We start from the raw sequence: 284,889 nt of genomic DNA, 5'->3' as shown, positions 1-284,889 counted from the left end.
GATGCCATTAGGACTTCAGAAGCTTCTCGGGTTTGGGGGTCCAGTCCCCACTCCATGACCAATTACTGCAATATCTCCATAAATGTTCTCCACTACAATGTGAAGCAGAGAGCTAAGTGCCCATTGAGCATTCCTGTCGACCGAGAGAGCAACAGAGGAAGTGCTCCAGCCCCCCGCCAGCTGGAAGGGTGTAGGGCAGCGCTCCCATGAGGGAATTTCCTCCACCTGGTGCAGAGAGAGACCATGGCATGTGGAAACGGTGGGTCTTTCATCATTTCGTCTCTCCGTGGCCACTCAAGGGCAGAGAGTGGCCCAGGGCCCAGCCAGACCCCGGGCAGAGGGATGGCAGTGAGGGAGATGTGGGTGTGGTCAGGGTTCTTGCAGGGCAATGCTGGGCAGGGGACCCAGTGGGCCCCCAGCGTCCCAGCCAGGCAGGCTGCCTCCTCTGCAGAGCTTTCCAGAAGCAGTCCAGGGAGCCCAGGCTGAGGACACCACGTGGCAAGCCAGCCAGGCTGCTGGGAATCAAGCCAGGTGAGGGACACACATTCAGGACCCAGAGATGGGGCAGTTTGTGGCCCAGGGGTGCAGGGGTGAGACAGAAGTGTTGAAAGAGTGCCCGGGGTCTTGTGGGGGGCTGTCACCCACCGGTCCATTCTCCAGAAGAGGAAGCAAGAGAGCCTGACTCCAAGTCCTGACGCCAAGCACTGGCCTATTCCCAGGCTGTTGTCTCTGCTGCAGACACGGATGAGGAGAGGAGCAGGAAGGGAGGTGCATGCCAGGGGGTGTCTCTTGGGGCCAGGGGGGGTGGCGTGTCCTCCCCTACCTTGGTCCCTCTGCTCAGGCCACTTTTGCTGGTTGGGGCCCCTCATTTTTCCAGGCAACACTGAGAAGCACCCCCTCTGGGCTCACCCCTCAGGCCAGCCTCAGGAAAGCCACGATTTCCCTCCTCGGGGCACCAACCCTGGGCCACCGTTGGGCACTGTGCTGGCCGTGGGGAGCTGTGCCCCAGTGAACGGGGTCAGTGGCAAGAGCAGGACGACGGGGGTACAGAGCAGGCTGGCAGCGCCCGAATGCTGCTCGGCCCTGCGCCATATTCCCCCGGTGCCTCCAGGGCCAGCACCATTGTATCCAGCCCGGCCAGAAATAAGGTTCATTCTCCCCCCACCCCCCGAGCTCTAGGGTCTGCGCCCAGATCTGAACTCGGGGGCGCTGGCCCGGCCTTCAGGCGTCAGGACCAACTCACTCCCCTTCTTCTTGGCCTTCTGATCCTCACCGCTTGGCCTCCTGGCTGCTCACCCTGGGCCACTTGGCCGTCGTGGTAGAGCTGGCAGCTCATGGGGTGCCAGTGGCGAACCCCAGATTTGGCTGTGCGGCCCTAAGAACATCAGCCGCCTGGCAGGCCCCCAGCCTTTCCCACACCCTCCCCAGCTGGCCCCGCTCGAGGCCAAGCTCTTACCGCCCTCCGGACACCAGTTCCAACAGCCCCCAGCCAGCAGGCTGGCCGGCAGCCAGGCCAGGGCCCAGAAAACCCCCACCTTTGGCTCCGGCCTGGCCTCGCCGCCAAAGCCTCCCGGGCCCGGCCTTCGCCCAGCGCCCGCCTCCCACCTTTTCTGTTGGATTTGACATTCGCCCTGTAGCCCAGACTCCCAGGACCCCCCGCAGCCCTGCCTGGGGACCCTGCCCGGGTTCCAGCTGGCTGGCGAACCCAGCCAAGCATCACCGCTCCCGCGACATCCCTGAGTGACAGGAAACAAGTCGCTCCTTCCAAGAGGCGAGGCTCTGACAAACACTCACTAGGAAATAATAAAGTGGCAAAATAATTCTGCATCGGACACACTTACCAGAGCAGAAAGCGTCTGTGGAGGAGACAACATCTTGTACCATCTATCTTCCTTAAATCCCCACGCTGTGACAAAGTGGAGGGCACAATCATGATGAATGAGCGGACACATTTAGCCAGTACCTGCGCTCTCCAGCGCGCGCGGCCCGGGAAAGGGGCGCTAATGAAGACCCGCGCCCCCACCCGGCCCGGGCCGGGTCGGAAACAAGTCTTTATTACCAAATTGGCTCCCGGTCTGCCCCTCCCCAAGGGATGGAGGGGTGAGGCGTGACCTGAGCGGACGCTGGCTCTGCGCCGCCCCCCACCCCCACCCCGGGCAGGGTGGCGCGGCCCTGGATGGCGGCGCGGAGATAAACGGGTTCGGCTCCCGCCACCGCCCCGCGTCTGGTTGACAAGGGGCCAGTCGCCTTCCGATTGTGCGGGAACACGGCTGGGTTTTGTTCCTCCCCAGCCCGCCATCATTTATTCTGCTGCCTCATTTGAATATGATGAATACTGTAGTCCTTTATTTGTTCACAACAACCAAATAATTGTAGATCCGTGGGCTTCGGGGCAATTAATCACATTTTTCCCTCCACCAATCCACTATAAACATGACATTGAACAATAAAGTACATTAACCTCTGCTTTGCACAAAACTTTGCTTATTTAAACACTGCAAGGTTATTTGTTTTCTTTCTCGCCAGGCCCCTGCCACAGGGGAAGATGGGGGGAGGGGGGAGGGGGAGGTCCACCTTGGACCAGCAAGGCCAGCCTGGCCCAGCCTGGCCCCCTGCTCAGCCGGAGGTAGGTGGCAAGGAACAAGCAGGGGTAGCTGCAGGTTATCAGAGTGCACCCCAGGTCTGTGGGTGCGTGAGTGTACCCATGTCAGTGTACAGAGGTGCGCATATGAGTATGTTTATAGGCACATATGTGTTTGCGTGCATCAGCTCCCAGAGTAGAAATGGTGAATCCAAGGCCTGTGTGCATGTGTTTATGTGTTGGTGTGCACTTGCATCTGGGTGTATCTGCGTGCATTCCCACATGCGTACATGTGTGGTCATGGGATGATAGTACAGCAGGAAGGAAGCCCGCATGGCACACGGCTGACCCAGGTTCAATCCCCAGCTCTCTATTTGGTCCCCCAAAACCCTGCCCGAGTGGTCCCTGAGGGCAGAGGCAGAAGTAAGCCCTGAGCACTGCCGGGTATGGCCCTAAAACAAAACAAAACATAGGGTCATGAAAAAAAGAGAAGATGAATGGGTTGAGACTCTGGGGCCTCTGTTCACAGTGGAATACTATGCAGCTCGTGGGGGAAAGGAGACCACAGTGCTTCCTGAAGCGGGGACGGAACCGGGGCCGTAGTCTTCAGGGAAGCGAGTCCGAGGGAGCACAGACAGTGATGATCTCGCTCGTCGGGGCCGTCTAGAGAAACACAGGGAACAGACACAGCGAATAAAGACAAGCGCTTGGCCTTGGATTGCAAAACTGAAGTGGCCTCACAGTGCGGGGAGGAGATGGCGGGAGGACGGGGGGTGGGGGAGCGGAGCTAGAGATTGGCCCCGGGTCCGTGGTGGAGGGTGGAGGCCTCTGGGTGGGGGATGCAGTTACTGTGTACCTCAAAACCAGCAATGTCAGTGTCATTGTCACCACGTTGGCTGAACTACAATAAAGAGGAATGAACGGGAAGGGGAAGGGGGTCTCCTAGCCGCCATGAGTCCGGCGGGGCATGGCTCAGTCACCCAGGACATGCAGCAGCCACCTCTTCCTGGGAGTCTCACACCCTGAGCTGCCTGTTTCCTGCGCTGGAGGGTCCCCACAGAGAGGTCCCGGGAGGAGCAGCCCAACGCATGTCCAGCCATTCTGGTGCTCCCAGTTCAGGCGGCGACTCGTGTAGACACCTGAGTACAGACCCCCTCCCACCGGGTCATGCCCACGTGAGCCCTGACCAAGACAGAGCGGACTCTCCACCCCCTAGCAACCGCGGCGTTAAGCAAGAGAATCACTATACGCTGCTTCACACAGAATTTTGCTCCTTTTTAAAAAAATTTTTATTTTGGGGCCACACCCAACAATGCTCAGAAGTTCCCCCAGGATCTGCACTCAGGAGTGACTCCTGGCAGTGCTCGGGGATGGACCCCAAGTCAGCTGTGTGCAAGGCAAACGCCCTCCCCGCCCCAGCCCAGAACTTCCTTCACTACTTCCCAGAGCAGAACGTGGGGCTGTGGCCAGGGCCTGGGGCTTTGAGCTAAACGCTTCCCCATCTGCAGCTGGTGACAGAAGCCTCATGACATGGCACCCCCTTTTTTAAATTTATTTATTTTTTAATTAGTGAGTCACCGTGAGGGTACAGTTACAGATTTATACATTTTTGTGCTCATGTTTCCCTCACACAAAGTTCGAGAACCCATCCCTTCACCAATGCCCATTCTACACCACCAATAAACCCAGCATCCCTCCAACCCTCCCCAATCCCATCTCCCCCACCCCACCCTGCCACTGTGGCAGGGTCTTCCCTTTTGTTCTCTCTCTCTAATTAGGTGTTGTGGTTTGCAATAAAGGTGTTGAGTGGCCACTGTGTTCAGTCTCTAGTCTACATTCAGCCTGCATCACCCTTCCCCGACATGGCCTCCAACCACATTTCACTTGGTGTTCCCTTCTCTATATGAGCTGCCCTCTCCCCAGCATGTGAGGCCAGCTTCCAAGCCATGGAGTCAACCTCCTGGTACTTATTTCTACTATTCTTGGGTGTTAGTCTCTTACTCTGTTATTCTATTGCACTCACAGGTGAGTGCAATCTTTCTATGCCTGTCTCTCTCTTTCTGACTCATTTCACTTAGCATGATACTTTCCATGCTGATCCACTTATATGCAAAGTTCATGACCTCATTTTTTCTAACAGCTGCATAGTATTCCATTGTATAGATGTACCAAAGTTTCTTCAACCAGTCATCTGTTCTAGGGCACTCGGCTTTTTCCAGATTCTGGCTATTGTAAATAGTGCTGCGATGAACATATAAGTGCAGATGTCATTTCGACTATATTTTTTTGCTTCTCTGGGATATATTCTCAGCAGTGGTACTTCTGGGTCAAATGGGAGCTCAATTTCTAATTTTTTAAGAATCGTCCATATTGTTTTCCAAAAGGGCCGAACCAGTCAGCATTCCCACCATCAGTGTAGAAGGGTCCCTTTCTCCCCAAATCCTCTCCAACAGTGGTTGCTTTTGTTCTTTTGGATGTGTGCCAGTCTCTGTGGTGTGAGGTGGTATCTCATGGTTGTTTTGATCTGCATTTCCCTGATGATTAGTGATGAAGAGCACTTTTTCATGTGCCTTTTGGCCATTTGTATGTCTTCCTTTGGAAAGTTTCTGTTCATTTCTTCACCCCATTTTCTGATGGGGTTGGATGTTTTCTTCTTGTAGAGTGCAACCAGTGCTTTATATACCCTTGATATCAACCCCTTATCGGATGGGTATTGGGCAAATATCCTTTCCCATTCTGTAGATTGCCTTTGTATTCTGGTCACTGTATCTTTTGCGGTGCAGAAGCTTTTTAGTTTAATGTAGTCCCATTTGTTGATCTCTGTTTCCACTTGGTTGGCCAGTGACATGGCACCCCTTTTTGCCTCCAAGTTTGGGGCCTTGGGTCCAGGGGATAGAATCTCACGTATGTGTTTGTGTGTGTCTATGGTAGGGGGTGTGGACGTGCACAGGTGTGAGTCTGACTCACGCGTCTCAGGAGCAGGGCCCAGTGCAGACGAGTGTGGAGTGAGTGTGTCCATGGGTGTGCAGGCACATGTCCCTTTGCTTGGTCCTGCAAATCACGGCCGTGGAGGTCACAACTAGGGAGCTAGGTAAAACTGGGTGAGGGGGCGCTGGGACAGGGGTTGTATGTGGGTTGGTTCGTGAAAACCTCTTAGCAGAGGCGTTTGAAAGAGGAATGAGATGGTGGGGCTGGAGCAACAGCCACTCGCCTTGCACACACCAGGCCCGGGCTTGATCCCCACCACTCCATAGAGTCCCCCGAGCCTTGCCAGGACTGACCCCCTAGAGCAGACCCAGGAGCAGGCCCTGGAGTGAGCACCACCAGATATGGACTAAAAACTGGGAGAGAGAGACAGAGAGACAGAGAGAGAAGCAGAGACAGACAGACATAGACAGAGAGACAGAGAGAGACAGAGACAGAAACAGAGAGAGAAACAGAGACAGAGAGACAGAGAGAGAAATAGAGACAGAGAGACAGAGACAGAGAGAGACAGAGAGACAGAGAGGGAAACAGAGACAGAGACAGAGGCAGAGAGAGAAACAGAGATAAGAGACAGAGAGAGAAATAGAGACAGAGACACAGAGACAGAGAGACAGAGAGGGAAACAGAGACAGAGACAGAGGCAGAGAGAGAAACAGAGATAGAGAGACAGAGAGAGAAATAGAGACAGAGACACAGAGACACAGAGACAGAGAGGGAAACAGAGACAGAGACAGAGGCAGAGAGATAGACAGAGAGAGAAACAGAGACAGAGAGACAAAGAGAGAAACAGAGACAGAGAGACAGAGACAGAAAGACAGAAAAACAGAGAGAGAAGCAGAGACAGAGACAGAAAAACAGAGACAAAGAGAGAAACAGAGACAGAGACAGAGAGAGACAGAGAGAGAAGCAGAGACAGAGAGAGACAGAGATACAAAGAGAAGCAGAGACAGAGACAGACAGAGAGAGAAGCAGAGACAGAGACAGACAGAAACAGAGACAGAGAGACAGAGAGAGAAACAGAGACAGAGAGAGAAACAGAGACAGAGACATAAGGACAGAGAGAGACAAAGAAGCAAAGACAGAGACAGAAAGAGACAGAGAGAGGGAAACAGAGAGAGAGAGAACATATTATGGGTTGAATTATATGCCCCTCAGGCTCTGTTGGTGTCCTAACCCCTCCACTCTGAATATGACCCCCTTAGGGAAGAGGGCAGAGTTCAGCTGAGCCCCACTGGGGGGCTGGGGAGGCCCCTGATCCCTGGGGGCGGTGTCTCTGTGCAGGAGAGACACACAGAGGGGACCACACAGAGAGAAGGGCAGAGACGCCCCTGGTTCCAGCCCGGCTGGTCCCACGGGGACCCAGGGCAGGCCAGGGCTGGGCCTCCCTCCAGACACGTCCCGTCCCACCTCAGTCCCCTGCAGCAGGAGTTAGCGCTCTGCCCTCCAGAACAAGGACAAGGCGCTGGTGCTGTCCGCTGCTCAGTCTGCGGTGCTTTGTTGCAGCTCTGCTGCAAAGGATACAGGGAGCCACCTGGAGATGCGGGGGCCGGGCGGGGGGGGGGGGCGATCTGGGGGGGAGGGGGGCGTCCACCGTCCACCAGTGTCAGGTTGGAGCACAGTGACACATTCCAGGGTGACCAGGAGACAGTCGTCGGGGGCAGGAGGGGGCCGAGCCCACTCTCACCAGCGCTCTGACTGTCCCCAGATCAAGTGTGGGGTTCGAGCTCCATCCTCTAACTGGTCACGTTCCTGGGGCTTTGAGGATTGCCCCCGGGGTGAGCAGGGACACTGTCAGCAGCTGATCCTAATAATCCAGTGGCCCGAGGCAGTGGCCTGGATCAGGGTAATTTTTGGAAATCTGGGTGACAAGATTTCCTGATGCGTCTGAATGTGGGGGATGGGAGGAACCAACGCGACGCTGAGAACAGTGGCTCCAGGAACAGGCGGCAGGGTCGCCAGTGCTCAGAGGGAGAAGGCTGGGCGGGGCTGGGCCGGGCCGGGCCGGGCCGCGTGGTTCCTGAACCCACTCTCTGTGCGCGCGCGCGCGCGCGTGTAGACGCTCAAATACGGCTGTGCGTCAACGTGTGTGTGTGCTTGTCTATTTGGACCCTCCGAGGGGCCCTCTGGGTCCGTGTGCTGCTCGCATCTCTGGACAAGCGCGTCTGCCTGTAAGAAGACTGGGTGGCTGCGCGTGTTGCGCGGCGTCTTTCATTCGTGTGGATGTTTCCGTGTGGATAGACGGGCTTTGTTCAAAGGGGAGTCGTGCTCCAGCGGGGTGGTGCAGGGAGATCAGCCCCTCCAGGGCCCCGCCCAAAGGTTTGTCTCGGAGGGGCTGGTGCAGGTGAGGTCCATGGCAACTGGCGGTGTTTCTGGGGCTCCTGGGAGCAGGACTCAAAGGCCGGTGAAGGGCTTTCTCCCACCATCTCTTGGTGAAGATGATAAACGTGGCCGCTTGTCATGGAAGGGTCTGAACACTGCCTGCGTGCGGGGTTTGGGAGGGAGGCGAGGGTGGGGGAGGCCGGAGGTGGGACACGGCGTCTCCAGGGTTTGCCTGCAAAAATAAAAAGACCTCTTTAAGAAAGCATGCACTGGGGCTGGAGCGATAGCACAGCGGGTAGGGCGTTTGCCTTGCACGCAGCTGACCCGGGTTCGATTCCCAGCATCCCATATGGTCCCCTGAGCACCACCAGGAGTAATTCCTGAGTGCAGAGCCAGGAGTAACCCCTGTGCATCGCCAGGTGTGACCCAAAAAGAAAAAAAAAAAAAGAAAGCATGCATTATTCCCCCACAGTGTTTTTGTCTCCCTCAGAGTCCCAGGATGCATGCTTAATTTGCATAAGCATTTTGGGACAGCTCCCCCCAAAAAAGGCTTCACCAATTTACACTCACATTGGCCATGTGTGAGGGACCCCATCACCCTCATTTCTGCCCTTAATTGGTATTACCCGGCTTTCTCGGGTTTTTGCCAGTCTAAAGGTGTAAAGTGCTATCTCGTTCTAATTTGCATTTCTTTGACTACTAATGAGTCTGAGCATCACTTCATGTGCTTATTAGCTTTGGGGGCTTCCTTTGCCGTAAATTGCCTGTCATATCATCTGCCCGTTTCTCTATTGGAGTTGAAGTCCTCTTCTTGTTGCCTCGCAGAGTCCCTTGTATATTCTCGATGTAAATCCCTTGTCAGTGTTAGACTTTGAAAGAAAAAAAGAAAAGAGCCTCAATCCTATTATCAGACTCTTAATTGCCACGTGTTATTTATTTTATTTTAAAATCAGACACAACTGCTTCACATGGAGGTAATCACATTCAGCAAATGTGTGCAGGATGGTTTGCGCTTTTAAAGTTTGGTTATATGCGTCTCCTTGCCATTCCAAGTCCAGAGAAATCCTCCGACGTCTCTCTCTCTCTCTCTTGCACTGTGATTTATAGCTGTTGTGGTTAATTCACCACTGGTGTGGTCTCTTCACGTGAGGCTAAACAGGATCCAGTTATCATTTTCTTTATAGATTGGGTCAGTGGTCCCCACCCTGTGCAAAACGATCCATCCTTTTCCCACTGAATTTTAGTGGTACCTCCTTGGTCCCTACAAAGTCCCCCAGTTTATACCCAGGTAGGTCATTGAGTTCTCTGATTCTATTCTATGGAGTTGTCTGTTGTGTCTCCTCTTGTACAACAGTAGATTTGTGTTACCATGGCTTCAGCATAGATCTTACAGCAAGGAAAGCCACCCTGTTTTTTTTATTATTATTATATTGAATTAGCTCTTCCTGGATAATCATTCCATCACGCTATTTGTGGAGATTTTCTAAGTTTCTTTTTCATACTCACATATAAGTATACAAATAAACACACACAGATAACTATGTTCACATAATTTTGATTGAGATTGTAGTGAATTTATGGATAAGGCTAAGGACAATGATTTGATTATAATATTAAGTTATCCTATGCAAAAGAGTCAAGTATTCAGTTTTGCATTTCAATACATGGAGTGTGTAATCACACACATAAAAGAAGGGGGCACCACACTGGGCACAGGGCAGCGGTGCTCTATCTCTCCCGCCACCCGCGTTCGGTAGTCTCCAGCCGCTTCCCCCACCCACCCCGGGGAGGTTGATGGCGATGATGAGGCAGGCAAAGGAAGGAACGAAGCCAGGCTGGTTGGTCTCAGTTGCAGTTTATTCCATTCCCATCTCCATTCTCCTCTGATTCTCCTCCTGCTTCTTCCTCCCCCATGCTACTTCATTCTCCTTGTCCTCTGGATCTGGATCTGGATCTGGCTTCTCTGGATCTGGCACTGGGATTGGCCCCCCAGCCCCCTTTTACAGCCTAGTTAAATCCCCCATCATGAGGGGTTGGGGCTTACACATAGGTGTGGTCACAATCAAGAGGGGTAAAATTCTTTCCCTCAGGGTTCTAGGACAGATTCTCTTTCAGCAGGATGACCCGCCCAAGAGCAGAGTCCCATGGGTGTGTTTCTCCTCTCTTTGTCCAACTAACATATAAGCATTCATAACATCAATCATTTTGTATGGACATAGCAAGGGATTCATTAAGCTTATAGAATTGCTCTCCTGGGGTCATCTCAATCTCAGACTACAGTGCTCAGGCCAGATTAGTCTTTCCTATCCCTAACAGGGTCCTAGTCTCGTCGTTGCTTTTGGATCATGACATGACACGTCCATGACCAAGCTCTTAACTTATGGTTAAGCATTAGGCACTTTGGCCAGGCCCATCTCATTGCCAGGGTAGCACATAACTCACCGCTTGCCCTGGGTCCATCCCGTCCCTCGTCGGAACCCTAATTTTGGGGGTGCTAGGAAGTAAGGGCAGCTGAGGTTTAAGTCGAGAAAGAAGATGCCCGGGAGTGAATAATATTCAAAGCCAATTAAATCCCATGTTACAAAAGCATATTAATGACTGTCTTTCTTTGTCCATACAAAAAGGACATTGCTTTAAAGTACTATTCAAAAGACACAAGAAGAGGAGAAAAGCAATATTAACTTACAAGTTCAGTGTCTTAGAAAGGTCTGACCTTACAAATTAACAGAGTCTGATTAGGGGGAAAAGCTGGTTAACTGGTTGGGGAAGAGAGCATAGAAGTGGTTACAGGTAGACAAAGGAATGGGAGTGACTCGGGAGCACTTTGATGGGTGTGACCTGATATGCCTAAGCTCCTTGTAGCAAGGAGAACAGGACATACCAATGTTGTCTTAAAATGTTTAGAGATTATTACCAGATAAGCCTAAACTCTTTGTGGTAAGGGAGAAAGGACAAACCAATGATATCCTACAATGGAGGTCTTATATGTACTTAGTTTAATCACAGATATTATCATTGTAACACTATTAAGTGCATTTATTTTTATTACATTTTCTTATGTACATGAGTGATAGTGTAGCGGGTAGGGTGTTTGCCTTGCACGTGGCCGACCCAGGTTTTGATTCTCTGTCCCTATCAAAGAATCCGGCAAGCTACCGAGAGTATCCTGCCCGCACGGCAGAGCCTGGCAAGCTCCCCGTGGCATATTAGACATGCCAAAAACAGTAACAACAAGTCTCACAATGGAGACGTTATGGTGCCTGCTCAAGTAAATCGATGAACAATGGGATGACAGTACTACAGTGCTATGTATGCATACATACATGCATATATATATGTATATATATAGAGAGAGAGTTTCTCTGGGGGATGTATAAAATCTTTATCACATTTAATACTTCTCTATTCCAACTTTGGGGGTGGGGTTTGGGTCACACCCAGAAATGCTCAGGGGTTGCTCCTGGGTCTATTCTCAGGAATACTCCTGGCAAGTGCTCTGAGGACCATATGGGATGCCAGGGACTCACCTGGGTCAGCTGCATGCGAGGCAAATGTTCTACCTGCTGTACTATCACTCCAGTCCCCTCTATTTAAATTTTTATAAGCTATTTAATCATAAAAAGGTACTGAATCTTTTTAAATGCCTTATCTATATTAATTTAGATTATTGTATAATATGTTGCCTTTATTAGTATGTTGAATTAAATAAAAATTTTTATGATGGTAAACTATTCTTGTGTTCTCTATATATTATGACATTTGGTTAGCAAAGATTTTGTTTAGGATATTTCCATCTGCTTACAATTTCCCCTTTTATTTGCATAGTTACTATCTGGTTTTGGAGCAGGTTTTTATTAGACCCACAAAATTAGCTGGGCATAATTCTCAATTTTTTCTATTTATTGGAGAAAATAGGAAGTAATTATTCCTTAGAAGTTTAGTAGAATTCAGGTACAGTGCTCTCAGAAACTCTCTGGGCCTAAGTTTTGGGGAGTGGATAAAGTAGACAGGTTATCTTACCACCAATTCTGTCTTTTTAATAGTTATTTGTACATTCACGTTACTTTCCTTTTCATTTTATATTTCCATTACATATATTCATTTTATATTTTCTTATATATTTAGGTACTTGCTACAGGCTTTTCAATGCATTAGTGCCTAGCTCCTCCCATTACCCTCTTCTGGAAGTAGGGGGCTCCCAAGTAGTGCTCAGGAAACCCAAGACCCCACTGGCAACTCTAGGCCAAGTAGTTGATCATTCAGTGCAAAGACCTGAAGATTTGGTGCCCCTCAGGAAGTGCCATGTAGCTACTTTACTCACCTATGTCAACTGGGGGTATGACTAGTTTTTGCCTTTCTTTAAAAAAGGCAATTAATTTTTTCTTATTATGAAAGTTACATATCCATATTCAAGGAATCTTAAAAAAGAGAGAAGCAAAAGGAATAAGAACAATGATAAGCTTCCCGCCTGGAGAGAATCGTTTTAGCATTTTGATCTATATGCACTGAAGCATTTTTACGTTGGCTGACCTTAGACAAACTACTTAACATCCTTGCAATTCAAGACCATCATCTCTGCAACAGGAGAAATGACATATTTTATTGAATCTAATATGTCATCAGTTGAATGAATTACCTTTTTTTTTTTGCCACCAAGAAAGAGGAAGAAAACTCCATTACCACTTAAACTTTGACACACTAGCTATCAATTTTAGGAATGTTGATATGTAAAAATTTATTAATCTTAGAATCAATTGAAAATGGGTGTAATGACCTTATAGGACTGTTAAAGGAACAAAAATGATAGAATAAATGTAAAGTATAATAAATTATAATAATTGTGACTCCATTATATTAAATACTGAAATTTATTCATCTAACTATTATTGAACATCTGAGTATCTCCAGTTATTAACTATTATGAACATTAATAATTCATAAATAAATAAATGCAAATAATCAGCAAATATTAGATCTTAATGCCAACTGAGAAATGCAAATGAAAAAGGCAATGAAGTACTATTTGCACTTTTCAAATTAATAGTATTCTTTTACAGTAAAGAAAAATTAGTAAAAGCTCAATGCTTAACAATGCAGTGTAATTAAATATACCATGATTCAGTGATATTCTCAGCCAGGAAAAGGAAAGATGATATACAAAGGTGAGTAATTTGTTATGTCAAGGGCAACTACTCATAAGGAAATCAATGAGCAAATCTGCACTTGGTAGCAGAAGATACAGGAAGGAACAAATAGGGACAAATTAGTAATCAGGGGTGTTAATTCACCTCTCTAATTCATGATGCCTACCCTAAAAATGTAACAATATGAAAGGCCTAAAATATAGTGATGAGGTAAATCTATTATATCATACTGACTAACCATTTAAAGCAATGATTGAACAGTCTTTTGAAATACTCCTTTTGGTCCCAAAATTGACTCTGATAATTCAAAAAGAGAACAGGTAGAACAGTGAGACGATATTCTCTGATAACAATGCAATGAAAAAAAATTAATAATAATAGCTAATGCAAACTCTTTATAAAAGTGTCAAATACCCAAGCAAATCTATGACTAAGAAATCAAACTGCAGGGCCAGGTAGGTGACTCAGCAGCAAAATAGTTTTTTTCCAATTTTATTTTCCCCCTACACTTTATTTAAACACTGTGGTTTACAGAGTTGTTCTTGATGATTTGTTACAGCTATTCAATATACCAATGCCAATCCCACCACCATTACCCCTTCCTACCACCCACCCTTACCTCCAAATTTTCCCAACCACCCTTTATGCCTTACCCCCATAGCAGACTCTCAACAATTTATTTTATATTGCTTGTTATAACTTTCTAGAAGAATGATCAAAAACTATTTCCTCAGAAGAAAGTCAGTGAAGATTGTTGTATCTCACCCTGGAGCCATTATAAGTCTTTTACAAGAGATTGCTAAAATGTTGTTACAGGCTAAGCTTTCTGAGTTTGTATTTTGTTAATTGATATTGGATGTCTTCTACATCCCATCCCATCCAATCTAGTGTGCTACTCCTGGCTTATCTGTGCTGTAGAGCTTGAGATGTTGTGTGGCTGCAAATGAGGCTGTGTACTCCAGGAAATCCCAAATTTTTAATTTGGGGTGGTACATCTGGAGTTAAAATTTTAACTGGGTGGCAGATTTGAGGCTTGTGTGTGACCACCAGAGCCTCCAGAAGTACAGGAAGATGCGGGGAGGTAGCCTGGAGATTTCTGTCACAAAACCTGCATGCCTGAGTTTTTCAACAGATTAATTTCTAGATGGGGCTCATCTCGAGCAGCTGGGGAGCATGACGAAGACTGTGGAGTGTGGAAGTTTTTAGCTGATGGGGTTTTCTTTGGGCGGGTGCTAGGCTCACCCACGCCCACCCCCCAGGGGGCAGTAAATATTTGCCTTGCAGGCATGAGACCCAGGATCCATCCTTAATACCGCTAACACACACACAACTCTCTCTCTCTCCTTCTCTCTCTTTCTCTCCCTCTCCCTCTCCTCTCCCTTACTTTCTTTCCCCTTCTCTCTCTCTCAACATCAAACTTTAAAAAGATAGGAAAATACATCTAATCTTCTAGTCCATGTTCTCCTTTAAACACAAATCTTGCTTGATTGTCTCTATGTTTCTTTGCTTAGTTATTCACACTCTAGAAAAGTTCAGGTTCTCTCTTAAGCATATTTCCCCTCTTTCTCTCCTCTCACATCTTTCTAAGCAAGTTTCATTCAATAAAACTACCTTGTTTCATACCAAAAAAAATAGGAAAACAATGATCGTGGATATCCTAAGTATTAAACCTATGATACAGAGATAGAACAGTGCTCAGAGAAAAATTTGTAGCCTTTGACATTATGATTAATAACTAAAAATGAACAAGCCAAAAGGTATATGTTAGTTAAGAAATTAAGGGGAGAAACCTAAAAACATCAAGAGGAAGGAATTATAAAAAGAAAAGCAGATGCCACTAATTAAAAAGAGAAAGAAATAGGACAACTAAATCTATTGCTAGTTCTTTAGAAGAGAAGCAAGAACATATCAGCATACATAACAAAATCCAAACTTGGGAAAGAAAATATTCAAAATAATTGTGACAAATGCAAAATCAATTCAGATCATTATAGCATTGTAAAAGAAACTACTCTTAACTTTATGCAAACAACTTTGAAAACTAGAAGAAATTGACATATTCTAAGAAGAAAGTGTAACTTATCAAAACTGACTCCAGAAAAGAAAGAAATGATAAACAGATAAATTCCTATGGATGAAATAAAAAAGACATTTGTTGAATCACCATGAGATAGATACACAGGTACAAAATTGTTCAAGCTTGGGCTTTAGTCATGCAATGTTCCAACATCCATCCCTTCACCAGGGATGGATGTTGCACATTTCCTGCTACCAGGGATGGATGGTAGCACATTTCCTGCTACCAATGTCTCCAGTTTCCCTCTGATCACCCCCACCCTCTATGGCAGATACTTTTCTTCTTTCTCTCTCTCACTTTCTTTCTCTTTCTCTCCCTTTCTTTCTCTCTCTCTCTGGCCGATACTTTTCTTCTCTCTTCCTCACTCTTTCTCTCTCTCTTGTTCTCTCTTTTTCTCTCTCTTTTTCATTTTGGGCAAGAAAGGACCTTTAAAAATTTACTAATCTTCTTGAAATATAGCCCATCCCAGAAAATTTTACAAAAGTATTTATCAGTTTTTTAAGGGACAAATAATTCTAGTTTTACTTAAACTGTTTCAGTGCCTAAACCTTTTCTTCAATGTTCAAATTGTTTTTATAAAGCAAAGATAGACATATGTACATGTCCATATTAGCACATGAAAATGCATTATGACAAGTGATACAAAAGTTTAAATGACAAAAGTAGCAACTAACTATCACGATGATAAAATAAACAAATCATTACGATCAGGTGTTTTCCTAAGTCAATAAAAAATTGTTCAATGTTAAATACTAATCAAATTGTTAAAAAGATTAAAATCAATATTTTGAACTCTATTATGTAAAAAAGCAAATTTTAGCATGTAAGTGAGAGACATAAGCTTTTTCAGTGAAACATCCTTTCAACTTTGGTATATGTTTGAAAAATTTTATAATAAAGAGTTGGGAAAATATTTATTAATATAATTTATCATATTAATAGGCCTAAGGAGAAATATCATAAGAGCATCTCTAAACACTGAAAAGGCATTTGACAAAATTCAATATCTATTTTGAATTTTTAAAACATCTCATAAAATAGGAAGAGATGGTTATTTCTTTAACATATAAAATAGATTCGTCTCAGCCCATAAGCTAGTATTGCACTTAATGGGAAAAACACTAAAAGCATTCCCATTAATGTCAAGATAAAACAAAAATGTCCAATATTATTATATTGGACTACTATTTAGCATTGTTCTGGAAGAAATAACCAATGTAATTAAAGGAAGTTATTAGAGGTATGAAAATAAGAATGTGGTACATTAAATTATCTTTATTCGCATATGATATGATATGACTGTGAGTGTGTAGTTGTAGAACCCAAGAGACTCGAATGAAAAACAATTATAAATAATAATACCCTTCAATACTTTGGTTGGGCACAAAATTAAATGAAGAATCAGGGGAGATAGAGACTGTGTGTATGTGTGTGTGTGTGTTTACTTAAAATGCTTGCTATTCAACAAAATAAGAAATGTGCAATATATGTGTGAATAAAACATTGAAATACAACTGAGGATACATATGCACATATTTTAAAATAAAAACTTGTACACACATTTTTATACTCAAAATTCTATTTTGTATATACATACATTCTTTCACATACACACTTTAACATATAAACACGCTCTTAAAATATCTTAATTATATGCATACACTCTTGATACTTAAAATAGTCCACTTTTGATTATAACAAGGAAATGCATGATTAGAACTTTAAAGTACTACCCAGGATCACGAGTTAGAACCTTAAAATAGAAAGCTGTTTTATGATCTTGGATAGGAAGATTCAAATTAAAGTTGTCAATTCTCTTTAAATTCATGCACACTATGATAGGATCCCACCAAAAGCCAACACCATTATTTCATGCAACCAGCTGATTCTAGAGTTCAGATAAAATAGAACAAGCCGGAATAGGGAACCAATTTTTCAAACGTCAAGAGGTGAAGGCATAAGATCATAAAACACATCATAAGGTGACAATGAGCAGAACTGTGCAGTGCTGGTTCTTGCATGTACACACGGATCAATGAGCAGGCACAGAGTCCAGAATTAGACCCAAACGTGCACAGTCATCTGGAACATGACAGAAGTGGCATTTTCCCCCAGGGGGGGAACACTGATCATTTCCTAAGGCCTCAGGGATAGTGGGAGAGTCCACTGGGGAGATGCTGGGAGCTTGGTTTGTCCGTATACCTAGAGGAGCTGCTGGTCCATCCAAGGTCTAAACATGGAAAATGGAACCTCGGAAGAATGCGTTTATGGCCTTGGAATGGTAAATTCAGAAGCTATAAGAGACAGATAAATTCAACTACATTTAAAATATCCTCCAGAAGCAGAAACCTCCAGAAGCTAAATCCCAAGAAACTATAAACTGTGGGAATTATTTGCATATCCCACTCCAAAGAGCCAGTATTCTAGCATAGCAGCCCCCCCAAAATTAAAAGAATGAGAAACCCACAGAGGGAAATGGGAAAGGTTTTGAGTCATGCATTTCCGAGTATGTGATATGGTCCCCAAGAGAGCAGAAATTGTTTCTTGGGAGGGGGCAAAATCTCCTAGATATTATGATGGTTTTGGCCTCCCAAAGTTAATAAGGTAAATAAATCTATTTCTTTGTATTTAATTTCTCTTGTTAGGAAGAAATTAAATGTAATTATTTCATTGGTTAATTAAACAAATGGATTAATTACAACAATATAAATTATAAGATAGTGAAAATAATTTTTTAAATACTTAAAGCAAATTTATGGGAGTTTATAGTGAAAAAAAGGATTGGGAAATAAAAATAATAAAAACAGTTGACCAAAAAAGGAACTAAATATGGTTGTTGAGAACAGAAAAATAATTAGTGTAAGGTTTTGTGTGAACTCAAATAATTAGTGTAAGGTTTTGTGTGAGTTCACGCAAAACCTTTCACCAATATTCAAGGTAGCATTAGTTCAAATACCCCAATTGTGGAAGCACCTCCAGTTGTGCACAGAAGAAAGATGAGAGAGAGAGACAGACAGACAGAGACAGAGACAGAGACAGAGACAGAGGAGTGTGTGTGTGTGTGTGTGTGTGTGTGTGTGTGTGTGTGTGTGTGTGTTGGAATATTACTCAGACATAAAAGGGAGGCAAGATCTACCCCATGCCACAGTGTGGAAGGGGCCACTAGCATCCTGTGCTGAGTGACCACAGCCTGGCACAAAACATCACACACTGTAGGATTCTATGCACAGGAAATGCCCAGGAAAAGGCAAATTTGCAGAGACCAAAAGGGACATGAACAGTTCCTTAGGGCTGGGAGCAATGGACTGTTTGTAAGAAGCTGGCTGAAAGCACGGGATTTTTACACATAAGGTGTTCTAGAATTGTGAAGCTGTTTGAACAGCCCTTGGGATATAACTAGAGGCCCTTCATTGTGCATTTCATTTTGTTTGCTTGTTGATTGATTATTTTTTTTTTTGGCAAGGCCATGGATCGAACCTAGGGCTTCATTCATATAAGGAAACTATTCTACTGTTGAGCCATAATCCCAGCCCTTCACTGCACCCTTGAATTGGGTGAGTTGGAAGGTATGTGGATTATATCCTATAAAACTGTTAACACGCAAATAAAAGATTGGCAATAGTAATCTTGCTTTGGAAAGGACCATGTTAGTATGTCTTGGAAGTGATAGAATCTCTCTGCAGATAATTTTACATTGTCGGGTAACTTTGCATTTAATTTCAGGGAATTTAAGAAACCACCTCTTGGAGTCTGCTGAGGAACCTCTGGAAAATAAATAGTGGAATAAAAATATATTCATTGATTGTTTTTAAGAAGAAAGCACTATTTTAAAGACAGAACATGTAGAGATAGTTACAAGCTTTCATGTTTGGGTTATAATCACACAATGATCAAACACCCTCGCCAGTGCACATTCCCCCCCCACCAATATCCTGGGTATACCCCCCTTTTCCCACCCTCCCCCTGCCTCCATGGCAGACAGTATTCCCCATACTCTCAACCTACTTTTGGGCATTATGGCTTGCAACACAGACACTGAGAGGTCATCATGTTTGGCCCATTATCTACTTTCGGCACGCATCTCCCATCCCGACTGATTCCTCCAGCCATTATTTTCTTGGTGATCCCTTCTCTATTCCATCTGCCTTTTTGAAGGGTTATTTAATAATTTGTGCAGCATTTAAAATTCTATGCTTTTCCAATATTACTTGATAAATTTTATTGCCATCACATTTATTTATTTAAGCTGCTACCATACTGAACTTTATTAGTTTTTCTGACTTTTTACCTTTCCGTTTTATTTAATTTTCAAAATGGAAACATTATTGTTGGTTTCTGAATACACAAGTGCTGAGTGTTCGTCATTTTAAAATTCAAACCACGGCAGCGTTTAGAACGTGAAAAGTACCTTGCAAATTCTACCCGGAACCACTGTTCCTTATTAGTTCGAAGTCTTTTTCCAGTTAATTATCTGCAGTTTCCCAGATAGAAAAATCATATCATCTTTAATTAATGTGTAGTGAGGATAACGTTTTGAAAATATTAAGCCAATTCATTTGCTTACAAAGGAAAAGAATCGTAATTGTAGAATATTTCAAATATACCAAAAAGTATGCTACATAACAGTTAACCCTTGGTCATCATCAGAGTTGTGGGGTTCACCCCATCCTCCTCCCTCTTTGTCCCAAGGACACCCCTCTTCTGAAGGCAGAAGGTATCCCTCCCCCCTTGCTTTGCAACCAGACTCAGGCAGAAATACACAGGATAGTTCTGTCTTGGGATGGAGCTGGGTGGTCTCCCAAGCAGTGCTCAGACGGTCCAGGGCCCATGCACGTGATCCCTCACCAATTGGGATGGCAGGTCAGTTCGAGGACCAGGGGACGCGGTGCTGCTTGGGCCCCACACAGCCTGATGCTCAGGGCCTCCAGGCATCCAAGATCACAACTTCCGGGTGCTCAGGGACCACGTGGCGCCAGGGAGACAGCTAGGGTTGACTGCGAGCCAGGCCTGCAGCTTACTCCTGTGCTCTCTCTGCCTACCCATTCCTTTCCTCTGACTTTTTACCTAAATAGTAGCGTTCTACCCATAGCTAGCAAAACCTGAGTTTAAGATTTACTCTTGGGGCCGCTCTCTGCCCAGACGTGACCCTGAGCGGCCACACACGAGCGGCCCCTCCATTCCTGAACGCCCATGATCCCTGAGGCCATATGCTCTTGCAATGGAAAACAAATTATCAAATGATGCCTTTTCGGCAGGTCTGATTATTGGGGGGAAATTCCAAATAATAAAAGTGAATCTTCTGTTGAAATATTGAATGTAATCAAAGTAAAGAGAAAGTAAAGTGAAAATCATCAGCCACACGGGGTGAGATGGGGGGTATAATGGGGTTCTTGGTGGTGGAACATGTGCACTGGTGAAGGGATGGGTGTTTGATCATTGTATGACTGAGACTTAAGCCAGAAAACTTTGTAACTTTTCACACAGTGATTCAACAAAAAATAAATTAAAAAGATTTACTCTTGGGGCCGGAGGGATAGAATGCAGGTAAGGTCTTGCACCAAGCCAAACTGGGTCTAATCCCGGCACCCCATACGATCCCCCAAACCACACCAGAAGTGATCCTTGAGCACAGAGCCAGGAGTAAGCCCCGAGCACAGCCAGGTGTGGCCCCCAAACAAAAACAACAAAAGGTTTACTCTTGCTACCTTGATCTATTCACTTGTGGGTTACTCTGTTGCTGTTTATCCATCTGCTGGCATTTAATTGTATTTTTTCTTTTTCTTTTTTTTTTTAAGATTCTTTTTTTTTTTTTGCTTTTTGGGTCACACCTGGCGATGCACAGGGGTTACTCCTGGCTCTGTTACTCAGGAATTACCCCTGGCCGTGCTCAGGGGACCATATGGGATGCTGGGATTTGAACCCGGGTCGGCCGCGTGCAAGGCAAACGCCCTACCCGCTGTGCTATCGCTCCAGCCCCTAATTGTATTTTTCCATTTCCTTCACAGGTACAGTGTTTCTGAGTGTTTCAACAGTTACGTAGAGTTCACGATAAACATCCTTCTCTATGACTGCCTCGCAGGGTCCATGCGGGGCAGGACTCGCCACAAGCCGTGTGTGAAGCTTCAGCTTTACCCGGTCCAGCACCGTCCAACCGGCGCCCGTGCGGCCGACCTGGGTGGCAGAATTCTATGAATGCGCTCTTGTCTCTCTGCCTCCTCCCGTGCTATGTATCTCCCGATTTTGCAGTTTTGTTGATGGATGGATGTGAAATGTTTCTCATTGCGACTTTAATTGCTTTTCCCTGATTACCTGTGAGGTTGCTGGGCTTTTTATGCATTTATTTACTATTTGAGTTTCCTCTTGGGATTCCCCGTGGGCAGCCTCTGCCTGTTTTCCCATTTGCCCCTCCTTGGTTTGTGGAGGTCCATTATTTGTCGTGGATGCCGAGAGTTTGGTTGCAAGTGGTTTCTCCTGCACTTCCTCTTAGCTTACTGTGTCTTGTACTGTACACACATATTGTATCTTCAGATGCTCAAAGTTACCGCTTTTGCCTTTATGTTTAGCACTTTTTCAGCCTTATTGGGAAATGCTTCCGACCCCAGCATCACAAACACGTGTTCTGGCTTTCGTGCCTAGAAGTTTTCTAGGTTTTGAAATTTACAATGAAAAAAAATCTTTAATCCCCGTGGAGTTCCCTTGTTCCTAGGAGGTGAGGGAGGAATCTAAGCTTATTTTTTTCCTCCTATGGTAAAAGTAAAAATAAATCATGCCATCGTTGCTTTCCCACCTTTTAACCTTTGATTTCAGAAAAACTTCAAACAGACACAAGAGTACAGAGCCGTGGATAATAAATCTCAGTTACTCAATTGTCCACTTTCCACAATGATTAAACGGAGGCCGAGCATGTTTCAAAGTTTCCAATCCTTTCTTCTCCAGAATTGTTTTGAGGTAGAGATGGACATCATATAATTTCATCTGAAACCTCGGGAACCCGAATCTTTAAAAGACCAGCTCTGCTTCGGACACAATAACATTATTACAACCAAAGCATCATTCCTGGGTGGGGGATGTGGCTCCGAGATCAAGCGCCTTCCTCGCCTGTGGATGGCCCTGGCTTAGCTCCCCAGAACCAGAAGGAAAAAGTAACAGGGCTGGAGAGATGCTACAGGGACAAGGCACTTGCCCTGCGTGTGGCTGACCATGTTTTGAATCCCTGGCACTGTATGGAGTGATCCCTGAGCACAGACCCAAGAGTATTCCTTGAGTGGAACTCTGTGTGGCCCCAGGTCCCCCAAAATAATAATAAAATGAATAGCACTTCACTGCACTGTAGCACTGTCATCCTGTTGTTCATTGATTTGCTCAAGCGGGCACCAGTAACGTCTTCACTGTGAGACTTGTTGTTACTGTCTTTGGCATATCAAATACGCCATGAGGAGCTTGCTAGGCTCTGCCGTGCAGGCGGGAATAAAGTAAATAATCACTCCCTAATATCAACACACAAATGTTTACAGATTATACCATTATATTCTCCTTACAGTTGGTTTGAATTAGGATAAAACTAAATTGCAGGTATCTGGATGTTTTCAAAGTCTATTTTCTTGTGCCTCTCTGGTCTCCTCTTACACTGGATGTTGATTATTTATTGAAGAATAGACCATAGACGCCCCCCATATTCTAGGGAACCTGAAGTGCTTCATTGTGGTTTCATTGAAGGTGTTCCTTTGCCCTCGTGTTTCCTGTAACAATGTCATTCGGCTCGAGATTATTCCAGAGACCGGATTGGATTCAGACTTGATGTCTGGTGAGAATATTTCACACCAGATTTTGTGTATTTCCATCCACAAAACAGTATCTAACAGCAACACCATTGGGATGTTTCTAATCATTGATGCGTCTAGACCCATAACACCACGAGGGCATTCTCGTTCTGGCATTTACTGGAGCGTGGTTTATTAAGCAGTCCACCCTGTTTCCTCAATTGTGCCAGCCTTTTAAATGTGTAGTTCAATTTCACTGCTAACTTTTCTGCTTTTTCCATGTGTTCGCCTTCCTGACTTCCTAAGTCACTTCATTTAAACGACTCTAACTTTATAACACGTTTCATGTCTAACAGGAGATTATGTCACTTGATAAATCAGTTTAACCACACACCAAAAAATTTAGTTATGCTTGATCTTTTGTAAATCCGTACATATTTTGGACTAGGTTTATTGAGTTCCATGAAAATCCCCCTTCTAGTTTTAGAACTGAGTTCTCGAGTATATTTGACTGACCATATGATTTTCAGTTACTGAGCATCTCCCAGTGGCACCAAGGTTACAACCAGTCCTCTGGTTGATTACAGCACCCCAATGGGTGGCATCCTCCTCTTTGGGAAAGTGGGTTTTTTAAATAGAGAATAATCGTCATCATCATCATCATCATCATCATCATCATCATCATCCCATTGATCATTGATTTTCTTGAGCAGTCTCAGTAACGCCTCCATTCGTCCTAGCCCTGATATTTTAGAAGCCTCTCTCTACTCGTCCTTCCCAACAATGCCGCATTGGAGAATAGCTTTTTTTTTTAAATTTAACTTATGGAGCTGTTTTTAGAAGAACACAGCACCAAAACTGGGGTAATAGTACAACAGGTAGAGCACTTTCCTTCTGCACGGCCAACTAGCCAGCACCCCTTATGGTCTCCTGAGACCCCAGGAGTGATCCCTGAGCTCAGAGTAGAAGTGGGTCCCAAATCATGTATATACATATATTATATATATATATAATATGCTTTGTATAATACATATTATCATTGTTTAACTGTAGCACTGTCTTATGCATCAGATTTCAAGAATTGATTCATCTCATTGCTGGGCGTTAGTACCTCAAACCAATAAACACTCAGAGAAGTTGCTCCTCTCTGTGTTGCTGTGTTCTTCTTTTTTTCATATTTTTTTAATTGAAATGCCATGGTTTACAACGTTGTTCATAATACAGTTGTTTTGGGAATTCAATGTCCCAACATCAATCCTATCTCCAGGGTGACCTTCCCCCCACCATTGGTCAGTTTCCCACCGCACCCGCTAGCTTGCCCCCTTAGAAGTCACAAGATAATTTATTTTATATTGTTTGTTACAATAAAATGGTCAACAGAATTATCAAAAAAATAATTCAGAAAAAGAAACTTTATACAAACTGTTATAGCTTACAAATATCTCACAGTCGTTGTCTGAGGATTTGCTGAGACATTTGTTGCGAGTTGAGCCTCCATATCATTATTTTTGCTTATTGAGCTAAGTGGGTTTCTATGCTACTGTCCTGTCTAACTGTCTGCACTCCTACTGGGCTGTCAGTGCTATGGAAGTTGGAGGTGTTGCATGACTGTGTATGCTCCAGGACCTGTAGAACTAGGATGATTCAGTTCAAAGTTTTCAGCTCAAAGACCAGTGTACCTGAGAGTTTAATTGCTTGGTGTCTCTTCTGAGATTAGTTTTTGCCCTTCTCTTCTCTTTAGGTAACTGTTCCTACATGAACCTTTGATTTTATCACATGATTTCCCTTTGTTTCAATGATAATATGGTTCTTCTCTTTTAATATGTAGATTTCCTGGTGGCTGGAGAGACAGTCCAGCAGAGAGTGTGTTTGCCTTTCATGCGGGCTGATCCAGATTTGATCCCTGGCATCCCATATGGTCACTGTGACCACCAGAAATAATTCCTGAGGGCAGAGCTAGGGGTAACCCCTGAGCTTCACCAGGTGTGGCCCCAAAAGCAAATAGCAAGTAAACAAACAAAACCAGACTTCCCTTGACTTCCTATGGGCTATATCCCAATAAACTCAGTGTAAAATCATAAATTGAAAACACCTTGAGTACTCCTAACCTACAGAACAGCAACACTCAGCCCAGCCTGCTGGAACTGTGCTCAGAGCACTCACATAAGCCTGCAGCTGCTCAGAATCATCCTACACAGTGAAGGGGTGGCTATGTTAAACACAGACAGGCGCTTAGAAGACACAACAAGAGGCGAAAACACAAAACAACTCCCCAACTTCACCAGCCGGGGTCACTGGAGAATATCAGAGCTCCGCTCCTGGTCACGTGGCCGAACCTTGCCCATGTCTTGTTGAGGTGGAAAAAAGAGCAAAACTCAAAATCTGGAGTGCAATCTATTCAATAAATATGTATTTTTTTCACAGTCTCATCAAGTTAAAAATTTTAAATTAAGTTAGCAAAAGTTAGGAATCACCCATACTTCTAGGCTAATTTCTTTAACATTTAACTGGGCATGCCTCAGTCTCTACCTGTTCTCTCTCTCTCTCTCTCTCTCTCTCTCTCTCTCTCTCTCTCTCTCTCTTTGTTTTTGACTTTTTGGGTCACACCCAATAATGCTCAAGGGTTACTCCTAGCTCTGCACTGAGGAATCACTTCTGGCGGTTCTTGGGGGACCGTATGGGGTGCCAGGGATTGAACCTGGGTTGACCGCATGCAAGGCAAACATCTTACCAGCTGTACTATCACTCCAGCCCCTATCTCTACCTGTTCTGTTTGCCACACATCATTCAATGTCTCTAATAATTTATTTAGAGCTTAGGCATCGATGCTTAGAAGTAATACTGTCTTTTTTTCCCCACCAATTTAATCTTTATTGAGTCTCGAAAAAGATGTCTTCACCCTGGTGAACTATTGCTCAAGAACCCTATCCATTATACTATCTCACCCTTAGGCCCCATATTTATCTCTTTTTTTTAAAAAAAAAAAAGAGCCTTTATTATATCACTGCAATTTACCAAGTTGCTCATAGTATAGTTGTTTCAGGCATTAAATGTTCCACCATCAGTTCCACCATCAGTGTGACCTTCTCTCCATCAATGTTCCCCTCCCATCACCCCAGCCGTCCTCCTTAACAGGCACAAACAGATTTATTTGATATTGTTTGTTCCAACACAAAGGCAAATGGAATGTTCAAAACCCAATAAAAGTCCATTGTGATCATTGTTATGCTCGCACTGGTGTTACTGAAGTCACTGAGGATTTACTGGGCTGGTTGGTGTTAGTTGAACCTCCTGTGTGATTGTTTTTGCTCATTGAGCTTGCTGGTCCGTGCAATTTCAAAAAATCAGATTTGCTGTGATCCGACTGGGCTGACAGTACAGTGCAGTTGGGAGGTGTCCCATTTGCAGCTGAACACTCCGGGAGCCGTGGAACTGAAATGACATGGTGGCTTGGCTGTTGGACGTGGTTAAGTGTCGGATTCTCTCTCGGAGGGTGTTGGGCATGGCTGCAGGCGGCTGAGCCTTCGACCAGAAGGGGGGATCTGCCCGCCCCCAGTCCGAGAAAGCCCAGAGTTGTCAGTTTGGGCTGGTTTACCTGGGAAGATTTGGCATCATGCTCTTTTCAAGATTAGTTGTGGAGCTGCGTCATTTCTCTGCCAACAAGACTGCAGGTGTGCAGGGGCTGGAGCAATAGCACAGCGGGTAGGGTGTTTGCCTTGCACGCGGCCGACCCGGGTTCAAATCCCAGCATCCCATATGGTCCCCTGAGCACAGCCAGGGGTAATTCCTGAGTGTAGAGCCAGGAGTAATCCCTGTGCATCGCCAGGTGTGACCCAAAAAGCAAAAAAAAAAAAAAAAAAGACTGCAGGTGTGGGTGGGGGCTGCTGCTTCCCAGTGGCGGGGTGGGGTGGGGTGGTACGTGGAGTAAAACTGTCTTGTAAACTGCACTTCTTATAGTTTCCTTGGATACCTGGGTGTTCAGGCAGCAACAGCTTAAAAAAAATGTGTTAGGGAGCACTTTCTCTTTTCTGTTCATTAGAACAGGTGGGAAAGAGTGAAGGAGGATGCATTTATCTGCTTCTTTTGCAATTCCAATAGCTTTATAGAGTTTAATAGCTTTATAGAGCTTTAAGAGTAAAGATTTGGGGGGCCAGAGAGGTAGTACTGGGGTTAAGGTGCTTGGCTTGCATGTGGCTAGATCCCTGGTAGCACGCATGGGCCCTTATAGCCCCTTATGCACCGCCAGGAGTGATCCCTGAGCACAAAGCCAGGAGTAAGACCTGAGCACTGCCAGGCACGGCGCACCCCCAATCCCAGGCGAATAAAATCAAGATCTTCTGTTCCTTGAAGTCAGAATAACTCTCACTGATGAAAACCTTCTGTGCCTAGTAATTTTGTTTTGTTTTCGTGGGTAGAGTCTAAAATGTGAGTATACTTTTATTATTAATGATAAGGAACTATCTAGACTCCACATCTTGTATCTATAATTTACATTCACCTACGAAATTGTTAGACATTAAACTTATTGTTGCTCTTCGTAATATTCTACCTTGTGATTTATTACAGCTGCAGTAATTTTGCCCTCTTTTTATTCTTAATATTATTCATTAATGCCTTCTCTCTTTTTCTTGTGAAATCATGTTAGAGGTTTGTATGTTTTATTTGGTTTTTGTGAAAAACAAATTTAGGGCCTCTTAAAAATATTTTTCTATTAATTTGTTTTATATCTAATTGATTTCTATTATTTTCTTGTTTCAAATTATTTTTTAGTTTAGTTTCTATATTTCTAGAATTGGATGCTGAATTCATTGACTTTCCATCTTTTAATAATACTTTCTTTTTTCAGTGCTTAATGTGGTATTTTTGCTATTGATTTTTTTCTTTTTTTGACTGGAGCAGTAGCAGAGCGGGTAGTGCGTTTACCTTGCACGTCACCGACCTGGGTTCGATTCCTCCATCCCTCTTGCGGAGCCTGGCAAGCTACGAAGAGAATCCCGCCCGCACCCCTGGCAAACTTGAAATACCAAAAACAGTAACAAGTCTCACAATGGAGACGTTACTGGTGCTCGCTCAAGCAAATCAATGAACAAAGGGAGGACAGTGACAGTGTTTTTTTTTTTTTTTTTTTTTAATTGCAGGACGCTGGTGGGGAGTTTTTGGGCTATAGCTCCGACTAGTCTTGGCTCTCTGCTCTGGAGTGACCCCTGGTGGCTCTTGGGGGAACCACATGTGGAGCGGGGATTCAAATTGGTGCCTGCTGCCTTAAATCTCGTATTTTCTCTCCAGCTCCTTGATTCATTTGAAATAATAGAATACTTTAGCAATCTACTGGTAGCTGGTTTCAATTTTATTGTTGTCAGAGTTCATGATATTGGAGTTGGCAAGACTAGTTTGGTCTAGTAATTGGTAACTATTATGTGTTCTAGAGGCTCAAAAAATTGATGATTCTCTAAACAACCTCTCAATCCAAACTTGCTAACTATGTCGTTCAAATATTTCTTCTTATTAACTTCGTTTTCATATGCTAAACATATAAATAAGGATACAGCATTACAATCTTCTACGATGATGCATTTGTCTGCTTTTTCTTGTAATTCCAATAGCTTGATAGAGTTTCAGATGGTTGTTAGGAAGTAGTTTGAGGTAGTTGTGTGATGTTCTTACATCTTCCTGGAGGCTTCCATTAACATTGCTCTTCTCTCTCAGGCTTAATCTCAAAATGTATATTGTTAGACATTAATAAAGCTATCCCAGTTTTTAGAAAAATTTTTAGGGGGCTGGAGTGATAGTAAAGCGGGTAGGGCACTTGCCTTTCATGAGGCCAACCCGAATTAGATTCCCAGAATCTCATATGGTCCCCTGAGCACCGCCAGAAGTAATTCCTGAGTGCAGAACCAGGAGTAACTCCTGTGCATCACCATGTGTGAGCACAGCGGGTAGGGCGTTTGCCTTGCACGCGGCCGACCCGGGTTCGATCCCCGGCATCCCATATGGTCCCCCAAGCACCGCCAGGAGTAATTCCTGAGTGCAAAGCCAGGAGTAACCCCTGAGCATCGCTGGGTGTGACCCAAAAAGCAAAAAAAAAAAAAAGAATTATTTATAGTCTATTTCTCTGATCAAGAATTTTCTCCTTTATTTTGCTAAGACATAATCTGCTGTGTGGGACTGTTTCCTTTCTCCTCCCCACCCATTCTTCATTGGCTTTTTTGCCTTTCAAGTGGCCCAGGGTCCACTTGGATTTATTTTAAACATGAACATAGATTTGCATTTTCTGCTTTTTGCTTGCCATGCTATTGAATACTTTCTTCTCTTAGGTGCTGAAGTGTTATGCATGAAATCCTACAAGTATCAGTAACAGGACTGTCAACCACAGTGCCTGAAAGAGAGTGGAGGGGGGGGTCATGGAGGTTGGGAAAGGGAGGGAAAGAGGGAAGGTGTGTGGAGTGCAGTGGACACTGTGAAGGTTGGTATGGGAATACTGGATGCCTGAAACTCCCTCATGAATAATCTTGCAAATCATGATGCCTCAAGAAAAATATTTAGAAGAATTTCTTCTTTTTATCCCTATTTTCTGCCTTTAATGATTGATGAAATTTATTCCTTTCCCATCTTTTTTCTTTCCCATAGTTTGGGACTTTTTTTTATAAAAGGGGCCTTCCCCAGCAGTGTGTAGGGGGCCCAGGGACACTCCTGGCCTACTGTGCCGGGGATCAAACTTGGGACCTCTCATAGATGATGTTTGTGTCCCACTGGTCCCCGCCCTGGTGTGGATTTTCATATCTGCAGGCTACTTTCAGAAGAGAAGCTTACATTTCTATAGCGTATGCTGGAGTCACCAAACCTGAAGTTAATTAATACTCAGAGCCTTGTCCCAGACTGTTCGGGGGATTTATACCCAGACTCATCCTGGTTTATTATTCTTTTTTTTTTCTTTTGGGGTCACACCCAGCGATGCTCAGGGGTTACTCCTGGCTTTGCACTCAGGAATTACTCCTGGCGGTGCTTGGGGGACCATATGGGATGCCGGGGATTGAACCCGGGTCGGCCGCGTGCAAGGCAAACGCCCTACCCGCTGTGCTATCGCTCTGGCCCCTGGTTTATTATTCTTGTCTATAGGTCTAGTCGCACATTGTGTTAAACCTTGTCCAAGTGAACTCTACTTTGTATGTGGCTTTCTCTCTTCAGATTGTACCCCTTCAATTCTGACTTTTGAAAACATCTCTATTCCTCATATCTGGACGTTTTCATTTGCATGTAAAGGAAGAGACAGAACAGAGAGAGATAGTGAGACAGCAAAAGGAAAAAAGACCAGTGACGGGCAGGAATAAATAGGTCTGTGTTTTGAAAACATTGTAGAATATTTTATAGAGGATTTCTAAGACCATTGGGGGTGACAGCGAAAAGTGGTACAAAAACATCTCCATTGCCATATTAACTGAGATGCCAAAAGTCTTTAAGCATATAAACTTAGAGAAGCTACAGTTTTGCTGTAGAATTTTAAAAACTATATAGAGTACCAGTCATCTTGTGTATACTATTATGCATCTTTCTTTTCCCCATAAGTAATAAGTGTCTTTTCCTTGGGCCAGAGGCATGGTATAGCAGATAGGGCACTTACCTAGCAAGCAGCAGACCTCGGTTCGATCCCAAGCACCCCATATGGTCCCCTGAGCCCACTAGGAATGATCCCTGAGCACAGAGAATAAGTCCTGAGCACCGCAGGGTGTGGCTAACAAACAAAAAATAAACATCTTTTCTTGTCTATATCTGCATACCTAATGGTGTGTAGTAACATCACAGTAGGAGTCAGATAGTGTGAATTCAATACAGTTTCACAACCACATTCTGTTGGTTGGGCACATAGATTACTTCCAAGTTTTGTTCTTAGGGGACTGCTACAGGGCACCCACCGGCAGGGCAGCCCGAGGAAGGTGTGTCTGTTTTCTTCACATTCTCCCTCTGCGCTTTCAAAGGGGAATGTTTCCGGACCTGCATTTTATTTCACACTCATTCGCACTCACTTACCCCGTTCTCACCGACACTTGTTGTAGTCCACTTGCAAAATTTTGTTAAGCTTCTGAATCTCCACTTACTTCTTCGTGACGCCTCTAAGCACTAACAAAGATGGTATCGTGCTACTGAAGGTGAGTGATATTGTGAATCCAAACATGCTCTTCCAGGGGCTGAGCATTTTGTAGATCCTTCTGGGAGTTGCCTGCCTATGTCCTTGGTCCGTTGTCCATTAGCTTTTTGTCTTTTCTTATTGACTTATGAGAGTACTTATTTTCCATTCTAATTCTTTGTGATTGAAAAAGGTTGTTGGTGCTGTATTAGTAGTAGAGTGAGTAGGACCTTGCCGTAGGGTTCCCTGAGCCTACCAGGGGTGGCCCCAAGACATACATATATACATCACTGTATCACTGTCATCCCGTTGATCATCCATTTCCTTGAGTGGGCCCAGTACCGTTTCCATTGGTCCTAGCCCTGAGATGTTAGCAGCCTCTCTTTATTCGTTCTTCCCAGCAGTGCCGCATTGGATGCTCTTTCAGGGCCAGGGGAATGAGACCCATCATTGTTACGGTATTTGGCATATCGAATATGCCACGGAGAGCTTGCCAGGCTCTGCCATATGGGCAGGATGCTGTCAGTACCTTGCCAGGTTCTCCTAGAGGGAGAACTAGGCTATAAGAGAACTATGGGTATGTGGACAAATAAAAAAGTTGTCAATAGTTTCAGCATGTTGGTTATCTTTCAGAAACTTGTGGACTCAATCACACAGAATTTTTGCCTATTACAGGACCGTCAAATGGATTAAAATTTGCATTTCATGATGTTTGGTTTTATCACCCACCACCACCCCGTTTCCAGTTGATAAAACAGCTTCTTCTTGTTTCTCTAGAAGTTGTTTTATGCTTTACTTGTGGGACTTTAATTCATCAGAAAATTATCCTTATGGGTATATGTGAGGTAAGGATCTGAGTTTGTGTTTTCCAGATGGGAGGATGTTCCATCTGGACATAATGTCCCAAGACCATTTCTCGAAGCTTTCCATCATCTCATGCTTTGGCCATTGTTTCATTTAGGGCTGAGTCAGGAGCCCGGAGATGTCTGCTACTCCGTTCTACAATCTGTCATCTTTCCCTCCACCCGAAGCACACGTTCCAATTTCTACAGCTTTACAATTTATGAATCTTATAGGACAAAAGGAGATTGTTTAAAATATTTCTCTGGTCAGGGGTCGGAGCAATAGTACAGCGGTAGGATGTTTGCCTTGCATTCAGCCAACCCGGGTTTGATTCTTGGCATCCCATATAGACCCCCGAGCACAGTAAGGAGTAATTCCTGAGTGCATGAGCCAGGAGTAACCCCTGAGCATCACTGGGAGTGACCTAAAAAGAAAAAATAAATTAAAAAATAAAGGACTTTTCCCTTAAAAAAAGAGAAAAGGACATCAAATTATATATATTATATATATATATATATTTCTCTGCGCATATATTTATGTGCACATCTACTCTTGCAAATTTATTTTAGAATCAACCTGTAAGATTCCAGGAAAAGCCTCTGGCGTTGCTCTTGATATTGTGCTGACCTTAGAGTGGGTGGTGGCGGGGATGTGGGTAGGGGGTGGATTTCTTTTATTTCCTGACTGCTTTGAACTTTTTATTTGATCTGGTTTTCATTATTAATTTTCCCTTTATTGAATGAAGAAAAGGACAGTCTTTTCCAACAACAAATATTGATTAAGCTCTTTGAAATAGGATCTTTAAAAAAACTATTATTATAGTAAGCCCAACAGTGCTCCAAAGCCCACAGTCGATTGGGGCCCGGGGGTCACAGGGGCCACACTCAGGGTCACGCTCAGGGTCTCCCACACGCAAGGCCTGCGCTGTATGAGGCCTGAGCCACATCAGCTCTGGGGTAGGGTCTATGGGTGGATCAGGGCGAGGGTCTTGGGCCACACCCTAGGGTGGGCTACTCCTGGCTCTGTGCTCAGGAGTGAGCCCTGGCAGGGCTCAGACGACTGTATGTAGTGCTGGGGACTGAACAGAAGTCAGCAGGATGCAAGGCAGGTGCCCTCCCCCCTCCCCCCTGTCCAACCTCTTCAGACGCCATCACACAAGGGTTCGAGGACCAGTGACGATGAGACAGACACACTCTCAGCCCTCGTGAAGCTTAAGTTTCCTACTTTTTTTTTGTTTTTTTTTTGGGGGGGTCACACCCGGCGATGCACAGGGGTTACTCCTGGCTCTGCACTCAGAAATTACTCCTGGCGGTGCTCAGGGACCATATGGGATGCTGGGATTTGAACCCGGGTCGGCCGCGTGCAAGGCAAACGCCCTACCCTCTATGCTATCACTCCAGCCCCAGTTTCCTACTTTTTGAAAAGTCATGACAGTTCTTTTGTGGATTAAAACTTTATTTTTGGGGTTTTTTTTTTTTCAGGGGGTGAGGCACACCCAGAAGTGTTCAGGTGATTGTGTTCAAGGTTCAGTTTTGTTTTGTTTTGGGGGACACACCCAGCAGTGCTCTTGGCTCTGTGCTCAGGATCACTCCTGGCAGGACTCGGGAGACCATATAAGATGCTGAAAATTGAAGCCAGGTCGCCACGTGCGGGCGCCTTAACCAAGGTACTAATATTGTCCCAGCTCCCAAAAAAAAAAACTGATTTTAAGGCAAGTAGAATGTATTAAGATGATGCATTCTATAGATGTTGATTACAGATTTTAAAATCTGTCTAGTAAATAACCTTATTAATAAAATTACTCCTATCTTCCCTATCCATCCTTTCCTTTTGCCTACTTGATTTGACAAAGACAAAATGATGCAATAATAGTAAAGTACCCTATTACAGTTGTGATTTTGCCAAATTCATCTTGGTATTTCTAATAGCTTTTGCTTTTCATATTGCTATTTTAAAAATACCATTTATTAGGATTCCTTTTTAATAAAGAAAATGTTAAAGAATATCCCTCACCCCGCCATCAACATAATCCTTACTCATTACCCAGTGCACAAATACACAAGCTTAGGGAGTACACGTTGTACAGAAAACAAGAACTCAAGGATCCGCTGGAGAGAGAGGACGGTGGGGAAGGCGCTTGCCTTGCTCACAGCTGACCCACACCACAGGGTTCCCTGAGGGACTCCAGGGGTGATCTTTGTGCAGAGAGCCAGGGAGAAGCCCTAAGCATGGCCGGGTGTGGACCAGCAACCTTCTCTTCTAAAAAAAATAATAAGGGGGTGGGGGGCTGGAGCGATAGCATGGCGGATAGGGTGTTTGCCTTGCATGCGGCCGACCCAGGTTCGATTCCCAGCATCCCATGTGGTCCCCTGAGCACTGCCAGGGGTGATTCCTAAGTGCAGAGCCAGGAGTAACCCCTGTGCATCACCAGGTGTGACCCAAAAAGAAAAAAAATAATAATAATAAGGGGGGGTGGGGGGCTGGAGCGATAGCATGGTGGGTAGGGTGTTTGCCTTGCATGCGGCCGACCCAAGTTCCATTCCCAGCATCCCATGTGGTCCCCTGGGCACCACCAGGGGTGATTCCTAAGTGCAGAGCCAGGAGTAACCCCTGTGCATCACCAGGTGTGACCCAAAAAGAAAAAAAATAATAATGATAATAATAAGGGGGGGGGGGCTGGAGCGATAGCATGGCGGGTAGGGTGTTTGCCTTGCATGCGGCCAACCCAAGTTCGATTCCCAGCATCCCATAGGGTCCCCTGAGCACCACCAGGGGTGATTCCTAAGTGCAGAGCCATGAGTAACCCCTGAGTATCACTGGGTGGGACCCAAAAAAGCAAAAAAAAAAAGTCCCTCAAGAATCCTGCTTAGCTACCCCTCCCCAGAGGCTGCATGTTGTGTCTGATCATTTGCCTTTCGCCGCCTGGCTTCCTGGAGCCCCTTGTCCTGGAAGACCAGTGAGGAAGTACCTGTGGCCCCCCATCCAGGGACACTGGCCCCCTGGGCTCTGCATCGAGGGACACTGCCCACCCCCCACCTCCCCCCCACGTCCCCCCCCACTCTGCATCCAGGGCTGCGTCCTCCTTCTCCCTTCCGGTCGCAGGGCAGCATCTAACAACCCGCCCCGCCCCCACCCTGCATCGTTGCTTCTCGGAACACCCGCAGACACTAGGGCAAAGCCAGCCTGAATCTCTAGGGTACTTTTATCAAGGGTGGGTCCCAGACCCGCAGGGGCCTCTGCTGCGGTCTGTGCTGCATGTGCCAGCTCGCCACCGGGGCCTGCAGGCTCAGCGGTCTGTCTCTGAGCTTCTTCCTCCCCACCCTCGGCCGGGGCTGCCGGAAACGCTCTGGGTAGATACTTGAGCCCACTCCGCAGATAAGGGACTGTTCCTCTGCCCCAGGGGTCCTATGTCACTTTGGACCGGCCGGGGCCGGGAGAGGACGACTGTTCTGCAGTTGGGAGGGCTGTGCCTGTGTCTTCAAGTCCCCACGCCAAAGGCAATGGGGTGGCCAAGGCAACCTCGAGCGCGGTGGGTGGAAAACAGTCTGGGGGTCTTTCCTGAAAGCAAGCACTCCTGTGTTCAGTTCCCAGCTAAGGGCAGTAGCCAGGCAGGGACGGACCCAGAAGGCCAGCGGCAGGGCAGCGTTGGGAAGCCGTGGGAGAGCTGAGCATGAACCACTCCTTGGCTGTGAGAACAGATGAACTCTCACAATTTGCTACAACCTGGGTAGATCTTGAGGGGATTCTGTTAGGCAGAGTACGTGGAGGGGAGAAGGACAAGTACTGAATGACCACACTAAGCTGTGAGAGGCAAAACAAGACGGTGCAGGGCAGTGATCGAGGCAAACCTTTGACCCGGATTGCAGGGCTGAGGACAGGGGAGGAGGCTGCCTACGGTCGAGTGTCTTGAATACCCCGGTGGCGAAAAGGTGAGGTGACCGTATGCTTCAGAACCATCAGGGTCAACGCTATTCATAAGCATGTGCCCTAAACTATGATTATTTTTAATGTTCGCCAAGAGGTGAGGACTGGAGCGATAGCACAGCGGGTAGGGCATTTGCCTTGCATGCGGCCGACCCAGGTTCGATTCTTCCGTCCCTCTCGGATAGCCTGGCAAGCTACCGAGAGTATCCTGCCTGCATGGCAGAGCCTGGCAAGCTACCCGTGGTGTATTCGATATGCCAAAAACAGTAACAAGTCTCACCATGGAGACGTTACTGGTGCCCGCTCAAGCAAATCGATGAGCAATGGGAGGACAGTGATACAGTGTCAAGAGGTGAGGGGATTGGAGAGGACCTTAAGTCACTGGTGGAGGGCAAAGCAAAGCAAAGCAAAGCAAAGAAAAGAAAAGAAAAGAAAAGAAAAGAAAGAAGGAAGGAAGGAAGGAAGGAAGGAAGGAAGGAAGGAAGGAAGGAAGGAAGGAAGGAAGGAAGGAAGGAAGGAAGGAAGGAAGGGAAAGGAAAGGAAAGGAAGGGAAGGGAAGGGAAGGGAAAGGAAAGGAAAGGAAAGGAAAGGAAAGGAAAGGAAAGGAAAGGAAAGGAAAGGAAAGGAAAGGAAAGGAAAGGAAAGGAAAGGAAAGGAAAGGAAAGGAAAGGAAAGGAAAGGAAAGGAAAGGAAAGGAAAGGAAAGGAAAGGAAAGGAAAGGAAAGGAAAGGAAAGGAAAGGAAAGGAAAGGAAAGGAAAGGAAAGGAAAGGAAAGGAAAGGAAAGGAAAGGAAAGGAAAGGGCCCTTGTGTTTGCTTGGAGCTGTGCTGTCGAGCAGGAAGGAATGAGGCCAGGAAGTTTTAGGGAGGCAAAAATCTTCCCCTGAGCAAGCAAACCTTGTCCTGGGCTTCTGTTCCCTCCCGCATGGGCCCATCCTGCCAGGGACTGTTTCCTGTCACTAACATCTCTCCAGGCCCGGCCTCCAGCACCCAGGGTCCTGCCCCAGCCCCTCCGTCTGTCTGACCCCACAGCGTCCTCCTTGAGGGACAGCGGGTCTCCAAGTGGGGTCCCCGGGGAAGCAGCAGTTGAGACGTGGCCAGATGTTCCAAGTTCAAACTTCTCTAGCGCCCCCCAAGGACCACTGATCAGAAATCTGGGACCTGGACATCAGAGCTGGGCAGGGAGTGAAGGGGCCACACCCAGCAGTGTCAGGGGCCACTCCTGAGGGTGCTCAGGGCTCAGTCCTAGAGGCTCTCAGGGAGACCAGACACGGTGGCAGGGATAGAACCACGGAAATTGGTGTTTAATCCGCTCTCCTGGGGGTCCTAACACTCCTGAACCTCCAGAGTGTTCCTCCCAGCGTGCCAGGCCCTTCTCGGGGGTGCCCATGAGAACCCAGTCTCCAACCATTTCACCCGCATCAGCAAACACAGTCACGAGTTCCAGAGACCAAGACAGGAGGCGACCTCCACCCCCCCGCCCCCAGCCACCGAAGGGGCCTTTGAAGCAGTCAAGGGAAGGGCCAATGGGGGGTTGTTCTCAGCACAGCTTCTGTGACACTGGCAGCAACTTGTTCCTGGGGGCTTTGGAAACACAAGGCGCAGTTGAGATAGTCCAGGGACTCAGGGGGTTGCTTCTCATGCGGCCCACCCTGGTCTGACCCCCAACACCGACTAAGATCCCCCCCAAGTACTGCCAGGAACTATGCTGAGGATGACCCCAACATTCCCTCCCTACAAGTGAGTGGTGCCCCACATGTCACTCGTCCTTACTAGGTGGGGGGGCCAGAGTCCCGACAGGGGCCTCCCCTGAGCGAGCAGGGTGAGTCCCCCCAGTGGAGCTTCCTGAGATCCGGCCCGTCCCGGTGGGGGGTGAGGCCAGACTGAGTCTCTGGAGGAGACGGAGCAAAGGGGCCTGCCCTGTGCAGGCCCAGATTCCCACTCCCCCCACCCAACTCAACTGCCAGCCTGTCACCCCTCTGCTGAGAGAGCTGAGGGGGCCAGCAGAGAGGCCAGCGTCACTTGGAGGGGCCCCCAGAACGTGTGTGAGCAGATGACTGCCCCGTGCTTTGTCCTCGAACACTCGGCACCCGGGCACACACCCAGCTCCTTCCCGCCACCTGCAGCCTGGTGGGGACACCGCCCGGGAAAGTGGGGCTCAGAGCTGCGGGCCAGCGTCCCCACTGCTAGGACTCGGGTGTTCTAACTCACCTCAGGCCGCACAGATTCTTTCACGAAACACAAAGGCATAGAATTCGGGGCTGGAGCGATAGTACAGCGGGGAGGGCATTTGCCTTGCATGTGGCCGACCCCGGTTCGATTCCCAGTGTCCCATATGGTCCCCTGAGCACCGCCAGGAGTAATTCCTGAGTGCAGAGCCAGGAGCAACCCCTGTGCATCGCCAAGTGTGACCCAAACAGCAAAAAAAAAAAAAAAAAAAAAAAAGCACAGAATTCTCGAGAGAAGGCAAGAGACACCTGGCTGAGAACACATTCAGCAAAATTCCATAAACAGGAGCATTTTCCCGGCCCCTCTCCCCAGCAGCTGATCCTATAAACATTTTTGTGATCCCATGAGAGAAAGAAACGAAGGTGCTTCATCTATCCCCACCGTGAATGTTCTCACAACCACCTTCTTCTATTTTGACGGTCATTTGACACCTGGGGAAACCGAGGCTCATAGAGGACCTCTCCTCCTTGTCCAAGGTCACAGAGCTCAAGAGTGGCAGGACAGGAGCTGGAGAGATAAAACAGCAGGTAGGGTGACTGCCTGGTACAAGACTGACCTAGGCCCAATCCCTGGCGTCCCAGAGGGTCCCCTGAACACTGACAAGAGTGAGTTCTGAGTGCGGAGCCCGGAGTCACCCATGAGCATCGTGGGGTGTGGCCCCCAAACAAAACAAAACAGAAAGTGTCAGGATTGAGCTTCACATGTTCCATGGCCCAAGACAGTGGCGGAAAGGACAGCAGATGGGACAGACACTTTTCAGGATACATGACCTCAGGCAGTACAGAGACGGCCGATGGACAGAGAGAGCACTTAGCCCGAGCACAAACCTCAGCATGTGTGAACTCCTCTGTGCTGGAAATGAGCACTGGTGCTAGGAAAAGATCCCTCTGTGCTAATTTGCAACCGTGCATTGATGTACAGGCACTGTTTTGTCTCTTCTGGTTTAGGGGCCACTCCCCGTGGTCCTCAGGCTAACTCCTGACTATAAGCAGGGAGAGATCCTGGCGGGGTCCCGGGTACCCTCTGTGATGTCAGAGATCAAACCCGACATGCAAGGCAAATGCCTTGACCTCAGGGCTAGCTCCCTGGCCCCGTTTATTATAAGAAAACTATTTCGTAGACACCACCAACTTCAAACATGCCAGTGAACTAAAGACTAACTAAATAAATAAAATCCAAACTGAACTCCTCCATCGGATCACCGATCAGATCATCCTTCATGGGTCTTTGTTGTGTTTCTGATTTATTTTTTCTGATGACCCAGATTTCTGCGGTCGCCTGGATGGTCCCCGCAGGTCGGCCTGGCGGCCAATGGTCACTCCTTCCCTGTCCTAGCTCTACCCTGTTTTCGCCTGGACCTGCTTTCCACTAGCCCAGGTACTTCTTTGTCTCGGTTCTATCCCCTTGTGGGATGTCTTGTCGGAGCAGCGTTCTGAGGAGTGCCAAGGAGCCCACGCTTGGAATCTTGCCGATGATTCTTAGTTGGAAATTATTCTTGGCTGAAATTATTTCCCTGTATTGTCTGTAAATCTTTGCTACGTGGCTTGTAGCTTTGAGAGCTGCTCTTGGGAGATTGAATGCGAGATTTTTCTGGTTCTCTCTAGTCAACGCTCTTCCTTCCTGGAAAAAGTCTAGCGTCTCTCTTAGTCTTGGTATTCTAAGCTACCACAACAACATGCCTGCCTGTGTGTCTTTAGACACTGGGCTGGAGTGTTTTCTCTCCATCTGTAAAGTCACGTCCTTCAATTGCTGGACAGTCTTATCCTATTATTTGAGGGTGACAGTTTCTGTCATTACCCCCACCCCCTTAACATTACTCTAGACTTCCTGGATTGATATTATTTACCCATGTCTCCTCGGGTGACTGTTGGCTGGTGTGCCTCTGGGATGGATCCTCTAACTATGTTCATATTTCATTTCCTACTTTTAGATGCTCTCCTTTATATTCTTAGTCTTCTGGAAGATTGTAATCTTATCTCCCAACTTTTTCCATTTTCCCCACACAGTTCCTTTAAATTTTCCCAGAGAGCATTTTGGCGTTATGATGTGGGTTCAGGACCTTCCTTAACCAAGTGGCTGTTACTCAGAGGTGTAAACACATCCTCGCTGGGGGAAACGTGGGGTCCACGGGTCTGGAATGACCACGTAGACGCTGGCCTTGCTGGACGGGGTCTGCAGGAAAGGATTCTCCCACCTGCGACCCAGAGGGAGGAGGCACGGGGCCTGCCCTGTGTCCAGCAGCTGAGAGAGGCAAGAGGACAGGGGTGCCCGCTTTCATCTGTGTCTCTGTTGGCTCAGCCAATGCCCTCAACTTCCCTGGGAGTCAGCTCCCAGGAATAAAGTCCTCATCTCTGCTGGGAGGGGTGCGGGACCCCTGGTGGAACATCACTGGCACATACTCACCTCCCAGCCCTTAGGGCAGACACCAGGAGGGCCCAGCTCCCCTCGCCCCTACTTCTGCCTCCCCAGGGCGCGGGCTCCTCCAGCTCTGCTTCCCTGCCTCTGCTCACAGGTTGGCATCACGCTTCCGAATGACGGCTGGGAGCCCGTGCCAGCTTCCTCCTCGTGCCCTTGATTCTGCGCACTCATAGACAGGTTCAGTTCCATGAAAATTCCACTCGGGAAGATGGAAGGAGTGAGGGGGAAGAAACACATCTCCAGTTTTCCTGAAATTCTCTCCCTTTCTCCACTGGTTTTCTTACATCTGCACGATCTCTCCTTTTCTCCCCTCCCCCCCACCTCTCTCTCTCTTTCTCTCTCTTTCTTTCTCTGTTCCTTCCTGCCCCTGGGCCTTTGCACACATACTCAATCCTCGCTTTTGGAATTCTACCCCTTTTCCCCCCATAGTTTCACCTGACTCACTGCCATTTGTCCCGGTGGTGTCTCAGCTTATTAACCACGCCCTCCCCACTGAGCCTCTTGTCTACTTAAAGCATCTCCAGAGCCCCTTGGGCACAGCCCCGAGCTGTTCCCTGTGGTGGTGTGGGACCTACTCCCTCCACTCAAATCTCAGCAGCTTTCCAGGAAGGAGACAAGAAAGAGGCTTCCTGAGTTCCCTGCTGGAGCCCCGTCCTGCCTGGCCACAGCCCTGTCCACCTCTGACCCTGCGTCTGCCGCCTGGAGGCTGAGCTGGTCCCTGGGATTCCCTCAGTGCCAGCCAAGTGCCACAGGGCTGCTAAACCAGGCCCCCTCAGCCAGGACCTTCCATTCCCCCTCTATTTGCTGGCCTTGGGTCTCTGCCTTGCTGTCTGGTTCTGTCTCCATCTCAGCGTCTCTCCTCACCTCTCCCTGCATCCCCGGCCCCTCCTTTCCCTTCTCCTCCCAGCTCCCTGTCTGTCTGTCTGTCTGTCTGTCTGTCTGTCTGTCTCTGTCTCTCTCTCCCTCTCCCTCTCTCTCCCTCTCTCTGTCTCTCCCTCTCTCTCTCTCCCTCTCCCTCTCCCTCTCTCTTTCTCTCCCTCTCCATCTCTCTCCCTCTCTCTTTCTCTCCCTCTCTTTCCCTCTCCCTCTCTCTCTCTCCCTCTCCCTCTCCCTCTCTCTCCCTCTCCCTCTCTCTTTCTCTCCCTCTCTCTCTCCCTCCCTCCCTCCCTCTCTCTCTCTCCCTCTCTCTCTCTCTCTTCCTCCCTGTCCACCCACCTCGTTTTCACTTTGTCTCTCTCCGCATCCCTCCAGCACCCTCGTTGGCTCTGAGAGCCTCCCTCGCTCACTAGCCGACACCCACACTCCCACGCCCTTCCCTGACCTCCCTCTGGACATGCGGTGGCTTGCGTGTGTGTGGGCGAGGGGGGCGGGGGGCCGCCCAGGTGCCAAGTAGCCCGGTGGCCGGCCGGCCCGCCTGCTGTCGAACACTCTTGTAAGGTTACTATTTATCTAGTGCAACCAAAGTTGGCACACACATCTGGCGCCTGGTACTTAGTGCAATTATTTATGATTTCCACCAAGATTTAAAAGCTCATCGCCGGCCTTGTAATGCAGTAACTGATTGCGCTGCTAATGTAATTAAGAAAAGATTATGATGTCCACGTGGCGTACCAGATGGTGGCATTCATAGCAATCGGCGTGCGCAACTGGCAGACAACTGCGCAAGGGCGGCCGAGCGCAGGCAGCTGCAGACCCGCATCTTCTCCAGCCACTCAGGAAGGAGGACGCACCGCGGGGGTCGCTGGACAGTGCCGGCCGGGCGGGGGAGGGCTGCGAAGGTCAAGGGAGGGGTGAGGAGGGCTGGTGCGGAGAGAAGCAGAGAGGAGCCCCCGCCTGACCCCAGCTCCTGTTCCAACAAAGACCTCTCTGGTCATGGCGCCCAGGGACACGCATGTTGTAAGGGTTTGCTCCTACACACTCATGCAGAGGTGTACACGCATGCACACACACACACACACACACACACACACACTCAGACTGCCGTAAACAAGGGTGTCTCCCCTCTGGCTTCCCGACTCATTGTTCTAGCACCCCAGAACACTGAGGGAGCACACACAGTCCCCCGCTCTGCAGAACTGTCAGAGGAAGCACTAGGAAACGCAGGAGCACTGGCCAAAAGAGAAGTCAGAATTTCCCAAGAAGATGTGCAAATGTGAACTGTGACCCCTGTGGCACGTGAGAGGTGAGGGGTGTTACCATCACTGGGCCCCAAGAGGAGCTGCGACACTGCTGCGCTGAGATTGAGCTGAAGAGGAAGAGGGATGCACAGTGGATACGCAGCAGGGTGACGGTTTCAGCAGAGGCGACATGTGCAAAGGCCCTGAGGTGGGCAGGGAGTCAGTGCCCAAGAACTGCCAAGGCAATCTGGAAGAAGAAAAGCCAAACCAAAGCCCACAGTGTTTGGTAAAGCTAGAGAAATAGAGCCGGAGAGATTAGAAGCAGGTCAGGGGCTTGCCTTGCTTGCTTCCTCCCATGTTCAATCCCTGGAACCACATATGGTCTCCTGAGGACCGCCAGGAGTGATCCATGAATACAGAGCCAGAAGTAAACCCTGAGCATAGCTGGGTGTGACCCAGAAACAAAACCAGCAAAACCCATTTATGGGCTGGAGTGATAGCACAGTGGGTAGGGCATTTGCCTTGCACACAGCCAACCCGGGTTCGATTCCCAGCATCCCATATGGTCCCCTGAGCACAGCCAGGGGTAATTCCTGAGTGCAGAGCCAGGAATGACCCCTGTGCATCATCGGGTGTGACCCAAAAAAAAAGCAAAAAAAAGAAAACCCCATTTATATAGTATGGATGTTGCTCAAAAAATTAGAAATTGAGCTCCCATTTGACCCAGCAATACCACTTCTGGGAATATATCCTAGAGAGGCAAAAAAATGTAGTAGAAATGACATCTGCACCTGTATGTTTATTGCAGCACTATGTACAATAGCCAGAATCTGGAAAAAAACCTGAGTGCTCGAGAACAGATGACTGGTTAAAGAAACTTTGGTACATCTACACAATGGAATACTATGCAGCTGTTAGAAAAGAAGAAGTCATTGAAGTCATGAAATTTGCTTATAAGTGGATGGTCATGGAGAGTTTCATGCTAAGTGAAATGAATCAGAAAGAGAGGGATAGGCATAGAAAGATTGTATTCATCTCTGGAATATGAAGTAACAGAATGGGAGACTAACACCCAAGGATAGTAGAGATAAGTACCAGGAGGAGTACTCCACAGCTTAGAAGCTGGCCTCACATGCTGGAGGGAAAGGCAGCTCAGGTAGAGAAGGGACCACCAAGTAAAGGGTGTTTGGAAGGCCCTCTCGGGATGGGAGATGCAAGCTTCAAGTACACTATAGACTGAACATGATGGCCACTTAAACCACAACACCCAGAGAGAGAGAGAGAGAGAGAGAGTAAAAGGGAATGTGCCTGCCACAGAGGCGAGGGGGGATGGGGGATGCTGGGAACATTGGTGGTGGAGAATGGGCACTGGTGGAGGGATGGGTACTCAATCATTGTATGACTGAAATGTAAGCACAAAAGTTTGTAAGTCTATAACTGTACCTCACAATGATACATAAAAATGATAATATAAAAACCCATTTATAGGAATGAACAGCTAGACAAGACAGAAGGGTAAGCGAACAGCTGGGGGGGTGGAGGGCCCTGGTGCAGACCCTCACACACATTATCTTACTGTGCTGCTTGCCAGGACGCCCCGTGGTCTAGGGGAGGGTGGTCCCTCCAATCAATGGAGTTGGGTCAATTAGCTGACCAGAGAAAACCCGTCTCTTCGGTCTTGAATGCCCACCATACACAAAAAAATCACGTCGAGATGATGGGCAACTCTCTCTGGGAAAGGCAAAGCTATAAAGCTCTTAGTAAACAGCCATGTGACCTGATGTAAATAAGACTCCAAAAGGCTGACTCTCATCAAAATGGGTTAAAGACCTCAACATTAGACCAGAATCCCTAAGGTACATTGAAGACAAGGTTGGCAAAACCCTCCACGACATTGAAGCTACAGGTATCTTCAGAGAGGACTTGCCACTGACCAGGCAAGTGGAAACAGAGATAAACAAATGGGACTATCTTAAACTGAGAAGCTTCTGTACCTCAAAAGATAGTGACCAGAATACAAAGACAGTCTACAGAATGGGAAAGGATATTCACCCAATACCCATCTGATAAGGGGTTGATATCAAAGATTTACTAGGCACTGGTTGAACTCTACAAGAAGAAAACATTGAACCCCATCAGAAAATGGGGCAATGAAATGAACAGAAACTTTCTCAAGGAAGAAATCAAAATGGCTAAAAGACACATGAAAAAAGGCTCCTCATCACTAATCATCAGGGAGAAGCAGATCAAAACAACAATGAGATATCATCTCACACCACAGAGACTGGTTCACATCCAAAAGAACAAAAGCGACCAGTGTTGGCGTGGATGTAGGGAGAAAGGGACTCTTCTTCACTGCTGGTGGGAATGCTGACTGGTTTAGCCCTTTTGGAAAACAGTATGGACGCTTCTCAAAAACTTAGAAATTGAGCTCCCATTTGACCCAGCAATACCACTTCTGGAAATATAACCTGGAGATGCAAAAAAGTATAGTAAAAGTGACATCTGCACCTATATGTTCATTGCAGCACTGTTCACAATAGCCAGAATCTGGAAAAAACCCGAGTGCTCGAGAACAGATGACTGGTTAAAGAAATTTTGGTACATCTACACAATGGAATACTATGCAGCTGTTAGAAAAGATGAAGTCATGAAATTTGCATACAGGTGGATCAACATGGAAAGCATCATGTTAAGTGAAATGAGCCAGAAAGAGAGGAACAGACACAGAAAGATTGCGCTCATCTGTGGAATATAAAGTAACAGAATGGGAGACTAGCACCCAAGCATAGTAGAGATAAGTACCAAGAGGAGCACTCCACACTTGGAAGCTGGCCTCACATGCTAGGTGAAGAAGCAGCTCTGATAGAGAAGGGATCACCAAGCAAAGGGTGCTAGGAGGGTCCACTAGGGATGGGAGATACAGGCTGAAAATAGACTATAGACTGAACATGACACCTACTTAATACCTCTGTAGCAAACCACAATACCCAAAAGGAGAGAGAGAGAGCGAGCAAAAGGGAATGCCCTACCACAGAAGCGGGGTGGGGTGAAGGGGACAGGGTGGGGAATTTGTAAGTCTGTAACTTTATCTCATGATGATTCACTAATAAAAAAAATTTTATCAAAAGGCTGACTCTCAAAAAGAAAAGAAATTATCCATTGAACATAATAAAAGTAAGAAATTCTGTCCCTGAAAGAAAGCTGTCAGCAACCAAATGAAAACCTAAGTAGGAGAGGGAAAAGTCTCAGGTCACACATGTGTCCAAGGCTCGCGTTCAGAATATACTTGTAAGGCCCAGAAAGCAAGAGGCAAGAGATCAGCAAGCCATTGGTTTTGTTGTACTCATTGTTACAGGGTTTTGTTGGTTTGTCTTGAGGGGGGAAAAAGACTTTCACACACCCCTTTCCAAAGCTTTTCAGAGGGATGTGTAACATGCATCAACAGGGTTTGCGATTTCAGCAGTCAGAGGGAGCATGAAGGAATTCTGTGCTCCCAGCGGCACCACTACCACAGCCAGAAACACACAGACACACCAGGCACGTGGAGGGCAAGAACCCATGGGCCCGAGGGTGGGAACATACACGGGAACTTCCCAAAACTGTCACATACTCAAGCAGAGAATGTTCAGACCCGGGGACCAAACCACCCCATCCCTGGATCCAGGCCCCATGGAAACTTTTACCTAAAACTTTCACACAGTCGACCCGGATTTAATCCCCAGCACCTCATGTGGTCCCCTGAGCACCACCAGGAGTGATTTCTGAGCACAGAGTCAGGAGTAAGCCCTGAGCATTGCTGGGTGGTGCACCTCACCCCTCCCCACCAAAAAAAAAGAGGACTTTATAAAAATGTTTCATGTATAAAATGGATAGACATGGAGAGTATCATGTTAAGTGAAATGAGTCAGAAAGAGAGGGACAGATATAGAGGGACTGCACTCATTTGCGGAATATAGGATAACATCACATGAGGCTGACACCCAAGGACAGTAGATACAAGGGCCAGGAGGATTGCCCCATAGCTGGAAGACTGCTTCATGAGCAGAGGGGAGAAGGCAGATGGAATAGAGAAGGGATCACTAAGAAAATGATGGCTGGAGGAATCAGTCGGAATGGGAGATGTGTGCCGAAAGTAAATAATGGACCAAACATGATGACCTCTCAGTGTCTGTGTTGCAAACCATAATGCCCCAAAGTAGAGAGAGAGTATGGGGAATATTGTCTTCCTTAGAGGCAGGGGGAGGGTGGGAAAGGGGGGGTATACCCGGGATATTGGCTGTGGGGAATGTGCACTGGTGGAGGGATGGGTGTTTGATCATTGTGGGATTGTAACCCAAACATGAAAGCTTGCAACTATCTCATAGTGATTCAATAAAATTTTTTAAAAATAATTAATTAATTAATTAAATGTTTCATGAATGGACCAAACATGACAGCCACTGAGTACCTATGCTGCAAACCATAACACCCAAAAGGAGAGAGAGTAAAAGAGAATGTACCTCACAGAGGCAGGGGTGGGGGGTGACGGGAGCGATATTGGGAACATTGGTGGTGGAGAATGGGCATTGGTGTAGGGATGGGTACTTGATCATTGTATCACTGAAATGTAACCACCAAAGTATGTAAGTCTGTAATTGCATCTCACGGTGATTCATTAAAAAATAAATTAATTTTTTAAAATAAAAATAAATTTAAAAAATAATAAAATGTTTCATGTTGCACCATCTAAAACTGCTGAAAGGCACCTCCAGGCCTGGAAATAGCAGCATGGAAGCAGTTCTCCAGTGGCCAGACCCACGGTCATGTCTTCCTGCCTCAGCCAGGGAAACATTAGCCAAAGGTCAACTGCCACGTGCCACTCAGGGAAACCTCACAGACCTGTGTATGATGGACCACGGGCAGAGCTGGAGAGTAGATCCTGGATCCAGTCTGGGAAGTTCACACACCAGCAGTTGAATCTCCCGTTGGGGTGAGAAGTCAGGAGGAGGAGGGATGCCTCCCGTGCCCGGGTGGCACCCTGGGTGGCACTGGGCACTACAGTCCTGCTCTGGGGGTTGGCCCATGGCTGTTTCCCTTGGCTAGAATTCTCAGAGCCGTGCGTGTCATGCTTTCTCCTCTCTGTCGGCCACACGTCAATGAGAAGTTAAGGAGCAAGAGGCCCTTGTGTCTGGGGCGGAGCAGCAAGAAACAGGAGGGAAACTGATGTCACCACGTGGGGGAGTGGCGGTGGGGAGTGTGGGCTGCAGGTGGCAGAGGGCATGGGCTGGAGGACCTCGGGCACGTTGGTGGCAGTGAGGGGAGGTGCTTGTGTACATCAAAAGCAGCAATGCTAGCGCTGCTGTGGACAGGTGCCCTAAGCTTCAAGGATTAAATAAAAAATGAAAAGGTGATGGCGGCCCAAGAGATGGGCAGCAGGTGAGGTGCTTGTCTCGCAGCACCTCGTCCAGGTTCAAGCTCAGGCCCTCCAAAGGGTCCCCTGAGTGCCACCAGGAGTGATCCCTGAGCACCGCTGTGTGTGACCCAAAACCAAACTAAAAAAGAAAAAGAAAAGGAGCAATTGGGAGAAAATATGAAGTACAAGGCAGGAGACGGGGCTCTTCCCTACCATAGACTTGACCTGGGTCGGATTCCTGGTACCACATGGTCCCCAGCATCATGGGGGGTGGGGAGGGGGTTGGCACTGCAGGGCTTGAGCAGCACCGCCAGCCCAATTGGCCAAGGATTGCCATAGGGCCCCCTCCCCAATGAGAAGAAATGAAAATGGACATTTATTCATGAAAAAAAAATAAGCAAGATGAGGGGCTGCAGAAAGAACTGAGTGCTGAAAGGAAGTAAAGGGAGAAGCATGATAACCTTTCAGTGCAAACCATAACACCCAAAAGGAGAGAGAGAGACAGAGAGAGAGACAGAGAGAGAGAGAGAGAGAGAGAGAGAGAGGCAGAGAGAGAAAGGAGAGAGGAGAAAAGAGCCTGCCACAGAGGCAGGCTGGTGGGGTCTCTGGGGTGGGAATTGTACACGGGTGGAGGGACGGGTGTTGGAGCACTGTATGACCGAAACCCTATCATGAACAACTTTGTAACTGTGTATTTCATGGTGATTCAATTAAAAACCAGATGAGGCTGCAGAAGAAAGGGGGGGCGGGGGGATGTGCCAAGGCAGCAGCTGGGAAGCCGGGTGCGGAGGTGGGGGTGCCTCCGGGTTACCTGCAGGCGCTGGGGTGGGCGCAGAGAGTTGAAAGGGACTGATATCATCTATTTTGCACTTTATGCCAATCCCCTGTTAAGGCTCCTGGTTCAAATACAAGACGCTGGAGTTCACGGATTGTGTCAAAGAGAGAGTTGTACAGACTGATTGGTCAGGGCCGCACCCCATAGAAAGACAGTCGGGGTACGACCCCCTCCAGCCACGGGGAAGGGTTTAAGTAGCCCGAAACCACATCCTTGGCTGACTACATTGTTCTTTCTCCCTAACTGGCCTGTAAGCTCCTTGGTTAGTGCCACCTATGGGTGCCCCTGTGTTCTATCCTTTCCAGGCCTGGCCGACCACTAGTTCCTTCTTTTTGCTGACTGGCTGCAATCTCTGCAGGTATTATGATTTTTGTTCGTCCTGTTCCCTTTCCCAAGATGTGGTCTCGGGTTCACGCCCAGTTCATCTGTCAGTTACCTAATCACACAGAAAAGAAAAACGGCTCCTGACAACTAAAATGGCTGCACTTGGGTTCTAACACTCCCTCGACTTTTGTTTAAAGAATATTTGGGGTTTTTGTCTTGTTTTGGTTTGGTTTTTGCCACACCCAATGGTGCTCAGGGCTGACTCCTGACTCTGCACTCAGGGATCACTCCTGGCAGGCTCTGGGGACCATATGTGGTGAGGGGGATTGAATCCGGTCAGCCACATGCAAGGCAAATGCCCTACCTGCTGTACTCTTGCTCCGGTCCCTACAGATGGGTTTTTGTGTACATACCACCTTTTCCTCCTAAGACGCCACCCAAAAGAATGAGAAGAAATAGACCCACAGTTACAGTGATGAAGAGAAACAGGAGGAGAGATGGTGGTCCAAAGCCCGGGGGTGGATTTCCAGGGGGCAGAACCGGAAGGGGGCTGCCGCTTCAGTTACAAGAACGGGTCTGCTCCCACACAGCTGGGTGAGGCTTGCTCTCAGCCAAGCCACGAGAAGGCAGGTGGGAGGACACGCGGGGCTTCAAACAAGGAGATTAATTGAAAGTCGACAGATAAAGCCATTGACTCCTCCACCTCCCAGCCCCCCGTCTGCTCTCCGGACGCACAGAGCAATCATGTACTAAGGACTCTAAGAAATTAAACCTTGAATTGCTGAAATGAAAAATTCAATAGAATGGGAGGAGAGATTCCAGGAAATCTCCCAAGACAAAAAGACTGAGGTAAAGGAGGCAGAAAATATGAGAAGAAAATAAGAAAAGTAAAGGATTTGTTTAAGCGGTTTTGAGAGCTAACTAATAGTAGTTGCTGCGGGGGTGGGGGGGGAATAAGTTGAAGAGGGGGAGTGAAAGGAAGAATTAGCAAAGAAAGAAAGAAATTTTCTCTAGGGCTGGGAAGACAACTCAAAGATGTAGAATAGATGGCATGCATAGGCTGAGCAAACCAGTTTGAACCTTGGTACTTCAGTGTCCCCTGGAAAACTCTGTGGAGAAGCCTTTGAGCATCGAATTAGGAGTAACCCTCAAGCACTGCTGGTGGGGCCTCCACTTCTCCAAAAAGAAAGACTTTTTCCCCAGTGTCCAGAACCAAAATATGGATGCACAAGGGCCCAGGTCCAGACGCATGTCAGGGAATGTCCGTGCTCCACAGAGATGATTACAAGCTTCAAGAGAGAGGAAATAGATTTTTACCTGGAAATAATCAAGAACGAAAAGCACTAAATGTCTCCAGAGCAACCCTTGGCGTAATGCTTCCAATAGCAAAACTATGAAGCACGTGATCTCCATTGGGATTTACCTTTCTCCTGCTTCCAAGTCCCTCACTTTACCACTAAGCCACACTGGGCCCTCTGTTAGACCGTTTTGTTCTGCCTCAAACAACATCTTTTATTACCTATAGTTTCGAGCTCCTGGGGGCTCCATGGAAACTTCTGGTTAGGGTCTCCCAAGATTGACCAAGTTGATGGTGGACTGGGTTCTCGTCTGGAGACCCTGAGGAAGCGTCATCTTCTAAGCTTACGCAGGAGGATAGCAGAAATCCGGAGAGATTTCTCACTTCCACCTGAGCACCTCAGAAGAAGCTCCCCAGGCTTCTTACCTGGGGACCAACCCGAATCTTCACATCCAGCTACGCTCACGGTAGGTTGCATCCGTCTCACACCCTTGACTTTCTCCTCTTCCCTCCCCACCGAGATGAACTGTTCTCTTCAGAGGCTTATGTGCTTAGATTAGCCCCACGCAGCCCACGTTCTGATCGTCGCATCATCTGAGCGGCATTCCTCATTTCATTGGCAAAAGTTCTTGGCTGAGAAGCTTCACACAGTGATGGGGGCAATGATGAGGGCAGGATCAGGAGGGGCACCCACCAATTTTCCCTCTGCCATATTTTCAAGGCAGGAGGAATCTGTGAGTCTTTAGATGACCCACAGACTATAGTTTTGGGTCAGGCTAGAAGAAACGTTACATCATCAAAATTTACCTCCAGGCTATCTATTTTGAGGCAGAGAATGGGAAGTTTGGGGTCACACCTGGTGATGCACAAGGGCTATTCCTGACCCCTACCGATGTTTGGGGGACCACACAGCAATGCTTGGGGATTGAACTGAGCTGGCTACATGCAAGCAAGAACTTTACCCCCCTGTACTGTCTCTCCGGGGCACTGAGAATGCACTCTAGCAGAATGGCAGAATACACCAAGGGAAAGGAGCACTTAATACCTGAGAAAGGAGTACTTCGCACCCAGGAAATGACAGAGCCAGCTCTGAAAGCAGCTAAGAGACAGCAGGGTGGGGGGCCTGCCAAGGGAGAAGGGAATCCAACAGAACTGGGTGCAAAGGCCGGGAACAGATGAAAACGTGCTCAAGGCAAAGAGCCCAGGGGACAGGGAAAGGTGGTCACTGGGGGAGGTGGGAGGGGTGGGGGAGGGGCACACTATTCAGAAAATAAGCATCATTAGCTCACCATGTGTTCCATGAAGAGATTCATTGGCTCCGCAATGAACAGCATTTGGCGTTTTCTATGAGTGAAACTCTCCCAGCCCAGCAGGAAATTGGTGATTTCTGTCTCCTGTACAGGAAGAGAAACGGAAGTGGCTCGGTGGAAGGGGCCAAAGAGGCTGGAACCCGCGCTGGGAGCACCTGGGGCTGCTCCAAGACCAGGAATGGAGTGGGTGGTTGCTGGTAAAGAGATGCTGTGTTTAACCACCACACACGGTGCTTGGAATCACAGTTTTTCATTATTCTTTCGCTTGGGCCGCGGACTGGGAATCTGGGAAGCGGATTAGGGGAACACGGCAGCGGCGGGCAGGAAAAAGAAGCGACTGGCCCCGTGGCAGCAGACGGGGAGGAGAGGGTATATGCAGCAGGAGGGCTTGGGGGGCACACATGGGCGCGGTACAGGAGGTGAGAGAGCTGGGGTCCGGCAATGACCACGTAGCTCTCAGCAAGTGGACAGTGGAGCCGTGTCCTGAGGTGACTGGCCCAGAACTGACCAAGACCAAGATTAGCTTGAAGAGCTTCAGGGAGAGTATCATGCCAAGTGAAGTGAGTCAGAGAGAGACGGACAGACAGAATGACCGCACCCATTGTGGAATATAAAGTAACAGAATGGGAGACCAACACCCAAGGATAACAGAGATAAGGGCCAGGAGGATCTCTCCATGGCTTGAATGCCGGCCTCACATGCTGGGGGGAAAGGCAGCTGGGATAGAGAAGGGCCCACTAAGTGAATGATGCTTGGAGGGCCCGCTCGGGATGGGAGATGCGTGCTGAAAGCAGACTACAGACCAAGCAGGATGGTCACTTACTACCTGTAATGCAAATCATAACACCCATAAGGAGAGAGAGAGAGTAAAGAGGGAATGTGCCTGCCACAGAGGTGGGGGGTGGGGGGGGTAGCAGGAGGGATACTGGGAACATTGGTGGTGGAGAATGGGCACTAGTGGAGGGATGGGTACTCAATCATTGTATGACTGAAACGTAATCATGAAAGTTTGTTAGTTTGTTACTTTATCTCACATATCTGGCTGGATTGATAGCACAGTGGGTAGGACATTTGCCTTGCACGTGGCCAACCTGGTTTTCTCTATCCTTCTCGGAGAGCCCGGCAAACTACCAAGAGTATCCCGCCCTCATGGCAGAGCCTAGCAAGCTCCCCGTGGCGTATTCGATATGCCAAAAACAGTAACAAGTCTCATAATAGAGATGTTACTGGTGCCCGCTCAAGCAAATTGATGAATAACAGGATGACAGACAGTGCTACAGACAATGCTATATAATATATATATATATATAGAGAGAGAGAGAGAGAGAGAGAGCTTCAGGGAGCAAAGACATGCAGAGGCGGTTACGAATACAGCTCTGAGCTCAGGTTAAGCATGGGGGAAGGGTGAGACTTAGAGGCAGGTCTGAGGAGGAACGCCAAGGAAGACCTGGTGCTTACCTGAGGAACTGGTAAGTTCCCCGCAGAGGGAGGGAGGAACCCGAGGTCACGAGGTTAACACTGAGTTATCTGGACCTGGAGGCGCATCTAGACACAGGCTCAGAACTTCGGAGCCCTGGTGGGCCCCTGAGGCTCCTGATGCCCAAAGGTGATGCCTGACTTGTTCTGAAAAAAAAAAAATCGATGTTTTAAGCTCCCAAGACAGCTGTTAATGGAGATTTCTGCCTCACCCCCAGTTGTCCATGCTTTTGCAGGCAAACTCCCCTCGACTGGGTGACACCGTGGCTACTCTCAGCACCTCTGTCTGATGCTTTCTCCCCAGGCAGTACCCACAAAGGTTGGCATGAGCAGACTCAACCAGAGAGTTGGGGTGACGGCCACACAGGAAGTAAATTTAAAACTCAGCTGCAGGGGCTGGAGGGATAGTATAGCGGGGAGGGCGTTTGCCTTGCACGTGGCCAACCCAGGTTCAATTCCCAGCATCCCATATGGTCCTCCGAGCACCGCCAGAAGTAATTCCTGAGTCTAGAGCCAGGAGTAAGCCCTGTGCATCGTCGGGTGTGACCTAAAAAGAAAAAATAAAACTCAGCAGCAGACGGCACTGTTCTAGAAATATATGGGCGACACCCATCTGGGGTCCCGGTGGCCCCAATCTTCCTGACATCCTTGTCTTCTTTCCTAGTGGACCCTTCTGCCTGCCTGACCCCTCCTTTTGTCTCACCTCCCGTTAGTCACCCCCAGTGTCCCAAGGCCACCTCAGAAATAAAGATAAATTATATCTTTTGACATACTTAAACATGCATCTTAATTGATATGTCCAAATTATATGTGCACATATATGATCATATATGCATCTGTGTGTATACATATGTGTACATATTTGTATGTGTATGTATAAGTATACATGTTCACAGAGTCTGGAATTAAATAAAGCAAACAAAGTTAATAATTCAAGTGGTTATCATTGGTTTGTGGACTCTCGGAAACAATTTTTTCCTTAGAATTTTATGCACTAACAAAAAAGTTTTCAGTATATATATGCAAGTCTTTTTTCACTATTATTTTTATTGAAAGGATTATTTGGTATTTGAAAAGTGTGTTCCTTATTCTTTTTTTACACAGTATAGAATTATCTTGTCAGTCTCTTTATCATTGAATTATGAGTATTTATGGAAAAACAAAACAAAATATGAAGAAATAGAAACTATGCCATAATTTTATTGAAAACCTTAATAGTATAAAAATGAGAATTCTCCCAAGACCAATCTATAAATTTAATATAAGCCCAAGTGTAGAACCATCAGCTTTGGGAGGATTAAATTTTGGGGGTCACATCTAATTGGTGCTCAGGGGTCACTACTGATGGTGCCGGGGGGATTATGAGGAGCCAGGTATTAAACCTGGGGCCCCCTCACACAAGTCTCTCTAGCCCTTTATGCTATGTTCCCTGGCCCCTGTAGTACCATTTTTAAAAGGGATAAAATAATCTTAAAGCTTATTTAGAAGAACACATGTCTGAGACTAGTCAAAAAATAAAGGCAGGATGTTGCCTTAACATATAGATATTAGAATATGTTATAAAACCACTAGAATCCAATAATGTGGTATTGGCATGAAGATTATTGAATTGACAGAAAACTCTTGAACAAAATAAAGACAGAAATATATTTCGGTATATATAAGAATTTAATACATAATAAATATTTTATGTCAGTAAGTTTTAAAAGTGAATAAAAGCTGTAAAAATTGTCTGTAAGAAAATGAAGTTGAATCCTCGCCTCACATTTTATTAAAAATTAAATGCCAATGCATTAGTATGGCTTAAATCTAAAAATTATGTGTAAGAACTTCAAGGGGAAATTTTAAGGTGGATATAATACAAGAATTGGAGGAGACATTTTTACCTGTGATGGGAAATCAAGAGTGTATATGTGTGTGAATATATATATATATATAATATTCTTTATTATCATCCTGGTAACATGGTTATTATAGTGTTTATGGTATTGATTTACAAAGTTACTGCACCTCACCATCAACAAAGCACCCAACCCTCAACCTCTCTCCTTTTGTCATTTCAAGGTCCCTCTCCCTCCCCTTCTCCACTCTCCCACACTGCTCAGTGATCTGTTTTGTAATCCACAGCCCAGAGTTTGCCATGTTTGACACTACCTATTTCTTTTTCTTGTTATTGGTTTATATACCAAAGATGAATGAGATCACCCAGTATTTGTCCTTCTTCTGACTTTTGTGACTTAACATGATGCCCTCCAATTCCACCCATGATGCTCTCCTTCCACCTAGGTTGCAGTGAATTGTGAGTGTTCATCTTTTTTACATCTGCATAATATTCCATTGTGATTATGGATCACACCTTCTTTGAAACTACATAAAATCTTAACTCCTCCAGTTAACTTTTGATTTGATCATGTATATCTTGGTTCTGGAATTCTCTTTTTTTTCTAGTCTATTTGTCTCCTGAAGTTTTCTACAGAAGCACTCCTCATGAGCATTTGTCTTTCTGTTCTTGCTATAAGAACTGCTTCCAAATGTTTGTCTCTTTCTTCCAACACCTAGGTATTGCTCTCTATTATTCCCTTTCTCTTAAATATGGGTCACATCTTCCAACTTTTTCATCTGCCTGAGTAATTTTTTGTATTATATTCTGGTTGGACTGGAGCTATAGGTTGGACTGGAATGATAGCACAGCGGGTAGGGCATTTGCCTTACACACGGCTGACCTGGCTTCGATTCCTCCATCTCTCTTGGAGAGTCCAGCAAGCTACTGAGAGTATCCCGCTGGCACGGCTTTGCCTGGCAAGCTCCCTGTGGCATATTTGATATGCCAAAAACAGTAACAACAAATCTCACAATGGAGACGTTGCTGGTGCCGGCTTGAGCAAATCAATGAACAACGGGATGGACAGTGTGACAGTGCTATATTCTGGTTACTACCAGTGATAAGCTTCAGAGGCTCCAGGGTTCTATTTTGTTTTCCAAAAGGCTCTGAAGTTTTTAATTGGACCGGCCAGTTAATGGCCAAACTCAAACCTTCCACCTAGGTTGCAGTGAACTGTGAGTGTTCATCTTTTTTACATCTGCGTAATATTCCATTGTGATTATGGACCACACCTTCTTTGAAACTGCATAAAATCTTAACTCCTCCAGTTAACTTTTGATTTGATCATGTATATCTTGGTTCTGGAATTCTCTTTTTTTTTTCTAGTCTATTTGTATCCTGAAGTTTTCTATATATATTTTGTATATATATATATATATATATATATATATATATATATATATATATTGAATCACTGTGAGACACACAGTTACAAAGCTGTTCATGGTCGGGACTTGCTCTCACCCCTACAGCAGGAGCAGCTGGTCCCCCTCGGGCTTCCCAGCATTTCTGGGTAATTCATAGTTCAGAAACCACCCTGGGGCTGGGGGTGAAGTTCATCAGCAGAACTTGGGCCACTTGTCCCATGCATTTGTCCTTCTCCCCATCTCCTCCTCCACTTCCCATCAAGTACAGAAGCCTCTTCGGTGACCCTCTGATCCCAGGCTCCAGACTGCTGTGGGGTTTCAGCCTGGGGCTTGCCTCTAAGCACCGGGATGCACGCTATAGAGACTCAGTGAATATCACCCCCTTCTTCTGAAGAGTTCCTCTCCAATTTCTACCTGGTTTCTATCATTCCTGTCCCTTTATATAACTTTTTTTTTTCATTTTTGGGCCATCCCCAGGAGTATTCAGGGCTCACTCCTGGCAGTGTTTGGGAACACATAGGCAATGCTGGGGATCAAATCCAGGTTGCAAGGCAAGTGTGTTCCCTGCTCTATCACCTTTGGCCCCAGTATATAATTGTCCCGAGTTTCTCTTGTTATGTGTTGGAAAGATGACCTTTTCCACGCTGTCTCTCCCTATTAGAAATGGAACTCTCTGGCGATCTAAAATGGAAATTTTGCAGGTGGTTAAGGAGTCCCATAAACAAAGATAAAGGACAACAATAAATTGGGGGAAATATCCTCCGTGATGATGACAGATAAAGAGTTAATTTCTGCCTCTTACAAATTGCTAAGGAAAATACAAAGCTTCTAAGAGAAAAATGTTCCCAGGATATGAACCAGCTCGGAGAAGAGTAAACCCCAATGGCCAATAAACAGATGGCACAACCTCCTCGCGTTCAGGGAGATGCAAATTAAAGTCGCTCCTCACCCGCACGTTGGCAAAGAGTCAAAAGATTGTCAGTGCCTACTATAGATAGAGGAGGAAGGAAAAGAAGACTCTCACCTGTGACTGGTGAAAAAGAGAATTGAAGCAGCCTTTGGGGAAGCACTAAGGAAAAGATCTATTTAAAAAGTTCAATTACAGGCCAGGGAAACACCTCTCAGGCTGGAGCATGAGCTTGGCAGGCAGACACCCCGGACCCTCACGGACCTTCAAGTATCACCAGGAAGAACCAGGGAGAACCATCAGGTGTGGCCCCAAGATCAAAATTAAAAGTGGAATTATACATATATAAGCACACACATACATATATAATGTATGGATTAAATTAAATCCTACTCCAAATAACACCGTAGCACTGTCGTCCCATTGTTCATCGATTTGCTAGAGCGGGCACCAGTAACGTCTCCATTCTAAGACTTGTTGTTACTGTTTTTAGTATATCGAATATGCCATGGGTAGCTTGCCAGGCTCTGCCTTGCGGGTGGGATACTCTGGGTAGCTTGCTGGGCTCTCCAAAAGGGACGGAGGAATAGAACCCGGGTCGGCCGCATGCAAGGCAAACACCCTACCCGCTGTGCTATCGCTCTACTCCAAATAATTTCTCCTATTGCTGGCGGGAATTGTGCACTGTGGAGGGATGGGTGTTGGAACATTGTATGACTGAAACCCGACCATGAACAGCTTTGTAACTGTGTGTCTCACAGTGATTCAATTAAAAAATAAATGTATATATATATAAAATCACTGTCATCACTGTTATCACTGTCATCCCTTTGCTCATCGATTTGCTCAAGCGGGCACCAGTAACGTCTCTCATTGAGAGACTTATTATTACTGTTTTTGGCATATCCAATACGCACGGGTAGCTTGCTAGGCTCTGCCGTGCGGGATATATATAAAATAATTTGTTTTATAGAAGCAAACAGGAGCACTCACATGCAGGAATATCCAAAGGTGTTGAGTGCAACAATATTTGGATGAGGCCATCACCAGAAGAGTAGTTCAATCATGACACATCTGTTTCATGAAACAAGATGTGGTCACGAAAAAGAAACACAGTCAGGGCTGGAGAGATAGTACAGCAGGGAGAGCGCTTGGTCTGCATGCAGTCGACCAGGGCTCAATCTCCGGCATCCCATGTGGTTCCCCCGAGCTCTACCAGGAGTGATGCCTGAGTGCAGAGCCAGGAGTGAGACTGAGGACTGCTGGGTGTGACACCCTCCACACACACAGACACACACACACACGCACACACTCACACTCACAAGAGATTCTAGGCCAGAGAGACAGAACAGGGGTTAAGGCAGTGACCTTGCATGTAGCCAATCCCAGCTCAACCCCCAATACCACATGATCCCTTGAGCACTTCAGGGTTCAACCTTAGCGGTCCTGAGCATTCCTGGGGGGTGGGGCCATGGGTAACGCCTGAGACCCCAGAGCCCCAGCAACTGTACATCCTCAGACCCTCACTTGGTCTGCTGCTGGGTTGGCCAAGAGTCACAGAAAGGGGCCCCTGGGCCTCCTGAGCACTTGTTGGAAACATCCCCAAGGCTCCCCTCAAAAGAAACGAATAGATTCACCTACCAATGTTCACCTTCTGCGATTAGCCAAGACATCCAAGGGCTATATTTCTGGAGCGAGAGCACAGCGGTTGGGTGTTTGCCTTTCACTCGGCTGACCGAGTTCAATTTTTTTGCCCTCTCGGAGAGCCTGGCAAGCTACCGAGAGTATCGAGCCCAGGTGGCAGATCCTGGCAAGCCACCTGTGTGTATTGGATATGCCAAAACACAGTAACAATAAGTCTCTCAATGAGAGACGTTACTGGTGCCCGCTCGAACAAATCGATGAGCAACGGGATATCTCTGATCCACTTTGTCACATCAACAACGGCAGAGCAAATCGTGTCTATGTTGTATTGCAAAGCCGTGTAAAAGGGAGGACTCTCTTTGTTGAAATATCAGGGCAGGAGCAAGGAGATGCAAAAGCGATAAGTTTGTTGTTGTTGTTCCCTTTTTTGGTTGTTGAGCCACAAGCAGTGATGCTCAAGGCTTCCTCCGGCTCTGTGCTCAGGGATCACTCCTCCTGACAGGGCCTGGGGAACCCTATGCGGGGCTGGGGATCTAACCCAGGTTGGCTGCATGCAAGGTAAACAACCTGCCCGTTATACTAGATCTCCAGCCTCGAGATTTTTGCTTGTTTATTTGGTTTCGGGGGGCACACCCAGCAGTGCTCAGGGCTCACTCCTGGCTCTGCACTCAGGACTCCTGGCAATGCTTGGGGTCCCTATGGGGTGCCGGGGATCAAACCTGGGTTGGCCACATGCAAAGCAAATGTCCTACCCTCTGTACTATTTATCACTTCAGCCCTCCTCAAGATTTGTTTTTAATCTCATTTTCAAAGTGTCCACAAAAGAACCATGTCTGCTTGATACGCTTCTGTCTGTGCATGAAAGTAAAGTAACGAAAGGTGCCCAGAGACAGGAGACTCCCGGTGGGAGCAGAGGTACCAGCACTCATCCACTTGTTTTTGATCACTTGTAATCACTTGTAACCCCGTTGATCTTCGATTTGCTCGAGCGGGCGCCAGTAACGTCTCCATTTGTCCCTGTCGCAAGCTAGTGCAGCCCAATGATATCTGCTCGCTCCAGGAACAGGAAGAGCCTCAAATCATTCATTCAGAGATTTGACGAAGAAATCTGACCATCTAGTTGGTGGGCGGCCATGAGGTCTTCTGACGTGCCGTGGAATCCAATCGGTAACAGCTCTTGTCCAGCGGTCGTCTCTGAATCGAGTTACATGACCGGCCCATCCGATTTTTGGTGCCTTGGCAAACGAGACAGCATCCCTGATTTTTGACCGTCGACGGAGGTCAGAACTCCGGATTCCTTCTCTCACTTGAGTGAGACATGATATTCCCCTTGTTTTTGATATACATAGAAATCACATCCTAGAAAATACACCAGTGCTATTCTTGGGGTAAACAAAGACTCGAGAACTCTGGAAGTAGACTTCCTCTCCAGACGGTGTTGCCTAGCCACCAGTGACCCATATCCTGACACTTATCCATTTCCGTCCCTCTCCGAAGCATGGTCAAGTGACAGGCCCATGGCCAAGATGCCTATTTAGCATCACGCCTGACAGGGACAGAGCCCCCAAGCCTGCCTTGATTGTCTCCTTGGTGGCCTCTGGTCATCTGCCCCAGCTCAGCAAATGGCACCTCTTAGCCAGCAGGTCAAGTCCCAGTGGGAATTGGTCCTGATTCTTTTTTTCTGGGGGGGTGGGAGGGGCAGTGAGGGGTGGCACACCTGGAAATGCTCAGGGGTTGCTCCTGACGGTGTTTGGGGACCATATGGGATGCCAGGGATTGAACTTGGGTCTGTCACATGCAAAGTAAGTACCCTACCTGCTGTGCTATCTCTCTGACCCCAGTCCTGATTCTTCTGGGTCTCTTCCACCAGCCACCTTGCCACCACACACACCCCCCGTTCGATCTCAGGTCTCACCATCTACACTCAGAAGATGCTCTCCATGAGAAAGGCTGCAGGGCTCTGCCTTGCTCGAGGAAATCTTTCCTGCTTGTCATTGTCAAGTCATCTGTTGGGCGAAACTTTGGGATTGTGGCAATGTTCTACGCCCCCAATATTTCGTTCAATGATCTGACGGTGCTGGAATCGATCAAATCATCTGCAGTTGCAGTGGTGGAAGCCATCAGGAAGGAGTCGAAAATGTGTCTTTTCTTGTTTAACACTTCTTCTGGTTGTTTGTTTGTTTGTTTGTTTGACAGGGACTTGCCTTCCCGTCCCCTTTTCAAGGTCAGGCACGGAGTGTTGGGTGCATTGTGACTCACAGGCTCTAAGGCATTATCATCAGTTTTCTTCTTTACACTCGGACAATCCCAAATTTGGTCAACTCCGTCGGTCTGCCTCCTGTGTCCCTGATGACCCAACACAACTGGGGTAGTTGGGAATATTTAAATAGAGGACATGTAGCATCGCTATTAGACACTTGGGTGAGATCGTGGGGTGATGGCTCACTGGGCTACTCTCACCCTTAGAAAGTCCGACGCTCACTCGCTCTCCTTTCCCTGTCGCTCTCCCCTCCCCTCTCCCCCTCTCTCTGTCCCTTTCCCTGTCTTTCCCTTTCTCTCTCTCCTTCTTTCTTCCCCTCTCTCCCTCTCTCTTTTCCTTTCCCTCATTCTGTCTCTCCTTCTTTGCTCCCTTTCTTTCCCTCTCCCCCACTCTTCTTTCTTTTCTCTCTCTCCCCTTTCTTTCTTCCTCTCTCTCCCTCTTTCCCTTTCTCTCTCATTCTGCCTCTCCCTCTTTCTTCCTCCCTCTCTCTTTCCCTCTTTCTCTCCCTCTCTTTCCTTCTTTCTCTCTTCCCTATCCTGCTCTCCTTTGCCCGCCCCCTCTCTCTCTCTCCCTCTCTGTGTATCTCATGAGATGCTGCAACTGATTCTCAAATGGGGTGAGGGGAAGAAGAAACTTTTTAACAAGGGTGCACATCTCTGAAAGCGCCCCTTCTTTCAGCATGAAAGGGCTGAGCTTCCTCAGTTAGGGGGAGGGGTCCTGTAGGCACCCAGACTCCCCTCCCCTCCACTGCCCCCCCACTCCCTCGCTTGTGGCTCCCACCTCCTCCCTGTGTCAGTGCCGGAAGGTGCCTTAGAACCGCACTGCCTTGCCGGAGTGCTCCTTGACTCAGGACGAAAGTCTCCAGGCCTCCCCATCCTCCCCCACTGCCGCTCATTCCCTCGCCCTATTCTCAGGGTCTCTGCCCCTCATGTACCCCAGGCTTTCTGACTTCTGCTCCAGGCCGCCTCCTCCGAGCAGTCCTCCCCCCTCCCACCAGGCCTGCTCTATGGCTCCTCAGGGTCCCCCGCTGGCCCACCCCCTATCTCCATCTGCGAGGCAGAGAATTGTCTCAGCAACGCTGCGTCCCTATGAGGAACAGCCTGAGGCAGGTGTGTGAGCTGTGCTGAGTAGGAGGGCAGAGGGGTCATGGGTGCACTCTGGACATGGAAGGGCTCACACGTGCCCCTGCGCCATCACAGAGGGAGAGACGCGGTGAGTGCTGAGGCTGGGGAGGGAACAGAGCCAGGTAGGAGGGCTGCGAATGAGACGATGACACAATTTCTGCGCATACGCACACACACACATGTACATGCATACACACACACGCACATACGCACACATGCGCACATGCACACACGTGCACGAATGCACATGCATGCACACACATGCACACACATGCACATACATGCACACACATGCACATACATGCACACACGCATGTGCACACACGCACACAACAGAGACGATGGAGCAAAATTACACTCATCTTTCCGTGCCTGTCTGTGAAGTCAGATACACTCAGACACTGGCATTCACAGAGAACAACAAGCTCGGGCCATTACACACACACACACACACACACACACACACACATGCACACACATGCACACACACACACACACACACACGTGTGTGCACCAGTCACCTCTGTCTGACCTAGGTTTTGCGTTCTCCTCAGCCGGGCCTTGGGCAGCGGCTGGGGGGCTGCTGCCAGACAGGCGGTCTGGGGGGGTCGGGCGCTGCAGGACAGGCGCCCCCTGATTTATGACGGCTCCAAGGCCGCCGTTTGGAGCGGCAATGTCACCGAGGCCATTAGCTGTCTGGGCAAAGCCGTAAAACATGCCGGGCTCGGCACCCTCTGCTCCGGCCACACCGCCCAGCGGTCACCCTGCCGCCTGGCCAGAGCCTGAGCTGCGAGGTGGGGGGTGGGGGGGCTCTCAAAGCCACAGGCCGGGAGGCCGGGGCGAGGGCAGCTCTGGGGGTGAGAGAGGCAGCAGTTCGAGGCAAGCTGCACGCACAGCTAGAGGAAGAGGGCTCTGGCGGGCAGGGGCGCGGCTGAGAGGGCACCTCCCCTCCGCCCCCACTGTGGACTCTGCAAATCCCAGCACTCCAGGGCACACTCGGTGCCAGTACGGGGACAGCAAACCACCCCGTGCCCAGCGGCTGGGGCTGTCCAGGCTGCAGGGAGCACAGGAGAGGCGGGGGCCAGACGAGTCTGCTGCAGACAGAGGCCAGGCTCTGCAGGCCCTTCTGGAACCTTCTGGGCACCAAAGCCCCCTTCACTGGGCTCAGAAGGTGGAGAGGCAGCTTCCTGGTCCGACAGTCCTGCAGAGCCTGGAAGCCGGACAGTATACACCCTGTTGGGGTGCAGGGAGGCGGGGCGGGAGGGAGGACTCCATCGGCACCGAGATTGGGGACCTTGGGGACTGGTGCTACGGGGGCCGGGGGTGGGAGGGGCTTCAGTGTCAGACAGTGAGGAAGCAGATGGGGTGGGGGTGTGGCCTGGGGCGCAGGCCCTAAACCCTGCAGCCCAAGACGAGGGTTTGGGGCTCCAGCCTATCGCCCCACGGCGGCGGCTGAGCAGCAGGATATGGGGGACCTGACCCCACTCGGTGCCCCCCACTGTGTCCCGAGACTCACCGTCATCAGGTGCCACAGCAGGGCCGGCGGGGAGCTGGGCGGGAGGAGGGAGAGAAGCCGTGGGGCAGACACCAGAGGCTCGGCAGCCCTACTGCTACCAGCCCCCGCGGCAGTGACCAGGTGAGAGTGCGGCTCCCCCCACCTTTCCTCCACCCCTCCAGCCCCGCACACACAGGTCTCAGGGGAGATGCTGCAAACCACCCGCGCCAGGCAAGGGTGCCCGTGCCACAGAGCAGGAGGAGAGGGAAAGGGGCTGAGATGTGACTGGGGCATGGCTGGGGACCTAGATTCCTGTGATCTGCAGATCTGCAGACCGGCCTCGCCTCCTTCCATCTCCCCCATCACCTGGAGGCAGGTCAACCCCTTCCCATTGTACAGACAAGAAAACTGAGGCTGGGCCACGCGGCCCAACCCAAGCAAGGGCTTCAGGGGGCTCCGGTCCCAGTTCGAAAGGCTTCCTGGGAGAGGGGGAGGGAGCCGCCGGTGGAGGTACTTCAAGGGTAATTTCCATCCTTGTCTCCGGGCCCAGAGAGGTTCTGAAGTTCCCAGAAAGGATGAGGCCCTGGGGACGGGCCGCGGGGCCGGCGCTGCTGGCTCCTCAGCTCCGTGATTAATGCCTGACAGTCCCTCCACTCGCGCACGGGAACTCATCAGACTAATATTTCCCGATGTGACGTCTGCGTCGCCCCGGAATGAGAAAGCCAGCACCCCCGCCCTGCCCGGGCCCCAGATGGATGGGTTCCCGAGCCGGGCCCGTGAGTGATGCGGCCGGGCCGGCGGCAGGAGGTCGATAAAGGCCCTTCATCAGCACCGCCGCAGCCTGCCCTCACCCTGCACGCCGGGCTTCTCCCCGGGGACCCCTCTCCAACCAGGAGATGAGACCACTGAAGACGCGGAGGGAGGATCCATCAAGGATCCTTCTCCAGCCAGGCCACGGGGGTCAGGGCTCTGGGGGGCGGGGGCACATCTCCCCTTGATGGCAGAGGCCATGGAGACCACACAGGGTGGTCCTGGACCCCAAGGCTATGAGCAAACGCCTTTTTTTTTTAAAAAAAAAAAAAGAAGTTTCACTGGATCACCGTGAGATACAGTTACAAACTTGCATGATTGTGTTTCAGTCAAACAGTGCTCAAACACCCATCCCTCCACCCATGCACGTTTTCCACCACCATTGTTCCCGGCGTCCCACCCGCCACCCCCACCCCATCCCACTCCCTGCCTCTGTGGCAGGTACCAGCCTTACTTTCTCTCTCTCTCTCTCTCTCTCTCTCTCTCTCTCTCTCTCTCTCTCTCTCTCTCTCTCTCTCTCTCTCTCTCTAATTTTGGGCATTTTGATTTGCAAAGAGTCTCTTGCCCGCACGCCTGGCTGTCTTCCCCAGGGCCCCTCAGGGGGGATGGGCTCCAGCTTCCCTCCCCACCCCGAGCAGAGCTCCCGGCCACCGAAGACCACCGGAACCTAGCTACAGCCATGCTGGAGGCCTCTCTCCACACGTTCAGACAGGCCTCACGCATGAAGGTACCAGCAGAGGAACCCAGGTGTGTGTAATCCCATCAACGGCCAACATCCAGAGAGAGACTTAAAAGAAGCTCTCAGAAGCTCTCGGCCGCTTTGCAGCCGTGCGATATCTTGTAGCCTACTTCTCCCTCTGGGAGAAACTGGCAAATTTCTGAGAGTTTCCTGCCCCCATGGGACAGCCTTGTAAGCTCCCCGTGGTGTATTCATATGCTAAAGCCATATCCATAACAAGCTGGATCCCATTCCCCTGACCCTGAAAGAGCCTCCAGGGAGGGCTGAGTTGAGAGAGACTTCTAAGATCTCAGGGAAAGGACAAAATGAGAAGTTACTGAGCCCGCTCAAGAAATCGATGATTAACGGATTTCGTGATTCGTGATTCATGATTGATTTGCGATATAGATATTATTGGATCATCGTGTTCGGTCCTTGGTCTACTTTCAGCACCCATCTCCCTTTCCGGGCGATCCCTCCAAACAGCATTTACTTAGTGGTCCCTTCTCCATCCCAACGGCCTTTTGCCCCCACAGAAGGGCCGGCTTCCAAAGACCTTCTCTAGATGGTGTCCGGCTGGGCGGCAGGGGCTGTGGGGAATGCTGGGGCACCCCCTAGGGAGAGAAGCACCTGTAATGGCTGCAGAAGCAAGAAGTAAGGAGAGGGACAGAGAATGATCACACTCACTTGTGGGATATGAAAAAGCAGAGCGTGAGACTAATATTCAAGGACAGTAGAAAAAAAAAGGCCAGGAGGACTTGGAAACTCGCCACAAGTGGAGAGGAGAGGGCAGGTTGGACGGGGAAGGGACCACGGTGACAGTGAGAGTTGGAAACTCGCAACATGAATCACGTGCTGAACAGAGATGAAAGGATATATATATGATAACCTTTCAGTATCTGTATTGCAAACAAAGCACAATGCCCAAAAGGAAAGGGGGGGAGAGGGAGAGAGAGAGAGAGAGAGAGAGAGAAGGAGGGAGGAGTGTCTGCCATAGAGGCTGAGGCCAACTGGGGGTGGGGGTTAGAGGGAGGGAAACAGAACATTGGCAGTGGGAAATGTACACTGGTGAAGGGATGGGTGTTAGAACATTGTATGATTGAAACCCGTCATGAACAACTTTGTAACTGTATATCTCATGATGACTTAATAAAAATAAATAAATAAATAAAAAGCGACAAGAGGGCTGGAGTGATAGCACAGCGGGTAGGGCATTTGCCTTGCACGCGGCCGACCCAGGTTCGATTCCCAGCACCCCATATGGTCCCCCGAGCACCGCCAGGAGTAATTCCTGAGTGTAGAGCCAGGAGTAACCCCTGTGCATCGCCGGTATGACCCAAAAAAAAGCAAAAAAAAAAAAGCAACAAGAAATCATAATAGAGGAGCGAGGGCAGAGAGAGAGTGCCATGGGGTAAGGCCTTGCACATTGTTGATCTGAGTTTTGATCCCCGGCACCTCAGAGCCCGGCCAGGAGTAGTCTCTGAGCATAGAGCCAGGAGTTACCCCCTGGGCACTGTTGACTGTGGTCTCCAAAGCAGAAAAACTTTAAAAAAGAATCGCCGGACCATTCACTAAGCGCCAACCGCGTGCCCGGCTGCCGGGAAAGCTGGGCGGTGCGCTCTGAGTCTGGGAATACCAGCTCCTTCCCACGGAGGAAGGACGAGGCCCTGGTGCAGTTAAAATGATGGTCCCCATAGACGTGTCAGGATGTGGAGCTTCCTTCAACCCTGTGCAGACACAAAGTGGGGTTAAGACCCTCGCCTTGCCCGCCAAGGACCCCTGTTCAATCCCACGAAGCACCTGGTTCCTGGGGCATGGCTGCACCCTTGGGCCCTTGCACTGAGCCGGCAGTCTGCTCGGCAGGGAACTGTCAGGATCCCACCCCTGCCCCTCCCAAGGGTGCCCTCCCCTCCAACAACACACCTGTGCTTTTGGCCTCTCACCATGCAGCTGTTGCTCTGATATTTGGGAGGATTGAGCCGAGCACTGAGAAAGGACAAGCCTCTGCCCTCCTGACCTTGCCGGCCAGGGTGAGGGGGTGGGGAGGTGGGGGGTGCAGGTGCCGGAGGGCAGCTCTGTGCACCTCTGTGCAGCTCTCTCCTCCCGGGGTGCCCACCTGCAGCTGCACATACCTGGAAGAAGATTCGCCACAGAGCCAGAGAGCAGCCACGAGATGTTCGGGGACTGGGAGCTGGCCTGGGTTTTGCAGGGGGAGGCGTGGGGGGATGTTCAAGCCACAGCCAACCTGCAGCCCAGACGGAATTCCCACCCAGGGGCACGATGTGGGCGGTGAGAAGCTACATCAGGCCAGTCCTCAGGGTTTGGGCCGGTAGCGGTAATACTAGAGGCCACCTGCAGGTGGCGCTCTAGGCCCCAGCCCCAGCCGGGCGCGGGTGGGGTGCGGGGCGGGGTAGGCCAAGGCACTCTGTGCGCGTTAGGGCTTCCCCGCCAGGGTTTCCAGGGACTGCGAGGATGGGGAGAGAGGAGGGAGCCTCCGCCCCGCTAAGAGATGTCTTTCCTCTGTGTTTACACTCAGTTTGGTGCCAGGATTTCGCTTCAGCACAGGTTTTCCCTCCCCCAGCGTTTCTCACGGCGGCCGCCCTCTGGGTCCCCCCACCCCACAGCCCAGCCTGCCCCGAGACTCACCCTGCATCCTCTGACCCCCGCTCCTGAGCCTCGCCCCATTCCAAATTCTTTCCATCTCTGAGCCTCTCGGCTCCCCCGCATCCCACCCCGGTTGAGAGCCTCGCCCTGACTCTGGGGACCCCCCCCATCTAAGAGGAATGCCTCACCCCACCACCTCAAGCCCCTCCCACATTGTCCCCCCCACCCGGCCCCCACTCTGGCTCCGATCCCATGTGAGAAGATTCCAGAAGGAGACGCAAGGTTATTTGTTGCTCATGTTCCTTTCAAATTATTTTTAAGACTGTAAGATTTCTGTTTTCTTGGGGTTAAAAAAAAAAAAAAAAAAGGTGGGAATTCCCAAACGCCCTCTTCAACTGCCACATGAAAGTCAATTCCCACTTGAGACCCGGAATCCACATTTGAGAAGACTGTCCCCTTGAGGGAAGGAGGCAGGGCGTGGAGGGGGGGCTCCGGTTCTCAAGGGGGGCTTAGCCTATTTTTCTCTTGTGTTGTTTGGGCCCACGCCTCCTGGTGCTCGGGGGATGGTGTTGAGAGTCCAAACTGGGGCCTTCCCGCATGCAAAGCCAGCGCTAAGCTCTCTAAGCCATGTCCTGGTCCCCGTCCTGTTTCCTGAGCTGGGTGTGACACCCTCGTGATTTGTGTCCCTGTCTGTATCTATATGACACCTCAACAGGAAGTATATCCCCAATGCCCTGGAGTCTGGGCGGGCCTCGGGGACACGGGGACACAGGGACACATCTCCTTTGGAATGTGACACTCGGAGGGATTCTTAGACTGGTTCTGCCTTAAGTGGCCCTTGTGAGAGGCGGCAATTGTGCTCCCGGGACAAACTTACACCCCACGCTTGTCCTCGGATGACAAGCCCCCCCCCACAGACGCACAGACGACCACTCACCCCACTGCCCACTGGGACCCCGCCTCGGTGCCAGCTGCCTTTCCTACCCTAACAGCTGTATTTTTCAGGTCCAATATGACAGGCTCAATCTATCCCTGTTATATATTTCCCAGTAAATGGACAAGGTGAAAACAGTGTCAGTTCAAATCACTATGATGACACTTAATTCTGATTTACTGTACCTTTCGCTGCAATCTTGAAAGTGCCTGCATCCGTGCCGAGCTGGATGGCCCAGCCAGGCCCCACGGGGGTGGACGTTAAGATCAGCTTCAATAAAAGAATTTAGGGTAAGGCAGCCCCCGACGGGCAGGGGGCATGCGGGGGGCCGGAGGACACACCAGCAGAGACGGAGAGGAGGCAGCGGCTCCCCCGAGCACCCCTCCCCCTCCCTCCGACTCTTTGTCCCAGCCCTGGGTTTGCAGCAGCTGGGAAATTTATGGCGGCTCCATAAACGGGTTTTACAGACAGCTGTTAGAGCGTGTGGAGCAAGGCTTGGCTGTCGGGGGACCTAGTCGCAGGCTTACAGCCAAGACACTTAAATGTTATAGCCCCACATATATAAAAAGCCAGCTCGTCCTCCCGCCTCCCTCCTCCTGACCCGGGAGCCTGGGCTCCGGCCAGAGCCTTGCAGCCGTTCCCAGCTGCCGGCTGGGCCGAGGTAAAACGCCAGGAACCCCCCACTCCGGCCCCCGCCACAGAGGCCGTGAGCTCTGGCCTGGCGGCAAGGATGCAGGGAGACCCCTCCAAACTGCAGTGCCAGCCCCCCGCGGCCAGCTGCTCTCCTTCCTCCCTGCACTCCTGCCCCCCCAGCTCCAGCCACACAGCTCCAAGTTCTTGTTAGCCTGGGGCCTATTTCTCAGCAAGGGAAACTCTCCCTCCAGTGCTCACCCCCATCCCGCCCTCGCCCATTCCTCGTCAAGACTTCCTGAACTCAGACCCCCCGCAGACTGGCTTCCTCAGAGTCCTCACCCCCACCTTCCCGACTCGGGCCCCCTGTTGGGAAGGCTCATAGCCCCCCTGGACTTCTTCATAACATTTATAACAATTGTAATTAAATAATTATTGCGTCGTTATCTGTTTAATGCCTGTCTCTTCCCCACCCGACCATAAACTCTGGGAGAGCGGGGACTTAGCTTAATGCATCCCCAGTGCCTTGGACGGGGTCTGGCACTCGATAAATACTCAGGGAAGGAAGGAAGGAAGGAAGGAAGGAAGGAAGGAAGGAAGGAAGGAAGGAAGGAAGGAAGGAAGGAAGGAAGGAAGGAAGGAAGGAAGGAAGGCAGGCAGAGGTGAATCCTGCACAACCTCAGACATCACATGAGACGAACGTGCTCATGTTCTAACAAGAGAGGCCATGAACAGGGCCACTTTGACAAGGGGTCATCAAGAAAGGCTTCTAGGAAGAGGCGGCTTAAGCCTCTTAGTTAGTGCTTTTATTTGGTGGGCCAGCTGTGACATGTAAGTTGTTAAGTCAAAGCCTGAGTCACTTGGTCTAATTGGGCCTCAGTCTCCCCATCTTTAAAACATGGCTAATGATGACTGGAGACGCTGAGCATGTGTGTTGAGCACAGCACATGGGGGATGGGCCCCAGGTGAGGTGGGGCATTCCAGACCCGGGGAGACGCATCACGAAGGTATTTGGGGAGGAAAAAGATCATCCTCTGGGGTGTCCTGCTGCCACCGAAGCCCCATTTTGTACCCCACAAGTCAGCCTGAGCTCTCTGACTAGGAGAGTTTCTGACCCAGTAAGAAACCAATCAGAAGGGCTGGAGTGATAGCACAGCGGGGAGGGCGTTTGCCTTGCACGCGGCCAACCCAGGTTCGATTCCCAGTATCCCATATGGTCCCCTGAGTACCGCCAGGAGTAACTCCTGAGTGCAAAACCAGGAGGTAACCCCTGTGCATTGCCGGGTGTGACCCAAAAAGCAAGAAAAAAAAAAAAGAAACCAATCAGAGGCTGGTCTGTGACCCGTGATCTACGGCTGGACCAATCATATTTCCTCTCTTGAGTGGTCCAAGAGCCACGGAAAAAATAGATCAATGTCAACGCTGAACCTTTCCTGATGGAGACATTGCTGCTCAGAGAACTACGGCTAAAGTCAGAGGGACTCCTCGGCTCCCCGCACCCACAGCCTTTTTGAAAACCATTCAGAACTAAGGTGGGGTGTTTACCACCGTGTTGACATTGCTTTTCTCACAGAGAAGGATCGCCGTGCAATTAAATTCGACTTCACACCCAAGGACCAGCTGTGTGACCTTGGACAGAGCACTCAACCTCTCTGAGCTTCCGAATCCTGTTCGAGAACACAGATCATAAAAGCACTCAGCGCAGAAAGTTGTTGCGTAGACTCTTGTGTGGAGACGAGGGAGTTGGTGGAATTCCCGGTCATGTCTCCTCATTAAGAACAATTAAACAAGATCGTGACTGGGGCTGGAGCGATAGCACAGTGGGTAGGGCGTTTGCCTTGCACGCAGCCAACCCGGGTTCGATTCCCAGCATCCCATATGGTCCCATGAGCACCGCCAAGAGTCATTCCTGAGTGCAGAGCCAGAGTAACCCCTGTGCATTGCCAGGTGTGACCCAAAAAGCAAAAAAAAAACCAAAGCAAACAAACAAACAAAAAAAGACCGTGACTGCTTAAGATTTAAGTCTACCTTGAGCTGCAAATCTTGTGTAAACATGGGGTGGGGGGGTGGTCAGGGGGATGCCAAGGAAATGGCTCAGCCCCCATTCTGGGCATCCTCCAGTGGGGACCGAGATAGGCTGAGCCGTATGAAATTGCCCTCATTTGACTTAGTGTTTTATGAACATTTTGATCCAGTGAAGCGAATTTCCACAGGGCACAGCGTTAGGGAAGTGTCACGGAGAACACTGTGCCAAAACGTTTCTTCCAGATGAGCCCAGCCCCAGGAAGGCGCGTTCCTCAGGCCCAGAGGTAGTGCCCTTGGAACAGGGGTCCTAATGGTTTCAGGAGCCAGGTCCCGCTGACCAGGAGGCTCCTGTTTGCTCTGAGCTGTGCTCAGTCAGCTCATCTCACAATAGTGTACGAGGCCCGTGCAGGAAAGATAGCTGGGGCTCGTGACCCAGGGGTCTCTGGACAGAACGAGCCACTTCTTTCCTTTCTGAGACGAAGAAAATTCCAGCAGCCCGGACACCTTGCACTTTAAGGATGATGTGGAGCCTAGGTGAACTCGAGGGTAGAGGAGGATAAATCCTGCATGCGGAACCAGAAAGGCCAATCATGGCAGCTTGGTTTAGACGCCAATAACACCTCAGTTCCTGGAAGCCGGCCTTGGCCATGAAACTTACTTTGGCCCATGAACTGTGAGTGGAAATGACATGTCGCTCTAGATGGAAATGCGTAAGAGCTAGTTGGTGCTTTGCCACACTTTTTCCTGCTGGAAAAAAGAAAAAAATCGCAGCCATCAGTGTCACAGACGGAAGAAGCCTGGGTCTTAGATGAATGACAATATGGTGCCAGGCCACAGCCTGCTTGCCCTGGACAAGTCGCATGTGTAGAGAAATAGACTCCGGCAGTGGTAAGTTCCTGGGATGCTTGGTTTCTCTGCTACTGCAATACACTGTACCTAGTTTGTGCTGGAATAAGATGGTCCACAAATGGTCTGTACAGAGCCTGGCTCTGAATAAGTCTTTTTATTTTATTTTATTTTGTGTTGTTGTTTTCTATCTCTAAAAGCCAAAGGGAGGCATATTAAAAGGTCTGAAGTCAGAAAATAGGATTTTTGGTTTGATTAAAAAAAATAACGTAGGGGCTGGAGCGATAGCACAGCAGATAAGGCGTTTGCCTTGCACGCAGCCAACCCGAGTTCGATTCCCAGCATCCCATGTGGTCCCCTGCGCACCGCCAGGAGTAATCCCTGAGTGCAGAGCCAGGAGTATCCCCTGTGCATCACCGGGTGTGACCCAAAAAGCAAAATATAGTAATAATTAAATAAATAATGTGACGTTAGCAAAGGGCACAGAAGGGAAGTAGTTGTGGATGTAGGTGAAAGGGAAGCCAGAGCACGAACTAGCAGTCCTGCGCTGGCCTAACCAGCACAAGGGACAAAAATAAAGTCACCTGCTCATATGCAGTGACTCTCAAAACCCCCTCCCCTAGACGAGTTCTACTTTTCTCTACTATGTGCCTCTCCCCTAAAATCGTTCCCCTTCACTACACCGGAAGCTTGAACTGTTCAGCTGCAGCTGAGGGCTGAGGGCACTGTTGTCTCATAGAACGTGGGAGATTGAATCTGTCCACCAGAGGGAGGGCCTGGCTGCTGGTTCCCCTGCCTCCTTCTCCGTGTCACCGCCGCAGAGAACAGTCTGGCCCAGACCAGCAGTATAACAGAAGGAATTGATCGATCTCACCCCACTAAAATGTAAAACTTCCAAATGACAACAGACACCATAAACAAGCGGAAAAACAAGCTATTGCCTGGGAGAAAATATTTGCAATTTATGTAACAGATAAGGGATTAGCATCTCGAATATATAAAGAATTCTAGCAAATCAATAAGAAAAAGACAGATGGCCCAATAGAACACTCAGCCAATGATAAAAAAAAAAAGAGTCAATTTATGGAAAAGGAAATTCAAATGGCCAATAAACTTGAAGAATGTCCAATTTCACTAGTAATCAAGGAAATAAAACATTAAGCCACAGTGAACTATATTTCACTCATCAGATTGGCAGGGGAAAAAGGAAAGTTCTGATACTAAATGCTAAGAAGGGCCTCAGAGCTGCTCGTGACGGTGCTGATTGGAACGGGCACCGAGCAAGGCTGGGCCACGGGGCGGGGGGGGGGGGGGGGGGGTTTCTTCCCTGGGGAGAGGGTCGCCTTCATGGACCGGGTCTGCAGAGGGGTGTTTGTTCGGGACACAGGAAAGTTCAGCAATAGCAGATCCACTAAATAAAAAATCATCCCTGGTCCAGCCAGAGGGAGAACCCCTGGCAAATGCTGCAGAAAGTGAAGGGAACTATGACAGGACCCAGAGACATGTCTGGGGGCAGAACGCAAGTGGCGAACAGTGTACCAGGCGGGATTCCTTCTGTGGAGAGACAGGAGGAAGGACACCACAACGGCCACGTTCTCCTTTTTTTTTACCTAGAGAGGTGTAGGCATTTTTGAAAGGAGGACTCAGAGAGGCACCCAAAGCTGTGTGGGCATCTGGGAAGACACCTGGTGTGGGAGAAGTGGGGGGGGGAGAGGGAGGGGGGGAGGCCAACTCACACTTGAGGCTTGTTATTACGTTTCTTGTATTTGTCTGCAGAAGAGACAAAGGAGAAGGTATTTAGGGACCGCTTGTGTGATCAAAATAAAACTGGTAATGATTAAAGGTAGTTTAAGAATTAAATCACATTTAATCACTGTCACTGGATCACTGTCATCCCATTGTTCATCGGTTTACTCGAGCGGGTGCCAGTAACGTCTCCATTTGTCCCAGCCCTGAGATTTTAGCAGCCTCTCCTGACTCGTCTTTCCCAACGATTGGAGGCTCTTTTCAGGGTCAGGGGAATGAAACCTGTTATCATTACTGTATTTGGCATATTGAATATTCCATGGGGAGCTTGCCAGGCTCTGCTGTGCGGGCAGGATACTCTCTGAGCTTGCCGGGCTCTCCGAGAGGTGTATATATATATATATATGTATATATATATATATGTATATATATATATAACCTTTATCACATATATATTTCCCTTTATCATGATGTGTCACAGCCGCACGGTCCAGGAATATGTTTACTCATGCAAGAGGCTCAGCCCAAGTGTGGAAAGTGGCCTGGAGTGTGGCGGTGGTTGGGTAGTGGAGGTCGGCTGCTGGGGCTGGGTTCTTTGGGGAGGGGAGGGCTCTCACCCAACCCCTCTGGGGCACCCCTGGTGCGGAGTCCAGTGGCATGGCTATGGGGGCCTCATCTAATGCTCCCTTCCGGGAGAAGCCGCCCTGAGTTCTGGAGTTCAGCAGAGATTCTCTGCCTGCTTCCCCCAATAAATAGCATAAATGTTTTTAAAAAGGGGGGTTCCTCCTGGCAATGCTGGGCGGGGGGGTGGAGGATACCAGGGATCAAACTAGGCCTCTTGCATGCAAGACTCATGCCTTTGTGCGCACTTGCACTCTCTCTCTCTATTTCTGTCTCTCTCCCTCTCTCTCTGTTTCTCTGTGTCTGTCTGTCTGTCTGTCTGTCTGTCTGTCTCTCTCTCTCTCTCTCTCTCTCTCTCTCTCTCCCCCGCTCGCGCCCCAAGTGAGAAAGGAGTAGAGTGCGCTCATTCCACGTGGGGAATCACCTCTGGGGTGCCGAAGGTACAGCCCCACGCTGTCACATTGCCTGGCAAATTCAAATTCCTCGAAAACACAGGCCGCAGAGACTGAGGCATGACATCCAGGAGAGAAGGGCACGTGGGGGTGACCCATGGAGAGCAGCAGGAGCTCAGTAAAGGGAACTGGGAGCCAGGGTCAGATGAAAACCCCGTGGGGTTAGGGCCGGAGCGATAGGACAGCGGGGAGGGCATTTGTCTTGCATGTGGTTGACCCAGGTTCAATTCCCAGCATCCCATATGGTTCCCTGAGCACTGACAGGAGTAATTTCTGAGTGCAGAGCTAGGAGTAACCCCTGAGCACTATTGGGGGAAGAAAGAAAGAAAGAAAGAAAGAAAGAAAGAAAGAAAGAAAGAAAGAAAGAAAGAAAGAAAGAAAGAAAGAAAGAAAGAAAGAAAGAAAGAAAGAAAGAAAGAAGGAGAGAGAGAAAGAAAGGAAGGAAGAAAAGAAGGAAGAAGGAAAGAAAAAAAGACTTCAAGAACACCCCACTGACTAGAGGCTAGAGCGATAGCACAGCGGGTAGGGTGTTTGCCTTGCACACAGCTGACCCGGGTTCGAACCTCAGCATCCCATATGCTCCCCCGAGCACTGACAAGAGTGATTCCTGAGTGCAAAGGCAGGAGTAACCCCTGTGCATCGCCGGGTGTGACACAAAAAGCAAAAATAAAATAAAATAAAAAGAACACCTCGCTCACTCACCTGTCCATTCCCAGTGCCTGCAGAAGGCACTATGTCTTTGAGGCTGGAGCGACAGTACAGTGGCGAGGGTAACATCACATTTAAACTGTCATTAAATAGAATTTTAGAGTTTAAATATTTAGGGCTGGCATTCACAGGCTGGCATGCAGGACACCTGGCTTTGAGCTCCAGCACCACCTGGTCCCCTGGGCACATACCTCACCCCCCACCACTGATGGGCATCGTTAGGTTGTGGGTGGAGCAGAAACTGAGTCCACGGGGACCGCTGCAGAGCCATCACCAGCATCTCAGCGCCCACCTACCACCAAAGGTGATTTCTCACCACTATTCGGGGGGTTCAAGGGGGAGCTCTGCTCCGCAGCAGCAGCCCAGGGTCCTTCCAGGTTGCGATTCTGTCCTCCCGTGGCATCTTCCTGGGTATTTGTCTGGTGAGTGGGGAAACTCTAAAGACCTCAGGAGAATTTTAGGAGCTAGGCCATCCCTCACATTCTATTGGCCAGAACATAGTCACATGGGGCTCTCTAAAAGCATGGGATTCTGGGAAATGTAGTTTGGCTGTGTGCTCCAGAGGAGGATGCTGATTTAGTAAATTCAGAGCCTCCTCTTCCTTCAGCCCTGTGGCTCCCATTTCTACTTTCACAATTGTTTTAGGACACACCGCGGCCCATCTTCTCACAGCCTCTCACCAATGCTTCTCTGCACCCTGCCACTTCCCCCCAGGCTCCCTACACTGTCGAGTTAAGAGGGGTTTCTGTGGTCGGAGCACGCTAAGCCTTCACTCACCCCTTGTGAAAGTAGATTCTCTCCCCACAGCCCAAGTCCCAATGCCTGTCCTTTCCTGAGTCTCTGGGATATTATTTTCCCCTAGGGTTCTCCTTGATAGACACGATGAAGGGTGCAAAGCTATTTATTCGTTTGTTTGTTTATTTATTTATTTATTTTTTGCTTTTTGGGTCACACCCAGCAATGCACAGGGGTCACTCCTGGCTCACACACTCAGGAATCACCCCTGGCGGTGCTCAGGGGACCATATGGAATGCTGGGATTTGAACCCAGGTCGGCCGCGTGCAAGGCAAACGCCCTACCCGCTGTGCTATCGCTCCAGCCCCTATTTATTTATTTTTAATGTTATTGTGGTTTAGGTAACATGGTTACAATATTGCTGACATATGTGGTTTTGCTATACAAAGTTACTGCACCTTCACCCCTGAGGACCATTCTGGTGGGGCAGGTGGGAGTTGGGAGTGTGCAGAAGCCTGGCCCTGTGAGAGGTCTGCCGGTGGCACCCCCACGGCAAATCGGCACATCTGGGAGGAATGGACGGTGGGTGAGAGGAAAGAGGGGGCAGGAGTGGGGAGTCTTCTGCCAAGGCCCCGGTGGTTGATCAGGAGGTGGCGGAAGGGATGGGGTGCAGGAGGGACGCCCCGGACAGCTACAGCAGGTCTTGCAGACGGGAGATCTCAGGGCACAGGGGCTGACTCTCCGGTCTCAGGACAGCGGCCCCAACCCCTGAGATGGGGGAGAGGCGTGGGGAGGGAGATGGGTGGACAGCTCTGGGCCTGGGTTGTCCTGAGGTACGGCCAGACTCTTCTGGAACTCCAAAGCCAGGTTTCCGCTCCAGGCAGGATCTGGGGGTGACAGGGGGAACCGGACGGGATTTGATTCCAGCTTAGTCGGTGGCTGTGGAGACAAGGATCAGCTGGTGTCCTCGAAGCAGACAGAGACCTTCGTGATTCCGGGGCCCGGGACACAGGTCATGGAGAAGGTAGATTTCCAGGGTCCGAGTGATCACTAACTGGGCAGAGGGGCTGGGCCAGGTAGGAGAATGAAGTGGGGTGTGGGTATTTAATTTGAGAGAGAGTCGCTGGGCCCAAGTGATGAGAGTTGGGGTGAGCGGGTGTGGGGGCTGGAGCCTGGCCGGGGTGGCAAGTCTGTACTATGTGACCCGTGCAGCTGTCACCTAACACTCAGAAGAGCCACACGTGAAATGAGCTCAGCGAACTTTCATTGTCAATTTAGAAGTCTTGCGGTTTTGAGTGTTTGTTTTAGGATCACAGCTGGCTATGCTCAGGGATCACCCCTGGTGGGCTTGGAGGATCATACGTGATACCAGGGATTGAACCCTGTCAGCTGCGTGCAAGACAAGTGCCCCGCCCTCTGGGCTATCAGTCTGGCCCCGACATTCTTACACTCCCCTCTCTCTTCAGTAGTGGGGTTGAACCCTCCCTAGGAGAATCCCACCCAAGGTGCTCTCCTGCCTGGCTACGTATGTACCTGGCCACAATCTCATCTTTGAATCTGTGTTTAGTCAACACCGTCGGGTCGGCGGGGAGGGGGGGGGGGCAAGGGGGGGTGTACACTGTCCGGAGCCCGCTATGTTTTGGATCCCTTTTCATGTAGTAGTTGCTCTTCTCCAAAGTGGGCCTGCTTTGCATGGGAGCCTGTGTGATTCAAAGCAGTTAGCAGTGCGGTAAGGGTGCAATTAGTGATGGAACAAGCACCAGGAGGTGTTTGAGGTGGTAGCATACATTTGGTTTTGGTTTCATTTTTATTTGGTGGTCACAGCCAGTGTGCCCATGGCTTACTCCTGGCTCTGTGCTCAGGGATCACTACTGGCTAGGCTCAGGGAACCAAACTTAGTGCCAGGGAATGAAGCCTGGATCGACCGCATGTAAGGCATGTGCCTTACCCATGTACTATCCTTCTGACCTGGTAACACACTTTTTGAAGGGGTATAAAAGTTACCTTTGAAGCCAACAATCTTGTGGCAATGATAAATAAACTAATAAAATAAAATGCCAAAGCAGTTAGAAGTGCAGTGTATTATTTCTATTACTTAGAAGGATGCCAACTGGCCTGAAGGCTGCAGTTTTTTTGCAAAAACAGATTTTCATGGTGTCATAAGGAGCTATCAGCTACTATAGAGGTGGTTCTTCATTTTGGGGGTGCTGGGGGGAGGGTATGGACTCCTATGCGGTATTCAGGATCCTCCAAGAATCAGGCCCACAGATCAATACAGAGACCAAGGATGTGGTGCTACTTGGCCCAGGATCATCCAGGCCATGCCAGGGGGAACATGTGGTCCTGGGAATGGAACCCAGATCGGGTACACAGTAGGCATGTGCCCTAACTGCTGTCCCATCTCCCAGCCCCGAGCACGAGAATCTTTATTCATGTCACTTCCCTATCCCAGTAAACCATTTAACTCGATACCATGACACGGATGGATGGATGGATGGATGGATGGAAGGATGGATGGATGGATGGATGGATGGGGGAGAGAAAAAATAAAAAGGCGTCATTTCCTGCTCCAGACTCCCTGACTCCCGTGAGCTCCAGGACTGCGTTAGGAAAGTCTGTCTGTGTCCCAAAGGCCAGAGCACGGAGTAGACTCTGCCTCCTTCCTGCCGTTCTGGGAACAGCAGACACACGGACTGATGCGGGCTCCAAACGGTGCGTGTAAACCTGAGCTTCTGCACGCTCAGCCGTGCCCTCATGCTTGGACCAACACTGGCCTTGAGATGCCCTCTTTCTTCATGTCGAGAGGCATGAGCTAGCAAATGGAAGGGTCATTATCACGCAAGGGAGTGCCCATGGAAGACAGGACCCAAACACTTTCTCATCATCATCATCATCATCATCATCATCATCATCATCATCATCATCATCAGCCCATTGATGGTCAAATTTCTCGAGTGGTCTCAGTAACATCTCCATTCATCCTAGCCCTGAGATTTTAGAAGCCTCTCTTTACTCATCCTTCCCAATGATGCCACATTGGAGGCTCTTTCAGGGTTAGGGGAATGAGACCCAGCATTATTACTGGTTTTGGCATATGAATACATCATGGGGAGTTTGTGAGGCTCTCCCCTGTGGGCAGGAAACTCTCGGTAGCTTGCCAGGTTCTCCCAGAGGGAAAAGGAGGCTATAAGCTTCTGGGAGCTTGGTTTTAAGTCTCTGGATGTTGGCCATTGGTGGGATTACACAATGCCGGGGGAAGTCCCTGGGTATGACCGCCTAGCTACTGGAAAATGGGAAATGTGGGTGGAAGAGGCCCAGTCCCTATCCAAGCAGACTTGGAGGTCTCAGCCCTGGGTCCCACATACCTGGGTTCCTCTGCAGGTATCTTCATGAGTGAGGCTCATCCGAACATGTGGATAGGGGCCTTGAGCATGGCTGTGGCTAGGCTCCAGAGGTCTTCGGCCGAGGGAGCTCTGCTCGGGGCAGGGAGGGAAGTTGGAGCCCATCCCCTTCGAGGGGCCCTGGGAAAGACAGCCAGGCACTCGGGCAAGAGACTCTCTTATAGAGTAGAAACACTTTCTACTTTATTTTATTTTGCTTTGTTGAGGCCCTTTCTGAACCAAGGGCCTTTGTTTTCCTCCCTGTGATTAATTCTGGCAGCTCTGAGTGGAGAATTCAACATCCGGGAAGCATGTGCCCTACTTGCTTCCCCATGAGGCATTCATTGGGTACATCTGTAGTTCGGCCCTGACTCCAACCTCGGAGGGCAGGCTAGCTCTGCTTTAGCTGACTGTGATCTTAGGCAAGTATTCGAACCTCTCTGTGCCTTGGTTTCGCCCTCTCTAAAATAGGGATTTTTTTTTGGTGGGGGCAGGGGGTCATGGTACCTGCTTCCAAGAATTGTTGAGAAGGTCCCGTGAGCATGTTAATGCCTGTGATGTGTTTGGCACAGCCATTGGGACTTGATGCATGAGGGGGCTGTTACTCTAGTGATCTCCACAATGCCACTCTCTAGTTTTTTCAAAATTTTATTGAATCACTGTGAGATACAGTTACAAAGCTTTCATGTTTGAGTTTCAGTCATACAATGATCGAACACCCACCCCTCTACCACCACCATCCCTCTACAATCCCTCTACGCATTTTCCACCACCGATGTCCTCAGTATCCCTCCCCCCATCCCGACCCTCCCCCTGCCTCTATGGCAGACAATTTCCCCCAACTCTCTCTGCTTTTGAGCATTACGGTTTGCAATATAGATACTGAGAGGCCATCATGTTTGGTTTTTATCTACTTTCAGCACATATCTCCCATCCTGAACGATCCCTCCAACCATCATTGACTTAGTGATCCCTTCTCTATCCCAGCTGCCTTCTCCCCCAGCTCACGAGGCAGGCTTTCAACTATGGAGCAATATTCCTGGCCCTTGTGTCTACTGTCCTTGGGTGTCAGTCTCATATTATATTCCACAAATGAGTGCAGTCCTTCTGTGTCTGTCCCTCTCTTTCTGACTCATTTCGCTTAGCATGAAACTCTCCATGACCATCCACTTATAAGCAAATTTCATGACTTCATCTTTCCTAACAGCTGCATAGTATTCCATTGTGTAGATGTACCAGAGTTTCTTTAACCAGTCTTCTGTTCTCGGGTACTCGGGTTGTTTCCAGATTCTGAATGCTACTCTCTATTGAGGGCATACCTGTACCTTCACCCCTTGCATTCAGGGCCACTGAAAGAGGGACCAATCTCATCCCCTGTCTGGAGTCTATGAGGGTCAGGGGTTCCCCTGCTGGCCTGGGCAACTGTTCTACAAGGGAGTGCTGTGACTCTCGAGTCAGTGGAAGCTGGGAAGGCGTGCATCTTGTTGGGGTGGGGGTAGTGTTGGGAGCTGCTTCTTCCTCTCCATGTCTGTGTACATTTTCTGGGTGATATCGACAGCAGAAAGTTGATGCTCACATCAGAGACTGAGCATCTAAGCCCAGGGGTCTGCAGCTGGGTGTCTCAGGCGGCCTCTCTCCTGGGCCTAGATGGCAACTTCCGCCTGTGTTCACCTATGCAGCTGTGTTCCAGACATTTCTTCTGGAAAGCAGGTTTTAGACCAGCACCCTCGACCTCATTTTCCCTTCATGCCTCCATCTTCAAATGGAGGCCCGGGGAGTCGGGACTTTAATACAGGAACCGGGGGAGGCATGATTCAGTGCACCCCAATGTCTGAATGCAGGAGGTCTGTTCCAGGGGCTCCCCTATTTGCATGCCTGGGATTTTGTGTCAGAGTCTGTGCGTCTGTCCCGATGAGTGTCAGACCTTTTGGGCCTGCTTGTGAAGCCCAATCGTGCCTACACCCCTGGACTGGGGTGTAACCCAGGTGACTGGGATTCCGGGGTGTTGGGGACCGAGGCCAGAGACCTGTCTCTCCAGGCCCCCACTCAGCCCTGGCGAGGTCTGTGTGGGTCGGTCCCATCGTGTGGGTAAGACTCGGCCATCCAGCCTGGCACTTGTCTGGAAGGCCGGCTTCGGGAGGAGAGGGCGAGGATGAGATTCGTCTGGAATGTGAAGGGGACCGTGTGTTTACAGGAGCGAAGGAACAGCGGGTTCAACATATGTTGGCGATGACGGGAGGGGACAGCAGCTGAGGCTGGGCCGGCTCCAGGGTGAATTCTCTGGAATGTGGGGGGCTTTAAAACTGTCACAAGAAACCCAGATTCCACAGCAGAACAATAGATCTGGGCAGACTCCGGGGTAGAGGGGGGGAGAGGAGAAAGCAACGAGTCTGGGACATAGCCCCAGCCTGAAGGCGCCTTTGTCTCCGGCACATGGCCCAGCGCCTACACAGATTCCTTCTTCGTCCACCCCCCACCCCACTCCCCACTTCCTTTCCAGCTGAAACTGAGAAACACCCTAAGCCCTGGCACCGAGAGGCCAGTGGGCAGTGGCACTCTGGCTCGGCCTGTGTCTTCTCTGCTCTTCCCTACAAGCTGGTCAAGGCCAGTGACTGAGGACATTGAGCCAGGAAGCACCCAGAGGCAGACACACAAAAGCGAGGTGTGTGCAGGACAGGGGTTAGGGGTAATTCCTTTGGATACGTCTAACCCCGGCTCCATCCCAGCCCCACATGGGCCCGAGCATTGCCAGAGGTGGCCCTGGTGGTCCCAGCTCCACAGAGCCTGTGTCCTTGGGTCAGCCCGGTTGACCCAGTGTCTCCTGGGGTAGCCCCTGTACCCTGTGCATTGCTTAGTAGCCCCCCCACACACAAAAAAAATAAGTGGGGACTGGAGAGATTGTTCTAAGACTGAGGCACATGCTTTGCTTGGCATGTGGGGAGCCTGGATTTGGTCCCCAAGCTGTAAGCAATAAAGTAGCACGAATGAGTGAGAGAATGAAATGCCGAGATGTTCTTGGCGCTTTGAAAAAGAGCCTCTGTCCAGGGCCCGCTAAGGCCGTGGCGGGCAGTGGGCAGCCCTTCCTTTCCCCTGCACTCAGAGCTGTCGGGTGACCTCCTCTTTCCAGAAGGTCCACGACAGAGGAGAGACAGCAGGCGCCGTGACCTCTGACCAGGCAGGAAGGGAAGGTCAGTACAGATGTCCTCCCTGCCTCCCCATCTGTCCCCAGCACACACCCGCTAAGATTCTACATGGATTGGACTCACTCGGGGGCCTGGGCCACACACAGCCTGTGAATCCCCGTCCTCCCCACTCCGGCTCTGCTGTCCTCCTCCCTCAACTTTCATGAGTGGGCTCAAGTGCATGGTACTTTCCATGGTTCTTTTATCTAGAAGTCCCAGAGTCCAGAGGACCCCCTGGGATGGCCCCACTGGTCTCTCCTGGAGGCTGTTTCCTGGAATGCTTTGGAAAACGTTTTTATAAACAATGCAATATTGCCTACAGAGAAGCTTAAAGTTGCCCCCGCCCGCCCCCTAGTTTCTGTCTGGTCTAGAGGAGGTCGCCTGTTCATTTCTCTGTGAGTCCCTGAGGCTCTGGCTTCTGGACAGGGGCCTGGTGCAGTCCTGGATTCCTGGATCCTTTCCTCCGCTGGCCCAGGTGACGAGCAGGTGTCTACCAGGTGGGTGCAAATATTTTTGTCTCTTTCAAATCCTGGTGAGCACACAAGCCCCTCCCCCCCGCCCCCTCCAATCCCTATCATGCATGTTGATAGGTAGAATGTTCTTCTTTGACAACGGTAAAGCTGACATCTCATTTCCATGGTCATGTCTGCACAGGCTTGTCACAATCTGAAAAGATCTTTGTGACTGTCTCTTCCTGTCCTTTTTCGTTCCCAAGGAACCTTTTCTGCAGCCTGATTCTTTTTTATTTTCCTTTTTCAAAGGTTTCATTTTTGGAGGTTGGATAAATAGCACAGAGGGTGGGGCGTTTGCCTTGCACGAGGCCAATCCGGGTTGATTCCCAGCATCCCCCGAGCATTGCCAGGAGTAATTCCTGAATGCAGAATCAGGAGTAATCCCTGTGCATCGCCGGGTATGAACCAAAAAAAAAAAAGTTTCGTTTTTTAAAAACTAGTACAATACCTTTTGGCCCAGCTGCGGATCGAGCATGATGGAAGAGCCCAAAAGAACGCCCTTGGACTCCAAGCAGCCCACTGAACTAATTCCGGCACGGGATTGGAGACCCCACAGCGGGCTGAGACAGTGGAAACCGGGCATCCCCCAATTCTTTTAACCTCTCTCTCTCTCAACCCCTTCCTCCCGAGCACAGCGCAGGGTCCACGGCTTTCTGATCGCAAAATGGAGACGCCGAGCCTCTCTCTAGGTTTCTCCATCTTATGAGCACCATAAAAGGGTAAAAGTTTGTAGTGATGTTATTTCTGGTTGTACTTTCCCTGGACTTTATACAGAAACCCAAAACCTAATGTCATCTTAGCATCAGCAATATGTAATGGTTCCTTTTTAATGGGTCGGACTTTTGTGGGAGATCCTAACAAGAATAGTAAGTCTTTTTATGAAATATTGAAGGCAATCAAAGTGGTAGCCATCTCTCTAGACTGAACTAAGCTATATCCCCACGCCGGCTGAGAAGAAATATCCTTCTTTCTCGGGAAGAAACGCGGCGTGGCGTCAACCATAGTGTGATGTCCATTAAGCAAACAGACCTGGTGGCGTGGGAATGGGATATAAGGGGAAAAATTATCTACATGGAACAGCGGGACGCTGGTGGAATCTCGAGCCGGAGCCGATACCAACGCAAGACCTTTGGTTTCAGAAACTGCTTGCAGACACTCTACTAGACTATGAACTAAGCCAGAGCCCCACGCCGGCTGATGACGGGAAATAACCATCCTTTTTGGTTTTTTTCCCTTTGTCAGACAGCGTGGCGATTACTAAACAGGCGTGAACTCGGTGGCGCGGGGCAAGGGGGAAAAAGAAAAGTTATGTAACAAACAGCGGGACTTAATATATTCTTAGCAATGGAGAACTATCAAATGCTTCCTTGGCAATAGGACTGTCTTTTTCTTTTTGGGGGGAAACCCCAGCAACAGTAGTGAGTTGTGTGTTGAAACATGGAATGTAATCGAGATAAAGCGTAAACGAAGTGAAACTTATCACTTACAAGGGTGGGGACTGGGGAGGTGGGAGGGGGCGGCAGGTATACTGGGGGGGTTGGTGATGGAAGATGGGCACTGGTGAAGGGAAGTGTGTTTGAGTATTGTATAACTGACATAATCCTGAGAACTATGTAACCCTCCACATGGTGATTCAATAAAATTTAAAAAAAATAACTAGTACAATAGCATTATTTTAGATATGCAGCAAGGCTCCACCCATGTTTTGCTTTGATTGATTGATTTTTGTTTCTAAAGAAGAGTTAATGTTGATTGTTTTCCCTCCTCAAGTTACTTCCTGTTGAGCTCATCATGCCCTCCTTCCCCTCCTTCCTACCTTACTTGATGTTCTAAGTTCTGCAACCTAGCACCAAGGGTTTATCATTTGATTCTGACCATTCCCTCATCCTGTCTCCATAGGTCACAGATGAGGGAGATCACCTGGCGTTTGTCCTCCCTTTGACTCGTTTCATTTATCACAATGCTTCTGTGAACACACACAACACGATTTCTTGTCCTGAGGGTGTCCTGCACCCTGGGTCATAGCTACAGAGTACCTCTGACCAGTACCTCCATCCAGGTTGCCACAAAATTCAAATGTTCCTTTTTTCTTTTTTGGAAGCCCAACTCTTCCATCACAGACTTCTTGGAGGGTGAAAATTCTCTTGGAGCCACAACTGAGATTCTAGTCTGTGAATCTGGATAAGGACCGTTTCCCAGTCCAAGAGTCCTAAGCACTGCGGTGACACTGATCAGAATATTTCATGGGCTTCAAAGGATTTTATTTCCTCCCTAGAGTTTTCTTTCTCTTCATCCTTGGTCAGTTCCAATTGACTATTATTATTATTATTATTATTATTATTATTATTATTATTATTCTGGAATTTCAACCTCTGTCGATGATCAAGAATCAGGGACACTGTCTCGTTTGCCAAGGCGTAGAAAATCAGATGGGCTGGACACGTAATGCGATTTAGAGATAACCGCTGGACTAGAGTTGTTACGGACTGGATTCCACGGGACATCAAAAGACCATGTGGCCGCCCACCAACAGGATGGTCAGACTTCTTCATCAAGACCCTGAATGAATGGTGTGAGGCTCTTTGTGTTCCTGGAGAGAGCAGATGCCATTGGGCTACACTAGCACGCGACAGGGATGAATGGAGACGTTACTGGCACCTGCTCGAACAAATCGATGAACAATGGGATGACAAGTGATACAAGTAATTTTTATTATTGGGACTGGAGTGATTGCACAGCGGGTAGGACATTTGCCTTGCACACAATCGACCCGGATTCGATTCCTCCGCCCCTCTCAGAGAGCCCAGCAAGCTACCAAGAGTATCCCACCCGCACAGCAGAGCCTGGCAAGCTACCTGTGGCGTATTTGATATGCCAAAAACAGTAACAACAAGTCTTGCAATGGAGACGTTACTGGTGCCCACTCCAGCAAATCAATGGACGATGGGATGACAGTGCTATTATTATTATTGCTTTTGGGGTCACACTGTCAATACTCAGGGGTTACTCCTGGCTCTGCACTCAGGAATTAGTCCTGGCGGTACTCGGGGGACCATAAGGGATGACGGGGATCGAACCCAGGTTGGCTAAATGCAAAACAAACACCATATGCCTATACTATTGCTCTGGCCTCCGGTTGACTTTTAAAGAAGATGGGAAGTAGAAAGGACAACCAGAGAGGTGTGTAGAGATGGTGTCTTTAATCTGAATGCTGATGGCCAGCACCCAGGCTGGTAGTCAGGTGGGAAGGCCGAATCCACACTCCATGCCCTTAGCCATGTCACCAGGATGCTCCAGTACTATTCGAGACCTGGGGCCTCTGGCTGCTCACCCCAAAACTGGGGGCAAGTGAGACCTGGGCAGAGACTTGCTCTGAATAAGTTCTTCCCAGTGTCTCCTGGCTTTGTGCATAATATTCAGTTCCAGGTAAGAAAGGATCGAATCACGCAATTTGTCTCTACCCAGATGGATCTAGAGAGGATCATGCTAAGTGATGTCAGTCAGAAGGAGAAAATGATTCAACCCACCTGAGATGTGTAGAAGCAGAGAGGAGGAGGAACAAATGGCCAAAGGCAACAGAACCTGAGACCCGTTCTCCAGAATTGAGCTTACCAAGGTGGAAATACAGGCCGGTGGTCTTGATCAAGGTGGGGACACTGGTGGGGGGCGTGTTGTTGGAAACTTATATGCCTGAAACCCTATCATGAACTGTATGATCAATTATGCTGCCTAAAATGATTTTTTTAATCAGCAACTCATAATAATTTTTAAAACGGTCTAAATTCTAGGGTGGAGATAGTAAAGGAATACAAGGGTTAAGGCGCTTGCCTTTCAGATTCAATTTTTAGCACCACCTGGTTTTCTGAGCCCAGAGCCAGGAGTAACCCCTAAGCATCACCAGGTATGACCCAGCTTCCCCCCACAAAAGCCTACGTAAGACTCTGGGGCTCAGGTGATAACACATTGGGGAAGGTGTTTGCCTTGCTGGTTTGATCCCTAGCACCCTCCTGGGCCTCCAAGAGTGATCCCTGAGTGGAAAACCAGGAATACATCCTGAGCACAGCTAGGTGTGGTCCAAAAAAAGAAAAAAAAGGCTATATGGAGTTCGCTTCTGACCCATTTTTTCTTAACCCCCTTTAGGAGCCCCTTCACCAGATCCCGCTCACCCTCCTGACTTCCTGTCCACTCTCTAGCTTCTGTGACTTTAAACTTGGCTGGACAATTCCACTTTTTGGTTGTATTTTAGTAAGTATTTCAATGTGTGTAGTACAAAAAGAGGATATTCCCCATACTCAGTCACTACATGAATGAGAAGTTTCCAACATCACGAGTGGTAGGCTTTGGAGCAGATACTTGAGGTTTTTTGTTTGTTTATTTGTTTGTTTTGCTTTTCGGGCCACACCCATCAATGCTCAGGGGTTACTCCTGGCTCTGAACTCAGGAATTACTCCTGGCAGTGCTCAGGGGACCATATGGGATGCCGGGGGTTGAACTCTGGTCGTTCGAGTGCAAGGCAAACGCCCTCCCCACTAGACTATCACTCCGGCATGATAGTTGAGTTTTTTAGAACCTGTTTCTTGGTCTGTAAATCAAGTGTTTCCACCATAGGAGCCTCCTCAAAATGGGTTGCTGGAAGGACTGTGTGAAGCAGATGCTCGCCTGCTCCATGGAATAAAGCCCAGAGGTTTGAATCGTCCTGCTGGGGGGCCGACACCCAAGTGAAGGGGTGTTTCGAACGCCTGTGCTCCCCTCCCCCCCACCCCTTCACCCCCATTACTGATTGAATGTCTGTCCTCAACGGGGACATTCCTAGTCCAGTCTCAGATTCCAGAGCAAAGTGAACAATAAATGACCTTTCCGGTAGGTCACTACTTAGGGGAGCTGGGTCCCAGCAGCCAAGGGCAGGGACTTGGGCCTCTGCTGCCCGGGACAGTTGGCTCCACACACAGACAGAAGGAGACAGTGTGACCTTGTCTGCTCACTTCAGCCATTGACTCTGCCAGCACAGACCCCCCAACCTTGATGTGACCCTGACACTCTTCAGGGCATGGGGGACTCAGTCGCCAAGTCACCGAAAGACTAGCAAGGTAGGAAACAAACTAGCTTGAAGGAGCCAGGAAGGCATAAATGCCAGGATGAAAGCACAAAACAGTGGTGAAGAAGCACAGTGAGGGAATAACGGACAGCGAAGGTAACAGAATCTGAGGACTGGTCCACAGAACTGAGCTTTCTGGGGTGGGGACGCAGGAGTCTGGGGGTGCCTGGGGAGTGACCCTGGTGGAGGATATGATGCTGGAATATTGCACGTGTGAAGCCTTATCATGAAGTCTTGTCAATCACAGTGCCTAAAAGTGAAAATGTTTTGGAATCACTAACTCTTAAAAATAGACTTAATCCGGAGTTGCTGAATGGCCATGATCCCAGAGACTCAGAAACAAATCTCGGAACCCAGTGGCTTTTGGCAGAAATGCGTCCAGACTCCGAATTAGGTTTTTGGTCCTGGGCCACCCCAGGTGGGAAAAGGTGCCGATCCACCACCTTTTCCCCCTGGCAGCATGGGGGTCACCATCTTCCAGAGGCCAATGGACATTGGATCATATGCTATTCATAATCAACAGATCATATACTATTCATAATCAGCAATAGGAAACAAAGCGTCTAATGTGGCCTTTTCAGCAGATCTAAGTGTTGGGAAAAAATCTCAAATAACAATGGTGGAGCCTGTGTCAAAATATTGAATGTAATCAAAGTAGAGAGAGAGTCATGTGGACATCATCTGCCACACAGGTAGGGGGACGGTGTGGGATGGGGGATATACTGGGGTTTTTGGTGGTGAGAAAAGTGCACTGGTGAAGGGATGGGTGTCTCGTCATTGTATGACTGAGTCTTAAACCCTAAAGCTTTCTAACTGCTCTCACAGTGATTCAATAAATAAATTTTTTTAAAAATAGACAATCCCAAAGTGAAGGGATAGTGAAAGGTTAAGGGAATGAATCACTTTGCACATGGCCAATCCTGGTTTGATCATGACCATGGCACCACCTGGTCCCCTGAGCACTGCCAGAAATGACCCCTGAGCACAGACTCAGGAGTCGCTCCCAAGCACTGCTGGGGTGAGCATCTTGACTGTCCCGTGCAAATTTCACAACACAAAATCTATAGCATCAAGACCATCAAAAGACAGGCTAAGGAACAGGAAAACCTGTGTGCAAATGACAGTGGCTGACAGACATGTAGGAGGGGAAACTGAGGTATTGGGGTGCAGGGGAGACCTGGCCAGGTCTGAGTCTGTCCAAGTCTCACCTCTGCCTCTGGTATTGGGACTTCAGTTGTCAGTGTTTCTAGAACACTGGAACTGCTGCCATATAGACAGAGTCCGAGGGACCACGAGCTGTGTGTGCGGCAGACAGGGGCCTTGCCGGAAGGCGGACAAGGAGAGGGGGAGAAAAACACGCTGTTGGAGCAAAGAGCAGCGGTGATGCGCAGACGCTCAGAGAAGGAGTCAGAGGAGGCATGACCTGGGAGAGTCAAAGAATTTTCCAGTCTTGGGAAGCCTTTTTTTTCCTTTTTGGGTCATACGTGGCGATGCACAGGGGTTACTCCTGGCTGTGCACTCAGGAATTACCTCCGGCAGTGCTCAGGGGACCATATGGGATGTTGGGAATCGAACCTGTGTTGGCTGCGTGCAAGGCAAACGCCCTACCCACTGTGCTCCAGCCCTGGTCTGAGGAAGCTTTGACTTATTGGTTTTCCAAATTATTCTCTTTCTGTCTCTGCCTGTCTGTCTCTGTCTCTCTCTGTCTCTGTCTCTCTCCCTGTCTCTCTGTCTCGCTCTCTCACCTGGTGGTTCTCAGGGGTTACTCCTGACTCTGCACTCAGGAATCACTCCTGGCGGTTCTCAGAGGACCATATGGGATGCTGAGGATTGAACCTGGGTTGGCCCCGTGCAAGGCAAGCGCCCTCCCTGCCATGCTATTGCTCTGGCCCCAGTCTGAGTGTATTTCTGTTACTGACCTTAACGTATTATTGTCCAACAATATTGGAAGCTCCCCCAAGGCCATGAGCATCTTGAGGGTCAAACTGAACTCTAAACCCCTATGTTTGGCCGAGACTGTGGAGAGATGTGAACCGGAGCTGTCAACCCCTGGGAAGCAGTGCCTCCGTCCCGCAGAACTTTCTCCAGGGCCCTGGGCCCCGGCTCTGGACCCGCTACCTAAGAGTTTCTAAGTGTGAGGTGATGAGCCTTCCATGTGTGGTTTACAAAAGCCCCCGTTTTCCTAATTGTCGTGGAGGTACTCTCAATCCCTGTTTTCCAGGCTCAGTGTTGGGACTGAGTGAAAACACTGGGCAGAAGGGCCCAGCTCAGTGCTTGGCATGAAGGAACTGCCAGGTACATGGGCATGATCCCCGCCTCGGCCATGGAAAATGGACCTTCTCACTGGGAACGGGTGTGTTGCGGGCTTGCTGTGCGTGTGACCAAGGAAACCACATCACCTCAGGTGGCCACCCTCAGGACGCTTACAGTCTACGGTCAAGAGTGTTTTCTTCTGTGTTTTTACTTTGTTGGTTTGTTTGTTTTGTGTGTGTGTGTGTGTGTGTTATTTATCCTTGGAGCCACACCCACAGGTACTTGGGGCTTCCTTCTGGCTTTGCACTCAGGGCTCACTCCTGGCTGGATGTGGGGACCGTATAGGGCGCCAGGATCAAACCCAGGTCAGCTGTGTGCAAGACAAGCGCCCTCCCCGCTATGCTACAACTCCCTCCCGAGAAGTGTTTGCTTCTGGAACGCCACTTCTGGGTCACGCTCCTCCCTGTAGGGAGTGGAAGGAAAGACTCCCCTGGGGACTGCCCTTATGTGGAACCCCGGGAGAGTGAGGCAGCCTGCAGGTGACCATGATCTCTTGGTAGGAGCCGAGTCACGGCTGGGGGCTCTTCTCTGTGCGTGTTTAGCTCTTGCAAGAGGTTGGGGGAACAGCCTCGGCTGAGCTGGGGGGCATTCAGAGGCCACTTCCTGTGAAGCTTGACCAACCAGGACGGATGGTTCCGTGCTCAGACCCAGCAACGCAGTGCTGCCTGACCCCAGACATGCCTGGGGGTCCCCAGGGCTGTACCTGGCAGAGCTCAAGGCCACACGGTCCTGGGCTCTCACTACACCCCCTGCACGTGCGTCCTGACCCTCGAGTGGTCTCCGGGTCCTTCTGCATGTCACTGTCCCATTCAACACCTGTGAAGGAAGGGCAGCCACATGGACACACACATCTGGTCCATGGACGTACGTGCTCACAGCCCCGCACCCCCCCATCCCCGCCTGCTGGCTGCTCCCCCACGAATCTGTGTTCGATCTTAGAGCCCAGATCAGAAGCTGTTTGGCTAGCAAGACTGATAGCTGCTGAGATTTTGCCCCCCTCCCTCTCTCAAGGCAGGATCAATCCATTCTCGTCCCCACGGATCGATAGCAGAACACAGCCCTGGGAGCTCTGATGGATGTATTAATTGAGAGAGTCCTGAGGGAGGGCCGGAGCGGGCAGGCGCGACTCAGACTCAGGAAGTAGCCCTGGCTATGGCCACGAATTGGAGATCTAACCGCCGGTGTCCACACCGGCCTCTCATTCTTATCTTTTGAACAGCCCTGCTTATGGTTCACACGCCCTCTGGCATCTTGTCAGGTCTGAAACCCACTGACCTTTTCCAAATTATAAAGCACAGCGGGTAGGGAGTTTGCCTTGCATGCAGCCAGCCTGGGTTTGATTCCTCCGCCCCTCTCGGAGAGCCTGGCAAGCTACCAAGAGTATCCCGCCTGCACAGCAGAGCCTGGCAAGCTCCCCGTGGCATATTCGACATGCCAAAAATGGTAACAACAGGTCTCATAATGGAGATGTTACTGGCCGCGCTTGAGCAAATTGAAGATCAACGGGATGACAAGTAATACAAGTGATGTATATATATCTATATCTATATATATATGTGTATATATATATAGTACTGTAGCACTGTCATGAACAATGAGATGACAGTGCTACAGTACTACATATATATAAATACATACACACACACATACATATATATATATATATACATACACACACATCACTTGTATCACTTTTCATCCCGTTGATCTTTGATTTGCTCGAGTGGGCACCAGTAACATCTCCATTTGTCCCTGTCCAATGATATCTGCTCGCTCCAGGAACAGGAAGAGCCTCAAATCGTTCACTCAGGGTTTTGACAAAGAAGTCTGACCATCTCTTGGTAACAGTAATACATATACATATATGTGTATATATGTGTGTATGTATATATATCAGTGTATCACACTGTATCACTGTCATCCCATTGCTCATGATTTGCATGTAATGTTTCCATTGTGAGACTTGTTGTTACTGTTTTTGGCATATTGAATACGCCACGGGTAGCTTGCCAGGCTCTGCCGTGCTTGCTGGGCTCTCCGAGAGGGGCGGAGGAATCAAACTTGGTTCTGCCATGTGCAAAGCAAACGCCCTACCCGCTGCGCTATTGCTCAGGCCCATGTGTGTGTGTGTGTGTGTGTGTGTGTGTGTGTGTGTGTTCATTATTTAAACTAGCTTCAATCTTAATTGCCGTATATCCTGATAAGGAAATGATGACTTTTAAAAATTTGTTTGGGGGTCACCCAGCAGTGTTCCAGGCTTACTCCTGGCTCTGTGCTTGGTCTGTCTCCTGACGGTGCTTGGGAGACCACGTGTGATATCAGGGATCCAACAGGTGTTGGCTGAGTGCCAAGCCAGTGCCTTCACCCCTGTACTATCTCTTCAGCTGTAGAAATGGCAGTTTTAAAATTGTTTCCCCTCTTCCCAGTTTTCGTTGACTTATAACGCTGTGTAAGTTTAAGGCGGCCAGCGTGATGCTTCATCTATGCTGTGAAAGGACTAACACAATCCGGTTGCCATCACCTCCTGTAGTCGCCTTCCCCCCTGCAGTGAGAAGATGTAAGATGAATTCTCAGAGCCACCTGCAGTGAGCTCCCTGCTCTCAGCTCTGGCCCCGCTGCTGGGCACGAGCCCTGACACTCACTCATCTTATACCCTGGGAACTTGCAGCAGGAACCACTTCCCCAGCCCTGCCCACACTTCCTGCCCACACTCAGCTCCACTTTTTCCCTAGAAGTTTAGTTTTCTTAGATTCCGAATAGAGGTGGGCTAGTGTGGTAACTGCCCTTCTCTCTTAACTGATTCCATTTTGCAGAATATTCCCAAGAGTCCTCTGTGTTCTCACGAAAGGCAAAATTTCCTTCACAAAAAAGTGGAGGTCCCTTTATTATTTTTTTAAATGTTTGGGTTTTTTTTTTGCTTTGGGGGTCACAACCAGAGATGCATAGGGGTTACTCCCTGCTCATGCACTGAGGAATTACTCCTAGCAGTGCTTGGGGAAACATATGGGATGCTAGAAATTGAACTCAGGTCAGCCGCCTGCAAGGCAAGTGACCTATCCGCTGTGCTATTGCTCCAGCCCCGGTTCCTTTATTTTTATGGCTGATTCGTGTCCATGGCATCTGTGAATCTCTACATGCACAACATCCCTCTCTCCTCATCTCTCCTCATTCATTCATTTCCTGACTCTTGTAAAAGAATGCTACAGTGGCCACTCTTTTTAAAAATTTTTTTTAGCTTTTTGGGTCACACCCTGTGATGCTCAGGGGTTCCTCCTGGCTCTGTATTCAGGAATTAGTCCTGGAGTTGCTCAGGGGACTCTCTGGGATGCTGGGGATTGCGCCCAAGTCTACCGAGTACAAGGCAAACGCCCTCCCTGCTGTGCTATTGCTCCAGCCCCCTGCAGTGACCACTTTTTGTAATCCTGTTTTCATTTCCTTTGGATAACCCAGAAATGGAATGATGGGATCACAGGATTCTTTTCCTGTTTTGAAGTCCCTCCCCACTGTAAAGAGTTGGAGCTCCTCTGACTGACCAGACCCTGAGGCTAGACTCAAGATGTGACGGCGGTGCACAAAGCCAGTTTCCTCGCCTTCTTGTCCACGAAGACGGTTGGGAATAACTCCGAAGGCCTGCCGGGGAGCTCCCAGGGAAGTGTGCATCCTGTCTGGGAAGAGGCCAGAGCCTCTGAAGCTGCTGGAGCCCCACTTGACTCCTGGGGTCACAGGCCTAAGCGGGAAAGACAGCCCCCTGCATTGTCAGCCAAGGACATCAGACAAGTGTCCCCAGTGTTCCAAAGCAACAAGCTGACAGCAGAGACACGACTGCAGGCTGTGAAATCAATGGCTATTGCCGGCTGGGTCTTCTGTTAATCACATCCACAGCACAGAGAAGCTAAAGTTGAAAACTGATCAAATCTCTCCCCTAGCCACAATGTTAAGTGGTTACCATTTGGTTTATATCTTTGGGATAAGTATTTTTTGGTGCATATTGATACATTAGAATAATCACAGACTTACAGCAAATTAAGGGGCCCATAGAATTAATACATTCCAATCTATACCCTGCTTTTCTTTCACATCACAAAATACCAGGGTAGGGGCCGGAGCGATAGCACAGCGGGTAGGGCGTTTGCCTTGCACGCGGCCGACCCAGGTTCGATCCCCGGCATCCCATATGGTCCCCCAAGCACTGCCAGGAGCAATTCCTGAGTGCAAAGCCAGGAGTAACCCCTGTGCATTGCCAGGTGGGACCCAAAAAGCAAAAAAAAAAAAAAAAAAAAAAACAGGGTATTTTCATGTGTTAGTACATTGTTGTTATTGTTTTCTCCAAATGGCTCAACCTCCTAGCCCTAAACATTTAGGATCTCTCCAATGCTTTCTCTTTATAAGCCATGCTGAAATAATTATCCCAGCGCATGCATCTGTATGCACTTGCCTGGCTGTTTACTTTGGTTAATTATTAGACATGGACAAAGGGTATGTACATATTAAATGTTGACACATTTATCTATTAAGCAAATGTTTACGGAGGGACTGGTATGAGTGGTGCATTTACGTTTTGATGGACAGATATCTTGGTGGAGTTTTTCAGCGGGTGGCAAGACTGATCGCTAAACAAGCAAACAAGTACAAATAGCAGAAGTTACAAGGGGTGATGCATGAGAAGGAGGAAGCCAGGACCATGTAAGGACTGTGAGGACCCCCAAAGAGAGAAAACCAGATGTCACCTCCAGAGTGATGACCTTCATCCTGGGGTCGAAGGATGAGGAGGACCCAGGCTCTCTGAGCACTTTGGGGGAAGGGTGTTCTAGGGGAAATTCCACATGGATGCTGATGGCTAAGGGTGGATGGGGAGCTCAGTGGTCTGAGCAGCTGGAAGGGTTGAGGGGCAGGTGAAGGCCAGACAACCTGACACCTCAGAGGTCATGCTGGGACGTTTAAACATTATTTTATTTTAAGGAAAGGCAGTGGAGGACTTGAGGCCAGGGTGTGGCCTGCTGTGTTTTATTATTATTATTATTATTTAAGGATTACAAACTCTTGATTGCTAGTTTCCATTGTTTGGATGAAGACAAAGTCAGGAAACTAGTAAGGAAGTGAGCCAATGGTCAAGGCAAGGTATGATTTTTAAGAGCAGGGTATTAGGAACATACAAATAGATCAATGGAAAATAACAAGATGTGTAGAAACATGAATTTAATATATGATGGAAGTATGTATTCCAGGGCCGGAGCAATAGTATAGCAGGTCGCGTGCTTGCTCTGCGTGTGGCCGACTGGGGTTCAATCCCCAGCATCCCAGATGGTCCCCCAAACACCACCAGAAATCATTCCTGAGTAGAGTGCAGAACCAGGAGTAACCCCTGAGTATCCTGGGTGTGATCCAAAAAGAAAAAAAAAGTATGTATTTTTATGCTCATGGCCCATGATTTAAATTTTTTAATTTAAACACCATGATTTACAAAGCTGTTCATAAAACAGCACTGCATCCGATTTTCCAAAACCAATCTCACTGCCAGTAGACCCTCCCTCTACCAGTGTGCCCCAGTTTTCCACCCCTCCTCTAAGCCTGTCCCTTCACAGACACAAATTGCCATATTGCTTATTCAAAATGGCAAATGGGGGGCTGGATCAATAGCACAGCAGGTAGGGCGTTTGCCTTGCATACGGGCAACCCAAGTTCGATTCCCAGCATCCCATAAGGACCCCCGAGCTCCACCGGGAGTAATTTCTGAGTGCAAACCCAGGAGTAACCCCTGTGCATTGCCGGGTGATGAACCCCCCCCCCAGAAAAAAAGCAAAAAATAAAAATGGCAAATGGAATTATCAAAAAAATAGTTCAATGAAAGTCAATTTTTATATCTCACAATGGTGTTGCTAAAGTAGTTGTTTATGTTGTGCTGAGGTGGTTGGTGCTGTCTGAGCCTTCTGTGTTACTGTTTTCATTTATTTAGCTTGATGGACTTGCATGCGACTTTCCCATCTAGTTTGCTGTGCTCCTACTGGCCTGCCGGTACGGTGAGATTTGGAGGTGTCGTGTGGCCGCAGATATAGATGCACACGAGCCATGTGCTCCAGGAGCTGTGGAGTTGGGCCATTTGTACGTCGGAGGATGTTGGGTGAAAGAGGCTGCGGGGCCTATCCGGTAGAGTTAGAATCTGCCTGCCCCCATTCGAGAAGACCACAGAGTTTCCAGCCTGGAGGTTGATCTACCTGGGACAGTTTCGAGCTTGGTGGCTTGATGAGCTTCATTTGTTTGTTTGGGTTTTTTTTTTTTGGGGGGTCACACCCGACGATGCACAGGGGTTACTCCTGGCTCAAGCACTCAGGAATTACTCCTGGCGGTGCTCAGGGGACCATATGGGATGCTGAGAATCGAACCTGGGTCGGCCGTGTGCAAGGCAAACACCCTCCCCGCTGTGCTATTGCTCCAGCCCAGATGAGTTTCATTTGTGGAGCTGGGCAGCTGGTAGGACCCTGCAGAAGGGAGGACAGTCTGCCTGCCCTGGACTTCATTTACTCAAGTTGTGTATTTTATTTTATTTTATTTTATTTGCCTTTTGGGTCACACCCAGTGATGCTCAGGTGTTTCACCTGGCTTTGTACTCAGGGATCAATCCTGGGGACCACATGGGATGCTGGGAATCAAACCCAGGTCAGCCGCATGCAAGGCTTTGTACTCAGGGATCAATCCTGGGGACCACATGGGATGCTGGGAATCAAACCCAGGTCAGCCGCATGCAAGGCAAATGCCCTACCCGCTGTGCTATCGCTCTGGCCCCTGTATTATATTTTAATATGCTAGATCAATGTGATTACCACTCTAGCAGACATCACAACATGAGTCCCACTGTATATTCATCATCATTAACATAATAGTCTTTAAATAACATTAAGTCAATTTCAAAATATGTCCCATATTTATTGATTATGAAAATTAAAAATAATTTTGTTTCTTTTGTTAAGTTCTGTCACAACGCACCCCCAACTCATATTGATTCTTTGATTTGGATGGGGGGGGGGTTTGAGCCATACCCTGGAGGTGCTCAGGAATCACTCCTGGAAATGTTTGGGAACCATATGCAGTGATGGGAATTAAATCAGGGCCAGCTGCGTGCAAGGCAAGTCGCTGTCTCTTGGCCTTTGACTTGATTTTACTAAATTCATAAAACTGAATTGGGGAAATAGGCTTCTTGGAAATATCGAGATTTTCTGCCCAAAGATTTGTTACATTTTCATATTTATTAAGGTTTCTTTGATGCCTTTTATTAAGTTTTTCTGGGCTTTGCCATTTCTTGTCAAGGCTATACAGAGGTACCTTATAATATATGTAGACATATATTCTTTCTCTCTTTCTTCCTCTCTCTTTCTTTCTTCCCCCTTTTCTTTCTTGTTTTTGAGCTACACCCAGCAGTGCTCAGGGGGTCCTCTTGGCTTGGTGCTCAGGACTCACTCCTGATGGTGACTGGTGAGACAAACATGTGACAAACCTCTGTGCAAAGCACACACCCCAGTCCAGTGAACTCTCTCTTTCTTTTAAAATGTTAATGATCCTCCCTCACCCCCTCCTTCCCTTCCCTCTGTGGATGCTGCTGAGGTGAGTGAGGGGAGCACAGACACAGCAGGAGCTCGAGGGGGTCGGGGCTGTTGTGCGCAGACCTTGGGTTGTGGTGATTGCGGAGGGGGTGCTCCTTCTAGAAGGTGCTTGCACACTCGCCCACTGGAAATCTCATGTTTTGTGGTGTCACATGCACGCTCAAGGGTGGTGGGGGTGTCGCACTCCTGGCCTTGCCACTCACACATCTCTCAAGGGGCACTGCCTGCCGGAAGGGTGCCCTTCAGCTCTGGTGCTTGTGCACCCCTGTCTGTGGTGTGACGTTGTGACATCGAACTCACTTACGACATTGGATTACAGACAGCAGTTACCAGGCACCAACAGAGGTGTTAGCACGGTGGCTGGCACTTGTGGACAGCACCAGAGATTGAACTCTCAGCCTCACATGTACAGATGTGAGGGCAGATGCTTAGCCACTGACCCATCTCCAGGCTCATGAATATAATCTTTCTTTCCTTTTCTAAAAATCATACTTTGGGGTAAAAAAAAAATGGACCTCAGTGGTAGTATGCATGGTTTATATGTGTGTGGTCCTGGGATGAGTCCCTGGCACATGTGTACATGCACTCACACACACACACACACACACACACACACACACACACACACAAAACCCCCTAAGTCGAAATCATGGGAACTATGGTATGTATTACTTCCCTACATCTGAGTTTGGAAGAAACCGGTGTATAGATACAAAAAGGGAAAGATATGAGGTCAAAGGCAACCTCTTTTGCTGATAAAGTTGACTGGAAAATCTGACCTCTTACCTGGAACCAGGAGGCTTTTTCTATCTTCCCAGCAGTTGGATATATTTACCTCTCTAGCAGCAGTCAGTGCTAGGAAAGAATAACTCTGTCTGCAAAGAGATCTACTTCCTACAGTATGGGGAACACATAAAACTATTTATTCTCTGCAATCAACTCAAGCCCCAAAGAGAATTCAAACCATCTCTTTGTATGCAGGGCCTTTCCCCAATACTCTCTAATCAGCTTGAGTCACATCCTCTGCGAGGAGGGAGAGAGGGCAAGAGTCTTATTCTATTGTGGGGGTGGGGGGTGGGATGGGGTTTGGGGCCACACCTGGCTGTGCCCAGGGCCAGAGTTCTATGCCAACAGAAATTCCTCTGTATGTGAACAAAAGTTTGGGCCATATATTTGGGGGCTTATCTTAGGACTGTCCACTTTAATCAAGTTTTTAGTATTTTCTATTGATTCTCTTTTTTTATTTTTCCTTAAATTCTTAAAACAAGACTGTTTTCAATGTCTTCTGTTTCTAATTTATGTTTTCTTCTCTCATTGCATTGGTTTTATTCTGAAGCAATTTTATATCAGGAATCTTGTTTTGTTTCTGACTTAAGTGGCAAAGCTTTATTATTTTGCCATTAAGAATGTTGTTGAGGGCGTCTTTAACCTACTACAAGTAAATTTTCTTTTTATTATTTTTAAGAAATTATGAATGGTTGTTAACGTTTATCAAAATCATGTGGGGGTGCCGGGGGCCTAACCTAGCAGTTACTCAGGACTTATTCCTGGCTCTCTCTGCGCAGGAATCACTCCTGGAGGTATTTGAGGGAATATATGTGATGCCAAGGATCAAACCAGGGTTGGCAAGCAGCTTAACCCTTGTACTTTCCAGCCTCTATCAAAATATTTATTCTGTTGACAATATCCTTTGATTTATTTTCCTTTAACAGTGCAATGAGTTTGCAGATTTTTCTAAATGTTGATTTATCCTCGGAAAAACCATGATGTGTTCTGACTTGTTTTTCAGAAAGCTGGATATAAATAGAGAAAACTATGATGTGTTTGAGTTGTTCTACAGTAGTGATTCCCTAGCAGAGATTAATTAATGACCTTTGAAAAGTGGCCTTGGCTGCAGTGAGTTGGGGAGATCTCAGGTTAAATAGTTCTTTTTACTCCTTAATATCACTGTCACTGTATCACTGTCATCCTGTTGCTCATCGATTTGCTCGAGCGGGCACCAGTAATGTCTCCATTGTGAGACTTGTTACTGTTTTAGGCATATTGAATACGTCACAGGTAGCTTGCCAGTCTCTGCCGTGTGGGCAGGATACTCTCAGTTGGTAGCTTGCCGGGCCCTCCGAGAGGGACGGAGGAATCGAACCCTGGTCGACCACGTGCAAGGCAAACGCCCTACCTGCTGTGCCATTGCTCCAGTACAATTTATTAATTAGAGACCGTAATTTATTAATTTACTGTGATGCTTCAAAAAGTAGAATATAAATAGCATATAGCACTTGATTGCAAAACCTTCCCCCCAACCATATTGTTTTTTTGTTTTTGTTTTTTTTTTTTGCTTTTTGGGTCACACCCAGCAATGCTCAGGGGTTACTCCTGGCTTTGCACTCAGGAATTACTCCTGGCAGTGCTTGGGGGACCATATGGGATGCCGGGGATCGAACCCGGGTCGGCCGCGTGCAAGGCAAACGTCCTACCCGCTGTGCTATCGCTCCGCCCCCCCCCCCAACCATATTAAATCTCAGTGAATGTTCTAGGCTGATATACAGTCTTATGGAGGCTACCTATCAGATTTAGGGGCTCTGCTACACTTGGGAAATGAAATGGAAAATTCTTTGTCTTTTTACTTCTGCTGAACAGGTTTTTGTTTTTTCTTTTTTTTTTTGCTTTTTGGGTCACACCTGGCCATGCACAGGGATTACTCCTGGCTCTGCACTCAGATTCACCCCTGGCGGTGCTCAGGGGACCATATGGGATGCTGGGAATCAAACCCGGGTTGGCCGCATGTAAGGCAAACACCCTACCCGCTGTGCTATCGCTCCAGCCCCTGTTGAACAGTTTCGATAATGTAGGGACTCTCTGTCCCTACACAACTCTATGGATACAGTCACTCACCACGGCTTCCTCAGAGGATTTCAAAATGCCCAGCAAGGGCCCTGAGCAATAGTACGATGGGTAGGGAGGGCTCTTGCCTTATAGGCGGCCAACCTGGGTACCGTCCCTGGCATCCCATGCTTTCCCCAAGCACCACCAGGAATAATTCCTGAGTGCAGAGCCAGGAGTAACCCCTGAGCATGGCAGGTGTGGCCCCCAAACAAAGCAAACAAATAGCAAATAACTCCGCAGCTGGTTTTTTGTTGTTGTTGTTTTTTGTTTGTTTGTTTTTTTAGGATCAACCGCAATTGTAGAAAAGCCAAGAATGTGTGAAAACAAAAGTTAATGCACTGGCAAATTGATGATTCTCAGATCAGAATGCTCCAGCCTCCTGCCCAGACACCTTTCCAGCAGCACATGGTCCCTGGCTGAGGTGCCTGTGGGCCGCTGCAAGGCCTCTCCTGTAAGGGAGGGGGTCGGGAGCTGCTTCCCCCTTCTAGTCTAGTGAGCCTGCAGCTGAGGACGCCACTTCTCATGCAAGTCGGTTTTACCCTCTGGCCTGTACCTTTCCTTAACAGATGGCTGCTCTTCCCTACCCCCTCTCACTAGAGACAGATCTCTGGGGCTGGGGGCGTCGCTGAGGGATTGGGGTCAGTGTGAGAAATCTGCAGTCAGCAGCTGACCGGGTCCTGCTTAGTGTGTATGGGGTCCCTTGGGAATGGAGGGTTTTCCTGACCAAGAGTGAGTTGAGTCGAGATGAAGAATAGGTTGGGGGTGCAGTGGAGGGGCCGGGGGGCTGGTTGAGGGCAATCTTGGATGCGTGTGTGCGCACACACGTGTATTGTGCATTGTGTGCATGTGTGCACACGTGTGCGCATGTATGTGCACGCGTGCATATGTGTGCATTGTGCATATGTATGTTTGCATGTGTGTGTGCCTGCGGGTGTGTCGGGCTGGGGGAGCTGCGTGCGTGTGAGTTGCAGAGAAGGGGGGGGCGCGCAGAGGCTGAGATGATCGTCCTGGAGGTCTGGGGTCTTCCCGGCATCCAGGCGGCGCGGAGGGGCCGGCGCCGGAGCCAGTGAGGCCTAGAGAGCCGGGAGCGCCGCGGGTCACTGGAAGAGACCATCTCGGCGGAGGGGACCGTGCGGCGGGCGGTGGGCGAGCCGGCGGCGGCTCCCGCTCTGCCCTCCCGGGCGCCCAGCCCGCGCCCGGCCGCGCCCCGCCCCCGCCGCCGCCGCCGCCGCCGCCGCCGCCGCGCCCGGGCCAGGCTCGCGCTCGAGCTGCGGCGCCGGCCCCGCCGCCTGGGCCCCGGGCCCGGCCCCTCCCGCGCCGCCCGGGCGATGAGAAGCTGCTTCTGCGTGAGACGGAGCCGGGACCCGCCGCCGCCGCCCCAGCGGGGAACAGTTAAGTGAGGCCGGGCGGGCCGGGCGGGCCGGGCGGGCGCGGGCCGCGGGCCCAGGGGCGGGCGGGCGGGCGGAGCCGGGCCCCGCCGAGGCCTGCGGGCGCCGTGCCCGGCCCTGCCGCGGGGACAGGCCCGGCGGCCGCGGCCCGGCCCGGGCTCGGCCCGGTGGGCGCCCGAGGCGCGGGGACCCGAGCGGCGGCGGCGGCCCCGGGGGCGTCTGCGGGTCCCCGGGGAGGCGAGGCCGCGGCGGCCACCTGCCCGGCCCGGACACCGCCGTTAGACTGGCCGGGCCCGGGGTCGGCGGCTCTCGGTGGTCACGTGGGTGCAGACCGGCGTGCACCTGAGCCGCGGGCGTCACCTGGGCGTGACCGGGACTCCGCAGGGGGACCACCCAGGCCCGCGGGCACCTGTCTGCCAGGTGAGGGGTCCGGCCAGGCTCCCCAAGACCCAGAGTCCCCTCCCGCCTGGAAGGATGTGGGCCTCTTGATGAGCACCCTCCAGGCAGGCCCAAGGGACAGGGACCGGGTGGGGTCGGGGCTAGAATTAGGCCTAGTGCAGGGCACATCAGAGCCCCCCGAGACAGGCCCCAGAGGAAGGCCAAGCCATGAGCATCTTTGTCCTTTGTGTTCCTGACATTCGGCTCTTCCCGTCATTAACGATGTCACCGTCTGCTCCCTGCCCCTTGGCCTGCCGAGACCTGCCGAGACGGAAGGAAGACACTGGGGCCTTCAGGGGTGGGCCCCGGGGGTGTCCGTCCCCTCCCCCCCACCGGGGCAGACTGCAGGCCAGCGCCTCCTTAGGGCCCCTTTTCTCTGGTGGTTCCTTCTCAACATAATCTCATTGTCCATTTCTCGACAGCTGGCTGGATCTCATCTCATTTTAACTGGCTAGAAAATCTTATCAGCTGTACCAGAAAAGCATTAGAAAAGTTAGCAGATAAGCTCTTTGGAGGCATAGACCAACCGAAAACCTTGCTCGGCAGGTTAGTTACAGGCGTCACCTTTCGGGCGCCCTGGAGCGGGGTGGGGTGGGGGGGTGGGGGGCTGTGAGAGCCTGTGTCCTGCCCCTGAGTTTTTAAACAAACGGGGGGGGGGGGGCTCTGTGAAGACCCGGCATCCAGGCCAGAGCCAAGCCAGAGCCAAGCCGTTGACATGGCGATCACCGGTTCACTGGAGCCCAGAATCATCTTGAATCCACATTGTTCATTCCTTCCCACCAGCCCTTGGCCGCATTCCTGATTCATGCCCAAGGCCGGCTGTGTCTCCAGCCCAGCCCCCGTCCCGCTCGCTGGCGTAGCCCCAGGTGTGGCTGGACCCCTCGATCGTATGCACCCCCGCTGCCCTGCCAGGCCTTGACGGTTAGACCTCAGATCCAGCCTCCCGCTTTCTGTGTGTTCTCGGCCAGAGTCACCAGCGACAGTCTGGTCTCCTTGTCTGCCTGGGGAGGCTCGTCCTTGGCCCCTGACTCTTCTGCTCAGTGCTCGGAGGGGCGCCGGCCTGCCTTGCTCTCTCTGCCTGTTGCCGGGCAAGGCGGCAGGAACAGTTCGTGGCCTGTGTTGAAAGTAGCTTTGTTGGTTCTTTTCCTTCCCAGAATGCTCTCTGTTTGTGCTCTTCGCCGGCCCCCTCTCGGAGCCCCTGGGAAGGGCGGGTATCAGAGAAAGAGCTCTGGGTTCGGGTGGGGGGCTGGGAATTGAATTTCAGGCTACCTCCGGGGACCTAGGAAGATCCTTAGGAAGTCGTGGGACCTCACGGACCTTTTCCTTATTTGTGAAAAGAACTTAAGGGTAAAACCCACCCGCAAGGCCTAACATATGCGGCTGTGCGTGACCTTGCGGTATGGTGGCTCTTTACCACATTGAACTTGTGGGCTTGGCATTTGCACAGTTTTGAGGGGAGGCTTCAAGGAAGAGGGCACAGTAATATGGTGCCAGCTGGGCACTGCGGTGGGAGGTCAGAATCTCGTGACCTTCAGGCTCAGCTGTGCCCTGGGCTCGCAGCTCCTGGAGCACCACCCCTGATGCTCTGGGAAGTAATGATGGTGCTGGAGGCCAGTGCGGGGGGGCTGGGGGGCTGTGATGAGGAGAGGATGGAGCAAATGACTCCCTAGTGGCAGGAGGCCACTGTGTGTACTCAGAGTCTCCCGGGCTGGCCGGATGTGGCCAGGCTGCTGTGTCCCTCCCGGGCAGTCTGAGCGCCCCGACTCTCCCAGTCCTCTGCTGGTGGGCTGTCCCGGGACTGTGGTGCCCCGGTGCAATCTGCACGCTGGCGGCTCAGGGCTGCACGCGTCCCTGCGCCTCTTCCTCTGGCTGGGGAAGGCAGGCAGGGCAGGCGTGCTCCCTGTCCCGGCCCGTGGCAACGTCCTGGGGGCATGCGTGTGGTTGAGCTGCCACATTTCTGGCGAGATGCAGAGCTTGTCCCAGCTGAAACGTGAGAGGCCTGTGGGCCAGGCGCCCGGGGGTCCCACACAAGTCTGAAGGGACTCCTTCCCCGAGGACTGGAGCCCATCTTGTTCGATCTGTGGCAAGACACCAACCAGGTCAATTCTGTACATGCAAGCACACACACACATGCACATACATGCACACGCACATGCACTCATATGCCTACACATATGCACATACATACGTGAACACACACATGTGCACACGTGCACACATGTGCACACACGAACACACACCAGTCAGCAAAGCAAAATATTTACAAGACTAACTGAGCCGTTAAAAAAAGAGAAGTCGGGGCTGGAGCTGTAGCACAGCGGGTAAGGCGTTTGCCTTACATTCGGCTGACCTGAGTTCACTCCCAGCATCCCATATGGTTCTCCAAGCACCGCCAGGAGTTATTTCTGAGCGCAGAGCGAGGAGTGACCCCTGTGCATCACCGGGTGTGGCCCAAAAAGCAAAAAACAAAACAGAACAAAAACAACCGAAAATAACAGCAACAACAACAATGGAGAAGAGAAGTCAAGGAATTCTTGAGCTAAATAGGTTTGAAATATTCATGAAAGTGCAGATTGCGGGTTTCAAACCTGTACCTGGAATTGGTCTCTCTGGTGACGGGGACCCTGGAACCAGCATTTTAAACAGCCGCCGTGCTGAAATTTGCCGCTGCACCTGTGTTGCTGTCATTATTTCCATTGTAAAATGCACAAAACATGAAGTTGGCGATGTTGCTTTTTGGTGTCCAGATCAGTGGCCGTCAGCGCACGGTGACGGGAGAAGTCTCAGGAACCTTTCCACCTGCAAAGCAAGCTCTGTAGCCGGGCGCCGGCTTGGCCACGGTCACGGAGCTTACTCCTGGGTCTGTGCTCAGGGACCACATTTGGTGGGTTTGGATGGCCATCTAGGGTACTGGGCATTGAAGCCAGGTCAGCCACATGCAAGGCAAGTGCCCCATCCCCTGCACTGTCTCTACAGTCTTTCAGTAAATTATTTTGGGCAGGAGAGGGGGAGCCGGATCACGGACATTTCTTTTGAAAGTTCTGGAGGGGCTACTGTGCTGTGTTACAGGCACAGCTGTGGCACCCAAGGGCCAGCCTTCACCAGCTCTGCCGCCCCCCCCCCCACTTCCCTTTATTGGAACTGATGTTGGTTTGCTCCCCGAATCCCACCCAGGTCACTCTTCTCTTCTATCTCTGGGGTCCTGGCAGGGGTCCCCTCTTGCAGCACCCCCCCAGCCCCTCACCCTGGACAACTTCCTCTAGCCTGCAGATTCTCTGGTGTATCTTATTCCTCCCTGGTCCCAGTGTCCTGGGCAGCGGGGTCAGAACTTAGGTTGGAGTGACAGCGGGGGCATCTCTGTCTGGCCATGCGGGCCCTCTCCGGGGACCAGCCTGTGTGTCTCCCCGACCCGAGTCGACGCGGGGTCTGTGCCCTCCTGATGGTTGGCACGTCATTCCCCTTCCTTAGACACACATACGAGCACCCTGGCACCTGGGACGGAGCCCCCGCCAGGACCCAGGCACCATGGTGGACGTGGCACCTTGGAACAACACGAGTTTGCTGGAGAAGGTCGTGTGAAGCCTGAGAATGGGCCGCAGGACGTTCTCAAGGTGGCTGTGACCCCACAGGGGAAGGGTATGGTTCTGATCTGTCCCCACACCCCCCGGCCTTGCTGCTCCTGGGACCTCCCAGCAGGACTCCTTTTGCTGGGCAGTCTGCCCGCTTTCCTGGTCCCCTTCCTGCTCTTCGGGGCACAGCAGGCTGACCCCGAGACGGCCTGCCACTAGGTGACCAACCATCATCTGCGGGGACTTGGGGCTCACGGTATCCCAGAGAATGCTTCCTCTCCCTGCGCTGCACGCACACTGGGCCCCTGGTTCGCCTGCTTTGCATGGTCTGCCCGGTTGCTGGAACACTGGCCCTGGATGTCGCCTTGGAGAGTGACTTCCAGGGCTGAGCTCTGCCCTGCTCAGGGGGCAGCACAGGGCACACCCCGTCTGCCTCAGAAAATTTGTAGAAATTCTGTTTGGTTGGCAAATGGTTCGTAGAAACCTAGTCATTGGGGCCGGAGAGATGGCACAGAGATTAAGGCGCTTGCTTTGCCTGCGGCCGACCCCAGCTCAATCCCCAGCCCCCATGTGGTCTCTTGAGCACCACCAGGAGTGATCCCTGAGCACAGAGCCAGGATGAGCCCCAGCCTCCCACCCCCAAAATAATTTGGGGTCCAGAGAGATGGTGCAGTAGTTAAGGTGCCTGTCTTACATGTGGCTGAACCCAGTTTGATCCCTGGCATTGTATATGGTCCCCTGAGCACAGCCAGGACTGAGCAATACCCCCCACACCGCCCCCTGCCAGAGTGTTACTGGGTGTGGCCCAAGCCCCTCCCCACCCCCAAGAAGAAATCTAGGCGTGGGTCAGATTGAATGGATGCATTTGTGTTCCAGAAAGTGAGACCGCTAGCCGGAGAAAGGGAAACGCCATCCTTAGTTTCAAAGCCGGGAAATCCCCCCCCCCCCCATAGAGAAGAGCGCCCTGAAGGGTTCCCTCTAGTTTCCCGACATCTCTGCAGCCTTCCTGACAGCCTGCGGCCTGCTGTGACCTCAGCACAGTCAGCAGTGAGCGTTGGTGAGGGGACTGGACTTCTGACCCGTCCCCAGGAGAGCGGGCGGTGCTGGGAGCAGCGTGGACCCTGCCCTCCGCGCGGGCTCCAGGATACTCCGGACCCTGCCCCCTAGTGTGAATGTGACTGTGTCCATTCTTAAAGCCTGGCCACAGCCTCTTGCAGGGCCACACAGTGTCCTTCTGCCAGTGACTCCAGGACGCCAGAGGGGCCCTGGGTTTCCGCAGCTATCCCAGCCACCACTGGAAAGTAAGCCAGGGGCTCCCCAGCCGGCCTGGGGACAGGGGGTGGGCAGGATGGCCAGCTCGGAACCTGACGGTGGAGATAGTTCCCCAGGAGGGCCCAAGCAGGCACTGAGGTCTGTCTTTTTCCGCCCCTGACTTCGGGCTTCAGCTGACTTGGAGGTTCTCCTTCCTAAGTGATTCTCATTTCAGTTACAGTAACTCAACTTCACTGCCCCCTTGATACTTTGATACTTTGTCTCACTTTCCTCCAAAGTGGCGGTTATGCAAGTCACCGCTCAGCTCCCCGGCCAGCACTGGTGGCCGGCCGTGGTGGGCCGTGATGGGCCGTGCTGGTGCCTCTGAAGGTGGCGCCCTGCCCCTCGGCAGGGCTTGCCCTCTGGCCCCTCGCCCCAGGCACTGTCAGCGCCTGGCCCCGCACCCCACCCTGCCGCTCCAGTGGCCTCCGAGGGACCTGAGCTGAGCTCTCTGAGTCGGGTTTTGATTTCAGTACAGGAGTTGATAAAACGAGATAAACCCCAGGCTCGTGGGGCCGGGGAAATTAAACAGAGATGATATCAACATTCCCCTGAGTTTTCAGCAGTGATACAGTAGCTTGGTTTTCTTTCTCCCAGGCTGCAGGCAGGCCTTTGCTTCTGAAATCATGTTCAGCCCCCGTTAAACCCTGCTCTGCCAGCTTTCTGGGATTGAGGACGGGGTGTTGTCGTGAGTCTTGGATCCGCTGCGAGGGAGCAGTGCGCTGTCTCGACGAAGGGCTGTAGAGTTCAAGTTCATTTCTCTGCAAACGGGATGGTAGGACTGGCGAGGTGCTGCGATGCCCGGGGCAACCGCCCCTGGCTGCCCCCGACCCCAGCACTGATGGCGCTGTCTGCAGATGGGCCACACAGGCCCTCTTGCAACGATGCATGTGTACATAGTGTACGACAGAGAGCGGAGTCTGGGGAAAATCCTCTGAGTGGAAACTCTGCTTCCTCCCGCCTGCTTCACCTTGTCCCAGGCTGTGTGCACATGCAAACACACCTGGTCACATCTGCACACACACACACACACACACACACACACACACACACACACACAGGCACACCTCTGCACGTGCCTTTCATGCATGACCCCGCCACACGCTCACATTCACGTGAGCTCATACCCTCTGCCCCCAGGCACATGTACTGACATATGCACAAAGAGGAAAAACAAAAAAGAATTTTGAAAAAATGGACACGCCCAGCCTCACGTGCGGGTGGGTGTGGGGTTGCCTGCGGGTGCACACTCGTGCACACATGCTTCTCAACGGGCCGCGCGTGAGGCCCACACGGCCACCTGCACACCCGCCTCTTGCCTGGCCTCGACCACAGCCCCATCTTCCCGGCCGGCCCAGTCCACACCGGTGATGCCAGGGCGGGAGGGAGCGAGGTCAGCCCTGGGGCCTGTGGGAGGGTGGACATTTCCCTGCCTCCCACCCCACCCCCTTCCCCGTTGCCTCGAGCCTTCTCGCTGCTGTCAATGGGCCTGCGCTGCCATACATCAGCCTATTCCCCCAGTGCGGTGCTCGGCACTCCCTCATTAGGCCGAAATTTACCTCCGTCCTGCACAAACACGGCCTTAGCTCATTTTTATTGTGGTAAATTATTTACGAGGGAATTCGTGGCGTCTTGAAATGGAGGTGTGGGGGAAATTAGTCCCTGGCTACTTTTATCTTTCCCATCTCTCGCCACCCCCTCCTCTCGCCCCCCCCTCCACCCCATTGTCTCACCTACTGGGCCGAGGCTGGAGGAGGAGGCCAGAGGCTGCCTTCTCCTCTGCGGTGTCTTGGGAAGCAGAGGAAGCAGAGCTGCCAGGGGACCACAGGGCCTGGGGGTGGGCAGTCATCAGCCTGACTGACCACCAGCCACTCGCAGCCCGACAGCTCGGTTTTCGCTCCTGCAAAATGGGGGACGTCCAACCCTCACTGGCTGAGCCCGGTGGAGAAGGAGCCCGGGAAGCGCTGGAGAGGGCACGGCTCTGTGCCATGCCGCGGACAGGGGGGGCTCTGTTCTGTGTAGTGGACGCCGAGCGCGCAGGGGGCTGCTGCCTGGCGCCGGCCCATCTGGCCAGTAGTGGGTCTGAAGCACCCCGCAACCCCCCCCCCCACCCCCACGCCCAGTGTGGGCTGCATTCGCGGCCTCCCCTCGCCAGGGCCCGGCCGTGTCCCTGAGCGGCCAGGTCCTCCTCGGAGGGGCCATCGCTCCTGGCTGGCGCTCGGCTCGGCCGGCCGGGAACCGGGGAGTGCCAGTTAATAAATGGCCTTTTGTTAGGAAGGTCAATTGAAGTGACGGTGGAGGCGCTGTTCGAAGTAATTTGCAGTCAGAAAATATGTAATTCGGGGCGAGCGGCTTTGAGTGATTGCTCCCGCCGTGGATATCTTGGGCGTTTCTCATTAAAAGCTTCCTCTGCGGCCGCCCGGGGTCCCCCTGCCCGAGCCGGCTGCCCCGCAACGCACACGCAGCCATTTGTCTGTACCTCACAAAGGCTGCCGGGGGTCCCCCCGCACCCCCCCTCGCACCGGGGTACGGCTGCCACTGCCACTCTGGGGAAGAGAGAGAAGAGGTGGCTGGAGCGGAGGGGGGGAGGGGGGCGGTTGCAGGGGATGCTTCCGCCCGTGTTCTGTCCACCTAGCACGGTTCAGGCCCTCGGGCTGCAGCAGGACCCGGGCACAGCCCAGTCACAGCCACCCCATGCTCCTTTGTCTGCCTCTGTGGGGGTCGCGGCCATCTTGCCTGGTGCATGCTGGGAATGGCCCCTCATTCAGGGCCAACCGGCTGAGCAAGAGTCTGTCAGCAGCCGCCCGCCCGGGCTGGGTGCTATGACCGGAATCTACCAGCAAAGACTCCCAGCCCCCACCCCTCCCCCCCTTCTCCCTCTCTGCTAGTAGTGCCGGTACTATCTTTTTTTTTTTTTAATAAAAAAGAAAAAAAAACCAGCAAAAACTTACCTCGCATGTTCTTTATTAAATTCACAGCGTGATATTTTAGCACTGGCAGAATTTGTACATTCTGTTAATGAGTTGTTAATTGCCAAGCATTTTGGTAACCAACAGCAGGTACTGATATTTTGCAAACTGCAAGCCTGTTATTTTTTGTGGTACCCAATAATGTGGGCTTGTTCAAGGGAAGGTGCTTTTTATTTATTTATTTTTAATTATCTGTGTTCTCTTTGGCTGCTGGGGAGAGTCACTTCCCATCCTTCCTCCCCGGGGGCCGTTTGAGCGTTTTCTCCATTCAACAGATACTTGCTTCCGGCCACAGGCCCTGAGCCTTGAGCAGATACCGCCAGGCCCGGCCGTGGCGCGAGAAGCGCTGTGGGCTTGTTTCAGGCAGGTTGGTGGAAGGCGCAGCCTCACGTGGCTGAAGTCTTAAGTACCCAGACGCTGAGTGTGGCAGTGCCAGTCATCTGTGCACCTTCCTTGGACACCCGGCCCCCCTGCGTGGGCACACCTGTTTCCAGAACCTTTGTGGGTTACAGAGGCTCTGGCTATGCCCCACCTGCCACCCCGCCAAGACCCCTGGGCCCCCGAATAGGGCGTGTTGATGCCGCCTTTTGGGGAGACCACCGACATTTTCATTCGCCTCTGCCTTTGGGGAGTTGGGGCTGGGGGCTTGACTGTTCCTCCTTCCTGCTGCTTCTTTTTTTTTTTTTTTTTTTTTGCTTTTTGGGTCACACCCGGGGATGCACAGGGGTTCTTCCTGGCTCTGCACTCAGGAATTACTCCTGGCGGTGTTCAGAGGACCCTATGGGAATCGAACCCGGGTCAGCCGCATGCAAGGCAAACGCCCTACCCGCTGTGCTATCGCTCCAGCCCCTCCTTCCTGCTTCTCGACACGGCTCGGAGTGGGGGGCTCGAGTGCCTTGAGAGGTCTGGCACGCCCTCCGATGTAGAACTTAGTTGCTCCAGAAGAAGCTGGGATTTAACCTGCTCCCTTTCGCAGCTTGTCCCTTGGAAAGTACAAGAAGTCATTTCCATGGGGCGTTACCTGTTTTCTTTGCTTCCTGGTCCATGCACACGGGCTGCCCAGCCCCAGCACTTGCTCTGTTCTGCCTGTCTCCCCTGCTCACATCAGGAGCCAGACCGCAGTCGAGAAATCATTCTGTTTTCCTCCTCCGTCTCCCGAGCACCCGGCGGGAATGACGGTCATGGTTAGTGTTTAGCCGTGAGCAAGGGCTCCCGTGACCGGCGGGTGTCAGTGCAGGGAAAGGGGTCTTCGGTGCCGCCTTGTGCCCTGGGCTTCTGAGACCCGTTACGTTTCCGACCCTTTTATCGCCTGAGAAAGGCAGCACAGATGGGCAGGGCGGTGAGCATGGCCAGAAACGTGTCGGATTCGTGGCCCGGTTGGTTTGGGACACCTTAGCCCATGGCTGTAGGAAGCTGGACGGGCACGGGGCCTGGGTGCCACCCACGTTACTCCGCGCCCGCCAAGCCTGCCATGTTCCTTTGCGTCCTGTTGAACACTGGCCGTGTCCATGTCATGACCGTGGCTCGCCCAAGGATACTAGCTGTCTGCTGGCCCTGGCTCTTCCTCAGCCACCCACCCCGTTTTCCAGAAGGATCTGTCCTGAGGGAGAGAGAGGCAGGCGGTGTCTGATTCCCCTGGGGATGGGGGCCGGGCCGAGATGGGGGGGGCGGAGCTGGACAGGAGCATTGAGCGCGGTTTGCTTTGGGCTTGGGACCGGAGGGCCGTGCTGAGGTCAGGGCCGGGCCCTCGCCCCGGTGTGTGTGAGCTCCGTGCCCGAAGGGCCCCGGAGAGAGCTTGAGTTCTGGACCCCAGGAAAGGACCAGGCCAGGCTGAGCTGGAGCACCTTCCCCGTGACCCCTGACCCCGCTCGGGACCCCTGCGTTGCCCGCCGTCCACGCGCAGCCTGAATGTCGTGCTCTCTCTTTGCTTTCTGGAACCAGGACCAGTCCGCCATGCCCGAGGTCAAGGACCTCTCAGAAGCCCTGCCGGACACCACCATGGACCACCCCATCACCGGCGTCGGGGTGGTGGCGTCGCGGAACCGGGCCCCCACCGGCTACGACGTCGTAAGTCCGGGTGCCGCTTGTGTCTCGGGGGTCGCGGGTTGAGTGGATGAGTAGGGGGGGTGGGGGGTGCTGAGACCCCGGGGCTGTGTGCCGCTGTCCTGTGGGAGTCTCAGCAGAGAGGGAGGGAGGGAGGAAGGGAGGGAGGGCCGGGGCGGGGCGGGGCGGGTTTCTGCTCTGAGGACAGAGCCCGGGCCGGGACTGTGTCCTGGACGCGGGCTCTGAGAGTCGTGGGAAAGCTGGGGGTAGGCCCTCGGTGCGGACCACCGCGCTTCTGTGAAGTGACAAGGGTCCCTGTCCTGAGGACGGGCCCCTCCACCAGGCCCCCGCCCCCTTCACTCCAGGCCTCCTGCCGTTCAGCAGGGAGCCGCTGGCTCCTCGGCTGACCGTGGGGACAGGGTGCCGCGGGCAGGAGGCGGCCCCTTTGGTGCCTGCTTGGTGGAGCCGGACAGGCACAGCTCGGCCCCGGGGAGGGACCTGTCCCCCAGCAACTGTCCCGCGTCCTCCGAACCCGCATGCTCCGGTTTCCGCTCTCACTCAGTCCCCTAAAGACATGTAGAGAAGAGGAGAACCAAGGGGCCCAGTGAGTCACCCAGGCCGGCCTTCTCCGCCACGTCTGCGGGGTCCGCTGCGGGCAGGCGTGGGTGCTCCCCGCCCCGCCCCGCCGGGAGGAAGTTTCTCAGCACCCCTGACCTCTCCCTGCCTGTCCCCCTCCTCACCCCCCAAGCATCCCAGCTGTGGCCGTGTCGGGGTCAGAGGCAGAGCCGCGGGGACGGCTGCCGTGCAGAGGGGTGGGGGCGCCGCCACGTCCCCGCTCTGCCCCCTGTTTGGGCACGGAGAGACGCGGTGGGCGCACGAAAGGAGGACGAGGTCCCTCTCACCCCAGGCTCGGGTGTTGCCTGTTGCCGGGCATCAAAGCACGATCTGCATGCAGGGACGTGCCACCACCCGGACCTGTCGGGAATGGCTTTGCGCCCCCAGACCAGGGCGAGGCAACACCGAATCTTCCCCATGCGCGAAGCCAGACGCGTCTGCTGAGGAATGTGAAGCGAAGGAGCCAGCTGTGCCGCGGGCCCGGGCTGGTGCTTTCCTGGGCTGTGCCCTCCCTCCCAGGACAGCTCCCTGGGGGGGCCTCCCCCCCCACCCCACCCCGGCGCAGGTCTCCCCGGCTACTTGCTGCTCCCCAGGGGGGCTGACGGGTCCCTCCAACCCTTGGCCTGTACCTTAGGGGTCATCCTGAGTGCTCTGCTCACGGGCGGGCGGCCGCTGGCCCTTGGTCCTCTGCCTTTTTGAAAGGTCTCTGCGCGCCTGACGGGAGTGGAATCTATCCCTATCATTTTCTCCGAGCATCCTGCTCGCTCGGGCCACGCGAGGGCAACGGCAAATGAGTGAAATTAATAAGCACATTTCACCGGGCAGCTGCGGCGGGGGTCCCGGTGAAAGGTGAGCAGGGCGAGAGGCTGCGGGTTGCGAGACTCTGCCTGGGGGGGTCCCCACCCGTGCCCCCACCCCCTGCCATGTCCCCCAGAGGCCGTCCCAGGCTGAACCAGGCAGTGCGGTCTGTGTCCTGATGACAGGCACTTCCCACACGAGCATCGGCCCCCGGAGGCCTGACTGGGTGCGAGGGGCAGGGCCTGCAGGGGGGCCCTTCCGCTTCCTGTGATCCAGTTTCCTCTGAAATCGTGATCCGAGCACACCATGACCATGGTGGCCACCGGTGCCTGCTGCCCGGGGATCAGGGCCTCACGTGGGCCCGTGTCAGCTGGGGCCCTGCCGCCCTATGGCCGTGGGAAAGAAATGGTTCTCAGTGGTCACTTATAAAACCCCGCAGCTGGGCTCTCTCGGCTCTGTCTTGCTCCCCGAGGACTCTGGCTGAAGCCGCCCTGGGACTCTCGTCCCCTCGGCTCCCTCTGCCCTGGCCCTGGGTTCCCAGGGAGCAACCGAGCCCAGAGCTGCTTTCCCGGAGTCCCTCGGAGTCAGGGACACACGTGAGCATGAGCTCCTGGGACCCGGCCAACTCCCTGCGTGTCCTCTGCTCCGAGCAGGGGCCTCTCCAGAGGGGCCGAGTGGAGAGATACCCCACCCAGAATGGAAATGTGCCCCCGTTGCCTTTGAAGAGTTGGTCTTTAAACTGTCAAGGAGCCTCACGGGGGCTTTCCAGGTCGAGGCGTCGCTGCTCGCGTGTCCCGGACACCCCCTCCTTCCTGCCGGAGCTCCCCCTCCCCACCGGGGTCCTGCCTTGCCTGGGCTCCTGCTTTAAGTATTATCAGGGCACAGTTTCTGTGTGCACACCGTGGAGCCAGCCTTGGTGCTTTCTCGCTCCCTTAGGGCTAGTGACAGAGGCTGTGGGCACACAGGGTGCCCGGGACCCCCCAGCTGTGTGGGAGCAGGACCCGACTGCGACGCCTTCCGGCCACCCTGGTCCGGTTGAGTCTCCCGCACACGTGGTTCTTTTTCCAGAAGCAGCTTTTCTGGAAGCCAGGTGTCCCTCCCTTTTTTTTTTTTTTTTTGGCTAGAAAACAGATTAAAGGAGAGACAGGACACAGGACAGAGGTTTTCTGGCCGCCCTGGGGCCTCTGTTTCCTGTGGATTTGCCAGCTTTGCTTCTCTCCCCCATCTTCCCTGGCCCGCCCCTGGCCCCCTGCAGGGCCCCCGGCTGGCCTCGCGGAGAGGGGGTGCAGAGAGGAAGCACGTGGACTTCCGCAGAGGGGAGCGAGAGGAAGAGCCAGCGGCCGGCTCGTTCTGCCCGTTGCCTTCCTGGGCTGCCCGGACGCCCCCACCCCGCACTGTGCGTTCTGGTCCTGCTCTTAGGGCCTCTCCCGTTGAGGTTTCCTGGAAGGTGGAGGGCGGCGCTCCCGCCCTCAGTGCCCTGCTCACGGCCGCAGGGTTTTCCGTCTCTCCCGCCAGGTCAGCCTTTGTCCTTGAGCCCACGGTCAGTCCCCAGCACTTGCAAGAAAGACCCTGCAAAGGCCTTGCCGCCTCCGCCACACTCTCTCCACTCCCGTCCGTGTCATCACTCGGATTCCCCCTGCAGGAGATGAGCTAGCTCCCAGAGGAGGGGTACACCAAGTGTGGGGGTCGGGGGACCTGCGGGGAAGCGCCACAGCCTGTCGGGAGCAGGGCCAGGGGGCAGGCCCGTCAGTGTGGTGTCTGCAGGAAGGGCCAGGGGGCCAGGCCGCGCTGACTTGGGGCAGTTGAAATCATTTCAGGGCTTTTCAGTAGTCAGACTCCCGGTCCTGCTGGGTTCAGGTGGGGGTTGGGGGGCTGGAGCATTCCCCGGAACTCAGTTTACATTTCAGAGTCTGCTCTGAGGCCGGTGGTTCCCATCTCTAGGAACCACGTCACCGTCCTCCCTGACCCCGGGACAGCCACTGGTTGTCCCCCAGTTATCCGTGTCGTGCCTTTGGAAGGTTTCCTGAATGGGACCCCACTGCAGGGAGTCCTCCCCGGTGGCCTTGGGTCGGGGGGTTCGGTTTGGTTTGGTTTTCAGGGGAAGACAAGCACAGCAGAAATCTCTGGCCGTTCATCTGGAGAATCAATTGCACATATCATCATTGCGTCTTTTTTTTTTATTGCTTGACAGCATTCATTCCATTGACGTGGCCGTCCCGTGATTTGCGTAACCTCCCCGGTGGAAGGGCCGTCCAATTGTTTCCAGCTTGATGCGCTTATGGATAAAGCGGCTATAAATATTTGAGTGCAGGCTTTGGGGGCGAACATAAGTTTTGATTCCCCTGGGATCAGAGCCCAGGCCGACCTGCTGCGGGGCGCTCCCTCTGTGAGCATCTCTCCTGAGCGGCCGGGACCCTCTCTCCCTTTCCCCCAGGAACAGCTCAGCAATCCCGTTTCTCCCTCACTTGTCAGCATTCGTTACCGTCAATATTTTTGTGTTTTCGCCCGTCTGATTGCTCGTTTGGTTTCAGTGTGTTTTTACTCTAGTGAGTAATGACCTGGGCCATATTTTTTCATGGGCTTGTTTCCCACGTCATTCTAGGGTCAGTGGGATGTCTCTCCACATCTCGCTGGTTTACTTTTTTCTGTTTTGTGTTTCTGGGGAGCACCGGGGGTGCTCTTGGGGTCTTCTCTGGGTGGTGTTGGGGACGTAGGCTGCAGAGCCTGGACTCCAGCCCTTCGAGTTCTTTCTGGCTCTTGAACAGGGTCTGTGAACAGGGGGCGCCGTGGGGGTAGGGAAAGGTTTTAAATGTTTATGAAATTCTGTTTTTCTACAATTTTTTTTTTTCTTTTTGGGTCATACTCAGCGATGCTCAGTGATGGCTCTACACTCAGGAATTACTCCTGGTGGTGCTTGCAGGACCATATGGGATGCTGGGATGGAACCCATATTGGCTGCATGCAAAGCAAAGACCCCAACCGCTGTACTATTGCCCCACCCCCCCGTACTTCCCCCCCCAACACACACATTCAGTGATGCTCAGGGCTTACTCCCAGCTCTGTGCTCCTGGCTAGACTCAGGGGACCAAATGGGGTGCCAGAGATCTAACTTGGCTGAACTGAGCGCAAGGCAAGTGCCCTCCTTGCTGTACTGTCTCTCTGGCCCCATCGTAGATTTATCGTTTCCCGTTTAACATTGACCGTGCTGCAGTATTTTGACTTGAGTGTCATATGAGGTGTGACTGAGCTCTCAGTTCTTTGCGTCTCTCTCTCTCTGCACAGCCCCTGACAAAGCGTGGCACCTTCCTCTTGACCTGCTCTTGGCCTCTTGGAAAGGCAGCAGGCGCATTTGTTTGGTTTAGTTCTAGGTGTCCGGCCCACTGGCCTGGCGTCCATTACCGCAGCCGTCTTAATCCGTCTTAAATGGGGGGGAAGTGATTCCTCCCTCTCTGCTCTCTCTCTGAGTTGTTTTAGCTCTGCTGGATTCTGTGTGTTAGCTCTCAGGGCGTTCTAAATCCCGGTGGAATTGAGATGGGAAGCTGCGATAAACAGGTCTGTTGCTTCCTGTCCCGGTCTCTGTAGTTTGCCTGAGCGGCTCCGTTGGCTCAGTACACGGCCCACCTCCAGTGGCATCCTCCAGTGACGAAGAGACGGGCTCGGTGCATGCGGATTCTTTACTTTTTGCTTGGAGAGATTCTGCTTTTCTTTTAATTTTGGTGCCCGTTGCTATTAGGAAGAAACACAGGCAGCTTTCGTATTTCCATTTTTGGGGGGACTCTGCTGAGCTCCTTGCAGATTCCGTGGGGTTTTCTCCACGACTCGTCCTCTCATCCTCTCTTCCTTTCTTGCCTAACACTTTGATTTTCTTTTTTTTTTCCTTTGTGGTCATACTTGGCGATGCTCAGGGGTTACTCCTGGCTTTGCACTCAGGAATCACTCCTGGAGGTGCTCAAGGGACCATATGGGATGCTGGGAATCAAACCCGGGTAGAATTGAACCCAGGTCGGCCGAGTGCAAGGCAAATGCCCTACCTGCTGTGCTATTGCTCCAGCCCCTAACACTTTCATTTTCTTTCCGTGCCTTCTTGTGCCTTTTAGCAATGCTAGCACTTCCGGTTTTCTGTTTGCTGAAGAGTGTCGAAAGGAACATCCTCGTCTTATTCCTGGATTTCCTCTCTCATGTTAGCTGTGGTTGTCTCTGTGAATGCTCTTTGTCCAGTTGAGGAAGTTCCTTTCTGTTCCCATTTTTCTAAGAATTTTCTTTTTAAAAATTTCAAAAAATATCACAAATGGTGGGGCCGGAGCGATAGCACAGCGGGTAGGGCATTTGCCTTGCATGCGGCCGACCCGGGTTCGATCCCTGGCATCCCATATGGTCCCCCAAGCACCGCCAGGAGTAATTCCTGAGTGCAGAGCCAGGAGTAACCCCTGAGCATCGCTGGGTGTGACCCAAAAAGCAAAAAAAAAAAAAAAAAAAAAAAAAAATCACAAATGGCTTGTGTGCCTTGCCTTTTTGGTGTTAACCATGTGATTTGCTGGCTTTAACTCAATGACATGATCGATTTTAGTGGTTTATGTTTGAATACTCAACCAGCCTTGCATCCCTTAGGGTCCCGATCGGTCCATGGCATAGAGAGAATTCTTTTACTTAATTGCTGCATTCAGTTTGCTAATACTTTGTTTGCAATTTTTGTTTGTACGTTCTATACTGATTTTGTCATATTTGTATGACAAATACCATTTGTACCATTTTTATCTGGGTTGTGGTATTACAGAACTCACAAAGAGAATTGGATACTGTTCCTTCTCACTTCTGGAAGTTTGTGTGGAACCGGCATTGAATGTATGTCAGACAGGCATTACACGTCAGGTAGAATGTTCTAGAGAGATTGTGTGGGCCTGGAGATTTATTCTTTGGGAGTTTTAAAATAACAAATTCAATTTCCTTGTTAGGGCTATCCGAGTCATCTATTTCAAGTTGTGATAGTTTGTTTTGAGAGCTGAGTTTTTGTGGGTTTTTTTGTTTGTTTGTTTTTGGTGGGAGAACAGATTCATTTCATCTTTGTTGTGGGATTTATGAGTCGGGTTGTTCTGAGCATTTCCTTCTTCTCCGTTTGATGTCCGCAGAGTTCGCAACGTTGATGCTGTGATCATTTGTTTCTTCTCTCCTGCAGGCCAGTCTCCCTAGAAGTTGGTGGGCTTTATTAGCTTTTCTAGAAAAGCGGCTCTTTTGTTTCAATAATTCTGCTTTTTGGTGTTCTCAATTCCATTGATTTTCTGCTTTGATCTTTCTTACAACCTTCCTCCTGCTTGCTTTGGGTTTATTTTGCTTTTTTCCTCTGTTCTTGAGGTGGGAGCTCAGATTGATGGTTTGAGACTTTTTGTCATTTCTAACGTATGCATTTTAATGCCATTAATTTCCCTTCGGCGCTGCTTTAGCTATGTCCCACAAATTTTTATGTCATGTTTCCATTCTCATTCTCTTCAGTGTGTCTTAGAATTTCCTCTTAGATACCTTCCTTGACCCATGGATAATTGAGAATTGTGTTTCCACGGTAATTTAGAATTGCTTAGCTTCCAAGCATTTTGAGGTTTTTCCTGTAATCTCTCTGTTAATGGTTTCTGGTTTGATTTCATTGTGATCAGAGAACACCCTCCTGAGTGATTCCAGCGCCTGTCAGTGTTGAGGTTTGTTTTATAACCCGTGAAACAGCCAATTAGGCGCCTGTGTCCCATGGTCGCTTGAAGAGTCTGTATATTCTGCTGTTGCTGAGTGGAATTTCCTTTCAGTATTCAGTAGACCTTCTTTATTGATAGTGTTGTATTTTCTATCCTTGCCGATCTTCTATTCAGTTGTTCTATCAATTTTTGAGAAAGGGGTGTAGAACAGGTGCCAACTACTATATACACTTTTAGGAATACCGTGTCTTTGAGTCACTGGCTGACTTGTAGTTTTCTGAGCTCTGAAATCTGTTTGATCTGATAGCAATGCAGCCACTTCTGATTTTTTTCAGTTAATGTTTTTATGATACTTTGGTTTTTGTTTTGTTTTGGTTTGGTTTTTGCTTTTTGGGTCACACCTGGCGATGCACAGGGGTTACTCCTGGCTCATGCATTTAGGAATAACTTCTGGTGGTGCTTGGAGGACCATATGGGATGCTGGGAATTGAACCCGGGTTGGCCGCATGCAAGGCTAATGCCCTATCCACTGTGCTATCACTCCAGCCCAATACTTATTTTTTGATACTTTTACTTTCAACCTACCTCTAGCATTGTATTTGAAATGTTTAATTCTTTTATTTAGTTGAAGTATCAGGACTTATAGTAATGTAATATTTTAGTCATGCAGTGTTACTACATTACACCCAATGAAATGTTTCTTGTAGGCAGACTGGAGGTAGGTTGTCTTTTAAAACTACTTTGTCAGGGCTGGAGTGATAGCACAGTGGGTAGGGTATTTGCCTTGCATGCGGCCGACCCAGATTCTACTCCCAACATCCCATATGGTGCCCCAAGCACCACCAGGAGTAATTCCTGAGTGCATGTGCCAGGAGTAACCCCTGTGCATCGCTGGGTGTGACCAAAAAACCTACCTTTTCAATATGTCTTTAGTTGCCAATCTGTCTTTAACCATTTGTAGTTAAGTCATTATTGATGAATGTAATGTTAATAAGTTGTGATTAATATTATATTAGCTATGATTAATATTGATTAGTATGACTTAAACCTATAATTTTATATTTATTTTCTCTTAGTTATTGTTTCTGTATTTTTTCTAGCTTTCCTATCTGTTACTTGCATATTTGTTAGAAATCCATCTTAACATAGCCACGTATTCGGGGTCTATTTTTAATAGATTCCTAGGTTGTATTAGTTATTTCACTCTCTGTGTGTCTCACAACAATCTACTGGAAATATTATTTTACTAGAAGCATAGGTCTTTTATTATCTCTTTATCCTTCCTCTTTCAAATCATATCACAGTGTTATAAGTTTGCTTCTGCCGTTAGGTGTAATTTACAACATTCAAGAGTAGAAGGAATTCAAGAGTAGAATTCAAGAGTAGAAGGAATATTCACCCATATATTTACCCACTGTGTTTTTTTTCCCCTCGTGTTTCAAAGTTCCTTCTCTAACCATTTTTTTCTATTCTAGAGATCTTTTATGCCATTATTTCAGACTATGTCTGCTGATGACAAGACCCTGATTCTGCGTTTGTTTTTGTTTTGTTAAGTATGAGAATGACACCACCCAGCCCATCCTCCTGCATTTACTCCTGAAGGATATTTTCCTGGATATAAAATTCTGGGTTGGCAGTTGTTTCAGCTCCTGAAAGCACCCGTGCCCTAACCTCTGGCCACTGGTTTGTCATGACACCTCAGTGCCACCCGACTGAGTCTGCCCTGCAGGCCAAGCCCGGTTTCTCCCCCGCGGCTGCAAAACTTCTTGTCGGGGCTCCCAGAAGCTCAGTTGTGAGGTTGCTGTGGGTCTCCCTGTCTGGCCCTGCTTACCTTGCTGACTCTTCAGACGGGCATTTTGTCAAATTCCAGCAGCTTTTAGCCCAGCTTCTCCGGGCACCTGGTCCAGCCCCTCTCATCTCCTGCTGCGACCCATGAGCCCTGGGATCGTAATTGTGCAGAGGAGAGTTTCGGCTCTTGCTCCCTCTTCCCGGGTTGCTTCTTCTCTCTCTTCTCTGATGCAGTGCTCATCCGCCAGATTGATGTCAGTTACTTCATTCTTCCATTCTAAACTTTCAGCGGGATTCTGCTTTCTATTTTTCTATTTCTTTTCTGAGACATTATTATTATTATTATTATTATTATTATTATTATTATTATTACTTTGCTTTAAGCATGTTTGTAAATGCTTAGTGAAACATTTTCACAGTGGCTCCTGAACTTTGTTTTTTCCAAACCTGATTTGGTGCGAAATGAACATTGAGGATCTTGTAGGAGAATATTCTTTTAGAAACAAGGGAGGCTCGAGGAATACAACCAGAAACGTGATGTATGACCAGTTATTGTTATAGTATATGCGCACACACAGACACATACACACATGCACAGACACATGCATGCACGCACACGCATGCACACATACACAATTCTGATATTTCTGTTGTCCCCATTTGGACATCTATCGATTTGTTTTAAACCATTTGTGGCCTTTGTGTTTCTTGTGATTTTCTTCAGGGGATGAGTTTTGAGGGAAACCTGCGTTTTTTGGGGTTCTGCCTTAAAAGACTCTGGATCTGATGAGCCCCTCCTGCCTGGAACCCCCCCCCGCCAGCATGAAAAGAAGGGCGCGCCATCCCTTGCCTCTCAAAAGTCCGGTTTCCCGACCCACACCCAAGGAGACGTGGCTCCCCGATCCTGTGGGGACGAGGTGTGGGTGCTGACTCCCCCCTGCTCCCCCACCCCTCCCCGAGAGGAGAGCCTCATGCCAGCTCCTATGGCCTTCCCTGCCGTACCAGCATGGAGGTGGCCCAGTTAGGTGGCAGTCTGTCCGTCTCTTCTACGTGCCCCCAGGAGGGGTCGGGGCCTCCTCAGTGCCCGGTAGGGAGGAATGTCCTCACTTGGAAGCGGTGTCGGGGTGCCTGGCGGGGCTGGGCACACACTCCCTGCACTGGTTTTGCTGGCACAGGTGGGCTGGGCCCCCTTTATCTGTGGTGCTGTTTGGAACCGACCTGTGCTTGTGAAACGGACCAGAAGTTCCTGTTTCCACACGCTGCCATGCTGCCTCTTCAGACAGGAGGAAACAGTATTTTTGGGGGCGCGGGGGGTTTGGGTCACACCTGGTGCTGAGGGCTTGCTCTTGGCTCTACACTCCAGAGCTGTTACTCCTGGGAGAGCTCGGGGGCCATGTGGGGTGCTAGGGATTGAACCTGGGTTCTCCTGCCTGCAAGGCAAGTGCCTGATCCACCGTATTATCGCTTCGGTCCATGTTGGGACTTTTAATTTATTTTTTGCTTTTTGGGCCATAGCCAGCAATGCTCAGGGGTTCCTCCTTGCTCTGCATTCAGGAATTATTATGCTTAGGGGACCATATGGGATTCTGGGGATTGAACCTGGGTCGGCCATGTGCAAGGCAAATGCCCTGTCCGCTGCGCTATCTCTCCGGCCCCTGGACTTGTTTGTTTTTTAAGCCTTTGACTGGTCTGGGGTGCTGCCATCTTTAGCTGCAAGCCTGCGCAAGGCATCGAGAAAATCTGCAGAACCCACCCCAAGCTGTGCCCTGGGTCCCCAGGCTCCTGCCGTCTGTCTGCCTTCCTTCCTCACCTCCAGGCTCCCTTATGCTGCCTCTTGGGAGGCCAGGACTTAGCAGGATGAAGAACACTGACCATTCCCCATACTACCAGCTGCTGCCTTGAAGCTAGCTCGGCGGTCACAGAGAAGCTGTTGACATCTAAGCCTATCGGAAACCTTCCCCTGGGTGTCTCGGCCTCCCAAGACAGACCAGCAAGGACTGCCCTTGCGAAACCCCCGCCTCGTGACTCCCTCCTGGGCGCCGGGCTCGTGGTGGGACAGCTGGCTGCCTCTCTGTGGTGGTCCGCGGTCTTCAGAGGGCGGGGCCCAGCGGGCCGAGGAGATGTGGCCAGGGCCGGTGAGCGGTGGGCTCGATCTCTGGAAGGCTGACATCAGCAGAGGAGAGTCTCGCAGGCAGGGGAGTGACACAGGAAGGACGCGTCCCCCGGGGTCATCCGGGTCAGCACACGTCCGGGGAGCCGGCGACCAGCTGCCCCATCGGGTTCTTTATTTGGCAAGTTCATTTCAGCAGCAGGCAGCTCGTGTGAATCACTAGGTCTAAAGTTGTCCCGTCCCTGCTCATGGGCCGCCAGGTGGCGAAGGGCGGTCCGTGTCGGGGTCAGGAGTCAGATGTCAGAGCTCCCGTCTGGGGACCTCTCCGTTTCTCTGGCTGGGGTGCGTCACCGCTTCTGTGACTTCAGCTCCTGCCTCGGTGTCTTTGGCTCTGCACCGGGACAGTGACAGAGCATTTCTCAGGGGACAGTGTCGGGGATTAAATGATCCGACAGTCATAAAGCACTTAGAAGATGGATTTGCATTAGCTTGGGCGATGCCGCTGTTATTGTTATTGTTATAAATATGCTGTCGATCCTCTTCTCTTACTTTTCCTCCTTTCTCTAACAGTATGTGTAGGAACTGTTTCATGGCATTACATATATCCCTATCGATATTGTGTGTGTGTGTGTGTGTGTGTGTGTGTTGTGTTTTGCAATGCTGAACATCAAACCAGGGCTTCACACTTGCCACTGAGCTACATCCCAACCTCAATCTCAGTCTTTTGTTTCGTTTGGGATGGGGGCGGGGGCGGACTCGGTGGTGCTCATTGCTGACTCCTGCCCCTGTGCTCACTCATGCTGGGACTTGGGGAGGCATATGTCATGCCGGCGATTGAACCCGAATTGGCCGAGTGCAAGGCAATCTTACCTGCTGTACTTTTGCTCTGGCCCCTCAATCTTTGTCCTTTTCAAGGCTGTTTATTCGCCATTAGATGTTTTCCCCCTCGAAGAGCAATGCCGTGGCTCAGCAGCCCTGAACACCCATCTCTGGGCCCGTGCTGACACGTCACAGGATCGTTGAGTCTGACTGTAGCACGTGGGGTGCAAGGTCCTGCCTCCCCCCGACTCTGGCCATCGCCCCCCAGTCCACTCTGGCCATCAAACCCCCCCACTGTCCACTCTGGCCATTACTTCCTGTTCACTCTGGCCATTGCCCCTGCCCACTCTTCTTCATGTTCTCACGGCGGGAGCCCTGAGTAGCCGTGTAGCCCCTTCACTGAGAATCTCTTCATGTTGGTTGGGTATTTGTGCTTTTCACTAATTACTTCTTGTTTCTACAGTTGCGCCTCCTGTTTGGCTCTTTCCTACCAATCCACGGCCTTCCTGCCTGTATCTGTTAGGATTCGCCTATCCCGGATGTCACGAGCAGGCCTTCCTCTGCTCGCCAGCATCTTCCCGCTGGGTTCCTAGTGTCCCTCTTTGCTCTGTAGTTCATTCATCTTCTCCAGGATCTTAGTTCTGCCTTTTTTTTTTTTTTCAATGTGTCTGGCACCTGCCAACCTCTTTTCTTGCGTGTTTGCTTTTATCTTGATGTTTTAAAAGACCGGTCAAGATGTCAAAGCTTGTCGGGTGTAGTTTCCACGAGACCAAGGCTATTTTCATATTCTGGCAGCGTTTCCTCAGACACCGGTTCACTCAAGAGGGAATCAAAGTGGTTCTTGTCGGCCTCAGTGAGTCGGGGGTCTACGGGGTGGGCCGCAGCACCAGCAGGCGCGGGGTGCAGAGCCTCATTCCCGATTCTGCCACTCTATGCCCGAGATTGGCACCTGCCATGGGCTGCAGACCGGTGGTTTCTAGCACCTGTCTCATGTGTCGGGATGGGCGGGGTGGGATACGGAGAGCGGGTGCGGGGAAATGCTGACATCTTTGGGACTCTCGGTGAAGGGCACCTAGAAATCTTGGCGTGGTTTTGATAGGTTTTCTCTCCATCTGAAATTAACTTCCAGGGGCTGGAGCGATAGCACAGCGGGTAGGGCGTTTGCCTTGCACGAGGCCAACCCAGGTTCAATACCCAGCATCCCATAAGGTCCCCTGAGCACCGCCAGGAGTAATTCCTGAGTGCAGAGACAGGAGTAACCCCTGTGCATCGTCAGGTGTGACCCAAAGAGCAAAAAATATAATAAAATAAAAATAAAATAAACTTCAAAATAAGCTTTTTTTTTTTTCAATTAAGAGAGGCTGAGGGATGTGACTCAGTGGGAAAGTACATGCCTGGCATGCCCAAGACCTGGATTCCATCCTGGCACCACAAAACCAAAATCAAAACAAAGAAAAGCCTGCCTGCCCCGGGATTATAGTGATGTGATTACCCTGTGGCTGCAGCTCACCGTAACTCCGTCTGGTCTCATTGGTTTGGCTCCTTAGACGTCAGGCTTCATTTCGGGATTGACCGAGTCGAACTCCCTCCGTCCAAATGTGTGTTGTTTGCTGGATGCCACCTTTGGCCTCTGATTTCTCGAGCTGCAGTGGCTGCACACCAGATTTCCTGCCCACGGACAGGCTGGCGCCTTCGATTACCTCGAGGCTCACTCTCGGCCCCCAAGCCAGAGCTCAGAGCAGCGTCGTCTCCCAGGAAGGCTCGGGCCCCGGTGTGGGACGTCTAGCATGGGAGACGGGTAAGGAAGACCGCCCCCTCTTTCCGACTCCAGTCAGACCGCGGGCCAGAAGGAACGCGGGCTAGGCCTGGCCTGCAGAGCTCAGTGTGCGGCCCAGCCCCACAGCAGGATGCCCAGGCCAGGGGGGTTCACATGACCCCCGCTGGGGCTGGAGAGATGGTACAGCAGGTAGGACACTGCGGTGGTTGATCCGGGTTTGAGCCCTGGCATCCCACTTGGTCCCCCAAACCCAACTAGGAGTGATACCCAGGTACGGAGCCACGAGTAAGTCCTGAGCACTGTGGACCCGGGTCAAGTTGTGTCCCTAGCAGCCAGCTGTGCCTTTCCTGTTCCCACCCCCCCACCCCACTGGGCCCCCCCCCGCCCTCGGCTTCCATCTGCTGCAGATGTGGGGAGAGCCCACCTCGGATCTGGCAACCCCAGGCCGGCAAGCATCGCCGGGGGCCAGGGGAGAAGTCTGGGTGCAGGTGGGCATTTGTCTGAGCCCCAAGAGGGGTCTTTCAGGCCATTTCTAGGCTCCATCCCACTTACCACTTAAGTCTGTTCTACGATTACCCAGTTTCCACTGTTGAAACTTAATAGAATGTCTTGTTCCGGCTTTTGAAGAGAAGGTAGAAATTCGTGATTTTCTAAACCTCGCGGTAAGACTGAGGGCAGAGAGTGAGCCACTGGCTCTGTCTCCGGGTGCAGGCCTCCGTCTGTCTTTTCCAGAACATTCCCAGTCCAGGCAGCTCTTCCCCACTCCTTTCCTGACCCCGCCCAGTCCCTTGCCACCTCCATATCTGGGTTCTGCCTCTGCGTTTGCCCACTCCGGATATTCCCGACAAGGGGCCACCGACTAAGCCAGTTCTGGGGGGCTGCTCTGCCGTCGTGTTTTTGCTCGGTTTCTGTAGCGTGTTTGCTGTCTGACTAAGCTACTCTTCTTCCTTTCTATTCTCTTGGGAAAAAAAAAAATTTTTTTTTGTTGTTTTGGTTATCAGAGCATGTCATCTCCTCGGGAAAGAACTTTAGGATCAGGTTGTCAAGTTCGCCAAAATCTCACGTCTGGGCTCTCAGCCCAGCGGCGCCGAGCGAGCACTCCCTCTGGCCCTGTCTCCCCTGGGGAGCACGGGCTGCCTTTCTGAGCATCCGGCCCCCTTGTTGCACTGACCCTGCAGTGAGCGCAGGTTTCCGTGGCAGGGGCTGGGGTTCTTCCACCGACTGAGGGGTGACCAACTCCAGACATGCGCCCTGCCCCCCGCGCTGAGCCCTGGTGTCCAGCCGCCGCGGCAGCCTCGGGAGCCCGTCCCTGCCTCTCAAGACCTGAGCACGTGTCTCAGGACTGGGTGAGAATTGGGTGGGGGTGCAGGGCGGGAATTGCCAGCTTTTTCTTCTCTTTTTGTTTGTCTGTTGACTTGGCGGCCACACCTGGCAGTTACCGCTGGCTGTACTCGCAGAGATCACTCCTGGTGAAGCTCAGGGATCGCTCCTGGAGAGTGGGGGGGACCTGTGTGCTGCCTGGGATCAGATCTGGGTCGACCATTTGCAAGGCAAGCACCTGCCCTCTGTGCTGTTACTCCAGTCCCTCCTCTCCCGGTTCTCTCCGTGATTTTTTTTTCTCAGAACAATTATTTTGAGGTTTATTTACTGGTTGAGTATATTAAGTATCTCACCTTGTGCCACTACTACTGCCTTCTCTTAAACACACACACACACACCACACTAACATTTGTAGGTCTACTTTGGTGAAGTATCTGTTCTAGTTTTGTGCCAGTTGTTTGCTCTGTTAGTTGGATTGAAGAATCCATGTGTGTGTGTGTGTGTGTGTGTGCGCGTGTGTGTGGTGTGTGGTGTGTGTGTGTGTGTGTGTTAAGTAAAAGTCCTTTGCTTAATATATGTTTTGCAAATATTTTCTCTGGTTTATAGTATGACTTTTTCATTTTCTAAAAAAGCAGTATTCTTGAAAAACACAAAGCTCTTCCTTGGATGAAATCCAAGTGTATTAACTTTTTTGTTTTCATATTAGTGTTTTTGTGCAATACATTTGAAAAAAAAATACTTCTCAAACTCAGGTCAAGATTTTTCTTGGTAATTCTGCCTGACCCTGAAAGAGCCTCCAGTCATTGGGAAAAATGAGTAAGGAGAGGCTGCTAAAATCTCAGGGCCGGGGCTGGAGCGATAGCACAGCGGGTAGGGCATTTGCCTTGCATGCGGCCAACCCGGGTTTGATTCCCAGCATCCCATAGGGTCCCCTGAGCACCGCCAGGGGTGATTCCTGAGTGCAGAGCCAGGAGTAACCCCTGTGCATTGCCAGGTGTGACCCAAAAAGCAAAGAAAAAAAAATTAAAATCTCAGGGCTGGGACGAATGGAGACGTTACTGGTGCCCGCTCAAGCAAATCGATAAACAACGGGATGACAGTGATACAATGAACTCTGCCTAGAATTTTTCTGTTTTTGCACTTAAAATGAAGTTCGGTGACTTATTTTAAGTTAATTTTTATGTAGGGCCTGGGATAGGGATACTTTTACACACAGGTTTTCTAACGACACTGCCTTAGAGCATTCTCCCTTTGACACTGCCATCAACGACTTTTACCGTCTCAGTATTGGCAGACTGCTGGTTTTGCATTGCCATTTTCTTGATTTCTCTGTCTGTCTGCACTGCATTCTTTGATCATTGTAATTTTATAATGATATTTGGGGGTGGGGGCAGGGAGACACCGACATTGCTCAGGGGTTACTCCTGGTTCTGCACTCAGGACTTAACTCCTGGCGGTGCTTGGGGAACCATATGGGATGTCAGAGATCGAACCCGAGTCGGCCCCATGCAAGGCAAGCACCTCAGCTGCTGTATTATCTCTCCAGCCCTTATAACGATTCTTAAAATCAGACAGAACCCTTCCTGGTAGGCAGGGTTTGATTGGTTTAGAAAGTTTTCTTCCAGGGAGCTGTCAACATACAGGGACTTGAATTTCAGCAAACACTTTATCTGCATCTAGTGAGGTGATTTTTTTTTATTGTTATTTTAGGTTCTTTGACTTTTCAGATAGTTTTGGAATCAGCACGTCACCTGTAGTAAAGGTCTTCTGAGACTGATCAGGGTCGTGTGAACTGTATGGCGCAGCGTGCCAAGAATTGACAGTTTAAACAGCCTTGAACCTTCAGGTTCATTAAGTTAGTGTAGCTTTTCATTGAGGTCCACTTCAATTTCAAATCAATTTTTTTTAGCCTACAGTGCACATGTCATGTAGCTCTTTTGCCATATTCAACCTTAAGCATTTCATATTTTTGATGCATTTGTAAATGTTAATTTTGTTCTGGGCTGGAGCGATAGCACAGCGGCTGGGCGTTCGCCTTTCACTCGGCCGACCCGAGTTCGATTCCTCCGCCCCTCTCGGAGAGCCCGGCAAGCTACTGAGAGTATCGAGCCCGCTCAGCAGAGCCTGGCAAGCTACCTGTGCATATTGGATATGCCAAAAACAGTAACAATAAGTCTCTCAATGAGAGACGTTACTGGTGCCCGCTCGAACAAATCGATGAGCAACGGGATGACAGTGACAGTGACAGTGAATTTTATTCTAATTTAAAGATAAGCAGTTGGTTTTGTTTGGTCATGTTTGGGTTTCGGGTTTTTTGGCCACACCCAGCAAGGCTCAGGGCTTACTCCGGACTCTGCTTGAAGGGCCATATGGGGTGCTGCGACTCAAACCCCAGCTGGCAAGGCAGGTGTCCTGCCTGCTGGATTATCTCTCGGACCCTAACCATTTTTTGTTTTTGATTTCTTCTTTTGCAGCTGACTTGTGTATGTCGACCTTTTTTATATTGACTCTGAGGTTCTGATTGGTTCTTGTTCATCTTCGTTTGCCCTCTGCAATATTCTGCCTGCTCTAAGAGGCCCTGTTACATGAGCAGAGCGCCTGTGACTGCCCGTTCGGCCTGTGAGCCTTTTGTTTATGTCACCGGCCGTGTGGCTGTGGCTCAGGGCAGGAGGTGGCTGGTGAGAGCAAAGATCTGTGCCTTGTTCCAGGTCTTAGGAGGACGCCTTCAGCCTTTTGCCGCCTTAACACTGTGTCAGCTGTCGATTGGCCTGTGGCAGGGCCTCCCCACTGGGAGCTGGAGAGGCCCAGGGCTGCTTCCGCTGATGCATGCCCCGAGGGTGTGGGCCTGAGAGTGTGGTGCTTGGGCACAGTGACGTGTGAGACCCCCGGGGCCGTCCCCAGGAATGCTATGGGGACCACCTGGAAGTGTTTGGGGGCTTGGGGGCCTCTCACAGGCTCAGCATGCGCTCTGAAGCTCGACCATCTCTCTGGCCCAGCCAGGGTTTGGTAGGCAGGGTTTGAGTGGTTTAGAAAGTCTTCTTCCGGGGCTGGAGCGATAGCACAGCGGGGAGGGCGTTTGCCTTGCACGTGGCTGACCCGGGTTCGATTCCCAGCATCCCATAAGGTCCCCTGAGCACCGCCAGGAGTAATTCCTGAGTGCAGAGCCAGGAGTAAGCCCTGAGCATCGCTGGGTGTGACCCAAAAAGTTAAAAAAAAAAAAAAAGAAAGAAAGTTTTCTTCCAGGGAGCTGTCAACATATGTGGATTTGAATTTCGGCAAATACTTTACCTGCATCTATTGAGATGATCATGTGCTTTTTCCTTTTTTTTTTTTTTAAATCTTTTAACATCACAAAATGCAGTGATTGATTTGGGAATGTTAGAGCGATATTCCGTTTGTGGGACAGGCCCCCCTTGGACATTGATGTTGTTAGATTTTACATAAAGGTTCATGAGAAATGCTGATGCTTTGTGGGTTTCTTCTAATACCTTTGTCTGGCTCTGTATAATAGTATTACAATACTATTAATAATAGTATAATATATTATGTGTTAATATTATAAACACATAATATCGCTCCACAGGACTGGAGCAATAGCACAGCAGGTAGGCGTTTGCCAGCTCGGGTTTCTTCGCCCCTCTTGGAGAGCCAGGCAAGATACTGAAAGTATCCCACCCACACGGCAGAGCCTGACAAGCTACCCGTGACGTATTCGATATGCCAAAAACAGTAACAAGTCTCACAATGGAGATGTTACTGGTGCCCGCTCGAGCAAATCGATGAGCAACGGGATGACAGTGACAGTGACAGTTGCATATTTGTAGAATTCTCCAGAGACACTATGGGGCCTACAGTACTCCATAGGTTTAAAGAGTCACAGTACTATTCGCTGTATTAAACAGTTACAGTGCTATTCACTGTGTTAAACATTACAATGCTATTCAAATTACTCATCTTTGAATGTACTTTGGAATTTTTGTCCGTCTGGAAATTTTTCCAATTAAGCATTCCAGTCAGCCTGGGCACACAACTCTTTGAAATATTTCCTTATTATCTTTTTAATATCTCGGGGCTCTGTGAGCTCTCCTCTCTTCATTCCCATCAATGGCCCTACCATCCCTTTCTCTGCTTGCTCAGACTGCCGAGTGTTTTATCAACTTTATTAATCTTATAAGTATGAGCTTATGGTTTTACCAGTTTTTCTCTATTATCTTTGCATTCTCTTTTATTACATTCTCTCTTATCTCTTTCATATATTTTTTCTTTTCCTTGCTTGGGTCTAACAGTCTTATTTTTTTTTTGAAAGGAGTACACCCTGAGTGCTCTGGGCTTACTCCTGCTCGGTACTCGGGGATCACTCCTGGCCGAGCTCAGGGGGCCATATGGGATGCTGGGGATCAACCTGGGTCAGCCATGTGCAAGGCAAGCACCCTGCCCACTGTACTCTCTTTTTGGCCCCTGTTCAAGCCTTGGTTGTTGAGTGGAGACCTTTCTTCATTTCCAACAAGTGTTTAATGCTACTAATTTCCCTCTAAACTCTGCACTAGCTGCATCCCTCATTTTTAAGTTGGGTGTTTAACTTTAATGCTGTTCCCCTGCCGCCTAATTGCTGCTGATTCCTTCTTAGACCCATGGGTTACTTAGATTTGTGTCGTCTTGCTTTCATGCATATGTGGAATCTGTTATTGACATCTTAATTCTCTGTGTGTCCATAGAAAAACTCAATCTTAGGGTCCAGCAAAGGAGTCAGCCAGACTCTCTCCAAACAGTGGCTGTTTTAGCTCTGCGGGACCAGATAGTCTCAACTGACTCTAACTTTTATAGCTAGAAACGACATTTGCGATTCGTAAGTGGCACACTGGCTGGTCAGAGGCCAGAATGGCTCTATGGGCTGTGGTTGCCTGGCATTGACCCTGCCCGGGTGACTGCGCCACGCACACCAGTAAGCAGAGTATTCCTTGCTGGTCATTTGACTGACCTCTGACTCTCCCTTTGGTCGGCACTTCTGTCGCGTGATATCAGAACGCTGGACACTGCCCAGCGGCTGGAGTGGCTAGGCAGAGAGATCAGAAACCAGAAGCTAGGGAAGAGGAAGGAGGGTTTTTAGTAGAGGGTTGACTCTTGTGATCTCAAAAATAAATAAATAAAAGCACAGAAAGCCAAACATCTGGCAGATGGACTAGTCAAAATAAACTTTCCGAGATTAAGCAGATTTCGGCTGAGAGCAAGGGCTGGAGGATAGTACAGTGGGGAGCCGACGCCTTGCACGAGCCCACGCAGGGTCAATCTCGGGCATCCCGTATCACCCCCAAGCACCGCCAGGAGTAATGTCTGAGTGCAGAGCCAGGAGTAACCCCTGAGCATCGCTGGGTTGACACCCCCCCCAAAAAAAAAGAGCTAGGCTCAGGACTCTGGTGCATGGCCCTGCAGGACTGGAACGGGGCCGGGAAGTGCCCCAGCCCTTCAGTTACCTACCAGAGATCCCGGACAAGCCTGTAGCAGCCCCACAGCTTGGGGAAGATCTCGAGGCAGGGGGGTTGATTCACAGTAAGAAAAGGAGGACGAGGCCTGAGTTGGTTGGTGGTTGGTTGCTGCCCAAAGCTGGCCTGGAGTGGGGCGTTCCTGCAGGCTGTGACCACCATGAAGGGACGGGGCCCTCGTCTGTCCTTGCATGCACCCACTGCTCCTGTGCTCCTCCCCAGCCGCTCCCTGCTCCTCCCCAGCTGCTCCCGTGATTGATCCTCCCCAGCTGCTCCCTGCTCCCTGCTCCTCCCCAGCCGCTTCCATGGTCCTCCCTAGCCGCTCCCTGCTCCTCCCCAGCCGCTCCCTGCTCCTCCCCAGCCGCTTCCGTGGTCCTCCCCAGCTGCTCCCGTGGTCCTCCCCAGCCACTCCCTGCTCCTCCCCAGATGCTCCCGTGGTCCTTCCCAGCTGCTCCCAGCTCCTCCCCAGCTGCTTCCATGCTCCTCCCCAGCTGCTCTCGTGCTCCTCCCCAGCCACCCCCTGCTCCTCCCCAGATGCTCCTGTGATCCTCCCCAGCTGCTCCCTGCTCCTCCCCAGCTGCTCCTGTGGTCCTCCCCAGCTACTCCCTGCTCCTCCCCAGCTGCTCCCCTGCTCCTCTCCAGCTGCTCCCGTGTTCCTCCCCAGCCGCTCCTGTGCTCCTCTCCAGCTGCTCCCTGCTCCCTGCTCCTCCCCAGCTGCTCCTGTGGTTCTTCCCAGCTGCTCCCGTGCTCCTCCCCAGCCACTCCCTGCTCCTCCCCAGATGCTCCTGTGGTCCTCCCCAGCCACTCCCTGCTCCTCCCCAGCTGCTCCCCTGCTCCTCCCCAGCTGCTCCTGTGGTCCTCCCCAGCTGCTCCCTGCTCCCTGCTCCTCCCCAGCCACTCCCTGCTCCTCCCCAGCTGCTCCCCTGCTCCTCTCCAGCTGCTCCCGTGCTCCTCCCCAGCTGCTCCTGTGGTCCTCCCCAGCCATTCCCTGCTCCTCCCCAGCTGCTTCCGTGCTCCTCCCCAGATGCTCCCATGGTCCTCCCCAGCCGCTCCTGTGCTCTTCTCCAGCTGCTCCCTGCTCCCTGCTCCTCCCCAGCTGCTCCTGTGGTCCTTCCCAGCTGCTCCCTGCTCCTCCCCTGCTGCTCCCGTGCTCCTCCCCAGCTGCTCCCTGCTCCTCCCCAGCTGCTCCTGTGGTCCTTCCCAGCCACTCCCTGCTCCTCCCCAGCTACTCCCATGTTCCTCTCCAGCTGCTCCCTGCTCCCTGCTTCTCCCCAGCCACTCCCTGCTCCTCTCCAGCTGCTCCCGTGCTCCTCCCCAGATGCTCCTGTGGTCCTCCCCAGCCGCTCCCGTGCTCCTCTCCAGCTGCTCCCGTGCTCCTCCCCAGATGCTCCTGTGGTCCTCCCCAGCCGCTCCCGTGCTCCTCTCCAGCTGCTCCCTGCTCCCTGCTCCTCCCCAGCTACTCCCATAGTCCTCCCCAGCTGCTCCTGTGATCCTCCCCAGCCACTCCCTGCTCCTCCCCAGCTGCTCTCGTGCTCTTCCCCAGCTGCTCCCGTGCTCCTCCCCAGCTGCTCCTGTGCTCCTCCCCAGCCGCTCCCTGCTCCTCCCCAGCTGCTCCCATGGTCCTCCCCAGCTGCTCCCTGGACCCCCTGGTTCTTGACTGAATGTTTTTTTTTTCAATGTTTCTTTGAGTCCAGCAGTCTCAATGAACCCTCCAGTGCTCCTCGCCCCACTTCATGCTGCCTTGGCACCTGGTCTTTGCCTTACCCTCTGGGTGAGGATGGCAGGTCTGGAAGTTTACGTGCTAGAGGGCAACGTGCACCCACACGCCCATGCACATAGGGGCAGGAGGTGCTCCCCTGTCCACTCGGTCATACCTGACCGCTCTGGCCTCGCTCTCCCCCGAGGCCGCGTCAGTGACCCCAGACCAGGTTCCCCAACCCGCTTCCCACCCCGTGGCTTTGCCAGTGGGAACTTGTACAGGTCAGACCCCCCCATCTGCGAGGTGCTTCCCTGGCGCTCTGCTTTCAGGTTCAAAATAAAAAATTTAGAAAAACAGCTGTTGTTTCCTGATCCTGAATGCCCAGCCATAGGCACGAAGGGACCTTTCACGCCTGGGCGGGCTGTGCCGGCACCTGAAACCTTCCCCAGCGGGTGGCCTCCCCTGCTGGCCCCCCCGCGGCCCCCACCCGCTCTCCCAGGACTTCTATGCACGGTCCACTTTCTCCTCCTGCGGCCCTGGGCTCCAGCTCGCCCCCTGCGGCGGCTGTTGGGTCGCAGGTGCTGGGGGTGCCTCCCCCCAGCTCCCCTGTCCCCCGCTGTGCGTCCACACCGCCAGGCTCGCAGAAGGCACTTGCGGGATTGAATTAGCCGGCTCTTTCCTGTTTGGCCTCTCTCGGTCTGGGATATTGGATGCCAACCTCCAGCTAAGTTATGTTTGTGTTAAACATGAATTGAGATGCAATTACAGCTGGCAGTGCGCTCGGAGGACTGAGTAATAGAGTAAACAAGAAGGGCGGCTTCGTCACGAGTGCCAGTTCATCTCCGTTGCTTTCTTGCCTCCTGTCATCGGACGTGACTCACGAGCGGCACGAGTTCAACTTGTCTCCCCTCCGCTCCCGTCGCTCTAACTCTTCCTGTCCGCGGCGTCCTGCTGGGGCCCTGGCCGGCAGCGGGCGGCAGGCCGGGGCCTGCAGCTGGGGGCTCTGCCCTCTCGACGTGGACGCCGCACCCCAGGGTTCAGGTGGGGAGCCCCCTGCCCTGAGGGCTGGCCAGGAGCCTGGTTTTCGGGGTTTCCTCGGCCCTTCCCTGGCGGGCTTCTGCCGGGGCAGACAAGTGCTGCTTGTCCACGCTGCTGCCACCCAGCTCCAAGTCGGCTGGCGCCGGGGCCGACACAGTGCCCTCCTGCGTCCTTGATTGACCCCAGGCTTCGTTCATTCCACGCCAGAGGAGCTTGTCTATCCCCAGGGGGTGTGCTGAGGTGCTGGCGTCTCCGTGGGGGTCTCTCAGGCACAGAGGTGGCATGTGGAGTGCCCCCCTCACCTGGCATCTGAGCTCCTCTCCCCCTCTCGGGCAGAGCAGACTCGAGGGCGCCCTGGGTGTGTGGCTCTGGGCATCTCACGCCGCCCCCCCCCAGGAAGTGAGGAAGGGGGGTCTCCTCCTTCCAGGGTCCTCCCCGCCTGCTCTCCCGCCCGTTCCTGTCATCCCCTGCTCTCTCTGGCCCCTGGCCTCTGCTTCTGCTGGCCGGCCACCACTCCTCCCTGTCCCTGAGGGCCCAGGCAGTGACCTTTCCCCCGGTGCCAAGCCTTCTCGGCCTCACCTTATCTCTGGGCCCCGGGTCCAAAGTCTCTCCCGTCCCTGCCCACACTCTGGGGTCAGCCCAGCCCGACTGACTCGGGCGTGCCAGACAGCAGCGAATGCGCCCTGTGTCCTATGCCCCCACCCCCGCTGTCCTCCCTTCTTAACACACACACACACACACACACACACTCACACACACTCACACACACACTCACATTCACACACACACTCACATTCACACACACACACACTCACATTCACACACTCACACACACACTCACATTCACACACACACTCACATGCACACATTCATACATACACACACACTCACACACTTACACACACATTTACACACACACTCACACATTCACATACACTCACACACACATTCACACACACACTCACACATTCACACACTCACACATACTCACATATTCACGCACACACTCACACTCACACACATACTCACACGTACACATTCATACATACATACACACACACACACACACACACACACACGAGCCACCATTGCACTGTTGCCGCGGATACTCCCTCCAGCTCTGGTCCTGTGTGTTTCGGGGGCGGGGGGGTCCCGTCTTCCTGCTGCCCCTTGCACACCCCAGCCGTGCCTTCTCCCGTGGCGGCTTCTCCCCATCTCCTCCGCTTCAGTCACCCCCTTCTCCCGACTTCCAGCCGAGCAACCCCCGACGAGGTGCCTCCCAGCCTGTCCGGACCCCAAGAAGCCCATCTGCGGTGGCTGGCGGACCCCCAACCCGGGTATTCCCCAAGGGAGCTGCCCTCTGCTCCCGCCCCTCATCCCAGGCACGGGGGCTGCCTGAGGACCCCCGCCCTGGGCTCCTCCACTGCCCCCTCCCAGTCCAGCCCGGCCCTGCCACAGCTCCAGGGTGCTCCTGGGGGCAGGGAAACGTGACCCCAGACTCCCTCCCGCCGCTCAGACCCCTCCAGCACCTCCCCTCTCGGGACCGGGCGCCCTGACTCGGCCCCTGCCCCGGTCCCAGTGCTTCAGTGCTCCCTGTGGGGCAGCCCAGACAGCCCACACCCCACTCCCTGGCCCCCGGCCGAGGCCGCCCCCTGCCCCTGACGCCCCCCCTCCAGATGTGCTGCGGTGCCCCAGGCCCTTCCTCCTCCCGCCACCCCTCTCCCCGCACCAGCGGCCCCCGTGCGTGCCCCCTGCCTGTCTGGGCCGAGCGCTTCCTTCCTTCCACGGGAACATTTGCTGCGCAGCGAGCCCCCGTCACGCCCCTGCCATGCTCTTCCCAGAGCAGGAAGCCGGCCCCGGGGAGCTGGGGTGCGGGCTGCAGCGCCCACAGCAGGGCGCGGAGCTGAGGGCCGGCCTCGCCCCTGCCTGCTGCCTGGTGCCCCCCACGCTGACTCACCCGCCCGTCCGTTGGCCTTTCCCCCGGCCGCCTGACTCATATTTGCGTGCGCTCAAGGGCCTGGGCTGCGCCCTGCACATCACAAGGGCTTAGCAAGTACTTGCGGAAAGAGAAGTGAAGACTGACCAGCAGAGATGAGGGGCGACCTCGTGATGGGGCCACCGGCAAGGGGCGGGGGGGGGGGGTAGGGGGGCGTGGGACTTCTGGTGCTGCCTCTTCGCCAGGGCTGAGCGTGGTTCCGTGATTCCTGGGCGCCAGCCGCCAGGCAGGGCACACGCGTTGCCTTGTCCCTTGATTCCCGCTCCTGTCATGGTCCGAGAGAGAATCGCCGTGTCCGTCCCGAGAGGCAGGCGCTGAGGCACCTCGGCCGAGGCCACACAGCCCCTCGGAGGGGCAGCGCGGATTCGACATCACGTCTCCCTGGCACAAAAGCCACGTCTGAGACGGGCGCCTTCCCCTGGCCCGGGTGCTGGGCGTGTGATGCATCGGTGGTCCTCCCAGAGTGCCGCCAGAAAGGGACCCTCGGGCCCGCTGCTGCAGGCAGCCTGAGGAACCAGCCTCCCCCCGCAGCCCCTCTTCCGTCTCTGCGTCGTGGGGGCTGCTTCGACACCCAGTGACTCTTCTTCACGAAGCCGAGGGTCCCGAGAGGACGTCAGCGTCCAGCGTTTCTTCTTGTTACAAATATCTTCAGGGGCTCAGGCGTCTCTGCTGGTCCCCGGGTTGGTCCCCAGCACAGCAAATGGTCCCCCGAACGCTGTCAGGAGTTGATCCTGAGCACAGAACCAGGAGTCAGCCCTGAGCACCACTGGGTATGCCCCCAACCTCTTTCCTCCTCTCGGAAAAACCCTCAGGACCAGGGCGGGAATGCAAGCTCTGCAGGCAGGAGGCCCGGGTTAGTGCTCGGGCCCCGCATGGCCTCCTGAGCACTGCAGGAGCAACCTCTGAGCACTGAGCTGGGAGCATACTCACTGTCTTCCCCAGGCATGCCCCCCTCCCGCCCCAAAATAAATAAACACCCCAAACCATGTATCTTAGAAGCCGAGCTCATGGCTCCCGGGAAGAAGACACAAGACTTTGGGAGGGGGGGTTTCTTGTGCTTGTTTCACTGGAGGCCACAGCTGGCAGTGAGCACTCAGGGAATCAAGCCCGGGTCGACCACGTGCAAGGCAAGAGCCCTCCCCCACTCCCCCAGCTGTGTTGTTTCTTATCCCCAGCGCTGCAGCCTCTCCAGGCCTCCTGCCCAGCCCCTTCGTGCCGCCTCGGGCCGGCCCAGCTCCGAAGTGAAGCAGGTGGTCAGCTTAGGGGGCCCCGGGCCATGGATCCTAAGAAGTCACTGGGTGAAGGCGCCATCCGGAAAGCGGTTGCTCCTGCTCGGGAAATTCAGCGGGAGGTGACTGAGTGGAGACCCCCGTCCCTCCCACTGGGTCGCAGCCAAGCCGGGGTCTCTGCTGCTGCTCACGGTGTGTGGGGGGGTGTCCCGAGCTCTAAGATTGGGTCCGTGAGAGCAGCCGGCAGACCCCACTCTGGAGTGCCAGGGGCTGCCCCCTCTCTTTCCCTTCCCTCCCACGGTGCCTCAGTGGGACTTACTTCACCGTCTCCCGCCTGTGAGAGTAGACGTCGGACCTCAGAAACCCAGAGGCCTTCGGGGACTGTCCCTGCTCCTGACGTCACTGCAACCTGAGAGCCGGGCGCAGGACCCGCCCTCAGCCTGCTTGGGACCTGCTCCCACAACCCCCTCCCCGCCACGCCAGGCAGGACCCGCCCCCGGCCCCCACCCACTCCCACACCACAGAGTTCCCGAGGAGCTCGGGCAGCTTCTTGGCTGCCTCAGCCAGGCTGGCGGCCTGGAGTGTCCACCTAAGAAGGGGCGGTGCAGGGTCCCCCACCTGACCTCTTAGTCCTCACTGCGGGACGGGGGCCTGCCGTAGGGGGCCGCGCTGGGAGAGCTGCTGGGCGTGAAAGACAGAAGTCGAGTTTGCAGGGGAGATGGGGGTGCTCACCCAGCCATGCTCAGGGCTTACTCCCTGTGCTCAGGGATCCCTCCTGGTGGGGCCTGGGGGACCCTGGGTGGTGCCCGGGATCAAATCCGGGCCGGGTGCATGCAGGGCCAGCGCCCGCCCACTGCACTGTCGCTCCGGCCCCATCGCTGGCGTTTCTAACCTGGATTTCCCCGAGAAGTTGAAAGTCATGTCACAAGGCCCCAGTACCTTGCCTGTTGTCTTCCTTCTGGATCATTTCTTTCCCTGACCGACTCGGACAGTTCTTTCTTTTCCCTGCACACGTTGCCAGGGACAACGGTCACAGTCCGGGGCCATCTCTCCCGTGTTCGGGCCCCTTTTGTAAGCGTCCCACCACTGCGCCGCTGTTCTACTGTCGAGGTTGGGGTCTGGTGCTCTGTTCCAGGTCATGGTCAGGTGTCCGCCCTCCGGGGTGAGTCCTTGATGCTTGGGCCCCAGGTGTGTCCTCGCAGGGGGAGACGTACTGTACACCGAGTGGCCTGTCCTTCCCGGGGATGCTGACCAGGACAAGGGCCCCCGAGGCCAGTGGTGCTGCTTGCCCTGCCCTGCACAGGCCTGGCCGGGTCCTGGCCTGGCCGTCTGGGTGTGGCCGAGGCAGGGACCCTCGGCCCCCATCTCTCCCGATGGCAGGAGCGAGGAAGCCAACCCCGCACTGATGCCGCTGAACGTCCTGCCTCCGTTTCCTTCCCATTGCCCCTTGCTGGGACCGCAGACCCCGGAACCGGTCCTCACTGCTGCCCGCCTAGAAGTGGGGCTCCCGGTCTCTGAGGCATCAGCCGGAAGAGCTGGTTTGCGTCCCTGCCCTCGGGGACGTGAGGAGAGGGAGTGGCGGCCAGCTTGGGCACAGGCACCGTCTCGTCCCTTTCTTGTGGAAAAAAAAAAAAAAGTGAGTCAAAGTTTCACTGGAGAGGTCGGAGCGATAGCACAGCGGGGAGGGCGTTTGCCTTGCATGTGGCCGACCTGGGTTTGATCCCCGGCATCCCATATGGTCCCCTGAGCACAGCCAGGAGTAATTCCTGAGTGCAAAGCCAGGAGTAACCCCTGAGCATCGCTGTGTGTGACCCAAAAAGCAAAAAAAAAAAAAAAAGTTTCACTGGAGCCTGGAGGCAGACTAGTGCTCTGTGTTCAGGACACGACAGAGGATGAGACGAGGCAGAAACCAGACAGACCCTCCAGGAGCCCCGGGTCTCCCGGGACACGTGCTGGCCCGCTCAGCCCTGGCACTGTGAAGACCTCTGAGCATCACAGGGTGCCCTCCCCCAGGAGAGACCCCCGCCTCCTCACTGCATTCCTCCAAAGGCCCTCTCGCTCTTGGTTTTTTGGGGGGTTGTTTGTTTTTTGTGCTTTTGGGGTCATACCCGACAATGCTTAGGGGTTACTCCTGGCTCTGTGGCTATACGGAATGCCAGGGATCGAACCCGGGTCGGCCATGTGCGAGGCAAGTGCCCTCCCCACTGTGCTCTCACTCCGGCCCCTCACTCTGGTTTTCAGAGAGGTTTAGGGCACCTCCTAGGGAGCCCGTGGCGTGCCTCAGTGGCCCAGGCTGTGCCCCACAGCTGCCAGGGGCCGAGTCACTGCTGTGCTGGCCGCTCGGTCCTGCCGGCCACCACCTGTGGACAGGCAGTGGGCTTCCTGGCCCCGGGACTGCTTTCTGCCCACCAGAGTCGCCCTTGGTAGTGTGTAACTGTGATGGGGTTGGGGTAGGGGCTCCCAAACCCCGAGGGGGCAGTGGCGGCGGGAGAAGCCATGGCCGCAGGGGGCGCTGGTCTGACTGTTGGCCTGCGTTCCACCTCCGTCTCCTCAGCAGCTCCCCCGGCCCTACCCCTGTTACTCGAGCCGTCCACCCTCGTGTTCGTAGCTGCTCTGTTCAGACTGCGGAGACACACAGCCCGGGTGGGGGACACGGTGCTGCCATTCCCAGCACAGGGAGGAGCTGCGGGGAACCGTGTGACCCGTCAGGTGGAAGGGAAACGGCAAACACGGAGCGATCCCCCCCAGGATGCAAGGCCAGTCTGTCACCTCAGGTCAGACAATGCAGTGGGCATCGATCATGGGATCTGTAACATCACATCCAACAGTGCGGTGGGCATCGACCGTAGGATCTGTAGCATCAGGTCAAACAGTGCAGTGGGCACTGATGATAGAACTAAGGCTGCCAAGGGGACGAGGTGGGACGCAGGAGCTGTGAAAACTTAAATCACTGTATCACTGTATCCCGTTGTTCGTCAATTTACTCGAGCGGGCACCAGTAACATCTCTATTACACTCAGCCCTGAGATTTTAGCAGCCTCTCCTTACTCGTCTTTCCCAATGATTGGAGGCTCCTTCAGGGTCAGGGGAATGAGACCTATCGTTACTGATTTTGGCATATCGAATACGCCACGGGGAGCTTGCCAGGCTCTACCGCGCGGGCGGGATACTCTCGGTAGCTTGCCGGGCTCTCCGAGAGGTATGTGTGTATATATACGTATATATATATATGTATATATATACATATATATGTATATATATACATATGTATAAATTTTTTAATTAAAAACAATTAAATGCTTTTTTGGTTTGATTTTGTTTGTGGGGGGTACACGTGACTGTATCCAGGGCTGATTTGGGACTTGAGGGGCCACGTGGGGTGCTCGGGATAGAACCGGGCCGGCCACGTGCGAGGCAAGCTCCCTGCTCGCTGTTCCGTCTCTCCAGCCCCTTAATGCTCTTTTTATTGATTATTTTTCCCCTCTCCGCCCACTGCCCTTTGTTATTTCCTCAGGGTTGTTGCAGGTGCTCCTGGCGGGCTTGAACAGGGAAGACTTTTTTAAAATTTTTTAAAGGAGGGAAGGGAGGGATCGGGAGCTAGGGAGTGAAATGTGGGGGAAAAACGAGGGGGGTGGGGGAGATTGTTCTTTAACTTGGGAAAATCCTGTGCTTGAATAAATACTATTCCTTAGTCTGGGTTTTTCAGACCATCTGCACATTAGTGTCTGGGCTGTGCAGAATGAGCGAGCGCTTCCCCTGTGCGCCCTGCACCGCAGCTGCCACCCTCTGACTCCTCAGAATTGACTGTTTCACCGTGCCTCGGTGTCAGAGGCTTGAAGGGGCTGCAGGGACACTACTAAAAAGATAAAACACCCCTTTGTTCGCTTGCAGGAGACACGAACTCCTCCGAGAAGGCCGCGCCTGGCTGTGGGGTCGGCTCCGGGCCCGCCGGCCTTCGGATTGCGTCTGGGCGGGGGTTCGGGGCCACAGCCTGCCTCGCTGTGGGCTCCTGGGGCCTCTGTCTCTCCCTGGGGCCCTGCCAGAGCGGAGGGCCTGTCCCCGCCCCCGTCCTTGTCCTCCTGTGCTCTCTGCCCTCTGCACACGGGGCCGAGGCCAGGGTCACAAACAGCAGTGTGCAGGATCTGCTCTGTCCCCCGCGCCCAGCCCCCGCAGGCTCCTCCGGGACGCTCGATCCTCGGTCTTCCCTGTCTGCGAGGCCGAGGAAGCCGCCACTGGTCATGTTTGTCATGGGGCCCTGGGAACCCGGAAGCAGGTCCTGGCCTGTGGACAGTCCCCAGTGAGGGGGCCATGGCGAGGGTCCCCCCTGGGGGCCCAAGTCTCTGCTGCATGGAGGGTGTATAGGGGTGAAGGCGGGGGAGGGGGAGGCCGCGTGTCCCTCCCTTGAGGTCCCAGGTGACCCCGGCAGCCCAGTGACCTTCCACACCACAGGGATGCATCTCTCTGGTGAGGGACGGGGCGTGGCCTAGGACAGACTTAAGCTCCACGGACTCGATCACTGGGGCCCACACGGGCCTCCAGAGCAGATTCCCCTGCTGGGACCCGCGCCCTGCTGGACCCTGGCCTCCCTCGGGCACTGCCTGGCTCTCAGACGCTGTCATTGGAGGGTGCTTTTTGCTGACCCGAGTGGCAGGTTGAAAAATAATCCAAGAGGAATGAAAGGCTTGTAAGGGAACGGGGCGACCGGCCCGCCCGCCTCCACCCAGACCCAACTTCCAACTCTGAGGTTTCTTTGCTTCCAGAACATTCGTCTCCATATTCCAAATACTTTGATCATGCTGCTTGTCTCCAGGTGCAGCTGTTCTGCCGCCCAATCCCCTCTCCCACTAGCCCAGTCCGCCCCGCCAGTAAGGCGACTGAGTCGCCTCCTCCTGATGTCTTGATGCAGTGCTTTAACTGTAGCTAATCTGCTTTTCCTTCAAGGCTCTGTTCATATGTCATCTCCTCAGGAAGGGCCTGTGTCCACGGACCATGCCACCTCAGGAGGAGGGGCCGTGTGTCCACAGACCATGTCACCTCAGGAGGAAGGGCCGTGTGTTCACAGACCATGTCACCTCAGAAGGAAGGGCCTGTGTCCACAGACTGTGTCACCTCAGGAGGAAGGGCCTGTGTCCACAGACCGTGTCACCTCAGGAGGAAGGGCCTGTGTCCACAGACCATGTCACCTCAGGAGGAGGGGCCGTGTGTCCACAGACCATGTCACCTCAGGAGGAAGGGCCGTGTGTTCACAGACCATATCACCTCAGAAGGAAGGGCCTGTGTCCACAGACCGTGTCACCTCAGGAGGAGGGGCCGTGTGTCCACAGACCATGTCACCTCAGGAGGAAGGGCCTGTGTCCACAGACCATGTCACCTCAGGAGGAAGGGCCGTGTGTCCACAGACCATGTCACCTCAGAAGGAAGGGCCTGTGTCCACAGACTGTGTCACCTCAGGAGGAAGGGCCTGTGTCCACAGACCATGTCACCTCAGAAGGAAGGGCCTGTGTCCACAGACTGTGTCACCTCAGGAGGAAGGGCCTGTGTCCACGGACCGTGTCACCTAGGAGGAAGGGCCTGTGTCCACAGACCATGTCACCTCAGGAGGAGGGGCCATGTGTCCACAGACCATGTCACCTCAGAAGGAAGGGCCGTGTGTTCACAGACCATGTCACCTCAGAAGGAAGGGCCTGTGTCCACAGACCGTGTCACCTAAGGAGGAAGGGCCTGTGTCCACAGACCATGTCACCTCAGGAGGAAGGGCCTGTGTCCACAGACCATGTCACCTCAGGAGGAAGGGCCGTGTGTTCACAGACCATGTCACCTCAGGAGGAAGGGCCGTGTGTTCACAGACCATGTCACCTCAGGAGGAAGGGCCTGTGTCCACAGACCATGTCACCTCAGGAGGAAGGGCCGTGTGTTCACAGACCATGTCACCTCAGAAGGAAGGGCCTGTGTCCACAGACCGTGTCACCTCAGGAGGAAGGGCCTGTGTCCACAGACCATGTCACCTCAGGAGGAAGGGCCTGTGTCCACAGACCATGCCACCTCAGGAGGAGGGGCCATGTGTCCACAGACCATGTCACCTCAGGAGGAAGGGCCTGTGTCCACAGACCGTGTCACCTCAGGAGGAGAGGCCTGTGTCCACAGATCATGCCACCTCAGGAGGAAGGGCCTGTGTCCATGGATCATGTCACCTTAGGAGGAGTGGCCTGTGTCCTTGGACTGTGTCACCTCCTCAGGAAGAGGGGCTGGCCCTGTGTCCACTGACCATGTCACCTCAGAAGGATGAGCTGTATGTCCACAGAACATGTCGCCTTCCCAGGAGGAGGGGCCCTGTGTCCACGAACCATGTCACCACAAGTGGAGACCCCTGTGTCCATGGATCATGTCACCTCAGAGAACAGGATGTACATCCACAGACCATGTCACCTCCTCAAGAGGAAGAACCTGTGTCCAGGGACCATGTCACCTCAGGAGGAGGCCCCTGTGTCCATGGCCATCACCTCAGGAGGAGGCCCCTGTGTCCATGGACGGGGAGCCGATGAGCTCAGGCCTCAGGTTCTCTCCTGTTCTTGACCTGCTGCCTGGCAGCCCCTGCCTGGGCATTTCCTCCCCCAGGCTGCCCTCCTGGCCTTCCTGTCTGAGGAGAAGAACTCAAGTCTGGGGGCTGCCGCTAGTTTGCAGGGTCGGAGGTCAAACGGTAGCACGGGCCGGGGTGCCTTGGGCAGCTGCTTACCGGCCTCACGCGGAGTCAGCCTCGTCTTCCCCGGGACCGAGGAATTGTGGCTCATCAGCACCTTTCACGGGGTTGGAAAGACACCCGAGGGTGCCGTCGCCTGCTGGGGGGGCGCCAGGCCCCGTTATCCCCGTGAGCCAGGCCCACCGCCCCAAAGTCGGATTTTCCAAGGAACTTCACGCAGGGCCATCCAGGGAGGGGGCCCAAGGCGGGGTGCCGGCAGCTGACCCCTTCACCCTGTGTGTCCCCGCAGGGCTGCAGGGCTCGGAGCAGCCCCCAGGGCATTGCTCCCCCGGATTGTGCGCCCCGCCTGGGCCCAGAACCTTCCACCGTGGTGTGAGGAGAAGCGCTTTTCTCTTCCCTCTTGCCTTTGGGCTTTTCTGAGCAGCCTGAGAGACTCTGACATGGGGGGGGGGCTCCTGGAAGTCCTGGTCTGCAGCCCCGTGGCTGAGTGCTGGGGGGCTGGGGGGGCTTGTACTGTGCAGAGAAGGACGCCCCTTATAGTGCCGAGTGGGGACGCTACAGCTTTTTTTTTTGGGGGGGTCACACCTGGCTCTGCACAGGGGTTACTCCTGGCTCTGCACTCAGGAATTACTCCTGGCGGTGCTCAGGGAACCATATGGGATGCTGGGAATCGAACCCGGGTCAGCCCACTGCAAGGCAAACGCCCTCCCGCTGTGCTATCGCTCCAGCCCCAGGACGCTACAGCTTTGTCAAGTGGATCCAACCCCCAGGGGCGGCACAGGAGACAGCGGGGGAGGGGCGGGGAGCTTGAACTGGGCATCAGTGCCCTGTCCCGAACAGCAGGGTGTCCACGCCCCCTCAAAGGGCGCACCTTTGGGTGCTGAGTGGGGGCGGCAGGAGGCCGGGACAGCGGGGAATGCAGCAGGGGACACGCCAGGGGACACGGTCGTGCCCAAGCCCCACACCGGACAAAGGCTTCTTCAGGCCCCCCCCCCTCCGCATACAGCCCCGAAGCCCCCTCCCAGTCTGCTCCTGACCTTGAACGCCGCTGCCTGGCCCTGGGGAGGGTTTCCCCTGCCCGCCCCCTCTCCCCCCCCCCCCGGGACCCCGGCCTGGGCGCCAGGAGAGCCCCAGGTGTGACATGCCCGGGGACCCCAGGTCAGGAGGCTGCGGCGCCTCCCGGCGGGCAGCGCCCCCCTCCGGTGGCATTTCACAGCCCGCTGGCCGCCGTCCCCCGAGTGAGCGGTAATGAGGCGGCGACGGGCGGGCGCCCGCTCCTTTCCTGCTCCATTAGGGCACGGTGGCGCCTTTCTCATTAGAGCCGCCTCTGTCGGGGCGTCTTTCATCAGCCTCCCCCGGGACGGGGCTTTCCGAGGCGGATTTTTCACACTCTCCCCGTTCTTCCCCCTTTTGGAAATTCTCCTCCCCGGTGCCCGCGAAGTGAACTAATGAGATGCCAGGAGGCCCGGCCGGTGTTAATTGGCGCGGCCGGCCCGCCCCACGCAGCCTCTCCCCTCTCCCCGGTGCAGGTGGCGCAGACGGCAGATGGCGTGGACGCCGACCTCTGGAAGGACGGCCTGTTCAAGTCCAAGGTCACCAGATACCTGTGTTTCACCAGATCCTTTTCGAAAGAGAATGTAAGTCCAGCGGCGGTTCCCCTCGGCGAGCCGGCGCCGTGCCCCCGCGCCTGTGCAGTGCCGGGCCGCGCTCATCCATCTGCGGCCTCGGCGACCTGAGCGCGAGGAGCTGCCCGGGCGGTGCTGGGCGTCATTTGTTAGCGGCGTCATTAAGCGGCGGCCCAGTGCACAGCCAGTCCGTTAAGGCGCCTTCTCCAGGGAACCAGCAGGTTTCTCTCGCAGCCTGCCTCCCTCCCTCCCTCCCTTTCTTCCTCCCTTCCTTCCTTTCTTCCTTCCTTCCTTCCTTCCTCCCTTCCTCCCTCCCTCCCTCCCTCCCTCCCTTCCTCCCTCCCTCCCTTTCTTCCTTCCTTCCTTCCTTCCTTCCTTCCTTCCTTCCTTCCTTCCTTCCTTCCTTCCTTCTTTCCTTCCTTCCTTCCTTCTTCCTGCCTTCCTGCCTTCCTCCCTCCCTCCCTACCTCTTCCCTCCCTCCCTCCCTTCCTTCCTTCCTTCCTTCCTTCCTTCCTTCCTTCCTTCCTTCCTTCCTTCCTCCTTCCCTCCCTTCCTTCCCCCCTTCTTTCCTTCCTTCCTTCCTTCCTTCCTTCCTTCCTTCCTCCCTCCCTCCCTTCCTTCCCCCCTTCCTTCCTTCCTTCCTTCCTTCCTTCCTTCCTTCCTTCCTTCCTTCCTTCCTTCCTCCCTTCCTTCCTCCCTCCCTCCCTCCCTCCCTCCCTTCCTTCCTTCTTTCCTTCCTCCCTCCCTCCCTCCCTCCCTCTCTCCCTCCCTCCTTCCTTCCTCCCTTCCTTCCTTCCTCCCTTCCTTCCTTCTTTCCTTCCTCCCTCCCTCCCTCCCTCTCTCCCTCCCTCCTTCCTTCCTCCCTTTCGTCCTTCCTTCCTCCCTCCCTCCCTCCCTCCATTCCTTCCTTCCTTCCTTCCTCCTTCCTTCCTCCCTCCCTTCCTTCCTTCTTTCCTTCCTCCCTCCCTCCCTCCTCCTTTCCTTCCTCCCTTTCTTCCTTCCTTCCTCCCTCCCTTCCTTCCTTCCTCCCTTCCTTCCTCCCTTCCTCCCTTCCTCGCTCCTATCATCCTATCCTCCCTCCCTCCCTTCTTCCTCCCTTCCTTCCTTCCTTCCTTCCTTCCTTCCTTCCTCCCTTTTTCCTTCCTTCCTCCCTCCCTCCTTCCTCCCTTCCTCCCTCCCTCCCCCTCTTTCTTTCTTTCTTTCTTTCTTTCTTTCTTTCTTTTCTTTCTTTCTTTTCTTTCTTTCTTTTTTTCTTTCTCTCTGCTCACCTTTCCTCCAAGTTACAAATCACAGAATGTGGGGACATGAGGCCCTTCATTCCAAGCTAGATTAAAGATGCTCCCTCCCCCCCACCACACACACACCTTCCCACAGAAGCAGGACGTGTGGGTGACAGAGGCCGGCTTCTGTAATACCTGGGCCCCTGGCACGTGTTAAAGATGTCTGCTGGGGCCAGAATGTTGAATTAGTGGATAGGGTGTCCATCTTACACACGGCTGACCCGGGTTTGATCCCTGGCATGGGCCCCTGAGCCCCGCCAGGAGTAATTCCTGAGTGCAGGGTCAGGAGTAACCCCTGAACACCACTGGATGTTGCCTAAAAAAATTGAAAAAAAAAAGGTTACTAAGACTTTTCCAGAAACTTCTTGAGGTGGCGGCCGCCATTCTCTAGAAGTCAGCGACAAGCTCCAGGTACGAGTGGCGGTGGTGGCAGACGCCAGGCCTCACGGGACAAGGGAGTAGGGGGCCCTTCTCCTTACCCCCTCCCCCACCCCAATGGGACTCTGAGATGACGCCACATCCGGCCGCCGTCTACTTAAGCTCCCACACGGTCGTGATCCAGAGACACACAAACAAACCTCAGACCCGGGCAGCTTGCTGCAGTGATCTCTTCACACCCTAATTATTAAAATTTTAGAATTCCTAGAGCTCGCGGCCGCTCTTGGGCAGTGCAAAATCATACTGTATCCCCAACAAGCGATGCAAAACACATTGTCTGTTGCCTTTTTGGCAGGTATGTATGGTGGTGGGACTGGGCTCAAAATATTGAAGGTAACTAAAGTAGAAAAAAAATTTGTTTTAATTAAAAAAAAAAGTATTTGAGGGGCTGAGGAGTACTGAAGAAAAGACACAGCCTCAGGCATGTCCACCCTGTGAGGGCCAACCCCGCACACTCCCCTGTCCCATGCAGCATGCTTGCACCCGCCCGAGGCCACCACCTGGCCTGGCCCCAGTTGGTCGCATCTTCACAGTGGACGTCAGGGCCACACCCCAGTCTGTTCAGGGGTCACTCTTGGGGTGTCTGGGGGGACCGTGTGGTGCAAGGGATCAAATTGGGGTGACATTTTATCTGTTGACCCAAGTGTTATTTTTAGGCTATTTTCTGATAGAAATACTTCTCTTCTGAAAGTAGAGATTTTTTTTCTTTTTATTTTTCTCTCTTGCCCATAAATTTCATTATGGGGGCTGGAGCGATAACACAGCGGGGAGAGTGTTTGCCTTGCACGTGGCCAACCCCGGTCCAATCCCCGGCATCCCATATGGTCGGTCCCCTGAGCACCACCAGGAGTAATTCCTGAGTGCAGAGCCAGGAGGAACCGCTGAGCATCGCCGGGTGTGACCCAAAAAGAAAAGAAAAGAAAAAAAAAAACACATTATGGCAGTAACATGTGTCCCGGACCTTAAAAGAAGAAAATAGTCACAGACGTCCTCCTCCGGATGTGTGGCGGGGACATGTCAGCCTCTCTCATAGTGTCCCTTTACCGCCTCCTCCCCACCCCCACCCACGCCGTGCTCCCCTGTCCACCCACTCCCTGGCTACGGCCCCTTGCACCATCCTCGCCTGGCCGAGCTGCGAGAGCGGCATGCCCCTCCCCCACCGCGGGGCCCACCCCCACGCCAGCGTCGCCAGGCCCCTACTGCCCGTGCCGCAAGGGGACCCTGGGCAGACGGGGTCCCTTCCGGGCCCTCGGCCCCCTGAAGCTGGGTTGGCCCCCACCGCCCCGCCCTGCCCTCCTGGGCCCACCCCCATGCAGGCGGCACTGTCCAGTCCCGCTGCCTCTGGGCTTCACCAGCCCTTTCAGGAAACAGTTTTCTTTGGCTTCTGCCTCTGGCCACCTCAGTCCCACCCCCGACTGCCGCTCGTAGCGGGAGGTCCACCGTGAGCGCAGACCCTGCCGCCCCCCACCCCCGTCATCAGGCTGCGTGCCCAGGACCAAAACTGACCCCTCGTGCCTGCATGTGTCCACTCCCATCACCGCCTCCCTCCGGCCAGGCCCCAGGTTCACGCTGCACCCCCCAACCCAGACCGTGAGGGTGCCTGTTTCTGTACCTCCACCCGCAAAGGTCTTGGCTTCGAGGGGACCGGTCAGGTCTGCCGGGGGCAGAGAAAGGCCACCAGGCGCGGCCACCGTACTCATCATTCAAGGCCCAACAGCTGGGCAGCTGCCCACCTGGCCTTCCTCCCGGGGGCTGGGCACAGCAGGCCGGGGGCAAGCAGGGACAGGAGCCAAGGACAGGGCCACAAGGAAAGTGCTGTGTCCCCCACCCCTACTCCACCCCCAGTTTAGACGGTAAAGGAAATGAGTGTGTTGTGTTTTCAGAAAAAGAAAAACGGGCCGTCCATTGTGGCGCTCAGAGATGAGCTGGCGAGGGCGGCCTTGCCCACCTCCCAGCCCCGAGAGCAGGCCCGCCCGTGCCGCCTGCCTGCCCCGCTGGCGGAGCCCAGACCGGGCGAAGCATCATTTTTCACAACTGTAACTAAAGGCGGGATGTGGGTTCCCAAGACCAAACAGATTCTTAATTAGGCGACCTGAGACTCCCGGCGTAGGAGCGTGGGAGTTCGGGGAGACGCCTCTGGAGCCGAAATTCCTTCTCCCCCCCCCCCCAACAATGCTGTTAATACAGAAACGCGGCTTCGGAGTGACACCGCTTCTCGGGGCGGCCCGAGATTAATCGCACTTCTCATGCCCTGCACTTTCTGCATTACCTGTAATAATCATGTACATAGATTAGGTAGGGAGGATATTAAACAGAAGGATTTATGAACATTTGAATATTAAGTTGGTTATCTGTGGCTACCTTAAATGCAAGGTTGTCAGAAATAATTACAGTATACTAGCAAATACCGGCTACCAGAGACAATATAAATGCCGCAAGTCGGTGCATTGTAGGCTCCTGGCATGAATCATTTGCTCAACAAGGATTGGGAATACGGTCTTCATATTTATGAGGAGGAAATGAAAGGGAGCCCGGGTGGGGGAGGGGAGAGGAGCAAGCAAAATTAATGGTGTCGCAGACCTCCCGTGCACGCCAGCCGGGGCCGGGAGCGCCGCCTGCCTGCGGGACCCCCCTCGGACCCCGGGGCGCCGAGGCACTGCCAGGCCCCCCGCTCTGTGTGCGGGTGAGGGGCGCTGCGATGCGTTTTTGTTTAATGGCCACACCGCCGATGTTCCGGTTTTATGACCAGGGACATTTGTAGAGTGTGGAGGGAGAGGCCGCTAAGTGGTTTGCAGTTGACTTCTGTGAAACCCAGCGTGTCAAGTGGGAGATGTCTGAGGAGGGGATTGATGGATGCCCGTCCGTCTCCGGGGCAGGCACACATACCCAGCTGCTAATTCCTCAATGCAGAGAGCAGCGATGACATGGAAAAGCAACTGCCATGAACAGGAGGGGAAAAAAAAAAAAACGGTGATAGATTAGATCAGGCGCTTCTGAAGCAGCTGATGTGTGCGAGCCTGGGGGACGGCTCGGACCCTCCCACACGGCTGGAGATTTATGCCCTGTCCACGCGGCTTCCGCTTCCCTCCTGGCCACTCCGGGTGGTACGTGTCTCCCTGAGAGCTGCTGCCCGGGGTGGGAGAACGTGGCATTGTTGGCGCTTCTCAGTCTTGACCACTGGGCGGTGACCACAGGGCCTTAACACCAACCTTGGTTTCCTTCCACTCAGCCCTTTGGCCTCCGGATTTGAAGAATTTATTGCAGTTGTGAGCCTTTAGTTTATAACACATTTGTGAAACAAGTGTGTGTGTGTGTGTGTGTGTGTGTGTGTGTGTGTGTGTGTGTGTCTGGGGCTCCAACCTAAGGCCAACCCATCTCTTCTAAGATGCACCCTTGGCTCCCATGAGATATATTTAAATATTTTTATTGACATAGTTTGGCTTTCTCAGCCACTCCAGTCTCCAGTTTGATTTCTGACTCTGAGTGCCTTCCCCTCCCATCACCTCCTCTCAAAAAAAAAAAAAAATATTCCATGAGACACGCATTCAGTGGAAATGATTGAGCACTTGCTCTGTGCCCAGAAATATGCCAAGTTTGGGTTTACAGTAATAGGATCATTTGGGTTCCCATGGTTCTGAGACTCTAAGACAGAGGTGGAAATTTCACATACACGCATGTACACGCATACATGCACGCACACACACGTGTGCACACATACACACACATCTCATAAGTATACTGTCAGCAGTTGACAGGAAGTTATGTGCCAGGGAGTGCCCGCCAGGCCCGTGGCATAGACTTTAGGTGGTAAGAACTGCCCCGTTGGTCAGAAGCGATGCCAAGTGACGCTTTCTCCAAGCAAGGTGGAAACAACAGAGGGTAGTGGGGGGTACTCGGGGCCCGGCCAGCTGGGGGCTGGCCCCAGGCATCCAGAACAAGGAAACGGAGCCCGGCCTCCAGTGGGGGCTTTGGGGGAAGAGAAGCTTCTGGAAAGATTGGGGGCCGGAAGCCGCGGTTCTTCCCCTCACTGAGCCTACCTAGAGAGTGGGTTCAGGGGGTGGGGGATGGACAGTGGGTGTCGGGGGTGGGGGTCCTGCAGCTTCACCTTTCTGAAACCCACTGCCCGCTGCTGGGCGTCCCCCCTGGCAACCCCCCTGAGCAGTTTGGAGGTTCCACAGACGAAACTCCCCCACTCCCCGGGGTGGGGAGGTGCCCCCTGCAAGCCTGGGAAAGGCAAGGGGGCGGGGGAATACCAGGTGCCCGCTAATGAGCCCACAGGCTGCTGAGGGCCGCCCCCGTCGCAGTGTCCACTGTGCGTCTCGGAGCCAGATTGGCAGAGCCCCTGTGGACGGCTTCAGATTAATGGTGCGTGTCTCCCTTCTCTCTTCCTCCCTCCAAGAGTCATTTAGGGAACGTGCTAGTGGACATGAAGCTCATCGACATCAAGGACACGCTGCCCGTGGGCTTCATCCCCATTCAGGAGACCGTGGACACACGTGAGTCTCCCCACCCCGCGCCGCGGCCGCGGCCAGGCCTCTCGGCGGCCGTTGGTGGGTTTCCGCAGGAACTTTCCAGAAGGCCCCGGAAATCAAGCAGCTGCTGGCCTGCGCCCCGCCCGCTCCCCATCTCTCTGTGCCGTGTCATTCCAGCACTCCCAGAGGAAACACCTCGTCGTGCCCCCTTCCGCGGTTCCTTTCTCCAGCAGTCGCCCCCTGCCCGCCGCAGGCCGCGCGGGCTGGCTTCCTGCACAGGTCTGCCGGTCCCGCGTGTCCTGCCGGTCCCTTCAGACGGCGCGTGGCCTCCATGGCTGGCTTCCTCCTTGCGTGGCCGGGCCCTGTGGTGCCCACGCCCGTGTTTCCTTCCTGCCTGCTGCCAGCTGACCCTGTGCTCCCTTAGTTGGGGGTCTCTCCCCGGGTCACTGGGTGTCCCCACATCGAGCCGCTGGGGTGACGTCACTACGGACATTCGCGTGTCTGTGTTTCCATTGCTCTTGGGGACTCATGGAACCGTTAGGCCCTGCAGTACTTCTGTGTGTAACTTTGAGAAACTGTGGGGCTCCCTTTATGGGGCCACATCACTCCTCCTCCCCCCGGCCCCCCCATCCCGGCAGCACGTCCTGTGGGTCCACGTTCTCCACATCTCGGCCGGCCTCTGCTAGCCACGAGGGGTGAGAACTAGCACCTTGGCGCCGGGCGGATTTGCAGTGGCCTCACGGCGCACACGGGAACATCTCTCCCGTGTCTCTCCAGACCCTGCTGCAAGCCTGGTCCCGGGATGATTTTGCTACTAAGTAGCAAGAAAGTGTGCGAGCACTTCCGGGCATCAGCCCTCCGCCCCGAGCAGCTCTGCCAGACTTCGTCCCACTCCCTGTATTTTTTCTCTCTTTTCTGCCCTCTGCCACTCGCACCCCTGCTCCCCGGCCGCCGCCCGACCCCAGGGCTTCGAGGCTGGGCCCGCGCTTCCTCCCGAGGGTTTGGCAGTTCTGCCCGCCTCACACTTATGTCTTCCATCTGGTGTGCGCGCGTGTGGCGTGAGAGAAGGGCCAGGCCTCTCCCGTCCTCACGTGCACCCCCGTCCCAGCGCTGCGTGCTGCGCTCACGGTTCCCTCTGGGCGCCGCGCGGCACTGTGTCCCGGGAGAGGCTGGCAGGCCGGCGCTCCCGATGCAGTTCCCTCCCTCAGCCCGTCGTGAGCGTCCGCGCTCGGTAGCGGGTTTTGTTTGGGTCTGGGCCGTCCGATGCTCCCCGCTCTGCTCCTCCTTCCCAAGGTTGTCTCTGCTCTGGGCCCTTGGGTGTCCAGCGGAGCTTCGGGCTGAGCCCGTGTCCTCAGGGAAGCCAGCCGGGGGTTTGCAAGGCAGCAGCCGCACCGAGTCTGTAGGTCACGTCAGGGAGCAGGCGGGCTCCAGGCCCTTCCTGGCGTGAAAGCACCCAGCAGGGCTGGGTCAGAGGCCCTCCCTGACCTGCACTGCCCTCCCTGACCTCACCCGCCCCTCCCTGACCTCACCCGCCCCTTCTTGACCTCACCCACCCTTCCCTGACCTCACCTGCCCCTTCTTGACCTCACCCACCCCTCCCTGACCTCACCTGCCCCTTCTTGACCTCACCCGCCCCTCCTTGACCTCACCCGCCCCTCCCTGACCTCACTTGCCCCTCTGCGACCTCACCCACCCCTCCCTGACCTCACCCACCCCTCCCTGACCTCACCCACCCCTCCCTGACCTCACTTGCCCCTCTGCAACCTCACCCACCCCTCCCTGCCCTCACTTGTCCCTCCCTGACCTGCACCCACCTCTCCCTGACCTAACCTGCGCCTCCCTGACATCACCTGCCCCTCCCTGACCTAACCTGCCCCTCCCTGACCTCACCCACCCCTTCCTGACCTGCACCACCCCTCCCCGACCTTACCCACCCCTCCCTGAGCTCACCACCCCTCTTTGACCTCACCCACCCCTCCCTAACCTACACGACCCCTCCTTGACCTCACCTGCCCCACCCTCACCTCACCTGCCCCCTCCCTGGCCTCACCCACCCCTTCCTGACCTGCACCCACCCCTCTCTGACCTGTACTGCCCTCCCTGACCTCCCCTCCCCCCTGCCCTCCCCTCCCCTCCCTGACTACCCCATTTGCCCTCCGCCCTCCTCTCCGAGCGCCCTTCCTCGGCCCAGGCTGAACCGTCATCACTGGCCTCTTCACACCGCTCTCCCTCACCTGTTCTTCTCCCCTGAATACTCCGTCCCTTGGCTCCGAAGGTCCATGTCCTCGAGCAGAAAGGTCCCCGAACTGTCTGGGCTTTCCCTGCCCCCTCTATAGGGGGGGGAAAAATCACTCAGCACAGCCCCGTCCCACCCGGAAATCTACCTCTTTGCTTTGTTTTATTTTCTTTGGTGCCCCACTAGCAGTGCTCCTGGCGCTGCGCTTGTGTGTCTAGAACTCCCGGCAGGCACGTGCTGTGCCGCCTCTCAGGCCCCCAGCCCACCTTTTGCCAACGAAGTCCCTCCCAACCTGAGGCTTCTGCCTCGTCCCCACCACTCGAGTGCCTCTGTCCCCGGAAACACTGCCCAGATGCCTCAAGGTTGAACCGAGGCACCCTGTGTGCTGGAAACGGTCCTGAGGACCGTCTTGAGTCCAGACGGTCTCCGCCCACTCTCACCTAAGACCCCGCAGGCCCTGGATGGGGAGAGGAGAGAGGGCCAGAGCATCGGCACAGCGGGGATTAAACATGCTGGCGTGCACTCGGCTGATCCGGGTTCGATCCCTGCTCCCAAACCGTCTCCATCTCACCAAGGGCGGGTCCTGAACGCAGAGCCGGGAGTGAGTCCTAAGCACAGCGTGTGTGGCCAGGAAAGGGGAGGGGAGGAAGGAGGAGGAGGAAGGAAGGGGAAAAGCCAGTTACTGGCTCCCCTCAGGCCTGAAGGGGTGGGGGGGGGAGTGTTCTAATGCTTCTGCCCCACCCAGCCCTGCTCCGATGTACTGAGAACGGGAGGGGAGCGGGCGCAGGGAGGAAGCCAGGGCGCCCGATGGATTCTGCACTTGAGCTCGCACCCCGAGTTCGGTCAGGCCACCCCCCCCTGCGGGCCACCCCGAGTCAGGCGGCCCAATACTTGAGATTCCTCACCTGGAATGTGGGGGGAGGGAACGTTCCCTCGTGGGCTGAGCTTAACTTTGAGCTTGCACGAGAGTCGTTGCTACGTGGGATTTCTTTTTATTTCGTTCTCGTGTCTTTGCGGTTCAGCCCTTTCCTTGAAGGCAGGGTCCATGTTTAATTCATCTGTGGATCACCCAAGGGTCCCCGCCACACACACAGGGCCATGCTCAGAGAATGGGCTCGATAAAAATAAGCTTTATTACTCTCCGTTGCCAAATTAACTCCCAAGAATACCGGTTCTCGGTGCCACTAATGGCGCAGGCCGGTACCCGTTTTCCGAAGGCCTGCCAGCACGGGTTTTGAATTTTTTATTTACTTTTACTATTCTAATTTTATTGAGTTCTCCCTTCATTTTTCTTATTATTATTATTATTAGCAAGACCAAGTATGTTCATAAGGGTTTGCTGGCTGCTTCCGCTTATCCTGCCTGCCTGCTCACCACGAACTAAAACTGCCTCGTCGTTCCGTCCCACCTTCTCATTTTCCCTCCTGTCTTTCTCATCTTTCGCTTGGCCTTGGCATTCAGCTTGGCGTTGCTGCTCTCTGGAGGCACGCGGGGTTTTCCAGCTCTCTAGTGGGTGGAACTGGTTGAGGAAGAGGCAGTGGGCCCTCCCCGCTGTCGCTGGGGGATCTTAGCTCGCCGACCCAGGAGCCCTCGCAGGCTGTGTCCTGGCGTCTCCGGGAGCTTCGTCTCACTCGGGCGGCTGCCTGTGGGTTAGCCTCTGCGTGTTGGGTCGTTCAGTCGTACCCGGGACCGGGTGCACTCAAGGCCCCGAGTTTGTAAAGTGAGCCCAAAGACTCGAGATTCCTGTAATTAACTTAAAATACAGTTTGCTGCCATCCATAAAGCACCGAGAACCTGGAAGACCGTCTTTAGCAAAGTGCTGTGTCCTCGTTCTGTGTTCATCAGCATGACTGAACACATCTCTGTCGGCTCTGTGTAATATGTGTACTTAAAATTAGGTCCGTATAAGCATGTGCAATGAGCAGCTCCATCTTTTCCCCCGGGTTTGCTGTGGATGGAGGGTTGGAGCAAGGAGCAGCAGGGCCGAGGGTACCTGCCGTGCCCCTGCTGAGGAGAGGCCTCCTCTTCTTCACCGACTTCCTCCCCTCTGAGAAGAGGCCACTCCTTCGCTCACGTCCTCTTCTCTGAGGAGAGGCCTCACTCCTTCACACGCATTTTTCTGCCTTGAGTAGAAGCTTCACACCCCACACCCTTCTTCCCCCCTCAGAGATCTCTCCTTCACACTCACTTTGCCCCTCTCTGAGGAGAGCCTTCTCTCACTTCCTTCACTCTGAGGAGAGGCCTCACTCCTTCAGACTTCCTTCCTCCTCTCTGAGGAGAGGCCTCTTCCATACTTTCAAAGGCCTGATCTGGTCAGTCTGGCAGTTCTGAAGGAAGAGGGTTACCCCTTGATGGTCTTTCATGCTCCTTCCCCCCACCGTCCTTTGGGGTCTGGATTTAGGAAACTGTTGCTCCTCCGCCCCGCTCAGAGAGGCCGGCAAGCTACCAAGAGTATCCCGCCCGCACGGCAGAGCCTGGCAAGCTTCCTGTAGCATATTCGATATGCCAACAACAGTAACAAGTCTCTCAGTGGAGACGTTACTGGTGCCCACTCGAGCAAATCGATGAGCAACGAGACGACAGTGAGACAGTGATTGCTCCCTGCTTACAGATGGGGAAAATTGCCCACAGAATTCCTGAGTTTCTCCCTGGATCTTTGCAAGACAACACAGCAACAAAGCAACACCCCCTGGCTCGGGCTCCCCCTTGGTCAGGTCCAGGCCAGCCCGAGTGGCCCTTTTCTCCCTTTGCACTCGGCTTTTGGTTTGAAGGTCCCAGTTTCCTGGCGCTGACCTGACCTGAAGGCCGTGACAGTCGGACCCCGGGGCCAGCCAAGTGTTCCCACCGCGTTTCGGCCCCCGACCTCCCTCTGCCGTGTGCCCCCTCGAACTCCCTTTGGCTGACCGTGGAACCAGGGCTCAGAGGAATTGTCACTGGCCCAAGGTCGTCAGGGCAGGGAACTGGGGCCGAGGTTCCGCCCCACGTCTGTCAGCGGCGTGATGGATGGAAGCTGGTTTACGTGTCACAAATAAGCAGACAAGTGACACCTGCCTGGTCACCACTTGGCCCCGAGTCATTTTTCTCAGATTTGAGCAGGAGGGGAAAGAAACACACACTTCCCGTCCGTGCCCCGTCCAGAGCGTTCCTCAGGGAGACCCAAACGTGGAGGAAATTCCTCTCTGTGAGAAGTTCGGCAGACGAGTAGGCAAAAGGGATCTGCGAGACAGCTTCTCAGCCCCTCTGCTGCAAACCAGGACGCCAGAAGGAGAGAGGGAGAGGGAGAGCGAGAGAAAGAAGCAAAGTGCGTGCCCGCCCCAGAGGCAGGCGGGGGTAGCGCCGATAGGGAGGGAAACTGAGGACATAGGTGGCGGAGATGTGCACTAGTGCAGGTTTGAGAGCGTTGTGTGACTGAAACCCCGTCACGAACAACCTGTGATTGTGTATCTCACGGTGATCCCATTTAATGTTTTTTTTTTCTTTTTGGATCACACCCAGTGATGCACAGGGGTTACTCCTGGCTCTGCACTCAGGAATCACCCCTGGCGGTGCTCAGGGGACCATATGGGATGCTGGGAATCGAACCCGGGTCGGCCACGTGCAAGGCAAACGCCCTACCTGCTGTGCTATTGCTCCAGCCCCACGGTGATCCCATTTAAAGAAAAAAAAAAAAAAGAATTTCAGAAGCTGGGGGCAGTGGGAGGGGCAGGGTCCGACACCCGCCCCTCTGACACAGACCCAGGGCTCTAGGGCGCAGGCCTGGGCGTGCAGGAGGCGCCGAGGCTGCCACAGAAAAAAGCCTCATCCCATGGGTCCCCACTGACCCCCAGCTGGGGCCCAGACTGGACATCGAAGGACACACCAGCCCCCCGGAAGCACCCGGGCTGGCCAAGTCCACCCGGAGCCAAATCCGAGCCCCAGCTCCAATTGCCACTGTACAGGGGAATGACCCGATTTCTGGGGGCTTCTAGAAACTTCTCCAGCAGAACCCGCGGGTGGGTGGTGGGGCAGGAGACAGAGAGACAAAGGCAAGCGACTTGTGCAAGGTGACAGTGTGGAAAGTGGGTGAGGGCAGGACCCCATGGCGTCCTCCTGTGCCCTGGCCCGGACACTCTAGCCAGGACAGGGAGAAGGGGACCCGTGTCCAGTGCTCAGGCATCCAGGGCATCGGCCGGTGACCCGGAGCCGCCGGGACTCGGGGCTCCTCAGAAGCCGGTCCCCAGGGTTTACTCCGGGCCGCCTCTCCCCACTGAGGCCTGTGTCCCCGGGGGCTGTCCAGCGCAGAGAGCGGGTGACCAGGGACCCCCTCCCAGTCGCGGCCTGTCCTCTGTGGCTCCGGGTGGGGCAGTGGGAGGGGGCGTGCCCGGTTGCTTCCTGCTCCGGCCGGGGGCGTGGAGGTGACGGTGACTGATCCGGGCGCTGTGGGTGCGTCTGGGCCACCCTGACCCTCCCTCCCCGTCGTCCCCTCAGAGGAAGTGGCTTTCCGGAAGAAGAGGCTGTGCATCAAGTTCATCCCGCGGGACTCAACGGAGGCTGCCATCTGTGACATTCGGATCATGGGCCGGACCAAGCAGGCGCCGCCGCAGTACACCTTCATCGGGTGAGTCCTCGCGCCCGCACCGCAGGGCTCCTGCCCTCTGCGCCCGGGGCCACCCCCCACCCCGCGCCACTCCCTGTGTTCCTCCTCTCCGCGGGCACCAGAACCCTGCACTCACCCGCTAAGCCCTGCGGGTGCCCCCTGGCCATCGCCCCGGGCAGAGGGTGGACAGGGCCCACGGGGCAGCGTCACTCACGGCGCTGGCATCCCGGGGGGCAGGGCCGCAGGCCACGGGAGCCCAGGACAGCCTGCAGAGACCAGCCCCCCCGCCCCGCACCACCGCCCAGCTAGCGGTGGCCGATTTTCCCAGGGGGACCCCATTCTTGCACGTGTCCCCCACCCGGTTTCGCCCATCTTCCCACTCAGACCCAGAGGCAAAGGCGCCACCCGTCCGTCTGTGGCGCCCGCATCCAGGCCCACCATGCTCTGATCCAGCTCCGCCCCTCTGGCCGGGACCCACCTGGCAAACGTCCCCCTCCACTCCCTGGGGACTAGGGGCCTCGGGGTGGCTGTCCCCCACAGACAGAAAGGCCAGAAGGGCTGGGGCAGGGGCTGGAGAGTGGACACCGGCTGTTAGGACAGGAGGCCGTTCTGGCCCTCCGCCCACCTGCTGCCTCCCTGGCCCCTGGCATCCCCGCAGGGCCCCACGGGCCGGGCCCTGTGTTCCTTCTCGCCGCTCACCCTGAGCTAGGCCCCCCCAGAGGCCCTGGGGATGGTGCGGGGTGGGGTCTCGAGGTCTGCTCCCAGCCTGTGGGGGCAGCTGTCCGCATGGGGATGATTTTCAACCTGACGCACAAGAATTCGTCTGGCTTCTTCAGCCCTGGACCCCCGCATGCGGGTCTGGGTTCTGTGGCCCTCGGGAAGCTCCTCGGTCCTCCCGGGCTGCCGCTCCTGTGCCTTCTCGGCCCCGCGCCCAGCGCAGTCAGGCTGGCAGCTCTCCATGGGAGACGCTTGGGGGACACTCGGGAAGGCAGGCTGGGGGGGCTGGGGGACACTCAAGAAGGCAGGCTGGGGGGCTGGGGGACACTCGGGAAGGCAGGCTGGGGGGGCTGGGGGACACTCAAGAAGGCAGGCTGGGGGGCTGGGGGACACTCGGGAAGGCAGGCTGGGGGGGCTGGGGGACACTCGGGAAGGCAGGCTGGGGGGGCTGGGGGACACTCGGGAAGGCAGGCTGGGGGGGCGCGGCACTGGGAACCAAGCCCCTGGCTGTGCGCTGTCTAACGGGACATGGCTCTGCTTTAGAAAAGCCATGCTCAGAAGCTGCTGTACCGAGAAGCTTCTGGAAGTATCCACCTCGGAATCTTCATCTCTTTGTTGGAAAGGGTAGTTCTCTGCACCCCAGGATGCAGTGGGGGGGCAGCAGGAAAGGTGTAAGATAGATGTTAGAATGATTCCTCACAGTGGCTCAGACACGCTTAAGTGGTGTGTGGGGAGGTGGGTGTGTGCATATGTGTGAGGAGGCAGGGGTATGTGCGTGTGTGGATGTGTGTTGTGTTTGAGTGAGGCGGGTATGTTCATGACTTGTGTGTGTGTGAGTGTATAGAGGCAGGTGTGTGTGATGGGGGGAGGCAAGTGTGTGTGACTGGTGTGTGTGAGTGTGCGTAACTGGTGTGTGCATGTGTGTGTGACTGGTGTGTGTGTGAATGTGTGTGACTGGTATGTGTGTGTAAGTGTGTGAGTGCCTGGTGTGTATCTGAGTGTGTGTGTCATTGATGTGTGTGTAACTGGTATGTGCATGTGTATGTGCGTGTGTGAGTATGTAAGTGGCATGTGTCTGTGTGACTGATATGTGTGAGTGACTGGTGTGTGTGAGTGTATGCATGACTTTGTGTGTGTGTGACTGGTGTATGTATGAGTGTGTGTGTGACTGGTATGTGTGCGTGTGTGCATGTGTGACTGGTGTGTATGAGTATGTGCATGATGGATGGATGGATGTGTGTGTGCGACTGGTATGTGCGTGTACGTGTGACATGTGAGTATGTGCGTGACTGGTGTGTGTGTGTGATGTGTGTGTGCGTGACTGGTGTGTGTGTGAGTCTGTGTGATACGTGTGTGTGCATGATGGTTGTGTGAGTGTGTGTGCGGTGTCTGTGTCCCCAGCGCCTCGTGCTGGTCCGTGGGTGGCTGCGGGCTCCGGGCCTGGCTGACTTCCCCAGCCTGGCCTGAGACTGTGTGGAGCTGTTCCCAGTGGTGCCAGCCGGCCCCTGCCCCCGTCTCACCCTCCCGGGGCCGAGCGTCACCCCCAGAAACACTGTGGACACGGGGCCCAAAGGGAGACCCGGGCGCGTGGGCGGCGGGTGCAGAGGCCCCATGCCTGGGGCCCCGGGCTCTGTGCCAGCCACGTGCCGACGGTCTCTTCCCCCAGGGAGCTGAACAGCATGGGCATCTGGTACCGGATGGGCCGCGTGCCACGGAACCCCGACTCATCGCAGCCCACCACGCCGTCCCCGTCGGCGGCCGCCTCCACGCCTGCACCCAACCTTCCCAGGTGAGGCTCCTCCCAGCGCCCGGCACTGCCCTTGGGGGCACCCCCGCCTGAAACCCAGCTACAGCCTCGCAGCCCCAGAGGGGCCCGTTGACACCCGGTTAGGAACCCAGCACCCTCGCATGGGGGAGGTGTGAGGGTCCTCTGCCGTCTGCCCTTCTGAGGCTCCCCAGACGGCGGGCTCCGCACAGCCGTGGGGGCTGGGGGGGTGGGGGTGGACGGACAATAGGCCACAGCCGTGGGTGGCTGGGGCTTCTCGGCCACGGAAACTGGGAGGGGAGGGGAGTAGCGGGGCCTTCATCATCGCTTCATCATGGGGCTGTGGGGCGGGAGAGGAGACTGAGGCCTTCCAGGCAGGGGAGTGTCCATCTGAGTCTCGGCGGCTCCCGTAGGGAAACCGGGAAGCGGCAGGGCCCTGCATGGGGGGTCTCGTGGGGGGTCTCAGTGGTGGCCAGCGGGGCCCCTCCCCTGCTTCCTGTGAGAGATGGAAGGCGGGAGGAGCCCCGCCGACCGAGAACGCCCTGTGCGGCCGCTGGCAAGTTCCTCGCGGTCGGGGGCAAAGGGGCAGCGCTGGAGGAAGCATCCCTGAAGGACGGGTCAGGAGCGATGGCGAGGCGGGTCCTTGGGGCGGCGGACCTGGAAGGTTCCGTGGGGGCCAGAGCAGAAAGGCCACAGCGATGCTCCAGGACCTTCTCCCGCCCTGGGCAGATGCGGACCCCGGGGTGGCCCCCAGGACAGACGCCCCCATCCAGGAGGGGAACTCAGGCCTCGCCGCCCCCAGAATCGTTCCTCTCGGGTAAGGAAGGTTCCGCTTCCCTGAGTTGCAGGCCAGGTGTGGCCGAGAGCCTGCGGAGACCAGGGAGTCACTCGGGGCGCTGGGAAGAGCCCAGAAGTGGGCGCAGAAAGTGCCCCCCACCTCGACTCCCGCCAGTGTAAGGGGGGAGCCAGCAGCCCGGCACACTGAGAAGCCTGAGGCCAGGGTGGGGGGCGTCCCCTGGGGCCACCCCAGCGATGCTCAGGGCTGACTCCTGGCTCTGTGCTCAGGGATCACTCCTGGTGGACTGGGAAGGGGGGGTTCATCGGTGATGCCGGGGCTCAAACCCTGTTGGCCACGTGCAAGGCAAGCGCCCTCCCCACTGCCCTGTCACTCCGGCCCCCCGCGGCGGATTCTAAGGCTCGTGTCTCTTCGCTCTCCTGCGGGACCGCTCACGGTTCACGGTGGCTGTGAGGAACCGGGGTCCGCTCTGTTTTACTCGCCCAATAAGACAAACGTCAAAGGAGCCCGTTTAAAGCGGACGCCGCTCCGGCTGAGGGGGACCGGCCAGCGTGTGGCAGCCGGGTGACACGGGACCAGCGCGTCCAGCCCCCTGCCCGGTCGACCTCTCGCCCGGGCGTTCACGGTGGCACGCACGCCTGAGCAAGCCCCTGCACCGGGCGGGCCCGCTGCCTCTTGCGTGTTCTCGAGATTGCGTGTTGTTTCCTCCCCAGCCTCTTTGGTTTTTCTTTTTTCCTGCTTGCTCAGGTTTTCCCATTGCAGGTTTGTGAGACGAGTGGTTTTCAGTCCCGGGGCTCCAGGCCTCTCCTCTCTCCCGGGGAGGGAGCTGACAGATGGCATTGGCTCGGGCCATGAGCTGTGTTTCAGTGCTGGTGGGGGCGGGGGGGGGCGGGACCCGAGTTGGACCTAGAGGGTGCCCCCCCCCCGGGTCTCCTGTCCTCTCTTCCAACCCCGAGCCTCAGGCGCGAAGCTTCCCCTGGGCCTGCGTTCCATCTTGGGGAACCCCTGCCCTCAAATTTGAGCTCAGCTCCAACGCCTCCTCTCCCAGGCAGCCTTCCCTGAATGCCAGGACTGGAGCCAGCTAGGCTGCTTTCTCGGGGCTGCTCTGAGACACGGCCCTGGACCCGCCCCTGCCACCTGCCACCTGGCACTGGGCTCCTGGTTTCCGGCAAATGTTTTCTGAGCAGCTGAGCCCCCTCCCTTACCTCACCCCACCTGCAACCCCCCGTAGCTGCCCCCCAAGCTCCCGCCCATCATCCCAGACACGCCCAGGCGTCTTCTGAGGAGAGCCCGGCAGGCCTGTAGAAGGAGCGGGGCCATCCGAATCAGCCGTTCTCCGGCTCCTGGGCCAGGAGTCCGTGTTTCGAGGCCACTTCCTTGTGTCCTGTTAGAGCTCAGGCCTGCGTTCCCGCTGGAGTCGGGTCTTTGTGTGGGCTGGGACCCCGTGGGAAAAGCAGCCAGCTCCAGCGGGAGCGTGGCGATGGCGCCCTCTACTGGCCACCCTCGGGGTGGCAGCTTCCTGCGCAGCCAGGAGGGTGTGTCGGGTGGGGATTTCCCGGTGCAGGCAGGCTGTCCCGTCCCCAGTATACCCCGGGTGGGGCCTGGAGGGACACCCCGAGGGGCCAGAAAAGACCCTGCCGCTTCCTTGAGCCTGGACTTCTGTCACGAATGCTGAGAAGCAGCGGAAACGCTGTCTCCTTCCCGCAGGCACCCTGCTGGGTCTTGGCGAGCTGTGACCTGGGCTTATTTCAGAACAAAGGGCCGTTGGCAGGGAGGCGGCCCCAGGCCTCCAGGACGGCCTTCCCTTCCCTTCCCGGGTCCTGGCCTCCCTGCAGACTCCTTCTGGCTGACGCGGAGCCAGAGAGCCAGTGTTCCTTTTTGAGCAAGGACCCCCCTCTTGCCCCGGCCCCGAGAGATCAGGGGTGCCCCTGGGCCTCTCCGGGGAGTCCAGCGCAGTGTGGGTGACGCTCTGGGCAGACGAGGCTGGCTCGGTGAGGCCGCATTGCACCCACGTCATCCCCTGGCCGCGGCTGGGGACGAGATGCTCGCTGTTCCTTCCGGAAGTTGGGTGCCTCGGTTTCCCTCACACCTCCCCCAGCAGTGGCGCTGCCATCCTGTGCCACTCCCCTTCCTGCAGCAGCTACGGGGGACACCACGGCGGATGCCCCCGGCCTGTGCCCCCGGCCCGAGCTGCTCATAAACACACCGACAGGCTGAGACTCCTGGCGCTCTGGGGGCCGACTACAGGTGCCTTCCCGCGCTCCCAGGGGCCTCGGCCCACGCCGACCCCACCGCTGAGCAGTGGACCCGTGGCTTAGTCAGACCTGGGGTGCTGGGGAGGTCACGGGCGAGACCTGCCCTCGGCATCTCAGCTGCGGCCAGGGCGCCCCCTGGAACCTCCCCCGCGGCCAACACAGCCCGTGGCACAGGGGCCAGATGGGGCGCTGGGCGGGGCAGCGGCAGTCGGGGGGGGGGGGGTGTCCTGCATCCCGAGAGCTCCGCGGAGGGTCTGAGCCGCTGGACATGGGCCAGAAGTGGCCCGTGTGACGAAGGGGAGGGACAGGTGTGGGGGAACCGGGCCTGAAGCTACAGGAGGTCGAGTCTGGCCCACCCGGCGCCCCGTGCTTCAGGGAGGAAGCTGCCCAGGGCGCAGGGTCCAGCACTGGGGGGAGCCCTGCGTGTCCATCAGCTGCCCAGCTGCTGCCAGCGTCAGCCGATTCTCCCGTGCCGTCTAAGGACCGGCTCACGTCCTGTCTGGGGGGGTCGCTCAGGCCTGGCCGAGGGCACCCAGGGAGGCGCAGGGTCATGGCACTGCCCCTCATTGGCCTGTAAGTGTCTGCCGTGGTCTCCTGCGGCCGTGCTGCTGCCGGGGTGCAGGCCCAGACGCCAGGCTGACTGACGGGCACGGTGCCCTCCGTGACGGTGCACAGGGCTGCGCTGATGGAGGTGAGCCGGGTCTCTTCAGCCGTGCCGAGATGCACATTCTGGACCTGGACGGCTCGTGTGTGTGTGTGTGTGTGTGTGTGTGTGTGTGTGTGTGCATGTCTCTGTGTGCATGTGTGTGCATATGTGTACATGTGTGATTGTCTATGTACATGTCTGCATGCGTCTGTGCATGTGTACGTGTGTGTCTGTGTGCTCGTGCATGTCTGCATGTGTGTGCATGATGTGTGTATGCATGTGTATGTGTGTGTATGCTTGTGTGTGTGCACGCCAGACCCCAGTCTGGTCATCCTCTGGGAGCGAGAATGTGCCCCTGTCCCCCGTCGTCCTCTCCTCCGTGAGAGGCTCCCACTGGCACACCGCGCCCCCTGTGCCCGTCCTCTGCCTGGCCGGCCGCTGCTGGGGCACAGGGTGCCCGTCCCTGCCAAGGTGGGGTGCCGTCCCGCCCTGCACCCGTGATCTTCCCGTGATCCTCCAGCTTCCCGTGAGTTGTCAGTCAGGCTCCAAAGTATGTTCCTCGGTGACAGACATAATTGCACTTAACTTTCCGCGTGGATGTCATCAATCCGTGACGGATGCTCGGGAGACGGGCGTGGCGGCGGCGCACGCTCTGTCACCTGCGCCGGGTCTCCCTCTCCGGGACGCCGCGGTTCAGTCACTACTCCGCCGCCCGTGTCAGGCTTTCGGAACACGGGTGGCCACTGACCTCAGCCGCGCTCCTCCGTCCGGGCTGTCAGCGGGAATGCCCACGCCTCGTCCTGCCCGGCAGTGGCGACACCGTCAGACCCCCGGGAGCCCCCCTCCTGAGCCTGCCTGGGGCCTGGGGCCCACCCTGGCCCTCCTCTGTCCACGCCTGCCCTGGGGCTAGCGCTCTGTGCCGACAGCCCAGGACCCACGAGTGCTCAGACACCTGTCCCCTCCCCTGTTGTGGCAGCGTGGGGACAGGCATATAGAGGGTCACACACATGCCCAGCCCCACTGGGGGGTCTACCCGCTCAGGTCAGCTGCAAGCCGCACATGCCCGGCTCCTGCTGCTGCCAAGGCGCACGTGCCAGGGTCAGGGTTGAAAGGCCAGGCCGTGACCCCATTGCCCCGCCCTCCCCCAGCCATCCCTAGTTAGAGTGGGGGCCTGGGCACTGCACAGGGGCGCTCGCAGGAGGCCCCTCAGAGACCTCCTGTGGGCCTGTGGGACCCTCTGTGCCCTCCTCCCACCTCGGCTAAGACGCCCATCGGGCCCCGCCCACCAGGGGGCCTCTGGGGACCCTCTGAGGTGGGATTCGAGGTTGGGCCTCTGAGTTTCACGTTTCAGTCCCTCTCCGGGTCCTTGTCTCCTCTGCGTGCGGCCCCGGGTGCTCCCGTGCCCTGGAACCTGCCGGACAGTTGCTGGCCGCACATTTCTGCACTCTCTGGGGCCAGCCTGCTCTCGTCCTCGTTCCAGAAACGTCTGCCCTGGCCTTCGCCGTGTGCCTCGCCAGGTGTCAGCGCTTCCCTCGGGCAGGGAGCAGGCCCGAGGCGTGCTGAGCTGGGGTGTGGGGTGTGGGGTGCGGGGTGCGGGGTGCGGGGTGCGGGGTGCAGGGTGCGAGGTGCGGGGTGCGGGGCAGGGGGGTTGCTCCCAGACCGGGCTGCACCCTCTGCCAGGCTGTGTTTGCCAGGGTCTCCCATCGTGGCCTCACCACCCCGTCCTCACTTCGGGGACTTACTCGGGGGCTGGATTAGCTCGCTGATGGGTGACGGGAAGTGCCCCTTCGCCCGTGCATGCGGGGACACCCTGGGAAGGCTGGTCTCACGCAGACAGCACTCGGGATACTGTTGTGTCTCTGTACTGGGAAGTTCAGGGAGTCCTTGCCACCGTGCTCTCCCCTTTGGTGCTCATAGTGAGCGGGTGGTAGAAGAGGAGAGACCTCAGAGTGGCCGGGACCACTGGTTGGGTCCAGTGCATGGGACGCCAGAAAATACTTATTGAGTGGTTAGATGGAGTCGGGCATCATATACTGAGTCACACGTTCCTCCATCTGTTCTTCCATCTTCCTTCCATCCTTCCATCCATCCTCCCACCGTCATCCACTCATCAGTTCCTGCACCTGCTCATCCAGCCATCCACCCACCGACTCTCCCACCCACCCACCCGTGCAACCATGCATCTACCCATCCATCTATCCATCCACTCATCTCTCCATCCGTCCACCTGCCCACACATCCACCCATCCAGCCATGCTTCCACCCACCCACCCATTCATCCATCTGAGATTTATATCACGTTCATCTGGTGTCTGACACTGTTCCTTGTGCTTCCCAAGTGACAACTCGTCTTGTCACAATAGTTTGTCACGAAACATCTCCGTGCTGGGCACCACTCTCACTCTCTCCTGAGACAGGAAACCAGCATCAAGGAGGCTCTGTTCCAACCCCCCAGACCTCGCTTGAGGCGACTGGATAGCAGAGCTCAGACTTGGACCCAGGTGGGCGAGCTACCTGTGGCTGTCCGTCTGTCCCTGTGCCCGTCCGTCTGTCCCTGTGCCCTGGTGAACATGGCCGTGAGGTCACTGGATGTTTGTGATGTCTCTCATGGTGGAGCCGGGTACCTTGGGCGACTGGTAGTTGGGGTGTCGCCTTCTAGGGGTCCTGGAGCTCGCCGGGTGCCCCCTCCCAGTGCTGCTGAGCCAGGATGAAGCTCTTCGTCTTGCCCGGGCTCCGGCGGCTAGAAACTGCCTGGCCAGGCACCACCCACGCTCTTTTGGGGACGCGTGAGAATGCTGGTTGTGGCCGATGCAGATGTGGGCACCACACGTGAGAGGGTCCCAGTGTCCCAGAGCCCTGCTGGTGGTTTTCCGGGGCTCGCCACCACACGGGTGCTGCCATCTGACTCACTCTGGCAGTTGAGAGCAGACTTGGGAGACCCAGAGTCAGGCCGATGGATTGTCGTATCAAGGCTGGTGCCAGGCCTGCCCGCGGGGCCCAGTGTCCGAGCGGTTCTGAGGGCGATGAGGATGCAGTGTGGTGCCGTGGGCTGTGGACAATGGCCGACGCCGGCCGGTACACTCTGTGATCTTAATTGTTAATGGGGTTTCCTGGGGAGTCGGGGCTTCCGTTCCGTGAAGCGTTGACTGTTGGTCAGCACGGCTTCCGCCTCTGGCTGGCCCGCGCGGCTCCCTCCAGCCCGTCAGATACCCTGGCCGGCTCTGCCCCTCGAGGCGTTCTCTCTGTGGCCTTTGTGGCATCGGGAGCATCTTGTTTTCTTGGTGGTCCTGAGGGCTGTGTGGGCTTCCTGGGTTATAGATGTGGCGTTATTCCCCCCCCAACTCCCGCCTGCTCTCAAGTGCAGGGGCTCTGCAGTTGGTTTGGAGAGAGGCTTTTTTCAAGATTATGAACATAGTTTTCCGCGTGTCAGTACAGATTTATCAGTCTACTTTAGGGCCCATTCTGTGAGCCAGACCGCTTAGAGGGGGGTGTTTTACCTTGTATCGGAGTGGAAGCTGGCAGTCTATTCGCGGGGAGCGCGGTGGAATACTTCACCGGGCTCCGTCCGTGTAAAGCCAGCTGCCAAACGAAGCAAAAATAGGTGTTGAGCGAAATTTCCTGGGACTTCAGCACACGCACCCCCACCCCACCCATGCACACACGTGTTCTGCTTCGAGGCAGCTTTCCGTGATTAGTTTAGATATTTAATAAAAGACCTTTGCTTGCAGTAACTTTCCGAAGGCCTTTTGAGTTGGTTCGTCGGGGCGTTCGCCTGCGGGGAGGGGAGCTTCGGCTCACGTCACCTTCTCGAGCAGCAGATGTTGTGTTTCCAGTTGAGTAATAATATTAATAATTGTTATTAGGATTATAAGTACAATCATCATCATTTCAGCTGCAGTTTCTCGGGCCCCGTGTGCCAGGCCTTGTGCAAACGCCCCGCGTTACTGTCACCTTCCCGAGGCCACACCGCGGTCCCCTCCCCGGCAGAGATGAGGACAGAGACCCTCAAGGACGGAGCACCGGGGCTCAGTAGGGACCCTGCAACCCCCCCCTCCTCTCCCCTCTGAGGGCTCTTCCCCCCCACATGTGTGCAAGACCTCATACCCACATAACACACACGCAACACACACCGTGTCAGACACCACACACATAACACACACACACACACCCTGTGTCAGACACCACACACATAACACACACACACACCCTGTGTCAGACACCACACACATAACACACACACACACCCTGTGTCAGACACCACACACATAACACACATACATAAACCTGGTGTCAGATACCACACACATAACACACACACACACACACACACACACCCTGTGTCAGACACCACACACATAACACACATACATAAACCTGGTATCAGATACCACACACACACCCTGTGTCAGACACCACACACATAACACACACAGCCACACCTCGTGTCAGACACTGCACACATAACACACACATACATAAACCCTGTATCAGACACCACACATATAACACACAAAACCCAGTGTCAGACACTACACACATATCACACATACACAAACACACCTCTGTCAGATGCCACATACATAGCACATCCCCATACATACACTGTCAGTCACCACACACATAACACACACACACACAATGTCAGACACCACACATATAACACACACACACCCGGTGTCAGTCACCACATACATAACACACACACTGTGTCAAATACCACACACATAATACACACACACACCATATCACACACCACACACATAACAACAGACACACTGTGTCAGACATCACATACATGAACACCGTGTCAGGCATCACACCCAGTAATACACACACACCATGTCACACGTCACACCTGCATAACACACACACCCTGTGTCAGCCGCTTGCTTTTACGGAATGAACAGCCGGGCGCCAGCCTCCCAGCAGGAGAGGACGCTGGCCTTCACTGGGGGCTGTCGCCTCCGGCCGGCCCTTCTCCACACCCCGAACCTGGAGGGGCGGCCTCGCTCTCTTCAGCTCTGGAAAGAGGGAAGCGGGGGAGGCTGGAAGGAGACGGGCGGCTGCTGGGCGGTGTGGTCCTTGCTTTTCCGAGGAGGCCCAGAGCCCCTGACAGAATTCCGTTCCTGAGGCGGGACACGGGCCGCTACGTGGGAGCGCGGCTTCCTCCCTCGTCTCTCTACCAAATGGCAGTCCTGGGAGTCGCCAGTCAAACGGCAGTCCTGGGAGTCGCCGCAGCGGGGAACTGGTTTCCCAGTGCCTGAGCGCCCTGTGACTGAGATGCAGCCGGCGGTGAAGGAGCTGCCGCCCGGCCCGCACGGACCTTCCTGAGGAGGCTGCCCCGCCCGGCTCCATCCTCTGGAGCAGGGTGTGAAGTTGGTGCCAGCACACTTTCCCTGGCCCTAGGGACCACAGTCTCGCCTCTCTGGCAACAGGGGACAGCCAGAGCCTCGCGCAGGTGTGCCCGACCCAGGCTCCCCGCCACGGGCCTGTGGAGGGGCCTGGCTGCTGCCACGCTGTGCCCGTTGCTGGCTTGAGCTGCCCGCCCCCTCCAGCAGAACCGACCACCCCCCTGCCCCTGGCTGGCCCCTGCTGCCGGCTTCTGCTCGCTTCAGACTTCTCCGCTTCTGAGTTTCAGGAGAGAATGTCACTTGAGAAGAAGGAGTCATTAATAACCATTATTTAGGATTGTCACATCGTCTTCCTCCGCGTGTGTGTGTGTGTGTGTGTGTGTGTGTGCGTGCACGCATGTGCACGTGAGAGGCCGAGTTACGCATCCTAAAAATTGGCCATGTTGGTGGCACGCAGGACCTCCTCACCGACAGCCCAGGACCACACACGTGTGCTCACGCGTTCACATGCAGTTCACTCAGCGCACGCACCACCATGCATGCACACGTGCACACATGCCCCTTGCATGCCGACGTGGCGTTCTTTCTCTCGCCTCTCTTACTCCAAGTCCGTCTTCAGTCCCTGAGAGGGCAGCGAAAGACTGGCCAGGGTGGCTCCTCCTGGAGCCCACTAGGTTTATTATTATTATTATTATTACTTTATAAAGACTGTGCTGTAAATTGTGGACTTCCCCCCCCCCCCACTGCTTGGAAAAAATTTCTCCTGTTTCATTTTAATGTTCTTTTTTTTTTTTTTGAAAAAGAAAAGAAAGACAGATTTTCCTTGTCAGTCACAGCTGTGGCTTTGCTTCCCACCGGGAAGGGGCTCACACCGAGCGGTGGTCCTCAAAAGACCCTGCGGCGGGACGGGGTGGGGGTTCCCTGTGGAGAGAGAGCCCCCACACACCCCCGCCTCCACCGTCGGGCGGACGGAGGTTCAGAGAAAGCTTTGGCCTCCAACCTATGTTAATGCCCATTGTTATTCTTCAACATTAAAATTCCACTAGAGCCCCTAATAATTACTGTTAATATCTTTCCGTGGAAACTTCCAGTAAAGGCGCGGGAGCAGAAACAGTGTTTAAGGGAGAGCTGCCGGCATGAGAGGAATGCAAATACGTGTTATCAGCCTAATGATTTCGCCGCCGCCGCCGTGGTCGGGCGGCGGCGGCAGCGTCGTGAATATGTCACCCGGCCCCGGTGAATTTGGAAAGTGTGTCAAAACACAACTTCAATTAGTTTGCTCTAATTATGGCTCTGGAGACTTTGTAACTACATCACTCCTCATTAAAAGAGATTTTCTTATACGGATTAACGGAACATACAAAGGAAAGTTTCGCGGCTCCTGCCGCCATCCGCCCCTGCGGGGAGCGTCCTCGGAGCGAGCAGGGGCGGGTGGGGTGTGGGCCCCCTGCCGCCGGCCTGACCCGGTGGGGGCACCACGGGCGGCTCTGGGCTGGTCGTCAGCTTCCGGCTCCCCGGGGCCGGCCAGGTCAGAGCCCGAACGTTGCCACCAGAGGGTACTTGAACCCGTCTCGGGCTTCCAGGAGGAGATTCCTGCTCGGAAGCGCTCGGGCGTCCCTGGCGCCCTCTCTGCCGCCTGCCTCCCTTGCTCCGAGCTCCCTGGACGGGGCTGCACCCGCTGTCAGCCATAGGTGGCGGCCCGGCTTCGGGAAGGTGTCGGAACCCGAACCGCACGGCGCCTGCAAAGCGTCAGGAGCCAGGAGGAGATGCAGCCCTTGTCCCAACTGCTTGGCCACGGCAGTGCCGGCGTCCACACGGCTTTGCCATTTCAGTGGGTGGGGGGAGCAGGGGGGCAGGGGGAGGGAGCCAGATTCGTCTTTCCTTGTTGCCGGCCTTGGCCGCGACCCCCCCCCCCCCCCCGTGCCGCTGTGCCGTGGCCGCTTCCGGAGAGCCTCCCCGTGCAGGGCCAGGGGGCCCCGCCTCCCCCAAGCCATCCTCAAGACATCCGTCAGTGGCCCCACTGGACCCAAGAGTGAATTCCGGAGCAGAGGCGGGGCGGGGCGGGGGGAGGCACAGGCTAGACCCCCCCCCACACACACACACACACACTTGCGTGCAGTGCAGACTGGCCCAGAGTGTATCTGTATTCGGTCCTGCGTGCGCTGGCTCTGACTCTGGGGGCTGCGTGCCCAGGTCTGTGCACACACGAGCATGTGAACGGGCAGCACCCGCCCGGGGCACGTCTGTCACTCCCCCGAGCCTCAGTTTCCTCTTCTGCTCAGGGAGCTGGAAGGAACCGCGTGCCGGGGTGGGCGGTGCCCGCACACACACAGGGCTCACTGCAGAGTCCCAGTGCCAGGTTCCTTCCTGCCCCGCGCTGTCTCACTCCACAGACACGGGTTCAAGGCCTCCCCCTTGCACCAAGCGCGGGGCGGGAGCGGGGAGGGCGCTGGGGGGGAGGGAGGAGGGAGGGCGCCTTGCTCGCAGGTGAGCAGCTGCGAAGGGGTTAAGATGATGGGGATTCGTGTCAGTCTTCCGGGCTTTCTCCCAGTTCTGCAATAATTTGATGAAGAACTTCACCCTAATTAAATATTCAAATTAGGAATAAGTGTCAATATGGCTTCCCATTGCCTGGAATGATGATTAATTGTATTCAAAACTCCAGTGGCCCGCTGTAATCTAAGCCCGGCCGTTGTTCTTGATTATGTCTGCACCGCACTTGCCATGTTTTTGTTTTAAGATTTAAACTAGTAATTGATTTGCCATATGCTGCCGGGCCGCGCACACTTTTTAAAAGCCCTGCGCTTAGGAACTTGGGGAGTTCCGAATCGTGATTTTTCTCGCTCTTTCCACAGCAGCTTTTGTGGTTGTTGGTTGTTTTTTTTTCTCTCCGCCCTTCTCCACTGTGGAGAGATCTGGAGCGGGTATGGGAGTTGGTGCCTGTGTCTTCTGCGGCCCAGGAGGAAACCTCGTCCGAGACGGAGCTTGGGACGTGGAGAGGACAGTGGCGTGTGCTGGTGTGGCGTGTGCGTGCAGGACGAAGGCGCCGGCACCTCCTCTGTGCTTTGTCTCGGCCACACGGCCACACACAGGGGGCCGCTGGGCCCCGACAGCCACTTCCCTGTGTGACCGTGGACCAGCCGGGGACAGTGGGCGGGATGGCGCCGTCCCCTCTGCCCCGTGCCCCCTGCTCCCCGCTGGCCTTTCCCGCTGGCCTCTCCCTGGCTCCTGAGTTCCTGCCACCTCAGGCCGTTTCTCCCTCACCACGGGCTGCGTCCTGGCCCCTGGCCCCTGGCCCCTGGCCTGCGGTGGGCGCGCAGCAGATGTTTCTGGTTTTCCTTTCACGCCGTCGTCTTCAAAGGGATGCCCGTCGCCTTGTGGGCTTTTATTTGCACATCTTGGGGGTATTTCGAGCATTTTTGCTCGACCATACAGGGGGTTTATGTACACGTTCCAATTTCCTGCAGAGGGAGTTCTAAAGGGAAAAAACAGGCGTCTCACGTGACATTTTTTAAAGTTTTTTTTTTTCTATAAAAGACCTTATTTCTTTTAAAGTATTTATTTGTGTTGCCAACCTGGTGCCTGGTGCCGCCTTCGTGTGGGCTGGAGGAGGCCAGCACAGTGAGCCGGCCGCTTGCCTTGCACGCAGCCAACCCGGGTTTGGTTCCCGACATCCTACATGGCCCGTCCCCCCACCTCCCCCAAGCCCCGGGCAGAGTGATCCCTGAGCACAGAGCCAGGAGTAAGCCCTGAGCACTGCCAGGGGAGGCCCTTGAACCAAACCAGGCAAAAAGTCTGGCAGCCAGGGGTCGGAGCGGGCCGTGGCGAGTTTGGGGGGGGCCCCTGTGGGCGGGAAGGGGTGCGTGTTAATTACCTTCCCGGGCCCCGCGCTCCCCGACCATCTGGCTCCTCAGAAACCGGCGTCCCCGCCGTCGGCCGTGCGGGCGGTGGTCAGGGGCCTTGTGCTGATGCCACGGCCGGGCCCTGGAGACAGGGGACTCGGGAAGGTGCTTATTAAAACGCCAGCAGGTGCGGCCAGAGGCCCCTCTGCCTGCGCCCCGCTCCTGCCAGGTGTTTCACGAGCGCCTTTTTCTTCATTAGACGGCGTTCATTAAGCGCGCTCGCACCTGGCACAGAGCGGAGCAGCACAGGTGATGCTTTCCCCGTGGTGCGCGGCGGGCTCGGGTGGGGTCCCACCTCGCCGGGCTGTCTGGGGGGGGCGGGGCAGGGGCTGGCCGCTTTCCTCCGCTGTGGTGTCCAGTCCCCGCCCGCTGCCCCCCTTTCCTCGGCACCCGTCCTGGGCCCTGGTCTGTCAGCAGACACTTTGCCCAGACCTGGGGAAGCGGCCGGCGGCCCCCCCCACCCCGCGCCCGGCAGGCTGCTCCTGTCTGCCCCGCGCGGCACTGACACGGCCAGCACGCCGGGACATCGCTCGCTCTTGGCCGGCGTCTTCCAGTGGTGAAAATAGAAAAAAAAAAAAATCACACAAAAATGGAAGAGAAGGCCGTGAAGGTCAGCCCTCTCCTCAGGGGCGTCTGCAGCCTGCAAACCCCCCGCCCCCGGCCCCCTGCACGACCCTGCTCCCGCCCCGGTGCCATCAGGTGGCGCCGTTTCCAGGTTTCCAGGCCTTCTGTACTGCGGCGCCTGCGGGGGCTTGGCTCTGTTTTGTTTTGTTTTTTTTTTTTTGCTTTTTGGGTCACACCCGGCGATGCTCAGGGGTCACTCCTGGCTCTGCACTCAGGAATTACCCCTGGCAGTGCTCAGGGGACCATATGGGATGCTGGGATTAGAACCCGGGTCGGCCTCGTGCAAGGCAAACGCCCTACCCGCTGTGCTATCGCTCCGGCCCCCCGTAGTACGTGCTTTTCTCTGTTCTTCCGGAAAAATTCTTTGCCAGACCTGAAGTCATAGTGGTTGCGTTTTGTTTTGTTTTCCTACCTGTGCCCATTAGATCGAGATGCACTGAAGTTAAGTCTCAAACCCCAGACCTTGGCGTGCTTTTCTGGAATTCTGGGTCGTGTGTGTGTGTGTGTGTGTGTGTGCGTGTGCGTGTGCGTGTGCGTGTGCGCATGCATGCATGCATACACGGGTGTGCACATGTGCGCGTGCATGTGTGCGAATGCATGTGGATGCGTGTGGGTGCACGCACGCATGTGTGTACATGCATGTGTGCACATGTATGTGTGTGTGTGTGTGTGTGTGTGTTGTGGTGACCTGGTTGTTTCCATCTGATCTCCTACTGGGATGATCGTCCTTTCTTCACTGAATTTTCCTGGCGGCTGTGTTGAAAACGGGTTGATCACATGTGTGGAGATGGTGGGGACTGTTTGGGGACGCGTCATCCCATGCCCTTGATCCCTCTGCCCATCTCCAGGCCACTCCCGCGCCATCTCGGGCCTGTGGCCTGAGGTGCAGCCCTTCCTGAGCCGTGAGTCTGCGTTGCCGCGGGGCTGAGTCCCCTTCCGCCTGGCGCTTCTCCTCTCCCTCACTCGCGAGCACCTCTGACCGGCTACGTGTGTCCTCACCTCCCCCCCCCCCCCCGTGTTCCCTCCCCGCTGCCGGGGGGCCTCCGGTGTAGCCACCGGGCTTACCGTCTTGCCCTCCGAGGTCCTCTGCTCCCGAGGGAGGCGCTTCAGGCCGGCCTGTTCTGTATCTTGTCATCACCCGGGCCGCGCTGGTGCTGTCAGTTCCCTGCAGACCGATGGCCCCCTGGGCGGAGAGATGGTACGGCAGCTGGGGTACTTGCCGTGACCCCGAGTGCCATCTGGTCCCCCGAGCCCCGCCAGGAGTGATCACTGAGCCTCCCCCAAGGTGGCCCAACTACAGACGGTGCTGGACCACGGTGCCCTCCCCGGCCCGGGGGCCGGCCCTGTGCTGCCCCTCCCCCTGGCCTGGACGTCAGGGCCCGTGCGCGTGAGTGGCCCACACTGTGCCCTCCAGAGGGCCTCCAGCTGGCCCCTGCATCCTAGCTGAGTGGCCGCAGGGTTGTCCCGGGGGCCGAGACAGCGGGGACAGACCGCCCGGCCAGGCCCTCCGCTCTGCGGCCACCTCGTCTCAGGGGGCTGTTTCCCGCTCCGTCAGACGGGTAATTCCGCCCGTCCTGAGAGTGGCTGCGAGGACACGGCAAGGTGACATCTGTGAAGGACCCAGCCTGCCGCTCGGGGGAGGGATCCCCCACACGCCGGGAACCAGAACCTGCCCTGTCACTCTCCGCGCTGTGACACGCTGGCGCCCGGGGCTTCCGCAGCAGGTGGGACTGCTCAGCTCCGCCACAGCTGATCTGCCTCGCTGACTGAGCGCATCCATGCCGCTGCCTGCGTGCTCGCCGCTCCCTCCTCCTGCTCCCTCCTCCCTGCCCCATCCTTCCTGTTCCCTCCTCCCTGCTCCCTCCTCCCTGCTCCCTCCTCCCTGCCCCATCTTTCCTGTTCTCTCCTCCCTGCCCCCTTCTCCCTGCTCCCTCCTCCTGCTCCCTCCTCCTTGCCCCCTCCTTCCTGTTCCCTCCTCCCTGCTCCCTCCTCCCTGCTCCTTCCTCCTGCTCCCTCCTCCCTGCCCCATCCTTCCTGCTCCCTCCTCCCTACCCCATCCTTCCTGTTCCCTCCTCCTGCTCCCTCCTCCCTGCCCCATCTTTCCTGTTCTCTCCTCCCTGCCCCCTTCTCCCTGCTCCCTCCTCCTGCTCCCTCCTCCCTGCCCCCTCCTTCCTGTTCCCTCCTCCCTGCTCCCTCCTCCCTGCTCCTTCCTCCTGCTCCCTCCTCCCTGCCCCATCCTTCCTGCTCCCTCCTCCCTACCCCATCCTTCCTGTTCCCTCCTCCCTGCTCCCTCCTCCCTGCTCCCTCCTCCTGCTCCCTCCTCCCTGCCCCATCCTTCCTGCTCCCTCCTCCCTGCCCCATCCTTCCTGTTCCCTCCTCCTGCTCCCTCCTCCCTGCCCCATCTTTCCTGTTCCCTCCTCCCTGCCCCCTTCTCCCTGCTCCCTCCTCCTGCTCCCTCCTCCCTGCCCCCTCCTCCCGGCCCCATCCTTCCTGTTCCCTCCTCCCTGCTCCCTCCTCCCTGTTCCCTCCTCCTGCCCCCTCCTCCCTGCCCCATCCTTCCTGTTCCCTCCTCCCTGCTCCCTCCTCCTGCTCTCTCCTCCCTGCCCCATCCTTCCTGCTCCCTCCTCCCTGCCCCATCCTTCCTGCTCCCTCCTCCCTGCCCCATCCTTCCTGTTCCCTCCTCCTGCTCCCTCCTCCCTGCCCCATCTTTCCTGTTCCCTCCTCCCTGCCCCCTTCTCCCTGCTCCCTCCTCCTGCTCCCTCCTCCCTGCCCCCTCCTCCCTGCCCCATCCTTCCTGTTCCCTCCTCCCTGCTCCCTCCTCCCTGCTCCCTCCTCCCTGCCTCATCCTTCCTGCTCCCTCCTCCCTGCCCCATCCTTCCTGCTCCCTCCTCCCTGCCCCATCCTTCCTGTTCTCTCCTCCTGCTCCCTACTCCCTGCCCCCTCCTCCCTGCCTCCTCCTCCTCCCTGCCCCTCCTCCCTGCCCCTTCCTCCCTGCCCCCTCCTCCCTGCTCCCTCCTCCTTCTCCCTCCTCCCTGCCCCATCCTTCCTGTTCCCTCCTCCTGCCCCCTCCTTCCTGCCCCCTCCTCCCTGTTCTCTCATCCCTGCCCCCTCCTCCCTGCCTCCTCCTCCTCCCTGCCCCCTCTTCCCTGCCCCCTTCTCCCTGCTCCCTCCTTCTGCTCCCTCCTCCCTGTTCCCTCCTCCTGCTCCCTCCTTCTGCTCCCTCCTCCCTGTTCCCTCCTCCTGCTCCCTCCTTCTGCTCCCTCCTCCCTGTTCCCTCCTCCTGCTCCCTCCTCCCTGCCCCATCCTTCCTGTTCCCTCCTCCCTGCCCCCTCCTCCCTGCCCCCTTCTCCCTGCTCCCTCCTTCTGCTCCCTCCTCCCTGTTCCCTCCTCCTGCTCCCTCCTCCTGCTCCCTCCTCCCTGCCCCTCCTCCCTGTTCTCTCCTCCTGCTCCCTCCTCCCTGCCCCCTCCTCCTGCCCCCTCCTTCCTGCCCCCTCCTCCCTGTTCTCTCCTCCCTGCTCCCTCCTCCTGCCCTCTCCTCCTGCTCCCTCCTCCTGCTCCCTCCTCCCTGCCCCTCCTCCCTGCCCCTTCCTCCTTGCCCCCCTCCTCCCTGCTCCCTCCTCCCTGCCCCTCCTCCCTGCTTCCTCCTTCTGCTCCCTCCTCCCTGCTCCCTCCTCCCTGCCCCCTCCCTGCTCCCTCCTCCCTGCCCCCTCCTCTCTGCTCCCTCCTCCTGTTCCCTCCTCCCTGCCCCCTCCTCCCTGTTCCCTCCTCCCGCTCCCTCCTTCTTGTCCCCTCCTCCCTCCCTGTTCCCTCCTCCTGCTCCCTCCTCCCTCCTCCCTTCTCAGTACTCCCTCCTCTCTGCTCCCTGCCCCCTCCTCCCTGTTCCCTCATCCCTCCTCCCTTCTCAGTACTCCCTCCTCCCTGCTCCCTGCTCCCTCCTCCCTGCTCCCTCTTCCCGCCTCCTCCTGAGACAGGAGCGGCTCTGGGCACAGGTTCACCCAGGGCTCAGGAGCCGGCCTCTCCTGGGAGCCTCCCCCGCCCCCGTGGAGGTCTGGGCCCTTCCTGCTCCGGGCCCCTCCGGGACACTGACATCAGAACCATGGCTGGGGGCTGGGCTCACGTGGCTCTACCCCGCGGGATCCCGTGGTGCGGGGCTGGGACCGGGAGTCGGGAATCGGGGTCAGCAGCCAGGAGTCAGGAGTCAGGACTGGGCGTTAGGGTCAGGACCCGAGCCAGGAGTCACAGTCAGGGGTTGGGACCAGCGAGCGGGAATCAGGCCCTGGCGTCGGGATCGGGACTTGGGATGTGCAGTCGGGATTGGGAATTCAGGACTCGGGACCGGGAACGCCCTTTTCTCCTCCTGCGTGGTTTCCCGCGGGCCACCGCCGCCTCCCTGCAGCCCACCAGGCAGGACCCAACTGCAGCTGGCCCTCCCACAGGGGGTGGGGACGCCGACCAGCCCCCCCCCCCCCCCCCGGCCAGGGAACCGTGGGTCCGGCCTCCCGACCTGGCTTCTGCCTCTGCGGGCTCAGCAGCTCTGCTGAGGCTGGGCTGCCCAGGCGGGGCCTGGGGGGCTGAAGAGGAGTTTGGAGAGAAGGTCTGGGACAGAGGGGTCCTGGGAGGACCGAGAAGGGATCGGGCGGAGGCGTGGGACCCGGGGCAGACCCCTCTGGCTTCCTCTCTCCCGCTGCGGGGGCACGTGCATGACTCGAAGCAGGGGAATCAGGGAGGGGGCCTGGAGGAAGTGACCCAGGGCAGAGTGAGAGAATTGGGCCTGGACGCTGGCAACAACGGCCTTCAAAGGGCCCGGGGGCGGCTCCCAGGGCCCGGACCCCGGCTGTGCATGCAGAGATCTGAATTCCCGCCTCTGCCTCCCCCGAGCACTGCAGGGGGAGCCCCGAGCACCTTGGAGCACCAGGCCCTTTCCACAAAAGGGCTGGAGGGGCTTTTCTGGCAGCCAGAGCTGCAGGGCCCAAGAGGCCTCTCACCCTAGGGGGCGTCCGAAGGTTGCGGCCTTGCACGCACCGGGGGCTGCCCGGGGAGAGTCTGGCCTCCTCCTGGTGGGTTTTGTCACTCTCCCACCCACAGGCAGTTTCTGAGAAATTATAAATTGGATCTTGTCACCTTTCCATCTAGAAATGCCGCAGGATTAAGTGCTCTGCTCCCCCCCCCCCCGGCCACGGGTCTGAGGCCGGCTAGGCTGCCCCTCCCTGCCCCCAGTCCTCTGGCCCTTGCCCACCCTTGCTTAACCATCGCTGTCACCGCCTCCTCCTCCGGGAAGCCTTCCAGATTGCCCCACGCCTCACCATGTCTCCCCTGTGGTGAGCCCCTGGCCCCACAGGCCCTTTCCCCGCCCCTGGCTGCAGGGTGAGCTCTGCCAGGAAAGGGGGGGGGGCCAGCACCCTGTGTGGTCTCCTACCAGACACCCACCTCTGCCCACACTCGTGGGGGGGGCGGTTGGCCCATGCCCGGGTCTCGTTTCCCCGTCGCTGCACCTCGTTTGGGGGCCGTCCAGGCTCGGCAGTCTTCGGTGGGGCAGCCCTGAGGCCCAGTGGCTCCCCAGGGGCCCCTCGCGGGCTGGGGGTTGTAGTCAGCTCGAACCTCCGCCCTCACCTTCTTGAAGTTCCTCGGGGGCTTGATTCTGCCCCCCACCCCGTGATACTCCCAGAGGTGCCGCGAGGATGAGGTCTGGGGATGGGGAGCGGGAGGAGGGAGGGAAGGGGTGGTCCAAGCAGGGCAGCCGTGGGGACACAGGGTGGACGGCTGGGGACCCCACCCGCGACCGCTTCCCACCCCTCCGGGTTCCCCGACCTGTCAGCCGGGTCAGAGTCACCGGCAGCACCCTGCGCCCCCACCCCCCGGGGCCCTCGCTGCTTACCAGTTCCCAGAGGACCCGGGGGGCCGTGGCTTGGGACCCTCCCGCCTCGGGGATGAGACCCAGACCTCCCGGTGCCCACTGGCCTCCTCTGGGGCGGGGCCACTCGGAGCCCCGCCCCGCCCCGCCCCGCCCCACCCCTGCCAGCTGAGGGCAGGGCGCGCTCCTCCTCCCTCTCCCGCTCTCTGCTCCGGCCTTTCTTCCCCTTGGCGTCCATCCGCCGTGGGAGACACTGACCAGAAGGCCCGGAGAAGTGGCCGTGCGTGGACGTGGCCGTGTGCGCCCGTCTCTGTGCTGGGGTCTGCTGCCCAAGAAAGACCCTCCCCCCGCTGCACCTCGGCCCAGACTCACCCTCTCTGCAGCTCCAGCCTCTCAGGACCCCCGAGAGCCTCCCCTCCGGGCAGGCGCCAGCTCGCAGTCGACCACTTGGGCCGCGGGGTGCTGCCCGCTGAGCTTCCTGGGGCCGTGGATGATCGTGGCCAGAACCGGACCCCTGGGACCTTCCTGAGCAGCCTGGTAGCTGCCCCTCACATGTGCCGCCGTCCCCCCCCCGCCCCCCGACCCCCCAGGCTTTGGGCTCTTCTCCCTCTTCTTAAGTCTCCCCCCTCCCGCCCCTGAGCCATTTGTACTTGGTCCTCACTCTGTGCGGGGGTTTCCGTCAGCGACTCCTGCACCATCGGGGGTGGGGAGGCTGCTGGGCCCCCCCCCCCCGGGCTGCCCCTGAGCCGTGCGAACCCCACCAGTGAGCACAGCGTGCTGCTCCGTGAGTTTCTCAGCACATCCGGCACCCACAGCGCCCACAGCGGTGCCCGCAGCTGGGTGCAGACAGTCTCGCCGAGCCTGCGGGCAGAACCCCCCGAGCCGGGGCTCGCGTTGGTGCGTCTGGAATGGGGGGCGCCGAGGTTCACACTCCCTGGCCATCCCGGAGACTCGGCTGCCCCCTTCTCCCTCTTGGCCTGTTAAAGCAGGGGTGGGGCGGGGGGGGCCGGCGACCCTCTCAGCCCCCCAGGAGGCCTCGAGGCCGGTGGCGCAGCCCATCCTGCTCGTGCCGCCCGAAAGCAGCGCTTGGAGTCCCGGGGGTGCTCTGGGACCCCCCCAGTAACCTCTCCCTCCCCCGTCTCTGTCCAGGCACATCTCGCTCACGCTCCCCGCCACCTTCCGAGGCCGGAACAGCACGCGGGCGGACTACGAGTACCAGCACTCTAACCTCTACGCGATATCAGGTAGGTGGGCGCGGCCGCGCCGTCCACCCTGGCTGGTTCCTGTTGTTCGCTGGACCCTGCTGGCGCAGGGCAGGCTGACTCCCTCGACCCCTCCCCACACAGCCCCTCAGGTCCCCAGAGCCAGGGGGCCGGGCACCGCTCACTCGTCACCCGGGGCGGTGGGGGAGCATCCAAGCCTCAGTGCATGGAATTGAGATTCGTTTGGTGCCGGGGAAACCCACACACCCACCCCCCGCCCCCATTCGGGTGTTTGTCCCTAAGGGGAAGTGGCAAATCGGTGTCCCTTCGCCACGCACGTCCCTAATGCTGAGTGACGCCGGGAACGCAGGGACATGGCACCCACTCGTGTACCATAATGAACCCGTTATTTAAAAGGTGATCTTTATCGTTCTTTCTCTCTCCCTCGCTTGCTCTCTCTTTCTGAAAATTGCAACTTCGGGTTACTAAGTAGATGAAATGGAACAATGGGATAATTCGTGTCACTATTAGTTTTTCTTGTTATGATCACTCCCTAATAGGTTTGGAAGCCGAAACAAGGGCCACGGCTCTGCTTCTAGAGGGAGGGGGGTGGGGGGCAGGGGGTGGGGCGGGCACTGCTCCGAGGGGCCGAGGCGGCGTCCGTGGGGAGGACGGGGATGGGGCCGCTAGCCAGTGTTAACCCGGGTCACTGGGTCTGTGCAGGCTGGAGCCAACCCCCCCCACCCCCACCGCGCTCGGTGGCTGACCGGTACCAGCGGGTCTGGCGGACCCAGCAGGGTGACCGCGCTCTGTACCGTGCCAGCCGGGCCCACCCCCGCGCCCACTCTGCCTCACCTGGGCACGCCTGCCCACCGCAGCCACCCCCCATGGCTTTGCCAGCTGTGGCCGCGGCTGCTTCCGTGGAAGGTGCGACTCCCGCGGCGTTGTCTGGGTTCATCCGGGCTGTCAGCAGCGCGGTGCTGCGGTACCAGCCTCAGGGCCCGGGGGAGGCCGTTCCGGAAACCCCCGCCTCGCCCCGCGTGCACCGTGGCAGTTGGATCGCATCTTCCCGGCAGAGGGCCGGAGGCAGCGGCCCCATCTGCAGGCAGCAAATTGCCCCGCCGGGGCCCGGGGCCGCCTGGCCGTGAGGCCGCAGGCAGCCCCCCCGCAGGGCCCGCGGGCTCGGGCAAACCTGCAAGCTCAGCGCCCGCCCGGCACCCACGCGGCGGCCGGGCAGCCTGCCCGTGCCAGGCCGGGCAGAGACCCCCCGCGACCCGCAGAGCCTGGCACTCGGCAGCCCGCCGCGGTCTGAGTCTCGGAAGCTCGGATCCCGGTGCCTTGTTCTGAAGCGGGCGAAGGCCCACCGTGCCCCCTGCCGGTGCCGGATGCCACACGCGCCGGTGCCCGCAACCCCTGCGGCCAGCCACCGCACCTGCTGTGCACCGGGTCCCCACGGGCCAAGGGGCGCCCTCGTGACTCGAGGGCACACCTGCCCAACTGCCCATGGTCCCCGTCTGTCTCCTGGGGGGCTGAGGATTTGGGAAGCAGCCCCGGTGCGTGTGAATGTGGCTCCTGACGCGATGTTGTGAAAACTACCCCCCCCTCCCGGGGACCCCCGGTGATGGCCCTCCTCCCAGCCCTTCCCTGCAGACAGTAGCTGGCCCCGACCCCAGCGCAGGGATGCGTGACGGAGACGGGCGGGCACTGACCCGCGGGCCTGGCCGCCAGGCTCTTCCTGTCCACAGTCTCCACTGGCCGCGCCCTCTTCTGTCTCAGAAGCACGGGGGGCGGGAGGGACTCCTGGACCGGTCCCTGCTGCCCCAGGTGCCCCGAGCCAAGGGTCACACGACACTCTCCACCTTCTGGTGTGTTCTTCCGGAAAGATGCTGCCAAGGTTTGCTCACTAGGACTGGCCCGATTGCTCTCTGCGGAGCTCGGCGCCCGGGCACGTGCCTGGTGCTGACACGGCCCCGGCGCCAAAGCTCTGGCCCGGAAAATGAAACTGTAAAACACCTTCCGAAGTCGCGGGGCAGGCTGGGTCTCCCCTGCCTCCAGGTGGGGCAGCAAGGGGACGTCTGCTCGGTGGCGCAGTGGCCCCCGCCTGGTGGGCACCAGAAGCTGAGGACTCCCGGGGGTGAGTGGAAGTGGTTTTGACTCCCAGTGTCATCCGGTCAGGACGGCCCGGGCCGGGAGGGTCACAGGCCTGCGCCAGCGCCACCCCTCCCCGGGGCCCAGCGTCACTGGGGGGTGGCCCCAGACAGCCACGACCTCCCGCTCGTCTGCAGCGTCCTGCTCTGCTGTGTCCACCTCCCCCACCACCCACGAGGCACTTCCCTGCGCTGCTGTGGGGATATGGTGGTCTTCCCATGCCCTGGCCCCCAGAGGCCACTGGCCCAGCTCTTGCTGCTGACCCCCTTGCCCCCCCACCACACCCCAACCCCCCCCACCATGATGCACTGTTGCACCTCGGGTCTGAGGGTGGATCTCCTGCAGCCTGGTGGGCCCGGGACCATCAGCGTGGATTTGAACCGCGGAAACACTGCAGGAAGCCCTGAGCCCTGGGATCTCAGTGCTCCTGGGCTGATGTGACGTCTCCTTGGCACCAGACGTGCCTGTCCCCATGCACCGTGGTGCAGATACGCCCCCCCCCACCCCCGCCGCTGCACCCTCAGAACCTGAAGTGTCCACAGTCTCTGCTTCCCGGCACACCCAGAGCCGGGACACGGCCCCTGAGCCCTCTCCAAGGGTGGCCTGCAGGCCTGAGCCTCCTCGGGGACGCACGGGTCCCTGGAGGCGCCTCTGGGTCTCTCAGCTCTGTCCCAGCCCACCCGGCATCCCCGCATCTCCTGTGCATGGCTCTGGACGCTGCCCACTGTCTCAGGGACAGAGGGGGCAAGACTGCTGTTCCCCAGGGAGCCGCCTGAGGGACCCGCCCTCTCTGAGACGGTCGGGAGACAGGCACTCCGCCCCGGGCTTCAGTGAGAAGCCGCCCGAAGGTCCTGTGGCCCCAGGACTGCAGGCCTTGGGGTGTCGGGATGAGTGACACCCTGGGCCAGCAGGGAGGCCGGGCCTCGCCAAGGATGGCTCCCCGGGGAGGGGTGGCCGCAGATGTGGAATTCAGGCTGAGCCGGGCTTCACTTTTTTATTTTTGCGTCCCAGTGGCAAGAAACCAATTTCCAGCTTTTTCCCAAAGAAACAAGTTTCTCTCCCCACCGGGGTGGGGAGGAATCAACTAAACCGGCTCACACAAAGCTTATCAGAGCCCGTGCCGGAGCCGAGAGCTCCACGGGAAGGGCGCTCGCCTTGCACACGGCCAGTCCGGGTTCGGTCCCCGGCATCCCACAGGGTCCCCCCGAGCACCGCCAGGAGTCATTCCGGAGTGCAGAGCTGGAAGGAACCCCTGGGCATCGCCAGGTGTAGCCCCCAAACAGAAACAAATAAAGGAACTGGCACGTGATTAAACGGAGGACTGCAGGCACTCTGTCCCCTGGGGAGCCGGTGGGCCACACCGCAGACACACAGGGAAGCCCCCTGGAGTGGCTGCAGGGGGCGGGGAAGGCCTCCTTCCTCTTCAGCCCAGGCGGCCTTCCTGGCCCGCTTGCCTCGAGCTCCAGCCAACCATCGGAATCCCGGCCACGTCCTTGCTCTAGATAGAGCAGGGATGGGGAGGCCCCTCCTGGCTGCTCCCCCAGACAGCAGCTGGGCCCGAGTACCCCCCAACACCAGACTTAGGGGGTGCAGGGGGGCCCATCAGCCTGCCTCGGGCCTGTGTGCTATTTTCCTGGTTCCTAAGGACTGGGAAGGTCCCCACAGCTGCTCCCTCTTTAAGGCCAACCCCCTTTCTCAGTGCCGGCCACTGGCCTCCGGGGTATGCGGTGCAGTCCGGGGGTGCATGTCCTCCGGCCCGGGCCCCTCAGAGCAGCACGGTGCTATCCGGGACGCAGGGCCATGGGCCCGCCGTGCTGCCCTGACATCAGACTGGGCGCACACAGAGCAATTAAAAATAATGAATGATTTCCGAGTATCAGCCTGCTCCATGCAGTTTTAATCTAGTCCTCATTTCAATTGGAAGATGGACATTTAATTATCGGTATTATGAAGTTCATGATTTATATATTTCATCCAATCGGATAAAATTCCTGCCACCAGCTCTTCAATCTTATTAGGAGGCGGGGGAAGAAAAAAGAAAAAAAAAAACACAACACCACCAGCACCCCGTGTGTTTTACAATGCGAGCATGGAAAACCTCATCCTGCGCGGCCCACCAGGTTATAGCGGATATTCCTTTGTGTGATGACATTACTCTTATCTCCTGATGGGGGGAGGGGGGCCAGCTCTCACCTGGAAAATGAGAACTAGACTTGGCGTGTTAGTGACCTTGTAGTGCTGCCCGTTGGGCCGGGGTTCTTACCCGAAGAAGCTCTGGCAGCGGCAGTGGGGCTTGGGCGGGACCCGCAGACGGGCCCTGTCACTCGGGTGGAGCGACTGTGTGACCAGCTGCAAGCAAGGGACACCCCTGCCCTCCGCAGCGGGCACTGTGTTCCCGTGGCTGCTTCCCCCGGCTGCCCCGTAGCCCTCCCTCCTGTGGCTTGCACGCCACCAGCCTCTGCACTTGGCGCCCCCCCTCCCTGCTGCGGCGTCTCTGCCCCCTCCCGCCCTCCCCTGCTGGCTGGAGAGATGATGGGGAGCTTCTGGGGGGACCGGTAGTTGCAGAGGTGTGGGGAGGGGGGCGCAATCCCTGAATGGGATGAAACACGGCTAGCAGCAGTGCCGGAAGCAGGGGGAGATGAGAGGCCTGTGAATCTTTATCACCGCCCCTCCAGGCCACGGCTTCCCGCATCCCTCCATCCCTCCTCGCCCTGACTGACAACGGAACGGAGTACAAAGAGCAGCGGTACGGGGAGAGGAAGGGATGAATGGGAGCGGATGGGGAATTGATCGCCGGGCGCCTTCGTATGTCCTGATGTAGAAGGTGCGGCTGACAGGTGGCCGGGCTTGCCGTGTGCACAGCCATGTGTGCGCTGTCAGGCGCGCGCCCGCCGCCTCGTTGCGATTGATGAATTGCCCGCTTTCTTGATTAAACCTTCCGTCACTTAAGAAACAAAAAGCCTGTGTTTAGATGGCAGAGTGGGACATGTCAAAAAAATCTGTCTCCCTTACCTTTGTGCAGATGTTGGGCACAGACTGTAACATGTATTATTAAAATGAATGTGGCATTTACTGTGCATTATTCCTTTCCTGGGAGAAAGGACTGTAAATTATATGCTAATAATAAGCTTTAACCCTTTCGAAATACAAAAAAAAGGGGGGGAGGGGGGAGATTTAAGAGTTCGAATACTCGTGGAGGCCCGGCTAATTGGGTGTGCTTCAGACACGGGCCACAGCCGCCGTGGCAGCAGAGTTAATGAACGACGCGTGCGGGAGACACTTGGGGCGCGCGGGCGCCCTGGAGGGGTTCCGCTCTGCAGGAGGCTGCTCCGAGGTTTTGCGGGTCTGAGCCCTCGGACCCCTTGTCGGCGGCCCGAGCCCATTATCCCTGGCTCCGCTCCAGGTGCCGGCACTGGCGAGTCTCACCGCCCTCACCGCCAGCCAGGACAGGACCCCGGGCCAGCGTCCTCTCTCAGTGACCGGGCATGTTCCCTGGCCTGACACTCAGTCCTCAGTCCAGCTGCGAAGGCCGGAGGCCCACCTTCCCAAGGCACAAACCCCGGGCTCTGGCCTGCGAGTCGATAACATCCTTTCCCCACCCACCACTCACACACACATGCAAACACCATGTACACACATGAGTGTGCACACACGTGCACATATACACACAGACACATGCACACGCATGCACATGTACTCACACATGCACTCACACATACATAAGCACACACGCACATGTTTGCCACATATGTGTGCACACACGCACACATGTGTGCACGTGCACATACACATGTAGCCACACATATGCATGTACACATGTGCACACACATATGCATGTGCACACATGCACATACATATACACATGCGCACATGCACATGTGTACACATGCACACACATGTATATGTGCATGCACACATACCCCCTTCCGGACATGTTAGTCCAGAACCCGCTCCTCCCATCCAAGCGATCTGGCCCTCGCTCTTCAGAGCTGTCAGGTTTGCCTGCCCTCCTGGGGGTTGTGCCTTGTGCCCCTCCCCTAACATGTGTGCCGGCCAGCTGGCCATCTGCCCCCTCCGCTCCGTAGCCCGGGTTGCCACCCTTCTCTCCCTCTCAGTCCCTTTCTCTCTCCTGGTGCATCTTTGAAGAGCTGTTCCCCAACCGCCTCCTGCAGGAAGCCTTCCTGATTCCCTCCTAGCGGGGGCTGCTCCTTTCTGGGTTTTCCACAGGAAAAGTGGTGAGACCCCGCAGTGGCCGCCCCACGTCCCTTATTGAATTGCGGAGAATGTAGTGAGTGGTGACGAGGGGAGGGAGCTGGTTCACTCGTTCAGCTGACTAGGCACAGACAGCCCCGTGGCCAGTCTCATGGGTCACCTGAGGACCACAGGCCAGCGTGACTGTGTGGCCCGGCCACCGGGAACAGCTGCTGGGCAGGGTGCTGAGAGCACAGTGAGCGGGTCCCCCGGACCGTGCGCACACCAGCGGGCTGACCCCTGAGCTGTGGCCGGGGTGGCTGGCAGAGCCGGGGCCCAACGCTGGCTCCAGAATTCTCCCCGGGGACCCCCCAACAGGGCCAGCCCCGTCCTCTCCGGAACCAGAGCCCCCCTGCCGCCCAAAGCCCCCCTCAGCCCAGGCCGACTCCCACCGCCCCCCTCCGACCCAGCACCCCCCAGAACAACAACAGAGCCCTTCTGGCACGGCCCGTCGCTCACCACTGGCTGGCCGCTGTGTTCCGTGGCGAGCCACCCACAGGCCCTTCTCGGGAGGCTGACGGGTGCAGGTGCCCAGCGGGCCAGGGGGGCCTCTGGTCTTGGGGAGGAAAAGTGGTGGCATGGGAGACAGAGCTGCCTCTGCTCCTGGCTTTCCTGACTTCCCTGCACACACACACACACACACACACACACACACACACACACACACACACACATGTGCTCGGCGGGAAGGAGAAAGTTCAGACTTTCCTGTCTCGTCGTGGCGAGGAATAAAAACGTTATTAGGTGACAGGCCCTCCAGGGCTCTTACAGGGCCCCTCCCCCAGCGCCGCCCGCCTCTCGCTGCCTCTTAAGCTGGCAGAGCCCCCCGTGGCCTCTGCTGAGGGGGGGGCCTTGCAGCTGAGAGGAGCGCAGCCCAGGGCAGGGTCCTGAAAAGCCCCGTCAGGCCCTGACCCTCCCTCTGTCGGCCCCGGAACGAGGCTTTGTGGAAGTGCAGCCCCCCCCTTAGCCAGGGCCCTGCACCGTGCATCTCCCCAGGGGCCAGGAGCCCCAGTGGGCTGGCGGGGGGGCAGGGGGGCAGCCAGGGTCTCCCCGCTCCCCCACGGCCGTCCCAGCCAGCACTACGGGCCTTGCTCCCGTCTCCCCTCTTTGCTCGCTTTTCAGGCAGAAATATGCCCCCCTTGGTGCCGTGAGAGCCCCCTCCAAGGCGGAGCTCGCACCCGCGCTCAGCCTTAGCCAGTGCTCCCGCCTGCGCCCGTCACACCCGGCGATGCTCAGGGCTTCCTCCTGACTCTGCACTCAGGAATCCCTCCTCACAGTGCTCAGGGGACCCTGTGAGATGCGGGGATCGAACCCGGTCAGCTGCGTGCGAGGCAGGCCCCCTCCCCGCCACTGTAGGGTCGCTCTGGTCCCTTCCTTTTTCCTGCTGCCCCTGTTTGCTGGCAGTGACAGACCGACCAGCCGGGGGCTGGGGCGGGGGACGATGTGATTTAGGCGGCGGCGGCGGGGGCCATTTAAACCCACGCAGGAAGCTGCCGTGGTTCTGCGTTTACTCAGATGCAGGGTGGTCACTCACGCCACCCCACCCGAGCCTTCCCGGGACCCTGGAGGAAGCGCTTCCTGTGGGCGTGCCGACCCCCCGGGGTTCCTGGCGCCAAGCCTGGGGGGTTGGCGGGATCCTGTCAGTCACACCCAGCTGCCAGGGGCCTTGCGCCTCGGGGAGCAGGGACAGGCCCCCCATCCCCGGGCAGTGGGCCGTCAGGTGAGCTGCAGACTCAGCCCAGTGCCGGTCCAGCCCCCGCCTCAAGGGGCGGCCACTCCGCTGGCCCTCCGGAAGCGGAAAGCGGCAGAGACCCTGGAGCTGGGCCCCCTCGGGTGTGTGTGTGGGGGGGAGGGTCTGTGGCAGAGCCCACGGGGCTGACAGTGTCTCAAAGAGGGAGGGGTGGGGGGCTCCAGGAGCTGCTGCTGGGCGGTGCATGGTGCTGTGCCTCAGTTTTCTTAACTGCAAAATGGAGCTGTGAGAGGGGCGGTAGAAGGTGTCTGAGATGTGCCGGTGTAATAGCGAGTAACTCCCTCCCCAGAGCCTTTGCAACCAGGAACGATTTGGGAGTATTCTGCGTGCCTCCGCTTCCTCCTCCCAGCAACGACCCCCCACACACGCACACAATTCCCCCCCCAACCCTCCACCGGTACCGGCTCCCTCATCAGGGTCCCCTGGGTGTGCCCCTGCCCTGGCCTCCTCTTGGTCACGCCAGCTCAGGCCTGAAGGGAAACTGCCCCCTCTCACACCCAGCTGGACCTCCTCGGATGCCAGCTCCTGGGCACGGCCAGGCCCAGGCCAGCCTCCCTCCTGCCATCCCGTCCCTCTGCCCACCTCCTCCCTGCAGAGAGCTGCTTCCCGCCCGGCTGTGGGGACTGCCCCAGGCTGGCCAGAGGGACAAGTCCCCTTCCTGGGCTGCAGGTCACGACCCTTTGGAGGTCCCATAAATAAATATGTTTGGGGAGGGGATGGAGCACATCACACACACACACAATTTATGATCAGGACCAGAGGGATCGTACAGCGGGTGGGGCACCTGTTTTGTGCACAGCCTTCACCAGGGTTCGATTCCCAGAATCCCATACAGTCCCCCAATCGTGGCCAGGAGGAATTCCCGAAGCCAGGTGTAACCCCTGAGCATCGCCTAGCATGCTCCAAACACTTTAAATTAAATATATATATATATAATTAATCATCAGTAAGTGGACAGTGTTGGCTCGTCTGCTCCCGCCCCCTGGGTTGAGTTTTAGAGTGAAGAGTGGACAGCGCAGGGGCTGGAAGAATAGCACAGCAGGTAGGGCATTGCCTTGCACGCAGCCAACCCAGGTTCGAATCCCAGCGTCCCATGTGGTCCCCTGAGCACCACCAGGGGTGATTCCTGAGTGCAGAGCCAGGAGTAACCCCTGTGCATCGCTGGGTGTGACCCAAAAAAAGAAAAAAAAAGTGGACAGTTCAGGAGCGCCTGGCTCGGACCCCTCCCACAGTCCCCCACACCCCGCCTCTGTCTGTCTGTCTCAGGTCACCGGCAGGCGGCTGTAAGCACCACAAAAGGGGTTCGAACCCCAGCAAGCACCAAGATGGGAAAATAGGAAACTGCCCCCCCAGCGCGAGCCCAGCAAGTGTGCATAGTACAAGCCCCAGCCCTGCCGAGAGCTAGCCCGGGGGCACCGCGGCCAGTCTCACGTGCTCCGTGGCCCTCACCTGTGCCCGTCCTGGCCCTGCCCGGACCCCAGCAGTGGGGGGAAGGGGGCAGGCACAGAAACCTCCCGTGACTGCATGAGGAAAGGCCTGGCCTTGCCTCGCCGGTGAGGCCACCGCGCCATCCTGGGGCCACTGTTCTCTGTGGCACGTGGGCCCCGGGGAGGGCCCCGCCTTCACGCAGGGTCCCCAGGCCCACCCCTGTCAGGCACTCGGGGTTTTGGTGTCCCAGGCAGCACCCCCGTCATTCATGCTCACTGAGGGGCCTGGGCGGCCCATGGCCTAAGGCCCGAGGGGGGGGTTGGGCTTGGGACCACCCCCACCCCGGTAGTGCTTGGTGCGTGGGGGTCAGTCCTGGCAGAGCTGGGGCAGAAGCTGCCTGGCTGGCTCCAGCCTTGCCTCGGCCCCGGGTCCGGCCCAGGTTGGCACACGTCCCCTCACATGTGCCCATGACGGTGGCTCAGACATGGCGCACTGCAGCTCCCTAGGCGGGTGGCGGGGGGACGGGGGTCCTCACACAGAAGTGAGCGTGGCCCTCGGGCCGGGCAACTCTCAGGGCTCACATGAGGAGTCCAGGCAGCACCTCGGGCCTGCGCCTTCCTCCCAGGCGGGGACACGCTAACCAGGGCTCCGGCGTCGCCACCCCGCCCTCCTGTCCGGCACCCCCTGCACCCAGCACACACCGGCCACACTGTGACGTGGGCCCCCGCCCTTCGAACCCCCACGGGGCTGCCCTGACCCCCTCGGGCTTCTGGAGAAGGCAGCGCCCCTGGGTTGGCGTGGGTCACCGCTCACGTCTCTGCTGGGGTTCGAGGGCTTCGTTTGTGCTGAGAGGGTCGGACCGTGAATGGCCACCGCTGGCATGTGGGCGGCCCAGGGCCCAACCACAGAGGCGCTGGGTGACTCCTGTTGACACAGGAGTCCGTGCCCACCCTTCCCAGCTGTGGGGACCCCGCTGGGGCAGCGACTTCCCCTTCTGGGCTCAGGGGAGGGAGCTAGCGGGGCTGGCGGGCACACAGACAAGGGCACTCGGGGGGCACCTCAGGAGTCGAGGGGCCAGTCTGATCCTCGGGAGAGGAGGGCAGCAGCTCAGCGCTGTGGGGGGGCTTCGGGGCCGTAAGACCAACCCGTCACCCTCCAGATCGGGCGTTGCTTCCGATGCTGGAGCCTTGAAACCCTTTCCGAGTCCAAACATTCAAATCAAGTGGGGGGCGGCGGGGGTTCCTCCTCTGCCCTCCCAGCTCTGGTGATGATGACCGAGGCTGGGCCTGACCCTCCCTCGGTTCCGTCCGGGCCCCACTTTGCTGACGTTACCTATCCCGGGCCCCTCCCCAGGCTGAAGGGGTGCGACGAGGAGAAAGTCTTTCCTCATTCCAGAACCCTTCCCTGACCATGAGCTACGGAGGCTTAGCTGCGGGGGGCGCCTCCCCCGACCTTGCTGCCCGCAGTCCCAAATCCCCAGCCGCCAGGCCCCGAGACCCTCTCAGCCCCGCTGAACACACCGGCCCAGCCAGCAGCTTCTTTGCTTTGAGACTGGTGAGGACCACTGTCCTAGGGGAGGACCCCGGGGCCCTCTCTTGGGCCGGAGGCTCTCCTTCAAGCCATGCTACATGTATATTTTTTTAAGTTATTGTACCTTTTATTTGTGTTTAATGAGGGCAGACGTTTTAATCAGAGGTTAGTCATTTATTTTTGCAAACTATTGTTTTGATTCATCATTTTTGCAGATAATTAAATGGTTCAGTGGGCACAGTATGCGTACTTTATTAAAACAGGTAATTTGTGGGGTGGGGTGGGGGGGTAGAGAGATGCTATTTTTTGGATCACCGCACAAAAATTGCCTTTCTCTTCTGTACAGCATCGTCTCTGGGTACTTTGCCGGAAGGTTCTCTCAAGGCCCTGGCCGGTGCAGTCCAGGGTGAGGGGGGCGTGGGGGTGTTAGCCATGGCGCCCCTGCAGAACAGGCCGGGCACCGGAGAGAGTTCTGGGCCAGTCCCTTGTCGCCTGGCGCTGGGCTTTCAGTGGACAGGGGAGAAATGCCTACAAGTTCGGAGCCGGCCCTGGTTCCCCTAGAAGCAGGTTAATTGCAGCCCTCGCCGTGGCGGGGTTTAGAAGTCAATTACGGCTCGTGCTACTATAATTTACACACCTAGGGTTTGCAAAAGCCCGTCCCCGCGTGTGAAGATGGAAAGGTCACGTGTGCTCATTTGCGCGGTCCCCGTGACTTCCCGTTTGGGCACGCTCCCCGCACCCCCCCACCCCCACCCCATTTGTGCTCGCTGAGGCCCTCTGTGAGCAGTCCGCCTGCTCCCGTGTCCTCTCGGGGCTGGGGGTCCCGGTGGGGCCAGCCCTGCCCAGCCCGGGAGCACCACCTCCCCCCATCACTGACCCGCAGAGCAGCGGCCCTTTCCAGGGTCCAGTTTCTCAGGCTCGAGCTGCTCCGAGCACCGTTGGCTATCTCTGACCGTTGGTCCTTTTCCAGGTGGGTGTCCTGAACCACATGCAGCCCCTCATTAGAAGGATTTATCATCGGCCGACCAATTAAAACTTTGGGAGTTTTTTCTTTCTTTTTTTTTTTTTTTACTTCTTTTTTTGCTGAGCTGTGCAGGGCTCTGAAAACACGATTTATAGCCTGGTGCCTGCCCTTTTAAACCCCCGAGCCCTGCTGGCTCAGGTGCTCCTGAGCACTGTGCCTCTTTGCCCGCCTCGATCCCATCCCCCACCCCTTCCTCCGGGCAGGGAGGGGAGCTCTGGCCCCCGTTGTTTTAAGGTGAAAGGCGAGCGTGAGGAGTCCAGCAGCTGGGGGGGGACGCTGGCCCACCGTAGGGTTTGTTTGCTTGCATAAACCCGGTAGTTTAATTTTTTTAATAGGAAGCTGCTCTGTAGTTTGGATATTTAAACAGTTATTAACCGAATGACAATTAACAGATTGCATAGACAGATTTTCTTTTGAAAACCTCTGAAATTGAGTACAGTTTGCAAAACTATCACGGCATAGTAATGACAATGAATTTTGATTTCCCGGAACTGATATTAGACTCCTTATTAAACTATGTACATCTGCTTTTAATTTACTCCAAATAATTGGAAAATGCAATGAAGCTTTCCAATTAAAGCACGGCTTTATGCTGTTTAATAATACCCCCATAATATTATAGCTTATGAAGTGACAGGTGAGTTGGTGTATGAATAAAACATAAAGGCAGCAGTAAGGGACAGAAAACCGGAGACAGTTGTGGGGATTTTAAATGCTGGATGTAATTTGCATATATTAATCTCTTCTTTTCAGCCTTATCAGGCGTTCTTCAGTATTTGAAGTTAAAATAGCGTTGACAGGCGGGAGTACGCTTAGTTTTTTCAAGGATTTATTACTTGTATAATTTCTGATCTTTAATAAGCAGATATGACTGATCCTCATAGTTCTATAGAAATCGGTTAATTGTTCCAGATGGCGTGTACTGATTATGCAAAATTACTTTTCACACCATTTTTTTTGTGATGGAGTTTGGAGTAAAATTAAATTTTTTATAGCCTTCTTATCATGCTGTTTTACAGTGGTTTTTCCACCGAAGTTGAATTTAATCTACTATATTACATTGACCAGCACGGTTATTCTAATGTAGCATTTTGTGATTTGACAAAGAATAATAGAACGCATTGCTCATTGTTCATTACTGTGTCCTTAATAAAAAGGAGCCCCCGTGTATAGAACATAGCTGTTATTTATGAAGAATGCTTAATTCATGCCGTTAAAAATGCAAAATTGTACTACGAAGTGGTTCCTTTTGGGGAGTGAATATCTGGGAGAAAAAAAAATGGAAGGAGGCTGGTTGTTACAGATTTTACACACTGGAGGAGGGGTCTTCTGCTAATGACCAGCCTGTTCAAATTATGCTACTTTCTTCTCTGAAGGGGGAGGAAAAAAGGTAGCTAGATCATCTCATTCTATTAAGAGGTGTCACTGGTTGACTCGTCTTGATCTACATAGTCCCAGAAATCTCTCATAATTGAATAGCATCCATAAAAGGTGCTTACACTTTGGTGTACAATATCAAAAAGAGAAAAGAAGAAGAAACATCAACCCAAGACACTTTAGTCACAGTTTGCCTCTGATGTTGTCTGAAGTGTTATCTTTGCCAGCCTCTTGGCTGGTGTCGGGCCCGGACCCCGACCCGGCATGTGAGGGCATCCCGGGGATGCCCGCCCAGTCCCGAGACAGTGTCACCCCAAAGGGAGGTTGTGGAGCAGTTTTCTCGGTGCGAGGGGAGATACTTTCTCTCCTTAGGGGAGCGAAAACTTCCTCCCAAGAGCTGGGGCTGAGGAAGAAGGGGGCCTCAAGGGGGTGGGGGTAGTGAGTGGACGTTTCTGTTGCACCAGAAATTTTATTTAGGGTCACGTGGTGACTTAGCCATAGAGCACATGCCTCGCATACGTGAGCCCCCGGGGTCAATCCCTGGCACCACGAAAAGAAAAAAAAATGTTCATTTTTCATGTTCAAAAAAGATCACGTTTGTAACTCTTCTTTGGCATCCAGCTGAAGTACAGATCCCAGAGCTTAAATCTAACAGGTCCACCTAGAAATCCTAAAACATAGATCAGGAAAGTCAGACTTGTTTTCCAGAGGAAACAACTTGTTTTCCTGTGTGTTAAATTGTATCAGGATTTTTGTAGCTGCCAAAGATGTGTCTTCATTGAGTCTAGTCACACACCCCCACCACACACACACACACACACACACACACAGACACACACACGCACACATGCACGCACACACACATAGATCAGTCCTATACACCTGTGCCCACAGCCACACCCTCAGCCCCTGTCTCCATGTTGACCAGACTGGAGGGGATCTCAGAACTGTCGAAACATTCATTCCCTTAGCCCTGGGGGAATCAAGCTCTCCTCCCCCCCCTTTCTTTCTTTCTTTCTTTCCTTTTTCTCTTTTTTGTTTAAATAAAAATCCCTTGGCATGTATTTTTATCTAGTAATAATGTAACAGTGATCAAAACAATCCAAAGAGATGTTTTAACAATGATGTTCCCGAAAGGAACACCTGAAAAATGCACTGTGGGGCAAATAGACGGCACAGCAGCGGGGAGGGGCGGGGGGGAAGGGGAGCACCGGCCCTGCCCACCGCTGACCTGGGGTCCATCCCCGGCCCCGAAGACATTGGCGCCAGGAGTGATCTGTGAACACAGCCAGGTGTGGCTCAAAAATCAAACTAGGAGACAGACTGTAGCAGCTTCTCCAGTTTCCCCCGTCACTGACCCTGTCTCGCTGGAGACCCTTCAGAGCAGAGGAGTCTCTCCCTGGGGCGGGGTCCCACCCGGCCGTTTCCTTGACTTGGCTCATCTCTGGGGACCGGTGCCCGCTGCGAATCTCTTCTGCATCCCGCACCTAACCCGAGGTGCCCGTCTCCATCCAGACCAGCCTCACGGGGCCTCTGCCTGGCGTCCACTCGCTCATCAAGCCACACCTGAACCCGAGATGTGTTCCTGCCGGCAGCGTCGCCCTCTGCCCTCGTGTGGCCCTGGCGGAAGCCTGCATAAGACCACACCTCCTGAGCACCCGCTCCGGAGCGACTTGGAGCTTAATAATAATATAAATTGTTATTATTATTATTGGGCTGCAGCGATAGCACAGCAGGAAGGGCGTTTGCCTTGCATGCTGGCCAACCGGGTTCGATTCCTCCGCCCCTCTCAGAGTGCTCGGCAAGCTACCGAGAGTATCTCACCCACTTTGCAGAGCCTGGCAAGCGCCTCGTGGCGTATTTGATATGCCAAAAACAGTAACAAGTCTCACGATGGAGGCATTACTGGTGCCCGCTCGAGCAAATCGATGAGCAACAGGATGACAGTGACAGTGATGATGATGATGATGATGATGATGATGATGATGATGATGATGATGATGATTTTCTCACCATTGGCTCCTCCCTGCAACACTCTCGGTTCTTCAGAGGGGGCTGGGCAGACTCGGGGCTTCAGAGCTGCCTCTCCAGCAGGCAAGCAGGACCCGAGCTCAGAACTCAGAGAGTCCGGCTGTGTCTGCCGGGGGCAGGCGGCGGAGGGCACCAGGCCTCAGAGATGAAATTCCTGTAGGTCCCCAGATGGGATCATTCTCAGAGATGAGATTCCGGTAGGTCCCCAGATGGGGCCATGGCCATGGTCCCCATGTATATGAAATCTATGCCCCGTGCCTGGTTCTGGCCATCAGAACCATCTTGGTTCCGTTCCGCATAGCCTCTCTCCTGGTCAAAGAGAGTTTGCCGTATCTGACTGTGTGGAGCGAGGCTGCTCGGCGGTGGGGTCAGGGCAACCTTGGGGGTCACCCAACAGAATTGCGGGGTTGGGAGGATCATAAAATTTTTGGCAAATGGCTAAAGGTTTCTGAACAAATACACCGCCACCAAAAATTCATTAGAAACTAGTCACACCCTGAATCCAAGGCGTCGCTGGTGGTTTCCGGCATCATAGGAAGTGGAAGGGTTGTGAGTGGGAACAGTCTCGGCGGCCCGGAGTGGGGGTCCTGGGGTGACCGTTTCCACACAGCGGAATGGAATGAAGAGCCCCAAGCACTGTCCGTGAGCAGCGTCCACTCAATTCTGGGTTCCCTTGACCTCCAGTAATAACCGCCAAAACTGAAGAAGTTTCACAGACTCACTTTCCTCAACTCAAAGTGTATTATTTTTTTTGGGTGAAGATGAAAATGATGTGAAAAAGAACGCATAAATCAGACATGATTAAAAATATTTGTTCTAATGCAGTAATAATTTGGTAGTAATGCTTTCATCAGCATAGCTTAAGGCTACATTAAGTGGACAGACTTTATATGGGTTCTCTAATTTTAATCTTCAAAATGCTATCGAATGTCTCATTAAGACTTGCATATAATGTATCTTAAGTACAGTCATTAAATATAGTTTAGGGAGATTTATGTTCAGATATTGCTTAAAGATGTTTTAATAGGCCCATTTACTCTGATGATATTAATGAGCTCTTAATACAGCTTCGAAAACTAGTGGTAGTTTAGACCCACTCCAGGCCTGCATTCATGCCAGCCCGGACCGGGGCCTGCAGCTTGGCCCGGCTCCTACTCCGGGGGTCAGTTATGGAACAGGGTCCCCCAGACTCCACCTGGCTGCCGTGCCCAAAGGGCTCCGTTCCCGGCCTGCGTTCCCGGCCTCCTCCGTTCCTGGGGGCGGGGTGGGGTTTCCCTCCTCCGTTCCTGGGGGAGGGGTGGGGTTTCCCTCCCCCAGAGCCATGCCCAGGACTGTGCTCCTTGATCCCCACGGCCCAACACAGAGTCTCTGGGGCCCAGGAGGACCAAGGGACACTGTCCCTGAGCATGTAGGCAGCTGTGTGCCGGGGGAGGTGTCTGCAGTCTGGTGTGGACATGGCCCATGAAAGGCTGAAGGACGCTCACAGTGACCGAAGCACTGCGGGGAAATCACCAGCTCCGGCTCTCTGGATGGGAAGGGGGGGAGCCTGGCCCGACCCCCAGGAACCCGGTGCTCCCCGGCCCCCCACTTCCAGACGTGTCGTCATCAGCCCAGGAAAACATACGTGTCGGCAGCTCCCTCTCTCCCAGAGAAATATTAAAAAGTTTCCGGGTTGGGGTTTCCGTGATTTTAGGGGAGGGATGAGGGGAGCGGGCCCACGAGTTCAGAGACTCTCCTAATTACTAAATTGGTTTGTTATAAAAAGATAATAGCAAATTTCTTCTTTTCATAATTGGACATTTCTTCCCTGTAGGCGAATGCAGGCACAGCCCTTGCATGCACAATAAGTTGTGCTTTTGAAAAGCCGTAACTAGCTAATAACAGCTACAGTGTCATCGGAGAGTAATGGCGCGCTGATTAGCATAATTAATGACAAATGGTGGTGCGGACTGGGTGGATTGGTTTAGCGGATGATGAATGCGGCGGGGCCCGGGCGGGGGCTGCCAAGGAGGCCTCGCTGGCTGTCAGCCCTTCTGTTCTAGCCCAGGCGGCCCTCATTAGTCACGATGGGAGGTGCCAGTTTGTATTCTGTTTGGAGCACAGAAAACTTAATAATCCAAGCAAATGCAGCTTCCTCTTTTCCCCCGGATTTGCTCGTGAAACTCAGTTCACTCACTCCCATCGTGGGTCACACCATTTAGACACGGCGACTTCCAACTCCTTCCATGGGGCCGGGAGCAGGGTGGAGAGTGAGTGAGACAGAGATAGATACATACACAGAGATACACACATCACACACGTGCACACACACACGCATACACACAGGTCACATGATTTTCTGTTTTTGTTTTTTTGGGTTTTTTTGGTTTTGGGGTCACACCCGGCTGTGCACAGGGGTTACTCCTGGCTCTTCTTCACTCAGGAATTACTCCTGGCGGTGCTCAAGGGACCATAAGGGATGCTGGGATTCGAACCTGGGTTGAATAGCAAATGCCCTACCCGCTGTGCTATCACTCTGGCCCCGGTCACATGATTTTCTATGACTGTAGGTCCGAGCCAGGCTCTGGTTATGAACTCTGTTTCCCTGAGCATTTTTTGTTTGTTTGGGGGCCACACCCAGTAGTGCTTGGGGCTTACTCCTGGCTCTGTGCTCAGGGAACACCCTGGCCAGTGCCTGGGGGACCCTCTGGGGTGCTGGGGATCGAACCCGGGTCAGCTGCATGCAAGGCAAACAATCTCCCCGCTCTCCTAGGCCTCCCGCCCCATGTTTATCTGAGCATTTTTAAGGGGGAAAGAGATGAACTCCTCCAGCTATGCGTTCTGTCCTAAAATGAAGACACACACATTTATCTTTGACTTGATTAATCAGACCTAATTTGCATTCTCAAATGAGACTGATAAGAATGAATTTACCTTTTAACCTTTGAGGGGGTGGGGAGGGGGGTGTCAAGGGGCGGGGGGGTGCAGAAAGGATTTCTCAGAGAGATTTCTGGGGTTATCTCTTCTTAACCGATAAGCAGGGACTCCTTTATCAATAAAGATGAAAATTCTTCATTTGCATTAGTGAATGAGACTAATTATTATATAGTTAATTAGCATCTGGAAATGAGGATTATCTTAATTACAAAGCACAATTTCCCTAATAGCTGCAAAACTGTAAGTTTGATCCGTGTGGAAATTGGTAACTATTATTATGTAATTAGTGATAACATTAATAGTACAGCATACTTAGGCATGATTTGCATATGCAAATGTAATCTACCTGAACCAAACAAGTGGACCATTAACGCTTAGAACAGGGGAGACGGAGAGAACTGGCTGACGGGGGAGTCCTGGGTACGCATGTGGGGTCCAGAGGGGGTACGCATGATGCCGGGGTCTGAAGGACAGCGGGGTGTGTCAGGGAGGGCCTATTACGACAGGGTGGGGGTGCCCCGAGTAGGTTTCGACAGGGGTTTCCCAGCTTGGGAGTTTAGATCACGAAGCTAACTATTGGGGACCAGTTTCACTCCATAGCCCTGGGCTTCCCTCTGGCCCCCAGACCGTCGGCCTGCCTCCTGGGCCTGTTTTTACGTGTCTGGCGACGGGGTCTGTCTTACAGTCACCGTGTTCTGAAGCATCTCGGCGCGCCCGCCCGCACATCAAATTATGAGATTAATGACGCAGTTTACGGTTCTTGGGGGGAAACACGGAGGCTTCTGAGTCACGTGTGCAGCCCAGCACCTCCTCACAGGGACCCGCCCTGCCCCCCACCGTCCACTCTGGGGCCCTGTAGGCTCCCACGGTGCTTCCCTGAGAGGGGCTCTGTGCCCACGAGGGACGGGAGTGAAGGGGCCCTCTGAGTTTACAAGTGCCCCGTCAGAGCCGCCCGTGGCAGCTGGCGTGGGTCCCCAGAGGTCCCTGCAGAGCCACATGGCAGTGACCTCCCACTGTGGCTGTGATTCTTCGTCCACACAGGCCACTGCAGGTCTGTCCACCTGTGTCCTCGGGCTGAGACGGAGGCGAGGGTGAAGGGAGGGAAGATGGGCAGGGTGGGCGGTTTCCAGGGTGGATCGGGCCGTGTCCTGCTCCCAGGGCCCATCTCACACGGGCTCCTATGGGTCAGGCGGGCCAGGAGCCAGCGGGTCTGTAACTGGCCCCGAGCCCACAGCAGCTTGGCTTCTCCTGGGGGCGGTAGGGATGGGGGGGTGGTCTACTGGGAGCTCCTGTCCCCCTCATGAGGCTTGCCCCGCACTGCTCTCTGGGGAGCACTTTTCCCAGCTGCAAAATGAAGCCCCCAGACTTTACCCTCTCCCGTGGGCCAGCGGGACTCAGGGGTCTTCGAGGAACCAAAAGCAAAGTCATTAGAGGCTGGAGCGATAGCACAGCGGGTAGGACGTTTGCCTTGCACGCGGCCGACCTGAGTTCGATTCCCAGCATCCCTTATGGTCCCCTGAGCACTGCCAGGAATAATAATTCCTGAGTGCCGAGCCAGGAGTAACCCCTGTGCATCGCTGGGTGTGACGCAAAAAGCAAAAGCAAAGTCATTAGTCAGAACCAGAGAAACGGCTCTTGTCACTCACACAACTAATACAGAAGGGTCCCACCCTTACTTGGCCTCTGGCCTGCTTTTCTCTGGGTGGTAAAAATTGCTCAGTACTTCCCCAGGGAATCCACCTTCTTTGAAACCACCCCTCCCTGCCTCAAATTACACACGAGACCACTTCCCACACCCACACCCCCCATCATCCCAGGAGCCCCGAGGGGGCTGTCGCCACCTCTGGGAAGCACTATGCTTACATGCTCCAAAATCACCCAGAAAAGCTTAGGTCAGAAGCTAAGTACTGGGCAGAGCAGCAGGACAGCAGGTCTGGGGCCGGCTTGGCACCGGCTGACTGAGGTTCAGTCCCCAGCATCCAAAGAGAAACTCGCTCACGGTCCCGTTCCCCAGGGAAACGGTAGTTAGGGGTCTCTCCTTTCTTTCCCGAGGCTGCGCGTCCGCACATCCTGGTCTTCTGAGATGTGCGCGGCCCCGACTCACGGCCCGGTACCCCTCTTCTGGGCTCAGGGAGTGACAGCCCCTCCCGGGGAGCCAGCCCTGCTCCGGCTCTTAGCTTTGTAAGCGCAGCGACCCCACAACTCCCTGAAGACTGTCGGGAAACAAATTTCAGTCCTTCCCCGCCCCCTCCCCCGACCTCACGGTGTGTGACATGCTCCAGTTCCGGCCCAGCAAGTTGCGTGGGTCCATCGGGTCTCGTGGTCCTGCCGTACCCCATTGTGTGCCGAGGCCTCGGTTTCTCTCTCCGGTCATCTGTCCTTGGGCACTCAGGGGGGTTCTTGGCAATGGCGAATAGTGCTGCAGTGAACATAAGAGCACATGGGTGGGGGTCAGAGCGATAGCACAGCGGGAAAGGTGTTTGCCTTGCACACGGCTGACCCGGGTTCAAACCCGGGCATCCCATATAGTCCCCCAAGCACCGTCAGGAATAATTCCTGAGTGCAAAGCCAGGAGGAAGCACTGAGCATCACCAGGTATGACCCAAAAAAGAAAAAAAAATTTTTTTGAGTGCACATGTGTGTTTTGGAAATAGTGTTTTGGGGCCCTGGGGTGGATGCCAAGAAGGGACAGAGAAGGACATCTCTGCTGTGTGGGGTATAGAGAAACGTATGATGGGAGGGGAATTGTAGACAACGGCCCTGAGAACTGCCACAGAGAACTGAGCTTACCAAGGGTGGGGGAGGGAGCGTCAGGAGGGGACTCGGGGACGGTGGTGCAGGGGTCAGACCATCTGGAGGGCGAGGGGTTGGACTGCTTGTGCAGGAAACCCTCTCCTGGGCAGTGCTGCAAATGATCGTGCCGCAAAAAAGAATTTTTTTAAGTACGCAGGACCAGAGCGATAGTACAATGGATATGATATCTGCCTTGCATGCGGCCCACCCGGGTTCAATCCCCGGCATCCCATATGGTCCCCCAAGCTTCGCCAGGAGTAATCCCTGAGCATTGCTGGGTGAGGGTGGCCCAAAAACCAACAAAAAGAACAAAAAGGGCATGCCTTAAGCATCATCATCATCATCATCCTGTTGATCGTCGAATTTCTTGGGTGTTCTCAATAACGTCTCCATTCCTCCTAGTCCTGAAATTTTAGAAGCCTCTATGCCTTAAGTGAATAAAAATTAAATATTGCCATAAATTTTATGGTTCAACTTAAGAAAAAACAAAATTTATGCTGATTTATTATCAATCCGGGGCTGGAGCAATAGCACAGTGGCAGTGAGTTTGCCTTGCACGAGGCTGACCCAGGTTCAGTTCCTCTGCCCCTCTCGGAGAGCCCGGCAAGCAACCGAGAGTATCTCGCCCCCACGGCAGAGCCTGGCAAGCTACCTGTGGCGTATTCAATATGTCAAAAACAGTAACAGCAAGTCTCACGTGGAGATGTTACTGGTGCCCGCTCGAGCAAATCGATGAACAACGGGATGACAGTGACAGTGATTATCAATCAGTGTTCAGTAGGATTTGTTTTATAGGAAATATGTGTATTTCATATGCAATGTTCCTGGGGTCATGCAAAAACCTACTAGGTAGAAAGGGGATCACAAGTGGGAAGAGTCTCTGCAGCCCTCCTGTCTAGCTCACGTTTACTCGGGTACTTTGTGGGGGCCGCGGGCATTGTTTTTATCCACTTTGAGTAAAAACTCTATTTAATGTACAGTGAGCACCTGATTTTTAATACATTTTTTCCTCTTAATGGTATCAATATTCCCCAAATACAAAATACTATTCTCTGGAGCAATAGCAGAACTTAAAAATAGCCATGTTGTGATTGTTGAGTCATTAGGTGCGAGGCTCTTTGCATTCCAAACTGAAATAGTGATTTTCTTTTAGTTCCCTCACTCATTTCTCCCCCCTCCCTCCACAGCTTTCTGTTGTTAGAGACTGAAGGGGGGGAGTGTCTTCTTGGGTATTTTTGGAGGTGAGGTGGGGGGAGAAACACCTGGAGGCTGTTTAGGGGCTATTCTTGGCTGTTCTCAGGAGTGACACCTAGTGGTGCTTGGGGACATATGCGGTGCCGGGGATTGAATCGGCATCAGCTTCATACATGGCAGGTGCCGTAACCCCTGAACTCTCTCCCATCCCAAGAGTGTGGTTTGCTTTGGTGTGATGACGTGTGGTTTGACACAGTGAGTTGTGGTGCGGTGTGGCGTAATGAGGTGCAGTTTGGTGTGTTGTGGCGAGGTATAGTTTGATGTGGTATGGTTTAACGGGGTGTGGTGTGGTTTGATATGTGATTTGGTATGGTGCGTTGAGGTGTGGCGAGATGTGGTAAAGTGTGGTGTGTTGAGGTGTATGGTGAAGGGAGGTGAGGTGTGGTCTGATGTGGTATGGTTTGGTGTATTGAGTTGTGGTGTGCTGTGGTGTGCTGTGGTGTGGTGAGGTGAGGTGCGTTTTGGTGTGGTGCGGCATATTCTGATGTGGCATGGTTTGATGTGGTGTGTGGTTGGTTTACTAAGTGTGGTGTGTGGAGGAGTGTTGTGGTTTGCCGTGGTTTAGCATTTTGGTGTGGTGTGTTGAGGTGACAGTGATTTGCTTAGTTTCTCAGTCATCTTCCACATCTGACTATGACCAGTCTCTCTCCCTGGTGTGACTGGCTTCACTCAGCGTGGTGCCCTCTGAGTCCATCCACATTGTCAGTCACCTCATCCTTTATGGCTGAATAGTGTGTGTGTGTGTGTGTGTGTGTGTGCGCGTGTGTGTGCATGTGTGTGTAAAACACGGCTTCTTTATGCGTCGGTGAACACTTCAATTGTCTTCACGTCTTGCCTCTTGCAAATGACGACGGAAACACACAGGGCTGTAGACTTCCTTTCCAAGTTAGTTTTTGTATTATTCAGCTGCATATCCAAACACGGGGTCGTTGGATGGTACAGCACTTCCACTGTGGGTGCACTCCGGGGTCACACTGGCCGTGCCTAGGGGACCACATGTGACGCCAGGCAAGCTCCCCAGCAAGCTTTCCTGTTTCTCCAGCCCCCAAGGGGCTGAGTTGGGGGGGGGGGTTGGGCAATCAGACCTGGCTAGGCTCAGGGCTTACTCCTCACTCTGTGCTCAGGGATGACTCCTGGTGGTGCTGGGGGAACCATATGTGGTGTCATGGGTCAGACCAGGGTAGGTTGCATATAAGGCAAGTGCCCGGCCCCCATGCCACTTCTCCAGCCCTAGTAGTTCTAGTCTCCGTGTCACAGACCTCGACAGCTAATTTTCCTCAGTAGCTGCGGCCGTTCGCACTCCACCAGCAGCGCACTCGGTCACCCGGCTTCCGATCCTCGCCAGCCCTGAATCATCTTTCCAATATAATAATTATTGATTCCTTATAATTAATAATGTTTCGATGATCAAAAATTTATGTTTTGCTATTTTTATTTTTTCTACCAGTTTTTTTTTTAATTGAATCATTGTGAGATGCACAGTTATACAGTTGTCCATGATTGGGTTGCAGTCATACCATGTGCCTCCAATTTTATTTTCTTTTGAAGATTTGTCATCATTCTGTAAGTCACAATAGTGTGTATATTTATGGTATTCATATTTAAAAAAAAAACACATCCCACCATCAGCACAGTGCCCACAGCCTTTATCTTTCTTTTCCAAGTATTTCATTTTCAAAGTGTTCCCATTCATTTTAGCTAAATTTTTTCAGCTGAAATTTAGAATTGCTTCATGTTCCAAGGAAAAAACTTTCAGCATTTTGGCTGAAAAAAAAGAAAAGATGAAACTAAGTTTATCTGGGGTGATTGATCCTCTTCCAAAAATATAGTAGTATGACTGGCCACTTTTTGAGTGTTCTTTTCTGTCATTCAGTAGAATATTTTCTGTTTACCCGAATTTCTGGGCTTCTCTTATTTTCTGTTGTCGAGGCCAGGGGTGAGGTTCAAATGGTAAAATACAAGCTGAGCACGCATGAGGCCCCGAGTTCGATCCCAGGGGTCTACATACCCGCTCCTCAGCACCTCAGCCCTGCACCATTGGCCTGAGCCACTGCAGGGGTGAGTCCTGGCCTTCCTCCTGGATATGGACTCTGAAGATGTTTTTGTGGTTACATTGCCCGTCTTGGGGTTGGGGGGGGGGGTCACACCTGGCTGTGCTCAGGGCTTACTCCTGGCACTGCACTCAGATCATTCCTGGCAGGTTCAGGGAACTATGTGAGGTGCTAGGGGGTTGAACCCAGGTCAACTGCATGCAAGGCAAGCGCCCTACCTGCTGCCCTGTCTCTCCAGCCTTGCTCTGCCCATGGCTTGAAATTGAGGTAAGGTTGGTTTATGACTTTGCATGTGTTTTGGCTAGGGAAGTGTGTACTTCAGCAACTGTGAATGTGCTGCCGTGTGATTACTACAAGTCCTGTTTTCATTCACCACTGCCCACTGTGCCATTGACCCCCTTTCCAGATTTATATATCTCTTCTCCTGCCCACTGTGCCATCGCCAGATTTCCTCTTTAACATTGCTGCATACTATTCCATTGGCTTCTGCCAATGTCTTCTAGGTCCGTGTATGCTTCAGGGGCACTGAGGTGGTTGCCAGCACTTGGCTGTTGTGAGAGATGCTGCCGTGAGCAAGGCGGTGTTCTTTTCAAAGGCGTCAGTTTGTGTTTGGATTTACTTTGGATATTCCAGAAGTGGTATAAGGGGAACACGGTAACTCTTTTCTATTCTGGAGGAAATGCTATTTTCCGATAGCAGCTGAACCATTTACATTCCCACCAGCCCACCGCCAGAATCCAAGTGTTTTATCTTCCCTTTTCTCCACATCCTCACCAACACTTAGTGTTTCTTTATTTGGGGGGAGGCGAGTGGCACACTGGGCAATGCTCAGGGGCTTACTCCTGGCTCTGTTCTGGATCGCTTCTGGCAGTGCTCAGGAGACCATAAAGGTGCCAGGGATCAAACCCGGGTTGGGCGCATGCAGGACAAGCACTTTACCCGCTGTACTCTCTCTCCGGACCCCCATACTGAAGTATTTCTTGTCTTTTTGATGATGGCAATTCAGACAAGTGTGAAACAGCAATTTTGATATCCATTTTTTGGCTGGAGCGATAACAAAGCAGTTGGGTGTTCGCCTTTCACACGGTCAACCCGAGTTCGATTCCTCCGCCCTTCTCGGAGAGCCCGGCAAGCTACCGAGAGTATCGAGCCCACTCGGCAGAGCCTGGCAAGCTACCCGTGCGTATTGGATATGCCAAAAGCGGTAACAATAAGTCTCTCAATGAGAGACATTACTGGTGCCCGCTCGAACAAATCGATGAGCAATTGGATGAGTGACAGCACTATTTTTTGAGTAAAAAGCAATGACAAATGTCTATTCAAGTGCCTGCTGGCCATCTGTCCTTCTCCGGAGAGACATCTGTCCAGCCCCTCTGCCCACTTTTCTATAGGTTGCTTGTATTATTGTTAAGTGATACCAGTTTGAATCTTCGGGCTATCAGCCCTGGTCAGATAGGTGGATTGTAAATGTCTTCTCCCATCCAGTAGGGTGACTTTACATATGGATGATGATTTTTTCACTTTGGATCAGATTCCATGTGTTTAATTTTGTTTCTGCTCCCGTGCCTTTGGAGTCGAGTCCCCAGAGATAGTTCTAAGACCAGTGTCAAGGGACTTCTCTGTCCCAGATCTCACAGTCCTTTCTTTAGCCCCCTCTTGGCTAACTTACTGTCTGGTGTCAGATGGTTGCGTTTTATTCTTTAAGCAGATTCCTCTCCTGTTTTCCCAGCATCGTTCTCTGAAGAAACTCTATTCTGTGTTTTGGACGCTTTGTTATTGTAAGTTAATTGTCCATATCTATGGGGGCATCTATTTCTGGGCCCTCAGTTACAGATATTTCATTGCTCTCTGCATCTGTTTATGTCCAATACCGTCCTGGTTTGGTTACGATAGCTTTATAGTGTAGTTTGAAGGCAGGCAAACTGACTTTGGGATTCCATCTTCATTCTATATTGTGGTTCCTGGTGGTTTGGTTATTGGAGGTCTATTTCATACTAATTTTAATATTTTGTGGGGTAAGTCTCTGTCAAAAATACCTTTGGAATTTTGATTCGGATCACCTTAAGGATGTGTATTTCTTTAGGTGAAATGGTCATTTTAACAATATTAATTCTGATTAATCAATACAGAATGTCATTTTTCTGTCACTTTGTATCTTCTTAATTTTTTTTGAGTGGTGTTTTATAGTTTCCAGTTAATTGTATTTTACTGTTATTAGTAGTTTTCTAGGTGGGTTCTTGGACATTTTTTTAATGTATAATAAATGCCATGTCATCCACAAATAATGCTAGTTTTACTACTTTCTTTCCACTTGGATCCCTTTTCTTTTTCCTGCTTTATTACTCTGGCTAGGACTTCTGATACTATGTAACAACGATAAAGTAGGTATCTTTGCCTTGTTCTTGATTTTGTAGGAGAAGACTTCACCTTCTCTCTGGCAAACGCAACATTAGCTATGAACTTACTCTTTATGGCCTTTATTATGGTTAGGTGGATTCCTCCTATGCCCACTTTCCCGAGAGTTTATCATAAATGGATACTGAATCATGTCAGATATTTTTCTTTGTTTAGTTGATCTTGTGTTTGTTTGCTTTTGTTAGTGGGTCACACGTGGCTGTTCTCAGGGCTTACTCTTGGCTCTGGGCTCAGGGATCACCCCTGGCAGAGCTCAGGGGACCATATGGGGTGCTGGGGATCGAACCCCGGTTGTCCATGTGCAAGGCAAACGCCCTACCCACTGTGTACTATCACTCTGGCCCAACTGTTGGTATTTTAATATTCATTTTATAACCGACAGTCTTTCACTATGCATGTTATTTCCAGTAGCTTTTTTAGCTGATTTACTTGCATTTTCCCAGTGGACAACATTACAATATCGTCTGCGACTATTTTTGTCTCTTGGATAGCATTTATTCCTCATTTCTTTTACTTGCTTTATATTGTTGGATAGAACATCCAAGCAGTAAATTATGGTGTAAGAGCCGGCATTTTTGTTATTCCTGATTTCATTGGGGATTGCTTCAAGTCAGACCTAGTAGTTTGGAAAGAGAATTTGGTGGTGTTAAAAGAATAGTTTTCCTATTCCTATTTTCCTGGGAGTCATTTTTAAATTTGGGCACTAATTTCAACTGCATATAAAAATAACTTCAGCGTCGATCAATACACTTTATAGTTTTTCTCATTTCATTTATTGATATAAAATTTTATTTGATGGTTCAGCATTTAGAAAGTTGCTCTGTTTCTGAAATAAACCCTTTGCTGGGGCGCATTATTCATTTAATACGTTTATTACATTTGAACTGCTGTGATTTAAATTAGGATTTTGGTGTTTATTTATGGAAGTAGGCTTTCATGCTTATCAAGGTCTTTTTCTGAGATAATTGGAGTTTTTTAATTCCAGATACAAAGTTTAACATAATTTCTTTTCCTGGGGGGAAAAAAGAAAATAAAACTTTTCCCTGTAAAGCCAAATGGAATCGAAGCGTCTGGGGAGCTTAGGAGCTGGAGACCCCGGCTGCCCTGTGGGAGGTCTGGTCTGTGTTACCCCAACTGTGACCATCGGAGGATTTGCAGCACGTTGCTTTGTCTCAGGTCTGTTTTGTCATCTACATTTTTGAGAAAAATCAGCCCTTTCATTAAATTTTAAAGGGTAGCATTTAAAGATTTTAAATTTCAGGGCCGGCGTGATAGTACAGCAGGTAGGGCGTTTGCCTTGCACACTCCTGGCCCAGGTTGCATTTCCAGCATCCCCTACGGTCCCCTCTCCTGAGTCCTGCCCGGAGTAGGCCCTGAGCACCACCAAGTGTGGCTCAAAAACAAAAAAATATATATATTTTTTAATTTTAAATTTAAAATGCTTAAATTATACCTAGTTTACTTGGATTTTAAAACTAACATGCTAGGATAATGTATACCTAGAATGTTCCTTTTTTAAACCCCCTTCCTCCCCGATTTGGGATGGCTGGTTATCTTTGCTAAGAGATTTGTTAATAAAGATATTAGACACTTTTTTGCTATATTTTATTAATTTCATATTTATTCTCTTCCCACTGTCTTTGCTTTTTGTTGTTGTTTATAGTTTCTTGAGTTGAATAGTCTCATTTGGTGTTGGCCCTTTTACTTTTAATATGGGTACTCAAAACTATATTTTGTGTATTTTTATGGCATTCTGATGCATAGTCATTACTTTTCTTCTTAAGTTTTTCAGTCAAACCTGGTTGTAATCAGAGACTACTCCTGGTTCTGTGCTTGGGGCTCATTCCCGTGGTGCTCAGGGGACCGTGTGGTGCTGGGGGTTGAACCCAGGCTCCTGTGTGCAAAGCTTGCACGGCGCCCGCCCCCCAGCTCACTGCCCCACAGTGCTCACTTCTGTAAACATTGAGTCATTTTAGTTTTGGTTTCCATACTGACACAAGAGTCAGAAAATACTTTTGTCTTAGTGATTAAGATTTTAAGCTCTTTTTCTTTTTTATCGATTTTAACTTTTTTTTTTACAGTGGCCAGAGATTGTAGCCTTATAATAAGACACTGTTAGCGATACTCATATGTATGTATATATATACACATATATATACATGTAATACATGTGTAAGATGTACTTAAGTATACACACATGCATAATATACATATTCCTATTCTTCCATCAAGTAGCCACTGTCACGCAAGCACACATCCATCCATCCATGCCTTCATATATCCATCCATGCATCCATTCATCCATGCATCCATCCTACTTGACCAAACAACAGTAACTTCTATTCTTTTTGCCAGTTTATCCTTTTCCCTGGACTGAAGCAATAACACAGCGGGTAGGGTGTTTGCCTTGCATGCAGCTGACCCAGGTTCGATTCCTCCGTCCTTCTCAGAGAGCCTGGCAAGCTACCGAGAGTATCTTGACCACACAGCAGAGCCTGGCGAGCTACCTGTGGCGTATTGGATATGCCAAAAACAGTAACACCAAGTCTCACAATGGAGATGTTACTGGTGCCCGCTCGAGCAGATCGATGAGCAGTGGTATGACAGTGACAGTGACATCCTTTTCCCATCATCCCTTGCGAACATCAGTTTCATTTTGTAAGTTTCCATCACTGGTGACAGCCTGTGCCGTGGATTTGACCTTCCATGAAAAGGCTTAGCCTTTGCATTGTGTGTTCCCGGTGTGGCTCTGGCCTTCAGCTCTCCAGTGCTCACAGACGCTGTGCTGGGCCCCCGGCCTGGCTGTGTACTCCGTCCGTCCTCTGCCTGTCTGGCCTGGCTGCTGCCCCTTGGGGTGCTGCCCACCTGCTCAGATTTTCCTCCACGGCCAACCACAGCCTCGCCATCCCCCAGACCCTTCCCAGAAACCATCCGCAGAGACACCACTTCGGGTCCCTGAGCACACGGGCTCTCTCGAGATGCGTCCCCCCCACCCAGTGCACAGAGCAGCCCCGTCCATGCCGGGCGTAGGGCAGCGGGGAGGGGGCAGCTGCTCTGCCTTCAGCTTTCCCAGCCCACGGGGCCGAGTCCTGCCCTGCTCCCTCTGTCTTGGCCCCGGCTATCTTGTGATTCAAGGGCCCGTCCCTACCTCCAGAGCTGGACTGTCCATGTTGAGCTTATCCGCCACCAAGAGGTGCAGTTCCTTCAGATTCACCTGGAGGGGCCGGAGCGATAGCACCTGGAGGTAGGGCGTTTGCCTTGCACGCGGCTGACCCGGGTTCGATCCCCAGCATCCCATATGGTCCCCCAAGCACCGCCAGGGGTAATTCCTGAGTGCAAAGCCAGGAGTAACCCCTGAGCATCGCTGGGTGTGACCCAAAAAGCAAAAAAAAAAAAAAAAAAAAAACACAGATTCACCTGGAGGGCTTGAGTCCAGAGCATCAGCATGGACTCGAAAGCCTTGCCCGCCCCCCAGGGCTCCACAGCGCCCCCCCCACCCGGGGAGGAGCACAGGGACACCAGGTGGCCTGGTCCCGAGGAGGGAACCAGGCCACCATCAGCTGCTGGTGGGGACATACAGGGTGATCCCAGGGCAGTGCGGCAGAGAGCCTGCGGGGAGTGTCAGGTGCTGGAGAAACACGCTGTGTGCACACACACATACACACAGCTGTGCACACACACACACACACGCACACGCACACACACCAGTTTCCCATGACCCGTCCCCTAATGACGCCCATGGCAGAGGTCCCGTGCCCACCGCAGTGTGTGAGGGTGAGTTGGTGGGTGGCAGAGGCGGCTTGGTGGGCGCCCTCCGGGCGGGGCGCGGCTCCCGCTCCCCTTCCTGCCCGTGGTTCCGGGGGAGCCCGCGCGTGCCCACGGCTCCGGCCGCCCCGGCTCCCTTCCAGGGGAAGGCAGAGTCATTCTTCATGCTTAAGAGCGAGGACAGCCGGTAATTTGGCAAATGGCGCTGCTGCTTCCTACCTCGTGTGCCCAGAGACCCCGGGTGATTTCTGAGCCTGGCAGGACTGGCCTGGGCCCCGGTCAGACCCAGTCCCCCGAGCAGCTGGGCTGCGGCCCAGGCACGCTTGTGTCATTACCTGCAACACTGTCTGCTCGGACCCAGGTTGCCATGGAGAAGCCGGGGTCCAGGTCCACGGTGGGCTCGAGGAAGGGTCCCCGCCCACCTCCAGACGCTCCATCACGTGCAAACTGCCTAGCCATACGGCCGCCCCGGGAAGATGCAGATTCATCCCGTCACCCCCGGCTTATGGTCACACGGGGACTGAGGCTCAGAGAGGGTCAGTGAGTCTCCTGGGGCCACACAGAGTGGGCACCACCCTGCCCTGCCATCGCCCCCCTGGATTCCCACAAGGCCTGACCTGCAGTTTTGCTCTTTTTTTTTTTCTTTTTGGGTCACACCCGGCGATGCACAGGGGTTACTCCTGGCTCTGCACTCAGGAATCACTCCTGGTGGTGCTCAGGGGACCATATGGGATGTTAGGATTCGAACCCGGGTTGGCCGCGTGCAAGGCAAACGCCCTACCCGCTGTGCTATCACTTCAGCCCCTGCAGTTTTGCTCTTAGCTTTAGTTTCTCTTCCACTTCTGACGCTCCCTGAGGGCAGCGCCTGGCCCGCTGCTCGAAGGCAGAGCCGAGTGTGTTGGCCTGGCCATGCCACCGCGCCATGTCCCTGCCGACTTGTGCCTGTGCACGTGTACACAGGGCTGCCCGTTTTCACATGTGTGTGAGTGTCTCGCTCCATATCTGCATGCTTGCACACATACCCTGTTCATGTATATACGTGTTTGCACACACGCATGCACACACATGCACAGGCACACACACACAAACAAGCACACACGCTAGCACATACATGCGCACATAAACATGGATATGCAAGCACACATGCGCACACACATGCACGCACAGGCACACATGCACACACATGCTCACAGCCATCCTTCTCTCTGGCTCATCAGGGTCCCCAGCCCGGGCCTCGAGGCCCAGATGCACAGGGCAAAGGGCAGTGAGAGGAGAGCAAGGTCGCGCCCCCAGAGGAATAGCCTTGGCGGAGCGGGCGCAGGGCCGCGTCCCGGTGCCCGGGTGAGAGTTCGGCAGCCCCAGCCCCCTCCTTTGGCTGCCGTGGACTCGGACCACGTTTCCTTGCTGGAAAACAAACAGCCCTGCTGCTACTCAGGGGCTTCAAAGGCAGCGGCATTCCAGAGGGGTGACCGCGCGGGGCGGGGGCGCCCCAGCCTCAGAGCTGCCCGCAGCGTCACCTCCTCCCGGGAGCCACACCCTCGGCCCTCGCTGCTGTGCCCCTGCACCCCCTGCACCCCCAGACTGACGGGGGCTCAGCTGCGCCCGTGCCCCAAGTGGACGGGGCTGGAGCGGCCGCAGCTGCAACCCGGGGAGGTGTTCCCTTTGCTCACGTGACAGAGGTCGGTGTGGGGCTGGCGTGATCGTTTAGCGGGGAGAGGGCTTGCCTCGCACGCGGCCGGCCTGGGTTCGATCCCTGGCACCACCCCATGTGGTCTCCCAGCCCACCAGTAGTGACCCCTGAGCACCACCAGGTATGGCCCCAAGAACAACATCATCATCATCACTGTCATCCCGTTGCTCATCGGTTTGTTCGAGTGGGCACCAGTAACGTCTCTCGTTGAGAGACTTATTGTTACTGTTTTTGGCATATCCAATATGCACGAGGAGCTTGCCAGGCTCTGCCATGTGGGCGCGATACTCTCGGTAACTTGCCAGGCTCTCCGAGAGGCGCGGAGGAATCGAACTCGGGTCGGCCGCGTGAAAGGCGAACGCCCAACCGCTGTGCTATTGCTCCAACCCCAAAAACAACAACAACAAAAATTTGTAATGGTCAATGCTGAGTAATACTGTTTCTGAAAAGGGCCACAGAAGTGTGGGGCCCCTGGGCCAGAGCCCCGAAGGGCAGGAAAGGTCTCCCATCCCCGGGATTGCTCTTCACTGCCTCCGCTTCGTCTCCCTTCCCCCCCCCCCCACTGCCCACCCCCCACCCGATGTCGTTCCAGTACCCGGGAGAGCGTGTGGCCCTGGTCCACAGCCTGGTGGTGCTGGCCACCTAGGACGGAGGCATCATGGAGCTGGGGCGGGCGAGGGGGCCGGCCTTCACCGCCGAGTCTGCCCCGTCAAAGGCCCCGCCACGTAGTCAGGGTGCGGGACTCCGCGGGAGCCTCCCGTGCGCCTGGGTTTTGCCGCTGCTTCAAGAGATCTGAGAGATGGTCTCGAGCATCGAGTGCTCGTAGGCAAACTGCCCCGACCCGTTCCTGAGATGCCCGGATTTGACAGCTCCCTGGCCCCGTCTCCCCACCAGGGCCTGGCCGGGTGGGAGGGAGCCACTTCTCGTGAGCGCCACCCAGGCGGACGCATCCAGAAACGCAGCTACCCTCACGCGTGAACCGACTTCAGCAGATTCTCTGAGTTCCTCGGTGTATCCCCCCACCGTTAACAGTCAGTTTGACCGTGAGTGTGTGGGTGTGGTTGGAGGGAAATGGGCCGGCCCCCTCCCCCACTGCTAACCAGGCCGGGGGTGCGGGGGGGGGGGGGGACGGTCTCCTGAGTCCCCTCATCTTCTCTGCCCAGAACCTGAGCCCCTTTCTCCCCAGCCAGGGGCCACCGCAGGCAGCGACCCCCACCCTCACCCCCTCATCAGCACCCCTGGGGAGAAATGCAGGAGAGGCAGGAAGGCCCCAGCGCCTTCTGGAACCCCCTTCACCCAGGGGTGCTCCCAGCCCGGCGCCCCGAGGCCCCGTGAAGAAGCTGCGAGGGCCCCTCCCCTCTGCAGCCCGCAAGAGCCACAGCCCGGCTCCACGCCCTCTAATTGCACCCAGATGCCTCAACCCTGCCCAGGGTCCCCTCACAGCCCCCAGGCCCTCCCCCTCCCCCCCTGCTACCTTCTCTGCCTCCTGCTGTCAGGCAGCTCTCAGCCTGGCTTCTCTGTCTCCCTTTCCCTTCAGGGGTGGGGGGGGGGCGCCAGGCGGGGGAGGGGCATCCAGGGGGCGCCAGGCCCCACCCCCCGGGATAGTCAGTGCAGCCTGTGCTTGCATGGCAGGACGGCTCTTCTGGGGGCCCCGGCCCCGGGGAGCTCAGCGACAGAGGGTCCAGGTCGGTGCTGCCCCTCCCCCAAGAAATGGGGCTCTCGTGCCTTCCCCGAGAGCACCCCTGACCGGCCAGGCAAGTCTGCCAGCGGCTGCTTGGGGGTACACACAGGAGGGTTGTTCAGAATGAAGCTTGAGCAGCTGTGATGTGAGAGGTCCAACCCCCCCCACGCCCCCCACGCATACACACACACACACACACACGCATACACGCATACACACACACATACACGCATACACACACACAGCATCCACACACACAGAGTCCCGTCAACAGGGGTGCGGCTGGGGGAGCTGCAGGCTCACTGCCCGGATTCCAGAACAGACAGGAGTCATCAGAACACCCTGCAGACTCCCCACAGGAAGAGACAGAGAGACAGGCGGACAGATGGACGAACGTCGAATAGGCGGACAGACAGACATATGGACAGGCTCCTGGGGCTCCCCTCGGCCGTGGGTTTCACGGGGTGCAGAGACACCCGGGGGTGGCCCCATGCCGAGTGGTGTGTGCCTCGTGCTTTGAGGATTCTTGACACTTGGCCTTAAGTCTGAGCCAAGGGGTCCCAAGGGCGGGGGGTGCCCAGGTGTCGTCCGTGCTGGACACAGCCCGGCCCCTGGGCTCCCAGCTCGGGGGAGAGGGACAACACTTTGCCGGAGTACAGGTGGCCCTACCCCACCCCCACCCCTGCAGTTCCCCGGCACAGGCCGAGGCTCCCAGCAAGGGGCAGCTGCCACCAGGGCCAGGCGGGGCTTCTCAGGGCCCTCGTCCTCCTCACCTCTGCGTCCTCCTCACCTCTGCGGCTTTAGGGCAAGGGTTTTGCATCTCGTGAGGCCCGAGCCTTGGGGAGCCTGGACTCTGGGGGAGCGGGGGGCGGCCCGAGCCACCCCCCTCTGCTGCCCCCACAGCACTGCCGTCCGGGGCTGCCCCAGGGCTGAGCTCTAGGCTGTGACACGGACTTGACAAGCAGCGGCCCATCGTGCCAGGCAGTCTGAGGGTGGGGGGTGCTGTGCCCTGTGGCCTCAGGCTCCTGGGGCCCCCACCCACACACCCTCAGGGCCTTCCCTGCAGAGCCAGTGCACACCCCACTCTGCACACCCCACTCTGCACACCCCACTCTGCACACCCCACTCTGCACACCCCACTCTGCACACCCCACTCTGCACACCCGCCCCCTTTCTTTCCCAGCCCTTGCTGTCAGGAAAGGGAGGTGGGGCCGTCTCCTCCCTGGTCAGTCTCTCGGGATGCAGAGACTGCCCGGCGAGGCACCCCTGCCCCCTGCCCCCCATCCCTCTGCCTTGGCTTCCTGCCCCCTCGCCACGCCTGTGCTGTGCCCAGGGGTGCCCTCCCAGGGGTGCCCTCCCAGGGGTGCCCTCCGTGCCCCAGGGGTGCTGATGGTGGACGCATACGACTGTCCTGGAATAAAAACTGGGGGGCATAGAGCTCGGTGGACAGGCCAGGCCATATGCCAAGCTGCTGTCTGTCCCCCTCATCCCCCCCTACCCCTGCGGGCTCAGGGGTGCAGGGCAGGGAGAGCCAAGTGGGTGGCAGGACAGGGAGGGGAGAGGAACCAGCCTTCCTGCTCACCCCAGGAGGGCAGGCGGGAACAATACCTCCTGCTCCTTCCCCATCATCACCCCCAGTGATGCCTGCTCACATGACCGAGCCCCCCTCCAGCCTCCCTAGCCCCCCCACCCCCACCCCCACCCCCAGTCCTGCTCCGGCTGGCTCGCTCTAGGGACCGCTGGCTTTGTCTGAATCCTACCGCTGCCCCGAGAGTCGTTTGCATAGATTCCCAAGTTTGTAATTAAAACAATTGAGAAACAATTTCCTCTATATAAAAAAGAAAGGGGGGGGATAAGAATAGCTGAACAGGAAGTCTCTCTTAGGCAGCTGCTGTGCTGTGAGCCGTGGAGAGACCGTTTTTATCGTCAGCCTCGAAGGGAACAGAGGCACCATCCTTTCTGCCCACCCGGAGGTTTCAGGGTGGGGTGTTGGCTTTTTTTGTTTTCCTCTTAGGTGGGTTGTGGTTTGGTTTGGGGGTTTGGGTTTTTGTGATTTTTTTTTCTTCTTTTAGCACCTGATATCGTTTCATATCGAAAGGTGACAGCAATATCTTTAACGTTTTTCTATTGGATTAATAACGTTTAATGTTCTGAGCAATAAAACGAAATGTTTTCGTGAGGGTGCTTTATGTCACCCGTGGAAAATTCAAGTTTCAGGGGGGGCGAGAGGGGGGGTGGAGTCCTGAGGGAGGTCGCGCACAAACAGGCAACAGCCCCAGTAAACGCCAAAGGGAACCCGGGTATTTGGTGGGCGCCAGAAGGGGCTTCCTCTCTGGGGGGGGCCCCGTGCCCACTCCCCCGGGCCAACCACCCATCCGCACCCCGCCGCAGAATATGACAATGTTAGCATTTTTCATCCCCCCGACGTGACCATTAATAAAGCAATGATCCAAAAGGGGCTTTGCTGAGTCTGTTCTTTATGCTCCCATCACTCACGACGAGATAATTTCACACAGGATCGTTTTAAAATTAAATGACGATAAAAACGCTCTGCTGTTCTGTGTTCACCAGTTCATAGGAGTCTATCAAGTCATTAATGTGTCATGACAAACTGCTCGATGGATACAAGAGTAATTAATTATTTGAATAAATAACAAGTTGAACTTGGGGCTTCGAACCGCAATGACATACGCATCCCATTAAGGGTGTCTTGGAACCTTCGTAGGGCTCCCGGCACTGGGGTGTTGGAGCGGATGAACAGCCCGTCCGTAAACACCGGGTAATATTTTACAGGGAGACCGCCAAAGTGTCAGTCCCGGGGCCCCGCAGGGCGCCCCCAGCCCCCCGGGCCACCAGCGGTTCTTTCAAGACGCCACTTGCTCAGGGATAGTCCCCGAGAACAATTATACGGATTTTCATAATCACCATTAATCTCTGCATATTTTCCAAGATAATTACAGCAATTATTATTTAGATTTCTCTTTTATATGCCCATTGCAGAAAGGAACAAGTGCTTATTATACTGGATAGTTCAAAGAACCTCGGATTAAAATTCCTTGTCATCTCCGTCCCGCGTTGTTTCGACTGTGCAGCCCGCTGAAAGTTCGTCAGCTCCAGAAATTAGAGGACTATTAGCAGGGCCTGTGATTAAGTCGGAAGGTTGCGCCGGGGCCGTGCATGGCGGGGGACGGCGGCATTGTGGGGGCCCGCTGGGCCCGGGGGAGGGGGCTTCGCTGTCAGGTGGCGGCAGCTCCACACCTATTTCCCGGGCTCGGCTCAGGAAGCGAACTCACAACCGATATTTAGAGAATACATTTTTGTGACATGCCCTTTAAAGGTGAATATTAAGTCCCAGATCGGGGTAATTTGTGGCGTCGTCCTTCAGCAGCTCGGCAGCTCGACAGAAGGGAGCGGGAGGCCGGGGAGGGGGACCCCTGGAGCCTCGCGGCAGAGCCCGCGTGAGCCCAGCCAGCCCTCCCCTACGAGACATCGCTCCCCAGGGAAAGCCGTGGCAGGGGAAGGCTGGCAGGGTCTGGGGCCCGGGGGTCCCTGGCCTGTGCCCCACGTCCCCACCAGGATACCGAGTCCAGAGTCTCCCTCCTTTGTACCCAGCCGCAGGCACCACTGGTCTGTTACCCGGCCAGGAGCTTTGAGCCCCATCGCGTGGCAGGGACACGGCGGGGCCTGGCCAGGCGGGGCAGGAGGGGGAGCGGCAGAGCAGCCTGAGACGTGGGGGCAGCTGCAGGAGCCAGGGATGCCTCTCCTCTCCCGGGAGGTTTCGGGGGACAGCTGCAGCCTGGCTGCTATGCACGGGCACGCTCACATACAGCCACATGCATACAGACCTGAGGTCTGCCCACAAATACACATGCATGGATACATGTGGCATGCACACGTGTGCATGAACACATGCAATCATTCACACATGCAGACACACAATCATACACGTGCAGGCACACATGAAATCACACACAGACACACATGCAATCATTCATGCATGCACACTTGCAATCATTTACATACACACACACATGCAATCTCACATGCGTGCATGCACACATGCAAGAAGGCACACATCCAGTCATACACATGCAGACACACATCCAATCATACACATGCAGGCACACATGCAATAATACACGCAGGCACACAGGCAATCACACACATGCAGGACACATGCAGTTATACATGCACTTGCACACATGAAATCATACATAAATTCAGGCACATATGCAATCATACACATGCATGCACACATGCAATCATGCACATGCATGCACACATGCAATCATGCACATGCAATTACATATGAACATGCACATATGCAATCATACAGACATGCAGGCACACATGCAGTCATACATGCATGCACACACATGCAACCATACAGACATGCAGACACACATGCAGTCATACACACAGGCACACATGCCATCATACACATGTTTAATCATGAACATACAGGCATACATGCAATCATATGCATGCAGGCTCACACATGTGCAGGCACGCACATGAACACACACAAGGGGACCCGTGACCCAGCCACGGGCACGCACAGCCCAGAGCAGATGGGCCCACCCTGGCTGTCCCTGTAGGACCCACGCTGGACTTTCTAAAGCTGACTTGGGGTGTCAGTCCTGGGGAACCTGACCCCCCTCGCCCAGACCAGGGGCTCTCCGTGCTGTGGCACCAACCTGCCTCCCTTGGTGCCGCTGTCCCATGGTCGTCTCTTTGTCCTCACGTGCCCCTGGCCATTGGCGGGACACAGCCCTGTGGTCCTTCGAAGGAGACCCTGTGGCGAGTGACCAGGGCATGAGGGCACCTCGGTCCTTCCCAGGGCCTCAAGGACCCTGTTCAAAGCTCGCCCTCACCCTGCCCTGGGTCCCTGCAGCTTGGGCCAGCCGAGGAAGCCCTGGGTGTGGGGTCCCGGGCAGATTTCAGGATCTCGGAGGTGAACAGGCAGCGCTGCTCTTGAGGGGGGGGGGGCGGCCAGCCACGCTCTCACAGGGTCAGGCGTGTGTCACCGCCATGGCATCCACACATGCCCTGGCCAGAGGTCATGACCTGCCCACGCACACGCTGGCCAGGGTCGCCCGCCTGGTCGCGTGCCCCCCACCTCTTTAGGTGAGGTGCTGCTGAGGGTGGGACCTCCTCGCCTGCGAGCCTGTGCCCGGCCCCCAGCACTTCACACCAGGAAGGAGGCCGTGCACCCACCTGCCGCGCCAGGGGCCCAGAGTTCCCCTCTGCCCCAAGCCCCCAGCCCCCACGCTGTCACTCCCAGGCCCTGACCTGACCAGACCCTACCCGCAGGGGGCGCCCTCTGCTCCTGGCTGCAGGAACGGAAGGACAGGAGAGGGTGGGGCCGGAAGGGCAGGGAAGGGGAGAGAGAGGGTGGGAAGGGAAGGGTCAGGGAGGGAAGCATTGGGCACAGGCGCCCCCCTTCCTTCCCCTCCCTGGGGGTCTCCCTTCTGGCTGCTCCATAGAGTCCCCAGGAAGCTTTGAGAAGCGAGGGGTGCCCAGAGCTGCCCCCAGGCCCCTCAATCAGAACTGGGCTGGGGGTGGGGCGCCAGCTGCCCCCCGAAGCTGCCCCAGCCAGCTGGGGACCCCCGAGTGGGGGGTGAGTGGTCGGTGATCCTCAGGAACCCCCCACTCTCCTCCCGGTTTCTAACTCCATGGGCCCCATCGGCATGTGTGTGTGCAGCCACGGGCCGGCCCGGAGCCGGGTGTCGGCCTCCCTCTGCCCACCGGCTGGGTACGTGGCCGACTCAGCCCCTCCACGGCCCCTCCGTCCTCTCCCTCAGTGCCGTGGTGACAGCTCCGCGCCAAGTGCCACGTGGTTCCTTCACCACCACCTCCCCCCTTCGGGGCCGCACCCTGCCGCAGCCCCCTCACTCCCCCTCCTGAAGCCCTCCCAGAGTGTCTGTGGCCCCCCTGCAGCCGCGCCAGGGGCCCTCAGCTCTCCGTGCTCCTCTATCACCCTGGGGGTGCTCCCTTTCCTTGGAGTCTGGGCCCCCAAGCCGTGAACCTCGTGTCCTTGGAGCCTTGGGAGCAGCCCATGGGGGTGGCCTCCGCCCAGCCGGCCTTCGTGGCCCCCCGTGCCCAAGCCGTGGCAGCCCGGGGGGCAGGGGGGGGTGAGACCCTCTGCAGCGTCTTACAGCTCAGGACCCCATTTCTTGGTCACCGGGGAGCCCCTCTGATGCCAGGAGTGACCGTTTCCACCGTCCTCCCTACTTCCCGCTGACCTGCACGAGCCCCACTTCCCTGGCCCTGGCCACAGGGGCCTCGCCCCTTCTGTCCCTGTCCCCCGCACTCGGAGTTGGAGACGGGGGGGGGGGGGGGGCTGGGAGCTCTGGTAGGTTCCCGTTTAAAAGCTGGTCCGGAAGGCGCAAGGCGTCCGTGGAAGGGACAGTCACTGGTGACGGTGACAGTGCCGTGCCCCGATTGCGCCGGGGTTTCCTGCTGCGGCTCACAGATGGGAGGGTGACTTGCAGGCTACGGGGCCGGCCGCAGCCCCCAAACAGCCCCCACCCTGCCGGCGCCCAGAGGGGACGTCCCCGAGGCAGTGTGTGCCCGAGTTTTCGGAATCTGTGGCCGTTTCCAGAGCCCGACTCGTCTTTCCTGGCACACGTGGTGATTCAGGACTTGGGAAGCTCGGCGGGTAGGTGGGTGGGTGGGTGGGCAGGACCGGAGCCCCAGACAGGGGCCACCGTCCCCACTGTGTCTCATCCCACCTGAGAACGAGACGCCCCTCCTTGCTGACCGGTGGCCGGCCTCAAGTCTCATGCCTCGGCAGACGGCGTACGGCCATGTTGCGCAGGTGGGCCTAGTGCCAGTGGGGCCCAGGGATGCCAGGGAGCCACGGGAACCCCGGGCTGATGGGGTGGGCCTGGGTCTGGGCCCCCGGGGGAGAATTTGTGTGGGACCCTCAGAAGTGATGGGGGTGGTGGAAATCCAGGGAGCCTGGATGAGTCAGTCCCAGGCCTGCACCAAGAGAGAGGACCAAGAGCCGTGACCTTGCGGAGGGCCATGGACCCAGCGTGCAAACGGGAGCATTTCCCAGGAACCACAGACACACTCACATACACACACGTGCATGCATGCACACACTCACACGCATGCACACACACACGCGCCACATATGCATGCACATGCACACACACACCACACGCACATGCACACCCACATGCATGTGCACTCTACATGCACATACACACATGTGCACACACAAGCACACATGCATACACATGTGCACGTGTGTGTATGACACATGCACACATGTGTGCACACATGCATGTGCATACACATGCACACAGATCCTCACGCACACGGGTGCACACACATGCACATGCACACACGCATACACATATGCACACGCGCGCATACACGCATACATATATGCACACACATGCGTGCACACAGAACCCCTTTCTCTTCCCTGGAGTGGGGGGTGATGCACTCGCAGCTTAGGGCTCCGCTTGTTTAAAGCTCCCGTCGGAGGCGGTAAGCAGCCCCCCTCCTCCTGCCTTGTCGTGGCTGCGGTGAAAGGGACCCTCGCCTGAGCTCATTGTCTCCGGCTTCTTCCTCCCGCGTATTTTACAAACAGTCCGCTGACAGGCTGCCACGCCGACTCCGCGCCCGCCGCAGCCGGATTACGGCATTAATAACAGAGCTCCATGCATCACGCCATTTTTAAACATGATCGTTATGATAAAGGGCATATACTTAATTACAGGCCTGCTTAATTACAGCTCTGTGGAAGCTCGTTTGTTTAGGAGAATGCTAATTGCGCCGCGGAGCCCGAGGCTGCCTGGCGGTCGGGCTGCACGCCTGCGCGGAGGGCGTGTTGCTGGACGCGCCCCCAGAAAGAAAGTAGGGAGAAGGGGGCAGGGGCTGGGGGGGGCAGGGGGGGCGGCAGAAGAGAGAAGCAGCATCCCAGGACTGAAAGGGTCCCCACAGCACACGACCCCCACCCGACACCAGCCACACGCCCAGCCCGGGGGGTCACCCCCACCGCCCCAGGCTGCCCCTCCAGGCCTCCCCCCTCCATCACTGCAGAGTTTCCCGACTCTGGGCCACCCCCCTCCCACACACACACACACACACTCCCTCCAACACACACACACCCAACACACACAACTCCCCCAATGCACACACACTCCCCCCTCCACACACACACACCCAACACACACACACCCAACACACACACACTCACACACATACAACTCCTCCAATACACACACACTCCCCCCCTTACACACACACACGCACACACCCAACACACACACACCCAACACACACAACTCCCCCAATACACACACTCCCCCCTTACACACACACACACACACACACACACACACACACACACACACACACGGGTTCCCTGGCTTTGTCTGCTGGACTGCAAGGGAGAGGCTGGGTGCTGGGGACAGGGGTGCTGCTTATCCCAGGGAGGCCACCCTGGTTGCCCAGGAGGGAAGGACAGATGCGGCCAGACTGTGCCCGGGTGAGAACCCCAGGCTGACTCGGAGGGCCAGGGCTGGTGGGGGGTGACGTGAACCCCCACACCCCGGCCAGACGGGGCCCCTCTGAGTGGGATGTGGCGGTGGGCTAAAGGGGAAAAGGCGACTGGGGGACAGTGAGGCCCAAACTCTGGCTTCTGCTGGGGCAGGGAGGCCCCTGAACAGAGCCGGGCGTGGGGGGGGGGGGGGCGGGGGGAGAGATTCGTGCGGGCTGTCCTGGGTGTGAGAAATGCGTGCCCCGATTCCCAGGGTCCTGGTGGGCCGGCCATGAGCACAGACTCACCGCGCAGGGATCCGGCCCCCTGACCCTCCTCACCACCTCCCTCCTTTCCCTCTCCCAGCCGCACTCACCCTCAGGTCTTCTCCCGCCGGACCCTGAGGTGCTCCCTGGGGTGTGGTGAGGAGAAACCGGGAGCAGAGGGGTCACTTGGGCCCCTCACCACCCTGGGCCCCCTCTCACCCTGGCCACCCCACGGGCGGGAGCTCAGCCTCCCCCCCACACACACTCAGGCCACCCTGCCCGGCTCCACAGTGCAGACGGGACCAAGGCGAGTCCTTCGTCTCTGCCCGTCTTTGGGCGTTCTGGGTCTCAGGCCTGAGGCAAGGACGTTGCATTGGCCTGTCAGGCTGCGGCCACATCCACCCTGCACAGGACACCGTGTAGGGCCGGACAGTCCAACCCCAGGCCGGCTGCGTCTGCCCATCCTCATGGGAGGTGGCTCTGAGGCCCGTCCCCCCGCCCCCGGGCCAGTCAAGGTCAGCACGCAGCTGCCGGTCAGCCGCCCGTCCAGCAGAGTTCGGGGTCTCAGGCCTGCCGCTTCGTCCAGCCAGATATAGCTGACCCATCCCCATGGGGACAGTCTGCGCGCTTCTGGGTGACCACGGGCCTGGATGACCCAGACCTTGAACACGGTGAGACAGTGCAGGCCGATGGACTTCTGACAGGTCCACTGGGGGCCTCCTAGAGCACCCCCAGAGCACCTGGCTGCGCACGTCTCCGCCATGAGCACCAGGAGAAGGGGGCCTTTCGCCCCAGAGGGGCCCCCTCTCTTGTCCCCCAATCTTGTCTCATGGCTGGAGGAGCGGCCAAGGGCTGCCTCCAGAGCAGACCACCGGCGGGGGAGAAGCCGGGGGCCCCCACGTGGGAATGGGGTGCCTCCCCGCGTGCGGATGGCAGACGCACCCCAAACTGGGCCGCGTAAACCTTAGCTCAAGAATTCCCTTGGGGGGGCTGGAGCCATAGCACAGCGGGGAGGGCGTGTGCTTTGCACGCAGCCGACCAGAGTTCGAATCCCAGCATCCCATAGGGTCCCCTGAGCACCGCCAGGAGTAACCCCTGAGCATCACCGGGTGTGACCCAAAAAGAAAAAAAGGGGGAAAAAAAGGGATCCCCTGCTCCAAAGGGCCAGAGGGTTCGTACAGCAGAGAAGGCTCTTTGCCGTGCTCACGGCCGACCCAGGTTCAAGCCCGGCCATCAATCAGGCTCCCCCTCCCCCATCCCCCTCACCCCCCGGGCCTGTACCACCAGGAGTATGCCCTTCACACAACTGGGTGTGGCCCCCAGAGAGAAAGTTCCGTATTATTAGAGGGCGCACACACCCACCTGAGCCTGCAGGGGCGGTGGTGCAAGGTCTGGGGCAGGGCTGTGGTGGACAGTCCAGGCAGGGCTGCGGTGGACGGTCCCGGGCAAGGCTGCAGTGGACGGCCCTGTCCTGGTGCTGGCGGCCGGGCTGAGACTGGGCCTTTCCCCATCGGAGCCCCCAGAATGCCCTGTGTGTGTCAGCCAGCAGCACTGCTCTGATAAGTACTAGTACTTGAGACCTGGTCTCAGTCTCGGGCTTAGAGCAGGACTCAGCAAAGGAGGCTGCCAGCCCTGGGAGCCCCGCGGGGCCGTCACGGCCTTTCCGGAGCGCAGGCCCCGTCAGCCAGCCTCGCCCTCGGCCCCGGCGTTTCCCGGAGGGTCAGTGAGCGTCGCCGCCTCTGTGACCTGGGGAACCCCCGCGGCTCCTCTGCTCGTGGTCAGGAGTCGCTGCCCTCTGGCCTCGGCCTCCCCCGTCAGCTCCACCTTCTCTCGGGGGCTCCCCGCTCAAGGCCTGCAGAGCCCCGGGGGTGGGGGCAGAGCCTCGCCCTGGCCCAGGCTTTGGCCCCAGAGCCCGTGGTGGCAGGTCCGGTCTGACGTCCCCGTTGGCCGCGAGGACGCGTCACCTGCTCTCCCTGCGCCCCCCGAGAAGCCCTCCTGGGCCATCACTTCTCGCCGCCTTCTGGAACGTTCCCTCTGCATTCACCACTTGGCTTGGCGAATTCAGACCTGCGACTGCCTCCCTCACTCGGCCCCTTCACCCCTGGCTTTGGGTGGCGGGACACGAGGAGGGGAGGGGCTCTTCGCGGGGGTCCGTCGTGGGCCCAGTTTCCCGCTGCTGCGTGTCAGGAGAGATGGGAACAGACCGGGCGGGGGGCAAGGGGGGGGCGCCAGACACAGCCAAGGGCAGGAGCGCGGTGCTGGGAGTGTGACTGTGGCGGCTGAAACTCTGTTTCCATCTCAGGCCCGTGCCGGGAGTGAGGACACGTGTCTCAGCGTGTCTCATTATGTGTCCTGGTGTGTCTCAGTGTGTCCTGGTGTGTGCCCCAGTGTATGTCCCAGTGTGTCTCAGTGTGTGTCCCAGTGTGTCTCTAAGTGTGTGTCCTGTGTGTGTCCCAGTGTGTCCTGTGTGTGTCCTGTGTGTGTCCCAGTGTGTGTCCTGTGTGTGTCCTGTGTATCCCGGTGTGTGTCCTGGTGTGTGTCCTGTGTGTGTCCCGGTGTGTGTTCCGGTGTGTGTCCCAGTGTGTGTCCCAGCGTGTGTCCTGTGTGTGTCCCGGTGTGGGTCCAGTGTGTGTCCCAGTGTGTGTCCTGTGTGTGTCCCAGCATGTGTCCTGTGTGTGTCCCAGCGTGTGTCCTGTGTGTGTCCCAGTGTGTGACCCTGTGTGTGTCCCGGTGTATGTCCTGTGTGTCCCAGTGTGTGTGTCCTGGCGTGCCCTCTCGGGCCCGGTGTCACGTGGCTGCCCTTCCCTTTTGGGCCCCCACCCTGCTCGGCTGCACCGTCACCTCTAGTCCCCCCTGGTCACCCCTGGCGGCCTCCAGGTTCCCACTGCCCCAGCTCAGGGCGGGCGCAGCCCCCGTGGGACCCTCCCTGTGGCAGGGTGCGGTGTTACGGGGGCAGGAGAAGGGAGCAGGAATCGCCCTGCAGCACCCCAGGTAGCGGGTGTAGACCAGGGGTGGCTGCCTGGAGGTGGCAGCGGGTGTAGACCTGGGCGGCTGCCCAGAGGTGGGGGTGACATGATGGGGGGACACTATAGTGGGGGTCGCAGAGGGCACACCCGATCTCCCTGCAGGTCAGCGCCGCCCTGGGGTGGACGGGGTGGGCGTGTCGGTAGTTTCCCCGAGGTGAGGGGCGGCCGCCTCGAGGGCCCGTGTGGGCGCTGTTCCCGGCAGCGGCTTCGTGCCTGTCTCTGGGTCGCGTCCTGGGAGTCCTGTGACATTTACGGTCACTGCCCGTGTCTGGTGCCTCTGCGTCACCGTGGCCTGTGGGTTCACCCAAGAGGGGCGCTGCTCCCCGAGTGCCCCGACGCCCCAGGTGAACCGAGACCCGCCTGCCCTCGGCCCCCTCCCAGGAAGGGCCCGGGGACAGCGGCCAGCAGGAGGGGGGGAGGGTGGTGGGGAGGAGGGGGAGTGGGGCAGCTCCTGGAGTGAGACGATGGCACAGTCCCTGCCCAGAGGGGCCCCCTCCCGCCTCACCCTGTCTCCCTCCCTAGTCCCACCCCCTCCCCCGCCTGTCCCCGCCTCCCCCTCCCCCTCCCCACCCTCCTGCTTCTCCATCCCCCAGGAGTGCAGACTGCCCCCACCACCCCCATGCCAGCACACTAAGGGTGTCGGGAGAGACCACCATTCCGCAGGGGGCTGTCCCCGGCGCTTCCAGCCCCTCCCAGAAAGCCACCACAGGGACGGGGCGGGTCGGGCCCACCGCAGGCGCAGAGACCACCGCCCTGTCCTCTGACCCGCCCTGTGCCCACCCTGTCCCCCTACTGCCCTCCCTGTCCCCCTCGTCTCCGCCCTGCCCCACCTGTCCCCCTCTGTCCCACCCTGTCCCCCCCACCCACCAGTCCGATGACCAGCCGAGGGCCGCCCAGCGCCCGGGCAGCTGCGTAGCTGCTCTTTGCCTGCCTTTGGCGGCTGTGACCTGGGTTTGGGCACGGGGGTGGGAAAGGAACAGCCCCCCTGCGCCCTGCCCTGGCTTTCCTGGGGGACCCACCCCGGTGCCCTGGGACCCTGGGCAGCTGGGGCCTCCCCTGCGCCCTGTGGCGCCCACTCCGGGCCAGGCATCCCCCCAACTCCAGACAAGGCCCTGGGCGGCTGCCCGCGGCCATGCCCCTCTCGGGCCTGCCCAGCGGGTCCCGCCCCCGCCCGGCCCGAAGGAGCCGCGCTGACCACGCTCTCTCCCCGCAGCCATGGACGGCGTGCCTTTCATGATCTCAGACAAGTTCTCCTGCGTGCCGGAAAGCGTAAGTGCCCCGTGGGGGCGGGACGGGGGTCCACGCCCGACCTTTCCACCAGACGGACCCTCGGGTCTGGCGCTGCTGGCGGTCACCTGTGACTGGCCCGGTCACTGGGCGGCACAGCAGAGGCTGCCTCGACTTCCCCAGGGTGCTGCCAGCCCGATGCGGCCGTGCCCTCCGGGTGTGGGGGCACCCCCGCAGCCCCACGAGTCACACGTGCCCCCTCGGGCCCCGAGGCACCCCCAGCTCCTTCCAGTGCGGGGCGGGGGTGCCGGGGGCCTGGGGCTGAGCTCAGATCTCCCCAGCTCGTGGGCACACACACACCCTGGCCCCCTCGGCCACGACAGCCGCACACAAGGGTCCCTCGGGTGCCGCTGGTCTGTTCCCAGTCCCCTCTGCCCAAGTTTGCTCAGAGTCGCTTGTGGCCACCCCCCCCCCACCCTGGCCACCCACTCAAGAACCCTCCAGTGTTGTTCTTGGGTCCAGCCGAGATCCGCCCGGCCGGCTCCGCTGTTCCCACTCTCCTGAACCCTAACAGGCTCCTGAGCCCTCCTGGTAAGCGGCTTCATCCTGGAAAACTCTCGTGCCGTGACACACGGAGCAGGAGTGACTTGCCCCCTCCCCCACACACACACTCAGCCGCGTTGCCATAGTGACTCTGGGCTGCCAGTCTACCCTGCACCACCGCCGGCTCCACGGGGTGGGGGGGAGTTTAGGGGGCCATTCCCACCTGTGATGGAGCAGCAGCGGGTCACTGCTGGGCAAGGCGGATGCCCCCGCCCCGCCCCCCTTCGCCTCACAGGGCTGTGACTCAGCCCGAGACCCCGAGACCCCGGACAGGCTGTGCCCCCAGGGGTCTCCCAGCCAGAGAGGAGGGGATGGGGGGTGGACTTCCCGGCTTCCCAGCCAGGCCCGGCCACCACACTCTGCTGGTTGGGCTCCCCGGAGAACAGCCCCTGCCCCAGGCTCGTCCGTCCGTCTGTCCATCCGTCCGTCCAGCGCCCAGGCCGGTGCCCCTGTTAAGACCCTGCTGGGGGTTGAACGGGGACCACAGGCTCCAGAGCCAGCGTCTCCCCGTCCACCGCCTGGTCAGGGCTCTCCGGGCTCCCCGTGACTGCCGGGCGGTCAGCACTGCCCTCTGCGAAGGCCCAGCACGCCACCAGAGCGGGTCCGGCTGGACACCGGGCCCCGGCCTTGCTCCTCGAGCCCTGTCACCTGCCCTGCAGCCGGGCGGGAGGCGGGGACCCTCCGGGTGGGGGAGGGGGCCCAGCGGGCAGAGGGCGACCGAGTCTGTGTTCCAGATGCAGCCCTTCGACCTCCTGGGCATCACCATCAAGTCCCTGGCGGAGATCGAGAAGGAGGTGAGTGAGCCGGTCCCTGGGGCTGGGGGGCGACAGCACCCACCAGGGTCTCTGCTGCAGGACAATGGGGGGGTGGGGGTAGGCACCCCCCAATGGAGCTTTGCTTCCACCAGGACTCGATTCTTAGATGCTTTGTCCCCACTGAGCTCTCAGCATCTGTCTGTGTCTGTGTGCTCACTCCCTCTCTCCCTCTCTCTCTCCTTCCCTCTCTCCCTCTCTCTCTCCTTCCCTCCATCCCTCTCTCTCTCCCCTGCTCTCTCTCCCTCTCCTCTCTTTTCTTCTCTCTCTCCCTCTCTCCCTCCCTCCTCTTTCTCTCTCTCCTTCCCTCCATCCCTCTCTTTCCCTCTCCCCCTCTCTTTCTCCCTCCCTCTCTCTCCCCTGCTCTCTCCCTCTCTCTCCCTCTCCTCTCTTTTCTTCTCTCTCTCTCCCTCTCTCTCCTTCCCTCCCTCTCTCCCTCCCATCCTTCCTCACTCCTTTCTCTGTCTCTCTCTCTCTCTCTGTCTCTCTCTCTCTCTCTCTCTCTCTCTCTCTCTCTCTCTCTCTCTCTCTCTCTGAAGGCCAAGGCTTTCCTGCCCGCCTGGTGTTTGGCCTGTTTTATTTCTCACCAGCACTTGGGGGTTTGGGCTGAGGCAGGCAGAGCCCACGTGGCAGCCGTGTGGTTCTGAGCGGTTCTGGTTCTGCTTCGTCCCTACTGGAAGAGTGAAGGGCAGGGGGCGGGGGCCAGGGGGCAGTGCTCCTGCTAGGCAGAGGACCCCCCCCACACCCTGTGTGCCCCTCTCCAGCGTCCTCAGGTGCCCTCGTGGTCACACGCTCTCGGCCAGCCCCCTCCGAGGGCAGCGCTGGTCAGTCAGGGACTGTCCACTCGGCCCTCGGGGCTGGCTCGCATTTGCCCGAGGGCACAGACAGGACTAAGAGCCGACTCCAGGGGCCACAAGGAAGGCCAAAGCCGCCTCAGCCACCTGGCTTTCTCTTCCGGCCCTCAGGGGACTCCCGCTGGGGTCAGCTCTAGCCTCAGGCTGGGGGGCGGGGAGCTGGCCCGGCTGGTGTCTGCATGGACGACTGGCTCAGGCCAGCAGGGGGCTGTGGGAGCAGAACTCACCCGGCTAGACAGCCGACTCCAGGGTGGACAGGGTGGGGGCAGCTCCCCAGAGCCTCCGCTGGACGGGTCACCTGGGCCCCGGGCAGCCCCGATTCCTGCTCTGGCCCCAGCCCCCTCCCCAGGCCGGCAGCCCCCTATTCCCAGGGCCAGAGCGAGAGTGCAGCGGGGAGGGCGCTGACCTTGCACAGGGCCAGCCTGGGCTCGATCCCCGGCACCCCATAGGGTCCCCCGAGCACCTCCAGGTGTGATTCCCTGAGCACTGCTGGGTGTGGCCCCAAAACATGAGAAAGAGAGAAAGGAATGGAGACCCCCGAAGTCACAGGAGCAGGCTGAATAAGACGACACCCCAAACCTCCCACCGAGACGCCCACCTGGTCCCACCCTGGGCTCTGGCCGTAGAGGAGACCCCCGCCCCCTCTCCGTCCCCGTTCCCCCGCCCATCTGAGCACCCCCTTCCCCTACTATCAGCTGGTGACAGGACAGAAATGCCCACAGCATCCCCAGGGATCCGCTGAGACCCCCGCCCCTGGGACCCCGTAGCGAGGCTGTGCTGGCTGCAGGACGTTGAAAGGTGGGGGCGGGGGAGGCCGGGGGTGGGGGGCGCTGGGCTGAGCCGGGACCTGCTGCCTGTGCTTCGGGGCCGGTACCTGCGGGCACGGCCTGAGGGGTGGTCCCTGCACGGACTGTGACTTGCTGTGGTCGCCACAAAGGTGAGGTCCGCCCTGAGCAGCTGGCGGCCGCGGGGCCTCCTCCGTCTCCTCTCTCGGCTTCCTCTCACCCCCGGGCGCCAGGCTGGGGCACCCCCTTTGCTCACGTGAACTTGCGTTTGTCCCTTTCTGTACCGTCAAGCCCGGGGCTGTGGGTTCCCACGCGGAGAGGCCGGCAGAAACACAAACTCGATAGTGCAAAAGGAGGAGTTTTATTCCGGGGTACCGGGGTCACCTGTCCCACCCAGAGTGGTCTCTTGGTAGCGACCCCGACCCTCAAGAGGATGCGGGTTATAGAGGGTTTGATTGCATACGCGGCATCGGCCTTATTGTTTCAGAAAGAGACTTGCCTAGTTGGCAGACAAAGGTGTCTGGGCAAGTGTCCAGGGTGACCGTGGTCAGGCGATGGTTAAACAACCGTCTCCACTCGCAGCTGATGGTTCTGTGGGCTACCCATTCTTTAGGGTCAACACGAGGCAATCCTGGGGCGTTGTGGTTGATTGATGGACTGAGCCCACTTGCTGGATGCAGGAACTTTCCCGGGTGGGTCCAGGTCGGCCAGTTACACATTGTTTCCTTGCTGGAAACAATGAACTGAAACACTGTTTCAGTTCCAGGAACCCGACCAGAGGCCTCGCTGGTTTCGCTGATTCCTGCCCCCTGTCGAGTTGTCAGTTTTGCCCTTACGGTGCCATGACCAGCATCCCCCGTGCCCCCCACACTGCCTCTCGCTGAGGCCATCCCACCGGGGTCCGGGCCCCTCCTGAGCGTGTCCCCTCCTTTCAGGGGCCCACGTGGGAGGCTGGGAGGGCGTTAGGGCTGGCCCGAGGCAGCACCCAGTTGCCAGAGAATGGGGCACGTGTCCTCCCCAGCCCTGACTGACGGCGGGGCTGGGGGGTCTGGATTTAAGCCCCGACCTTGCGGGCCCCGAGTGAACCCACCAGCTGTGGTTCCAAAGGGCACACCCCCCACCCCACCGCACGGCCAGCTCCAGGCTGAGCCACAGAGCGAGGGGGGGAAGGGAGGGGAGGGGCCCCCGTGCCCCAGAATCTGACCCGCAGAGGCTGCCGCAGGGGTGGGGTACTGGGGGCTACGGTGTGGGACGAGTGTGAAGCTTGTGGCCAGGCCTTGTGGACCCCAAAATGGGGCCGGGAGGCTCCAGGCCCAGAGTCCGCCTCCAGGCCGAGAGTTGGTCTTTGCTCCCGTTTTGTCTTTGTGGTGCCAAGCCCAGGCTCAGGGTGTACTGGGTGAGCACTTTCCCTGGAGCCACTCCCCGCCCTCAGCGGATGTCCTGTCAGCCCCGGTGCCCCAAGCTCTGTCTGAGGGAGGCCCTGGGTTGCGTTTTCTCCCCGGCACAGAGGGAAAAGGGTAAAACCTCTGGAAAGAAAAGGCTCAGAAACAGCCAGCCGGGGCTCTGAAGGAAGAGCGGCAGCACCGTGACCGCTGCCCCCCACTGCCCCCCAAGGCACGGCCAAGGCGGGCGGGACCTCCCTCAGGCAGCCACTTCCCTGCACTGGGCCCACCCGGGTCTGGGCACACTGGCCTTCAGCCTGGGGGGGCAGAGCTTTGCTGCCCAGGGCTGCCCCCCCCCCCGCCCCGGGAGTGGACGCAGTGGGCCAGGCTTGGCCGGAGGCGGGTGCTGGCCTGGGCTGTCCACCCCTGCCCTCGCCCGCTCCCCTTTGCTCACACAAAAGCTGTCCTCTGCTCTCGGGAGCCGGCAAGTGTGGTCTGGACGGGGCGGCCCCTCTCCCCGGTGAAGACGGGCTTATAAATACTCTCCCTCTGCACTCTTTCCTTCCCCGGTACACCAGCCCCCGCCCCCCACCCCACCCGGATCTGACGGATTCCCAGGACCCGGCCAGGCTGGGTGGGTGGAAGCCTCCCAGATCCACACCCAGAGGCAGTGCGGGCAAGAATGGGGGGGGCGGGGGGGGGCTGGAGCGATAGCACAGCGGGGAGGGCGTTTGCCTCGTACTCAGCTGACCCGGGTTCGATTCCCAGCACCCCATATGGTCCCCTGAGCACCGCCAGGGGTAATTCCTGAGTGCAGAGCCAGGAGTAACCCCTGTGCATCGCCAGGTGTGACCCAAAAAGCAAAAAAAAAAAAAAAAAAAAGAATCGGGGTCAGGTTTCCGTCCCTGCCCACCGGGGGGCCAGTTAGCAGGGCCGGCCCCAGCCACATCTCCAACCCAAGGCGGTCATGGCCGGAGGCAGCCTGTCCGTGGCTCTCAGTTTCACGGTCCTGGAAGACAGTCCACCTGTAATAAAAACAGGAGCCAGCCAAACGGACACCCAGAGCCCCCAGCCCAGTGCAAAGCCGTGTCCACCTGCTTCCAGCACGTCCCTCTCTGGGTCACTGGCCCCCCGACCCGCCGCCTGGCCACCAGCCTCCACTTCCAACCCGGCTCCGGAGCCGGAAGACAGGGTGTAATTAGTAAAGGGACGATCTGATATTCATCACTCCCTTAAAATTGACAAGGGAGACCGTTCATTTAACCACTTAATTGCTACAGGTTTTTATGGGCTGCGGTTTGCAGGCGTAGTGAGGGGAGAAGTTATAAATCCGAGGGAGTTTAAAATTTTAATTTTCTACCTAAATATTTTCCTTGTTCCCGGGTCTGTCCTCAATCCTCGGGAGCGCAGTCACGTGGAATGTTCCTTAAATGAACATATTTGCTAACTGGCGTGATTTCAGTTTTTAAAACATTGGTTCCAGCAATTAGGCGGGTTTTTTTTTTCTTCCCAGTTCCCAAATGACTAGAGAAATTCGTCTTGATTATAATTGCTCTTAGCCACGCATATCTAATTTGTGTCTTTTTAAGTGTTAATTAGTAAACAGTTTGAGCTGACATCTTTATGTGTTTGTGTGTTGAAAAATGGGGCTTATTGCTTAGTAAGCTTGGGGCCGGTTCCTCTGGCGTTGACATCGCGACATTGAGGTGGGATTAATGGCAGCACGTTGGGGAGCAGGGGGTGGAAAGAATTCCTGAATTTTGCCCTTTTGGACCTGGGCTGCCCGCCCCCCTCCCCGCCCCCCCTCCCCCACACGCACACACACACCTTCTCCCGGGGCCTTGGGAGTGGACTGGGGGGAGCCCACATCTGCGGGCAGAAGATTTCTGTGTCAGTAATGAAATGGCAGAGTCCCAATTCTATAAAAGCAAACTGTTCATCTGCCAGCTCCGAGGGGCGGGTCTCTGCTCGTTAACGCCGGGAGCCGGCGCGGCCCGCACGCGGTCCTCTTGCACCATCTAGTGGGCAGGCCGAGGACTGCAGCCGGGCGCGGGAGCGTTTTGGTTTTTTGCGGGGTTTTTTTTGTTTTTGTTTTTGTTTTTTTTTGCACCGGCGGTGGTTACCTTGCCTGGCCCCCCTCCCTTTTCTTTTGGCGTGTATGGTTCCAAGGCACAGCGCCACCCCCCCAGCTGGGTGCTTAGGGCTCCCAGCAGGAGGTGACAGGGGCCAGGGCAAACAGAGGAACCCCAGCCCCCCCCCCTTAGAGGGTGCAGCACGGGGCCTTCTCTCCTGGGTCGGTTCACGCTAGCCCCTCTGCAGATCAGGTCTGGGGGTGTCCATGCAGCACCCACCCCCGTAGAGGCAGTGCCGGTGTCACTGATGGCGAGGAAGCAGTGGGCACCATGCACGCACGCGCACGCACACACACACACACACACACACACACACGCTCGCGCACACACACAGAGCCAGGATGCACGCAGAACCCTGGGGACAGTGCAGGTGCCTGGCCTTTGCACCCCCGGGCCTGTTCTCTCGCACAGCCAACCCCACCTGCCCGCTCCTCCCCTCTGGCGCCTCCACACTGCCCTCCCGGGAGGCCAGGCCCAGCTGGCCCAGCCACGTGCTGCGTGTGTGTGTGTGTGTGTGTGTGTGTGTGTGTGTGTTTGCGACCCTGCTGCCCTCCAGAATGGGGGTGCCCTGGGTTGGGGCCCCGTCTCCGCCTGGCCAGGGGTGAGAGGGGCTCCTCTCCCCAGGCCCAGCCCCCTGCTTGCTTCACTTCTGTGGCTACTGCACAGGCCCGAGTTCGGGACCCCTCGGGACGCGCTCCCAGGCCGCGGGGCTGTGGCTCCAGGCGCTGTCCAGTCCCCAGAGCCCTCCCCACTCCTCCTCTTTTGTATTTCAGATCTATTCAGATATTAAATACTGGGCCTGGAGCGATAGCACAGCGGGTAGGGCGTTTACTTTGCACGCGGCCGACCCAGGTTCGATTTCCAGCATCCCATAGGGTCCCCTGAGTACCGCCAGGAGTAATTCCTGAGTGCAGAGCCAGGAGTAAGTAACCCCTGTGCATCGCCAGGTGTGACCCAAAAAGCAAAAATATTAAAAAAATATTAGATACTTTTCAATGACTTAACCTGCCCAGGAAGGTTAGAGCCAAACCAGTTTTATTTTCTCCTCAAGTCTAAGCCACGTGTGTGTGTGTGCATGTGTGTGTGTGTGTGTGTGTGTGTGTGTGCGTGCTATATCCCAGACCAAACCACTTCATTTAACATGAGTTTCTTGGGGCTGGGGAGACGGCGTAGGGGGTCAGAGCCCACCTTGCACATGAACAGACACTAGCGGACAAGACATCATCAGCAGTGCCCACCCCTGCCTCCCCAGGCCCTTTGAGCACTACTTTTTTTTTTTTTTATTTGCTTTTTGGGTCACACCCAGCGATGCTCAGGGGTTACTCCTGGCTTTGCACTCAGGAATTATTCTTGGCAGTGCTTGGGGGACCATATGGGATGCCGGGGATTGAACCCAGGTCGGCTGCGTGCAAGGCAAATGCCCTCCCCACTGTGCTATGGCTGCGGCCCCTTTGAGCACTACTTGGGAAGTCCAAAAATGAAACAGGTTGTTTTTTTTTCTGTGGGTTTTTTGTTTGGTTGGCTGGGGTGTTTTGTGTTTGTTTTTTTTTGGGGGGGTCACACCCAACGATGCACAGGGGTTACTCCTGGCTCTGCACTCAGGAATCACTCCTGGCTGTGCTTGGGGGACCCTATGGGATGCTGGGAATCGAACCCGGGTTGGCCACGTGCAGGGCAAACGCCCTCCCTGCTGCGCTATGGCTCCAGCCCCTGAAAATAGTTTTTAAAGAAATTCTTCCGTGACCGAATCACTCCCTCGACCCACACTTCCACCTGTCAGGGGGCCTGTGGGCTCTAAAACTGTTTTATTTCCGAGTCGTTTGGGATCCCACAGCTTCAAAGCGAGCTTTGCTGGGATTAGAGGCCCAGCCCCGCCCTGCCCTTTCGCCCCTGAGTTTCTCCCCCCCCCCCCATTCTTCTTCCAGCTGAACTCTGGGCTCTTTCCCGGGACGGTCCGGCCCACATCCTCATAACTGGCCAGAGTGCCGTGGTAGGGGGCAAGTTTGCACTGGCCGGGGGGTGCCCCTCCCGCCCCCCCCCCGCCTCTGGCAGGAGGGCCCCAGGTGTGTCCCTGGCTCCGTGAGGGGGTGTTTCCTTGCGTCATCTTTGCTGGTTTCTGAACCTGGAAGCTGTTGGCTTTGGCGGCCCAGGCTGGCCTCCGCCCGCTTTGAGGGCTCCGGGAGGTGTCCCCGAGACTGTCCCGCGGCCCAGCAGGGCGGCTCTCCCGAGGGGAGCCCCATGCCCGGGCAGCAGGCCTGCTTCTCCCAGGCACGCCTGTCCCCGCACACCCGCTCTGGCCAGTGCCATGGAGATGGGGCCCTTTAAAAAACAAAAGTATCACATGCAAGAATTAGCGAATTCTTTTATTTTCCTTAATGCGTCTTAGCAGGAGTGGAGGGTGGGTGGCCTTCGATGAAAGCCGCTCTGTCTTTCTCCTCCACGGGCGTGTTCAGAGGGTGGATCGGCTTAACAGAACTCCCAGCTCTGAGCCTCTCTGGGACCCCCTCGCCCACGGCACTTGGGGGAAGGCTGGCGGGAGGGGAGGGAGGGGACTCGGGGCCCACGGCAGGAGCCGCACCCTAGATCAGGCAAAGCTCTGGCTGCCACGAGCCCGAGGCTCCTGTCAGCCTTCATGGGAGGGTCCCCCTCCCCCCCAGCCCGGCCGGTGGACTTCGATTCCCCCAAGTTTTAAAGCGCCCCTCCCCTGACCCGCAGTGGATTGTTCACAGGCTCCTGGCACATGTGGGCAGGACCACAGAGGGGAGAAGGGGCTGCCGCTGGGGCGAGACCCCCACACTCCCGCCCTGCCCGGGGAGGGCTCTGTCTCCTCTGGGAAGACGCGGGCTGGGTGCACCTCTAGCTGCCGGCAGGCGCGGTCTGGGTCTTGGCTTGATGAGGGGCCGGCCTCTCCCCGTGGCATGCGGACCCCAGGGGAGGTGTGAACCCCAAACCCCACGCGGAGCCGGTGGGCCCGGCACCCCCAGAGTTCTCTCTCATGCCCTGGCCCGGGGGGCTGAGCACAGGGTCTGGGGGCAGAGGAGGCCGGGGTGCACCCTGAGCACTGCCAGGTGAGGCCGGCACACACACAGCAGAGTGTGGAGGGTGGGAGAGACGGCCCTGGGGGGACACGGGGGGGGGCAGCAGGTGGACACGTGGTCCTCAGCGCCTGCCGCTGCTCTGGGCAGGCTCCCCCGGACAGTGTCGAGCGTCCACCGTGGACCCTGCCGTGCTGGGGGTTGGCTTCACGCCGGACGTGGGGGGCTGGGGTCGGGCCCCTGTACCGTCTGGCTCCGGGGCCACACAGGGCTCCGCTGCGGCCACCAAAGCCGAAGCCGACAAACCCCGGCCCCTCACGCCTGCTGCCCCAGAACTGCGTCCACGCCAGCTGCCCGGCCTCTGTCCCGCCATCCTGGCCAGCACACATCCCCACCTGGAGGGCCAGGGACACCCCCCACAGCTCTGACCCCTGCCGCCCTCCCCCCCAGGGGCCCCGCCCCCAGGCCAGGCCCAGGCGCCAGGGAGGAGTGTCTGGAGCGGACAGCTGTGACCGCCGGCCTCACCCGGGTCTCTGGGGGCGTCACCCAGACCCCCAGGGAAGGTGTGTGTGGCTGGGCCACGTGGACACCCCCTGGCTGGTGGGGCCCTGGGCGTGTGGCCAGGCTGGGGTGCTCAGCCCCCAGCAGCCACTTTGCACCGTCTGTGGGGAGGCCCCCACCCCGTGTCCCGGCTGGTGACCACAGGGCTCATGGCCCCTGGGGCCTTCTCTCCACCAAGTGAGGGAGCAATATGGGGCCCGCTACACATTCTAGAACCTTCTCCTGGAATGCGGCGTGCAATCCTGGCCGCCACCCCCCCCCCCCCACTGTCTCCTGGTCTCTCCCGTGAAGAGAGACAGGAACGGGGCTGGGAGGTTCCCCCCGACTGAGGCGTGACCAATGGCCATGGTTCCTTTCTCAGTGTCCCCTGCAGGAGCTTGAAGCAGTGTCACCTCAGAGTCTCAGTGTGACAGCGGTGGCCAGGCACCCCGGGCCTTCGCCTGCCCCTGGGAGGGGCGCGGGGCCTGGAGCCAGCTTCTGGGGCTGGACACCCCCAGCGGGGTACCTGCTCCCCGACCCCCCCCCCCCCCGCCCAGCGCCTGCCCCTTCAGTGTGGCCCCGGAGAGTCCCCTGCACACAGCAGCGTGTCCCAGGGTGTGGGCACCTTCCACGCCCCGGGCTCAGGTGCTGGGACCGCCCCGCCCCGCCCCCCAGCACCCATGACCTCTGGTGCAAGTTTGCCAGCTGCCGGAGTTAGCATCCCAGAGTCCCGGGCTCGGCCTCTCCCAGTGCTGCTCAGGGCGTCAGGGCTGACCCTGGTGGTGCTCAGGGGGTCCTATGGGGGTGCTGGGGAGCAAACCCAGGTTGGTCGTGTGCAAGCCCCTCACCAGGTGCGTTTTGAAACGCTGCCCCTCGGCCCACCGCGCTGCCGGGCTGCAGACGGGGCCCTGCAGGGGGCGCTGGTGGCACCTCCACCCCTGCCCTCCGTGGTTCTTTCGGTGCCTGTGGGAGTGAGCTGGAGCACGGGGGCGACCCACGGACTCTGAGGCGCAGCCAGGAGCCCCGGCCTCCCCGGGACTGGGGGGGTGGGGGGCGCGAGGGTCCCCCCTGCAGCCGGCCTGCCCCCCACGCCACCCCGGCTTCCCGAGCTCCCGCTAAGGCGCCACCAGCTGCGCCATAGCGGCCCGCGCCCACCAGAGGGCGCTGCGTCTTGGCACTCCAGCCCCTAGGCCCTTTAATTGAATTTTTTTTTTTTTTTTTTTTTTTTTTTTTTTTTTTTGCTTTTTGGGTCACACCTGGCGATGCACAGGGGTTACTCCTGGCTCTGCACTCAGGAATTATCCCTGGCGGTGCTCAGGGGACCATATGGGATGCTGGGATTTGAACCCGGGTCGGCCGCGTGCAAGGCAAACGCCCTACCCGCTGTGCTATCTCTCCAGCCCCCTTTTTTTTTTTTTTTTAATTCAAAAAGGATTTGCTGTTTGTGCTCAAGTGCAGGTTTCCCTTATGCGGGAGACTAATGTCTTCAGTAAACAGATCTGGGCCGAATCCACCTTCAAAGGCAATTGAGCCGCCTTGGGCAAACACTCGGGGCGCAGGGCTCCGGGAAGGGGGGATTAGGCCCGGGACACCCGCTGCAATCAGGGGGACAGCAGGTGCAGGAGCTGCCCTTCGAGACCCTCATCCCGCCGGTGTCCCCACCCGTCCAGCCCCGTCCAGCACCAGCATCTGCTGTGTTTACAATCCCTCCGGCTCCCGAGCCCCCCAGAAGTGCTCACAGACCCCCCTCAGGTTCCCAAGACCCCTCAGAGTGCTTACTGAGCCCCTGGTGCTCCCAAGACCCCCCCCCAGGCACTTACAGACACCCTCTGGCTCCAGAGCACCCACCCCCCTTGCACCGCGCCCACTCCCAGGCGCCACTGCATGGCCCTTTCTTGTCGCCTGCCGAGCAGCCACCAGGTGGCGGTGTTGCCCCAGACTTTGCTCCAGGGCTCTCCCGGGAGCTGGCGGCTTTCAGGGTCTGCAGGGCCAGCAGGCAGCCAGAGCCGGCCTCCCCAGCTTCAGCCCGCAGGGGGGCGGGGGGGTGCAGACGGGACCAGTCCTGCCCAGAGCTGGCCCAGGGACAGCAGGAGGGATGAGGGGGAGTTACGTTGCCGGTCAAGAGGCTCCTGTGGGAAGGCGCCTTGAACTCGGCATCCTCGGGGCCCTCGTGCCTCGGACCTGGCTTTCGGGGGCTGGACCGTGCTTGGGTCTCCCTGTTGGGGACAGCTCCCTGGGGACAGTCCCCTCGGTGTCCTGCACTGTGGGAGCCCCGGGACAAGAGGGGCCATCCCTGCCCCCTGCATGGCTCAATTCCACAGGGCAGGGGACAGGCGGGAGAGCAGCCCCCCGCACCGCCCCGCCCCCGCCTGCCCGTCCCCTGCCCTGCCCGTCCCCTGCCCTGCCCGTCCCCTGCCCTGCCCGTGTCCCTGTCTTGACGCGTCTTGTCCCCGCAGTACGAGTACAGCTTCCGCACGGAGCAGAGCGCCGCCGCCCGCCTCCCGCCCAGCCCCACGCGCTGCCAGCAGCCGCCGCAGTCCTGAGCGCCCTCGCCTGCCCCGGGACCCCCGTGATCGCGACTAACCCGTGTGTCTCCTAGTGACCAGCAGCTCCCAGTGTGTCCGTCCCCCAGCGCCCCGCCCCGAGTCACCGCGCCCTCCAGGACTGACCGCCGGGCCCCACACTGGACACCCTCACGGCAAGGCCGAGACTCGCCTCCCGGAGGAGACCCTGCGGGGGGCTCACTGCCCGGTGCTCTCCCCTCTGCCCTCCCCAGCCAAGGGCTCCCCGAGTGCCCGGGTGCCAACAGCAGCTGCGACTGCCCTCAGGAGCCGCTTCCGCCGCCTGCCCGCCCGTGCCCGCTCCTGCCCGGGGGCCCCACGTTCTCCGGGGTCGTGTCCCAGCGCCTGGCGTGGGGCCCCGGGACAGAGAGCGGAGGGCCCGGGCGGGCTGTGGGGGAGCAGGGCACCCAGGAGCGGATACCCCAGCCCTGCTCCGCCCCCTGCACCCTGACTCGGTGCTCGGACGAGGTGCCAGGAGGTGGCGGGAGCCGGGTGACCACGGGGAACAGAGGGACCCCACTCAGCCGGGACTAAGCCGGCAACTTCCGGGGGGCTGGGGGACCCTGACAGCCCACCTGCCCCTGCTCTGGGTCACCGACCTGCCCACGGGGGGTCTCCAGAGCCTCGTGTCCTCCTGTGACGTCACCTCGGCCTGAAATTCCAGCCCCCCCCCAGCCCCACACCCCACCGCAGAGCCGGGCGTCCCCAGAGCTCTGCGGGTGCAGAGGGGGGAGACCTGAGCGCGGGGGGCAGGAGGGCCTGCAGCTGAGGGGCGTCCCCTGGCTGCCCACCCTGACCTGCAGCTGGGGGTTCCAGGACCGGTGCTGTTCCAGGCACCCTGTGGTATCCCCACACTTCGGGCCGAGTTTGGGGGTCAGACAGGTCCTCCTGGCAGCGTGAGGGCGAGGGGCTGCCCCGCCCTCCCCAGAGACTCAGAGGCGCCTAGGGGGTGTGGAACACCCACCCCCCACACACACACTGGTCACCTGCCAATCCCCATGGAGGTGTGAGAGCCTGGGGTGACCCCCCCCGCCCCCGCCAGCCCAGCCCCTGCCCCCTCGCCATGCCTGGGCCACTAGAAGCACATTTTCTCCCCCATCCTTCCCAGAATGAGGGGACAGGAACAGCCCCTCAGGGCCCCCCCAAAGCACATGCCGCCCCGCCCCGCCCGGAAGACATGGGGCGCCCCCCAGACGGTGCCCCCGCAGGCCGCCTCCTCCCTGCCGTGCTCGGGGGTCTCGGGCACCGCGCCCCCTCCACGTGCGGGGGTCTCGGGCCAGCGGGGCACAGACACATGGCCGCGGCGCGCCGTCCCCCCCACCCCGTGTATTTATTGAGGTGACTCTCGGGCCCAGCACGGGCAGTTTCACTGTGTGTCTCGTCTTCTTAATATAATTTGTTTAAATAAATGTTGGTTTTAACCTCTTTTCCCGGGCTGGCCGCTGTCTCGGGACCCGGGGAGGGTGTCATCCGGGGAGCGGGGCCCCGCGGGCGGCCCCCCCACACCCCACCTGCCCCCCAGCACGCTGGTGCTTGTGGCAAGGGACAGGCCGGGGGTTCAGGGTGCAGGGGTGACACAGAAACCCCCCCCCCCCGAGAACAGCCCCGTCTCCCGAGACATGGCGGGGGGCAGCAGGCATGAGGCACTTTCCTCTCGCTGGGCCCAGGCTGTCTGCCCGAAGCCCCCGGCCTGCCCGGGCACCGCTGCTCTCAGCTGGCCTGTGCGTTTCTGGGGCAGGCATGAGGGTGGCTCGCCCCAGACACACGGGGCCTTGGGGAGCAGGTGCCATCCATGCAGGCTTGTACCCCAAGTGCTCAGGCCCCCCGTCCAGCATCACTCAGCCCCCGAATGCCGCTCTGGAGAGCCCAAATCACAGTGCTCCGGCTCCAGGGGCCCCGGGCTGCAGATGGGCACCCGGTGGCACTCTTTCGGGCCTGGGTTCAGGACTGGGGCCGTGTGGGCGGGTCTGCAGGGCACTCAGGAGGCACCCGGCCCCCACGCCCTACACGGGCCTGTGTGCAGGAAAGGGAAGCCACGGCGGCAGGGCTGCGGTCAGCCCTGAGGGCCCAGGCCCAGCAGCTCGTCTCGGTTCACTATGTGCACGGTACGTGCTGGCGTGTGCCCACGTGCATCCATGTATACCTGCACACATATGCATGTACCTGTGTATACACATGTATACATATGCATGCCCTGATGTGCACATCAGCCACAGACACTGCTCACTTGTATGTGCACAAATATGCATCCATGTCTGTGCCCGCACAAACCCCTTTGAATACACACACACACATGCAGACACATGAACACACATGGCAAATGCTCAGATGTGTACACATGCATTACACACATGTCTGTGTGAACACACGCACGTGTACACGTGCACACACCAGTGCATGCTGAGTAACCAGCTAAGTTCACTGGTCAGTTCAGAAGTTCCAGAGTCCGGCTGGAGAGAGAGGAAGAGGACAGCGGAGAGGCACTTGCCTCGGGCAGACATGGGTTCGATCCCCAGCACCCCAGGGAGTGATCCCCGAGCGTAGAGCCGGGAGTCAACCCTGAGCACAGCGGGGTGAGGCCTCTCCGAATAATGGGGATGAGAGGGCGGTCGGGAGGCGGGAGACTCAGGAACCCCCGGCTGCCACCTGGGCCGGACACCGCTGGCCCCAGCAGCTGGCCCGAGTAGCGAGGTGACAAAGTCCCCGTGAGGCAGCTGCCCTGGCGGAGACACGCAGAGACAGAAGCCGGATAACCGCCCGCCAGCAGCTCCACGGGGGGCTGGGGGGGGTGGCAGTGGGCAGAGCTGGCACGGCGTCGGGACAAGTGCCCGCCACCTGTGTGGACTGTCCACCTGCAGGTCCTCAGCCGTGCTGGGGTCCAGCAGAGACCACGGCAGCAGCATCTCTGTCCCCGAGGAGCTAGTGACCGAGCCCCTCCATCCTGCCTGACCACCACTGGCCCGCCCGCCTCAGTCCTGCCGGGCTGCGTCACAGGCCCCGCCGGGGTGTCCCAGAGTGACCTCAGCACAGCCCCAACCAGACGCACCCCCTGCCCCCTTCCCTCTGCACCTGCCCCCTCTCTCCAGCATGCCCCATCCCACCCACCACTGCCCGAGCTGGGAGTCCCCCGACACCTACCATTCACCCCGCCTCTCCCCTCGCTCCTGCCTTGGTTCTGCCCACGGCCCTTCCCACCTGCGCCTACCTCCTGTGAAATTCCCGGCCGGGCCACCCGTGCTCCTGCGGCCCTGGGCCCTGTGACTGCTGGCCTGCGTCTGTAGCTTCTGCTGGCCGCTGCACTGCCGCCCAGACTCCGAGAGTCTCTGTGCACCTCTGAGTCCTCCTTCAGCCGGGGGGACTAGGGCAGCGGGCCGCACCGTCTGGCCCCCCACCTGCCCAGTAGTTTGCTGACCTTATGGTTCAGCCCCCTACCCAAGATAACACAGCCAGGAGCTAAGCCCTCCCTCTTACACCCCCCGCCCCTCAACCTTGGGCAGAGGAGTGCAGCTGGAGAGGGGGTCCTGGGAAGGTCCTTCCAGGGGTAGAAGGACTTTTCTCTGAGGAACTAGAGCTCCTGGGTTGGGGGACAGGGCAGGGGGGAAGGGGGGCGGGGGGGCACGTCCTTCTTTCACCAGCCTTGTGGGAGGGACACAGAGGTGTCAGCTTGACTGCACAGTAGAAACCCCGAGGATGTCTTCCAGACTGCACGTACCCAGACACTGCAGACCCGGACGTCGGCGTCTCTGGAGCCCCGGGAACCACCCCCAGGTGAGAGCCTGCACCCAGACACTTTGTCCCCGTTCCCAGTTACAAGTTCCCTGACCCCGCCCCATTTGGCGCTCCCGCTGGGCATCCCCAGGAGTTTCCAGAGAAAACAGGCCCCCAAAGAATTGGTCCACCAAAAGCAAAGACCAAGAGGCCAACCACACGGGTCATTTTACCAAGCAGCAGAAGTGACAAGCAGAACACGCGATCAACCTCAAGCTAAGGTAGCCCCCAAGAGAGACGGGGGCGGGAGGCGTTTCCTCGGAGCGCTGGGCAGGATGCAGCCTGCTCGAGAGAACAGGGGGAAATGACTGCATCAGCAACAGCCGTGGAATCCCACTGGGAAGACAGCAAGTGGGTCCCCAACAGAGCTGCCAGCCCTGCCAGCCAATGAGCACAGACTCTCTGGTCCTACTCTCATGCCCAGCCAATTAACACAGAACCTGTAATCCCCCCTCTCTCGTGCCCAGCCAATCAGCACAGAATCTGCAGTCCCTCCCTCATGCCCGGCCAATCAGCACAGAATCTGCAGTCCAACCTCTCATGCCTGGCCAATCAGCACAGAATCTGCAGTCCAACCTCTCTCATGCCCAGCCAATCAGCACAGAATCTGCAGTCCAACCTCTCTCATGCCTGGCCAATCAGCACAGAATCTGCAGTCCAACCACTCTCGTGCCCAACCAATCAGCGCAGAACCCGCAGCCCTCCTTCTCTCATGCCCAACCAATCAGCACAGCTCTCCAGCCAATCATCACAGAACCCTGACCCTTAAGTCTCTCATTCCTGCACTACAGTGATCTCAGCGCATTCCTGGGGCCGACCTCAGACCAGAATCTATTCTCATTAGATGCTGATGGAATTAGGAACGAAGTGCAGGATGACAGCTTTTCCAAATCGCATGGTCAAAGATGGAAACATGCAGCTAAGCAAGATGAAGCCACGAAGCATTAATTCTCAACTGGGGCTCCAGGAGATTCCAGGGTGGAGGGGGAGGGACTGGTAAAAATCCCATGGCAGGAGCCCAGGGAACCCATGCGTGGGGCAGGTAGGTCACAGAAAACAAACAAGGTCAGAAGGGAAAATACTAAATTCTTAATGCGGTATCATTGTGGAGTCATGCCATATCAGAATTGGGAGGGGGTGTGGAGAGATAGTACAGCAGGTAGGGCGCTTACTTTGCGTACAGCCAACCTGGATTCCATCCCCGGTACCCCACCGGGTCCCTGAGCCTGCCAAGAAGTGACCCCTGAGCACCTCCAAGTGTGACCAAAAAAAATTTTTTTTTAAATTGAGGGTCCCTCTGAAATTGTAGCTACACAAAAACTTGCCATCTAAATGTACTCCCAGACAAGCAAAGTTGAAAACACACAAGCTCTTTATCGAAGGTTGGAAAAGAACATGAAAAAGATGCAAAGAGGGGGGCTGGAGTGATAGTACAGCGGGTAGGGTGTTTGCCTTGCACGCAGCCAACCTGGGTTTGACTCCCAGCATCCCATATGGTCCCCTGTGCACTGCCAGGAGTAACCCCTGTGCATCGCTGGGTATAACCCAAAAAGCCAAAAAAAAAAAATGCCAAGAAGGGCCTGGAGAGATGCTTGCCTTGCATACAGCCAACCGGGTTCCATCCCCAGAATCCCCTATGGTCCCCTGAGCACTACCAGGAGTAATTATTGAGTACAGAGCCAGGAGTAGCTCCTGAGCATCACAGGATGTGCCCCCCCAAACTAATATATAATATTTTAAATTTTTACAAAATAAAAGACGATGTAAGGAAGCACAGCTAATGAGAGTAAAAGTTTGCTGAGAAAGAAAAAATATGGACACTAAAAATGTCCTTTTTTGTGGGTCTAAGAAAAGACAAAATCATGCGGTTTGTTGCCCCGTGGATGGATCTGAAGAGTGAAGATCGTGCTGAGGGAAGCTGGTCAAAAGGAGAGGGACAGGCACAGATGACCTCTCTCCTGTCTGGCATAGAACCAGACACAGGACACAGCCAATGGCCAAAGGCAACAGAAACTGGGAACTGGTCTTCAGCAGGAAGCGGGTCACTGTAAGGGGGCGGGGGTGTCTGAAACTCAGGTGCGGGAAGCTGGCTCTGGTGGGGACTGTGGTTGGGGTGTTTTGTGCATGAAACCCTGCTGTGACCCATATTGTAAATGATAATGCCGCAAATAAAAAGCCTTCTGAAGATTTCCTTCTTAGGGGGCTGGAGGGATAGCACAGCAGGGAGGGCATTTGCCTTGCACAAGGCCGACCAGGGTTCAATTCCCAGCATCCCATATGGTCTCCTGAGCACCGCCAGGAGTAATTCCTGAGTGCAAAGCCAGGAGTAACCCCTGTGCATCGCCGGGTGTGACCCAAAAAGCAAAAAAAAAAAAAAAAAAAAATCCTTCTTAGAGTCCCACACCTCACAAGAAACAAAACGATTCCAGTGAGGCAGGAGTAAAAGCAAAGAAAACTTCAAACAGACTGGCCCAGAGGAACAGTCAGTATCTGGGCAGACAGAAATGGCGAGAGCTAAGAGCCAGGAGACACACAAATTAGATGCGTTTTTGTTTTTAAATACTTTGAATTTAGGTATTTTTTCTGCCTCAGTTCTAAGAAGCAGCCCGTTGGGCCCCGGAGAGATAACACGGGGCTTCAGGCCTTTGCCTGTCCTGGGCTGACTCGGGTTCAACCGCAGCCCCACACACATGGTCTCCCCGGTACTACCAGGGGTCACTTCTGAGCGCAGAGCCAGACTTAGCCCCAGAATACCACTGGAGTATGTCCCCACCCCCCTTTTTTTATCTTTTGGGGGAACACACCCAGCAGTGCTCAGGGCTTGCAAGCCTCTTCATATGTGATACTCAGGATCAAACCCCAGAAAACTCCATGCAAGGCAAGCACCCTACCCTCTGTTGTAGCTCTCTGGCCCCAAGAGGGACTTTTATTTGCCAGTGGGGTTCCCTGGAGAGGAGTTCGGAGTCTCCCACTTTGTGCCGAGCACGGGGTGGACCTGCATGAAGGATGCTCTGGGGGGAGGGGCACGGGGAGTGAATAAAGGGGGTGCTGATGTGCCCATACAACAGCAGCAAACATTTGTTGGGGACAGAGTGACCTTGAGCATAGCACCCCAGACCTGCACTCAGTCACCCATTTAGCAGCTGTGAACATCAAGGCCAGGCCTGGACTGTGTGTGTCCTGATGGTGAACCCAGCGCTGCCTCTCCCAGGGCCTGACCCTATAGCTCCAGGGTGACAGCCCCGCCTTCTCTGGGAGCTGTCCCCAGCCTGTAAGACAGGCCCAGGGCACTGCACCCAGGATGCGGGGGTGGGGGGACGGGGATGCAGAAAGCCATCTCCCTACATCCAGGAAGAGGGACTGAGGGACTAAGGGGGGGCCTGGCCAGTGCTCATGGGTACCCCAGAGAGCCCCTGGCTGCATCTGGCCATCAGGATTTAGAGCTTCAGTTTAGAATGTGCCTCTGGACCAAACCCTCGTCCTGCCGCACCGCAGCGCCCTCTGCTGGGGAAGTGAGTGCCCATACCTCACCCCACCAGCCACCGTCACCAGCTCCGGGTGCACCAGGGGGAGGTGAGCCCCGCCCCCTCCACACCTCTCACCCATCTGGGGGAGCCAGAGGTCTCTGGTACGTCTGTGTTGCCCGATTCCACCTCTCTACAGTGGGGGCCGCCTTGCAAGTTCTTGGCAGCATCTTCATAAGGAGGTGCAAAGGGTCTGAGGGCCGGGGCCAGGGGGAGGCACTGGCCTTGCGTGTGGTCCACCTGGGTTCGACCAGGAGCGATTGATTTCTGAGCGCAGAGCCAGAAGTAAGCCCTGAGCACTGCTGGGTGAGTTCAAAACCAAAACAACAGAAAACCCACAAAATGGTGCAAGGGGTATAGATGTGTGTGCGCGTGGATATGTGTGCACGTGCACGTGTGTGGTGTGTACACACATCCACACCCCTTGTATGTGCATCTGTGTGTGGATTTCTACATGCATGTATGTGTGCTCCTATGTGCGTGTGTACGTGTGTGAATGTGTGCGTGTGTGATGTGCAGGCGTGTGTGTGAATGTGCGTGTGCATGCACGCGTGTATGCATGCACTGTGCATGCTTTTGTGTGTGAACGTGCATGTGCAGGCATGTATGGGCGTGTGCATGCATTTGTGTGTGGTCATGTACATGTGTGCACACAGTCTTGCCCCGTGGGGGCGCTCTGCTGCACGCCAGGGCTTGGCAGGGAGTCCGGGACTCCACTGCAGGCCGGGCCTCACCCCCGTCCAGGGAGAGAGTCGGGGAATCCGTCCTTCCCACACCGCAGACGTTTGCTTGGACGCGGGCCAGCCCACAGGCCAACCCCCTGCACTCCCTCCCGGGCCCCACCCTGATCAGCTGGAGAGGCCGGAGCCTCTGTGGTGACGCCCCAGTTCCCGGCCCCTCCCTCCCTCCCTTACCGGGTGTGGGGAAGGATGGACCCCCGGCCCCCCCCCCCCCGACTCCCAGTCCAGGCCCAGCTTCTGCCTCAAATGGGGGTGTCGACTTGCTATGGCGCAAAGCTGTGAGTGAGCTCTGGAGGTCGATGGTCCTCCAGCCCCAACCTCAGTTTCACCAGCAGTGAAATGGGCCACATAGGTCACTGCAAAAATGCAGAGCCACCCGGTTCCCCCAGTGCTGCCCACACCCCTTCACTGCCTCGTTGAGCTGCCGTGGGCAGGGGTCCAGGAGGGCCCCGAGCCCCACAACCCTGCAGGGTGGGTTTCGGGGACCCGGCCCCAGTTTGGGAAGTGTCAGTTTAGAGTCCAGCTGCCCTCCCGCCTCTTCCCGGCTCCAGCGTGTTGGGGGCTCACCGTGCAGCCCCGGGCCTCCAGGAGGTAGTGCCGCAACCCCCCCGCCCCCGCCCAGCCGGCTCCAGGGCCCCCTCTGGCAGAGACATGAGGCAGAAACACTCCCTGACACCATCCAGAAAATGAAACTGTCCCCAGCGCCTGATCCTTCCCTTCCTTCTGGCAGCTCCGGTCCCCTGACACAGAGCAGGGTCCAGGCCGGGGCTCGGCCCCCCGCAACGCAGGCCCAGGGGAGCTAAGGGGACCCGGGCGCGGCCTCAGCCTTCCCAGGAACGGGGGGTGGAAGGGGGAACCGGGACCTCCACACCCACATCACACAGCCGCGCTGCCCCACCCCCTCCCAGCCCAACCTGACTTCCTTCCCGGCCAGGGCCGCTGCGCGCCCCGGAGGCCCCCCAAAAAAATATTTGGAGTCTTTGACTGAAATGAGATTAATCCTGGGCTGCCTGACAGTGTCTTCGGGCATGTGTTTTTCTAACCTCCCTTTCAAATGAGAACCATTTGTCCCGGGAAGCTGCGGAGGCCGGCCCGGCCGCTGCTCCAGACATCAGCGGCACCTGATTGAATGTCGGGGCGTGCGGGGACCGTGTGGGGGGCAGGGCGGAGTCGGGGGTTGGAGGTGCGCCCCACGAGCCAGGCCTCGGCTGGCCAGACTCCTCCGGGCATCCCTGCTGTGGCCACGCCGTAAGCCAGAGGCCAGCTCCCCGCCCGCCTCTCCCACACGCCAGCCCTGGAGGCACCAGCCGGGTCACTTGGCCTCTCTGAGCCTCAGTCTGCACGTCTGTGAAATGGGAGAGGCGGTGGGTGGCTCCTGGGTTCCCAGGAGGGACGTGCCAGCCTCGCCCAGTGGGTTGGAGGTGGCTGCTGGGGAATGGGGGCCTGACTCCTGCCAGATGGGGAAGGGGGGTGCTCCCCCCACCCCACCCCCCACCAAGGGAGGCGGCCGCACGCACAGCCTGAAACCAGCCCTGCGAGCAGCCGCGCGCGCGCGTTCCTCTGGCAAGGCTGCGTTCACAGGCACCACTTTAAGACTCACTTTAATTAACTCTGAGCCCCCGTGGGGCGCCTCCCCCACCCCACCCCCAACCCCCCTCGCCCCAACTCTAGGACCTGTTTGAAGTCTGCACACACACACACACACACACACACACACACACACACACACCACCACCACCCCCCCCCTTCCCGCAGCTCCTCCTCGAGAGCCCACAGCAGCCCCTGGGCTCAGCTGGATTTACCAGCGGTTCAAACTTGTTGCATACCCGGCCCCGCCCCACCCTGGCACTCGTCCCAGCGCACCCCACCCCCCCAGAGATCCTTGAGGAACAGAGACTCGAGAAAGAGGGACCCCCAAGGAGCTCAGACCTCGGAACTCTCCCGGGCTTGGCGGGGAGCAGAGCACCCCTCCCTTGGAGGCAGGCGCAGGAACGGGCCCCAGGACCGCTGGAGCGTGACCAAGAAACGGTCTTTGCACGGCCGTCCCCCTCCCCCCACGGACGCCCTGCAGGTGTCTGCTCTCTCGGCAGCAGCAGGGAAGCCCCCTGGGGGTCGTGGCTGGGGAAAGCTGGGGACGGAATCCAAGGGGCGCGTCCCTAACTGCAGCTCTGGCACTCAAAGCCCACCCCCGCCCCCTTGCAGCTGTGCCATTATCCTGTGATGCAGCAACCGCGCCCCCTCCCCACCGTGGTCCCTGGGCACTTGTCAGAGCTGGAACTACACAGACCCGGCCCGCGAGCCAAGCCACGGAGGCCCCAGGTCCAGGCCCTGCTCATCTTTCTCCCCTCCGGCAGCCGGGACAGCCTGGCTCCCGGGAAGGTCTTTTGCAAAGACCCAGCAGCCTGGCCCCAGGCCCAGGGGAGAACAAACATTTTTTGCAGTTAGGCGTCAAGGCTCCCACTTCTTGCTTAATAAGTGCTGAAAGCGGCCGAGGAGGGCTGGGCTTTTCCATGACCGCATCGGGGCGGCCGCGCTCGGGGGACAGGGGGCCGGCCGGGACCCGGGGTGAGGTGTCCGGTTCCCTCCCAAGATGCTGGGCCAAGAGTGCTTTGAAGCCACAGTGCTGGCTGACTGGCTGGCCCGGGGAGCAGGGCGAGGCCAGCGGGCGCCCCCTCCCACTCCGGGGGCACAGATGGCCCCCCAAGATAAAGGAACCGCAGCCCCGTCCAACTTACGCCGAGCGGCTCTCTCCCAAAGCCTTTTCAGATGGTTTCACTTTCCCGCGCTCTTTGTTGAAAGATGTAAAAATTTCAAACCACCACAAAGTAAACATTGCAAAACGCGCTCTTTTCCAAATCGGTCACATTAAAAAAAAAAAAAAATCCCTCGAATTCCTGCTCTCCAGCCCCCCACCCATTCCCTTCTTCTCGGGTCAGTGTGTTTTTCATTAATCTCGAGGCAGTTCAGGTAAAGAGGGTGTTTCCCGCCCCCCCAACACACAACTTATCTTGAGGCGGGAAGCAGCTTTGTTATTCGGTAGATGTGTAAGATGCACCCCTGTCTTGTCAAAATCAGGCAGATTTTCTTTATTAGGGTGAAATCGTAATGAACTCATCTGCTTCTAATATTTATAAAGAGAAGAGAGGCCATTAATTCCACTGCTTGTGAATCAAACCATCTGTGATTCCTTTCCATTTGATGGGTTTTTGGTTTTAATATACATTTTTCACAAATAAGCGCAGAGATTTTTCGGCGAAAATGTCACATCCAGGATCTCATCAAGAAAGAATGCGCCGAGAAGAAAACCAAGTGTTTTGTTAGCTCAGTCATTTCTCACCTTTCCGCGCAGGGGACCCGGGAGCCAACTTTAGCACATTACGCGTGAAGAGGGTCCACTCGGGGCTGGCCGGGTTCGGGTGTGTTACAAGGCGAGCGAGCGGTGGCCGTTCTGAAGTTTGTTTTCCTACGGGAATGACACAGTTCGTTTAACCTAATCTGTCCTGACACTTGAATTATAATATTATGAGCTTCTTCGGGGAAGTAAAACAGTAGTCGCCTGCTTAGACGCAAAGCAGAAGTTAATAAAATGGGCAAGATGTCAAGGAAGAGAGGCTAATCGAATCTCCGTGTCACTCTCCAGAGAAAATACAGTCAACTTGAATTCTTTTTTCCTCTCCCTCCAGTGGAAACCTTGGCCAAGCTCCTGACATATTCCTGTCCAGGAAGAAATTTGAACTCTGAAGCCGAACTTGATTAAACCCCAGACCGTGAGACCTCGCCCAGTGGGATTACGGGGGGGACTTTGACTTCTGGGTGTCAGAGCTTAATTAAAATATTCATCCAGCTGCTCTCCCCTAGCCAAGGGGCCCCCGGGGAATTCAACCAATAAGCGTAATTCTATTAGTTCACCTGCCGACACACACAGAAAGGCAAAGACCATTTGCAGGCTCAGGATAAAAGAAAAAAGAAAAAAAAAATTTTAATTCTCAGAGCCCACAGCATGGGGCTGGTACAAGCCAGGACCTCCCGGTACCCCCGCCCAGGTCCCCCTGGTGTTCAGGGGGGTCTCAGCTCCCAACTTGGAAATATCCAGCTTAGCTGGACCCTCCCCAGACAGACAAAATGTAAGCAAGTCAGTTCAAGGTTTCCTAGCCCTGCTTCTACGGCTGCCTACATTCTCTGTGCCCGCCACGTCCTGCCCTGTCCCCTCCCTCAAAGCGGTGCTCACAGTGACCCCCAGAGGATGGGGGAGCCCAGAATTCTCTGGCCCCAGAATCACAGCCCTGGGGCGAGTCGCACAATGCCACGGCCATTTGGGTCCGTGTTTACTCGTCTACTCATTTATTTTCTCCCCGCACGGCTCCCACAGAGGAGAGGCAGAAAGCAAGCAAAACAGCCGTGCCGGGCTCTTACCCGCCCCCCCCCCCCCGCCCCCGGACAACTGCCCGACAGTTCCTGTGCGTCCCCCGAGCCCAGGGTCGTTTCCTTTCCTATCACACACGCCAAGTGCAGGGCTGCAGACCCGGGAACCCCCTCTCAGGCCGGCCTGCAGGAGAGTTTGCCGGCCCCGCACGGGGGTGACGGATGGAACTGCACCGTCAGAAAGATGAGATTCCACCTCTGACCAGCAAACATAGGAAAGTTGGGTTCTGTGTACATACTGGATGTCATTGATATATTATAGAATATAGAAGATGCATTTATACACGTATCTAATGTATTTTTTTAACCCAGTGATTTTTTTTTAATTCCTGATGCATATTTGGGGCTGGTCCTCCCTGCGACTTGGGGGAATCAAATCCCTTCCCTCGCCCTGCTCTCCGCAAGGCACAGGGTAATTTCTGGTGCCCCCGGCAGGCAGGCTCTTTTGTTCTGCCAGACCGTACCACAGCTCTCACATTTGTAATTCCACAGCCCCTCTCAAGAGGACCCACCACCCCCTCGAGAAACAGCCCCTGCTCAGGGTCTCCACACCACCAAGCCCCTCCAAAGCCCCCTCCCAAATCACTGTGGAAACAAATGTTTTCCACCAAAACACAAACTCCCTCCCTGCGGGCTAGGTTTGTCAGCCTGGGAATGAGACATTTCCCGGGGATCAATACAAATGGAATAGAGGCCCGTCCGGGCCGCCGAGAGGATGCTTCCTTAATAAGGCGGCAGCCGGAGACACTGCCTGCTGGTGACTAACAAATCAAACAGCCCAGGGACTCGGCATCGCGGGGTCAGAACCTGTTCTGGCCCGGTTGTCAGCTGCAGGGCTGGGCCGGATCGAAGCCGGTTCTCCGGCCTCCCGGTCCACCCAGCTCTGGGCCTCTGGCCCACGGCACCTGTTCACAAAAGCAGCAGGCATGGTGGCCGGCGGGGTGCGGGGAAGCAGGGACCTAGAGCCACCGCCCGCCTTGGTCCCCGCCGACCAGGCAGCTCAGGGACAATGCCACTTGGCTTCGACAGGACCTGCGAACTGGACTGAGTCTGAGCACCCAGCCGGTCATTCTCTTTCCCTGGTACAGTGAAGCCGCCACAGACAAACTCGGCATGGAGGGGCCGGACAAGCCCGGCTCTGAGGCGTCTGCGACCAGCGGGGGTGTGGAAACACACGGCTCCCGGCCAAACGGCCCCTGGGCTCCGTCTCTCTGCCGTCCTGCGTGTCTTTGTTTGATGATCTGCTGATAGACACCAGGGTTGGGAGAAACGCGGAAACAGCTGGCAGAGGGGCAGAGGGGATGGGCGGTGATTTATTTCCAGGGATTTGAGATTTTAAGTTATTGTTGTTGTTGTGTGGGAGCAATAAATCCTTTTTTTTTTTTTTTTAAGAATCTGTTAATCGCATGTTTTATTCTTAGGGAATTTTTTCCCCCCCTTCGGTGTCTTTCAAGTGGCTGAGTGGTTTCTCGGAGCCGAATCCCCAGCTTTATTAAGAGATGCAACAATACGTGAGGACGTGTCAATACATTTTTTTTTCTTTCCCCACTAGGAAATATTACCATTCAAGCTCTAGGAAAGGTCCTGTCCTTTGAAAAATGTACGGGGGGGCGGGGGGAGAGAGAGAGAGAGAGAGAGAGAGAGAGAGAAAGAGAGAAAGAAAGAGAGAAAGAAAGAGAGAAAGAGAAAGAGAGAGAAAGAGAGAGAAAGAGAGAGAGAGAGAGAGAGAAAGAGAGAACGCACTCCTTAGACGCTCAGATGCAGTGGTTTGAAATTCTTGCTTTGCGTGTGTGTAGATGTCTTTAGTCCTTTGGCTTTTTCACAGCTGAATTCACATTTAGGAATTTGATTTGTAGGTGGGGACTGGGCCCCTCCGACAGTGCTCAGGTCTTACTCCCAGCTTGGCACTCGGACATCACTCCTGGTGGGTGCGGGGGGGGGGGGGGCTATACGGGGTGCTGGAGAGCAAACCCTAGCCGGCTGCCCGCAAGGCAAGCGCCCTCCCTACTGTCCTATCGTGCCGGCCCCACTCAGGAATTTTAAGTGCCGGGATGGACTCTCAGAGCTGCCAAAGGCGGCCCTCAAAATTGCATCTGCCAAAGCCCCGAAAATCCCGCCCAGAGGTCCCCCAGGACCGTCCTGGGGGATGATTACAACATTCCTTTGTGGGCCTGACGAGCGCCCAGCCCGTGGGCACTGGACCCGCTGTTGAAAGTAACTGACCGCACGGCGGCTTAAGGCTAATCTTGTCCCCAGCTCGCTGGCAGGAGGTCAGGAGGCGCCTCCTTTAGAACCTGCTCTCCGGCGAGATCTGAAGGCTCGGAGAATATAACAAGTTGTAAAAGGGCAGGGGAACAGGGAGAGCGCGAGAGGGAAAAGGAATCAAAGCAAAATTAAATTTTTACAATTAAGTGCAGTCCTTTTTTTTCCCCCCATTTAGCTAATTTCCAGCGGCTCACGTTTATTGCACATTAATTATGCATACAGCTTTTGTGTGACTTAAACAAGTGAAGAATACCACCCCCAGCCTCCCAGGGACGTGCTGGAGAAGAGGCGGGGTGGGGGTGGGGGGTGGGAGCGGGCCCCTCCTCAGCCCCCAGCCAGAACTGAGGGCTGGACACCCACTCCCCATCTCGCACGCCGGGATCTCCACACACTTGACTTACTTAAAAGCTCCCCTTTAAACAGTGCTCCCCAAAGCAGGAGTGAGGGCCAGGAGGCCCAGAGGGCTGGCTGGATGCTTCTCGCTGTGGTCAAAGACCCCACACACAAACCCCACTGCCCCCCTTGGTTTGTTTAGACGGAACCGGCCGAAGCGCTAAAGAGAATAGGACCAACAAGGCTGGGATGACGTTCTGTGAGGGGGTCCCGCTTTCCCCAAAACCCTTAACACCCCAGAGCAACAAAAGAAGGTCACAGCCCAACCCCCAGTCCCGGCCAGCCTGCCCCAAGATGCCCCAGGACTCTCTTCCTAGAACTGGTCCCCCAAATCTGCTGTCTCGTCCAGACACACCCGCTGCCCCACAGACGAGGGGGCCTCCGAGCTGGCTGGGAGACCCCTCCCAACTGCTCCCACAGAGCCCTCGCTGCCCCCTGCAGCCCAGCCAGGGCCCCCAGTGTCCACCCTTAGCCAGCTGGGTGCCCCACGCCACCATCGTCACCGTGTTTCCTGTGTGAGTTTGGAGCAGACACACCAGGCCCCCCAGGGAGCCCCGTTCCCCTCTCCAGTCCCCAGAACCCGGGTCCCCCAGGGGTCCCACTCTGACCCCCAGTCCCTCAGCTCCAAGGGAGCATCTGAAGTGACCACGGGGGTCCTGAACTTCGGGTGAGCGCTCAGGAGAAGCGCCGCCCTCTGGAGCAGGCCTGGAGGGGGCAGGAGCTTAGGGGACCCTGTCCAGCCTGGACAGGCGACCCCCAGGCCCCCCACCCAGCGGGGGGTGAGGCTGACAGGGCAGAGGCCGCCAGGGCACGGGACAGTGGCCCCATCTCCCCAGGGCCTCGGCCGGGCTCCTGCCCCGCCATCACAGCCCCAAGCCCGCCCTCTGGGGTAGGGACACAGCTCTCCCCCCGGGAGCTGTCCCCGGCTGCAGCCTCAGGAGCCAGAGGCCACGGACAGACCCCAGGCCCAGGAGGGCACAAAGGTCTGGTTGCCTTCAGTTCGTGGATTAAAAACTTCTCTCCCCAGGGGCAGAGTGGCCGCCTTGCGTGTGTGAGCCCTGGGGTTCATCCCCGCAGATGGTGGCGCATCACGGCCCCCACCCCGCCCCCCCACCCCCGCTGGGCTTCTAGAGTGCCCACCCCATCCTGCGGAGGGGACTCAAGGACGAACTTTAAAATTGTCATCATAAAAAAAAAAATCAGCCGTTCATAATCACAAACAACATGTTCAACATTTATTACGCTGCGTTCCGACAAACTGAAATGTGAAAACATGCCAAAATTTGGGTTTCATAAAACAATTTTTCATCAGCTTCTCTCCTTGGACCAAATGCCTCCATTTGTTCCTGGCAGCCGAGGTTCCCTTTCCCAGCTCTGTCTGCAGAATCCGATACGGGGCCCTCAGCCCGCTGAGACGGCCTGTGACGGGCGACGGGCACCTCTGTGCCACGCAGCCTTGCCCGGGGCCCAAATCCCTCTCTGGAGAGGGAAAATACACACGACATCAAAGGGGCCACCTTCTCCATCTTGAACATGTGTAGTTCAGGGGCTGGAGCAATAGCACAGCGGGTAGGGCGTTTGCCTTGCACACAGCCAACCCAGGTTCGATTCCCAGCATCCCGTATGGTCCCCTGAGCACCGCCAGGAGTAATTCCTGAGTGCAGAGCCAGGAGTAACCCCTGTGCATCGCCAGGTGTGACCCAAAAAAGCAAAAAAAAAAAAAAATTCAGTGGCATTAAACACATCACATTACTGCTCACACACCTGTCTCCAGGACTTTCCATCTTGGGAAAAACAAAAAACCTGAGTCCCGTGAAGTACAACGTGCCTCTAACCCCTGCAACTATTCCACTTTCTGCCTCCATATGTTTGAGAACCTTCTAGAAATGGTGTCCCGCGCTTGGCTTGTGAGTTTCCATGGCTGGATTATTCCCCTTTGGGGAACATTGTCTCCCAGACTCAGCCAGGATGCAACTTTGCTTCCCTTGGAAGGCTGAGTGATACAGTATCATCCTCAAACCTCACAGCGCTTGGGACACAGACCGCCCCTCTCCCCCCCCCCCCCACATACTTCCTGCATGGGGACCTGCACCCTAAGCCACACCTGTGCTGACTCACGTCCCCCACAGAACACGGGGATGGGCACCCACACCCTCATCCCAGTGCTGCTTCAGACCCTGGGGCTTGGGGAGCACTCCACACCCTCGGGGATCCCAGTTCTGTTCTCCTGCCTGCCTCTCCCCTGAGCGGGACAGAGCCAGGCCAAGCCCTTCTTGGTCGGGGGCAGGAAGGAGTCCCAAGGGTGCCTTCAGCCAGCACACTTCCTTGAGCACCTGCCAGGTATAAAGTATGGGGGAGACCTTGACACCCCTATTCTCCATCGCCTGCCTGCACAAAACCAAGATGCGGCTAGGAGCCCGAGAGCACGAAGGGGTTTGCCTTGCACGCAGCGGACCCCGGTTTTAATCCCCAGCACCACACTTGGTCCCCGGAGCCCCACGTGGAGTGATCCCTGAACACAGAGCCAGGAGTAGCCCCTGAGCACTGCAGAGCATGGCACCCTCCCCCCAAAATGAAACTGCTTCTAAAACAGTGATACTGATGTGGCATGAGGCCCTGGGCTTGATGCCTGGCACTACCAAAGATTAAGTTAACTAGGGATCTGGCTCCATGAGAGGCTTGTGTCAGTCCCCAGCACTGCTGGGTGCCACTCAAAATCCAGGGATCGACAAACCACAGCTGCCACGCACTGGGCCAGTGCTTGCCCGCCCTCCCTTGTGATCAAAATCCCTGCCTCTTGCATCCTTTCCTCTAAGCCATAAAGGACTTTGGTTGGGAGGCGGGGATGGAGGATCCTTATTTGTAGAAAATACACAGTGAATTATTTAGGGGTGATATATGAGGTGGACTTTTAGGTTTTGTTTGAGGGTCACACCTGGCGATGCTCAGGGGTTCCTCCTGGCTCTGCACTCAGGAAATCACTCCTGGCAGTGCTTGAGGGACCATATGGGATGGCGGGGAATCAAGCCTGGCTGACTGTGCAAGGCAAACACCCTCCCTTCTGTACTATTGCTGTGGCCCTGAGGTGGACTTTCTTAATGTTAATATTTTATTTTAGGGGCTGGAGTGATAGCACAGTAGGTAGGGTGTTTGCCTTGCACGCGGCTGACTTGGGTTCGATTCCCAGCATCCTGTATGGTCCCCCGAGCACCACCAGGAGTCATTCCTGAGTGCAGAGCAAGAAGTAACCCCTGAGCATAGCTGGGTGTGACCCAAAAAGCAAAAAAAAAATTATTAAAAATAAAAAATAAATGAATAAAACTTTTAAAAATATATATATTTTATTGAGTCACCATGAGATGGAGCATTCCAAAGCTGTTCATGATTGGGTTTCAATGTCCCAATACCCATCCCTCCCTCAGTGTGATTTCCCAGCACCAATGTCCCCAGTTTCTCCCCCATCCCCCCAAACCACCCCCACTCCCTGACCGCCTGGGTGGCAGGGACCTCCTCTCTCTCCTCTCTCTCAAGTGTTACGGTTTGCAATACAGATGCTGAAGGGTTGTCACGTCTATCCCTCTACCTACTTTCAACTCTCAGTTCTTGTCCAGAGTGGTCATTTCCGACGAATATTGCCACAACGGACCCTCCTCTATCTTAACCACCCTCCACCCCCTTGTGGTAATTTCCAACCACTGACCAGTCCTCCTGGACCGTTTTCCCTGGCCTTGGATATTAGTTTCATACTGTTTATTTTTTAATATTGGGATGAACTTTTAAACTGATTGTCCACGCTACATAACTAGGGAGGCGGGCAGGGAGTTGGCAAAGCCCAGAGCTGGGGGGCGGGGACAGTCCTGTGCTGGGGACCCTGTGCGTGGGCTGTGGGCAGTTACGTGGTGTTTCTGTGTGTCTCAGCTTTTCTGTGTCTGGATATTAAAAGTTGGGGAGCCATGAAGGTGCTGACCCAGAGTCCTGAGCTCAGGCTTTGCATGCAGGGCCCACCCCTGCGCCCCTCGAGGAGCACAGGACCAGGAGCAGCCCTCAAGCACTGCTGGGTTGGGCCAAGAGACACCCAGCCAGCCGCGCACCCTCCTGGCATTCACTCACCCCCAGTTTCATCCCCTGAGCCGCACTGGGAGTGATCCCTGAGCACTGAGCCAGGAGTAAGAAGCCGTGTGCACAGCTGGGTGTGGCCCAAAGCCCCACCCCAGAAAATTAAAAAGTTGGGGAATGCCTCTTTTTTTTTTCTTTTTGGGTCTGACCTGGCGATGCACAGGGGTTACTCCTGGCGGTGCTCAGGGGACCATATGGGATGCTGGGAATTGAACCCGGGTCAGCCGCGTGCAAGGCAAATGCCCTCCCCGCTGTGCTATCGCTCCAGCCCCGGAACACCTCCTTCTCCTAAGCCCCCTCTATTCTTGTTCCCTCTCGGCTCTGTCCCACAAACACCTCCTGGGGTCGGGCGGGGCAGGGCCCCGGGAGGGATATTCCGGCCGGCACTGGGCAGGACGCGGTCAGCCTCACGCGGTGTCGCCGCAGTGTGCTTCTGTGGTCCCGGGCCTCTCCTCCGCCACCCCAGGGATCCGAGGACTAAGCGGGGTGTAGGCTTTGGCTCCCTTCCCCTGGCCCAGCTGGACGGCGGGTGGCACAGAAAGTGCCGCTGATCCGAGCAGACGCCCCAGCTGCCCGCCAGGGCCTGGCACAGGGTGGGCACACACGGGTGTGGTGGAAGCTCACGGCCGGCTTTCTGCCATCTGGTGCCAACCGGGCTCTCACCGTGGAGCCGCTGCAAAGATGGGGGTGAGGCTGGGGGCCGGGTGGGGGCCCTGCAGCACTCGCCTCTCCGTGGGGTGTGTGCCGGGCTGGGAGCGGGGCAGGGGGAGGTGGTGGCGGGCAGAACCGAGGCTGCCGCAGGCAGGGGCACGTCTCACCTGGCCGGAACCTAGGGTTCAGGTGCGTCTCCCCGGAGGGGCCCTGGAAAGCCGGACCCCTTTGAGCAGACCCCCGGGCCACCAGGCTCTGCCTGCCAGGGGGCGTCCGGGCAGGTGAGGAGTCTGAGATATTTTGCTGGAGCCTCCTGAGATGGGAGTCGCCCTGCTGGCTGGGTCCCTCCCAGCCGCTCCCCCTCGCCACGCCCGGGCAGAGCTGCAACCCCGGGCGGCCGGGGCCCAGGAACGCCTCGGGCGCTGATCTGGGGAGCGGGGTCACGCCTGTCACACTGGGTTTTCTGGCTTGGGGGTGAGAACTGAGACCCCCACTGGACAGAGGGGACAGGCCAGGTCCCAACCTGCCTCCGACCCGAAGGCCACCCTCTGCCGGAGCCGCCCCTCGGACCTCGTTCCGGCGGCAGAGCAGTCCCCTGGTCCAACACGCGGCTGGAGTCCAGCCGTGACCGGAGCACTGTCAAAGGAGGTGTCCCCCAGCAAGTCCTGGGGCCACTCGTGCCCGAGCTGACAACCCCACAAAGCCCCGCGCCACTGAACGCAGGGTCCAGACAAGCCCCCTCCTCGCCCATGGCCGGTGGCCAGGGCCTGTCATCTACCTGCCCCCGCCCCCACTCCCCGGCGGTAGACGGGAGGGCAGCGCGGGGACAAAGGCCAGAGACGTGGCCCCGCTTGCTCGGTTTGCCATGAAAGGGCCAAACCACCGCAGGGTTCAAAAGGAAAAAGAGGAAAATGTGGTAACTCATCCCAGACGCTCTGTCCGCTTTATCAAAGCTGGCTGCGGGGAGCGCCCTTCCCGCCGAGAGGCCGCAGCCTCATTAGGGACTTCTGGGCCGGGAGAGAGGCCCGGCCACCACGCTCAGCCCCGAGACAACCGGGGCTTGTCCCTCTGCTCTGTGTCCATGACTGCACACATGGGCACGTGGGCAAGAGCGTGTGCGTGCAGGAGCGCACGTGCACGCGAGAAAGTGTGCGCGTAATGCGAGAGCGTGCGTGCGAGAACATGCATGCGTGTGTGCGAGAATATGCATGCATGTGTGCAGGAACGTGCACGCCTGCAAGCCTGCGCCTCCACACGCCCCTCTTCCTCTCTCGTCTTCGCCACGTCCAGCTTTTCCGTTCTCTCCCTCTAGCTGCCTGAACAGTGCACAGTCCCGCGTATTCCCGGGGATCCATCTTCTCTCCAGACCAGACAGGGGCGGAGACCTGCCCTCCTGCCCTTGGCAGAGACCCCTGACACTGCCCCCAGCCCAGCTTGAGTGCAGCCAACACTCTGTCCTAGAAAAAAATAAATCCCTGTCTAGTCCTCCCTCGAGTCCTGAATTCGAACTATTCCCCCTGGGCAAAGGCACCGCTCGGGCTGTTCCCAGCTGTCTCCCTGGGCTGGACACAGGGCGCCTAAGCCGAGATGAGTCGCCAAGTCCCCTCCACACCTCTCCATCCTGGGGAGTGTTTCTTAGCCACGGCAGGCGCCACCTCAGGGATGGGGGGCCGTTCCCCCAGGGCCTTGGTAGGTAGGACAGGTGCCCCTCTGTCCCGAGACAGACTAGAGTCTGGAAGGCCATCCCCTACGAAGCCGGCTCCCGAGGGCAATTGGGTCTCACCTCTGCCCTCCACCCGGGACCCCTGGCACCAGGGAAGCTTCCAGTAACCGGCACCGCAGCCAGCCGGCGGAGCAGGTTCCACAACGGGCCATTATCCCGCCAGGATCAAGTGTGTCGCATTAAGTGAGAAGGCGGGTTCTAAATACTTGTTTTTGTCATAACACCAGAGGAAGCGGGGCCGCAATATTTGCAAAATTGGAAACAGCCTCAGGGCTTGGCCCCTGGCTGATGGCACGCAGGTATTAATCCATTAAGGCAATCAAAAGAGCTTAAATAAAAGTCTGAAGCCTGCGATAGACACATCCAAGAACAAGTGGTAAAACTTCCTGAAAAGGTGACTTCAAAGCCATATTGCCCACGCTTGGCAAATTGCATATTTAATTATTTTGTCAGTCCCTCTCTCTCCTCTAATCTTCGGGGAAAATGCCCTTGGACATACGAAACCAGTTAAGATAATTAAGGTACGATGGAATTAGGTGCTGGCTGATTTCTCAGAAAGGGGCCATCCTCTAACCTGGTCGGAGCTACGGGCAGACCGCAGAATGCAGGCGTGTCCTAATGTCTGCCTCGCTCCAGAAAGATCAAAGGTCTCTTGCCCCTTTCAAGATGTTGGGAGAATTTGTTTCCCAATTATTCCCCATTTGCGCACTGGGACATCCTAGTTAACTCTTTGATGGCACTTTTGGAATTAGGTCCTAATGGACATCCAACTACAACCTCCCGACTCCAGGCCAAATGCCCAGCCTGGGGGTACAGGTGCGAGGTGGGGTCCCTGGGTCCTCAGCCTGGCTCTTCCCTCCCCATTCAACTTAAACTTGCTAAAAGTTATCCCTTCCTCTCGTGCGAGCAGGAGTGGGAGCTAGGGTTTTGTCTTGGCAAAATTTTGCCGTCTTCAGAGCAAAACCTATATGAATACTATTCCAGAAACGAAGCACCCAGAAAGCTTTCTAGAGAGGAAATACACCAAATGCATTTTTCCCCCGCGTTGAAGTGTTTCTCCTAGCTCAGGAAGATGTGGGAAAATAAAATTTAAAATGATCATCAACTCTGTGGAAAATCGAGGGCAAAAGCAGCCAAGAATTCAGGTTTGGGCGACAGCATTCTGACGCTAAATGTGATCAGGAAAACACACGGAAATCAAATGTTAAAAAAAAATTTTTTTTTTTTAAAAAAAGTCTAATATAAAGACTTCCTAGTGTGGGTTTTATGTACTTTTTAGCTGTTTCCTCTTTTCACCTTCTGTTGATCTTTCTCACTCGGCAAATATTTTGTTCCTGATTACTCAGCTCAGGTCATTTGTCTCTAACATCTTTCTCTCAGCCAGAGAGGGAACAGAGAAGAGAAAAATAAAAGCAGGGGCCAGAGCGATAGTACAGCGGGAGGGCGTTCGCCTTGCGTGCGGTCAACCGGGGTTCGATCCTCATGATCTCCCAGTAACACCAGGAGTTAATAATTCCTGAGTGCAGAGCCAGGAGCAACCCCTGAGCATCTCCGGGTGTGGCCCTCAAACAGAAAAAAAGTAAATGAAAAAAAAAAAAAACTGTTTAAAGCAGCCTAAACCCTCTACCTGAAAATACGATAGATTTTTCCTGTGATTCGTCATTTCTTTTAAATCCTCAATGATTTGAAAAACAAGACCTCCACTGATCCAAGAATTCCTGTCTCACGGTCTTTTCTCGGCTGCTCCGTCCTTGCCTTCCTTTTAGAATCCCCGGCTGTGTCCTGGCCGTGTCTGAGTGGAGCGGCCAGGAGCACCCGGGGAAGCTTCTCCTAGAGGGCTGATTGCTTTGGCAACTCTCCCTAAGAAACCGGAGAGGCGACTTCAGAGCTGGGTCTCACTCAGAAGAGCCCGTTTCCCTGATAAATGAGCCCCGGGCCAAGGGTGTCCCCTCCCGCCCTGAAACAGGCCGGTGGAGCCGGAGTCTCGGCAGCCAGAAACCAAACGCTCACAGCAAGTTCCTCCAAGCCGGGTTGGCGCTGCCCAGAGATGTTGTCTGGAAGGTTCTCCGGCTGGCGAGGGCTCCGAGACAGGCCAGACTGACTAATAAGCAACTGCAGCTACCGAGCGCTCCATTCGGTGGGAATTGCAGAAAGAAACTCGAGAACGTGTTTCTAGAGATGGTCGGAGGCTTGCATGGGGCCCCCCTTAAGCTTGATCCTCCGTCCCTGACACCCAGGATGAAGCATGTGTTTTTTTTTAAATCGTGTATGTGTGTGTGTATCCACACTCCAGCCTCGGGTTCATCCTCCTAACACCCCATCGCAAAGGGGGATCCCAGCAAGCAACAGCACTGGGGCTGGGGGGCTGAGAACCAGGCCTGCAGGCTGGCGAGACCCCCTCGCACTGCTCTCTAATTTTCTCACCCAGAGGCGGGGTGGGGTGGTCTCTCCAGGACCCCCGGCTCTGGGGCTTCATCCCTGGGGTTGAGCAGCCACAGCCCCTCTTCGGCAACACGGACCCCTGGAAATGTCCTACTGGCTTGGGGGAGAAGCATGGCGGTCAGAGAAGGGGTCTCTGCAGCGCCCCCCCCCTCCACCATACTCTCCTTTGGTGAGCTGAGCAAGGTGGCAGGGAGAGGTGGTCTCTGACCTCCGAAAGTCTGACTCTGGTATCTGGCCTGGAGCCTGTGTTCACCCGGTCTCCAGGATTTGGGGGTCCCCATAAGTACCCCTCACTACGATAGGGAGCTTGGCAAAGTGGGCTCAGAAAACTCCTGTCTGGCTGGGGTGCTGGGGGCCCCAGTGACAGTGGGAGGATTCAGTCCAGACTGTCTCTGGAGGAAAACTGCTGAAAATGAGCTCTGAGCCTCCTGTCCCCAGGACCCCCCCAGCCCACCCGCCCCCGTCTCGGTAAGACCCTCCACACAGTTTGGTCTAGCTCCCCAACTGCAGCCGGTTCCTTCTCTTATCCCCCTGAACTCCCTCCTGCTGCAAGAGAAACCCCTCTGGACCCGCAGGGCCCCGGGGAGATGGGGGCACAGCTGGTCAGCATCTGGCCCTCTCCATTAGCCGGGCCTGGGCCCCTGGGCCTTCCGCCCCCCGGGGGAGTAATCCTGCTTCCTCTAACCTTTTGGCTGGGTCCGCGCTCTCGGCTTTCATCATGTCCAGCGCGGTCTCAGAGGCAGCTCCCAGCCACTGCCCTCCCGTGGCTCCTGCCGAGCCCGGCCGCTGACCCTGCTCCTCCCGGCCCGAGAGGTGGCGGGTGGGGGCGGCGTCGGGGAGGAAGGGGGCGGCGGGGAGCCAGCCAGCAGCCCCTGGGTCTCCGCCGGAGGCTGCAGGCCCTCCCAATCTCTGTCCTCTCCCAGGCGACCTTGGCACGTGGACCCGACCTCTTAACCCCGCACTTCCTGCCTCGGGCAGGGCTGGTGAGGAAGAGTCCAGCCGTGACCCCCGACCCTCAGCCAGAGCTCGGGGGTACCACTGAGGAAGATTATGTCCTTTTGCTGCACCCCCTCCCACCAAGGACCAGCCCCACAGGCTCCCCGAGGCCCAGGGACCACAGGATAGATAACAGCTTCCCCTTTCTGGAAACTTCCATAGTCCCCCGCAGGGTCAAGGGTCCTCTCCCTTCTCTTCCCAACCCAACCCCGGCCCTCTCTCAGCTGCTGCAGACGGGGCGCACATCCCTCAGAGATGCCCCCGTGGGCATCTCCACTCCAAAACCAACGCCCGACCTTCCATTGAAGGGCACCCCCCGGCTTTAGGGAAGACAACGCCAGTCCTGTTCTCAGAGTCGCCCACCCGGAAGAGGCCCCCAGGGCCACAGGCCCACCCCCTCTCCCTTCTCCCTCCCCTGGGCACCTGTGCACCTGCCTTCCTCCCCCAGCACCCCTGCCCAGGGTCAGCAGACCGCAGTGGCACACCCGCCCGCCCGCCCCAGCCATTAATTCGATGATTGATTCTTGGAAGAAGTCCCAGCAACCAGAGATACTTATTAAACGCAAACTGCTAGTGACTTTACGGAGCGAGGCCAGAGGCGGCTCCCGGGGCCTGAGGCCTCCTACGCCAGAGCTGCCCTGTCCACCCGCAATCATCTTCCACGTGGCAAACCACTCAGAGACACGCCAGCACATTGGGGGACGGGACGAGGCATTGCTCGAGAGAGGCACGCTGCCCCCGTAACCCCACCACGGGTGGGGGGACACACGCACCAAGAACCACGTCCGCAGCACATCAAAAGCGGGGGGCGACCCCCCAGAAACATAAAAACCAGAGAGAGGAAAGCTGAAAAAGGCGATGCGCGAACATCCTCAGCCTCTCCCACAGCTGCTGTTCCCGCCATCGGGCAGGGCTGGGCGGGACACGGGCAGGAACCCAGGCCCCGGGCCCGGGAACTTACCTGCAGGCATCTCCAGGGGCCGAGGTGCGGCGGGCGCCGGCCCTCCGCGGACAGGTGCAGGTCCTGGCCCTGTGCACGGCGCTACCTGGCTCGGGGACGTTTATTAGAAACCCACCAATATCGGGCGGCACCTGCACACAATCAAAGCCCTTACATGTGTGAGGCCTTGAGGAAATTAACGTCCCCTCCCCGGGGATGTGTATTTCGTGAAGATGTTTATTACAGACCAAGTGCTCCCGGGGCGGAACATTAACAAGTTGCGGAGTGATAAAAGGCTTTTTACCCGTTCCCGGTGACAGAAGTAGGAAGAAGGCTTTGACGGAATCTATAAAAGACCCACTTCCTAATGAATTTTCTCAAGTCTTTATTAAGACGGTGAGCCGAGTGGCACTGGGGGGGTCCCGGGACCCCTGGACCATTGTACAAAGGGGATTGAGCGGCACGAAATGAGGAAGGATTGTGGGCTGGGTGTGGGGGGGGTGTCTCTGGGGGCACCTGGATACTAAACAGAGAAGGCTCTAGAAGGTTCTAGATTCCAGGCTGGAAACCCATCAAAAGCCCAGGAGGGGGGGGGGTCAAGCATTCCCCCCACCCCCAAACACACACACACACACAAAACCCTAATTTGGAGGGTCCTCTAAGGGAGGGGATAAGTCAGGCCAAAAGGCAGGTTGCAGCCCCCCACCCTTAACCCCCTGCTCCCCACTCCGGCCTGCAGACCATTACAGAGATGAAAGCTCCAAGAATGCCCCGGACCGCGGCTGCGGGACCTAATTGAGTTATATGAAGGCAGTTAAGCGGCGTTCCGAGAGGCAGGGCCGCTTTCAAGGCTGGGCGCTGCAGAGTTAATGGGCTATTTGAACAATAGAGGCCGAGCGCACACAGGTGGGCTGTGTTAATAACTTTATTTAGACCCGCTTTTTCTCCCTCCTTTGACGGGCACAAGCCTTCCATTAATGCATTCATTAGAGTTTATGGCCGGGCTCTGGTGCGCTCCTAATGAAACAGTCCAGGCCCTGCTCCCGCCTAATTGAGGCCAGCTGTCCGGCCGCCCCGCCCGGCCTCGGACCCCGTGTCACCGGGATTAGCCGCTGGGCCTGGCCAGGGCTGGGGAGGGCACCTGGCACCCCCCCCCACCGCGGGAGCTTCTGGAAAGGAGGGCGGTCCTGGACCGCCCCGAGCCCCACCTGGGCACGGTACAGAGCCCAGAGCCCAGATGGTCTTTCCCACATGCTGCTGGGGCTCGAACCCGGGTTTTACCATCAGGAGACAGACGCTGGGCCTCGGAGCCCCGTCCCCAGGCTAACACCACCTCCACTGCCGCGCCCTCCTGGCCCCCCTCCCTCCGCACACACTCGGATGTGTCCAGAGCCAATCAGATGTCGGCACGTCCTGCAGCGCGGGCGGACATGGTGTCCCGCCAGCCCTGGATAAAGTTTGGATCGGGCTGGCGTTCCTTGTTCTTCATGTTGGATCTTGGGACCTGCCTCGGCTTTCCTGGACCATCAGCCAGGGATGTCACTTCCTTACCCCCATGAGCCCACCCTCCCCCCCTGCCACCAACCTGAACCCATCCAAGCCCCTCCACCCCCTCCACCTGCCAGACCCAATTCAAAGACCCCCTCCTGCAGGAAGCCCTCCTTTCCTGCCTGGATTGGAATCCTATGAATGTGTATGTGTCTTATTCCTTCACTGGACCCTCCAAGCCCAGAGGGCAGGTCCCTGGACTTAGTCATTAAAATATGACACACCAAGTTTCCTGTTTATTGAGCACCTAGGGCATGCCAGGCACTCTAAGAAACTAAGCTCATTAAGTCTGCACGGTACCCCAGGAAACGCACTTAATTGTCCCATCGTACAGATGGGGAAACAGAGGCACGGGACAGGAAGCGCCTTGCACAGCAACACCCCAGCTCTCCCGGGGACCAGCTGCGTGACCTCAGAGCCCTGCAGGCACCTGCACGTGGGGCCCGAGAAGGCGGGCAGGGTGGGGACCTGGAACGGGTTCGTGCTGGCTCATCAGAGCCACATGCTTGATTGTCAGGAATTTGGGAAACTGGCGGTGAAAAACACAGTCACTGTCCAAACCCTTCCAGGCTGTAACTGATGACTGAGCACTGAAATCAGCAGGAAGGCCGGTGCCAGACGCCCCAGTTCTGAGAAGTGGGCGGGTGCCCTGCTCCGATCTGGGGGCCTCGGAGGTTGTTCTGTGGGTCCCCTCTGGGTGGGGCCGGGGACTCTGACAGACCATGCTCAGAGCACTGCCCTCCCACCCCCCGCTCCAGCTTCACCGTCAGTGGCTCTGCAGTGGCTGGAAATCGGCCACCGAGGGAGGGTCTACACCACGGAAACGCCACATCGACAGGCTGGGGTGGCTGGTTGGTTTCCCCCGAGAGCGAGCACCAGTGTCCCACAGGATTGCAGAAGGAGAAATAAAGCCCCCCCAGCCCCCCGTGAGGGCCCTGGAGAGAGTTCACAGGGCCGAGTGCCCGCGGGTGTGCGGCAGGCCTGGTCTGCCTCTGCGTGCCACAATTCGCCTGAGCACAGCCGGGAGCACTCCCAGGATCCATCCGCTCCGAGCACCGTCAGATGCTGCTCAAAAGTGTTTGAAAGGGTCCAGAAAGCTAGTGCAGCAGGTGAGGCGCTTGCCTCGCGCGCCGCTAACCTGAGTTAGTTTCCTGCCATCCAGAAGGTCCCCAGGGACCCGCCAGGAGTGATCCCTGAGCTCAGAGCCAGGAGTAAGTCCCGAGAACCGCTGAGTGTGGCTCCAAAACAATTTAGTTATCATTAGCTTTGATGAAGATGATGGTCGAGGTGATGCAGGGTCGGTGCTACCAGACTCCAAAGCCCCAGTCCCTCGACCTCCAGGCCAGGCCACTCGGGAGCTCCAGGCCACCTGGTCTCTGCTTGCTGGCCTGGGGAGCCAGTGGCCAGCAGCACAGACTCCCGGCGAGCTGGAGCGGGCAGCAGGCTCGGGGTGTGAGCGCGGGCAGTGCGTCCTGCTCCGGAATGCTGCAACCCCACAGAAACAGTGCATCTCCGAGACCATCAGGTCCAGATTATGGATAGGGACTGATGCGCTCAAATGCTCGCCAAGAGATGAGGCACCGGAGCAGACCACACCCGCCTAGGAGCCCGGGTCCAAGAGCACACAGTTCACACGGGAAGACCGAGGTCATCCACAGTTCAGTGTCGCTGTCTGTGTCAATATTCTGCAGACTTTGTCCCCATCTAGGGAACCCCAGGATCCAGGGACCCAGCGTGGGGTCAGAGTGCCTGCTTCCCAGGTGCCAGGCCCTAGGCTTCCACTCCAGCACTGACAATAGAGGAACGCTTTTGAGGTACCGAACAGGGCCAGAGAGATGGAACAGGGAGAGAGGCTGTTGCCTTGCACGCAGCTCCCGGGCTCAATCCCCGGTACCCCATATGGTCCCCTGAGCACCACCAGGAGTAATTCCTGAGTGCAGAGCCAGGAGGAACCCCTGAGCATCGCCAGGTGTGACCCCCCACCCCACCGAAAAAGAAAATCTTTTTTTAATTAAAAAAAAAAAAAAGACAGGGCTGGAGCGATAGCACAGTGGGTAGGATGGTTGCCTTGTACGCAGCCAACCCGGGTTCGATTCCCAGCATTCCATATGGTCCCCATATGAGCACTGCCTGGGGTAATTCTTGAGTGCAGAGCCAGGAGTAACCCCTGTGCATCGCCGGGTGTGACCCCAAAAGAAAATAAATAAATAAATAGATAAATAAATAAATAAATAAATGAGAGAGTGAACAGGGCTAAGTCCTGAGCTGCCCAGGAAAGCAGCTGGGCATAGCTTGGTCCAGCTCTGCTAGCCACTGTCCCTCCTTTTCTCTTCAGGACACAGTTGTCAATAACTGAGCTCAACTCACAGGATTATCTGTGACCCCTCACGCCTGAGGGGAACCGACCACAGCCCCAGTCCCGACATGCCAGTGAGCTGCTAAGAAAAGGGAGATTAGCAGGTACCAGCTTTGCCTCGGCCGAGCGGGAGCTGAGAGGCCACTGGGTTTGCAGGTGGAAGCCACGAAGAATATAGAAATAGACCCAGCAGGTGCTTCAGGAGGTGGAGACTGAATGAAACAGGAACATGTGGACGGTTAAGAAGCAGCTCCCTGGGGCTGGACCAATAGCACAGCGGGTAGGGCGTTTGCCTTGCACTCAGTCGACCCGGGTTCGATTCCCAGCATCCCATATGGCCCCCTGAGCACTGCCAGGAGTAATTCCTGAATGCAGAGCCAGGAGGAACCCCTGTGCAACTCCAGGTGTGACCCCCCCAAAAAAAAGAGAAGAACCAGGTGTGCCCCCAAACAAACAAACAAATATAGTGGGGAGGGCGTTTGCCTTGCACGAGGCCAACCCAGGTTCAATTCCCAGCATCCCATATGGTCCCCCATGCACTGCCAGGGGTAATTCTTGAGTACAGAGCCAGGAGTAACCCCTGTGCATCGCCAGGTGTGACCCACAAAGCAAAAAATAAAATAAAATAAAATAAAATAAAAGGGGCGAGTCACACCCACGAACCACCTCTCTGGCGCCCTGTGAATCTCACCAACCATGATCCAGAGACTCAGAAATAAATTTCAAAGGAGATCAACAAGAGGCAGAATTTCTCCTGGATTCCGCATAAGGCTGTCATCCCAGGACAATCCGGAGGGGACAGGGGACGGGTGAGCCCCCGTACCCACCCAAAAAGAGCCCCAGCAGCAAAAACCTTCACACTCCACAATCGCCACCCTGCTCCAGGCCGGACCCCACAGCTCGGATGAGCCTCAACCTAAAATTAATTTGTTGAAAAAAACTCAGGTATGCAGGTTTTGTGACTGAAATCTCCAGCCTTCTTAGGGTTGGGGGTGGGCCTCGGCCCCCATCTCCCTGTACTTCTGGAAGCCCATCACTCACACACACACACACACACACACACACACACACACACACACACCCCAAAGTTGACAGTCAGTTAAGAATTTAACTCCAGCTGTATCACCCCAGTAGAAGTTTTGGACACCCTGGGGCTCCAGGCTGCAATTTCAGCCGTGTGACATCTCAAACTCTGTAACATTGATAAACCAGGAGTAGCACAGCAGAGTGGATGGGATGTAATACATAAGGTAATCAATCTCGATTCACAAAATATAAACACAGAAAGCTTAAACTGCAACAACGATCTTAGTAATCTCTTATACAAGGGCTTAAGGGCTCCATGGCGAGATAACAACAATCTTCACTAACTTTCTTCTAAAGAAACATTTTTTTGATCATCCTTTTAGCAAATTATTTATAACAAACAATGTGACATAAATTCTTGAGGGCCTGCTAAGGGGGGCAGGCTCAAGAGGTGGTTGGGAAAATTGGAACTAATGGTAGTGGGAAGGTGCAGTGGTGGTGGGACTCGTGTTGGAATATCAAATATCTGTAAACTAAACTAAGGACTGCAGCACTGTAGCATGTCGTCCCATTGCTCATCGATTTGCTCGAGTGGGCACCAGTAACGTCTCCATTGTAAGACTTGTTATTACTGTTTTTGGCATATCGAATATGCCACAGGTAGCTTGCCAGGCTCTGCCATGCGGGCGGGATACTCTTGGTTGTTTGCCAGGCTCTCCGAGGGGGACGGAGGAATCAAACCTGGGTCGGCCACAAGCAAGGCAAATGCCCTACCCGCTATGCTATCGCTCTAACCCAAACTAGTGACTAAATAAAGTTATTAATAAAAAAAAGATAGGAACTAACAAGATAAACTGGTAAATATAGGATACATATGCTATTAAGTGCTGAATTATGTCCTTCCTCTAAAAACCTGAGAAAAATATATGTTGAAGTTCAATTTGATCCTTTGGGAAATAGAAATTGCATATGGAATTAATTACATTGAACTGAGTGCTTATAAGAAAATAAAAAAATCAAATAAATAAATAAATGCAAGCTACCGAGAGTATCCCGCACGCATGGCAGAGCCTGGCAAGCTCCCCGTGGCATATTTGATATGCCAAAAACAGTAACAACAAGTCTCACAATGGAGACGTTACTGGTGCCCGCTCGAGCAAATTGATGAACAATGGGACGACAGTGCTACAGTGCCATCATAGGTGTCTAATAAAATAGGAGAAGTGGACCCACATCCCACAGCACTGCTAGGTAAATCCATCCACTGGCCCAGCTCTCCTGAGTCAGGAAGCTGCAGGGACTCACAGAAGGCATACAAGCCAAGCTACCAACATTCATGGGCACACCGGTCTCCGACCTGAAAACTCTGGGCCACCCTCGAGAGGGGGCAGGCCAAGGCCCTGCCCTTCTGACACCCTGGAAGCCGCACCCGCACCCCACGGCCGCTGCCAAGCCAAGGGTGCAGCTCCACGGCTTCTCAACTGCTCTCTGCAGAGACACTAAGCTGATGAAAACTCCAGGTACGCAGATTTTCTTTTTCTTTTATTATTATTATTATTATTTTATCTTTTATTATTGAATCACCATGAGATACAGTTACAAGCTTTCATGTTTGAGTTTCAGTCATGCAGTGATCAAACACCCATCCCTCCACCAGTGCACATTCTCCACCACCAATGTCCCCAGTATACCCCCCCCCTTTCCCACTCTCCCCCTGCCTCTATGACAGACAATCTCCCCCATACTCTCTCTCTACTTCTGGGCATTATAGTCTGCAATACAGATACTGAGAGGTTATCATGTTTGGTCCTTTATCTACTTTCAGCACACATCTCCCATCCCGAAAGAATCCTCCAACCATCACTGGCTTAGTGATCCCTTCTCTATCCCAGCTGCCTTCTCTCCCAGCTCATGAGGCAGGCTGCCAACTATGGGGCAGTATTCCTGGCCCTTGTGCTACTGTCCTTGGGTGTCAGTCTCATGTGATGCTATTTTATATTCCACAAATGAGTGCAGTCCTTCTGTGTCTTTCCCTCTCTTTCTGACTCATTTTACTTAGCATGATACTCTCCATGTCCGTCCACTTATAAGCAAATTTCATGACTTCATCTCTTCTCACAGCTGCATAGTATTCCATTGTGTAAACGTACCAAAGTTCCTTTAACCAGTCGTCTGTTCGTGGGCACTGGGGTTGTTTCCAGATTCTGGCTATTGTGAACAGTGCTGCAATGAACATACAGGTGCAGATGTCATTTCTACGGTGCTTTTTTGCACCCTCGGGATATATTCCCAGAAGGGTATGCAGATTTTCAGGCTGAGGACTCCAGGGTCTTCTCGGAGTGAGAACAAGCAACTTTCCCCAATGTTCCCATATTCCTGGAAGCCCCAGCCGTCACACCACACCCCACAGCCACGAAGCTGCAGAGGTCCACGGGAGGCATGTAAAGCCAAACCAACAAAATGGGCCCAGTTCTACAGACCATGAACACTCTAAATTCCACAGTTTACTGACAGCCCAGTAGGAGCACGACACGTTCCACGGGAGAGTAGCCTAGAGGCCAACCGAGCTCAGTAAATGAAAAAAAAAGTAACGCCAAAGGGTCAGCTAGCACCAGACTGCTTAGTAAGCCCTCAGACAAGGACTTAAGATCCCCGTGGTGAAATCTAACAATTTCCACGGGTTTCTTTTTACCGAAGTATTTTTTAATAAGTCCACTAGCAAGCAATATAAAACAAATGATTGTGTGCCTGCTAAGTGGCAGGCTTGGGAACATGGGGACCACGACGGAAGGAAGGTCACTTTGGTGGTAGGATTTGTGCTGGAACATTGAATGCCTGTAATGATGAACAACTGTGTAACCATGGTGTTTAAAATAAAAGTAAATGAATAAATAATTTTTAACAGGAGAAGTGGGCATTTCCTTTTAAAAAGAAGTAATATTGAGGGGTCAGGTGGCATCTGGGCTAGTGCCCAGTGTACCCAGGGGCAACCCTCAGCTCCCCCAGGTTTGGGGGTCACTCCCAGCAGCACCCCGGATGCCATGCAGTGCTGGGAGTCGAACCCAGGCCTCCCACGTGCAAACCACACTCCCCAGCCTCTTCAGCTAGCTCCCCACCTTTAGGTGGCGTCGTTTTCAACTAAGATGCTGTTTTCCGGGACCTGAGAGGTAGCACAGCGTGTAAGGTGTTTGCCTTGAGTGCAAACAACCCAGCTTCAATCCCCAGCACTACATATGGCCCCCACATATGTGATCCCAAGCCCCACCAGGAGCGACCCCTGAGCAGAATCAGGGGTTAAGCCCTGATAGCGGGATATGGCTCAAACACTAAAAGAAAAATTTCAAATTGTTTTCATATAAAACCAAGATAGTTGAATAAAAATTGTTAGTACTAATAAGAGTTGGTAACATAGCTGGTAGCTAGATAAGTAGAAAGATGAATGACTTTTCTCTGTTTCAGTAGTAAGCAGTTAGAAGACATGGTGGAAAAATTTTCATTTGTAAAGCAACAAAAATGTACCAAACACTTTGAAATAACCATAACAAGAAATGTAGACAGTCTCTACAAATAAAACTGGAAACAGTACTGAGACCTAGAAAAACTTTGAAATAACTAGGTGTTAAGGAATTTCACTAAGCATGAAGACTGATCACTATAAAAATCCATCAAGGGGCTGGAGAGATAGCACAGCAGGTAGGGCGTTTGCCTTGCACGAGGCCGACCCGGGTTCAAATCCCAGCATCCCATATGGTCCCCTGAGCACGGCCAGGGGTAGTTCCTGAGTGCAGAGCCAGGAGTAACCCCTGTGCATCGCCAGGTGTGACCCAAAAAGCAAAAAAATAATAATAATAAAAATAAAAAATAAGGGGCCGGAGCGATAGCACAGCGGGTAGGGCGTTTGCCTTGCACGCGGCCGACCCGGGTTCGATCCCCGGCATCCCATATGGTCCCCCAAGCACCGCCAGGTGTAATTCCTGAGTGCAAAGCCAGGAGTAACCCCTGAGCATAGCTGGGTGTGACCCAAAAAGCAAAAAAAAAAAAAATAAATAAAAATAAAAAAAAATAAAAAATAAAAAATAAAAATAAAAATCCATCAAATTGTCCATCCCCTTCACAGGCATCTGCAAATGTAGCATCAACATAAATCAAATCATTCTAAAGTTTGGGGCTGGAGTGATAGCACAGTGGGTAGGGCATTTGCCTTGCATGCAGCCAACCCGGGTTTGATTCCCAGCATCCACCCGCCAGGAATAATTCCTGAGTGCATGAGCCAGGAGTCACCCTGTGCATCGATGGTTTTTTTTTTTTTTGGGGGGGGGGTCACACCCGGCAATGCACAGGGCTTACTCCTGGCTCTGCACTCAGGAATTACTTCTGGCAGTGCTCAGGGGACCATATGGGATGCTGGGATTCTAACCCAGGTTGGCCATGTGCAAGGCAAACACCCTACCCACTATGCTATCACTCCAGCCCCCTGTGTATCGCTCGATCTGACCCAAAAAGAAAAAAAAAAATTCTAAAGTTCACCTAGAAATACAAGTGTAGTAGAATGATCCATAAGTTTTCAGGAAGAAAAATTAATGAAGAGAGTTCACTTATGAGAAAACAAAACATAGACCAGGAAGGTTTGGATAGAAGAAGAGCCAAACATATCAATAGGATAGATCTAAGTGAAATGAAAAGTATGGACAGCAAAGATAGATTTCAAATCAATCAGGAAATAATGAAACTTGTCATCAATACAGCAGACACGTTGAGGGACTCCTGCAGGAAATTCAGTTAAATTCCGACCTTGTGAAAATAAATTCCAGACAGATTGAAGATAAACATCCTTAGAAGGGAATTTATTGTTTTTAATTACCAGAAGAAAATACTGATGAATGTTTTTGTCATCTTGGTCATTCTAAGACAGTTACGAAGATAAAAACTACAATTTAATTGCTTTCTTTAATGGCATAAAATTATAAACCACTTGGCATATCAAAGTAGTCCAAGTGAGCAAAATGGGGACGGTCAAGACAAAAACACGGGGGAAAAAGACAAATAAGGGATGATCTCACTCATCTTTGGAATATAGAGAAGTGAAACAAGGATGGGATCAGGACTGAACGACAAACTTTTGGCCTTGGTTACTAAACCATTCACCAAGCACGATAGTGGTGGTGGAGGGAATTAAATTTGTCAACTCTAGTGTCATATACTTGGACACTATTGTAACCACCTAGCCTAAACTATAATATGAGGTAAAAATTTAAGTAAATGATTCATAAATCATATATATAGATATAAAATACACTTTGGGGCCGGGAGTAGAGATCAGGGGTAGAACACTGGCTTGTATGTGTGAAGCCGGGGTTTGGCCCATCAAAAGCCGCAATGAAATGGGTCCTGGAGAGACAGTGCAAGGATTAAGCCACTTGCCTTGCCCACGGCCAACCTGGGTTGGATCCCCGACATCCCATATGTTTCCCTGAGCCCACCCGGAAAGATCCCTGGGCACAGAACCAGGAGGAAGCCCTGAGCATCGCCACGGTGTGGCCCCACAAACAGAAGCCAAACGAAACTCCAACATATTTGGGCTGGGAAAATGGTACAAGGGGCTCACTCATGCTTTGCACGAAGAGGAAGCCCCGGTTGGATCCCTGAAACCACTTGAGGACCCCCAGCACCCGCAAGTGTGGCCCCAAAACAAACCCAAAAGGCAAAGCTGACATCAAGATGACATGCTTTGCTGACCAGGCCTGTCAAGGTTCAAAGGAATCAAAACACATAATGCCAAGGCGTGTGCAGGCAGCCAGGCTGTGCCAGGCAGCTCCACGCAGCCCGGCGGAGGGAGTAAGCCTCCCTCCAGTGCTCTGGAGAAAGCAACCTACACAGCCTACACCCTACGACAGGCCGGCACGGGGCTCAGCGGTCATCACCGGCCTTGCGCATCGGACGCCCTGGGTTTGCTCCCACAGCCAAGCCTCACAGCTCTCTGCACTGGGAGTGGCCTCAGATGCCCCAGTACCCTGGGATGTGACCCCTTCATAAAAGTAAATCAGTGAAGGGGCGGAGCAATAGTACAGTGGGTAGGGCACTTGTCTTGCGTATGGTCTACCTGGGTTCAATCCCCGGAACCACATATGAGCACTTCCAGGAGTGATCCCTGAGCACAGAGTCAAGAGTAAACTCACTGAGCACTATTGGGTGTGGCCCAACCCCACTTCCCCCCCCAAACACGTTTTATGTGTTTATGTCATTTATTCACAAATAAATGAACAAGTGAAATATACAGAACCTCTTGCTCTTCTAGAACTTTGTCATGAAGAAATAGTCATAGACACATATATGAGAGTGTTTAGGTTTAGTTTTGGGGTCACAACAGCAATGCTCAGGGCTTATTCCTGGCTCTGTTATCAGGAATCACCCCTGACGGTGCTCAGGGGACCAAATACGATGCCAGGAATCGAACCCAGGAGGTATCTGCGCAAGGCAAACTCCCTACCCTCTGTACGATTGCTCCAGCCTCAGTCATACAAGAGAGGCTTTAATGAGGCACTGTTGATAAATCCTTGAAAGACTGGAAAGTGGAAATGGTTAAATAAATGACTAGCACTAGAAAATGTTAGTAAGGATGAGGAGAAACCCCCGAAGACAAGGTTAAGAAAGGAAAGCAAAGGCCAAGCGATGTGTAGAAGACGTGTGTTGTCACGAGAGAAATACTTTATCATCTTCATCATCATCATCATCATCATCATCATCATCATCCCATTGATCGTCGAATTTCTCATTAACATCTCCGTTCGTTCTATCCCTGAGATTTTGGAAGCCTCTCTCTACTCGGCCTTCCCAATGATGCCACATTGGAGGCTCTTTCAGGGTCAGAGGAATGAGACCCAGCTTGTTACTGGCTCTGGCATATGAATACACCATGGGAAGCTTTCGAGGCTGTCCCATGTGGGCAGGAAACTCTCAGTAGCTTGCCAGGTTCTCCCAGAGGGAGGAGTAGGTTATAAAGCTCTGCTCAGGGTGGGGAGGGAAGCTGGAGCCCATCCCCTCCGAGGCACCCTGGGGAAGACAGCCAGGAATGTGGGCAACAGACTCTCTGCCACTTAATTATAGAAAATTTTAAAATTGGCCAGGAAGATGGCTTCATGGACGGGGAGAACAGGCTTTGCATGTGGGGACCCTGGGATCTGCTCGATCCCCTGAATACCACCAAGTGTGGCCCAAAGCCAAAAAGGAATTAATATATATTTATATGCATACAAATCTGAAAGTATGGCCCCCAAACCATTAGCTATGAATGATGGTGGAGAGCAGGGCAGGAGTAGAGTTATTTTATGCAATTTTTTTTTGCTTTGGGGCCACAGTGGCATGCTCAAGGGTTACTCCTGTCTCTGTGCTCTGAAATTGTGCCTGACGGGCTCAGGGAACCATATGCGATCTGGGGGGTCGAACCCTGGTTGGCCTCATGCAAGGCAAATGTCCTACTATCACTCCAGCGCCTGTTTTATACAATTAACACTTTTTTCTCTTGTGCTTGAATTACTTTTAGATTTAAAATAATTAAAACATGGGTCAGAGAGAGAGTACAGCAGGTTAGGCACTTGCCCTGCATAAGACTGACCCGGGTCCGATCCCCAGCACCTCATATGGTCCCCCACATCAGGAGTTAGCCCTATGTACTGCTTGTGGTCCAAAAACAAAACAAACAAAATATAAAAGCAAGAAAATTTGGCTTGTATGTAGAAAAAAATATGGTCTTACACAACTGCTTTAAAAAATATCAGGTTGCATAATTAGTAGCATGTAAATTAGTAGCATGTATAATACCATGGGGCTGGAGTGATAGCACAGCGGTAGGGTGTTCGCCTTTCACGCGGCCGACCCATGTTCGATTCCTCTGCCCCTCTCAGAGAACCCAGCAAGCTACCGAGAGTATCGCGCCCGCACGGCAGAGCCTGGCAAGCTACCCGTGGCGTATTGGATATGCCAAAAACAGTAACAATAAGTCTCTCAATGACAGATGTTACTGGTGCCCGCTCGAACAAATCGATGAGCAATGGGATGATAGTGATAATACCGTACCTATGTTTGCCTATCTATTTGGGGGGACCCGAGGTCACACCCAGAGTTGCTCAAGGGACACCACTGGATCTGTGCTCATAGGTGACAACTGGCAGGGCTCAGGGTTTACTCTGGCTTGGGGGACGGTACGCAGTGCCAGGATCAAACCTTAGTCAACTACATGCAAGGCAAGCACCCCACCACGGCACTCTCTCTCTCTCTCTCTCTCTCTCTCTCTCTCTCTCTCTCTCTCTCTCTCTCTCTCTCTCTCTCTCTCTCTCTCTCTCGTAAACTTTTTGTTAAGAGCAGCAAATCCCCTTAGCTGGGACTAAGGGGATGTTCGAAGGGTTGGAGCGCATGCCTGCCGCGCACGATGCTCTGAATTTGATCCCTGGCCCTGCCAGCCCAAATAGCAACTGCATCAGGTGTGACCAGCCTTGGCAGTTTGTGCAGGGGACACCCCCTCCCAGCCCCCTCCCCATTCCCATCTCACACAAGCATCAGACTTGCCTGGAATTTAGTGAACCACTCATTTGGAAGTGGGGGTGGGGAGTGAGCCCAGTGTTAGGGGCACATGCAGTGCAGGCGTGAGGACCGAGTTCAAACCACACGAACCTCTGACCACCACCAGTTATGGCCCTGGAGGCGCCCCAAACCACCAGGTGTGTGGTCTTGTGGGGGGTCTCTCAGTAGGAGTGGGCAGGGTGGGTGGAAGTCATGTCCATGGGGAGGATGCTTACACTCTAAATGGGCAGGAGTGGGCTGACTCATCTGGCCCTCAGACCTCTGCATCCTACCTTCTGGCTGGCATATAGAAGGTGAACTGTAGAAGGGTGGTGGGTGGGTGGGCGGATGAGTGGAGGGATGGATGGATGGATGGATGGATGGATGGATGGATGGATGGATGGATGGATGGATGGATAAGTAGGTAGGTAAATGGTGGATAGGTAAGTGGGATAGATGGATAGATTAATGAATGGATGGATGGATAGATAGATAAGTAGGTAGGTAAATGGTGGATAGATAAGTGGGATAGATGGATAGATTAATGAATGGATGGATGGATGGATAAGTAAGTAGGTAAATGGTGGATAGATAAGTGGGATAGATAGATAGAGAGATAGATAGATAGATAGAGATAGATAGATAGATAGATAGATAGATAGATAGATAGATAGATAGATTAATGAATGGATGGATGGATGGATGGATGGATGGATGGATGGATGGATGGATGGATAGATGGATAGATGGATGGAAGGATTTGTCAATAGTTAGATAGGTGAGGTGGCTGGATGGATTAATAAATGGATGAACAGATGAATGGATGGATGGATGGATGGATGGATGGATGGATGGATGGATGGATGGATGGATGGAAGGGGAATGGATGGATGGATGAGTGGATGGATGAGTGGATGCATGGATGTGTGGACAGGTAGGTGGATAGATGGGTAAATGGCTGGGTGGGTAGGCTGATGCATGGATAAATAGACGGTGACAGAGATGGGTGGACAGGTAGATGGATAAATCAGGAGATGGTTGTGAGTTCAAAAAGCATGGGCGCTCAGGACATGTGCGTTTGGTGGCTGAGAGTCGCCTCCCCAGGTCAGCCGATGGTGACAAACAAACAGAGGCACAGGGCCCAGGCTGGCTGGTAATCAGTGACGTTTATTTCATCCTCATCCTCATCCTTACAGCTTCATTCTCCTACAACATAGTTTCTTCCCCAGGTGGTTATTTTCTTCTCAATGTCATTATTTTCTTCCCCCCTTTTCCTCGTTACAGCATGTAGCACTGTAGCACTGTCATCCCGTTGTTCATCAATTTGCTTGAGCGGGCACCAGTAACATCTCCACTGTGAGACTTGTTGTTACTGTGTTTGGCATATCGAATATGCCACGGGTAGCTTGCCAGGCTTGCTGTGCGGGCAGGATACTCTCGGTAGCTTGCCAGCCTCTCTGAGAGGGACAGAGGAATCAA

At 55.0% G+C, this 284,889-nt stretch overlaps 1 protein-coding gene across 3 annotated transcripts; it reads left to right on the top strand.

The window, feature by feature from the left end:
- Positions 1 to 102,846: 102,846 nt before the first annotated feature.
- Positions 102,847 to 244,259, top strand: MVB12B (multivesicular body subunit 12B). 3 transcript variants are annotated; one of them, XM_055141552.1, is made up of 11 exons: positions 102,859 to 103,013; positions 103,871 to 103,994; positions 113,239 to 113,364; positions 147,914 to 148,021; positions 154,127 to 154,223; positions 160,903 to 161,032; positions 163,395 to 163,517; positions 184,068 to 184,162; positions 231,227 to 231,282; positions 232,578 to 232,637; positions 243,840 to 244,259. In XM_055141552.1, exons 3-11 carry the CDS (start codon positions 113,251 to 113,253, stop codon positions 243,924 to 243,926), a joined length of 870 nt encoding a protein of 289 aa, XP_054997527.1. In that variant the 5' UTR covers positions 102,859 to 103,013; positions 103,871 to 103,994; positions 113,239 to 113,250; the 3' UTR covers positions 243,927 to 244,259. The 3 variants fall into 3 exon arrangements, with proteins under 3 accessions (XP_054997521.1, XP_054997527.1, XP_054997535.1); XM_055141560.1 differs by lacking the exon at positions 102,859 to 103,013 and adding an exon at positions 103,263 to 103,430; XM_055141546.1 differs by lacking the exon at positions 103,871 to 103,994 and having other exon boundaries at positions 102,847 to 103,013.
- Positions 244,260 to 284,889: the final 40,630 nt, after the last annotated feature.

The sequence above is a fragment of the Sorex araneus genome, chromosome 1 (assembly GCF_027595985.1).
Source record: "Sorex araneus isolate mSorAra2 chromosome 1, mSorAra2.pri, whole genome shotgun sequence".
Taxonomy (NCBI): domain Eukaryota; kingdom Metazoa; phylum Chordata; class Mammalia; order Eulipotyphla; family Soricidae; genus Sorex; species Sorex araneus.
This window is presented reverse-complemented; position numbering and strand designations above follow the sequence as displayed.

Excerpts from the sequence above, each read along its gene's own strand:
- MVB12B (XM_055141546.1), top strand. The coding sequence starts at position 102,951 with ATGAGAAGCTGCTTCTGCGTGAGACGGAGCCGGGACCCGCCGCCGCCG. Across the intron at positions 148,022-154,126 it reads GATCCTTTTCGAAAGAGAAT|AGTCATTTAGGGAACGTGCT; the intron begins GTAAGTCCAGCG and ends CCTCCCTCCAAG. Across the intron at positions 161,033-163,394 it reads CCGCAGTACACCTTCATCGG|GGAGCTGAACAGCATGGGCA; the intron begins GTGAGTCCTCGC and ends CTCTTCCCCCAG.